The sequence below is a fragment of the Sus scrofa genome, chromosome 2 (genome assembly GCF_054392235.1).
Source record: "Sus scrofa isolate SSC_HxYL_T2T_F1_AM1 chromosome 2, Sscrofa_HxYL_maternal_Yorkshire_Landrace_v2.0, whole genome shotgun sequence".
NCBI lineage: Eukaryota > Metazoa > Chordata > Mammalia > Artiodactyla > Suidae > Sus > Sus scrofa.
In genome coordinates this window covers 6,959,694-7,216,756 of record NC_139384.1, presented here as the reverse complement: position 1 = coordinate 7,216,756, position 257,063 = coordinate 6,959,694, and the positions used below count along the sequence as shown (strand labels likewise).

Below are 257,063 nucleotides of genomic sequence, written 5' to 3'. Positions count from 1 at the left end.
GGCCAGTGGCTACAGCTCCGATTCGACCCCTAGCCTGGGAACCTCCATATGCCGCTGGAGCGGCCCAAAGAAATAGAAAAAAAAAAAAAAAGACAAAAAACAAAACAAACAAAAGAGGCCTGGAAATAAGAGCGACTTATGGAAGCACAAGGACTCCACCATCGTTCTTTTGTGATTCCAAAGCCCAGCACCTTCCCACCCACTTCCAACTGATCAAATTCTGACCGCGTTGTGAATTATTAAGCCATTCAGTCCCACACCTACTGGGTAGGACTGAGTGGGCGCGGTGTCCTGAGTGCCTGATAATGGGCCTTTCCACTTGGGAGATTACCTCTTGGCCACAACTCTTATCCCTGCAGTTTTCTTTCTCCTGTGTCCATCTTTGCTGTTCCTGCTGTTCCCTCTGCATAGACTGCCTCCCCTACTGTAAACCTGCCCCATTTCAAAGCCCTACTCCATGTGCTTGTTGGCTGAGTCTTTTCTGTCCTTTCATACTCAGGGCAACCAAACACCTGCTATCTGCTACTACACACAAAGGCCTGAGAAAGCGAGGCAGGAAATGAGAGGAAAGATGGTAGGTTGGGAGACAGAGGAAACTGGATCTCAGGAGGGTGCCTGTCCCATCTAAAAAGGGCATCTGCTATCCAGTCTCCCACCTTATGGAGGCCCATGGAGAGTGTGGCCTGGTAATGCTGGATCTGATTTTCTTGAGAAATCTCCCAATTAAAAAATGTGAGCTACTAGATGAAAAACTTGAATACACTGTGTGGGCTGAAACCAACACATTTGTGGGCAGGCACAGCTCTTGAGCCACTCATTTGTGGCTCTGACCTTGATTGGCATAGAGTAAAAGTTTGCAAGTTGATAGGACTTGAGTCCCAGGGCAGGGCAGCCTTCTGGCCACTGTTGGGTGCACATCCCTTGGGAACCAAGAGAAAGACCCTTGTTTTTGGGAGGAGGTGGGATCCATGCAGGGTAAAGGAAATCAGGCTTCTGGAGTGGCTGGAGAAAACTCTTCTGTACCTATGCTATTTACTTGTTATCTACCTACCTGAATATTATTTGTACCTGAGAATGTGGTAATGAAGGTCAACATGGGTCTTACATGGTCAACTGTTTGATGTGTGTGAAGATTTCCGATGGAGGAGGACACCTCGTGTAGAGGACAGAGGAAATAACCACTGTTTGGACCCAAAAAGCCCTCAACTTCAACCAGGTTGGAGGAAAAGAGGCAGAAACCCAGAGAATTCCCACCCCGGGGCTTTATTGCGGCTGCAAAGGACTGAACATCCCTCCACCTGTCATCTATACCTATGGAGTGTCAAGTGAAACAGAAGGAACACACAAACTCTTTGCGTGAGTGATATTGAACTAAAGTGCTTCCCAGCAGACACAAAAACACACACTGCCATTGAGGCATGGGAGCAACATTTGGTGGCTTCTCAACCCATGTGGCCCACTGGCTTTTCCTGCCTGCTGAAGAGAGCACCAAGCCTCATGTTGGGTACCAGCCCTTGTGATGAGGCCGGCGTTGCTTCCACTGGCCCTGGCTAAGAGGCCATAGGGGTACATAGCTAGAGGGAGGAATTCTCACCTGAGACAACAGGAGACCCTTGGGCCAGAGCCAACACATGAGCAGGAATGTTAAGTGCCAAAATTCTACTAAAGGAGTTACAGCAAGTGACTTTATTAGAGAAGGGGGGCTAAAGTGGGTGTTCAAGTTGAGAATGGATTCATCCCAAGGCAATAGAAATAAAAACAAAAATAAACCAATGGGACCTAAACAAACTTACAAGCTTTTGCACCCCAAAGGAAACCATTAAAAAACAATCGAAAAGACAACCTACAGAATGGGAGAAAATAGTTGCAAATGATGCAACCAACAAGGGCTTAAGTTCCAAAACATACAAACAACTCATACAACTCAACAGAAAAAACAAAACCAAACAACCCGATGGAAAAAATAGGCAGAAGACCTAAATAGACACTCTCCGAAGAAGATATATGGGTGGCCAACAGGCACATGAAAAAATGCTCAATATTGCTAATTATTAGAGAAATCCTAATCAAAACTACAACGAGGTACCACCTCCTAATGGTCAGAATGGCTGTCATTAATAAGTCTACGAATAGCAAATCCTGGAGAGTGTGCAGATAAAAGGGAACCCTCCTACCCTGTTGATGGGAATGTAAATTGCTACAACCAATATGGAAAACAGTATGGAGATTCTTCAGAAAACTAAATATAGAACTACCATATAATCCAGCAATCCCACTCCTGGGCATATATCCAGACAAAACTTTCATTCAAAAAGATACATGCACCCTATGTTCACTGCAGCACTATTCACAATAGCCAAGACATGGAAACAACTTAAATGTCCATTGACAGATGAATGGATTAAGAAGATGTGGTACATATACACAATGGAATACTATTCAGCTGTAGAAAGAACAAAATAATGCCATTTGCGGCAACATGGATGCAACTAGATATTCTCATATAAGTTAAATAAGTCAGAAAGAGAAAGATAAATATATGTAATATCACTTATATGTGGAATCTAAAATGTGGCACAGATGAACCTATCTACAGAATAAAAACAGGAAGTTCCCATTGTGGCTCAGTGGTTAACTAATCCAATTAGGAACCATGAGGTTTCAGGTTTGATCTCTGGCCTCGCTCAGTGGATTAAGGATCCAGCGTTGCTGTGAGCTGTGGTGTAGGTTGCAGATGTGGCTTGGATCCCGCGTTGCTGTGGCTGTGGTGTAGGCCAGGGGCTACAGCTCCGATTAGACCCCTAGCCTGGGAACCTCCATATGCTGCGGGTGCAACCCTAGAAAAGACAAAAAAAAAAAAAAGAATAAAAACAAACTCACAGACATAGAGAACAGACTTGTGATATCAAGGGGGAAGGGGATGGACTGGGATGGACTGGGAGTTTGGGGTTAGTAGATGCAAATGATTACTTTTAGAATGGATAAGCAATGAAACATAGCACAGGAAGCTATATCCAGTCACTTTTGAGAAAACACGATGGAAGATAATATGAGAAAATGAATGTGTATATATACACACACACACATATATATGTATGACTGGGTCACGACAGAAATTGACAGACCATTGTAAATCAGCTACAATAAAAAAATATTTTTAAAAAGAAAGTGGATTTAAGAATTTGGAGCCAGGAGTTCCCATCATGGTTCAGTGGTTAATGAACCCCCCGAGTATCCATGAGGGCTTGGGATCGATCCCCGGACTCGCTCAGTGGGTTGAGGATCCGGCATTGCTGTGGGTTATGGTGTGGGTTGCGATGTAGCTCAGATCCCGCATTGCTGTGGCTGTGGCATAGGCCAGCAGGTTCAGCTCTGATTGCACACCTAGCCTGGGAACCTCCATACGCTGCGGGTGCAGTCTTAGCATTTGGAGCCAGTGAGATAAAGGGAGAACACATATTTACTCAGTCAACAAATATTTCTTGAGTAATTGCTATATATGAGCACCATTCTAGGCCCTTGGGGATACCCTGATGAACAAGCCAAAGTCAACTGTCATTATAGAGATGATATCAGGGCAAACCAGACAGGAGGATTTTAGCTTGGTTTTGTGAGCCATCTAGGAGGGTCGTATGTGCTGATTAATTCGGCATAAGGAGTTGGAAGTGAAACAGATTCTGGCCGCCAGAGATGAGTCACTGCTGGGTGTGGGGAGGGGCAATCACTTCAGGGCCTGAGGACTGCCTTGTCCATGGGGTTCTTTTCTCTTTAAACTGGTTTTAAAAACTTTTAAAATTTACATGTAACACAATTCACCGTGTTTTGGTGTATAAGTCTATGATTGTTAACCCATGCATAGATTCAAAGATCAGGACAGAGAACAGTTTCATCACTCCAAAAATGTCCTTCAAGTTGCCCCTTTGTAGTCAAACCCTCCCTCCCAACCCCAACTGCTAGCAACCTGTTCTCTATCCCTAAAGTTCTGCCTTTTCCAGAATGTCATATAAATGGAGCCGGGCAATGCATAACCTTTTGGAATTGGGTTCTTTCTCTTAGTGAAATGCATTTAGATTTATCCATGCTGTGGCATGTGTGAATAGTTAAAGCCTTTTTATCCTGAGTAGTATTCTGTCGCATGGATATACCACCGTTTATTTATTTGCCTAGTAATAAACATTTGGGTTGTTTTCAATTTGGGGCCATTCGGGGAGTTTCCTGATGGCCCAGCAGTTAAAGACTTAGTATTGTCCCTGCTGTGGTTGGGGGTCACTGCTGTGACTAATTTGATTCCTGGCAGAGGAACTTCCACATGCTGTGGGTACTGCCAAAAAAGAAAAAAAAAAAAATTGGCAACTTTGAATAATTAGGCATTCATGTACTGGTTGTTGTGTGAACTTAAGTCTTCATGTTTCTTAAGGAAATACCTAGAAGCGGGATTGCTGGGTTATATGGTGAGTGTATGGTGAATTTTTGAGAAGCTACCAAACTGTTTTCCAGAGTGGCTGTACCGTTTTGCAGCCCCACCAGCAGCATATGAAAGTTTCGGGTGCTCTGCATTCTCATCAACACTTGGTATTTTCAGTTATTTTTTTTTTTTCTGCTGCTCTTGGTACATGTTAGTGGTATCTAGTTGTAGATCTAATTTGCACATCCATAATGACTAATGATGTTGAACATCTTTTCATGTGCCCTTAGGATTCCTGAGAATTAATAAACATTTACCCGCACTCAGAAACCAACTTTCAGTGCTCAAGAGATGCATATGGATTCACACTTGGCCTGATATACTGGAACATTTTAACAGCAGTGCTCAGCGGATGACAACTGCATTCAGTGCACTCATGCCAACTCTGTCAAGCCAGCAAGCAGGTGGCAAGAGGCTCCTGGCTACTAAGCACTGTCTTCTCTGTTCCAGGTTTTATGCAGAGAACATATTATAGCTTTGCCTTGTGCCTGGGTACTAAATTTATCCCCAAAGCAATAAGATGCCTTTAAAAGTTATATTTTGGTTTTAGAAGACTATTTCTGGTCTCTTCCTTTTCTTTCTTTCTTCTTCTTCCTCTTCTTCTTTTGCTTTTCAGGGCTGCACCTGCTGCATATGGAAGTTCCCAGGCTAGGGGTCGAATCAGAGCTGCAGCTGCCAGCCTATGCTGTAGCCACAGCAACTTGGAATCTGAGGCTCATCTGAGACCTACACTGCAGCTCATGGCAATGCCAGATCCCCAAGCCACGGAGTGAGGCCAGGAGTTGAACCCGCATCCTCATGGATACTAGTCCAATTCTTTTCCGCTGCGCCACAGCGAGAACTCCCTGGTGCCTTCTTTTTCTGGTTATTGATTCTAACTCATCCTTCAAGGCCCAGCTCAGAGTTCCTGTTGTGGCACGGTGGAAATGAATCCGACTAGGAACCATGAGGTTTCGGGTTCAAGGTCCCTCTCCTCGCTCAGTGGGTTAAGGATCTGGTGTTGCCATGAGCTGTAGTGTAGATACACAGACGTGGCTTGGATCCTGAGTTGCTGTAGCTGTGCTGTAGGCTGGCAGCTATAGCTCCATATGCTGTGTATGCGGCCCTAAAAAGCCAAAAAAAAAAAAAAAAAAAAGAAAAGAAAAGAAAAAAGAAAGGCCCAGCCTCAAAGGCCACCTCCTCTGGGAAGCCCTTTCTGATCTCCTAACCAAAAAAATCATATCCTTGCCCTGCCTTGCACTTACTAGTCAGTCTGCCTGGCCGGTAGGAGCTATCATTTACTCTACTTTGGGTGCCTTACGAGGCTTGACAATAGGTCCCGCATATAGACAGTGCTAATAAATGTTTGATGAATGCGAATGAAGTTTTTCTGGGCAGCCCAGCTCCAGAGCCGGTCGGATTATACCAGTGGTTCTCAAACTTGAGCCTTCACTGGAATCGCCTAGAGTGCTTGTGGATTACCGAACCTGCCCCCAGAAATTTCTGATTCATAGGTCTGCGGAGGAAAGAGGCCTGAGAATCTGCATGTCAAACATGCAAAGCAAATTCTCAGGTGATGCTGATGCTGCCATTGGGGACCACACTCAGAGAAGCTTTGATGTGGCTGTGGTTACAATTCAGGTGTTTCTCACAGCCAAGCCCTGGGCTAGAAACTGTCGAGGGACCGTGGGACTGTCATTGCTGTGGTTTATCACAACCATCTGAGAGACCACCTGGCTCTACAGGGCATTTCCTTGCTCTTGGCTCTTGTCCCATCTGCTTTGAGCTGGAGCTGGGGGCTAGTGTACACACTCTCCTGGTCCTTTTCTCCCGGGCACTCCCTAGGGCTCTTCCCTCTGAAAAGAGGGACCCTGGTGACACAAGTTCCTTAACTGGCTTCCCTCTCATGGAGTGGTTCCACCAGGCAGCCACAGAAGTCAGGACAAGTTCTGAGCATGGGCTGTGAAGAAACCTGGGGTGTAGGAAGGAACGGTGCTGGGAGCAGGGGAACCCATCCCGGAAGCTCTCCCTGAGTGGGTCAGAATGGGGTCTGGTCTCCTTTAAGAGCTGCTGCTCCCCAGGCCTCTGCAGGTCCCCGTCTCCCTCTCCCAGGGTGGGAAGGAGCCACTTAATCAACAGCTCCACTTCCTGCAGCATCTGGGGCTCCTCCCCAGGGTCCCTACCTCCTCCCTTTGGGTTTCCCAGGCCAATTACCCGCCAGGCGACGGTCCACAGCCCTCAGCTCTGGGAGGCTGGAGGCCAGAGATTGGGCTGGCGGGACCCAGTGAGAACTGACCTTGTTCAGAGCGGCAGCCCTGGGGGTGGGACTCCTAAGGGCAGAGACTGTTACTGGGTTCGCCTGTTGTCACTTTGCATGTTGGGTGTTTCAGTGGGGTCGCTGTGAACCCAATGACCACCAGGGTATGAGCCTGTAGAGCTCAGGGAGGCTTCTAGAGATATCTGAGCTCAGCTTAGACCTTGAAGGCCTCTGTGCATTTGGTAATGAGAGCCGACTCCTGCCAGTGGTGGTGGGTGCCGAAGGACAGAGGCAGAAAACCCCGGAAAGGGGAGAGAACGACCCTGCAGAGACCCCTTCAAAAGAGTATTTCTTGGAAAGGGTTTGTGTTTGGACCCAGCTGGGAGACTGAGCCCCCGGAGGTTCAAATAAGCCGAGAGCTTGAACTAGACACTGGTCCCAGGCCCAGCCCAGGAGGGGCAGGATGTAGGACGGAGGTCGTGCTCTGCATTTGTACCAATCCGAAGTGACTTTTGTCTTGATTAAAAATAATTTTATTATGAAAATCTTCAAATATACACAAAAGTTGTACACCCACCTTCTAGACTCTGTCCTACAGTTTAATTTTACTTGCTTCCTCAAATGTCATCCATCTAAACATCCTTTTGTTCACCCATGAATCCTAGGGCTGCACCCATGGCACATAGAGGTTCCCAGGCTAGGGGTCGAATTGGAGCTACACCTGCCGGCCTATACCACATCCACAGCAACGCCGGATCCGAGCTGTGTCTGTGACCTACACCACAGCTCACAGCAACTCCAGATCCTTAACCCACTGAGCAAGGCCAGGGATCGAACCCGCGTCCTCGTGGATATCAGTGGGGTTCATTAACCACTGAGCCCCCACGGGAACTCCCACCATTCCATTATTTTTGAGACATTTCGCAGAAGTGGCAGACATCATTTACTTTCCCTTGTACACTTTAGCACACATATGCCATTAAGTAGAAATCAATATTGAGATGCAGGTTTTTTCGAGATAAATTTTTTTGTAAAACAAAATGCCCGCATCGTAAGTGTACTTTTGCTGGGTTTTGATGAAGGCATATACCTGGGTATCCCCAAACCCTGTCAACATATGGAACATTTCCAGCATACCAGAAAGTTCTCTAATGCCCCCTTTCAGTCAGTCCCTGCTCCCACTCCCACCGTTACCCTGGAGGTTACCACTGTCCTAATTTTTTTTTTTCCATTTTCAGCTGCACCCAGGACATGTGGAAGTTCCAGGGCCAGGGGTCGGATCTGAAATACATCTGTGACCTACGCCACAGCTGTGGCAATGCCGGATCCCTAACCCACTGCACCGGGCAAGGGACGGAACCAGCACCACCACAGAAACAAGCTGGATCGTTAACCCACTGCGCTAGCGTGGGAACGCTCTCATTTTTTCCATTATAACTTGTTTGTTTTAGAACTTCACATAAATGAAAGCATATAGGGTATACTATTTGGGATAAAGCTTCTTCCATAAGCATAGTATTTTTGAGATTTATCCATATTGTGGCTTAAGTTTGTGCCTTTTAATTGCTGAATAATATTCTACTGTAGGAATATACTACAGTTTATCCACTTTCCAATTGATAGACACCTAGGCTTTATCTGGTTTTTAGATATTGTGACTAAATCTGCTATGAACACTCTTTACAAGTCTTTCTGGGGTCATATGTTTTCATTTCTCTTGGGTAAATACCTAAAAGAAGAATTACTGTGTCATCAGATAGACGCATGTTTTGCTGCATAGACTTTTTTCAATTTACACTCTCACCAAAAATGTGTTAGTTCCAGGAGTTCCCGTCATGGCTCAGTGTTAACGAACCCGACTAGCATCCATGAGGACGTGGGGTTCAACCCCTGGCCTCACTCAGTGGGTTAAGGATCTGGCGTTGCCATGAGCTATGGTGTAGGTGGCAGATGAGACTTGGATGTGGTGTTGCTGTGGTTGTGCTGTAGGCTGGCAGTTACAGCTCCAGTTCAACCCCTAACCTGGGAACTTCCAGATACTGTGGTGCAGCCCTAAAAAGACCAAAAAAAAAAAAAAAAAAAAAGTGTGAGTTCCAGTTGCTCCATATCCTCACTAATTTGATGTTGCTCTAACTTTGGGCCACAACCCACTGGTGTCTCTCCCCCTGGACACCTGGCTCTGCCTCTAAGCTGCCAAAGCTGAGTATCCAGATGAGTCCCTGATGCTTGTGAGCCAAACAAGCCCCCCTTCTCGTAACCACTTTCATCCATTCACCTCTCATTTTTATCCAGGGAGGCTATAAATGAAATGAACAGACACCAATGTGACCATGTGATGGGCCCTCCCCCAGACACTCCCCACACACCACCGCATTCAGCCTGCACCCAGCCTAGCAAGGTCAGCCCTGTCATAAGCTGTGTCTGTATAGATTAGTGAACAGGGCATTCCTGTGATGGCTTAGTGGTAATGAATCTGACTAGTAACTATGAGGTTTCAGGTTCTATCCCTGGCCTTGCTCAGTGGGTTAAGGATCTGGTGTTGCCGCGGGCTGTGGTATAAGTTGAAGATGCAGCTCAGATCCTGCGTTGCTATGACTGTGGCCGTGGCCAGCAGCTGTAGCTCCCCTAGCCTGGGAAACTTCACATACTGCAGGTGTGGGCCTAAAAAGAAAAAAAAAGGAGGGGGGATGATATATCCATGAAATTGGCATGTTACACAGCTATTATGATGGTTATTTTGTAGGGTAGTTAATGACATAGAAAATGACTATGATACTCCATTAAGAGAAAATTTCAGAATATAAAACATACACAAGGAGGAGTTCCCATTGTGGCGCAGCGGAAATGAATCCGACCAGGAACCATGAGGTTATAGGTTTGATCCCTGGCCTTACTCAGTGGGTTAAGGATCTGGAGTTGCCGTGAGCTGTAGTGTAGGTCACAGATGCAGCTCAGATATGGCATTTCTGTGGCTGTGGTGCAGGCCAGCAGCTGTAGCTCTGATTCGACCCCTAGCCTGGGGATGTCCATATGCTGCGGGTGTGGCCCTATAAAGACAAAAAAAGAAAAAAAAATACACAATATGATCCCTACTATGTGAAGAAAATAGTTGGTAGGGAATATGCTAAAATGTTAACTGTGGGATTTGCTATGCTCTTAAATTTTTTTATTTTGAAATAATTACAGATTTGTAAGAAATTGCAAAGGCAGTACAGAGTAGTCCTTGCATGACTTAATAAAATATCAAAACCAGAAAATCATCATTGCTATAAAGTGTGTGTATAGTTCTACACCTTTTTTTTTTTTTTTCCTTAGCAGCACCCATGGCATGTGGAAGTTCCCAGGCCAGGGATGGAACCTGAGCCACAGCTGTGACCTGAGAGCCTCTGGAGTGATACTGCTGGATCCTTAACCCACTGCACCACAAGGGAAGTCCAGTTCTATGTCTTTTTATCGCCTGTATAGATTCGTGTGACCACCACAGCGAAGATACAGAATTGTTCCATACCTCAAAGAGACAACTCTTTGTAGTCACACCCAACCCCTCTCCCTATCTCCCCTAACTGTTCTCCGTCTCTATAATTTTGTCATCCTGAGAATGTTACATCGTGGAATTTTACAATAGGTGGCCTTTTGAGATTGGCTTTTCCCACTCGGCATAATGCCCCTGAGATCCACCCAAATTGTTATGTGTTATCTGTAGTTCATTCTTTTTACTGCTAAGTAGTATTCAATGGGGTAGATCATATTGTCCCCTGCTTTTCAAACTTCCTACTGAGCATGAACTATTTTAAGACTTAAAAGGAAACATACTTGCAAGAGGGGCAAGGCAGAGAGAAGCAGTTCATGTATTCAAGGAGATTTTGTGTTGAATTAAATAATGGAATTTTAGGCTTGGAGTGCCCTGGCAGTCACCTGGGGAAGCTCTTTGTGTTGCAGGAGTCCTCTTGGCAGTATCCTGACAGGTTTTTGTGCAGCCTCTGTGTGGATACTCCCAGTGACAGGGAACTCATTACCAAATGAAGAGATCATTAAATTGATACAAAGCATGCCTTTCTTCCTGGAGCAGGCATGGCTGGGAGAAGATCTTCTGTCATGGGTTATTTTTACCCTGCCTGGAGTCTCTTCCCTCTCCCCACTAACTAGATAAACACAAACCCAGCACAGCAAGCAAAGCTTGCAAGAGTCCCAGCAAGCTGGGGATGTCCTGGATCTAGGATTGGGCTCTCTAGGGAGATTTCAGCATTCACTGGCTTAGAAAAACAAGGGGCTGCAGACCTTTTAAAATGGAATGAAATTCTGCATGAACACACACACAGATACCCATGGTCCCGAAGGAATGATCTCCTTTCTGCATGATAGGAATGCCCTTCAGAAGGCACTGAACCACTAATCTCAGAGGCAGTGTCTCAGATTCTCTCCTGCCTCGAATCCCCTGTATCAGACCAGAGGTCTGTTCCTTTTCCTCCCGCCATCCTACGAGGCAGGCTCTGATCTGTCCATGGTTCTGATTGTTAATAGTTTCCTTTGTGGGCAACGTGTGGGTTCTTTCATTCATTCCTTTAATAGCTTATGTTTATTGAACACTTACTATATGCCAGAGATTGTGATGTGCTGCTTACATCCACCCTCTTTCTGTTGAAGTAAACAAGACATAACAGGAAAGAGCATAGATTTTAAATATTCAGTTCAATGAGTTTTCATACAGTGAATACATTCATGTAATCACCACAAAGATCAAGAGACAGAACAAAGGAGTTCCCGTTGTGGCTCAGTGAAAACGAATCTGACTAGCATCCATGAGAAGGCAGGGTCCATCCCTGGACTCACTCAGATGGTTAAGGATCTAGTGTTACCATGAGCTGTGGTGTAGGTTGCAGACAGGGCTCGGATCCCACGTTGCTGTGGCTGTGGTGTAGGCCAACGGCTACAACTCCAATTGGACCCCTAGCCTGGGCACTTCCATATGTCTCAGGTGTGGCCCTAAAAAAAAAGAAAAGAAACAGAACGTTATCAGCAATCCAGAAGGCCTGCTGGGTCCCCTTCCAGGTGTTATCCTCCAACTGTAACGGCTACCTCGACTTTTAATAGCACAGATTAGTTTTTTTTCCTACCTTTTAACTTTATAATGGATCATGCAAACTATCTCCTCTTTTGTATCTGGTTTCTATGGCCTGACATGTTTGTGAAGTTTCTGCGCATTATCCCAGATAGTTGTAATTTGTTCATTCTTGTTACTGTGTAGCATTATCTGGTGTAAAATATTCCACAATTTACTTGTTATACTTTTTTTTTTTTTTTTTTTTTTTTTTGGCTGTGCTCACGGCATGAAGAAGCTCCGGGGCCAGGGATTGAGACTGCACCACCACAGTGACCCAAGCGACAGTGTGACAATGCCAGATCCTTAACCTGCTGAGGCACCAGGGAACTCCTTTTCATTATCCTCTTGATGGGGCATTTAGGTTGTTTCCAGTCTACAACCATTCTAAATACTGCTGATATAAAAATTCTTTTTTTTATACGCAAGAAATAGATTTATTAAGATGGGATGCTTGTGAGAGGTGCAAGTGGGCAGGCATGGAAGCTCTGCCTGATATAAAAATTCTTGTTCAGGAGTTCGCTTTGTGGCTCAGCAGTTAATGAATCTGACTAGGATCCATAAGGATGTGCGTTCGATCCCTGGCCTTGATCAGTGGGTTAAGGATCTGCCGCTGCCATGAGCTGCGATGTAGGTTGAAGATGCAGCTTGGATCCTGTGTTGCTGTGGCTGTGGTGTAGGCCAGCAGCTGTAGCTCTGATTCAACCCCTAGCCTGGGAACCTCCATATGTTGTGGATGCTGCCCTAAAAAGCAAAAAAAAAAAAATTCTTGGTCATTCTTGGTCTTTGGGTGAACATATATTTTTTCTTCTATTACATATCTATAATATGTAATATATTACATATATATGGATATGTAAACACACACATATACATAGGGTGGATTGTGGGTGGGTACATTTTTTGGGGGTTTTTGTGTGTATGTGTGTCTTTTTAGGGCCACACCCATGGCATATGAAGTTTCCCAGGCTAGGGGTCAAATCAGAGCTGCAGCTGCCAGCCTACACCACAGCCGCAGCAATGCCAGATCTGAGGCACGTCTGCAACCTATACTACAGCTCACAGCAACGCCAGATCCTTAACGCACTGAGCAAAACCAGGGATGGAACCTGAATCCTCATGGATGCTAATCAGATTCGTTTTCTCTGATCCATGATGGGAACTCCCTGGGTACATTTTTCAATTCTCGTTTTTCAGATAAGAAGGCCAAGGCTTGGAGGTTCCGTCGTGGCTCAGTGGTTAACAAATCTGACTAGGAACCATGAGGTTGCGGGTTCGATCCTTGGCCTTGCTCAGTGGGTTAAGGATCTGGCGTTGCCATGAGCTGTGGTGTAGGTCGCAGATATGGCTCGGATCCCGTGTTGCTGTGGCTCTGGCGTAGGCCAGCAGCTATGGCTCTGATTCGACCCCTAGCCTGGGAACCTCCATATGCTGTGGGAACGGCCATAGAAAATGCAAAAACACGGGGAAAAAAAAAAAAAAAAAGGAATGCCAAGGCTTGAAGACGTTGAGTCAGGAAGTGGTGGAGCTGGGACGTGAACCCAGTCTTGTCTGGGCCTGGAGCTCAAGCTCTCTAGCCGTCATGCTTTACTGCCTCAGGAGGCATGACTTGTTTAAAAGTCATGATATGCCCGACTGGTTGCTGCCACTGAAGGAGATAAAAAGACATGAGGCCACAGTCACATAAGAAGGAAAAACAGATGCTGGTGGAAGTACCTATGTGACGAGGAGCCTGGAGGGGTGGTTTTGTTTTTGTTTTTTGTTTTTTTCCTTTTTGGCCGCCCCGCAGCATGTGGAGTTCCTAGGCCCGAGATCAAATCCCAGCTGTAGTTTCAACCTACACCACAGCTTTAGCAATGCCAGATCCCTTAATACACTGTGCGGGGCTGGGGATTGAACCTGCATCCTGGCACAGCAGAGATGCTGCCGATTCTGTTGTGCCACAGCAGGAACTCCAGAGGGGGTCATGTTTATCTCAGAGGATTCCAGGAGACTTCCTAGAGGAAGAAGGTTTTGAAGAGGAAGGAAAGGGCAGACCGTGGGCACTGAGGAGCAATGAGTGAGTGCCAGGCTGAGAGAGCTCAGGGGCTCAAGAAGAGGAGGCCCTCATAGATGCACAGTAGCAAGGGCCTTCTTTTCACCCTGTCCACAGCGTCCACCCGCCCATCTTGACACTGCTGGCTTCCAAGTATATCTACCCTGTCCTGACCATTCTTCTACTTGCCAGACTCTTTCCTATCTGGGCAGATGACAAATAGGCATCTCAAATATGACCTGGTCAAAACAGGCCTCCTAATCTCCCCTTCCCAACACACCCACTCCAAACAGCATCTCTTCCAGTCTTTCTTGGTCTTTGGCACAACTGACCATCAACTGCTCAGGGTCTAATCCTTCCCTCATTCCTGCAGCATCATCCTTCCTTCGTTTCTTTCCCCACACCCCATCCACGAGCACATGCCATCAGCTCTGTCTACAAAGCATGCCTTGAATCTGACCTCATCTTACCACCTCCCTGCGACGCCACCCTCCCCTGGTCATGGCCGCCACCATCACTCACCTGAATGACTGCCACAGCCTCCTCGCTGCTCTCCCTGTTCCTTCTGAGGTTCCATAGGGGAAAAGCCTTCTTTTCGTCTTCCAGCTTCTGGTGGCTCCAGATGTTCCTTGGTTTGGGGCCAACTAACTACAGTCTCTCCCTCTGTCGTCACATGGCTTTCTTCCCTGTGTCTTCTCTTCCCGTTATTAATGACTTCTGCTTATTGGTCGTTGCATTTAAAGCCCACCTGGATAATCCAGAATGATTTCATCTTAAGATTCTCAACTTGGAGTTCCCATCGTGGCACAGCAGAAGCGAATCCAACTAGGAACCATGAGGTTGAGGGTTCAATCCCTCGCCTTGCTCAGTGGGTTAAGGATCCGGCATTGCTGTGAGCCATAGTGTAGGTTGCAGACGTGGCTCAGATCTGGCGTCGCTGTGGCTCTGGCATAGGCCAGCGACGACAGCTCTGATTAGACCCCTAGCCTGGGAACCTCCATATGTCGCAGGTGCGGCCCTAAAAAGACAAAAGGCAAAACAAAAAAGATTCTCAACTTAATGACACCTGCCAAACCTTTTTCCAAATAAGCATTCTGGGAGGCCATGTCTTTTAGGGAGCTACCATTTCCACCCACTATAGAGGTAAATAACAGAAAATAATTAACAGTTAAAAGAGTTTAAACTTTAGTCCTCCAGTGAGTGATTACTTTTACAAAGCATGGAAGCCTCTTGGCCTGTATGTTGCTATTTCAGCACTGACTCTTCCTGTATCACTTCAAAGGTCATTCTGAGGGGCGAGCGTCTACCCTGTGCTGCCTGCAAGGCTAACTCATGGGTCTTAAGCCTGGCGGCAGCCTCGAACCTCCTCTCCACTCACTGCTGGGGCATTGCCATGGCTGCAAAGGGGCCAAAATTGTTTCCTTCTAAAAACTGGTCTCCCCCAAGAAAGCCAGCGGCTAGTGCTAATGATAAAAGAATAAAAGAAGAAAGAAGGGATCCAAGGACGTGCTAGGTCTCACCCAGCGTGCTGTGTAGCCTGACGGATGGTTCCCAATGATCTTGTGTCCTGGTTTTCATGTCCTGTGTAATCTGCTCCCCTTGGGCGTGGACTGGATCTAGTGACTGCTTCTCCTAAAGAGAACACAGTAAAAGTGACAGGATGTCGTGTCTGAAATTAGGTTATAAAAAGACCATGAATTCTCTTTTTTTTTTCTTTTCCTTTTTTTAAATCACTCAATGAATTTTATTACATTTATAGTTGTACAACGATCATCACAACCATATTTTATTTTTTTATTTTTTTTTTTCTATTTCTTGGGCCGCTCCCACGGCATATGGAGGTTCCCAGGCTAGGGGTCGAATCAGAGCTGTAGCCACTGGCCTACAACAGAGCCACAGCAACGCAGGATCTGAGCCGTGTCTGCAACCTACACCACAGCTCACAACAACGCTGGATCCTTAACCCACTGAGCAAGGCCAGGGATTGAACCCGCAACCTCACAGTTCCTAGTCGGATTCGTTAACCACTAAGCCACGACGGGAACCCCCATCACAACCCAATTTTATAGCATTTCCATCCCAAACCCTCACTGCATCACCCTACCCGCCAACCCATCTCCTTTGGAAACCATAAGTTTTTCAAAGTCCATGAGTCAGTATCTCTTCTACACAGAAGTTCACTGTGTCCCTTTTTCAGATTCCACATGTAAGTGATAGCATTTGATGTTGGTGTCTCACTGTCAGACTGACTTCACTTAGCATGATAATTTCTAGATCCATCCATGTTGCTGCAAATCCATTATTTCTTTCCTTTTAATGGCTGAGTAATATTCCATTGTGTATATGTACCACATCTTCTTTATCCACTCCTCTGTCAATGGACATTTAGGTTGTTTCCATGTCTTGGCTATTGTATATAGTGCTACAATGCACATTGGAGTACATGTATCTTTTCGAGTCATGGTTTTCTCTGGATAGATGCCTAGGAGGGGGACTGCTGGATCAAATGGTAATTCTATTTTTAGTTTACTGAGGAATCTCCATACTGTTTTCCACAGGGGTTGCACCAATTTACATTCCCACCAAGAGTGTAATAGGGTTCCCTTTTCTCCACATCCTCTCCAGAATTTATTGTTATGTTTTTGTTTTGTTTTGTTTTGTTTTGTTTTGTTTTTTAGGACCTCACCCACAGCATATGGAAGTTCCCAGGCTAGGGGTTGAATGAGAGCTGTAGCCGCTGGCCTACACCACAGCCACAGCAATGCCAGATCTGAGCCGTGTCTGTGACCTGCAACACCAGATCCTTAACCCACTGAGGGATACCAGGGATCAAACCCATGTCCTCATGGATACTACTTGGGTTCGTGTCCTCTGAGTGACAACGGGAACTCCAAGACGGTGGCTTTGGTATCTCTCACCTTTTTTCACTCTCTAGCCTGCTTGTTCTGAGGTAGCTGCCATGTCGAGCAACCCTCTGGAGAGGCCCACATGGCAAGGAAATATCTTCAGCCACCAGCCTCTAAGAAACTGAGGTCCTCAGTCCAACAGACCTCAAGGAACTTAATCCTGCCAGCAACCTTGTAAGAAGCTTGGCAGTGGACTTTCGAGGCCTGCAGACATCCTTATGTGTAAGCTTGGAACTGGATCCCCCAGTCGAGCCTTCAGGTTACTGCAGCCCTGGCCAACTCTTTTTTTTTTTTTTTTTTTTAATATTTTCTTGAGCCTTCACTGGGATTTCACCTGTTTTTCCATGAATTTTCTGTTCTAGGATCTAATCTAGGATATCACATTGCATTCTTTGCCATGTCTTAGTCTCTTCTGGTCTGTAACAGTTTATCAGTCTTTCCTTATTTTTCTTTCTCTCTTTCTTTTTCTTTTTCTTTTCTTTTTTTTTTGTGGTCTTTGTCTTTTTAGGGCCACAGTGGCGGCATATGGAGTTTCCCAGGTTAGGGGTCAAATCGGAGCTGTAACTGCTGCCCTATGCCACAGCCACAGCAACTTGGGATCCAAGCCATATCTACCACCTAAACCACAGCTCATGGCAACACCGGATCCTTAACCCAATGAGCAAAGCCAGGGATCAAACCTGCGTCCTCCTGGACGCTAGTCAAATTCGTTTCCACTGAGCCATGACAGGTACTCCCTTTTTTTTCTTTCAGGTTTTTAATTTTTTTTTTTTCATTTTTTAAAGATTTATTGAAGTATAGTTGATTTTTTTTTTTTTTTGTCTTTATAGGGCTGAACCTACAGCATATGGAAGTTCCCAGGCTAGGGGTTCAATCGGATCTACAACTGCCAGCCTATGCCACAGCCACAGCAATGCCAGATCCGAGCCCTGACGGTGAGCTGCACCCACAGCTCACAGCAACCCTGGATCCTTAACCCACTGAGCAAGGCCAGGGATTGAACCCTAGTTGTCATGGATACTAGTCAGGTTTGTTACCTCTGAGCCACAGCAGGAACTCCAAAGTATAGTTGATTTACAACGTTGTGATAATTTTTGTTGTATATCAAAGTGACTCAGTTATATATACACACATCCATTCTTTTTCAGATTCTTTTCCCATATAGATCACAGAATATTGGGTAGAGTTCCCGGTGCTGTACAGCAGGGCCCTTGTTGGCCAGTCATTCCATAGACCATAGTGTGCATATCTGGCCAACACTGATTGCAGCCTGTAAGAGACCCTAAGCCAGGGGCACTCAGCTAAGCTGTGCCCAGACTCCTGCTCCATGGGAACTGTGAGATGATAAATGTTTGTTGGATTAAGCCCCTACGTTTTGGTGTAATTTGTGATGCAGCCATAGAGTCACCGTAGTGTAGCTTTCTCGGATATGCTCAACCGTGTGGAAGGCTTGTGCTACAGTGGTAGCTATGTTTACAGTTTGGGGATTCACAGATATGAGTTCACATCCTTCAAGAATCTGCAACACTCCCTCCCACTCCTTTGTTTCTGTTTATATTTTAAACAAATATCCAACTATAGTGACAGTTGTACGTTCTATTTTTTTCTGCTTGATCTGTTGTAAGCATTTTCTCACCTCATTAAATATTCTTCAAAGCATCCTTTGTTCTTGGCATCTCTTTAGTAGCCCGTCATACGAGCATGCCACCATTAATTAAGTCACTCCCACCTTTCATTTGTTGGGAGCTTAAGGTAGGATTTTCCTTTCTTGGGTCACATCTATGCGCGCGTGTTTTGGCTCCTCCATTTGGGGCCTACAGGGAGAGTTTGGGGAAGGTAGAAGGTGAGATCGCCCGTGGTTAAGAGCTCCTGAAGGTGCATCAAGCCTATACCCTTTCCTAGCTATGTGACCTTGACACCCCTGGGCCTCAGTTTTCCCTTCTAAGCAGTGGGATAATAACATACCTACTTTGCAGAGTTATTAGAAGCATCATTGAGTTAACTAAGGTTAAACACAGCAGGAGTTCTTTTGTGGTGCAGTGGCTTAAGGATCTGGCATTGTCACTGAAACGGCTTGGGTTTGATCTTTGACCAGGGAATTTCCCATGCTGTAGGTGTGGAAAAAAAACAAAAAACAAAAAACGAAAAACTACAGCTGGTCCCATTGTGGTGCAGCAGAAATGAATCTGATTAGGAACCATGAGGTTATGTGTTCAATCCCTGGCCTTGCTCAGTGGGTTAAGGATCCCGCGTTGCCGTGAGCTGTGATGTAGGTCGCAGAAGTGGCTCGGATTCCTCGTTGCTGTAGCTGTGGTGTAGGCCTGCAGCTGTAGCTCTGATTCAACCCCTAGCCTGGGAACATCCATATGCCTCGGGTGTGGCCCTTAAAAAAAAAAAAAAAAAACCTACACAGCAGAGTGCCTGGAAAATTTTAAACAGACACAAGCCAGGCCACAGTGGCCTCCCCTCCCCTCACCAGCCGTCATATACACTCTTTGTCCCAAACTCCAGCTGACCTCCAACCAATAGCAGCTTGGTTTCCCTCCCAGGAGTCTGCTCTCCCTGAATCTGCTGGTGACCCTGGCTCTGCAGCCATCCACAAACCTGTGGCCATGACACCACCCCTTGCTCCATGACCCTGAGCAAGTCTATCCTATCTTTGGGCCTCAGTTTTCTCATCTGCAATTTGGGAGACTGGGTTGAATTCGGAGACACACCTCTAAGATTCTAGAGTATTCCCTCTTCTTTCAAAGGCTCTTTGGGGAGTTCCCATTGTGGCTCAGTGATAACAAATATGACTAGTATCCATGAGGTTGCAGTTCAATCCCCGGCCTCACATGGTGGGTTAAAAATCCAGCATTGCTGCAAGTTGTGGTGTAGGTCGCAGATGCAACTCAGATCCTGCGTTGCTGTGGCTGTGACAGTCCAGCAGCTGCGGCTCCAATTTGACCCCTAGCCCTGAAAAGAGAAAACAAAAAAACAAAAACCAAAAAACAAAAAACAAAGGGTCTTTGTTTTCAGTAGTACAGAGTACAGCCAGAGCTTTAAACAGCTAGCCAAAGCCGAAAGAATTGGAAAACATTTTAATTTATTTACCATAACAGAGGTGCCGAGATTTGTTCTCAGCATCCTGGAGTGTCAAATACTAGCATAGTGTCTTCTTACATGTGTGTGAAAATCTGGGCGAGGAGATGGGGTTTCTCACCTCAGGCACCTTACAATGCTTGTCCTGAGTCTGAATGAGAACCTGCCACCCCCAGCCCCCAAGCAGGTGCTACAGCTGAGCTCCCATTTAGTCCCTGGCTTCTGGTCTTCCAGCTGCCATCAGGCCAAAGAGCGACGAGGAGCCCTGCTCCGAGGGGCCCAAGGGTAACGGGGGTCTGAGGCCTGCTCAGGGTTGGGAGTGGTACTGGAGAAGACACAGTCATCACTGCTGCCAGGTTCAAGTCTAGCACGCGCTTAAACATAACCTTGCACCTGATCTTTCCCTCATTCATTCCTCTTGGCTTTTGTACAGGACACGAATGCGCTCAGAGATCCACCCACCATGGCCCTGGGGAAAACGGGAGGCAGGGAACTATTTGGGAAGAGCCTGAAGAGATGACCCTGCAGAATTTCCCCAAGGTCACGGTCTGGCTGTAGGTATTCAATCTGTAGTAACCCAGGGGGGACTGTTCCAGGCTTGTCCCCAACTCAAGCCCACAGATTCAGAGTTCTTTGGCATTAAAAACACCACTAGAGGCAGAAAGAATACACTTCCCAGCTCCTGCTTGGCCCCTCCGCACCCAGACTTGGACTCTGGACCAGCCCTAGTGGGGAGAGGATTTCAGACACTGCAGGGCTCTGTGGCCCCGGGAGTCACAAAGCAGAGGGGAGAGGCCCTCCCCATGCTCAGCACTTAAACCTCACACACAAGCCCTCAGTTTCTAAGACTTCGACCCCTCGGCTGCCTGGGCTAGGATTCCGCCTGGAGAAGGAGGAACAGATCGTGTTTCAGGTCCCGAGAAAGGCTGTGTGACCTTGGACAAATCACCTGGCTTCTCTGAGCCTCTGTCTCTTTCCCTTGCCTGAAAAAGTCGAGTGATACTCTGTCGTCTGCAGGATGACCATGAGCTTGAAACAAGAAATAGCGGTGACAGGGCCTGGCAGAGTGGTGGGCACACAGTGACTGCTTCCTTGCCCTGGTGACATCTTGGTTCAGCTGCTCAGCCAAGAAAGGCAGCCACCCGTGGCAACAGTGCAGATGCCCATGGGCTGAGGCTGCTTCCTGAGTCCAAGAAAGGGGCCAGCCCAGCTCTGGGACCCAGATTAGAAGTGGACTTGAGCAGAGGAGAGCAGGGGGAAGGCCAGGAGGGAGTGGGAGCTGGGACACACGCCCAGCCCTTGCCAATCTGCTGCTGAGGAAGCAGGCCTTTGCTCGCTGCCCTGCAGGTAGGCCAGCCCCAGAGCAGCTGAGGGGCTCTGGGGTGAGGACCCTGGCTTCCCCCTGGTGGGGTGCTCCAGCCCGAGGGGCTGTGGAGGGGAAGGCCGGGCTGGGGGGCCGGGCAGGAGAGCATCGTTGAGCTTAGAGGAAGGTCTCAGAAGGCCGGAGCCAGTGGGCGAGGCACACTGGAATGGGCTAGGGGACAGTTGGGCAGAAGATGCTGTGATTGCAGCAGAACCAAGGGACAGTGAGGGCAGAGGGGACAGGAGGAGGCCCAGGGAACCATGAGGCTGTGGATCTGGAGAGAACTGCGGAGCCGCGGGAGAGGAGATTGGCCTCTGGAACAGGCCTGGCTGCTCCAGGCAGCCATGTCGTCCGTGGGGCACAGGGCCTGGGGGCCGCTCAGCCTGGCCCCAGCAGCCAGGGGGCACTGGAGCCAAGCAGGAGGCACAGTCCATCTGGCACAGGCGCTCATGCATGTGCAGGGTCCGACTCCACCATGCCAGCTCAGCCTGAAGGGCCTGGATCTCCTTCCGAAGGGCGTGGTTGTGTTTCTCCAGTGACTCATGCTGCTGAGGGGAGAAGCAGATGGGTGGGGAGGGTTATGTCAGCCAGAATCAGGAGCCCAGCTTGAGTCCTAGTTTCCAATCCCCCAGCGTCCTCGATTTGGGAGGAAAGATACCACTGCCATCTGAATGCCCTCTGGCTACTCTCTGGCCAGCCTTCCATAACCACCAGCAACTCAGCCTCCTACTAGGGCTCCGATCTGCCTGCTCTCCATTTCCACCTTCAGGTTCCTGAGCCAGCCAGCCTGGGCTCTGCACTCTCCTGGGAGCCCCACCGGCCTCCCAGCTGGTGCACCCCCCCAAACTACCCTCATCTCTTGGCTCAGAGGAGACATTTTATGACCCATGACTGCGTCGCTAATCAAACATTATTAAAACCCTTTAGGGACTTCCTACTATGGCTCAGTGGAAATAAACCCAACTAGTATCCATGAGGATGCAGGTTCGATCCCTGGCCCCACTAAGTGGGTTAAGGATCCAGCATTGCTATGAGCGGTGGTATAGGTTGCAGATGCAGCTCGAATCTGGTGTTGCTGTGGCTGTGGTGTAGGCTGGCAGCTGCAGCTCTGATCCGGCCCCTAGCCTGGGAACCTCCATATGCTGCACCTGCGGCACCCCCCCCCCCCCCCCGCCACCACCACCAAAAAACCAAACCAAACAAAAAACCTTTAAAGGCACCCATGACTCCCACCTCCAGTTTTAGCTCTCCGACTTCTCTGTCCCCCCCACTTCCGGTTCCTCAGATGGACTCTGCTTCCTCAACATATTTCCGGTCTCTTCCTCCTGGACGCTTCCCGCAGCCCTGTCCCACGGCTAATACTGACATGGCCTTCTGTGACAGCTTAGATGTCCTCTGTCCTGGGGACCTCCAGTCTGCATCGCGCCACGGCCAGACCTCCCCAGCGCCCAAAACTCGCCCACTGAGGCCCGGTGGGCGGAGTCCAGGGTCACGTGTTTTACAGGCTGGCAGCACAAGTGTGTTCGCTTCGGTGCCCTGAGTCAGCATTTCGGTTCTGTTCCGCCTAATGCTGGGTTCCGAGAACCCACTGGGACAGCAGTCAACATGCAGTTCTAAACAGCCATTCATGATGACAGCAATGGTAGAAAATGCAGAAAGACTTTCTTTCCACAGCTCATCAGGCCGAAGGACTTCCTTTGCTTCCCTCCCCCACCCCCACCCCCTTAAGGACACTTTTAAAAAGAAGAAGCTGCAGGAGTGTTTTACATAAAAGTGCTGCTTAGGTCCTGGACTAAGTTCTAATGGGCCTCAAAGCCACCAGCCCCGCTCCCAAGCTGGTTTCTGCTGTGGCACGTGGAATGGCATTTTAAAAACATGGCATCAGGTCCCTCTTGGCCTATATTTTCCAAGACTTCAATTCACCTCCAGAAATTGAATCACTCATTCGTTCACTCACTCATTCATTCACCACCTTTAGGCTGCTCGAATGTCACTTCCTGGGAGTTGCCATTGTGGTGCAGCAAAAACAAATCCAACTACTATCCACCACGTGGGTTCGATCCCTGGCCTTGCTCAGTGGGTTGAGGAGCCAGCGTTGCTGTGAGCTGTGGTGTAGGTCCCAGGCATGGCTTCAATCTGGCATTGCTGTGGCTGTGGTGTAGGCCAGCAGCTGTAGCTCCAATTCAACCCCTGGCCTGGGAACTTTCAGATGCCACAGGTGCCGCCCTAAAAAGACAAAAAAAAAAAAACCACGCCGCCTCATCGGGAGGGCTTTCCTAGTTAGGTTTCCATCACCCCACCCTTCCTCATTCCCTGCTTTAATTCTGCCCAGAGCACTCATCACCATCAGATATCCTAAAAACCCCATGGGCATTTATTTGTCTGTCCGGCTTCCCCGTGAGAATGTGAGCCCTGGGGAAGGTGAGCTGGGCTTCTGTCTGCTATGGTCACAACTGTATCTCCAATGCTTAAAATGTGCTTGCCACACAGGAGATACTCCATTGGCATTTCTAGAAGGAATGAATAAATAAATGTCTCTCAATAAGTATTTCTTTTTTTTTTTGCCTTTTTTAGGGCCACACCCGCGGCATATGGAGGTTCCCTGGTTAGGGGTCTAATCGGAGCTACAGCAGCTGGCCTACACCACAGCCACAGCAACGCGGGATCTGAGCCACGTTTGCGACCTACACCACAGCTCACGGCAATGCCGGATCCTTAACCCACGGAGCGAGGCCAGGGATCGAACTCGCAACCTCATGGTTCCTAGTCGGATTTGTTTCGGCTGCGCCACGACAGGAACTCCTCAATAAGGATTTCTAGAAGGAATGAATAAATGAATGTCTCTACCTTTGCCAGGCAGGTGCCAGCCTGGGCACTCTTGGACATTCCATAGCATGCTGCTCTCTCACACCCACGCCAGGGCTATTTAATGTGCCCTCAATGCATTTTCTTTTATCCATTTGGAAAACTCCTATTCATCCTTCAAAACCAGCTCAGACTTCATCTCTATATCACCTCGATCCTACTCCCTGCATGTTGCTCCCCCCCCCGTGTGTTCCCAGAGCACTTTATTCTGACTCCATCATTCGCTCTGCAGGGAATTATTGAGTCTCTTCTATTTGTGAGGCGCTGTTCCAGGTGACGGGGAAACAGTGGGGAACAGAATAGTTCCCCGCCCTCAGGGTGCTTACAGTCGGGTGAGAAAGACAAGCAATGATCAGCATTGAAATCTGTGGTAGAGGTCAGTGTTAACCGGAAAAATAAAGCAGAGTAACAAGAAGAGGTCTCTTTGGATCACATGTTTAGATTTTTTTTTCTTGTCTTTTTAGGGCCACACCATGGTGTTTGGAGGTTCCCAGGCGAGGGGTTGAATCAGAGCTGTAGCCGCCGGTCTACACCACAGCCACAGCAACGCCACAGCCACAGCCACAGCCACAGCAACGCAGGATCTGAGCCTCATCTGCAATTTATACCACAGCTCACCGTAGCGCTGGATAATTAACCCCCTGAGCGAGGCCGGGGATCGAACCTGCATCCTCATGGATGCTAGTCAGATTCATTTCTGCTGAGCCACGATGGGAACCCCTGGATCAGATGTTTAGAAAGGCCCTGCTGAGGAGGTGACACTTAAACCAAACCACAAGAAGTGAGGATCTAGCTGGGCTGCTGTCTGAAAGTAGAGGGAACAGCCAGGGGGAGCCCCTGAGGCTGGATGTGCGTGGCCAGTGGAGGAACAGAGAACAGGGTGTAGGATGCTAGGAGAGAAGTGGGGAAAGATGGGGCTGGGGCTGCAGAGAATGTGGCGCCTTTGGGTGGAGAGGCTCTGATTTTCATTTGTCACTATGAAATTAATGTGTATGCAGCACTCCCAAGGGCCCGGTCCTGAACCCAGCTCTCTCTCTCTCTCTCTCTCTCTTTTTCTTTTAATTTTCTTTTTATGGCCGCACTCACAGCATGTGGAGGTTCCGGGGCTAGGAGTCGAATTGGAGCTTGAGCTGCAGGCCTACACCACAGCCACAGCCACAGCCACCCCAAGCCAGATCTGAGACACATCTGTGACCTAGGCTGTAGCTTGCAGCAATGCCAGATACTTTAACCCACTGAGCAGGACCAGGGATTGAACCCCCATCCCCACAGACACGACGTCAGGATCTTAATCTGCTAAGCCACAACAAGAACTCCTGAACCCAGCTCTTTCTTCTTCTTCTTCTTTTTTTTTTTTTTGTCTTTTTGCCTTTTCTAAGGCCACTCCCACAGCATATGGAGGTTCCCAGGCTAGGGGTCCAATTGGAGCTGTAGCCACCAGCCTATGTCAGAGCCACAGCAACACCAGATCCGAGCCGCGTTTCAAGCTACACCACAGCTCACGACAATGCAGGATCCCCAACCCACTGAGCAAGGCCAGGAATCAAACCTGCAACCTCATGGTTCCTAGTCGGATTCCTTAACCACTGAGCCACGACAGGAAGTCCTGAACCCGGCTCTTAATTGTCCCCCTGGGATGGAACTGGTGGAGTCCTTTCTCTCTGTACAGAGGAAGAAGGAAGCTCCAAGGTCAGGTTACCATCCAAGGTCAAGTTACCATGTGAGATGAGAAGGCAAGTGCAGGTGGAGCCCCCCTCCCCACACCAGACTCACCAGTGGACAGGATTATTGCCCCCAATTTCGGATGAGGACAGGGAAGCTTAGCCAAGTGACTTGCAGCTAATGAGTGCTGCAGCTGGGACTCAGAAGCCAGCCCATCTTAACCCTGAGCCAGTTTCTCACAGTGTGGCCGTGGCCACCACATCAGAACCCCGACGGGCAGAGTGGTCATCACAGTGTAGCCCCCAGACCCCATCCCAGCCTCCTCAGGTGGGTGGGGAGGGATCAGGGGTCTGCATTTTAACAAGCTCCCCAGCTGGTCCCCACGGGGTTCTCCCTGTTTGCCCCTCCTTCCCTTCTCCTCCCCCTAGATGGGGGAGTGCCTCGAGGGCAGGCCCAGGCTGAGGATGCCCTGCTGTGCCCCTGGAGCCCAGTGTGTATCTGGAGCACGGCTTCCACTCAACACTCAGGAATTTCCAAATCACAGCTGCAGCCCCCCTGCCCCACCCCCGGCACACACAGCAGCGGAGGTGGAACTGCTCACAGGCCGGATGGAGAAGAGGTGGCCGGGCCAGGCACGTGACGTCAGGGATGGGAAGGGAAGCATCCCCACCTGGTGCAAGGCATCCGCTTTGTTCGTGTGCTTCTGCCGGCTTCTCTGGGCGGCCACCCGGTTCTTCTGTTTCTTCTTCAGCTGTCTCTGATGCTCCTCAGAGTCCTGTAAGGTGAGAGGCAGAGGGCTCAGGGGTCCCTACAGGGGCTGGCGGGCTGTAAAACCATACACCCTTCTTGAGTTAAGTCCCTGAGGGTCCCCTTTCTCCCAGAAGCCATCTCTGGCTCCCTCGGTGCCCACACACCCCATCGCACACACAGCACCCCTGGGTGGAGTCCCTGCCTCACCACATGTCCTACTCACAGCTCATGTTGGGGCAGCACAAGCAGGGAAGATGAGAGTCTGGGATTCAAACCCAGACAGAACTGACTTCACACCCACACTCTTTTTTCTTTTTTCTTTTTTTTTCTTTTTTAGGGCCGCACCCATGGCACATGGAGGGTCCCAGGCTAGGGGTCCAATTGGAGCTACAGCCACAGCCACTTGGAATCCAAGCCATGTCTGTGACCTACACCACAGCTCCTGGCAATGCTGGATCCTTAACCCACTGAGCAAGGCCAGGGATCAAACCCGGGTCCTCATGGATACAAGTCAGGTTCGTTAACCAATGAGCCACCACAGGAACTCACACCCACACTCTCTTTATCAGCCCTGTTGCCCTGGGCAGGCCTTCCCTGTGTCCAGCTGCCTCATCTGCACAAGGGAAGACCAGTACCTTCCTCAAGCGTCATAAGGCAGACAGCCCAAGGCCAGCCCAGGGACCAGGGTTAATACAAGGCGGCCGTTGTTCCAATAGCTATTATTTCCACAGTCAAGGTGTTGATTTCTCTAGCCTTGAGCTTCGTCTGTGAGAGCAGGTCTGCATTCTGATTGGGTTCCAAGTGCCCGTGGCCAGCTCAGGCCCACAACTGAAGTTCATTTATCCAACAAATATTTTTTGAGCATCTACTATGTGCCATGCACTGAGCTATGGGGACAGAGCAGCAAACCACAGAGAAAAAAAATTCCTGCCCCAAGTTGCTCGCATTCTAGTAGGACAAGTAGCCTTTAATGAATGAATGAATGGAGTCCCTTCTGACAGAACTGTGGCCTCAAAGGTTCACAGCCATGACCGTCCCCCTACACTGGGGTTCATGAAGCTTAGATGAAATATCTGACCCAAACACCCAGGGTTCTGGAAGGTCAGACAAGAGGAAACGCTGGGGACCCCACAGCCCAACCCCCCTCCCACAGATCACTCTGATTTCTGCAAGTTCTGAGTGCAGAAATCTCAGGCAAGACCCTGGCCTCCCTGGCTGAGGACTCTGCTTCCAGGTTCATGGCCACAGCAGATCCCTTCCAGGTGCTGGGGCCAAAAGACAGGAACCCCGGGGAAAGACCTGCAGTGAGAGAAGCAGGTGGGACTCTGGTACCTGGGTCCCGGGAGAGGGGCAAGGCCTCCACCAGAACCATGGCCAGAGAAGTCTCCCATTATGGCAATGAAAGAACAGGTAGGTTAGGAGAGAGCAGTAACCAGAGGCCGGGCTCTGGACTGGAGGCTGGATCTGCAATGGGAGAGCAGGTAAACCCTCATTCCAAGGATGCTCCGAGGAAACTGAGGCCGGCAGGATCGGGGGGCGGGGGTGAGCCCATGTGAACCAAGCTGGCACTGGGCGCCCTGGGACCTATTCCCCTTCTCCTCTCCTGAATCCCGTGCCCTGTACTCACCATCCCAGTCAGCAGCTCGTCGCCTCTGCAGAGGTGCATGTTTGGAGGGAAAACAGAGGCTCACACCCGGTTCAGGGTGGCCCTCGGCTGCTGTGACCTCCCCGTGCCCTCTGGGGGCCCAAGGAAGTGGCAGCTCTTTAAATCCCCAGTGGCCACCCCGCCCCCAGCGAGCCAAGTTTCAGTTTCTCCTAAAGCCACCGGCTGCTCAGAATCCCGGGCTTGGGTTGGCTCACGTGGCTGGAATTTCCTAACATGAACTGGCCTTCCGGTTGGGCCCCTTCTCTGGGAGGAGGACGGTGGAGGGTGGCCAGAGGAGGGGGCCTGAAGGCCAGGTGCGGGGAAGGTGTTCTGGAAGAGGGAGAGCAGGCTGCCAGGGACAGAGCCGAGAGGAGAAGCCAAGGGGGGACCGAGGGTCACATGGGATATGGGCGAACCCCTGGGCTCTACAATTGCAGGAACCCAGGTTCACAGCCCACCTCTGGCATTTTGGAGCTGTGCAGCTTTGGGAAAGTGACTTACCCTTTCTGAGCCATAATTTCCTCATCTGTAAAGGGAGATGATATAGATATTCATTTACAGGCAGGAACTTAAGCAAGATAATACAACCACCCTCAAACCCGGTGAGACCAGTGTGGAGGTGCGTCTGCAAAAATAAGCAATGGCCCTTGGAGTTCCCATTGTGGCCCAGTGGAAATGAATCCGACCAGGAACCATGAGATTGCGGGTTCGATCCCTGGCCTCTGCTCAGTGGATTAAGGATCTGGCATTGCCGTGAGCTGTGGTGTAGGTTTGCAGATGCAGCACGGATCCTGCGTTGCTGCGGCTGTGGCCCAGGCCAGCAGCTGTAGCTCTGATTGGACCCCTAGCCTGGGAACCTCCATATGCTGCAGATGCAGCCCCAAAAAGCGAAAAAAGAAAAAGCAATGGCCCTTAAACAGGAGAACAGATGGATAAACGACTGTGTTTTCATACCACAGACCCCACAGCAGTAGAGAGGGTGGTGTCTAGCGGCTAAGAGCACAGTTTCCAAGGGTATAGACTTTCGCCTTTCTATGCCTCTGTTTCCAAATCTGTAAAATATTTTGTTGTGAAGGTTAGGTAAGGCACAACAAAATTGTTAAGGCAGGTAAGGTACCGGAAACCATGCCTGGTGCAGAATAAGGGCTCAACAAATATTCACAACTATGATACGGTGAAAGAGTCAAAGCTGCACTTAGCCTCATGCCTAAAAGTTCGTAACATCCAATGGCATGAAAATGACAAGCTGCAACAGGATCTGAGCAACATAATTTCTGAAAGGCTGGATAATGTGGATACGGAATTATGTAATAAAAGTATAAAAATATGGAGTTCCCGTCGTGGCGCAGTGGTTAACGAATCCAACTAGGAACCATGAGGTTGTGGGTTCAGTCCCTGCCCTTGCTCAGTGGGTTGACGATCCGGCATTGCCGTGAGCTGTGGTGCAGGTTGCAGATGTGGCTCGGATCACGCGTTGCTGTGGCCCCGGTGTAGGCTGGTGGCTACGGCTCCGATTAGACCCCTAGCCTGGGAATCTCCATATGCCGTGGGAGCAGCCCAAGAAATAGCAAAAAGACAAAAAAAAAAAAAAAAAAGTATAAAAATATGCATGGGAATGAGAGACACAAAAGTCAGAGAGTGGTGGCACAGGGGCGGGGCTGGAGGTGGAGATGGACCGAAGGGGACACACAAGGACTTCAGTTGCGTCCGTGATGGTTTGTTGAACTTCAGCTGTGGGAACACAGCTGTCTGTGATAATAATATTATCTACACTTTGGGGTACTAAAATGCTTCACGTTAAGACTTCCATTAAAGACCTAACGAACCCTGAAGCCCCAGGCAAAACTGCATGGTTGTTCCCTAAGAGAGACCGTGTTTGGAAGGGCCAACAGTTTGGGGGTGGCAGAGCCATTAATCTCTGTCCTAGAAGAGCATAGCAACGGATGTACAGAGCAGAGTCCTGCGACCTGCTGACCAGAGCATCCAAGTATAGTGCCTGAGTCCTGAGTGTTCAAGGCCGACGGAGTGGAATCACAGGAATGGCAAATACTGGATTTGATCTTCTGATGGGTAAGGGTGTCCTGAAGTACTGTGTAGAGAAGGTCACAGCTGCCTCCGAGCTTATTAAAAAAGAACTCTGCAATTGATTAGCAATGTCTGCCACATCGTGATTGATTAGTGTTGTCTGTCATGAGCAGGGGAGGAGACTCACAGTCCCCTCTGCCCCCAACCCCATGAGCATGTAACTACTTTGGGCTTTAGAGTCAGGTTTGATTCTGACACCTGGCACTCTACTCATCACCTGGAGCCTCAGGATATGCTGTGGATAACCAAGAAATCAGGAACAGGATCAGGGGCATCTCTGGAGCACTGGGTCGCAGGTTCGATCCCCGACCCAGCACGGCGGGTTAAGACTGCAGAGTTGCTGCAGCTGTGGCATAGGTCGCAACTGTGGCTTGGATTTAATCCCTGGCCTGGGGATTCCATATGCCATGGGGCAGCCAAAAAAAGAGAAAAAAGAAATCATGCCTCTTTGCAAAGTTGTTTTAAAGATGGAAAAGGATGAGATGAGAAGAGAGCTCTTTGCATATTGTGAAGTACTGTCTGGCTAGAATCTATCCCCCATTCCTGAGATTTGTGGGTACGTAGGATTAATGCAACCTCATAATTTAAAACACCTGGGTGGGTGGGTGGGCATGGGCATGACAGCTGGGCCTGGCCCTCCTTGCTTGTGAGGGGCCTGGGAACAGAGGCTGAAGTGGGGCACCCCATGCAGTGAGGCTGCCCCGATTTCTCTGAATTATTTTTGTTTCCCAGAAACCAGGAAGGCTGGGGCATCTTGCCTGAGGCGGGCACCTGAGGGGCTCATTAAGGCATGAGCTCCTCAGGGAGGGATCCGGGGGAGCCACGCGCATGATGTAACCCAGAAAAAACATCGGGAGGAGGGGGAGGCCAGGGCACCAGTATCCCCAGCCCAGCCCAGCCCCAGACCTGGACCACTGGTCTTCTCCCAAGACCCCAGTTTCAGGAGGGAGGGGAGACAGTGCACGTGCCTTTGGCCCCTCTCAAAAGGCCACAGCCCTGGAGGAAGATCAAAGAAGGCAGCATTTATGGCCTGATCGCCCTGGGGAGTGGCAGGGAGGGAGGAAGACAGAGGGTAATGTTTAACCATGAATGGCTGTGCAAAGCCGGCAGGGCAGGCTTGGGGGGGGGTGGCCAGTCCAACCTCTCACTTAGAAGGTGAGGAACTGATGACGAGGTCTCCTGGAGGAAGGGGGTGGAGCTGAGGGAAGACACACCTCCCTCCGCTGAGCCTTCAGTCTTTCTCCAGCCCCAGCCTGGAAGGGCCTGGTCCATTAGTCCCAAGCCTGCAGCCCTGACGGGTGAAGGTGCCCAGGCCTCCCCAAACCAGAGCTGCAGCGTGAGCCCCTGGGCAGCAGGACCACTGGCTGTCTTACTCTCTGAAGCATCTTCAGGGCCTCACACTCCTAACTTCCATGTAAGAAGTGCTCCGTTAATGAATCCATGGGTGAAGTCCAGCAGGTAGACTGCCACCCAGGAACCCCGAGAGCTTCCTGGAAGATTAAAGAACTTCTGCTTTACTCATTCTCCCAGGACCTTCCCCAGGCTCCTGGGGGACTCTCATTTTACCAATGGGGAAACTGAGGCACGGGGAACGGACAGTCGCACAACTGGTTTGGGGAGAGGCCAGGATGCAAGGATATCCTGTCCCAGTTCCTTCCCATACCTCCTGGGGTTGGAGAGATGCCAGGGGTCTCCAGGAGCACAGGGAGGAGGGCCCCTCTTTCTAGGTCCCCCACATGTGCAGCCCTCATTGGAGGCCTGGCCGTCTCGGGGCACCTCGAAGGAGTGTCAGATGATGGATGCCAGAGAAAGAGGTCAGGTGCCTGCTGCTGGGGCTAAGACTGTCCATCAACTCCAACTGGGAAGGGTTCATTACCTAATGGGGTGTGGGACGCAGGCCCAGCTCACCGAGTGGCAGGGGAGGACAGGAGGGTGACAGCCTGCCTCAGTGAGGGCATACGTGGCAGGCGGGGGGCACTTCCCATGGGGGGAAATCAGAGAAGGCTTCCCAGAGAAGGAGCTCTTTGGGGAGGACCTGGAAGAATTTGGGGGGGGGGGCTTGATTCCAGGGCCTGGAACTTGAGCTTGAGCAAGTCCTGTAACTAAGCTCTTTATGCCTCACTGTAAAAGGGGAGTAAGTGAGTATTTAATGAATATATGTAAAGGCTTAGAACTGTGCCTGGCACACAGTAAGTCACATAAACATCTGTTACACTTTTAGCAAATGCACTTCATAAGTAACGGGTGAATTTTTTGTTCACATACAGCAAACTCGGATTTTTACTCTTCTTATTATCATCATCTGTATTTATTCTAGGAAAAAATGGCAGAGTGCAAGAAGAGGAATGAGCGTTTTTTTCTAATGAAATACATTTAATGGGAAGAGGATTGGAAGTTCCCGTCATGACTCAGCAGTTAACGAATCCGACTAGGAACCATGAGGATGTGGGTTCTATCTCTGGCCTTGCTCAGTGGGTTAAGGATCCAGCGTTGCCGTGAGCTGTGGTGTAGGTTGAAGGCACGGCTCAGATCTTGTGTTGCTGTGGCTCTGACATAGGCCGGTGGCTACACCTCCGATTCAACCCCTAACCTGGGAAACTTCCATATGCCTCGGGTGCAGCCCTAAAAGGACAAAAGACAAAAAAAAAAAAAAAAAAAGGCAACAACAAAAAAAGAGAGGATCGGATTTCCCACTGTGGAGCAGTGAGTTAAGGATCTGGCATTGGTGCACCTATGGCATATGTCGAAGCTGTGCTTGGAATCAAAACCTGGCTCAGGAACCTCCATATGCTGCGGGTGCAGCCGAAAAAAAGAAAGAAAGAAAAAAAGAAAAGAGGGTTAATGATTGTGTCCATGTGTAAGAAGCAGCACTTAATATTTGATGAAAACTGCACAAAATGCCTCATGCTTACAAAGGAGTCTCAATAAGGGGTGGGAAATTAGGGTTCTTTAGAGTCTTAGTTTTATAAATGATCTAAGTTTAGGTTACTAACAGGTCTAGAGCATACCAGCTTCAGGCACAGCTGGATCATGATGCCCAAACAGTGTCATCAGGAGTCAGTGTCTCCCTCTATCTGCTCTCCCCCTGCTGACTACACTCTCATGGTGGTAAGATGCCACCAGAAATACCAGCTTTGCTGCCCAAGAGGGGGCACATCCCTCCACTTCCTGCCACTTTCCCGATAATTCCAACAAAGACCTCAGTCCTGGCTCTGCTTGCTCTGCCTTGAGTCACGTGGCTATTCCTGACATCAGTCACTGTGGCCGGGAAATAGGTAAGACTGGGGTCCTTTAGGAACTATGGGTAAGGGAGGGAAAACTTCCAGGGGGCATTGGGATGCTGTTGGCAGGAGAAAGGGGCACAGATGCTGGGCTGATGCCACCACCTTGGCTCAGATTCAGAGCTTAGGAAGCTGCAACTCAGCTGTACAACCCTTGGCCAGGTCACAGGTGAGGTGGAACCGATGCCCTATGTGTCTCTGACCCCAAGCCTGGCACGCTCTTTGCTTCATGAGTGGGTGGGCAAGCAAAGGCTTACTAAGGAGACAAGTCCAGCTGAGCTGAACGCTGGGCAAGAACAGGGGCCATGACATCATGGGGACAACCCGGTCTAGGAAGCAAAAGACTGACTTTCACTTCAGCACAGCATCTGGACCTTGTGGGCTCTCATTAAAGCCAGAATCTGCAAATAGCTGGGACTCCCAGGAACTGGGTGACATCATGGGGGCTCCATGACACCATTACCGCCCAGTCCTTGGTGGAAACTGGTGGACATTCCCACCCCCTAGTCCGGCCAGGCCACCTGCAACCTCCAAAGTCTTGTGCTGTGGATTCTCCGCTACTCCTCCAACGTATGTATCTTTCTGGGAAGCTGACTCCAACTTCTAGAAGTGGGCAGGGACCATAAATAATAAAGAGCCGAGCTCTGAAGAGCCAGCGAGCCTCCCAGGGCTTTGTGGGATGTGACAGTAGTGACTGCAGCTCCTGGATTTTTCTAGGGCGTCTAAGTCCTAGAGAGCCTTGAGTGCAAATTCCTGCTCTGCCTCTTCTAGCCATGTGGCCTTGGACAGGGCCCTGGTTTCCTCTGGGCCTCAGTTTTCTCGTCTGTATAATGGACTGTCTTGATGACCAAAACCCTGGGTGGAAAGCAGTCACCAGTGAGCTCCTTCTTGCCCCAGTGTCCTGGCTGGGCCTCCCTGGTGATGTCACATTTGTCCACTTTGGATGGCAGAGAAGCTCAGGCTGGGCACCCTGCTGGGATCCGAGACACTAGAGAGAAACGACAGTTACGCTGGCCCTGGAGGGAGCCTTTGCACCCCGCCAACAGCTCTCCCTTCTGATCTTCTATGTCAGTTCCCATAAGGGCTCTGAGAGGCAGGAAGGCCTCCCTTGGAGGCTGGTTTGGGGAAGTGGTCAGCCCCGGTTGTGAGCAGGGCCTGGAGAGCTGGGTGGGGTTGGGGGTGAAGCCCAACCCCACAAGGCCAGTGACTCACAGACATAGAGAAGAGAGTGATTGCTTGGATTGACCCCGCCCAGGACTTGTGCCAAGGGTGCCAAGAGCCTCGGCGAGGCAGGTGGGCAATCGGTCGTGGTCAGAGGAGTCTAGAGATTGCCGTCCAGCATCCTTGTTTTACAGCTGAGGAAACTGAGGCTCGGCGAGAGGAGGGGACTTGGCCAAGGGCAAGGAGGCAGCAGAGCCGGGCAGACGGGGTTCCACTGCAGCCGAGGTGCACCCTTCCTATCTTACTCCTTCCGGATCCAGCTCCCATCCCAGCTCTGGAGTGGAACAAACGGGGACACATGGCACCCTCAGAACAATGGGAGCACTCGCACCTGTGGCAGAAACCTGCTGTGGGTCAGCAGAGGAAGGACTGCTGACCTACAGTGAAGCATCGGCAAAGATGCGGCCTTCCATGGGTCCTGGCCCAGGGTTCCTGAAGTGCGGAGGGACCACCCCCAACTCCCACCCCCACAAGAAGGCTACGAGGTCATCCCAGGAGATGGAGGTCCCTGCATCTCGTGTGCTACCAGGTGCAAGGCCTCAGGCAGCCTGTTGCCCTCTCTGGGGCTCAGTTTCCTCATACATAAAATGAAGGAATGTGACAACTGACCTCTGAGGGGCCCCTGCTGGGGCGGAAGGTTGAGACCAGCCTGAGGCCTCCTGCGGGGGAGTTGGGGGCGGGTAGGGGGTAGGGGTGATGGTGAGGGGGTGGGGGAAACCACCAAGCCTGGGAGGGGCTGGGAGGGGCAGTGCCATCTGAAAGAATATTCTAGTGAACAAGGGGCTGAGCACTGAATGGAGGGTGGACCAGTGGGCACTTCCCTGACTTCCACTCCAGCCTCGGCTCCCACTCCTGCAGGAGGGGTGCCTAGGAGATGCCCTCCTGGGTTTGGGCCCTGTCTGAGCATTGACCTCTGTGGCATCTCAGAGGAGGGGGTAGGGCCAGACCTGCCTAGGTCTGGGGGCCAAGAAGCCCGGTCAGGGACAAGGCTGATGAGGCTCTGCCTTCTGGCCAGCTGAGCAGCTAGTAAGCTGGTCATGAACCCTCTGCCCCGTTCCTTTTCCTTTTATTGACATAGTTACGGAGCATCTACCATGCGGCAGGCACTGTTCTTTTTTAATTAATTTATTTACTTTAATATTTAAAAAATATTTTTAGGGAGTTCCCATCGTGGCGCAGTGGTTAACGAATCCGACTAGGAACCATGAGGTTGCAGGTTCGGTCCCTGCCCTTGCTCAGTGGGTTAAGGATCCGGCATTGCCGTGAGCTGTGGTGTAGGTTGCAGACGCAGCTCGGATCCCGCGTTGCTGTGTCTCTGGCATAGGCCGGTGGCTACAGCTCCGATTCGACCCCTAGCCCGGGAACCTCCATATGCCGTGGGAGCGGCCCAAAGAAATAGCAAAAAAAATAAATAAATAAAAATTAAAAAAATAAAAAATATTTTTAGGAGTTCCCGTTGTAGCTCAGTGGAAATGAACCCGATTAGTATCCGTGAGGATGCGGGTTCAATCCCTGGCCTCGCTCAGTGGGTTAACGACCCGGCATTGCCGCAAGCTGCGGTGTAGATTGCAGATGTGGCTTGGATCTGGCGTTGCCGTGGCTGTGGCATAGGCCTCAGCTGCAGCTCCAATTTGACCCCTAGCCTGGGAATTTCCATACGCCGCAGGTGTGGCCCTAAAAAGCAAAATATATACATATTTTTAAAATATATTTATATATATATATTCTTTTTTTTTTTTTTTTTTTTTTTTTTTTTTCGCAGCTGCACCTGTGGCACATGGAAGTTCTCAGGCTAAGGGTCAAATGAGAGCTGCAGCTGAGGCCTAGGCCATAGCCACGGCAACACCGGATCCAAGCCACATCTGCAATCTACACCGCAGCTTGTGGCAATGCTGGGTCCTTAACCCACTGAGCGGGGCCAGGGATTGGCCGTGAGGGTGATCTGGCTGTGACATGTCACCCCACTGATCACCAGGATTGAGGCCAAGGATTGAACCTGCATCCTCACAGAGACAACATCCAAATCCCCATGGATACTAGCCGGGTTCTTAACCTGCTGAGTCACAAGGGGAACACTTTTATATTTTATATTGTTGTATTTACTGAGCATCTATGATGCAGCAGGCCCTATTCTAGGGGCTGCAAGATCTGCTTTAAAAAAAAAAACAAATCAAAATTCCCGTTGTGGCTCAGCAGTAACGAACCCAACTAGCATCCATGAGGACGTGGGTTCTATCCCTGGCTTCACTCAGTGGGTTAAGGATCCCATATTGCCATGAGCTCTGGTGTAGGTCACAGACGAGGCTCAGATCTGGCATTGCTATGGCTATAGCGTAGACTGGCAGCTGCAGCCATGATTCGACCCCTAGCCTAGGAACTTCCATATGCTGCAGGTGTGGCCCTAAAAAGACAAAAAAATCCAAATCCCTGCCCTTGTGGATGGAGGGGGTGGAGGAGAATAAATGTGATAAATTAAGGGAATTATATAGACTGGTAGAAGGCCTTAAGTGTCATGGAGGAATACAGAGCAAAATAAAGGACTGGGAGAATGAGCAATTTCAAACTTAAATAGGGCAGTCAGGCTGGGCTTCATTGTGACACCTGAACAAAACAAACTTTTTGAGACCCTGGACGTTTGAGCAGAAAATTGAAAAGAGGGAGGTGACAGGGAGGTATGGGTAAGGGCACTGGCCCCTAATGCACCGGCCAGTTGGAGGATTGGTAAGTGGGGCAGGGACAGGTGATGGGGGCACAGAGCCATGTGGGCCACTGGTGCAAGGCCTGGTTGGCTGTCGCAAGACATGTTTCCTTGAAAACTCCATCCTGTCCTTCTTTACTTTATCCCATCTTCTTGTCTTACTTTATCCCATATTCCTGCTTTGAAAAACAGTCACAGTACTGGTAAATGACTTAAGCTGAAGAACAAAGACCTAAAGGCATAAGTGACTTAACTGTTGTGTGCCTAGAGGTCAGAGTAAGAGCTTAACCCTTTACCACCTAAGTGGCTTTTTAAATAGTAAAAGAACTTATATAATAGTAAACAAACCCTGTATCCTCCACCCATAGCCACTCCTCACTTGATCTCATCTAAAGAGCACAATAAAAGCAGTGTGGATTCTTGAGGTGCTCTTGGTCCCTGAGACCTTGAGTCCCCCGGGTTCCCACCTCTACTAAAGATAAATGTCTCTGTGTCTTGTTTTATGTTAACTATTTTTCCTTAAGTTCCACAGCACCCGTTCTTCAGCCCCATCCTGCTGAGCTGGCCCTGGCAGTTGGCCACCGAAAACTTGGGGGTCTGGCCACCAAAAACCAGGGAGCATCCAGCAGACAGTGGGGGGTTTCGGGCAGAGGACAGACATGATCTGGGCACAGGTGAAAAAGGTCCCTCTGCCTTGGGGAGGAGGAACAGGGAACCGGTTGGGAGGCTGCTGCAGAAAGCTGGGTGAGCGGGGCCCCTGGCTCATCTGTCCAGTGGAGATAAGAGCCTACCTGCCTCTCAGGTTGCGGAGTGAAGACACAGCAACTACTCCCCTCCCCCAGCCCCATTCACCAGGCCAGGCCTGTGGCAACAAAGAGACAAGAGGCATCGGGGAGAGCCCGGCTCTGGAGGATGCCACGGGCACCGAGTTGTTGGAAGAGCTCATGTTTTCAAGTCCTTAATACTCTTAAGGTTCTGGAAAGGCCTGAGGATGATGTAGGCCCTAGGGAGGAGATGCCAGGGGTGTAACAGCTCATTTAGGCATCTGGAAGCCAGAGAGGATTCCCCCTCTGCCTCCCACAAGAGGCAGCTGGGCCGGGACCTGCAGTGATGATGTTCAAACACTGCCTTGCCATTTGAGGCCTTCGGCTGTGGCCTGCACACTGCACACATGCCCTGGGGACAGGGCTGCCCTTAGCCACTTAAGGCCCGTAGGGAGATAGGGGTGGGGGTACTGGAGCAGGCTTGGGTAGCACTGTGGTCTTACAGACAGCCGCCAGTTCAGTGATTATTAGGCTGTACCTTCAAACTTCCAGTTCTTTGTTTACTAATTAGAAGGACAAAAGCTACACTTGGGTATGCTGCCACCAAGTGCTGGTTGGTGCCTCTGTCATCTGCTGTGGTTCCCAAAATAAAACTTGCATCACAGATGAATCTCATCAGAGAGAAACAGGATCCCTCTTAAAACTGTCCTGAGTTTTCCATGCAGCTCAGTGGGTTAAGGATGTGGCTCTGATCACTGCTGTGGTGTGGGTTTGATTCCTGGCTCGGGAACTTCTGCATGCCATGGATGTGGCAAAAAAATTATCCAAACTGATTTTAAATAACTTCATAAGAACATTAAAAGAATCAAATAGCGGAGTTCCTGTCGTGGTGCAGTGGTTAACAAATCCGACTAGGAACCATGAGGTTTCAGGTTCGATCCCTGCCCTTGCTCAGTGGGTTAAGGATCACGGCGTTGCCGTGAGCTGATGCGGCTCAGATCCAGCGTTGCTGTGGCCCTGGCGTAGGCCAGTGGCTTCAGCTCCGATTAGACCCCTAGCCTGGGAACCTCCATATGCCACGGGAGCGGCCCAAGAAATGGCAAAAAGACCAAAAAAAAAAAAAAAGAATCAAATAGGAAATTCATCTAGAGTGAGCTTAAAAATATTTATATATACAAATATATAAACAAAATACTTAGATCTATTTCTTGCTAATGCTTAAGGAGCAATAATTACACTTTTTTTAATTACTCAATGAATTTCATTACATTTATAGTTGAACAATGATCATCACGACCCAATTTTATAGCAAACCCCTAGCCCATCCCTCCACCCTGCAACCTGTCTCCTGATCAAATTACACTTAAGCAGGGTTTGTTTGCTTTTTTTTTTTCCTTTTTAGGGCCGCACCCTCGGCATATGGAGGTGCCTAGGCTAGGGGTCCAATCAGAGCTACAGCTGCCGGCCTGCACTGCAACCACAGCAATGCCAGATCCAAGCTGAGTCTGCGACCTACACCACAGTTCACAGCAACACCGGATCCTGAACCCACTGAGCGAGGCCAGGGATGGAACCCGCAACCTCATGGTTCCTAGTCAGATATGTTTCCAATGTGCCATGACAGGAACTCCCTAAGCAGGGTTTTTTCCTCTGGCTTTTGTCGTTGGTGGTGTTCATTGTTCAAGAATGACCAATAGTTTCCTTTATGATTTTAAAGGTGACACAGGAAGTGGACCATTAGGATCAAAAAGGTTATACCTTAGATGTTCCCTTGTGGTACAGTGGGTTAAGGATCTGGTGTTGCCACAGCTATGGCACATGCTGTAACCGCAGCGAGGGTCTGATGCTTAGCCCAGGAACTTCCACATGCTGTGGGTATGGCCAACATAAAAACAAAAACAAAAACATTATACCTCTCAAGATGCCAAATTTTCCTCCTCAGACATTGAGTAAACACACCCTTTTAAAAGGCATCTAGAGGGAGTTCCCGTCGTGGTGGCACAGTGGTTAATGAATCCAACTAGGAACCATGAGGTTTCAGGTTCGATCCCTGGCCTTGCTCAGTGGGTTAAGGATCCGGCATTGCCATGAGCTGTGGTGTAGTTTGCAGATGCGGCTCGGATCCCGTGTTGCTGTGGCTCTGGCATAGGCTGGCAGCTACAACTCCGATTAGACCCCGAGCCTGGGAACCTCCATACGCCGCAGGAGCGGACCTAGAAAAGGCAAAAGGACAAAATAAATAAATAAATAAATAAAAGGCATCTAGAACTCTATCTTCAAGTTACCATCCACTTACTTAGACCCAAGAAACTCTTGCTTTAAAGCCAGCTTCACAACTGTCAGGATTTAAGTATTTAAATCTCATGATTCTTTCTCGTGAATATATGCATATATTCAGCTATATATAACCACAGCTCTAGAGATATTCTCTCCTAGTTTTCTTCCAAAGGTATTCTGCCAAAGATTTTATTTCCTCAAGAGCACGAATTCCTGGAGTTCCTGTTGTGGCTCAGCGGTAACAAATCCAACTAGTGGGTTAAGGATCCAACATTGCCATGAGCTGCGGTGTAAGTCACAGATGTGGCTTGGACCTGGCATGGCTGTGGCTGTGGCATAGGCCAGCAGCTGTAGCTCTGATTCGACCCCTAGCCTGGGAATGTCCATATGCCTCAGGTGCGACGCTAAAAAAAAAAAAGTGAATGCTTTGTAAAATTACACAGAAGTTAGCCATTATTTTCAGCTGGTGCATGACCTTTCCCAAGCATCAGACAGAGCCTACTCTGCTGCCTACTCACATTTGTCCTGTAGTGGCCTGGGAGAAGGGCTCAGAATAAGACAACAGGGCTCAACCTTCTGAGTTTACAATCTGCCTTGTCCCTGGCCTCCACTTCCTCACAATTTCTGGACTTGAGCACTAAGGTAAAGAACCAAGCTCTTGCACAAAGTCAACAACAAAAATATCCAACAACAAATATTTATTGAGCACCTAGAATAAGTCAGGCACTGTGCTAAGCACTACATGAGCCTCAGCTTTCTCATAGGCAAAATGAAAAACTGTGCTTCTCAATAGAGAAACAATGAGCACGAGCATCTTGGGTGGGACAATCCTTTGTGGATATCTGTCCCCTGCCCTCTAAATGACAGGTATGTTATCTTGTAACGGGGACAAATCCAATGATGCCCCCACACATTTCCAAATGGCACCTAAGGGGAAGTTCCACCCTGGATGGAGAATTCCCAGAGTACCCTCCACGACTTCAGAAGCCAAGGAAAGGGGGTAAGCCTTGTAAGTGGCAGGTTTAGGATGATGCCCCGGCCCAAGATAAGCAGGATCTGGACCACGTCTCCGGGAAACAGCGCCTTATATCGGCCCCAGGGTGATGTCAACATCCTTGGGGCTCTCAGGAGTCGGAACTCCAACTCCCTATGCAGCCAAAACACAACCCAGGAACTTGAGGTTTCCGTTCTCTACCATTATCTTTGGACTTTGGGTCCTGGAAGGAAAAGAATGGCGGTGCTCTCGTCACCCAGTCGCTCGGGATGCGAAGGGTTAACGCAGGTGGCCGCGCAGAAGCCCCCCAGTACCGCTAGAGGGACCATCCAACGCAGCGCCGCCGGGCGGCTTCGCGGTCACGTGGGGCGAGGGCGGGACCAAGCGAGAAGCCAGCCAATAGGCTGTGCCGTCGATGGGCTTGATAGCCAATAGGAGCAGGGAAAGGGGTCCCGGGACTAGGAAGAAACAGCGGCTGGGAGGGGGCTACTGGGACATGGGGCTTCTGACCATTCTGAAGAAGATGAAGCAGAAAGAGCGAGAGCTGCGACTGCTAATGCTGTATCCTCCCCGGCGCCGGAGCCGCGAGGGTAGTAGCGGGATGCGGGGGGGGGGGCTCCCACCGGGCGGGCGGTTTCAGGCGCCCCCTGCCGGGAGCGGGATGTGCGGCCGGCTGGCCCGTACCAACTGCCCATTCTGCGTCACGCACGTGGGCCCTACCATCGCTTTTGGCAGGGGGCCGGGAGGAGGCCGTACCACCGGCTCAGGGTGGGGGGGGGGGGACTTCTTCCCAAGGCCAAAGGTATGGGAGTAAAGGCGCAGCGGCCGGGCCTGATGTCCCAGTGTAGGGGGAGGTGAGGCCCGGAGGTGACTCGAACGCTACCACCCGTCGGTCTGGCCCGTGCGTTGGGCCGCCGTTCTCCCCGGTCCTGACCGCCTCCTCCCCCTGTCAAAGGGTGCCAGGCCCCGGCCGCGCCCTCAAGGTCGGAATCCCGGGGGCGTGTGGGCCCCGCCCTCAGCACTGGGCGCAGGTGGCAGGTGGATATGGACTCTGCGGGTAATTTTGCCGCTGGGTCCAGCGCTTGGTTGCCTCCCGGCCGGTGTCACCACATCGGACAGCTTGTAGGCCCGAGAGCCCTGCTGACCTTCTGAGTCCCACTGGCAGGCATCACTCCTCTTTGCCAGCCCCCTATCCCCGGAGAGGCTGTGGTCCAAGAGCTGGACAATAAGATCTGGACCCCCAAGCTCCCCTTAGCAGGGGAGAGAAGACATTTATGTGTGCAAATAACTTGAATCTTCACGTCACGTCTGTTTTGACGAACTCTGAGAAAGGCACAGGGAATTCACTCATCCAGTAGACGTTTTTTGAGCGCCTGCTGTGGACCAGGCACTGTTCTGGGGGCTGGGATAAAACAGCAAAACAAACAAACAAAAATACCCGTATCTTTAAGGATGCTCTGTGTAAGGCTGAGGGGAGAAAGGAGAAAGATGTTAGCTAACAAAATAGGTAAAATATATAATGTGTGGCAATTAAGGCAGTTTAAATAAGGTAGTCAAAGAGGGCCATACTGAGAAGGTACTAGTTGAGGAAAGGCAGGGCGGTGAGGGAGGCACCACGTAGATGTCTGGGGAAATTGTTTAAGGAAAGGGAACAGCACGTGGAACGGCCTCCAGGGAGGAACTCAGCCGGGGTGTTCAGAGGACTGTCTGGGAAGGCGGTGTGGCTGAAAAGAATGAGCCCTGGAAGGTCAGGTCCAATGGAAGAGGCACCTCACCTGGGGCCTTTTGGTTCTGGACTTTTCCTTTAAAAGAAGTGCAGAGAGGGAGTTCCTGTGGTGGCAGAGTGGTAAGGAACCCGACTAGTATCCATGAGGACTCAGGTTCCATCCCTGACCTCGCTCAGTGAGTTAAGGATCCAGCGTTGCATGAGCTGTGGTATAGGTCGCAGACGCGGCTCAGATGCTGTGTTGCTATGGCTGTGGTGTAGGCCGGCAGCTGTAGCTCCACTTTGACCCCTAGCCTGGCAATGTCCATGTGCCACAGATGCAGCCCTAAAAAAGACCAAAAAAAAAAAAAAAAAAAGTGCAGAGAGGAGGTGAGATGTAAGACTAGTTAGGCCCCTGCCGTAACACAGGTGAGCTAGGATGGTAGCTGGGAAGCGGTGAGGTGACGGAAGTTGGGGGGACATGCTGAGAGTCAGGCCAGCAGGAACTGCTGCTGGATTGGACATGAGTGTGAGAAGAGTCAAGTGTGACTCCTGGGTTTCCTGCACCATCAGCAGAATGAGATGTTGGAGGGGCTGGGGAACATATTCAGGGGAAGGTGAGAGCTGAGTTTTGGCCATGTGGGAAGCCTCTGGGACATCCTAGAGATGGCAGCGAGGCAGCTGGATGTAGGGACCCATATCCAGGGGAGCAGCTGGGTGGGATGTATGAGCTTGGGAGTCCTCAGCGTAAAGATGCTGTTTGAAGCCTGGTCCTGGATGAGATTGCCGAGTCAGGGAGTGTGGACAGAGAAGGGGGCCTAGGCCTGCGCAGAGCAGGAGGTCAGGGCGAGGAGGAGGGGAAGGAGGAGGAATGACCGGGGAGATGGGAGAACCAGGCGAGGGGAGGAAGGAACTGGCCACTCTGTCAGCGCTGCTGCTGGAGCAGGAGGAAGAGGGCTGAGGACCGCCCAGCTAGTAAAGAACGACAGGGCCTCTCAGAGGACTGACCTCAGTAAGAGCAGTTTCAGGGAAGCAGTGGGAACAGAAATCTCATGGGTTCAAGAAAGAGCATGATGGAGTTCCCGTCGTGGCGCAGTGGTTAACGAATCCGACTAGGAACCATGAGGTTGCAGGTTCGCTCCCTGCCCTTGCTCAGTGGGTTAAGGATCCGGCCTTGCCTGAGCTGTGGTGTAGGTTGCAGACGTGGCTCGGATCCCGTGTTGCTGTGGCTCTGGTGTAGGCCGATGGCTACAGCTCCGACTGGACCCCTAGCCTGGGAATCTCCATATGCCGCGGGAGCGGCCCAAGAAATAGCAAAAAGACAAAAAACAAAAAACAAAAGAAAGAGCATGAGGACTGAAATTGGAGTGGGGAGTATGGACAGCAGCTTTAGGAGATCTGCTATAAAGGGCACGACGTAGGAGTTCCCTGGTAGCCCAGCGGTTAAGAACTTGGCGTTGTCACTGCTGTAGCTTGGGTTCCATCCCTGGCTCAGGAACTTCTGCATGCTGCAGGTGCAGCCCTGCCCCCCGCCCCCCAAATGGGGAAGGAAATCAAGGAAAAAGTAAGAAAGGAGGGGTCAAGAGAGGCTGTTTTTCACTTCTTCTAAGTGGGAGAGACACCAGCTTGGCAGCTGAGGGGAATGAGCCTGCAGAGAAGGGACAATGGAAGCTGGTTGGGGTGGGGGGACAATCAGCTGCCAAGGATCAGGGACCCAGGCTGGGTCTCAGGAGAGGTTCTCTCACCGCCCCTCCCAGCTGCAGGGCCCCTTAAGTGGTAGAAGGAAAGAGGAGGGGGGTTTTCTCCAGCTGGTGAACTTACCCACTTGTTTGTACACCCAGCACCCAAGGGTTTGGAATATTCCAGAAACAGGAAGGGGAGGGTGGCTGCCTCCAGATCCATGCTCTTGCTATTCCCTCTGCCTAGAATGCCCCTCCCTGAGTCCTTCCAACAGCTGCTCCCTTGGAGTTTGGGCTTCAGCTCAAGATGGTGAGAGAGGCCTGCCCTGGTGTTGAGCTAAAGGAAGCTCCTTGGTGGCCTCTCCGAAAGCCTCTCACTGGGGCCGGCAATGCCTTGTGTCTCGCTTGCACTCTGCCCACTGTCTTGCCCTGGAGTGTAGACTGCACAGGGTGGGGACTGTGACTCTGCCCTCCCCCCGCCCCCGCGCCAGCACCAGAGGTGTTCTGGCACCGAGTAGGTTTGCAGTAAGCATCGTGGGATGAGTTCAGGAGCCTCTGGTCAGGAGATGATGAGAACATATTTCTTGATACTTTTCACATGTATCATGCGGCGCTGGCAGGTCCTCCGCTGATTTTGACATGTGGTGGGAAATGATTTGTCCCCCAAGAGGGCACTGCGATGATGTCACCACCCTGCAGAGCCCGGGGACTTCTCCTTAACCTGCTGCGCCCCAGCGGCCTGGACAATGCTGGCAAAACAACCATCCTCAAGAAGTTCAACGGGGAAGACATTGACACCATCTCCCCGACGCTGGGCTTTAACATCAAGACCCTGGAGCACCGAGGGTGAGCGGGGCCCCTGCAGGTGGGCAGAGCGGGCGGGCGGGCGGGCGGGCAAGGGGCCAGGCTGACCCTCCAGCCACCCGCTCCCTGTCCAGATTCAAGCTGAACATCTGGGATGTGGGCGGCCAGAAGTCCCTGCGGTCCTACTGGCGGAACTACTTCGAGAGCACCGACGGCCTCATCTGGGTGGTGGACAGCGCCGACCGCCAGCGCATGCAGGACTGTCAGCGGGAGCTCCAGAGCCTGCTGGTGGAGGAGGTGGGCAGGACGCCTGGCCGAGCCCGGGGAGCCAGGCTTCCCCCAGTGATTGGGGCCCAGTACTTTGGGCAGATTCCTTGTGGGGTCCGTAGACCCAGAGGGACACCCAGGGTGGGATCTATTCCTTCTCTGAGGCCTCACCATGTGTCCAGCACCCTTGGGGAGGCAGAGACAAGCTGTACACGTGGTCCACGGAGGCCCACTGGGCATGGGCGGGACACGCTGGGGACTGAGACACAGGTTCACATCCTGCAGTGTCACTGCTTCAACACCCTGAGCTGCAGTTTCTATGCCTTGAATTGGGCTTTAGGGAGGATGACTTGAGGCCAGTGTGTCAAGCTTGGGGAGGCAGTGGAGCCTGGCTCAGGAGTCGGACTCTGCTGTGTGACCTCGAGGTGGGCACGACTCTGAACCTCCACTGCCTCCTGTCTAAGATGGGCATTATAATGATGGTGATCCTAAAATCTATTGGCTGGGCCACATGTTCTTTTTTTTTTTTTTAATAATTTAGGGGCTTTCGGAGTTCCTGTTGTGGCACAGTGGTTAACAAATCTGACTAGGAACCATGAGGTTGCGGGTTCGGTCCCTGCCCTTGCTCAGTGGGTTAAGGATTCGGCGTTGCCATGAGCTGTGGTGTAGGTCGCAGACGAGGCTCAGATCCTGCGTTGCTGTGGCTCTGGCGTAGGCTGGCGGCTACAGCTCCGATTCGACCCCTAGCCTGGGAACCTCCATATGCCGCGGGAGTGGCCCAAGAAATGGCAAAAAGACAAAAAAAAAAAAAGAATAACTTAGGGGCTTTATTTCTTTCTTTTTCTTTTTAGGGCTGCACCTGAGGCATATGGAAGTTCTGCTAGCGGTTGCATCAGAGCGGCAGCTGCTGGCCTACACCACAGCCACAGCCACGCCAGATCTGAGCTGAGTCTTCAGCCTACACCACAGCTTGTGGCAACGCTGGATCCTTAATCCACTGAACAAGGCCAGGGATCAAACCCATATCCTCATGGATACAAGTTGGGTTCGTTAACCACTGAGCCACAATGGGAACTCCCCAAAATGCTCTTCTTTAAATAAGATTTTAGATGTACAGAAAAGTTGTAAAGATAGTGAAGAGACACCCCATATATCCTTCAGCCAGCTCCCCTTCATTTAGCATGGAATTTAACATCTTCCGGGACCGCCATGCCTTTGTCAAAACTAAGAAATTAGGCGTTCCCGTCGTGGTGCAGCGGAAACGAAAATCTGACTAGGAACCGTGAGGTTGCAGGTTTGATCCCTGGCCTCACTCAGTGGGTTAAGGCTCTGGCGTTGCCATGAGTTGTGGTGCAGGTCACAGACGCAGCTCGGATCTGGCATTGCTGTGGCTGTGGTGTAAGCAGGCGGCTATAGGTCCAATTAGATCCCCTAGCCTGGGAACCTCCGTATGCCACGGGTGCGGCTCTAAAAAGACAAAAAAAAAAAAGCAACAACAAACAAAATCTAAGAAATTAACATTGGTAAGTTACTATTAACTGAATTCTAGGTTTTATTAGGATTTCACCAGTTTTCCCACTAATGTCCTTTCTCTGTTTCAGGTTTGATCCAGTTTCCTACACTGCATTTAGTTAAAAACCAGGACACTTTTAAGAGTACATGAGAGAGCTGTCAGTAGTCATGCAGGGACCCCAGCCTAAACGGGTGTTGAGCAGGTCCAGTGAGATCCTGGCTGTCCAATGCTCAGGGACCCCGAGGCCCTTTTTCTTTTCTTTTTTTTTTTTTCTTCTGGCTACACCTGCAGCATATGGAAGTTCCCAGGCTAGGGGTCGAATCAGAGTTGCAGTTGCCAGCCTACGCCACGCAGGATCCAAGCCGCCTTCTCGACCGATGCCACAGCTTACAGCAACCCCAGATTCTTCACCCACTGCGGGAGGCCAGGGATCGAACGCGCATCCTCATGGATCCTAGTCGGGTTCTTAACCCACTGAGCCACAATGGCAACTCCTCGAGGCCTTTTTTAAGGCTGTATCCACCACCCACGTGGAGGGACTCCCAGTCCAAACACATATGGAAATAACTGGAATCACAGGCAGAGAGTGAGGCTTGTCAGGGTAATGGGACCGTTTGGAGAGCTGTGTGAACTTGGAAGAGGGAAGGTCATTTCCAACAGACCCCAGAGCCCCTGGGACAGTCGAATTCTTCGTGCACCTCAGGTCATCAGAGTGGAGCAGGCTAGACCTGGAGGGCTCTGGAGCATCTGTCCGTCACCCCCTCCCTGTTTACAGAAGAGGGTCTGAGGCTCGGAGGAGAGCAGTGCCCACTGGGTGGTGACTGGGCTGGAACCAAGGGCCTAGCCCAGACTGGGGCTCCCTCCACCCCGTAAATGGCTGGACACAAAGGCCATCTCCCCCACCCCCACCCCGCCTGTGTCTTTCCCACCGCTATGGGACCTTGCCCTGGGTGAACAGTGGAGGGGCCAGGCTGCCCTCTGAAGCCCCCCCCCCACACACCCCTCTATTTCTCTTTCCCCAGCGCCTGGCTGGTGCCACCCTCCTCATCTTTGCCAACAAGCAGGACCTGCCCGGAGCACTGTCCTCTAAGGCAATTCGTGAGGTGAGTGCAGGCCTTGGAGGAAGGAAGGGGCATGCATTTCCTTGTAATTTATTTAAGAAGCATTTGTTGGGATGCTCAGCAGGTTAAGGATCAAGCATTGTCACTGATGTGACTGGTTATGGGTATGGCGAGGGTGGGTTCGATCCCTGTCCTGGGAACTTCCACATGCCACAGGTACAGCCAATAAGTAAATAAGTAAATAAATGAATAAGTATGCATTAGCCGTGCCGTGTGGCAGGACCTACTCAGGGTACTGGGGAGTCAGTGATTAGTAAGAGAGTTGAGCCCACAGCCCAGGGGCAGGCAGACCTGAAAATAGATTATTCCACAAGGGAACAGTAGCTTCCACGTGCTAGGCTGTGCACGGATTAACTCATTTAGTTCGCACAGCAACCTCACAAGGTAGGAACTATTACATCATTCTACACACGGTGAGGCAGGCTTAGAAAGGTAACTGGCCCAGGGTCACAGGGTAAGCAGACAAGCCAGGATTTAAACACAGGCCTGTGTGACTCCAGATTGCATCTTAACTCTCTCTCTTTACTTTTTTTAAATGTCTTTGAGTCACTTTTATTTGTTTTTTATTTTTGTCTTTTTTTTTTTTTTTTTTTTTTTGCTTCTGCGGCATATGGAGGTTCCCAGGCTAGGGGTCTAATCAGAGCTGTAGCCGCCGGCCTATGCCAGAACCACAGCAACGCAGGATCCAAGCCGCCTCTGCGACCTACACCACAGCTCATGGCAACGCCAGATCCTTAACCCACTGAGCAAGGGCAGGGATCGAACCCGCAACCTCATGGCTCCTAGTCGGATTTGTTAACCACTGAGCCACGACGGGAACTCCTATTTGTTTTTTATTTTTATATTTTGTCTTTTTAGGGCCGCACCCATAGCATATGGAGTTTTCCCAGGCTAGGGGTCGAATCAGAGCTGTAGCCGCTGGTCTACACCACAGCCACAGCTACTCAGGATCTGAGCTGAGCCTTTGACCTACACCACAGCTCATAGTGACACCAGATCCTTAACCCACTGAGCGAGGCCAGAGATTGAACCTGCATCCTCATGGATGCTAGTCAGATTTCGTTGCCACTGAACCAGGATGGGAACTCTTTTTTTTTTTTTTTTTTTTTTTTTTTTGACAAAGCAAAAAGCTTTATTGGGAAGAGGCTCCCTGGGCAGAGAACAGTAGGGTAAGGGAATCGGATTTGCTGCCATGTGGCTCAAAGCCTCAGGTTTTATGGTAATGAGGTTAGTGTCTGGGTTGTCTCTGGCCAGTCATCTTGTTTGGCCCATAATTTGGTTTGAGCTGGGGTCCTTTTCTGGTGGCACATGCATCCCTCAGCCAAGATGGATTCCAGCGCCAAGGATCCTGAGAGGTTGGTCACCTCCTTCCTTCTCTCAGCCCCTCCCAAATTCTCCTGGTTAGTATTTGGCAGCACGTGTTCCTTCTTGGGACCTCCCATTGTCAGAGTGCATCTTAAGTCTGATTGTAGACTGGAAGGCTAGAACGAGAAAGAGTGGGGTTAGAAACTGGGTTCTGCCACTTACTAGCTGTGTGACTTTAGGAGGTTGCTTAACCTCTCTGAAGTTTCCTCCTCAGTAAAATGGCCAGTACAATCCCTGGCTCATGGGGCCTTGGGGGGGAATGGGTGAGAGGATACTGTAGGGCCCAGAGCACCACATCGGGAGCCCTTGTTGCCGTGCTGGTCTGGCTGTCGTGTACAGAGAGCTCAGGTGCTCTGGGCGGTGGAGCGGAAGCGGGGTGCGGGGGTGTGTGTGACACATCTTCACCAGGGGCCAGGGGAAGCCTCCCACAGCAGGCCCTGGAGGGAGGTGTGGATTTCCCCTGGGCCAGGAGGGGAAAGGGGCTGAGGGGGGTCGGGCCCTGTGGACACCGGGGCCCTCTGTCACCTTCCTCCCTTCTAGGCCCTGGAGCTGGACTCCATCCGCAGCCACCACTGGTGCATCCAGGGCTGCAGTGCCGTCACCGGGGAGAACCTGTTGCCTGGCATCGACTGGCTCCTGGATGACATCTCCAGCCGCATCTTCATGGCCGACTGAGCCACTCCAGATGCCCCCTCACCTCACGGTCCAGGCGCCCCCACCAGGCCCTCGCCAGGCACCATCCACGCGGGCATGGGAGTCAGCCAGCCCCACTAACACCCCTGCCCCACTCCATAACCTGCTGCTGCTACTGCTGCCCACTGCTGCTCCGGGGCCAGCCGGCTCCCGCCCTGGCTGTCACCCTGGCTCCTAACTTGGCCTGTGGCAGCAGCAACTGTACCAAGAAGAGAGGGCTGGGGCTGGGAGGGGGCTGCGTCTGCTGCTGTCAGGGCTGTGGGCCTCGTCTTTTGCTCAGCTGTGAGAATAAAGTGTTCCTCGCCCCCATTCCTGGCTGAGTCATTTGTTGATTCAACAACCCTAGAGACCGCCTGGAGCTCATTGGCCAGCAGAGGACAGAAAAGGTAATTGCAGTCCGAGGTGAACTCTCTGTATGAAAGGGACTGCAGAGAGTTAGAAAAGTGCAGGACAGGGCTGCTGGGAGACGGGGTGAGGGGGGAGCAGGGAGGGGGGGAGCGGGGGGGACGGACTCCGATGCAGGAAGGAGGAGCAGGCATCAAGTAGAGCAAGCTAACGAAGAGCAGAGCTGCGAAGGGGCCTTCCCTCAAGGCTCAAGGGCATTTCTGAAGCAGGAACCAGACTGGGAGAGCATGGGAACCAGGGGGACCCCAGGACCCCCATCCAGGTGGCAGAGCAGATGGAAGTTTTCACAGGGCCCCCTGCTGTGGTCCTGCCAGTGGTGCTTTCTCTGCAGGGTTCCCTCTGAAGATTTGTCACTTGCCATCACACTGAAGAACAGCCCCAAACAGGACAGATTCTCAGTGTCCCCATTCATAAAGAAACTGAGCCTCTGGGAGGAGACATGACTTACCCAAAACTACCCACCTAAGGCGTTCCCATTGTGGCTCAATGGTAATGAACCCGACGAGTATCCATGAGACACAGGTTCCATCCCTGGCCTCACTGGGTTAAGGATCCGTGCATTGCCATGAACTGTGGTGTATGTAGGTCACAGACGCAACTCAGATCTGGCGTGGCTGTGGCTGTGGTGTAGGCCAGGGGCTACAGCTCTGATCGGACCCCTAGCCTGGGAACTTCTGTATGCCATAGGTAGGCCCTAAAAAGACAAAAACAAAAAAACCCTATTCAGCTAGGAAGCAAGGGACCAGGATTTGGACCCAGCACTCTTAGCCACTAAACCCTGCTGGTTTTACTTTTGTTTCTCTTCTCGAAACTCAATGCCAGGTGCAAGGAGCCTAATGTGTCTATGAGGGAAGGGCAGTTTTCTCAAGGGAAAAGAGGAAGAATGACCAATTTACTCTTAAACTAGGACCCTTTCCTGAAGGGGAGGGGCCTGTGCAAAATTTGGGCTCTGTTAGGGTGGAAGAAGGGAGGTGTTGAGCGGACAAACTTAGAACATAAGCTTTCCAGTGCGGAACTATAGAACCACCTGCCCTGGAGTCCCTGTCGTGGCTCAGTGCTTAATGAACATGACTAGCATCCATGAGGATGCGGGTTTGATCCCTGGTCTCGCTCAGTGGGTTAAGGATCTGGCGTTGCTGTGAGCAGTGGTGTAGGTCGCAGAGGCGGCTTGGATGCAGTGTTGCTGTGGCTGTGGTGTAGGCAGGCAGATGTAGCTCTGATTGGACCCCTAGCCTGGGAACCTCCATATGTTGTGGGTGTGGCCCTAAAAAGCAAAAAAAAAAAAAAAAAAAAAAAAAGGAAAAAAAGAAAAGAAGAAAGAAAGAACTAACTTGTTTCCATGATCTTAAGAGTCTGACTTGGGAGTTTGCATTGTGTTTCTTTCTGGAGTTACAGCACCCACTCATCTGAGTTCCAGTAAAGAGAGTGGCCATGAGCGCTGTACCCATGCTCCCTCATTTAAGCTTCACAGCCTGGGGGTGGTAGCATCAGGCAGGGTCTTGCATGGTTTGCCAGATACAGATTACAACTGCTTTCCACAGAAAGAAACTTTCTCCGGGAGTTTCCGTCGTGGTGCGGCAGAAACATATCTGACTAGGAGCCATGAGGTTGTGGGTTCAATCCCTGGCCTCGCTCAGTGCGTTAAGGATCCAGCGTTGCCGTGAGCTGTGGTGTAGGTTGCAGACACAGCTCACATCTGGCATTGCTGTGGCTGTGGCTGTGATGTAGGCCTGCAGCTATAGCTCCAATTCAACCCCTAGCCTGGGAACCTCCATATGTTGTGGGTGTGGCCCTAAAAAGCAAAAAAAAAAAAAAAAAAAAGCAAAAAAAAAAAGAAAAGAAGAAAGAAAGAACCTTTCAAGGAAGGACACTGGGAACTCATAGCATCTTGATGGAAGTCAGATATCTAGGCTTGTAAAACAGAGTGCTCCAAAAGGCTGGACAGCCAAACCTACAGCCAACACTGTACTCAGGGAACAATTCAATCCCCTTGCCATGCATTCTGTCCCTCACTCAAGATTTAAGGCTTCAGGAGAGAGCCCAACACCCTGCCCTGGGACCTGGGATAAGGAAAGCAGCCTCCACCTTTGGATTCTGGGCTACCAGGCCCACGGGCTGCACACACCAGTGAACCACCTCCAAACAAAGATCTGGTGCTAAGATGCTAACGGCAGGAGGCAGGGGTGAATGCCGGACAGGCCACCAAAGGATAAAGAAACATCTGCTGCAGTAGATTCTATTATAAACCTCCCCATTCTAGAGATGAGAAACTGAGGCTAAAGTAGTAAGGGAAACTCATGGGCTAAGGGAAACTCATGCAGACAGTAAGAGCCCATGACACCATCGTGTCAACCCCCCCCTACTTCCTCCCCCTTCCAGAAAACATGAATTTCGTGAATCCTAGGGAGGGAGAGAGAAATAATTTGACACTGTCTGGCATATATTGAACACAGTAAAAGTCGGGTGGATGGATGAAATAAGTCATTTAGAGAGACTGCGATGAGGGTTTACAGCTCACATGGGGTAGGCTCATGTCTAGGCAAAACCTAGTTATCCAACCATCCTAATGCTTACTCTCAAATCTTCTCGTTCATGCTTTACCAACAACCGAGAACTTTTTAGACGCTCCCTTGGCCGAGCGCCCCGGCCGAGAACTGCACTGTCACTTGCGACCAGGTCCCTGGGCAAAAGGATGAAGGGCGCAAGCCCAGGAGAGGCGTTGGCTCGTGGAGACTGACCTGGAGGGGCGGGGGCGGCGCGGAGGAGGCGGAGGGCGGCGGGCAGCTCCGCTCCAGCTCGTTTGCCATGTCCCGCCAGGCGAAGGACGACTTCCTGCGGCACTACACAGTCTCCGACCCCCGGACCCACCCCAAGGGCTACACCGAGTACAAAGTCACCGCGCAGGTGAGATGGGGCCCAGCGGGGACTTTTACCCTTTTAACAAGAGGGGGCCGTGTTTTACCTTAAGGCGAGACGCTGCTGCAAGCTCCCATTTTAGACGCTGGAAATGAATTTCCCCTTTAAGAGACGGTGGCGGTAAGAGCCTTCGTTTACTTCTTTAGCCGTCTAGGAGTGGGGCCGTAGAAGGGCGCTGCCCTCTTAAAAGGGCGTGACAGCAGTGCCCAGCCGGTGAGGTGTGGGTGCCCACTCCCTACGCTCGGCGTCTGGCAATCAAACTTAATTTCTTTAAGTTAATATGAAAACTCTGGCTCAACCCAAATATTGGTTAGTTCTCCAATCTCTTGGAGTAAGTTCTGTCTATTGGTTTGTTTGATATTTACATAAAAGCCCTCTAAGGAGTTGAATTACTTTTAATTTTTCAAAAAATAATGCTTGTGTAGGACTAAAAGCTCATACAGTTCAAAAGAAATTAAGGAGTAAGTCTCCTCTTCACAGTCATAACGAGAAGTCAGTATATACAGAGTAAAGTTGACATACGAAGCAGTGCCAACGTTATAAATATATTATAGAGAGACATGGAAGAAATCATGAAAATAATTTAAAATAGCAACAGTATAACAATATCTGTAGAGCCATATACAAAAACTAATTGGGAAAGATTTTTCACTGTAAATTTTTTTAATATACTTTCACAATTTTGCAGTAGGCACTGATGCATTAGTAACTATTAAAGTGAAGCAAAAACGTAAAGACTTTCAAAGTGGGTTTTTTGTTGTTGTTGTTTTGTCTTTTTGCCTTTTCTAGGGCTGCTCCCGAGGCATATGGAAGTTCCCAGGCTAGGGGTGGAATTGGAGATGGAGCTGCCGACCTACCCCACAGCCACATCGAACCCGCAACCTCAGGGTTCCTAGTTGGATTCGTTAACCACTGAGCCAGGAAAGTGGTTTAAATGCAGAATCCTATCCTAAATGTTCCTCAAAGTGGTTTAAATGCAGAATCCTATCCTAGATGTTTAAAATGAGCTTTCCCCAAATCTTTTATGTCTTTCTCATGCCTAAAAAACGCAAATAAAAAGTCCAAGACAAATGTTATATGATACCACTTATATGTGGAATCTAAAAAATGATGCAAGTGAACTTATTTACAAAACAAAAATGGACTCAGAGTAAACAAATTTATGGTAACCAAAGGGGGAGGGTGGGTAATAAATTAGGAATTTGGGATTAGCAGATACAAACTATTATATATAAAATAGATAATCAACAAGGTCTTACTATATAGCACAAGGAACTATAATCTTGTAATAAACTATAATGGAAAAGAATCTGAAAAAGAAAATGTATGTACGTGTTTGCATTGTAAATCAACTACGTCAATAATAAGTAAATAAATAAGAATTGAAAAAAAGATAGTCCCTGGGAATTGCTGGGTCATTTGATGGGCATATGTGTAGCTTTCCCAATAATTGCCAGTTTTCCAAAATAGTTGTAACATTTTATATTCCCATTCTCACCAGCACCTGGTATCATCAACATTTTGGCGGGGGGAGGGGGATCTTTTTACAGCTGCATCTGCAGCATATGGAAGTTTCTGGTCAGGGGTTGAATCAGAGCTGCAGCTGCCAGCCTGTACCACAGCCACGGCAATGCCACAGCCACAGCAACACCAGATCTGCAATCTATGCCCATAGCTCATGGCAATGCTCGATCCTTAAACCCACTGATTGAGGCCAGGAACTGAACCCACATCCTCAGGGATACTAGTTGGGTTCTTAACCCACTGACCTACAGTGGGAACTCCAGCATCTTTAATTTTAACCATTTTTGGTGGGTGTGTAATATTTCACTGGAGTATTACTTTGGTGACAATTTTGAAGTTGAGTATATTTTCAAAATCTTTTTGGACATTCAAAATCTTCTTTGGTTGGAGGTGCCTGTTGAGGTATTTTATCCATTTTGTAAAGTTCAGTTGTTTGTCTTTTTAATATTGATTTGTAGGAGTTCTTTATATTCTGAGTAGGAGTCATTTGTCAGGGATATATTCCTTAGTGGGTTTTTTGTTTGGTAGGTTGGTTGGTTTTTGGCCATGCTCATGGCATGCAGAAGTTCCCTGGCCAGGGATCAAACCTGAGTCACAGCGGTGACAACATTAGATCCTTAACCCACTAGGCCACCAGGGAACTCCCTCAGAGTTTTATTGTTTTTCTGTTTTTTGCTTTTTAGGGCCTCACCCACGACATATGGAAGTTCCCAGGCTAGGGTTGAATCGGAGCTGCAGCTGGAGGCCTACACCACAGCCACAGCAACAGAAACATGGGATCCGAGCCTCGTCTTCGACCTACACCACAGCTTATGGCAACGCCAGATCCCCAACCCACTGAGCGAGGCCAGGGATCGAACCCGAATCCTCACGGATACTAGTCGGGCTGGTTACCTGCCGAGCCACAGTGGGAACTTCCCTCATTGGTTTTTAAATATAGTTTTTTTTTAACCAATATTATTTTAGGGAAGTCTGTTGTGAACAGCAAAGGCCAGGGTTTCAGGGTTAGGAGTCCCCCTGACAGGTCACATCCCTCATCTGAGCTTCCATTTAATCAGGTTTTGTTTTGGGGTATTTTTTTTTTTTTTTGGCCACACCCATGACATGTGCAAGTTTCCTGGTCAGGGATTGAGCCACAGCTGCGATCTAGGCCGCAGGTGCAGCAGCACCAGATCCTTAACTCCCTGCGCTGCCCCTTGCCTGGAGCCGCTGCAGTCGGGTTCTTAGCCCACTGTGCCGCAATGGAAACTCCTATTTCCTCATCTTTTAAAAGGACTTGTTAATCGCGTCTGCCTCCCTGGGATCTAAGATACTGAACAGGAGTTGTTGTGAAAACTGTGAAAGTTACTTTGAGCTGTAAGATGTTATTTTTTAACTGTTAGGAGCATATAATGAAAATGGAATCTTCCACCTCAGACACTAGTCTACTCAGGAGTCCCAACCCCAGTGACAGTTTCTTCTGTGTCCAGGAGTGTTCGCCCACCGAGGCTTCCTCCTTTAAGGAAGGGGTGGCTCCTGGGACAGAAACTCATTCTTTTTTTTTTTTTTTTGTCTTTTTGTCTTTTTGTTGTTGTTGTTGTTGTTGTTGTTGCTATTTCTTTGGGCCGCTGCCGCGGCATATGGAGGTTCCCAGGCTAGGGGTTGAATCGGAGCTGTAGCCACCGGCCTACGCCAGAGCCACAGCAACGCGGGATCCGAGCCGCGTCTGCAACCTACACCACAGCTCACGGCAACACCAGATCGTTAACCCACTGAGCAAGGGCAGGGACCGAACCTGCAACCTCATGGTTCCTAGTCGGATTCGTTAACCACTGCGCCACGATGGGAACTCCCAGAAACTCATTCTTTAGAGAACTTGGGGTTCTTTGGTTTCAGAAGGAGATGCAGGAACTTGGCCCTTGGAAGGAACTGAGATAAAAGTTGGGCTGAGGAGCTCCCTTCATGGCGCAGCGGCAACAAATCCGACTCATGCATGAGGCTTTGGGTTTGATCCCTGGCCTCGCTCAGTGGGTTGGGGATCTGGTGTTACCATGAGCTGTGGTGTAGGTCGCAGATGCGGCTCGGATCCTGAGTTGCTGTGGCTCTGATGTAGGCCGGCAGCTGTAGCTCCAATTTGACCCCTAGCCTGGGAACCTTCATGTGTCGCAGGTGCGGCCCTAAAAAAAGCAAAAAAAAAAAAAAAAAAAAAAAAGTAGGGCTGAGGCTCTAGACAGACCTTTAAGGACCTTCCCATTTTGAGAGAGGCTGGAACTTTACTAAAGAGCTTGCATTTGCACCTCGACAGAGAACGCAAAGAAGCTTGTAGGGGCTACGGATAACTGCGTGCATGCACAGTCGAGGCAGCCATGAACAGTAAGATACACAAAAGCCGCAAACCAAGTGCCAGGAGCAAAATCAGCGGGTTCCTGAGCATGATCCCTGGACACACAGCACCACAAGGGGGTGGACAGACTACCTAAGCCCCCCCTCCAGCCGCCCCTGCCAATCCACCCCCACCCTCATCCCATTTAAGGGACTGGCCAGCCCTCCTGGGAGAGCAACATGAGTAAGGGTGTCTGTTACTTGTTTTCACTCCCTGGTGGTGCAAATGGGTCCACATACAGCCTTGCCTGAATTCCTCGTCTGGCTTCATCAATTTCTATTGATTACAGAGTCCAGGGAGCCAGGTTGATAACCGTTTGACAGATGAAGAAACTGAGGTGCATGGAAGAAAAACCGCTCAAAGTTTAAAGCTCAGAGCCCTTCATGTGATTTTTAAAACTATGTGCATTTGATGGCGATCCCCTCATGGCACAGCAGAAATGAATCCGATTAGGAACCATGAGGTTGCAGGTTCAATCCCTGGCCTCGCTCAGTGGGTTAAGGATCCAGCGTTGCCATGAGCTGGGGTGTAGGCCGCAGACGTGGTTCAGATCTGGTGTTGCTGTGGCTGTGGCGGAGGCTGGCAGCTGTAGCTCCGATTGGACCCCTCGCCTGGGAACCTCCATATGCTGCAAGTGCGGCCCTGAAAAGACAAAAGACAAAAAAATTAAAATAAAATAAATAAATAAAACGATGTGCATTTGAGACGCTAATTAAAATAAAATTATATTCAAGTCAAAAAAAAAAAAAAAAAAAAAGCTCAGAGCCTTAAAGCCAGAACACCTTTTTTTTTGTCTTTTTGCCTTTTCGAGGGCTGCTTCCTGCGGCATACGGAGGTTCCCAGGCTAGGGGTCGAATCGGAGCTGTAGCCACCGGCCTACACCAGAGCCACAGCAACGCAGGATCCGAGCCGCATCTGCAACCTGCACCACAGCTCACGGCAATGCCGGATCCTTAACCCACTGAGCAAGGCCAGGGATCGATCCCGAAACCTCATGGTTCCTAGTCGGATTCGTTAACCACTGCGCCACCATGGGAACTCCAAAGCCAGAACACCTTGATACCTGCGGTCAAAGGGTCTGCCCCTCTGAAGGGGGCTGGGCGGTAGCCAGGGCATCCTGTGCTTTTACAGGTGATGGGGTGTCAGGTGTCTGTCTCTGGTCTCACCTGGTTCTTGCCTTTTTTCCTCAGTTCATCTCAAAGAGGGACCCGGAAGATGTCAAAGAGGTGAGGCTCCTGGGAGGAGGGGACCTTTTCCCAATTCCAGATCTGGAAACGGTAAAGGAACAGGGGGTCGCTCTGCCAGGCGAGCAGCCCACCTTCCTCCCTGACGCTGGGTGTGTCACCATAAGGCACACAGAGCCCAGGGCTGGGGTGGGAAAGGCCGAGTCCCACCCTTGCTCCGCCCGGTCAGAACACCTGTCCCTCTTAGGTGGTGGTCTGGAAGCGGTACAGCGACTTTCGGAAGCTGCATGGGGACCTGGCCTACACCCACCGCAACCTCTTCCGCCGCCTGGAGGAGTTCCCTGCCTTCCCCCGCGCCCAGGTGTTTGGTGAGCCTCGACCCAGGCATTCAAGCCAAAGACGGAGGGAGGAGGGAGCATTGGCCAAAGGAGACCCCTGCTGGTGCGGACTGGAGAGAGGGGGCCCGACACTCCTGGTTGTGCCATGTTTCAGACAGCTGGATGGGCCTGTAGAGGTGGCCTCATTTTACAGATGGAGAAACTGCTGTGAGCCTTGCCCCTATCATGTGCCAAACCCTTTGCCATTTCTGTCCTCACGGGCTCCATGTCCAAGGAGAGGATACGGGCTCAGAGACGAAGGGGCTCGACCTGTAAGTGGCAAAGTTTCCTCTAGACCTATGCTGTCCAGACACAGTGGCCACGAACCACACGTGGCTGAGAAGCATGAGAAAGGTGGTTCGTCTAAACCGAGATGTTCTGTAAGGGCCGAATTCACACTGAAAGAAGACGGCAGGAGTTCCCGTCATGGCTCGGTGGTAACGAACCTGACTCCTACTCACAAGGACATGGGTTCGATCCCTGGCCTCGATCAGTGGGTAAAAGATCCAGCGTTGCCATGAGCTGCGGTGTAGGTTGCAGACACGGCTTGGATCCCACGTGGCCGTGGCCGTAGCTGTGGCGTAGGCCGGCAGCTGCAGCTCCGATTTGACCCCTAGCCTGGGAACTTCCACTTGCTGAGAGTGAGCCCCACTCCCCCAAAAAAGAGAATGCAAACTATCGCTAATTTGCATATTGATTTCATGTTCAAATGAGAATACTTTGGACAGAGAGTTTCCATTGTGGTGCAATGGAAACAAATCCCAGTAGCATCCAAGAGGATGCTGGTTTGATCCCTGGCCTTGCTCAGTGGGTTAAGGATCCCAAGTTGCTGTGAGCTGTGGTGCAGGTTGCAGATGCGGCTTGGATCTCAAATTGCCGTGGATGTGGCGTTGGGTGGTGGCTACAGCTCCAATGTCACCCCTAGCCTGGGAAGCTCCAAATGCTGTGGGTGCATCCAAAAAAAAAAAAAAAAAAAAACTTTGAACATATTGGGTTAAAGAGAATATATAATTAAAATTAAACTAATTTTACTTTTTTAAAATGTAGCTACTAGAAAAAAATAAAAAATAAAGTGAAATGTAGCTACTAGGAAATTGTAAATTTTCAGATTCTATTTCTGGTGAACAGGGTTGATCTCTTCCTTGGGTCTCTAGACTCACAGGAGATGTTCTTTCGTAGCAAGGTGAAAGGTCATTGCTGGCAGGATATGCCAAGCAGTGGAGCAAACAGCAGTCTCCTCCCCCTGGCAGCATAATAACTAGCCCAGAGTTAACTGACTCTGTCTGCATGGGGAGTTCTCCTGTGGTGCATCAGGGTAAGGATCCAGTGTGTCACTGCAGCAGCCTGGATTTGATCCCTGGCCTGGAAACTTCCACATGCCAGGGGTACAGCTAAAAACAAAACTCCGAGTGATACCTGAAACAGAACAGTGAAACTGTGAAAATGGGCTACTTGCTGTGTGACCTTGGGCAAGTCACTTCCCCTCTCTGAATTTTACTTGCCGCCCTGCTACATCAGAACCATTTGAAATGATTTGTTTCTTGTTGGTTTCCTGCTTCCTCCTGTCTAGGATGTGATATATCCACCAGGGCAGAGACCTTGCCTCTCTCTTTCACCTTCTAAACCTAGCACATAGTAGATGCTCGATAAACATCTGGTAAATGGGCGAATAGGGAGCTTGGTCCCTCCTTGCAAGAACCCCACCCTGAGGCAGAGCCAAGGAAGATTGCTGGGAGAATGGGGAGGGGGCGTGGGCTGCTCAGATCCTCTCAGGCCCCGGGGGCCGGAAGCCCTGGTGAGTCACCCTGCTCTCCCTGCCCCGTGTCTGGTGGGTGCAGGCCGGTTTGAAGCCTCAGTGATCGAGGAGCGGCGAAAGGGGGCCGAGGACCTGCTTCGCTTCACTGTGCATATCCCCGCGCTCAACAACAGCCCCCAGCTCAAGGAGTTCTTCCGGGTACGTGTACCTGCTCTTCCCCGGCCCCGGGCACCTGGGAAGCTTCCCTGCCCATAAGCTGCACCCTGTGACTCCCCCTGGCTGGTCTTTCTCTCCCGCAGGGTGGAGAGGTGACACGGCCCTCTGAGACGTCCAGGGACCTGCACATCCTGCCACCCCCTCTGATCCCCACACCACCCCCTGATGAGCCGCGGGTGCAGCCTCACGAGTCCTGGCTGCCCCAGCCTCTCCCTGCAGAGAGGAGGGGCCTGGAGGAGTTGGAGGGGCCAGGTACATGGGGTGGGGGTGGGAAGCGGCCCAGAGGGCCCAGAGTGTGGGGACGGGGAAAGGGGGAGGGGAGAACTCCATTTTCCTTCTCTGGGCTCTAGTTTCTTTGTCTTTCTTTTTTAGGTCCGCACCCACGGCATATGGAGGCTCCCAGGCTAGGGGTTGAATCGGAGCAGTAGCTGCAGGCCTATGCCGCAGCCACAGCCACGCCAGATCCCAGCCGTTTCTAGGACCTACCCCACAGCTCGCGGCAAGGCTAGATCCTTCACCCACTGTGTAAGGCCAGGGATCGAACCTGCATCCTCATGGGTACTAGTTGGGTTCGTGGGTTCTAGTTTCTTAATCCGTAAAATGGGCAGAAACCCTAAGAATGGGCCTGTCCATGCGCCTGGTTGCTCCAAGGATTCAGTGAGAGGGTCATTACATTTTGAAAGCTGGCAAATAATAAAGGCAGGCATGAATGTCCCCAATGATCTATTCCTCAGTGGACCCCCCACCATCCAGCCCTGCCCAGGAGGCCCTGGATCTCCTCTTTAACTGTGGGAGCACCGAGGACACGTCTGGTTCCCCTGCCCGAGGCCCCCTCACTGAGGCTGAGCTTGCCCTCTTCGACCCCTTCTCCAAGGAAGGTAACACCTTGGGACAGTTGGGGTTGGGGGTGAGGGGGGCAGCTGGGCAGGAGGGCCTTAGGGGCAGGGGGTGCTGAGGCAGGCATGGCTGCCAGCTGGCCTGTGCGGTGCCTGTGGAAAGCCGAGAAAGGCACCCCCCTGTGGGCGAATGGCAGCCTTGATGAGAATTAGAAGCAGTCCCCCTTCCCGGGGCTGGGGTCGCCGTGCTGGATGCTCCGTACAACCAGCAGCCATGGAGGTGGTGAGCCACTTCCTCCCTCCGTGGGATCTTCTCCCTCAGAAAGCTCTGGAACCAGCAGGGGTCGCACTGCCCTGGGAGGGTTTGAGTTCCTTTGCTGGAAGCCAGCAGTGGGGCTTTCCTGGCTCGTTTCGGGGTCTGGCTGTAGATCCTCAAGGCGGAAGAGGCCTGCCGGTCAAGGGGAGGTGGGTGAGGTATGGACTCAGAGGACAGCAGAGGAGGCCCCTGGAGCAGCTGCTGGCATGTGGGGGCACCAGAGAGGGAAGGCCCCCCACGGAGACCCCGGTCCTAAGCTCCTTGTCACATCAGGGAGTTGACAATCGCAGGCTCTGAGGCACTGGATCTTTTCATTATAAAGTTCCCTGAGTTTATCCTGTTACTGGGGTAGGGAAGTGGCTGTTCGCATTTCAGGATCATCATGAAACCGGTTCATTTGGGATTCCTTGGCAGTCTTTTTTTTTTTTTTTTTTTGTCTTGTCTTTTTAGGTCTGCACCTGTGGCACATGGAGGTTCCCAGGCTCAGGGTCCAGTCGGAGCTGTAGCCACCAGCCTAGGCCACAGACACAGCAACACCAGATCCGAGCTGCGTCTGCGACCTACACCACAGCTCAGGGCAACACCAGATCCTTAACCCACTGAGCGAGGCCAGGGATCGAACCCGCAACCTCATGGTTCCTAGTCAGATTCGTTAACCACTGCACCATGACGGGAGCTCCCTCCCATCCAGTTTTGAGCCTCACTCCCCCACCAGCTCAAGCCTGACTGGTGGCCTGGCCCCTGGCCTTGGTGACAAGGGTGTGAAGAGTGTCCTGTATTCTTCTTCTGCTGCTCCCCACCCCCACAAAGGGAAGGAGGGGGTTGGAGGGAAAGGCGAGCAGGAATGGTGTTGCTGCGGCTGAGGAACCCCGCCACTGAGAGGCAGGCATCCAGATCCTCCGCCTTGCTCCAGCCAAGCCCCCTGGGGTGCCCAGGGCACAGATGCTTGGGCAGGAGCCTGTCCCGACTCCTCCAAGGCAGCTCCCACAAGACTGTCCCTCGGCCCAGGAAAAAACGTGCCGCACATTGTGGGCGCCTCCAGCAAGCCTTTCGCCATCAGAATTCTCCAGGCGAAGAGCTGCCACTCATCTCTCTCCATCACACATACCAAGTGCTAAGGTGTCCCAAGACCTCTTCCATCTTCTGCAATACAGGAGGCCGGTAGTTCCACCTGAGAAGTAAAATGTCACCTTCCCTTCCTGTAGGAGGCCCCTGGTCTCCACATGGGGTCACTTGGATGGGGTTGCAGAGAGGTCCACCCTTCCCTCTCCAGGCCAGTGGTGTGCAGTGGTGGTTCCTGTACCTCCACCTTCCCTTCAAAAGCCTTTTCGGGGAGTTCCCATAATGGCGCAGTGGAAGTGAATCCAACTAGGAACCATGAGGTTGCAGGTTCGATCCCTGGCCTCACTCAGTGGATTAAGGATCTGGCATTGCTGTGAGCTGTGGTGTAGGTCTCAGATGTGGCTCGGATCCTGCGTTGCTGTGGCTCTGGCGTAGGCCGGCGACTACATCTCCAATTGGACCCCTAGCCTGGGAACCCCCATATGTCGAGGGTACGGCCCAAAAAATAAAAAATAAAAAGCCTTTTCATCAGAGATTCACCGTATTTCTTTTTTTTTTTTTTTTTTTTTTGTCTTTTGTCTTTGTTGTTGTTGTTATTGTTGCTATTTCTTGGGCCGCTCCCGCGGCATATGGAGGTTCCCAGGCTAGGGGTTGAATCGGAGCTGTAGCCACCGGCCTACGCCAGAGCCACAGCAACGCGGGATCCGAGCCGAGTCTGCAACCTACACCACAGCTCATGGCAACGCCGGATCGTTAACCCACTGAGCAAGGGCAGGGATCGAACCCGCAACCTCATGGTTCCTAGTCGGATTCGTTAACCACTGCGCCACCACGGGAACTCCGATTCACCGTATTTCTAGCCTTCTTTCCTGTAAGCTGCAGGCAGGATCTTTGAGCCTCTCTTTGCCAGTTGTAGGAGATATAATGAGCCCTTCTCTCTGGAATGTGCGAATACCTGCCACCCACTGTCTTCACATTTGGAGCTTCAGCTGAAATTCCAAGACCTTAAAAAGGCCTTGAGATTCTCTGAATCCATTATTCGAAGATTCCAAGGCTTGGCACATGTCTACCCTTGGCCTGCCATAGTGACTCTAGCATCCTTCAGTTAAACTTTGTGGAGGAAATTCTTGGATTTGTAGGTCCATTATGGTCAGGAGGGAGGGAGAACCACCGACCCAGAGCTTGCAAACTAACATTAATGTGTACCTAAAGAAAGAGTTAGAGAGTTCCTGTCATGGCACAGTGGTTAACGAATCCGACTAGGAACCATGAGGTTGTGGGTTCAATCCCTGGCCTCGCTCAGTGGATTAAGGATCCGGTGTTCCGTTAACTGTGGTGTAGGTCACAGACACGGCTCAGATCTGGGTTGCTGTGGCTGTGGTGTAGGCCGGCGGCTACAGCTCCAATTAGACCCCTAGCCTGAGAACCTCCACATGCCACGGGAGCGGCCCTAGAAAAGGCAAAAAGACCAAAAAAAGAAAGAAAGAATTAGGTTCTGTTGTACACCTGAAACTTATGTAATATATAAGTCAACTATACCTCAAAATAAAAAATTAGGAAGGTAAGGCTGTTTTTACAAAAGTATATGAATTCCACCAGCCAAATAGATCATGCACAAGTTTGCTGTGGGCAAAGTGGCTTTTGGGTTGCTCAGGCACTAGGAAATCCAGGACAGGTTGGTACCCTGATGGGCAAGAGAGGTCTGAGGGTGGGCAGTTGGCCCTGGGAAAAGGAAGGCCAGTCAGGCCTGCGTCCTCCATCTCTCATTGCAGAAGGTGCAGGCCCCAGTCCTACCCACTTAGGCGAGCTGGCAGCGTTGGAAGCAGAATCCGAAAGGCTGGACCAGGAACCCTGGGAGCCAGGAGGGCAGGAGGAGGAAGAGGATGAGGAAGGAGGGCCCGCCCCTGCCTACCTGAACCAAGCCACCAAGCTCATCACCCAGGCCCTACGGGATGAGAGGGCAGGCGCCTACCCTGCAGCTCTGCAGGGCTACCGGGACGGCGTGCACATCCTGCTTCAGGGAGTTCCTGGTGAGCAGGACTGGATGGTGGAGGGTCAGGCCTGGGCTCCCCAGTGGTTCGGTGAAAGGAAAGGAAAGTGAAAAGCAGATCAAGGACCAAAATTGCTCCTTACTGACCAGCTCTATCACTTTGGGCCATTTCTTTATCTCTTGTGGCCTCTGTTTTCTTTTTTGTCAAATGGGGACAATATATCTGACTCCCAGGGAGCAGGAAAAGACACATGATGATGCCCTATGAACTGTAAGGGGCTAGACCAGGGGTTCTGAACCCAGGTACCTCTGCTGAGCCATTCTGTCTTCACAGGCGACCCGTCACCTGCCCGCCGGGAGGGTGTGAAGAAGAAGGCGGCTGAGTACCTGAAGCGGGCAGAGGAAATCCTGCACCTGCATCTGTCCCAGCTCCCCCCCTGAGAAGGGAGTGGACTCTTTCCTAAGACTCTAGCTCCAGCACTGCCAGCCACCCTCTTCTCTTCTGGTGCCTGGTCTGATCTTCTGGTCTTGTAACTCCAGAGGCCATTTCTGTGTGTAATGGGACCAAGAATGAGAAAAATAATGAATTCTCAGTTCCTTGACTACTCTTGCCACCTTGGAATCAGGGACTCACACTTCTGATCCTGCCTGTTTCTCTCTTGACATGTGAGCAGCAGCTCTGGTTCCAAAACGATCTGCTTATACATCTAGAACTGGGGTCTGTAAACTGTGGCCTGCAACCAAATGTGGCCCACTGCTAGAATGGTTTTTACCATTTTGTTAAATAGTTGAAAAAAATCAATAATATTGTGACAGGGAAAAATTATATGAAATTTAAATATCTAAAAATAAGATTTTGGGAATTTCTGCTGTGGCACAACGGGATCAGCAGCATCTCTGGAGTGCTGGGACAGGTTTGATCCCTGGCCTGGCACAGTGGCTTAAGGATCCAGTGCCTCTCAGATCTGATCCCTGGCCCAGAAATTCCGTATGCTAAAAAAGAAGAAGTAATAATGAGATTCTGGAAGTTCCCGCTGTGGCGCAGTGGGTTAATGATCTGGCTCCTCTCCATGGAGGCACCAGTTGGATCCCGAGCACAGTGTTAAAGATCTGGTGTTGCTGCAGCCTGTGATGCAAGGCGAAGCTCCTGCTCAGATTGGATCCCTGGCCCAGGAACTTCCGTATGCCGTGGGGTTGGCCGAAAAAGAAAAAAACAGAAATAAATTAAAAGATTTTGGAGATCCTTTGTGGTGCAGTGGCTTAAGGATCCAGCGATGTCACCGCCGTGGCTCAGGTTGCTGCTGTGGTGCAGGTTCTATCCCTGCCCTGGGAACTTCCACATGCCACAGGTGCGGCCAAAAATAAAAATAAATTTATTGGACCATAACCAGGCCTTCGTTTTGTATTGCCTATGGTTGCTTTCTCGCTACACCAGCAGAACTGAAGAGTAGCAGGGTTGACTAGTTGTGACCTGTAAATTCCAGGACATTTACTGTCTAGCTTGTTGCAGAAAGTTTGCTGACCCCTGATCTAGAAAATAGGGAGAAGGGTGTCCAGGGAAACAGAAGAGAATGGCAGGCTGCTTGAACCAGGTTGTCGGCCCAAAAGGATGATCAAGAGGACCCAGAGCCGGGGTTCCTATTTTGGGCTGGTGGTCCAAAGCCAAGCTGAGGGCGGGAGCCTGAGAAGGCGTGGCCTCACTCCTGCCCCGCCTCTCCTACAAAGCGATTGGTCGCGGAAGGGACTACAAACCGGTGCATCATGGGAGTGGCCCAGACTACAGCGGTGCATCATGGGTGGGCTTTAGCGGGACCTGAGCCTAAGGGACAGTCTTGAGCGCTCTGAACGGCAACGCAGAGCATCTCGGGAGGCCTGTTCGAGGATCAGTTGGAAGGCGACCGGAGTCGGTGAGAGGACGGCGTTGGCCTAACGGGCGGCTGGGACGCTTAGACCGGGCTGGGAGGTTCAGAGTTCCCTTGAACAACTACCGGCGTCGGCGTGCCCTCCCGCAGGATGGGGCGAGTGGCCGCCGCTGTCTCCTGGATGCTGAGCAAGCATTCTTTCCCCTCAGCCCACCCATGCCCGGCTACGAGCTGCCTTTGGGCACGTGCCTGGATATGTGTCCGGCCAACGAGCGCACCCGGCGCGAAAAGGAGTGCCGCCTGCACCGCTTCGAGGTGGCGCCGGGGTGCCCTGGGGACCGGCCTCGAGCCGACCCGCAGCGCGCCGTGAAGGAATACAGCCGGCCGGCCGCCGGGAAGGCGCGGCCCCCGCCGAGCCAGCTGCGTCCGCCGTCCGTCCTGCTGGCCACCGTGCGCTATCTGGCCGGAGAGGTGGCCGAGCGCACCGACGCATCCCGCGCCGAGGTGGCCAGCTTCGTGGCGGACCGGTTGCGGGCGGTGCGGCTGGACCTGGCCCTGCAGGGCGCGGGTGACGCCGAGGCAGCGCTGGTGCTGGAAGCGGCGCTGGCAGTGCTGCTGGCGGTGGTGGCGCGGCTCGAACCCAACGCATCCCACGGGCTGGCTGATCCGATGTTGCTTCAGGCCCAGGTGCAGGAGAGCTTCGGTTCTCTGCGGCGCTGCTACGCGCTGGGTGCCGGGCCACATCCTCGCCAGGCCACCTTCCAGGGTCTCTTTCTGCTATATAACCTGGGTGAGTTGGGTCCCCACGACCGAGCAGAGCTCAGGGACAAGCGTCCCTCTGTGGGGACAGTGAAAGCCGGGAAAGGAAGGAGAAGCTTAAAAACCTCACCACCAGCTCCCTCTCCTCTCCGTTCCTGTCTCCTAAATGTGTGTCTCAGGCAGTGTGCGAGATTCGCTGAGCCCTTACCTGGACCTTCTGGCCATTCCCATCTCTGGGTCTCAGTTTTTTCTTAACAGAAGTGGAGGGGATGGGGTCGGAATGGGAAAGTTGACCTAGACAGTGATTTTTTAATTTTTTTTTTTGTCTTTTAGGGCCTTACCCTCAGCATATGGAAGTTTCCAGGCTAGGGATCAAATCAGAGCTGCAGCTGCTGGCCTGTGCCACAGCATCACCAGATCTGAGTGGCGTCTGCAACTTACACCACAGTTCACTGCAAGGCAGGATCCTTTAACCCACTGAGTGAGGCCAGGGATCAAACCTGCATCTTCATGGATACCACTGAGCTACAACAGGAATTCCTAGATAGTGATTTTTAAGTTGTTTTTGTTTTTTTGTTTGTTTTATTTTGTTTTGTTTTGTTTTTTGGTCTTGCCTGTGGCATGTGGAAGTTCCCCGGCCAGACATTGAATCCGAGCCACAGCAGCAACCCAAGCTGCTGAAGTGATGGCAATGCCACTTAACCCAATGCGCCACAAAGGAACTCCTTAAGCTTTTTTAAAAAACTTCAGTTCAGGAGTTCCTATCCTGGCACAGTGGCTAACGAATCTGACTAGGAACCACAAGATTGCAGGTTCGATCCCTGGCCTTGCTCAGTGGGTTAAGGATCCGGCATTGCCGTGAGGTGTAGGTTGCAGACTCGGCTCGGATCCCGCGTTGCTGTGGCTCTGGCGTAGGCCAGTGGCTACGGTTCCGATTAGACCCCTAGCCTGGGAATCTCCATATGCCAAGGAAGTGGCCCTAGAAAAGGCAAAAAGACAAAAACAAACAAAAAAAACTTCAGTTCAGTCAGTGTTGCAGAGCAGTTGAGAACACATATGCCAACAAATATATCTGAGACAGAAGTTTCAAGACTAGATTTTTTTTTCCCTATGGATGGATGGTACATTTTAATAAATTCTGTTCTATTTAATTGTAAATCAGTGCTGTTGACTTCACAACCTCTTAATGGTCAGAAGCCTCAGGTTAGTGACCCAAGGTTCTAGTGTCATGATTCTCCTGGAAGGGCAGCAGGGGCAGAATTTGAAAAAGAAATTGTCTTACCAGGCAGACAGGGGAAGGAGTGGCGGGGCTGACTTCTAAATCTATGGGACACTAGGGGCAGTGGAGAAAGAGCTGGATTCAAAATCAGAAAACTTGGATTTGGTTGGGTCAGGTTCTGCTGCATATATACTCTGGGACAGTCTTGGGCAAGTCACTAAGTTTCCTGGGCCTGTTTCCCTCATCTGTAAACGCTTTCTCACTATTCGGAGGATCTCCTCAGACTATGTGAAGGGGTTTGGGGAGTTCCCTTTATGGCTCAGTGATTAACAAACCCAACTAGGATCCATGAGGATGTGGGCTCGATCCCTGGCCTCGCTTAGTGGGTTAAGGATCCAGCATTGCCTTAAGCTGTGGTGTACGTTGCAGATGAGGCTCAGATCCCATGTTGCTGGGGCTGTGGTGTAGGCCAGCAGCTGTAGCTCTGATTTGACCCCCAGCCTGGGAACTTCCTTATGCCACAGGTGCGGCCCTGCAAAGATAAAGAGCAGGGGGGTGTCGGGAATCTCGCCAGAGATTCCGCTATGGCCTAGGAAGGGGCTGAGGGAGAAAGGGGGAGGAAGGTTAGGCTTGGCCCCTGGGGAGGGCCGTGGCGGGAACGGAGGGAGAAGGGAGTGAGCTCTTGGCGGCCAGAGGAGGTGGGCGTGGCTGAGGGCCGCAGCACGTGGGAGAGGAGGTGGGGGAGACCTTAGGGGATGGGCCGCAAGGTGGGCCTGCTCCAGCAAGGCCTGAGCATCCTCATTCAGGCTCCCCACCCTCACAGGCTCCGTGGAGGCCCTTCACGAGGTTCTGCAGCTGCCGGCCGCCCTGCGTTCCTGCCCGGCGCTGCGCACCGCCCTGGCAGTGGACTCCGCCTTCCGCGAAGGCAACGCTGCACGCCTGTTTCGCCTGCTCCGCTCCCTGCCCTACCTGCAGAGCTGCGCTGTCCAGTGTCATGTGGGCCGTGCGCGCCGGGGAGCCCTGGCCCGCCTCGCTCGTGCTCTGAGCACCCCCAAGGGTCAGACGGTGCCCCTGGGCTTCATGGTCCACCTCCTGGCCCTAGATGGGCCCGAGGAGGCCCGGGACCTGTGCCAGGCTCACGGACTGCCCTTAGATGGACAGGAGAGAGTTGTGTTCCTGAGGGGTCGCTACAGGGAGGAGGGGCCGCCACCTGCCGGGACCTGCCAGATGTTGGTGGAGAGCAAACTTGGGGGGCGCACCCTGGAAGAGGTGGTCATGGCAGAGGAGGAAGATGAGGCTGTGAACAGACCTGAGTCCCCAGCGTGAGGAGGGGCTGTGCAGTCTCCCTGAGCCCCAGGACGGGGCTGAAGCACTCAGGTTTCTTGTTCACAGTTCTCGTGCAATAAACAGACCTTGTCTTGCTGGGACAACAGTTAGATTCCGTTTATTTGGGGGAGAGAAGGGAGGAGTGGAGACATGTTAGGGGGTTGGGGGGAGGGGAACCCAACCTGGGCAATGCCCTGTCCACCCTGCCCCTCAGTTTGCCTCTGATGCCTGAGGGGTAGCTCTGTGGTCTATGAGTTGACATCCCAGCGTGGCATTACGCATCCCATCCTCACCCATCCACCACCAAGGGCAGCTGGTGGGTTTGCCACTGCCACCCTCGCTGTCTCCTGTTCACCCTCTGCCAACCAAGAGCCAGAATGAGGGAAATTTGCATCTGGGGCTTGTCATTGCCCTCAAGTGTCCACAGCAGTGGGGCCCCGAGCTGTTGCCTCAGAAGTGTGAGAGGGCCCTGAGGCCCTGTCCTCTCCTGATAGCAAGGAAGACAGCAACAGACTCAGAACTGGAGTGAGCGAGGGTTAGAATAAAGGGGGGTGGGCGCTGAAGAATGAGGGTTACGGTCAGAGTTCAGCCACAGGCCTCAGGGTGGCTGCCGCACCCTCCAAGGCCGCCACCAGGATGCTGAGCTGCCTCTGCACCTCGGCCCAGGCTGCAGATCCAGAAGTGGTGTTCATGGCTCTAGAGCAGGCATTGGACAGGCCTGGGAACGTGGCTACAGAGCCGGTTCGGGGTGCCCAGAGCACGTGGCTGATGAGAGAAATGAGGGAGGATCAGGGTCATTCAGAGGCCAGGAAAGAGGAGGGCTTCAGCCTGGAGCACAGCTAGGCACAGAAGCACCCCTCCACTGCCTCTGAAAGCTGGGCCCTGACAGCAGTGCTGGCGGGAAGAGATGTAGGTTCTATTCCCAGGGTGACATTGACCCATCTGCCTCCCCTCCTGTGAGCCTGACTCTCCAGCGGTCTCCAGGGGCTGGATTGTGTGCTAAAGGCCAGCACAACTGACATTGCCCTCCTTCGGGTGGGTGCCCATTGCCCAGCCTCACCTCCCAAGAGCTTTGGGACAGGCTCACCTGTAGTAGCGTTCGTCCGGGAAGGCTCTCGAGTTCAGGAAGGTCCGTTCCAAGAGCATCAGCTGGTCATTGAGCATGCGCACCTGCAGGGGGCTGGAGGTGACAGGACCTTCTGGTCACCTTCTAGCCAGCAGCCCAACTGCCAGCCTGCATTCTGCCCTGGACGCCACCCTCCCAGACACCTGCTTGCAGCCCTTGCTCACTCGGGGGTGCCTTTCTGCAGTGCTGATATGTGCTGGCCCAACGCTGTGGCTGCCTCGTCAAACTTCTCCACTGCAGTCACCAGAGGTCCTGTGGGGAACAGCCAGCATCTTAGCCCTGAGGGTGCAGGGCTCCCCATGCCTCATTGTTGGGGGGCCCCGTACCCAGGCTGATGCTCTGCTGCTCCAACAGGGTCCCGAGGTTCTGCTGGGCAGCCTGCAGGAAGCTGTGGAGGGTCTCGCTGTAGTCACTGACGTTAAGAGGTAGGAAGAGGCTGTCACTGAGCCGGAGAAGCACACTGCCCGCTGTCCGGGCCACAGCCTGGTGGCTGCTGAAACCTTGCAGGGAGGGTGACAAGGCCAGGGCTCAGTCTTCAGCCCATCTTCCTCCAGCCTCAGGATGGCCCTTGCCCCCCCTCCTCACCAGGGTCCACAAACTTGTCCACGTAATCAAAGGTGTCAAAGGCAGTGTGGTAGGTGGGGTAGATCCGGGCTGACGTCTTGCTCTGAGGGAATAAGGCCAGAGTTGGCAGGCTTAGGATGGGAAGTGGAAGGAGCTGTACGATGCAGAGACATTATCTCAATTCAGTTGTCACCACATCTGTGAGGAAGGTTCTAGGATCCCCACTTTACAGACGAGGGAACATGCTCAGAGAGGTGAAGTAACTTTCCTGACATCACACAGATAACAAGTGGCAGAGCTGGATCAGATGCCAGTTTCCTGCTTCACATGAAGGAGAAGAACCTAGGGCTTTGCAGTCAGACAAGAGGATTGAAATCCCAGCTTCACCACCCAGGAGCAAGAGAGGAGAGAGGGCTTTTTGGAGTCTCAAAGAGGGAAACACAATCTGGGCACTTTGTATCTCAGTTCACCCTCAGACCATCCCTGTTTTATATGGTTATTTCATCTATTCTGAGATAAATATTTTTCTCATTTTAAGATCTCTGGAGTCAGAATGCTTCTTACAGTCAATGTCATCCTGGAACTAACTGACAGTGATTTTTTTCCCCTCCTGAATAGTGCGTATCAGCACAGGGCATCTTCCACTCAGCAGTATCTTAAATTTGATAAAATAACACAGAAGCGGGAAGACATGTCCGGGAGAGGTTAAGAAACTTGGCGGAGGCAGCACAGCTACTGAGTGATGGCGCCAGATTCAGTTTGCACTGGAGCTGCCCAGAGGAGAGGAGGGGGCAGGAAGGCACCAAGCTGGGGGCGGAGGGTGTGCCCGCTTACCCGGTCGTAGGTGTAGGCAAGGTCCATGGAGGAGATGCCCAGGAAGTGAATGAAGGGTGCATAGTCGCTGCCAGCGCCCAGAGTGCCCAAGCTGCGGGAAGGAAGATGGTCACGGTGCTGGGCCAGCTCACCAGTCCAGGGTCCCCATTCCGGTTCTGGGCTCACCTGGGGACCAGGCCGTACACCGGGCTGCTACGGTTGAAATATTGGATCCAGTTGTCGTAGATGCTGAGACTGCTGCGCCCTGGTGCCGGGATCTGAGTAGAGAAGAATCTAGTCTTCGGGCTGGCCCCTCCTCAGATCCAACTACCAGACCGGTGCTCCGCTCTGACCACCGAGTCTCCGGCCCACGCACAGTCCTACGGATCCTGCAAGGCCCTGCCCACAGCCTCCGTCCCACCCGCCGTCCCTCTAAGAAGTACCCGCTCCAGCCCCGCCTACCCCCGTAGTCCCGCCCCGACGGCCCTCCCCGCGGCCTGGCTCCCAGCCCCTCCCCCTTCCACCTGTTTTGCTGCGGAGAAGATGACACTTTGGACCGGGGGCGTCCCCTGCGCCCTCAGGGTGGCGTTGGCTGTGAAAGGATCAGAGAAAAAGACTCTATTTGGGCCCCACCCTTTCGTTTCCCTGCTCGCAGTCGGCCCGGCCGTCCCTCATACCAAACACCGAGATGTCCACGTTGATGTAGGCCACGGTGCGCTCCTGCAGCTTGCTGAAGAATTCCTGCAGGTGGGCGGGACGACGTCAGCCCCGCTCTGCCCCGCCCTGGGGACCGCCCCCCCGCACCCCCGGAGCGCCTGCCTGCGAGGCTCACTCACCTCGGTGAATTCTGTGGAGCCGATGAGCCCAAACTCCTCTGCCCCCCAGCTCGCAAACACGATTGACCTGCGGGGACGCCAGGTGCCTGGGGAGGGGGATAGAGGGCTGGAGGGCAAGATCCCGCGGATCCTGGGGTGGCTTAGGGGGAGGTTAGGGATGTGGAGGGGAGAGAGGGCTGGAAGGGGCGGGGCGGCGGGCGACTGGTTCTGGCACCTCCCCAGCCCAGCCTTCCCTGAGGCTCCATCCTCCTCTCACCCCGCGCCTCTCCTCTGCTGCGACAACCCCGACATTGCCTCCAACGCCCGTCTTCACCGGTCTTCATCGGTCAGGTGGTCCCCTCTGCCAGAATGCCCTGCCACCCTCTCCTCTCCATCTGTGTCGACTAAAGGTACCCCAGACCTCTCCTCTACGCGTCCCGCGCAAAACTCCCCCCAGTCGTCTTCACTTGGTGAAGATACCTATTCACATTCTCCTTCGAGCATGATGCCTTTTGGACCAATCCTTACAACAACGTCTTGAGGGACAGAGTATCATTGTCTCCACTGAGGAAACTGAGCCACGGAGAAGTTTAATGACTTGCCCAGGGTAACACAGCTGGTAGGCAAGAGAGCCAGCGTTCAAATCCAAGGCTTAGCTCCAGAGTCCTGGGGCTTAAGCAATGCCGCACGTTGCTTCTCATAGCCTCCTGCAGCCTGGTTTCCATCTCCAGCCTCTATGCCTTCACTGTTCCTGCCATAATCCTCAGCCACCTCCCGGAAGCCTCCAAGGTCCTTGCTCGGCCCCTCACCTCCTTCGGACTCCCCCTCACCCTCCATGGCACCACGTGCTCCTGGCTGTGCTCCCATTTCTGCCTGCAACTCAGTCCCCTTTGATCAATCCTCATCTTTTCGTTTTAACGAAAAACTTTTTTTTGGTCTTTTTAAGGGCTGCACCTTGCGGCATATGGAAGTTTCCCAGGCTAGGGGTCGAATCAGAGCTGCAGCTGCCAGTCTATACCACAGCCACAGCAATGCCAGATCCAAGCTGCATCTTGCAGCAACGTCGGATCCTTAACCCACTGAGCAAGGCCAGGGATCAAACCCACATCCTCATGGATGCTGGTCAGGTTTGTTGCCACTGAGCCACAATAAGAACTCCTAAATGAAAACTTTTGAAGTATAAAATGACTACATGTTCGCAATAACAAAGCGAAAATGCGTAACCCGAATCTAATAGCACAAACTCAAATTGAGAGACAGTCAAGAAAATATCAGGATCGTGAAAGAAAGAACAGCTGAGGAACTAATACAGATGATCCATGCAATGACCATGCACACACGTGATCCTGAACCGGCTCTTGACCAGAAAACTCTTTTGCTCTAAAAGTCATCAGAAAAGCTGGAAAAATTGTTAATATCCTGATTCTGATCATTGTACTGTGGTTATGAAAGAGAATGTCCTTTTTTTTGTTTTTGGCCATGCCATGGCATGTGGAAGTTCCCTGAGGCCAAGGATGGAACCTGTGCCACAGCAGCAACTAGAGCTACTGCAGTGACAATGCTGGATCCTTAACCCACTGCACCACAAGGAAACTCCAACAATGTCCTTATTTTTAGGAAATACACAGCTCTGCCACCTGATCCAGCTGCTCCTTCCCACATGCTTTGCCTTCCATCTGAATTCCACCCCCCCACCCGGAACCGCTGTCTTCACAGCAAGCCCTGTACGTTTTTCTTTATTGCGTGTTTCACTGTTGTCATTACAGCAGGAACTCTGGTGTTCACTGGGGGATGTCCAGTGCTTTGAACTGGCTTGGCACACAGTAGGCATAGGGGACATACTTGTTAACAATTGCCATCCCCTCCCCAGCTGAACTGAGACTTCCTTAGGGCCATCTGGGCACTGCCTTGCTTGGGGCCCCATCTGGCCTCGCTTCATTGGAGGGCACAGGAGGCCCTCAGAAGGTATTGCACGAGTTCCCTGTACAACACTGGGCTGTTCAAGCAAGGCTAGGGCTGATGCCCATGCATGTCTGCCCCCAGGGCCCTCAAGCTTGGCACAAGTGGCCCTGGAGAATGAGAGAGAGGAAGTGAGACAGGATGCCCACAAGCGCAGGGCACAGTGGGCTGGAGGTGACCTCCAGGGGATAAAGTTCCTTATCCAGGGGAGGGAGACTGCCTCACCCTTCTTCAGCAGAGTCCCCAAGACGCGCGAGATCTCCAGGAGGACAGACGTGCCACTGCTGGGGTCCACGGCCCCGTGTACCCAGCTGTCCCTGTGGTTCCCATAGATCACGTAGCGGTCTGGCGGGAGGGGCAGAGTCAGAAACCCGAGAGAGCGGGGCGGGGGCGCTCGGGGGTGGGCGGCGTGCTGGGGGCTCCGGAGCGGGGAGGAGGCGCTCACCCGGCTCCACGGCCCCGCGGATGATCCCCAGGACGTTGGACGAGTTCCGCAGCACCAGGCGGTTGTGGACACTCACGTTCACCTGGCTGGGGGAGCGAAGGGGGACGACAAGCGTCTTGGTATCTCCCGCTCCCCCCACCGACGCTGGTGTAGGAGAAACCGAAGCCCAGAGCAGGAAAGGGGCCTGGCAAGGCCGCTTGCCCGGAAGTCCCCGGAGACGCAGGGCGGCTAGAGCCCAGCTCTTCTGACTCCAGTTTTCTTCCGTGCTCGCTCACTCACTAAGTGGATACCTAGTGACGCCGGTACCAGGCTCTGGGCAATGACTGAGACAGACGTGGGACCCCCACCCCCCACCCCCATTCCCCCCATGGCTGTCTCCCTCGCGAGAGGGACCTCCCTTCTCCCGAGGGAGACAGACTCCAAGGAAGTGAGCAACCGCAGGCGGCGAAGGGGCTCGGAGGCCATTGACAAGCTGCCCGTTTGAGACGGTACCTGGTGGCAGGTAGGGAAGTTGGTGCAGGCAGGAGTGGCAGAGCGTGGGGAAGGGTGTTCCCGTCAGAGGGAACAGCAACGGCAGAGGCAGTCCTGATTTGGGAACAAGCTTGGTGTGTTGAAGAGAGAGGGAGGCTGGAGAAGTGGGGTCTGAGATGAGGGTGGGGTGACCCCGCAGAGCCTTGTGGGGCACACAGCTGTTGCGCAGGTTTCCCCAAAGACAAGGCAGATACTTTGGGATCAGGGACAGGGTGGGGGGAGAAGAAAGGGAAAGTCCAGGCCTTGAAGTGAGCAGAGAGGAAGCCCAGAGTGGAGGAAGTATAACAAGGGAGGAGGGGAGAGGTGGGGAGGGAGGGGGCCCATCTCACCTGTCTGCTGAGAAGTTGCCGTCAGGACGGAAGCCAGGTCCCAAATTGTACTCGCAGCCCAGGGCTCCCTGCCAGTCCTCTGGGGCTGAGTTTCCCTGGAGGTTACTAGGGAAGAGGGGGAGGCCCTTAGAGCAGATAAGGGTGTGTGGGGGGGGTGGAGTTTGGGGGCCACTGGAGGGTGGGCAGGAGACCCCAGGACACAAGCTCACCAGAGGAGGACTTTTGCATCCTCGAAGCCAATGGGCTGAGTGGGAATTGGGGGAAATCCAGAAGCATCGGCAGAGTCCAGGCGGAAGGAGGAGGGGTTGGCTGGAAGGTAAGGAGTCAGGGGGTCCCCAAAATACTCAAAGTAGGAGCCTCGCTCCACCCCCGAGGGAGGCAGACCCCAGGAGTGTGGGTAGGTCTCGTTGGGCAAGCTCTTCCCATCGTTGATGTCGCCGGGGTCCGTGTACACCAGCACCCCAGCCACCCCGTACTTGGCGGCATTCACAGCCTGCAGGAGGCAGAGGAGGCTGCGTTTAGGGGAGGGCGGGAAGGGAGCACATCCTGTTCCTCTTCCCCATCCATGCCCCCACCCCCCGCCCTTACTGTGGCAGCCAGGACAGATCTGCCTGCCCACCCAGCAAGATAATGCCCACACAAGTCATTTGTAACAGTGCTGCTTGAGAGCGCGAAGGGCTGCTGGGCACAGGCAAGCCAGTGCACCGTCAGTGGGGCCAGGAAATAAGCCAAGCACCTACGGCAGAGTCCTGTGCAACTGCATTTTAAAAAGGAGGATGTGGCCTTATACCCATGTGTTTTTGTTTTGTTTTGTTTTGTTTTTTGCTTTTTAGGGCCACACCTGTGGCATATGGTGGTTTCCAGGCTAGGCGTCCAATCGGACCTTTAGCTGCCGGCCACAGCCACAGCCACAGCAACAAAAGATCCGAGTCACATCTGCGACCTACACCACTGCAATGCCAGATCCTTAACCCACTGAGTGGGGCCAGGGATCAAACCTGCAACCTCATGGTTCCTAGTCAGATTCGTTTCTGCTGGGCCATGATGGGAACTCCCCTATACTCATGTTCTTATAAGCGCAGTTCACAGTAGCCAAAAGGTGGAAACAGTCCAGCTGTCCATCACTGGTGAAGGATAAGTAAAATGTAGTATACAACGTACAGGGGAATATTACTCAGCCTTAAAAAGGAATGAAATTCTGAAGTTCCCATTGTGGCACAGCAGAAATGAATCTGACTAGGAACCATGAGGTGGAGGGTTCGATCCCTGGCTTGCTCAGTGGGTTAAAGATCCGGAGTTGCCGTGAGCTCTGGGGTAGGTCACAGATGCGGCTCAGATCTGGTGTTGCTGTGGCTGTGGCATAGGCCGGTGGCTACAGCTCTGATTTGACCCCTAGTTTGGGAAGCGCCATATGCTGCAGAAAGATCCCCCCCCCAATAAAAGGAATGAAGTTCTGAAACATCTGAACCTCAAAAACATTATGCTAAGTGAATAAGTCAGACACTAAAGGACAAACATCACAAGATTTAATTCCTCATATGGGAGGGACCCAGAATAGGCAAATTCGTAGAGATAGGAAGTCAAATAGAGGAGGAGAGTGAATGAGTTAATGTTTAATGGGTCCAGTGCTTCATTTGTTTTTTTGTCTTTTTTTGTGATTTTTTTGGGCCGCTCCCGTGGCCTATGGAGGTTCCCAGGCCAGGGGTCCAATGGGAGCTGTAGCCACTGGCCTACACCAGAGCCACAGCAATGCAGGATCTGAGCCACGTCTGTGACCTACACCACAGCTCACAGCAATGCCGGATCCTTAACCCACTGAGCAAGGCCAGGGATCAAACCCGCAACCTCATGGTTCCTAGTTGGATTCGTTAACCACTGAGCCACAACGGGAACTCCCAGCGTTTCATTTGGAAGCATACAAGCATTCTGGAAATGGATAGTTGTGATGGTTGCACAATACTGTGAGCAGTCTTCATGCCGCAGCATTGTACATTAAAAACTAGTTAACACGGTAAGCTTTATGTTAAATATGTTTTAGAACAATAACAACAAAATAGGGGAGTTTTGGCTCATCGCTGTGGCATGGATTCGAGAAACTTCCTAGCCAAGAAACTTCCACATGGCTTGGAAGCAGCAGGAAAGAAAGGGGGGGGGGAAGCTACCTCTTTGGAGGATGGCATTATGGGAAAACTTTTCCATTCTATACCTTTTTGTTTTTCAAACTAGAATTGCCATAATCTGTATAATTCTACCATGCTTGTTCCCCTTTCTTCTCATTTCTTTCCTTGTTTGCCCCCACCTCTTATCACAAGCATGTTTTTAAATTGTGATAAAATAGAGGTAACATAAAATTTACTCTTAACCATCTTACAGCAGGCAATTCAGTGGCATCAAATACATTCTCATTATTGTGCTACCATCACCTCCACTGATCTCCAGAACTCTTTGTTTTGCAAAACTGAACCTCTGTACCCCCTAAACACTAACTCCCTAGTCCCCTCTCTCACGCTTACCTTTTTATATTTAAAGTAAATAAACATTTAAAATCATAGACATGTAATCCTCAGTCAAAACTGTATATTGAAAAGGAGCAAGTTGGGGGTGGGGGAGGGCCAACGGGGATATTCGGAAGAACTACTTCACAGGAGGACCTGCACTTCCAGAATATCGAACCTGAAACTTTTGCCCGATTCCTTTATTTCCTAAGGCTCAGAGAGGTTAGGAGAGGCACCCAAAGTCACACAGCACCTACATGCTCTTTGGGCCAATCAATGGGCTAGAGCCTGGCTAGGCAGAATCCCAAGGCAGGCCAAGGTGGGCCGGAGGAGTCGCCTTCCTGCCCCAACCCAGGCCTTGGTGCACCACTCAGCCTGGCTCCGTCCCCTGCCCCCCACTTCCCCTTATCCATGGCCGGCCCCTCCCCCCACACAGCCCCTGTCCCCAAGCGGCCCCTTGCACTGAGAGCTGCTGCTTACCTTGGCCCCCCGCCCTACACCCCCGTAGCGGGTGAGGGCGATGGTGTCTTGCAGGTTGATGCCCTCATTGTATAGGTACAGGAAGTCTTCTTCCGAGCCCTGGTTGGCGTAGACAAGGAGGCCCTATTCCCAAGAGATGACCTTTAGATCCAGGCCCAGGAAAGGCAGGTGGGGAAAGAAAAGTAAGGCTGAATGGCAGGATAAAGGATTTAGACTGCTCCCCTACCTCATTCAGAGCTTATAAGCTCCCCAAGACAAAGTCACACCTGGTTTCCTCCACTCTCTGTGTCCAGGGACTCTGTATCAGGCCTGGCCTTGAGCAGGACCCATTAGTGTTTGTTGAATGACTAAGTGATGGGCAAAAGGAGTCGCCAAGGAATGTGGACCCAAACAAATCCTGCGGGAGTGGAGCTGAGACCCAGGTGAAGCACCTTTCCTCAACTGCCCCTGAGTCAGAACAAGAGAAGCTGGGGGAGGCAGGGGGAGCTGAGCCATGGCAGTGGAGAGGGGGCGTCCCAGGCCCACCTGAGGGGTTCCAGGGGGAGCATAGGCAGCATAGGGTGGCAGCACATCAGGCGCCTCCTGGTCCTTAGTCAGGTTCTCTTCGCTTCGTCGGCAGGTGAAGAGGATGTCCCCAGAGGGACCCACTATGGAGAGAGGGCAGTGTCAGGACGGGGCCGGGAGGCTCCCAGCCCATGGGCATTCCCAGGCCAGAGCAGGACCTCACCAACATCCACGTGGTTAGGCTGCTCTTGACTGGGGAAGGACAGGAGCACTTCGTACTCAGAGGTGCCGGCTGAGTCCAGGCCCGAGTCCGGGTCCTGCCAGCGCTGCAGCAATAGCTGCACGAGCGCCTCATCCCGGGGGCTGGAGGCCACATGCGGCTCCTTGGAGAGTTCTCTGCAGGGGGGAGAGGGAGGGGCAGGCGCCGGGTCAGAGAGGGGCCTCAGGCACGCAGGAGGGGCAGGCAGGTAGGCCTCTCACCTAAGGTTCTCGCGGATTCTGTTGGCATCTAGCTGTCCCATGACGGTCTCAAGGATCTCCGGGTCCAGGTCCAGTTCCTGGGAAGCTGGCTGGTTGGCCCCCTTGGGGATGGCAAAGTGGCCCAGGATGATTCCCAGCCCTAGGAGGGCGGCGGCCCCCACCACCCCTCCAAGCACCTTCACCCACGGCATCCTGTGGTGTCTTGGCAAGCCGAGGAGGCGCCTTATAGATGGAGCATTGGATCCAGTTAACCATTACCTCGTGGGTGGCCCTGCCCTTTGGCCACTAGCTGGCAGGGAAAGTAAAGGCGCTTCCCGCAGGACTCACCCAGATGAGAGTGCCAAGGGGCATCACGCACGGACACTGAGGCTCAGAGAGGGGCAGTCTCACCCATGGTCTCCCAATAACACAGAGGCCTGGAGTTCCCGCTGTGGCTCAGCGGTAACAAACCTGACTAGTATCCATGAGGATGCGGGTTCCATCCCTGGCCCTGCACAGTGGGTTAAGGATCAGGCGTTGCCATGAGCTGTGGCTCAGGTCGTAGCCATGGCTTGGATCTGGCGTCGCTGTGACTGTGGTGTAGGCCGGCTGCTGTAGCTCTGATTCAACCCCTAGCCTGGAAACTTCCAGATGCTGCAGGTGCGGCCCTTAAAAAAAAAAAAAAGAGGCCAAGGGAGGGAAGACTAGAACTCAGAGCCCCTCCCTGTCTTGCTGCCTGTCATCCCTGCTTCTGTGTCCTCAGTGTCACTCCATCCCCAGCACACCCAGCCCTGGCTACTTGAGCAGGTTTTAAGTTCAAATCTCATTCTCTGTTAGACATAAGCTGTGTGACCTCGAGCAATTCACTTAGCTTCTCTGAGCCTGTTTCCTTTACTGTCAAATGCGATAACAGAACATGTTTCCCAAAACTGTGGTGCCGTTTTCATAAAATATGACCACATCCATAAAAATGTCCATCCAGGTGTTGGGTGCAGAGTGGGAACTCCGTACATTTCAGCTGCTCCTGCCTCATCTGACCCCCTACAATGCTAAGCCTAGAGCTAAGGCAAGAAGAGGGAGCCAGAAGCATTCTCTGTATCTGTCCTGCAGGGGCCCCAGCCTGTGGGAGGAAGTGGGACTCTTAGAAAGGGAGACTGTTCTAGAGGACAGGAGGAGAGAACCAGGGAAGGCCACACTTTTTCTTTGTTCCTTTCTTTTTTTTCTTTTTTCTTGCTTTTGCTTTTTAGGGCTGCACCCATGGCATATGGAAATTCCCAGGCTAGGGGTTGAATCAGAGCTGCAGCTTCCAGCCTACATCAAAGCCACGGCAATGCCAGATCCGAGCCTCCTCTGTGACCTACACCACAGCTCATGGCAACACTGGATCCTTTAACCCACAGAGAGTCCAGGGATGGAACCCACACCCTCATGGATCCTAGTCAGATTCGTTTCTGCTGCCCCACAACGGGAAGTCCCCACGCTTTCTTGACAAAGTGACCTCTTCCTCCATCCCCTGCGCCTAATAGGAGTCCATCCATTTGTTCATCCTCCTACGTACCCATTTATCCACCCGTCCTCCTTTCCACCCACTCCCCCTCTCATCCATCATCCATCCATCCATCCACCCTTCCATCCATCCTTCCATCCATCCATCCACCCATTATTCACTCCTTCACTTATACTTGCAAGCATCTTTCATCTATTCAGCTCTATGCCAGATCCAGGCCAGGCCCTGGGGAAGCCAAGGTGCCCAGGAACTCAAGTCCAGCAGGGGATCCGGACGGGCTTTTGGGTTCAGTCCTGTAGTGAGCATCCCTACGGAGGGAGGATCGGTGTGCTCCCTGTGGAAAGAATGACAAACTCTGCCTAGAAGGGAGCATTTAAAAATAATAAATAATAAATAAATAAATAAATAAGGAGCTCACGTTGTGGCTCAGCGGGTTACGAAACCCAACTAGTATCCCTGAGGATTCAGGTTCGCTCCCTGGCCTTGCTCAGTGGGTTAAGTATCTGGCGTTGCTGTGGCTGTGGTGTAGGCCAGTGGCTACAGCTCCAATTAGACCCCTTGCCTGGGAACCTCCGTATGCCGTGGATGCAGCCCTAAAAAGCAAAAAATAAAAATAAGTAGAAGGGAGTATTTGAGGGGCTCCTCTAAGGATGAGAAGGCAAGGGCCAGGCCACACCTGCTAATGGCCCAGCGTGCTCACGGGCTGAGAAGGAGCGAGAGGCACCACATACTCAGTATAAATGGTGGGGCTCTTTCAGACTTCACAGAGCCAGGCCCGCTGAGACCCACCATGGCCTATCCTGTCTTGGGTCTGCCCAGCCAGGCTGCACCCCACTGATTGGCCCAAAGAGGTTCAAAGAACTGGGGGAGCTGGGTATGGTAGACTGTGTGTGTGTGTCTGTGTGTGTGTGTGTGTCTGTGTGTGTGGTTTCACAGCACCTTCTCAGAGCAGCCCCTCTCCTACTGCTCACAGCCCCGCTCACCTGTACCCGTGCCTGTCTCCCCTGGTGCTGCTGGCAAGGCGTTAGCGTGGCAGGGGTGGGGTATGGTGTAATCAGAGGCTCCAGGGAGGCGCACCAGAAACCACGGTTCCCAGAGAGCTGATTATCAGCAGCCAGCATCAGATCTTATCAGAAGCCCATCAGTGTGGCAAGCACACGCATTCCTCGCGAGGGCATAGGAGGACAGTTGCCGCCAGGCTGCCAGCCATACACCAAGGTCAGCTGATAAGTCGAGGAACAGATATGGTGATGCCACCATGAGGCAGCAGATACGTGGCCCTGCCCCATCCCCTCCTGGAAGGATTTAGCCCTTTGAACATATGAAGCCACAGGCATGATATCTGGGCGAGAATGTGTGATATCTGAGTGGGCGACACCTGAGAACTCCAGCTCGGGCTGTAGGAGTCGGCTGCTGTCTACACTGCTGTAGGCACCAGATAGTAACGTGTTGAATCTTCTGTCCCCATCTTGGCAGGGAGGATGGCACGACTCCTCTCTGAACATCCTGGATGGTGGGTGTTGATGGAAACCACCTCAGGTATTTAACATGTTTGACTTCCTTTTTATCGTCCCATTGCCCTCCCTCGGTCACTCTCCTGTCCTTCCAGGACTGCCAGTCCACTGGTGCCAGCTCCTTTCCACCCTCCGTCACCTCCACGTGTGCTCACCTTTCTCCTTGCCCAGCCCGAGTCCCTCCCAAACCCTCTCCCTCACCTTGAGCCTCTCTGCTTTGGTCACGTGCACCCCAGACCTGTTTACATCTCACCCTCCGCCTATTCTGCACCCACACCCTTGACCCTGAATGTGCCTGCGGAGTCAGACGACCTTGCAGATCTCACTTTAAGCTTGTGATCCTAGCATCTGAGCAGCCCTCTGCCCCGCCACTCCTGGCTGGCGTTTTCCTACCCCCTCCTCTCTTCCCAACACCTCCTCTACCCTCACCCTCAGCTGATGACGTTGCTTCCTATTTCGCTGAGAAAGTCAGAGGGAACAGCACCGGGATGGGTGGGCCCCTGTCTAAGGCAGCCTCGCTGCTCCAGGATGGGCTCCAGGAAGTCCCCGTGCGCCGCTGTTTCTTTAGTGCGTCACTTCCATCCACCTAAAGCACCTGTTTGTGGTGTCTAACACCATCTTTTAAATAAAAGTCTCTTGGAGGAGTTCCTGTCGTGGCGCAGTGGTTAACGAATCTGACTAGGAACCATGAGATTGTGGGTTCGGTCCCTGCCCTTGCTCAGTGGGTTGAAAATCTGGCATTGCCGTGAGCTGTGGTGTAGGTCACAGACGTGGTTTGGATCCCGTGTTGCTGTGGCTGTGGTGAAGGCTGGTGGCTACAGCTCCGATTAGACCCCCTAGCCTGGGAACTTCCATATGCCATGGGTGCAGCCCTAGAAAAGACCCCCCCCCAAAAAAAAGTCTCTTGGAGGAGTTCCGGTAGTGGCTCAGCGGTAACGAACCCAACTAGTACCCATGATGACACGAGTTCGATTCCTGGCCTTGCTCAGTGGGTTAAGGATCTGGCATTGCTTTGAGCTGTGGTGAAGGTCACAGGCCCTGCTTGCATCCCGAGTTGATGTGTCTGCGGTGTAGCCGGTAGCTACAGCTCTGATTTGACCCCTAGCCTGGGAATTTACATATGCCGTGGGTGCAGCCCTAAAAAGCAAAATAATAATAATAATAATAAAAGAACAGGTAATGTCCAGCTTGGTGGGACCTCCCCTTGAAAAGGCCTTCCTGATTGGGCTGCAGAACTGCAGGGATATGGGGTCAACAGGAATGCTGGTAGGGACTGAGCCCCGAGCTGTGGCCAGGCTGCATCTGGGACATCTGTCAGCTCTTCTGTGGTTTACAGATAACTGGGGAGGGGGCCTTTGTAACTACCTCCATTCTCTGCAGCCAAGCATTTTTGGGGGGCCACACTCACAGCTTGTGGAAGTTCCTGGGCTAGGGGTCGAACCTATGTCACAACAGGGACCCCAGCCGCTGCAGTGACAATGCTGCATCCTTACACCCCTGCACCGCGGGAGAACTCTGCAGCTGAGCATTATCGCTGCAGCCACATGTGCTCGATTTCCCAAGCTGAGACGTTGGAGGTTTTCAGAGGAAGACTTTTTGTTGTTGTGAGCCACACGGCAAGTCCAGAAGCCTTTCTTTTTTTTTTTTTTTAATGAGTGATGGAATAGTTATACAGCAATAAAAAGAACACACTACTTTTACATACTCTTACCTGTAACAACAGGGATGAACCTCGAAGACATAAAGATGAGCAAACAAGGAAGTTCCCGTCGTGGCGCAGTGGAAACGAATCTGACTAGTATCCAAGTGGATGCAAGTTCAATCCCTGGCTTCGCTCAGTGGGTTGGGGATCCAGTGTTGCCGTGAGCTGTGGTGTAGGTCGCAGATGCAGCTCGGACCCGGCATTAAATAAATAAATAAATAAATAAGCAAATGAAGTCAGACACAAAGGATACCACACTGTAGAATTCCATTTATATGAAGGGTATTAATTACAGACTGTTGGCAGAGGTCATCAAGAGGACGTGACAGCTGGTGGACCTGCGAGCTAGACCCGGGCAGCTGGGGGCTCCTCACCCCCTCCCCTGTCCTCAGAGTGTCTCACACTAGGAGCTGATTTAAGGACGCAGCCTTGAGAGAGGAAAGTGGTGTTGAGACCATGGACTGAACCCAGTTAAACCTTCTATATACATTTTCAAGATTCTCAAGGGCGGATGCAGAGATCAACCAGTCTTGTGGCATCCAAGACAAGTCTCGTGTGTAAGTTTCTTTGCCTACTGAAACGGCCACCTACCAAATGGGACCGTGCTGATGACTCTCTTGTCTTTTGGGGGAGTTTTGTTTTGTTTTGATTTATTGCTCTTTTTTTATGGCCGTACCTGAGGTATATGGAAGTTCCCAGACCAAGGACTGAATCCAAGCTGCAGCTGCGACCTACACCATGGCCACAGCCACACTGAATTGTCTAACCCACTGTGCCGAGCTGGGGATGAACCCATACTTCCTCAGCAACCCAAGCCCCTGCATTCAGATCCTTAACCCACTGTGCCGCAGTGGGAACTCTGACTGCATCTTGTTGATAGAAGTCCTTAAGTGGTTCAACTGCTTTGATTTAACCCTTTAGCTGTTGGTCCACCTATCCCCTTCAATCAGATGAGTCCCTTCACAGAAAGGGAAGACATCTGTTTGTACGGCCGGGTCATTGGTCAGCTAGGCTGCTGGTCAAGAGCTGATCAGGAAGTGGGTGGGGGGATGCGCCGGGGACCCCTGCGCATCCAGGGAAGGAGAGTGGAGTCTTGGGAGGGGAGGGCTGCTCTGGCAGAGCTCAGCTCAGCCTGAAGCTGTGACCAAATCAAACCTTCACTAAGCAAGTCTGTCATCAGTTTGGGGCCTGGGCAGGATCCTGCAGGGCTGGTGTAAGTCATAGCGGGTCTGACAAGGGGCCACAAACCTGAATTCCCACCCTCTTGGCTAGTGTCCCTCTGTCACGGGCATAAGACAGAAAGCTGGTCACGGTTCTTTCCATGTTACACTAGAGGATTCCACCCAGTAAATCATACTACCCTTAGGGTTACGGGGCTTTGAAAGCATTGCTCTATAGGATATTGACTATCTGATTTAGCAATCTTTTTTTTTTTTTTTTTTTTTTGCTCTATAGAGGGTTCCCAGGCTGAGGGGGGGCGAATCAGAGCTACAACTGCCGGCCTGCGCCACAGCCACAGCAACACAGGAACTGAGCCGCATCTGCAACCTACACCACAGCTGATCCTTAACCTGCTGAGCAAGGCCAGGGATTGAACCCGCAACTTCATGGCTCCAGGTTCCTAGTCAGATTCTTTTCCGCTGCACCACGACAGGAACTCCTGATAATAGCAATCTTATTTGGAGACGTCTTCTATTTCCCTCCCTTAAATATATATGTATGTGTTATTTTCTTTTTCTTTTTTTCCTTTTGTGACCTCACGTGCTGCAACATATGCAAGTTCCTGGGCTAAGGGTCAAATCAGAGCTGCAGCTGCCAGCCTACATTACAGCCACGGCAAAGCTGGATCCAAGCTGCAGCTGTGACCTACACCACAGATTGTGGCAATGCTGGATCCTTAACCCACTGAGTGAGGCCAGGGATCAAACCTGCATCCTCAGAGACACTATGTTGGGTTCTTAACCCACTGAGCCACAATGGGAACTCTTGTGTGTTATTTTTCTTGTATCCACCTTTCTTTCTTTCTCCCTTTCTTTTCTTTCTTTCTCTTTCTTTCCTTCCTTCCTTCCTTTCTTTCTTTCTTTTTTGTCTTTTCTAGGGCTGCACCCACAGCATGTGGAGGTTCCCAGGCTAGGAGTATAATCGGAGCTGTAGCTGCTGGCTTACACTACAGCCAGAGCAACGCAGGATCTGAGCCACATCTGCGACCTACACCACAGCTCATGGCAACGCCGGATCCTTAACCCACTGAGTGAGGCCAGGGATCGAACCTGCAACCTCATGGTTCCTAGTTGGATTCGCCAAGCACTGAGCCACGACAGGAACTCCTCCACCTTTAAACTGGCTTTGTCATTGCTGGCTGTCAGCTCCCTCAATAGGAAGTTAAAAAAAACAAAATCTAAAGCAGGCTCCTTGTCTAGTTGTATGGGAATAATTTCTAAGTTTGTTTTAATATTCTATCTATACATTCTCTGCGTGTCTCTGTGTCTCTTTCTCGTTTTATCAGGAGTCAGGGGATGCCTAGAAAGGCTCCCCAGAGCTGGTCAGAGTCTGAGGGCAGCAAGGCTGATGGGCACAAGCCCTGAAGGCCTGATGGTGACCAGGGCACAGTGGCCACAGCTGGATATGCAGGCCTATGGATGGGTGGGGCGTTGGATCTGTGGCCCAGAACAGGGATCACCCCATTGGTGGAGGGGTGCAGGTCTCCAGGGAGGCCCTGGGAGACCCTGGCTGGAGGTGGGAGTAGGAATTCAAATTCTAGAAGCATCTCCAGGCCTGAAATTGTTTGGGTGTTGGGCCCTTGGGGAGGGGGGGTCTCACTACCCCCTCCCCCGTGGCTGACAAAGAGGAAGAGACTTGTCTTCCCGCCCCTCCCTAGTCTTCTGCCCTTTGGAGTTAGACCTGGTGCTTCCGTCCTCTCCAGCTCCCAGCCGTGGGTGCGGCCCCCTCCCAGTCCCACCCCAGCCCTTATCACCGGGACGCTGATTTTGAGACTGATACCAACCAGCCTGGACCCTCCTCGGGGCAGCCGGGGCCAGCCAACGGATGTGGGAGGGGGATGCGACAGGATGGCCTAGGGACCATGCTTGGTGCCTGCGCCTCCCGGTTCCCAGGGCCCACAGACAGGCGGGGAGCCGCGACCCAGCTGCGGAGAAGTTTACTGCGGGAGGGGGAGAGGAGCGGCCTGAACGGCTTCCCGGGGGGTGTCCCGGCTAGGGCAGACATCGGTCTCCGTGATCTTGGGGAGTGTCAGGCTGCAGGGTGACGAGTTCGGCCTTCTGGGAGCCGGGTGGCTGCCGGCAAGGGGAGCAGAGTGAGCCACGCGGGGCAAACACATCTCTCCCCACCCAGGACTGGGGGAGGACCCGGTACCTGGCACAGCGCCCCCTCCTGGCCGCCCTGGGCTCCCTCCTCCACGGCGCTCTCTCGCTCCAGGATGCACTTCGCTTTCTCCTTTAGGCTCATATACAAGGAGTTGGGCTGCAACAAGGGGTTGCCAGGGCCAGAGGTGGGCAGCCGACCCCAGGCAGGACTGCCTGCGACCTGCCAGCACAGGAGCTGGGCTGGGAGCCGGGGGAGGAGGCAAAACACAGGCAGGGGGCCTGGGCTGAGGGTCTCACCAGGTCTTGCAGCTTCTCCCCCAGAGCCAGGTTGTCTGCTTGGATAGAGCTCAGCGACTCCCGGAGCCTGGAGTTGAAATAGAGAGACAGCCCCGGCCCCCAACCCTCAGACTCTGGTCCTAGGCAGTGCTCCCACCCCCTCTCCCCCCAGCGCACAGCTCTTGCATGAGCTGCAGGACCTGGCACAGCCAGGAGCCCCCGGGTTTCACCCCAGTCTGTCCTGGAGAAGCCACAGGGAGGGAGGAGCTGTTCTCCCCACGTGCCTCGCAGCAGGGGACCCAGACAGAGACCAGTTGGGCTTTTCCTTTTAGCGAGAGAAGAGCAGGCTGCTTTATCACATAATCTAGGCTGGAAATCCTCTAAGACAGCAAAGGGCTACCCACCCACCCCTCTGGGCTGGAAGTAGCCCTGCTGGAGCCCCTGGACCAGCGGTGTATGAATCAAAGCTCTGACCCCTCGAGTCCATGGGAGCTGCACAGGTCCATGGGAGCTGCACGGAGCCCTGGGGGGTGACATCACACTCCTCTTTCCCCAAGACCTCTGTCTCCAGGTGGAGATCTGACCCTGACATGGCCACTGACAGGTGAGGGGCCACCAGATTGTGCTGATCTAAGCGCCAGAGCCTGATATCCAGAGAACAGGACACTCTCTTCCCATTAGAAAAGAGAAAGACAAACACCGCGTGACACCACTTATATGTGGAATCTAAAATATGGCACAAATGAACCTAGTCACAAAGCAGAAACAGACTCACAGATACAGAGAACAGATTTGTGGTTGCCAAGGGGGAAGGGGAGGGAGTGGGATGGACCGGGGGTTCGGGGTTAGTAGATGCGAACTATTACATTTAAGAGTGGATGAGCAATGAGGTCCTACAGGGAACTATATCAGGTCTCTTGGGATAGATGAGATGAGACATGACGAAAGATAGCATAAGAGATGTATATACGTAGGACTGGATCACTTTGCTGTACAGCAGAAATTGACCCAACATTGTAAATCAGCTACGCTTTGATTTTGAAAAATATAAAACAGGGAGTTCCCGTCGTGGTGCAGTGGTTAACGAATCTGACTAGGAACCATAAGGTTGTGGGTTCAATCCCTGGCCTTGTTCAAGTGGGTTAAGGATCCAGCGTTGCCGTGAGCTGTGGTGTAGGTTGCAGACACGGCTTTGGATCCCATGTTGCTGTGGCTGTGGCGTAGGCCAGCAGCTACAGCTCCGATTCGACCCCTAGCCTGGGAATCCCCATATGCCGTGGGACCAGCCCTAGAAAAGGCAAAAAGACAAAAAACAAAACAAAACCTGTAAAACAGGAGTTCCTGTTGTGGCTCAGCAGTAACAAACCCCTCTAGTAACCATGAGAATGCAAGTTCAATCCTTGGCCTCACTCAGCGGGTTAAGTATCTGGTATTGCTGTGGCTGTGGTGCAGGCCAGCAGCTGTAGCTCCAATTCCATCTCTAGCCTGGGAAATTCCATATGCCATGGGTGTGTCCCTAAAAAAACCAGTAAAACGAAACAAAGATGGGAGCCCCTTATAGAGATTTCTAGATGGCCCACTTACCAGACATCGATGGGAAAGAGCTATGGCCCCCAGTCCCGTGGGGCAGGTCCTGCTCACATACAAGGACACTGATGCTTGGGAGGGAGGGGACCTGCTGGCCGGTAAGGAAGTCATCCAGGGCAGAAGAGAGAGAAGGCAAGGGAAGGAGGGAAGGAAGAGGGCCAGGCGCAAAGCCATAGCTGTCCAGCCCCAGACCCTGACCTGTGTTGGGAAAAGCCTTGTCATAGTACCTGCCCCACCTGCCCCTGCCCGGCTCACCTCATGCAGATATTATGCAAATGGCTCATTTCCTTCGAGGTCTGCTGGGGGCCCCAATCTTCCTTATCCAGGAAGTGGCACTCCTGGATCTCCAAGTCCCTGGGGTGGGGGCACAGTGAGGTTTGGACCAAAGTCTAAGGCTGGGGAGGGTGGGAAGGGCAGAGTGGGGAACCCAGGCCGAGATCCAGGCATCTTCAACCTGCCTGAGCCACCCCCCTGCACACCCCAGGGCTGAGTCCTGGCCCAGGTCTGAGTGCTGATGGTGGGGGAGAGGGGCCCTCTGCCCCTCCTTTTCACACCCCCACACGCGTTCACACAGCCTTACTCCTCAGGGTCTGCGGTGGGCTCTGCCGTGCTCAGGAGTGTAAACAGGAATGTGACAGTGGCTTCCTGTTGCAGGCCCAGCTTCTGCTCTGAAGAATCTGAAGAAGGTATCTGGCAGAGAGGGGGCCATGGTGACTGAAATGGCCTGAGACTGGCAGCCCGAGAGCAGAGGTCCTCCCTCACCCAGCAGCAAGACGATGGGGCACGATGGCTGGGGCTTCAGTTCTCCATCCAGCCAGGAGAAGAATTCTCTAGCCCTCCTGCCACCCCTGCCCTCTGCCTTGGGAGGCTCTGTCACCTCTGTACCCAGCTCTCTGGAGACCCGAGGGTCTTCTGGCTTCTGCTCCCACGCAGGCTGCAGCACTGGCTTCTCCTCGGACTTGGAGTGGGCTCTTTGTCCGCCCCTGGAAGACTGAGGGAGACAGAAACTGGGTTGGTGAGGCACACCCACCATTCCGCTGGCCTCCCCTTTCCAGCCTTCTCTGGTTTGCTTGGGGCAGCCTCCGGCCTCGAGAACCTCTGCCACTTGCTCTGTCCAGAAAACCAGATCCCTCCAAGTTAGAGTTGCTAGATTTAAGAAACGAAATATAGGACCCCCAGTGCAATCTGAATTTCAGAATAAATAGTGAGTCATTCTTTAAGCATAAGTATGTCCCACATATTTAAACTTTTTAAAAAAGTTTTATTGAAGTACAGTTGATTTTACAGTGTTATGCTAAGTTCATACTTATACTTTTAAAAGTATTTGTTTTTCATCTGAAATTCAAATTTCACTGGGGGCCCTGTATTTTTTTCTTTGGCCACATTTGCAGCATGCAGAAGTTCCCAGGCCAGGGATCAAACCGGTGCCACAGACATAACCAGTGGCAATGCTGAATCCTTAACCTGCTGACCCACCAGGGAACTCCTGCTTGTGCTGTGTATTATCTGGCAACCCTACTGAAGTTACATGTTAATATTGTGTAAATTGAACCCCTGCAAATGCAAGGTGTCAGGGTGGGGGGTGGGGGGGTAGGATGGCGATACTTAAAAGAATCCTATAGAGGTTTATAAGAAAGTGGAGAATCCCTCCCATTTTTGATGTAGAAATCTGCCTTCAGTTGGACACCGAGAGGCAGACAGTGTGGCATTCACGACTCTGCTAAGGACACGCTTGTTCCTAACCCACTTCATAGTCCACCATTTTCTTGTTTTGTTTTTTGCCTTTTGGCTTTTTAGAGCGGCATATGGAGGTTCCCAGGCTAGGGGTCGAATCAGAGCTGTCGCTGCCAGCCTACACCACAGCTCATGACAATGCCGGATCCTTAACCCACTGAGCGAGGCCAGAGATTGAACCAGCAACCTCAAGGTTCCTAGTCGGATTCGTTTCCACTGCGCCGCAACGGGAACTCCAGTCCACGGTTCTTGAGTAAGCGTCTTCTCAGACTTGGCCAGGAGCTTCCCTGCCTTACACCATCCCAAGCTGTCCCCAGCACTGGGCTCTCCCTCACACTGTTCACTCCTCTCCCATTCCCGGCGCCTCCCCTGGGCGCCCCTTTAAATGGGTCCACAGTGGAGCTGGAGCGGGGCTGAGCCAGAAGATGCTTCTGTCTCTACGAGGCTGTATAAGATGTCCCACCAAGAAGGCTTGAAATAGCATCTTCTCCCCAAATCACAGAAAGTCTTAAGCCGCCAGATGGAATTGTCACCGTTTCCCACTTTCAGATGTTTCAGGGTCCTGCACATCTGCTGACCAAATGGGGGAGGACAATCCAATTAGAGAACGAACAGTGACCTTGGATGCTTCCTTCTTCATGCTGAGCTCTGCCCAAGCTTCCGACCCGCCTGTGGCTGGTGTCAGGAATTCTGTGTGATGAGCTCTCTGCATTACATCAGAACCTTTCCAGACAGCCTGAAATATCACCGTTTTTGTCCACATGATGTAAACAGAATCTCGTTGGCTGGCAGTGCCCATGGAGGGCCTGAACCCTGGGGACTCGCCGTGCTTCAGGATGGGACTGGTTCTCGGAAGCTCTGCCACTGGGTTTGATCTGTCCCGGAGGGATGCTGGCAACGTATAACAAGAGCTGCAAAACTAGCCAGAACCTTGCCCTGTTAACTTTGTTTTGGAAACTAGGCCTAGGAAACAACTCCAAAGGAAATAAAAATAAATCACACAGAGATTGACACCAAGAAGAAAAACTGGAGCCAGCTGAAAGGGCCCAGATATCAGAAAAGTGAACAGAGACTTGTGAGCATGATGGAATCCAACAACTCTGCAGTTAATGGTCTCCAGGAATCACTGGTGGACCAACCCCTGTCTGTGGACAGGCCTTGGGCGGGGTCCTAAGAACACAGAGATAGGTGATTGTGAGCTGGTCCTGCCCAGGAGAAGCCCCTGGGGAATGGGGCCGTAGCAGCTCAGGTTCAAAGGTGACCATAGGAGCTCCTGTCGTGGCACAGCGGAAACGAATCTGACTAGGAACCATGAGGTTGCAGATTCGACCCCTGGCCTCTGCTCAGTGGGTTAGGGATCCCGCATTGCCGTGAGCTGTGGTGTAGGTCATAAATGCGGCTCGGATCTGGTGTTGCTGTGGCTCTGCCGTAGGCCTGTGGCTACAGCTCTGATTGGATCCCTAGCCTGGGAACCTCCACATGCCGTGGAGAAAAGACAGAAAAGACAAAAAAAAAAGTTACAAAAGATCACAAGCCGAGGGTCACTAGTTCTTTGACTTCCTTCCCTCTTTGCCTGCACCAGCCTTCAGCCTGGCCGTCTAACAGCTGAATATATGCCCATTCTCTCCACTGGCCCATTGGATGCTTCCCCAGAGAATGCCTGGGCTTCCCTTAGTGTCCCTGCAGGGTCCCAGTGGCCAGGCACAGACAGTTGCTTAATTCAGATTTAGACAGATGACAGCTCAGAGCCAAAAATCCATAGACCCGGGTTCCAGTCCTGCTCTGCCTTTCAAAGTCACGGCAGCCCCTGGCACTCAGGCTCAGTTTCCTAGTAAAATGGGTATTCAACTCTGCAAATATTTACTCATCCCTGATTTTGTTCAGGGCCCTCCCTGAATGTGGGGAGGATACAAAAAGGAATTTCCTCCTTTGAGGAGTCGATAGTACTGGGTATAGTGATACTAGCAGTCACTATCACACGCAATACCATCAACCTTGAAAACAACCCCTAGAGTAACTCCCTACAGAAGGGAATTAGCCCCACTTTCCATAGAAAATCGAGGCTCAAAGAAGCTAAGAGCTCCCCAGTGGCTCAGTGGGTTAAGGATCTGGCTTTGTCTCAGCTGTGGCTCTGGTTACTGCTGTGGCATAGGTTCTATCCCTGGCCCAGGAACTTTGACATGTTGCAGGTGCAGTGGGGAAAAAAAGGGGAAGGGGAGTTTCTGTCATGGCTCAGTGGTTAACGACTCCAGCTAGGAACTATGAGGTTGTGGGTTTGAAACCTAGCCTTGCTCAGTGGGTCAAGGATCTGGTATTGCCATGAGCTATGGTGTAGGTCACAGACGCAGCTTGGATCTGGCGTTGCTGTGGCTGTGGCTTAGGCCGGTGGTTACAGCTCCGATTAGACCCCTAGCCTGGGAACATCCATATGCTGCGGGAGCGGCCCTAGAAAAAGTAAAAAAACCAAACCAAACAAACAAACAAAAAGAGGCGTAGTGACTTGCCTATGACCTCAGAAGAGGCTAAGCTCCGATCCGACCCAGGGCTACCTGAATTCCAACCTGATGGCTGTCAGGGAGTTTGACAGCTCGTCAGTCTCCTGGTGGAACCACTGGAAGGGAAGGCAGTCTGCTTGAGGCCCAGGTGTTGGGAGGACCACTGGCCTCACCTGAAGGGGTGGCAGGTCCCAGGGACTCAGGACTCAGAGGCGATTCTGCAGGTGAGGCAGAGAGCAGTCTGAGCAAAGGCTGGGAGGCATGGACTCTGTCACAGCTCAGGGCCTGCCATGGTTCTGTGGGCTTTAAGACTGGAAACGTGGCCACCAGTCTTACCCTACAGTCCTCATGAGCCCTGCCAGTCTGATCCAGCAGGGCTTGAGTTGCAAACAAGAGAAAACAACACTGGTTAATTTGAGCAGAAAAGGAGTTTATTGGAAGGATACTGGGGGAGTTGCAGAACTCACAGGACGAACAGTCAAAGGGTGGGACATGGGATGCTGGCTGTCAGGACCACACGAGGCCCCCGCTGCAGGAGCGAACGGTAAAGTTCTGCCATGTCCACACTGGATGACAGAGACCCAGGGTGGCTGGATACATGAGACCACTTGGCTGAATCCTCAACTGTCCTTCCCTCTTCCTGGTCCTCATGCAAAATCTGATGGGCTGGGCTCAGGTCAGTCGGCCACGTCCGGGTTGCTGGGATCAGAGGGAGCATGTGTCCTCGTCACGCCCACGGAGGGAAGTGGGGTCTTGCAGTCAGCCCACTCGTAGAGGTTGAGACTCTGGGCAGCCAAAACCTGATAATCTTCCATTATACCACCGCATGGACAATAGGAAACGAAGGCTTGTTTTTTAAAAAAATTTATTGTGTCAAAGTACATCACATATTTACATTCTAAATACACAGTTCAGTGGTATCCATCACCATCACCCGTATCCAGTAAACAAAACTCCCCAGCCCCCTCCCCAGCCCCGGCACCCACCACGCTACTGTGTCTTTGAGTTTGACTATTTTAGGTATCTCGTATAAATGGAGCATAGGGTAACTGTCCTTTTATGTCTAGCTCATCGTACTTACCGCACTGTTTTCAAGGTTTGCCCATGTTGAAGCTTGTGGCAGAATATCATTCCTTTTGAGGGCTTACTAATTAATCTTCTAGGAGTTCCCTTTGTGGGTCAGTGGTTAACAAACCCAACTAGGATCCATGAGGATTCGGGTTCCATTCCTGGCCTTGCTCAGTGGGTTAAAGATCTGGTGTTGCCGTGAGCTATGGTGTAGGCCAGCAGCTGTAGCTCCACTTTGACCCCTAACCTGGGAACTTCCCTATGCCTCCGAGTGTGGCCCTAAAAAGCAAAACAAAAAATAAAAAACAAAACCAAAAAATTGAAATTCTATTGTATTGATATACAGCATTTTACTTATCCACTCATCTAATGATGGCTACTTGTTATTTCCAGCTTTTGGCAACCGGGAATAACGCTAAGAACATGGGTGTACAAATACCGAGACCGTGCTTTCAACTCTTTTGGGTACTGTACCCAGAAATGGAGTTGTGCCAAAGGGGTTCAAGCAGGGAAGAAAGAGCATCATATTTTGTCTCTTGAAAACTCATTCTGGCCACAGTGTGGATGGTTTGGAAGTGACAGCAAAGGGAAGGAAACCCACTAGGAGGTCAGGGCAATTGTCCAGTGGCCATGGGGATGGAGGGATGCTGGGGCTCCCAGGATGGGGTGAGGGAAAGGGCAGAGCTGCAGACGACCCCCAGGTTCCTGGCTTGTGTGACTGGGTCAGCTGGTGTTGCTAATGGCAGAGGGAGCACAGGGAGAAGCAAGCTGGGGGATGAGCTGAAAGTTAGATGACTTCTGAGTTGAGACACTTTTAGAAGATAGTTCTAGATCTGGTTTGAAGTTCAGGTGAGAGGTGTGGTTTGAAGATAAAGGCTAGCCATGTCTTTCTCCTTTTTTTTTTTTTTTGTCTTAAAAAGGGCCACACCTTCAGCAAATGGCGGTTCCCAGGCTAGGGGTTGAATGGGAGCTGTAGCCACTGGCCTACACCACAGCCACACAGGATCTGAGCTGCATCTGTGACCTACACCACAGCTCATGGCAACACCGGATCCTTAACCCACTGAGGCCAGGGATGGAACTTGTGTCCTCATGGATGCTAGTCAGATTCGTTTCTGCTGAGCCATGAGGGGAACTCCAAGACTAGCCAAGTCTTGAGTAAGGAGACAGCCTGGAGAGCAAGCAGTTATTTCAGGGGAAGCCAAGAAAGAGGGGCCTGCAGTACTATGGCCCCAAGAAAGGTGCTCTCAGCCCAGGCTGTAGTGTTGGGTATGGGGTCCACTGGTTATTTCCACCTGAGCAGTGAATGGAGTGATGGCACCCAGAGTAAATGGAACAGAAGCAGAGAGCAACTTGGAACATTCTTTCAAGGAGCTTAACCTTGAAAGGTGTGAGGGCAAAAGCTGAAAACAGGCACTGGACAAGACTCTCAGTTAGGATTAGGGCGGTTGTTTGTAATAATGAACATAAGACTTGTAGGAGAAAGAGGCACAAAGTCTCAGAGACGAGGGAAGTGGAGCAAAAGCCAACGCAAAGCTTGGCCTTGAAAAGAGCCCGCTCTCCCTCTGGGTAAGGGCAGGGGGTGGAAGTGGAGAGGTTTAGGGAGAAATGAAGGATATAAAGGCCTTGATTTGTTCAAAGGATGGAGCCAAGGACAAGTGTCAAGGATGAGGGGAAGGAGAGTGGCTCTGCCACGGGTGTCAAGCTGCATGTATGGCCCTGGGCCTCCTGGGAGACCTCCTGGAAACGTGTTTTTGTTTTTGTTTTGTCTTTTTGCCTTTTCTAGGGCCACTCCCATGGCATATGGAGGTTCCCAGGCTAGGGGTCTAATTGGAGTTGTAGCCGCTGGCCTACACCACAGCCCCAGCAACACCAGATCCAAGCCGCGTCTGCGATCTACACCACGGCTCACAGCAACACCAGATCCTTAACCCACTGAACAAGGCCAGGGATGGAACCCACAACCTTATGGTTCCTAGTCAGATTCGTTAACCCCTGGGCCACGACGGGAACTCCTGGAAACATGCGCCTCTGACCAGCTCCCCAAGGGGCTCTATACCCACTGCTGTAGAGCACCCAGCTTGGGCCAGTGTGGGAGGAACTGGCTCCTTCACAGGAGTCTGACAAGAAGGAGCAGGGGAACAAGGGCTGGACTCAGGGCAGGTGGAGGGGCCAGGGCCAGGCACTGAGAAAAGCTCTTAGCAGCCTCATCACCCCAGACCCGACGGCTCTATTCCTGGGTCGGGAGGGCGTGGGGCTCCCCTCCAGGCAGCCCTGCCAGGAGCAGCAGGTAACCAACGGGATGGAAAATACAGACCTGGGGGTAGGGGTGGGGGCTCTACCACAGGGCAACTGGAGGCCAGGCTGGCAGCGCCCCCAGTGTACAGGGACAACCCTGGTGACACAGCCCGAAGAAAGCGTGGCTTCCTGGGCCCACACCACACCCTCAGCTCCAGCTCTGACCCAGCAAAAGAAACAGTCTATGAACAGGCAGCAACTCTTTAATTGATTGTTTAAAAAAATTTTTAAGACAGTTTTCCCTCAACTCCATTTAGTTTGTCAGGGGCAGAGAGAAGTCTGCAGATAGGACATCAACTCAACATCATTTGACTACTCCTGATTCTGCAGGACAGACACCTCCCAGGAACCGTCCCGCCGCCAGCCAGTGAAGACAAGGTTCCTCGGGTGTGGTCAAGGGCATCTGGGCCCATCCTGGCAAAAGGGCTTGCTTATGGCGTCTGACAAAGCACCAAGCGCTGGACAGGTGGCCGGGGACCGCTAGGCCCCGCCGAGTTTAATTAGCGCCCACTAGGCTCGAGCCATTTCAGGTACCCTAACACGCAAGTGCTCAGCTTCCCTGATGCCCTCTGCGGTCTGCGAGCCCCCTGCCCCTTAGCCTCTATGTCCATGAACCTGCACACGTCAAGGGCACCGTGGCCTGCACGATGGTGGAAGTTGTAGTTGGACAGCCTTTGAAAGTTCACCTTTTGTCAATATTGAGCAAAGAGAAACAGGGGCTGGGGAGGGGGGATCCCCAGACAATGAGATGACCCCCCTCCCGCCCGAGTTCAGCCCCTAGCACCTACCTCAGGCAGTGCCCTCATGTGAGAGGATGCTCAGGACGCTGAAACTTAAACTGCTCTCCACCCTGGCCCCTTTCCGGCCCATGAGAAAAGCTTCCTAGAACCTTATAAAAGACTAATGTCACCCAGACCATTCAATCCCTACGTTTTTCTTCCAGAGCTGAGCAGACTAACAAACAGGTGTGAGTGACAAGAGGGACCCCTTCCGGCCCTCTGCTGGCATCAGTCCGAATGCCCTGAGCCTCAGGTTCTGTGGCATCTGGAGGCACCTTCTTTGCCCCAAGCAGTCAGTGCCACACCAGCCTGGCGCTTAACCGAACATCCCAACAGCAGAACACACAAAACTATCGAACACAGCTTCTATGTAGTAAACGTGTACAGTCTGAGACCCAGCCAAGTCTTCCCTTCCTCCTTCAAAACTCAAGACTCCATAGGCTGCGTGTCCAGCTTCCTCCTTGGAGAGAACAGCCTCCAATCCACGGGGACAGTCCTCCTGGACCCTCTACAGAACCTAAGAGGATACCCGAGCCTCGTGGCTGGGAACCAAGCCCCAGTAGCGGCAACTCAGAAGACAAAGCCTGAGTCTGGCTGTGGCCCTCAGCATCCATTTCTGGTGGGGCTGCTGCAAAGCAGACACATTTCCCAACAAGAGCACAGATGCTCTCTTTCACTCTCAACTCCTGGCCCTTTAACCTCCTCTGGCTGGGCCTGTGAGTCCTACTCCCTAGTCCGTGGCCCAACTGGAAACCAGCTGGGATGCTCCAGGAGGTAGGAGGGCAGAGGGTCGTAGGTCACCGACTACAGACAGGACACCAGTGTGTGGCTGGGCCAGATGGGCCCCGTTTCCTGAAGCTAAGACGGCCCAAAGGACAGGCCTTGTGTGCAGCAATAGCACGTGCACGGGTAACAAAACCAAGGGAGGGGACCCCAAGGGGCTTCTCCACAGGGCGAGGGGATTATGTACAGGGGGAGGAGGGCAGCGTGGCCAGGTACACCCCCATCTCATCTCATTCAACCAGGAGATCAAACTGCTCAGCAGCTTCAAACTCAGCATTCATGGCCGCAGCCCATTCATCCAGCTCCGATTTCTGGGGGAAGAGAGATGGGGGGGCAGGTGAGTGGGGAGGGGAGCACATTGGCTAGAGCACCTCGTCCCAGACCCTGGAGGCCCTGCCTTTCCCCCATAACAGCCAGGGCTGAGCCTCGGCCCTGCAGTGCCTGGCACATCTCCCCGTGCCCCTGCCCCTCACTCACCAAGATCTCTGGCACCTTCCTCTTCTTCCGTTTCTCCTTCACGGCTGGTGGCGAAATCCCAGGGAGCGTCGTGTCTGGTGCCCAGGGCTTCACAGGGACCCTGGGGACCTCAGTTAACTTTGAACCCACCACAGGTGAGACTCCAGCCAAGTCTTCTGTGGCCAGCAGCCCCTCAAAGCCAAAGCAGGACCGGCGGCCCGGGGTGGAGGTGGAGGCGGAGCCAACAGTCTCCAGGCGGCTATAGGATCGCCTGACTTTCTTTGACATTTCCAAGTCTCTGGCGTCCAGGTCTCCTTCCCCTGAATTGGACTCAACGTTCAGGGAACACAGCACAGGAGTGGGGGTGGGAGTGACAGGGACACTGCGTGTCTGGAAGAGGTCCTCCCTAGTAGGCTCCTTGCTAGGAGGGTTGTTTTCTTTCTCCAAGAAAAACGCGATCTGTACCAGGACAGGAGAGAACACCTCCCTGTTAGTTGTTCTACTTCGAGAAAGGCCTGATTTAGGGCGGAAAGACCGACCCGGGGGCACTTTAGAATGGAAAAGTGGAGGGAATTCCCGTCGTGGCTCAGTGGTTAACGAATCCGACTAGGAACCATGAGGTTGCGGGTAAATCTGACTGGGAACCATGAGGTTGTGGGTTCGATCCCCGGCCTCGTTCAATGGGTTAAGGATCCAGCATTGCCATGAGCTGTGGTGTAGGTCGCAGACGTGGCTCGGATCCCGCGTTGCTGTGGCTCTGGCTGGCGGCTACAGCTCTGATTAGACCCCTAGCCTGGGAACCTCCATGTGCCGCGGGTGCAGCCCTAGAAAAGGCAAAAAAAAAAAAAAGAAAAGTGGAGATGGGTCAGGAAATACATCAGACCAGAGACAGATGTGGGATGGGGAAGAGACCAGCCGGTCACTGTTCCTGAGTCCACTTTCGTGCCCCAAGAGGACCGGCCACCACCCCCTGGAGCCGCCGGCTCTGGCTCTAAAACATGACTGCAATCTACCCACCTGTGACGGGTGCCCCGGTCCCTGTCCCCCCGGCTCAACACCCTCCTCGCCGCCCTGCCCGCTCTGATCCGTTTGTCACACAGCTGGTGATGATTTTCCTAAAATGTCCACCCAGCCAATAAGTTCTTAATGGTCACCTGCCAGGCACCGTTCTGGGCACTGGGAGCCAGAAGGGAGCAAAACAGAGAAAGCCTGGCTCCATGGAGCTTCCACTCTAGCGGGGGAAATAGGTAACCGGGAGAGTCATATCGTCCGTCAGAGGCATTAAGCACCTTGGGAAGAGAGAGAGGAGGGGAGGGTGCCCCGGGAGTGGGCTGGAACTCGGGTAGGTGCAGGGCAGCGGAGGCCTCACTCGGGTAGCACGTGAGGTATGACTTGAAGAGCCGAGGGAGTAATTTAACTGGGAGGGAGGCAGGGAGAACAGAAAAGTCCTGGGGTGAGAGTGTGCCAATCGGGGTCAAGGAACAAGGCCAGCGTGGCCCAAGGGAGAAGTGAAGAGAGGACCCGAAGATGCAGCTCAGGAGGTAATGGTGGCGTGGGAGGCGCTCTGCGGCCACAGTAAGGGGAGACCCATGGAGCCTCTTGCTCCGGGACCCAAGGAGCCACGGGAAGGGTGGGAACAGTGCCTAATCTGACATGAGCATTAAGAGGCTCACATATTGGCTCGTCATAATTCCGATCTCAGCTCAAATGCTGCTTCCTCAGGGAGGCCACCCTCCCCATGGACTGGAGACCAGCCGTCCCCACCCCTGCCAGTTACCCTCCGTCACAATGGCCTCTTTCCTGGAGGCCTCTCTGGCTTAGCACACTCCCTGCCAAAGTCGGCTGCAGTCGCACCAAACAAGCCACTGCTCCCCAAACCTCGTGCTTTTCCTTGTGGACTCAGATAGTCCATCACTATCTCATCTTCGCTGTTCACTGGTTGACTGTCACACCCAATTAGACTGTGAGCTTCACATATGAGCAGGGCTTTCCACCTGTTGGACCTTAACTTTGCCCGTGCCCATGTCTAGCGCCTTCAGCGGAGCCCTGCATGCAGCAGGTGTTCAATAAATGCTCACTGAATTAACTTATGCAAAACGTGGCACTGAGTTTCCTGACGGCCAAGGCAAGGAGAGAAAAAAGACAAATTCAGTGACACTTTTGGTCTAATAAAATTATATTTGGTTATCAAGCCAGTTCCTGAAACTACCATGACCCTGTAAATCAATTATCCTTCAATAAAATAAAAAGTAAACTGATTAAGAGAGGGGGGAGGGTTAGTTCCTGGTACAAGCTCTGGGGAATCTGCCCCATGAGTCTAAGTAAAAGGGATGTTGAACAAAATGAGGGGTCACTGACTACTTCCTCAATCCCTACAGCTAAGCAGTCATCCACGTCCTTGCAGTTTTTTGGGGGGCTCAATTTCATGAATCTATTATTCGACCAATAAGAAAGAGTGGCTATCATAGTGGAGGCAGAAGTCTGCCCTCGAGACAACAAACATGCAAATAATATACTCTCAGCTATGAACAAGGCCTATGGAGAACCACATGGAAAAGGCTTCCAGGAGGAGCTGTCCTTTGAGCTGAGTCCTGTGTGACCGGGGTGGCTGTGTGGTAAGCCGGGGGCAAAGCAGCACTCTGCCTTTCCCTTATTTCAGGCTCCCACTACCTCACTTCAGGATTCCATTCAAGTCCTCCCACCTGGCCTGAGGTCCCCAGAAGGCTTCCTCCAATCTGTTCTCCACCCAGACCCAAGAGGGATCTTTCTAAAACATCCAGGCTTGCCTCAGTTACTACCTTGCTGAAGACTCTCTAAAGCTGCCCACAGAGCCAAGAAGGAAGCCCAACCAAGCTCCTAAGTTAGGCTTTCATGCCTCATCAAGATCCGCTCTGGCTTAGCACACTCCCTGCCAAGGTCGGCTGCAGACGCACCAAACAAGCTACCGCTCCCCGAACCTCGTGCTTTTCCTTGTGGACTCAGGATGTCTGCAAGCACAGCTTCCTTTGCCTGGGATGCCCCCAACCTGTTTTCATCGACTCTGTTTAAACGCTTCTGTGAAACATACCCCAAGCTGCCTGGTCTGGGTTAGGCACCTTCATAGCTCCTAGTCCTTTCTCTTTTGCAGTCTTCAGCACACTGTTCCCACTTATTTTTTTCTTTCTCCCCACTTGACTGTAAGCCTTGTGAGCTACTCAAAGACAGTTACCATTTCTCATTTATGATACCTTCAGGCACAGATCTTGTTACTGAAACTCCTTAACTATGATTTCTGCTAAAACAGTTAAGGACATTATACTATACTAGGGACAACAGACTAGAAAAAGTAATTAAAACAGTTCAACTCTTGGAGTTCCCGTCGTGGCGCAGCGGAAACAAATCCAACTAGGAACCATGAGGTTGCAGGTTCGGTCCCTGGCCTCGCTCAGTGGGTTAAGGATCTGGCGTTGCCGTGAGCTGTGGTGTAGGTCGCAGATGCGGCTCAGATACCGCATTGCTGTGGCTCTGGTGTAGGCCAGTGTCTACAGCTCCAATTAGACCCCTAGCCTGGGAACCTCCATATGCCGCAGGTGCGGCCCTAAAAAGACAAAAAAAAAACAAACAAACACAGCTCAACTTTTAAAGGAAAATGGTAGAGAATACCAGCGCAACAATAGCTAGACACCGCAAGTATGCAGGAAGTGAGCCAAACTGGCAACACATGCAGGTATCCAAAGGTAAATTATTTCAAAATACAACAAAAACAGCTCCCCAGGCAGATGTGAGCAGCCATTACGTCCCAACTCGAGTGTCCTGGGTTGCCTTCAACTAAGAAAATGAAAACGAACTTACCCTGGGGCTTCTTCGAGGCGTGGGAACAGATGGAGTCTGTGGAGACAACATTAAGTGATCACACAGCCGGCCCCCTATTCTGGCTCCCCGTGCTCAAACCCTCTCTCAGCCCTCACCTCTACAGTATGGGCCACGATCTTCTTCAAGACGATGGGCTTTCGGACTGGAGCCGCCTGGGGTGCCTGGAGGAAGAGGGGTGAACATGAGCTCTGCATTCGTCCAGGGGCCTCCGGAGCAGGAGGACTGAGGAATCCCGGGCTCACCTTAGGCCGGATTTCTGGGAAGGTGCTTGGAAGATCAGAGCCTGATTTCCGCTGGGACCTCCTTAGAGACTGAGTAGGAGTTGGGGTCCTGGGCCCTGGAAAGAGAAAAATTTAGGAGGCGGGGGAGGACTCCAGACCTTAGAGTTTAGAGTCCTCAGGTTCTGGAGAGAGCGAGAGAGTCTCCCAAACAAGCCCTCTGGGGACACCTTCCTGGGCGGGGAACAAGCCTCCAAAGGCAGTGAGGGTGGCGGGAGGGCCTTCCTCACGGAACTGCGTCCCTCAAACGGCTCAGCCCCATCTCTCCCTCGCGCCCTCCGCTCACCGGAGCTCTGGGCGGCCCCTCCGGACCGCGTTCGCCTCTCGGACATGTCTAGCCTTGGGCTCGATCTTCGCCGCCGACGCCACGGCCGCACGCTCCCGCGCCAACCCGAAGCGCAAACGTTCGAATTGCCCGCCTCGCTCGGGAGGAAGCGGAAGTGACGTTGGGCGGGAGGACCGATAAGCCCTGGTTACACCGTTTGCACCCGCCTCCACGTCTAGCGTCTGCAGGGGCGGGGCCAGTGGCGCGCTGGCGTCATCAGCACGCGCCGCACCCGGAAGAGACGTGGCAGCGGAGGGATAATCGGAGCGTTCTGAGCTGGAGAAAGCTGAGCGAGAACTCGGCTGAGCGCAGTCTGACCTTCTGCGGCTCGGAGCGGAGCTCGCGCCTCTGGGGACCGGTGCAGCCCCGGATTGGTAACACAGAGTACGGTCTGTGGAGGAGGTGGGGGCGGGGCTTGAGGGGGTGGGGCTCAGGAGGGGCCCCTGGGGGCGGGGCCGGTGGTATCGGAGGGGTCTGGCCGCGGGTGGGATATGGGAGGAATGGGGGGGTCTCCGGAGGTGGGATTTATGCAGGGGGCGTGTCTCGGAGTGAAGAGGGACGGTGGGCAGGAATGTGGGGTTGGGGCGAATACAAGAGGTGTCGAAGGCGGTTAAGAGTGGAAACGAACTGAGTTGGTGAGTGCGTAGTGGCGGCCCCCAGAACCTGGTCCCCTGCCACCTCTGACCCCCTTCCTCAGGGTCGACTATGGGGCTTTGCAAGTGCCCCAAGAGGAAAGTGACCAACCTGTTCTGCTTCGAACACCGAGTCAACGTCTGCGAGCACTGTCTGGTAGCCAATCATGCCAAGGTGGGTGTTCAAGGGAGTGCCTGTGCAGGGCACAAGGTAGGCAGTTGGTATTGACTTCCTCCAAATCCATGAAGGTCTTGGCCCTAGAGTGGAAGCTCCACGAGGGCAAGAGCTTAATTGATTTTGTTCACTGTTACATCCCTAGTTCTTAAGACAGAGTCTGGCATACAGTATGTGTTCAATATGTGTCTTTCCATTGGTCAAATGAAAGGATGGGGCTCTTCTGTGATGAGAGAAAAAGAGGCATCTGGGCCTTGGGGAGATGGGCTGTGGAGCCTTGCTCCAGCTGTGATCTCTTTCTCCCACTCCAGTGCATCGTCCAGTCCTATCTGCAGTGGCTCCAAGATAGCGACTACAACCCCAATTGCCGCCTGTGCAACGTACCCCTGGCCACCCGGGAGACGACCCGCCTCATCTGTTATGGTGAGGCCTGGGCAACTTGGGGGGATCAGGACAGGCCCAGCATGACTAGTTAACAGGCCCTCCCTAAGCAACAGCACAGTGAGACACTCAGGCCTGGGAGGCTGGAGCCCCAGATTCTGGTCCAGCTAGGTTACTTGCTTTGAGCTCAGGCAAGTCACTTTTCCCTTTCTGGGCTTTAGTGTCTGTCCCTAGAAATTAAAGCTCCTAATTTCTTCCCTGCCAATGTCGAGGGTTGAGTGAGAGCCAGCCAAACTTGTGGGTGTAGTTGTGGCTGCGAGCAGTAGCTGGCCGTACCAGAAGCGAGCTGAAAGCATGGGGCTTTCAGACATTCGGGAGCCATTTCTGATTCTAAGATGAAACAGAGAGGAACTGAGTTTCCTGCAGTAACATCAGCTAAAAGAAATCAGCAGAGGCATGAGTCCTGACCTTGACCTGAATGGTGTAAGAGCCTCAGCTGCCCCCCCCCTTTTTTTTCTGTCTTTTTGCTATTTCTTGGGCCGCTCCCACAGCATTTGGAGGTTCCCAGGCTAGGGGTCCAATCGGAGCTGTAGCCACCGGCCTACGCCAGAGCCACAGCAATGCAGGATCCGAGCTGAGTCTGCAACCTACACCACAGCTCACGGCAACGCCAGATCATTAACCCACTGAGCAAGGCCAGGGACCAAACCCCCAACCTCATGGTTCCTAGTCGGATTCGTTAACCACTGCGCCACGACGGGAACTCCTCAGCTGCCCTTTTTGAAGGAAACTAGTGTAAAAGAGTGAATTCCATGTATGTGTTTTTCACTGTGAGTGTGTGTTTACATGTGCATAAGTTTAATGGGCATCGTGTCTTGGCCTAGGTGTTAGTGTGTTGGTACTGTGGGTGAGTGAATGGGTAACTGCATGCAAACACACAAGCACAGGTGTGTTGTAGGGTTGCGGGAGTATGCACAAGTGAGAGTGCTTAAGTGTTAGCAAACTTGAGTGTATAGATGTGTATACGTGAAAGTTAGTTTCCCCGTAAGTGTGGATACAGGGGCTGGCAGTTGTGCTTGTGTATATTTGTGCCCATGGTTGTGTACACACATACGTGTGCCTGTGTCTGTCTCTGGGAACCTTTTCCGAAACTGTTCATGATGAGCTGTTAGTCCAGGGAGCTTGTGATAAGTGCAGGTCCAGAGAGGACTCTCAGAAATGGTAGGTGGCGTCTTCTTCCCATCCACCCTCACCTCCTAGTGGGCTGGGGAGCTTGGATCTGCCATGACTTAGATAGTGGTGGCCACGGTGGCCAAGGTTGTAGGCAGTGCTGAGGAAGTGGACCTGGGATGGGGATGGGAAGAAGGGCTGGGCTTACACTTGCGTGTGTATATCTCATAGCGGGCTGGGGGCTCTGTTGGCCAAGGGGTCCTGAGTGTCTTCCTCTTCATGCCTCTCCTCCACCACTTGACGGGCCCTAAGATCTCTTCCACTGGGCCTGCCTCAATGAACGTGCCGCCCAGCTACCCCGAAACACAGCGCCTGCTGGCTACCAGTGCCCCAGCTGCAGTGGCCCCATCTTCCCTCCAGCCAACCTGGCTGGCCCGGTGGCCTCCGCATTGAGAGAGAAGCTGGCCACGGTCAACTGGGCCCGGGCAGGACTAGGCCTTCCTCTGGTGAGAGCCCATCTGCCCTGGGTCCCACCTGGGCCAGATGAGTGGGTGGGGACAGCACCGGGCGGGCTGGTGACATCATTGGTTCTTTCCTCCAGATTGACGAGGTGGCGAGCCCAGAGCCCGAGCCCCTCAACACTTCTGAGTTCTCTGACTGGTCCAGCTTTAATGGTAAGCGCTGGTCTCCACCTGCCGTTGGGGCCTTGCCTCCCTGCTGTGCTGACAGCTCTGTTCCTGCCCGCAGCCAGCAGTAGCCCCACACAAGAGGAGACAGCCAGTGCTTCTGCTGCCCCAGCCTTCTACAGCCCAGTCCCCCGGCCGCCCGCTTCCCCGAGCCGGCCTGAGCAGCACACAGTGATCCACATGGGCAGTTCTGAGCCGCTGACTCACGGTGAGCCAGGGGATGGGCCAGGCCAGAGAAGGATAGGACGGGACTGGGGTGGTCTGTATGGCGGGCGCTCTGGTCCAGACACCCACTCGCAGGGCCCCTTCCTCACTCCTGTCAGAGACGTTACCTTCCAACAATTCCGAGAGACTCCGGCTGAGAAGGGCGGGGTCTCCTGCCCTCCCCTCCCCACCCCGCTGTGGGCCAGTTTTCCTGAGCCTGTGGATGCCGGTGGCTCTGCCCCTGCAGCCTCGGCCCCGAGGAAGGTGTATGACACGCGGGATGATGCCCGGGTACCAGGCCTCCACGGGGATTACGACGATGACAAGTACCGTCGCCGGCCTGCCCTGGGCTGGCTGGCCCAGCTGCTCAGGTACACAGGGTCTGGTGCGGCAGGATGCCAGGGCAGGGGAGTGGGAGTGAGAGCCAGAGTCAGAGGCCCCTGAGCAGGACAGTTTCATGACAAAAGGGGCTTGTCCTGGGCAGTAATGGGACGTGGGGTTAGGGCTGTGCACAGAGGCCGCTCTCCCGCTCTTTCCTTGCCTGCTACACTTGAGGTTCAGACTCGGGCTCTTTGAGGCCCCTTCCTGCTCTGACACCACCCATTCCTATTCTGCCACCACCCAGTCTTTGTGACTTTTCTTACGCCTGACACGTTCCGGTCTCCAGAATACAGTTGCTGCCTCAGCTGGTTTGAGTGCACGGTCCCCCTCGTAGTGGGCAGGCGCACACGAGGCTCAGGGATAGTGGCGCTGGGGCCAGAAGAGGAGGGGCATGGCTGGGGCTCCTCTCCCAGCCACAGGGGCCGCCAGGGGGGATTGGAGGCCTGACTGACTTTCCCTCATCCCCCCGCCCCCCAGGAGCCGGGCTGGGTCTCGTAAGCGGCCGCTGACCCTGCTCCAGCGGGCGGGGCTGCTGCTGCTGCTGGGGCTGCTGGGCTTCCTGGCCCTCCTTGCCCTCATGTCTCGCCTGGGCCGGGCTGCGGCTGACAGCGATCCCAACCTGGACCCGCTCATGAACCCTCACATCCGTGTGGGGCCCTCCTGAGCCCTTGCTTATGGCTGGGCCAGCCCAGGACCTGGGGGCCTGAGGGGAGGGGTGGAGGGGGAGGTCTGGGGGCCCTTCTCTGCTCTCCCTCAAGCCTGAGACACTAAGATCCCAGGCCCGAAGCCAAGCCCACCAGCGTGGCTGCAGGCTAGGCCTGGGGTCCCCGACTTGACCTGCTTTGCCTGGGTCTCCAGCCTCCCCCCCCAGCCCCCCAAAGGAGCTGACAGGTGGAAATAAATGATAGACTTTATTAAAATGCCCGAAGCAGCCTTTTCCTTCCCCTTCTCAGCCCGGGCCCCAGGCCTCAGTGGTTCTCTTCTCGGTACTGGATGGCCAGAAACTCCAGGGACAGGCGGTTGAAGAACATGGCTCCGTTGAGCACTGGGCAGAGGAGAGCGTCCCCCTCAACCTTCCCTGTCCCCGCCTTGCTGCGTCTCAAGGTTTCAAAGCCCCCCGCTCCCCCTGAGTACCCCCGCTCCCCTACTCACTCAGGATGGTCAGGGAAAAGCATCGAAGAAATTTGTCTCCTGTCATCTCAGCATAGAGGGACCCCATGGCAGCCCAGCAGATGCCGATCACCTGGGAGAACTGTGGGCCCCATCCAGTGGGAGAGTGGCCCCCTGACACAACAGTGGGGTTTCCGTCAGCCCCTGGGCCTTCCCCCACCAGCCCTTGAGCCCCCGCCCTGGCCTACCATCAGGACCACTGTGTAGTGGAAGCTCATGCGGTCGTAGTGGTAGGTGACGCAGAAGTTGTGTACGTCACTGGCGAAGATGATCAGGTGTATGAAGAAGAGCATCATCGCGGCTACGGTGAGAATCCTGCCTTGTGGGAAGAAGAGCACGGCTAGGCGGTCCCGCCACCGCATCCTGGCAGTCGCACAGACTCCGGGCAGACGGCAGAGTTGGAGCGAGCGGACCCCTCCCAGGAAAAGCAGCCAACTCCTCTAGGTCTAGAGCACAGTCTCAGGATAGCAGTAGGATTCTAGAATCAGGAGGACATGATAGGGGACGAGATTCTAGAACATAGGCTGCTTCCAGCCGATGCAGGAGCGTTTCATGGGTGATCCAAGCAGCTGTGAACTGAAGGGCTGCTGGGCTAAAGGTACAGGGCTCCTAGAGTTCCCATTGTGGCTCATCGGGTTAAGAATCCGACTAGTATCCATGAAGATTGGGGTTCAATCTCTGGCCCCACTCAGCAGGTTAAAGGATCTGGCGTTGCCGTGAGCTGTGGTGTAGGTCGCAGGCATGGCTTGGCTCTGGTGTTGCTGTGGCCATGGCTTAGGTCTGGTGTTGCTGTGGTTTTGATACAGGCAGGTAGCTTTGGCTCTGATTGGACCCCTATCCTGGGAATTTCCATATGCTGTGGGCACAGCCCTAAAAAGCGAAAGAAAAAAAAAGGTGCAGGGCCCATCGTGTTGCGGAAGGGCCAGCATTCCTCGCCATCCCAACCAATGCTTTGTGCTCCTGGGTGAATCTTCTCACTGAGTCCCTGACAGTTGTATACAGGAGGTAGCGTGGGCACATCCTTCAGGTGAAAGATGGGCTCAGGATAGTGGAGGGGGAGTTGTGGGTCCGCAGCAAGTCTCGGGCAGAGGAGAGGCTCAGTGTAATCTCTCCTAATAAAATCTCTCCAGTATAACTGGAGGGCGTGGCCAGGTGAGGGCAGGCCTGGGCCGGATCGCACCGCTCCAAGTATTTGTTCCAGCCCCTCATGGGGAGGGAGGAAGGGAAGGAACAACAGATTCTCCACAGTTGTGCCAGGACCTTCCCCACACCCTCCCCAGGCGGGGCCGGGAGAGCCCCTGGCTTTTCCATCTCCTCCCCAGATGTTCTTCCAACACATGTTGCCGACCAGTTCTCCACGCTGTGCCACCTCCCTGCACTCAGCATTTTCACACCCATCACCCCTGCCAGTGCAAGAGTCCCAGGAGAAAGCTGGGGCTGGTGGCACAAGTCCGATTTTACTACACCCGAGTCTGAGGCCGAGAGGGCTTGTCAGCTCAAGTTTTCACAGCCAGTGAGTGAGGGGATCAGTACTAAGATCCAGTTCTACCCCAGCCTGTGGAATAGGTAGGGACAGAAGCCAAGAAGGAAACATTTCCTCCGTACATGTAGGAGGTGAACACTTCAACACCGTCAACAAGATAAGCCAGAAAAATGACCGGAAATGATGTGGAGGGACGTGGCAGGCTCCCAGGAGCTAAAGTAGAAAAGTGGATGTTGAACTTGGCCAGCCCCATTGCCTCCTGTTTGCCCCAGAAGCTGGGTCCCAGGTCAATCCAAGACCCCCTCTCCTTCCTTAAAGCAGTAGTGTTAGAGCCTGAGAACTTCCATATGCCACACCAGTGGCCCTAAATAAGATAAATAAATATTAAAAGACAAAAACAAAATCCCCCAAAATTGGTTGATGTCCTACAGGGCAATACAAACAAAGTTTTTTTTTTTTTTTTTTTTTTTTTTTTTGTCTTTTGTCTTTTTTGCTGTTGTTGTTGCTATTTCTTGGGCCGCTCCTGCGGCATATGGAGGTTCCCAGGCTAGGGGTCGAATCGGAGCTGTAGCCACCGGCCTACGCCAGAGCCACAGCAACGAGGGATCCGAGCCGCGTCTGCAACCTACACCACAGCTCACGGCAACGCCGGATCGTTAACCCACTGAGCAAGGGCAGGGACCGAACCCGCAACCTCATGGTTCCTAGTCGGATTCGTTAACCACTGCACCACGACGGGAACTCCCAAACAAAGTTTTGAGGTTATTTTTCAACTGGCTATAAATGTTTTGCATTGCTCTGGGGCAATATCTAGCAAAATCAAACAAGTGTACAATCTGATGGGTGATTAAATAATCCTCGGGTGGGCTTGTTAAATAATGCCCCAGTATGATATTGGACAATCATGCTACACTCTTTGTCTCTACTCCAAATTTTGCATAATAATTTTTAACAGTATTGTGTAGCCTTTTGTTTTGCTTTGATTTTGACCATGCCCAAAGCATGCAGAAGTTCCCAGGCCAGGGGTCAAACTTGCACCAAAGCAGCAACCAGAGCCACTGCGGTGACATTGGATACTTAACCTGCTGCACAAGGAAACTAATTCCCTGCAATTTTTTTTTTTTTTTTTTTTGGCTTTTTAGGGCCGCACTCTCTGCATATGGAGGGTCCCAGGCTAGGGGTCTAATTGGAGCTACAGCTGCCAGCCTACGCCACAACCACACCAGATCCAAGCTGTGTCTGTGACCTACACCACAGCTCACAGCAAGGCCAGATCCTTAACCCACTGAGCAAGGCCAGAGATCAAACCCGCAACCTCATGGTTCCTAGTCAGATTCATTTCTGCTGCTCCACAACAGGAACTCGCCTGCAACTTTTTTTAAGTTGTTGTTGTCTTTTTGCCTTTTCTAGGGCTGCACCCGTGGCATATGGAGGTTCCCAGCCTAGGGGTCCAATCGGAGCTGTCGCTGCCTGCCTACGCCAGAGCCACAGCAACACAGGATCCGAGCCGCATCTGCATCCTACACCACAGCTCACAGCAAGGCCAGATCCTTAACCCACTGAGCAAGGGCAGGGATCGAACCCGCAACCTCATGGTTCCTAGTCGGAATTTGTTAACCACTGAGCCACGATGGGAACTGCAGCTTTTTTTCAGTTTATAGATTTCTTGGTGTAGATCTAAATCTTTGTATTCTCTTCATTTTTCCTAAGATTATAGCTTCATAAGCTGAAATCTTCACGTGTATTTTTATATACCCTCTAAACATCCCATTCATTGAGTCAGCAAACTTTTTCTGTGAAAGAACAGATAATAAATGTTTTAGGTGTTGCCAACCATATGACTCTGTTGCAGCCACTCAACTGTGCTTTGTAGTGCAAAAGCAGACATAGGTAATATGTAAACAAATGAGCATGATGTGTTCCCATAAAGCTATTTATTTATAGGCACTGAAATATAAATTTCATATAACTTTTGCATATCATGAAATGTCATTCTTTTTCAACCATTTAAAAAGGGGAAAAAATTCTTAGCTTACAGGCAATATGAAAACAGGTGGAGGGCTGTGTTTGGCCTGCAGGATCCCTGCCAAAGAATAAATAAAGTTGTTTCTGTTCCACCCCTGGTTCCCCTCAGTCCATCATAAGTAATATTTCAAGGACCACACTGATGAAGCCTTTTTCTCCTTTTTCATCCATTCAAACTCGGCATGTCTCAATCTGTACTCTAAGTCGTTCCCTATCTTCAGCTCTTCACCTAGGTGAGCTGTAACTTTGTTCAAAGAAAACCTGAGAATTATCTTCACCATCTCCACCCAACCCCTCACTTAGCACATTCCATCAGTCACTTAAGGTTTGCCAAGTGTGTCTTCTAAGCACAGTATAATGGGAGTTCTCAAATTCAAGTGCACCAGAACTACTTCAGGACTTAAAAGAGAGAGAGAAGCTAGAGCTGAAGGGAGTCCGCTTCTCAAGGTGCTGCTACGGGTAATTCTGAAGCCATTCTGATGCACATCAGAGGACCAGGCCATGCAAAACGCTGCGCTAGAGGCACTGTGCCTGCATTTAATCCTCGTACCTCCCTTGCGAAATAAGTACCCCAATATTAGGAATCCGGGGGAAACTGAAACTGCTGCTCCCGTAACAAGGTAGTGGCAGAATGCCAGGCATAAGCTCTCTGGCTCCACGGCCCGCGCTCTGTCCACCGAGTCTAGGGACGTATTGCGTGGGCTCTTGCCTGCGAGGGTGCGGGGTTGGAAGCCACAAGCCGCCCTCCTTCTGGGAGGACAGTTCCACAAAATCCTTACGCCTGAGAAGCTGGGGGAACCAGGGCTCTCAGGAACCCCTAGCTTGGGGAGGAAGAATGCGGGGTGGGAACTCTAGTCTCGAAGGACTCAGGGCTGCGGGGGGACGTTTCACCTGAAGGACTGCCTCGTTGCAGCAACTCTATGGCTCCCGGAAGTGCCTCCTCCCGGTCCCCTGCCCAGCCTCACGCCCGTGGGCTGCAGTTGGAGCCATGGCGGCGGCAGCCGCTGGGCCTGGGCCGGGGTCTGGACCTGGGGGCTCCCCGGAGGGGCCCGAGGCGGACGCTCCGGAGCGTCGGCGGAAGGCGCACGGGATGCTGAAACTTTACTACGGCCTTTCAGAGGGTGAGGCGGCGGGGCGCCCCGTGGGGCCGGACCCCCTGGACCCGACAGACCTCAATGGGGCGCACTTCGACCCGGAAGTGTATCTGGACAAGGTGTGTGTATGGGGGAGGGAGGGGGACAGGCCCTCGATATACTGCACCCCCAGATGAGGGGAGCAGAGGTTCATAAAAGCAGGACGACCCTGGGCCGGGCAGTAGGGGCAGAGCTGGAGGATAAGAGGGCGTGGGGAAACTCGTACTGGCCTGAGATGGTGCGAAGTCTGAGGTCTCCTGGACCGATGTTCGAACAGACCCGAGATACGGGGCGTGGCCCTGGCGCCGACAGGCGTAGAACTGGTCCGTGACAGCATCTGAGGATTTCAAACGCTGACACATTCCTAATAGAGTCCAACCTGGTAATTCCCGAGCTATGCTACTTGTAGGCTCCTTACCTGAGAGCCCTGACAGGGTTGAGATCAGAGTTTTCTTGCACCGAAAGCCTACCAGTTAGGGGCAAGGCTGGAGGACATGGGTGCCCCCTGTCCTGAACACTAACCACCCGATTTCTTCCAGCTGCGTAGAGAATGCCCACTGGCCCAGCTGATGGACAGTGAGACCGATATGGTGCGGCAGATCCGGGCTCTAGACAGCGACATGCAGACCCTGGTGTATGAGAACTACAACAAGTTCATCTCAGCCACAGGTGATTCTCCTACTGGGACACACTCCACACAGTCCCATATTCCCCAGTTCCTCCTTTGTTGGGGAAGCCAGATTCCAGTCCTGCCCTGACATTAATCCACTCTCACGCCTCTCTCTCAGAGCCTTTGTGGTTTGATGACGAGTCATCAAATAGTATTAACTGTTCTCAGAGGGTTGTTTTGGGGACCAAAGAAAAGAAAGGACAAATGAAATTTTTAAAAGAAACGAATTTATCTGAAGCACTTAGAATTTCCAACAGTAAGGACGGCTCAGTAATGATTAGTTTCTCTCATTAGTGGTAGCTTTGTTCGCTGATTCAGGTCTGTCTTGAACATGAGCTTATCACTCTTTCTCTCTCACTTTTTTTTCCCCTTTTCTTCCTTTTTCTCTCTATTTCATTCCTTCCTTGCCCTTTCCCTCTTTCCCCTTGCTTTCTCTTTTTTCAATGAAGCGAAGAGACAGAAAGTGTATGACAGTAACACACAAAGATCATATAAAGGGGTTTTGCCCCTTCTTCCCCCTTTATTCTCTACTCAAGACAGTGCTAGACAATGTTCAGCTGTCATCCACACTAGCTTCTGTCCTGTGTTGAAGAAACGCACTCTTCAGTTCTCTGTAATAATTTTGGACCCGCATGTCCTTGGTCCTATGGATCTGCCTGCAGTTTATAGGAATGTTCCGGGAACCTCTGGCACTCGTTCTGACAATTCTTATTCTGCTACTGTCACAGCAGTGGGTGTAGTAACACATAATCGCTGTTCTTTGATCTGATTTGAAGCAGGTTCAATGAGCAGGTGCCCCTCTATATGTTAATACCAGCATCAAACAGCAAGAAATCATGATTTCTATGCTGAGAAATTTCTCCCAGGAATTCTGAATAAGTGAACGCACAAATAAAAGTAGTAATAAGTGCTATGAGCAAATGTAGAGCAAGAGGAAAAGATAATGTGTTGGGGGGGAGGTCTGTCTTTAGATAGGGTAAGTATGAGAAGGCCCCTCTGAGGTGGTGACGTTTGAGCAAGGCTTTGATGAGGAGGAGCCAGCCATGAGGAGGAGGATTTGGGGGAGGAAACAGCAGGAGCAAAAGTTCTCAAGAGAGCATGTCTGGTGTATGGAGAGTGCAGCAGGGAGTTGAGGGAGGAGGCGGGTGGTGGTGACTGGGGTGGAGGGGCCGCTTCTGGAGGGACTTGGAGGTGGGATGAGGATCCTGCTCTTTACTCTGAGTGAGATCATCACTGAGGGAGGATGAAACGCCTCGTGAACTTCCAAGCCTTTTTATGATCATCATCTTGGGAGCCTTCTGGTACCTTAGCTTCTGTCTTTTGCCTTAGCTCTGCTCTTTTTTTTCCAGGGAGGTCTTTTTTTTTTTTTTAGGGCTGCACCCATGGCATATGGAGGTTCCCAGGCTAGGGGTTGAATGGGAGCTGTAGCCGCTGACCTACACCATAGCCACAGCAACGCCGGATCCGAGGCGCATCTGAGGCCTACACCACAGCTCACGGCAACACCAGATCCTTAACCCACTGAGTGAGGCCAAGGATCAAACCTGTGTCCTCATGGATACTAATCAGATTCATTTCCGCTGAGTCACTTTGAGAACTCCCCTTTGCTCCGCTCTTACTCAGTTTTTAACTGCCTGGCACTGTCCGTGCTAGGTGCATTAATTCATTGTGAACCGACAACACAATCATCATTTATCCAAAAAAAAAAAAAAAAAAAAAAATGCAAGCAACTCCAACCAGTAACCCCAAAGAGTAGTATAGATGTTTCATCTTATGTGACTTTATTTTTTAGTAACCTTCCTCTCTGTGGATTCTGAGAGAGGTGAATGGTCTTGTCCCATAGCCTGTGTTGCTAACATAAAATGTTCATTTTGTGATTGATGGTCTATCTCTTCATGTAACTTTAAAAAAAACCGAACACCTTTTATTCGCCCCAGAGGCATTAGCTTTGAGAGTTCTTCTTGTGCATTTTTTTCCTTTGATTTTCTCTGCTATTTTTTTTATTGGAACTTTTGTATCTGTTCCTCTTTATTTTCCTTGTCATTGTCATTGATGTTTTTCTCCTCACTTTGTCCTTCCTGCTGTTTCCCCAAGTTGGGTTGCTGCCCCAATCCCGCTCAGAGAACATTCCCCCAGTCCAGGAGCTCACACAGGCCAAGTGTGGGTGTGCAAAAGCTCACAAGTGACTGCTCTTAGCTATTGCCAGATTCTTTGCCACACACAAAAATGACCTGTTTTTGCACAGCCATCAGCAAATAGGAAAGTAACTCCATATTCCCTGGCCGATACTAAGTTACCAAAATTTTCAATCTTTGGCAGTCGGAGAGGTAAAAAGTAGTATCTGTATAGTTTGTTTCTTTTCGGTCTTTTTTTGTCTCTTTAGGGCCACACCCATGGCATACATAGGTTCCCAAGCCAGGGATCCAATTGGAGCTGCAGCCACCGGCCTACACCACAGACACAGCAACGCCAGATCCAAGCCTTGTCTGTGACCTACACCAAAGCTCATGGCAATGCCAGATCCTTAACCCACTGAGCAAAGCCAGGGATCAAACTCATGTCCTCATGGATGCTAGTCAGGTTCACTAACTGTGTAGTTTTAATTGAATTTCTCTTGTGAGTGAGGTTGAACATTTTTTGTATGCTGAAGAGCTGTTTCAAGAGTTCCTTGGTGACCCGGTGGGTTAAGGATCCAGTGTGGTCACTGCCGTGGCTTGGGTTGCTGCTGTGGTGGAGGTTCCCTAGTCCAGGAACTTCCGCATGCCACGGGTGTGGCCAAAAAAGAACTGGTTGATAATCCTTGTCTGCGACATGCTTTTCTTTTTTCTTTCTTTCTTTTTTTTGTCTTTTTAGGGCCGCACTCGCGGCATATGGAGGTTCCCAGGCTAGGGGTCTAGTCGGAGCTATAGCTGTTGGCCCATTCCACAGCCACAGCAATGCCAGATCTGAGCCATGTCTGTGACCTATACCACAGCTCACAGCAACACTGGATCCTTAACCCACTGAGAAAGGCCAGGAATTGAACCTGCAGCCTCATGGTTCCTAGTCAGATTTGTTTCCACTGCGCCGTGACGGGAACTCTTGCGACATCCTTTTCGTGTCTGTTCATGTACTTTTCCTATTTTTCTATAGAGCTGTTCTTTTTCATAATTATTTATGAGTTCTTCACATACTAAGGAGAGTAGCCCTGTATGTTAGGACTTGCAGTTCTTAAGTTTGTTTTGATTTAGCTCATGGTGGTTTTTGTTGTTCAAACAAATTTATTAATCTCTTCTTTGATAGCTTCTGAGTTTGCGATGTTTTTTTTTTTTATTTTTTATTTTTTATTTTTTTTGTCTTTTGTAGGGCCACACCCACAGCATATGGAGGTTCCCAGGCTAGGGGTCTAATTGGAGCCGTAGCTGCCGGCCTACGCCAGAGCCACAGCAATGCAGGATCCAAGCCAACTCTGCAACCTACACCACATCTTAGTATGTGAAGAACTCACAACAACGCCAGATCCTTAGCCCCTGAGCAAGGCCAGGCATCAAACCCGCAACTTCATGGTTCCTAGTCGGATTCGTTAATCACTGAGCCACGACGGGAACTCTGCGATGTTTCTAGGCAAGACCTTTTCCATCCCTAGTGTTAATTTAAAATTCTCCCCAGGAGTTCCCGTCATGGTGCAGTGGTTGACGGATCCGACTGGGAACCATGAGGTTGCAGGTTTGATCCCTGCCCTTGCTCAGTGGGTTAAGGATCCGGCGTTGCCGTGAGCTGTGGTGTAGGTTGCAGATGTGGCTTGGATCCCGTGTTGCTGTGGCTCTGGCGTAGGCCGGCAGCTACAGCTCCAATTCAACCCCTAGCTTGGGAACCTCAAGGGAGCAGCCCAATAAAAAGCAAAAAGACCAAAAAAAAAGAAAAAAAGAAAAAAAAAGAAAAAAATTCTCCCCGATTTTCTTCAGGTACTTTTGTGATCTCGTTTTGTTTTATTTTTTTGGCTGCACGTGTGGCATGTAGATGTTCCCAGGCCAGGGCCTGAACCTGCACCACAGCGGCAGCCTGGGCCACAGCAGTGACAATGCTGGATCCTTATCCCGCTGAGCCATCAGGGAACTCCTGTGATTGCATTTTGAAATCACATTTAAACTTTGATCCATCTGCTTTGTATATGTTATAAAGTATGAGGTCTGCTTTCAACTGTATTTTTATTTCAAATGGCTTTCTAATTGTCCCAGCACTATTGAATAATTCATCTTTTCCCCAATGACTTGAAATGTTACTTGATTTTAATGGGAATGCTTCTAGCATTGCCTCAGTAAATAAACTGCTGGTGTCCAGAGGTTAGGGAAATACTCAGTTGTTCATATTTTATTCAGAGTTTTTTTTTAAAATGAGGAATAGATGTTGAATTGTTTTTCTTCTATTAATATGGTGAATTATTATCAAGGTCCTTTAATACTGAACCATCCTTGCATTTCTGAAATAAAAACCACTTGGACATATTTGTCAATTATTCTTTTAATACATCACTGGATTCTGTTTGCTTATTTATCTGTGTATCTCCATGTAGTTATTTAATTAATGTGTCTGTGCACCTCAGTTCATAAGATGTGAATGTATCATTTTCATTTTTGAGCTATTTTTGTCATGTTTTCATGTTACTGTTATGTTTCTTCCACAAAGTTAATGTGAAAGGTTTTCCAGTTTTCTCTGCTTGCATACTGCTTACACAGAGCTTTGGAATGAGCTGTCCTTCAGAGCCATGGCAGTGTGCCATGACAACCACTGGCCTGGCACCTTTATGAGGGGGAACAAAATTTTCCTTTGACAGCATTCTCAATTCTGTTTGTGTTTTCTTGTTCTTCTGGAATCTATTTAGGTAAATTCTATTTTTGTGGCAAATGATCTACTTGATCTAGGTTTTCAATTTACTTTCTTTTTCTTGCTTTCTTCCTTCCTTCCTTTTTTTTTTTTTTTTTTTCCCACCCCTCAGTATATGGAAGTTCCCAGGCCAGGGATGGAATCTGATCTGCAGCTGCAACTTACGCCACAGCTGCAGCAGCGGTGGCTCCTTAACTCACTGTGCCACAGTGGGAACTCTGTTTTTCAATTTCTTTCCATGGAATTGAGCTAAGTTGTATCCTGTTGAGTTTTTTATTTCTGTATACTTGTGATTATTTCTTCCCTTATTTCTTATTTTGTGTGTTTTCCCCCATTTAAAAATTAGGGTAGGGAGTTCTCTGATGGCCTAGCAGGTTGAGGCTCCTGTGTTGTCACCACTGTAGTTCTGGTTGCTGCTGTGCAGTGTAAGTTCAGTCCCTGGCCCAGGAATTCCCACATACTGCCTGTGTGGCAACAAAGAAAAAAAAAAATACAAAAAAACCCAAGAGAGAACCCAAAATAAACATTGCAATTCTCATTAAAAAAAAAAAAAAAGGGAGTTCCCGTCGTGGCACAGTGGTTAACGAATCCGACTAGGAACCATGAGGCTGCGGGTTCGATCCCTGCCCTTGCTCAGTGGGTTAACGATCCGGCGTTGCCGTGAGCTGTGGTGTAGGTTGCAGACGCGGCTCGGATCCCGCGTTGCTGTGGCTCTGGCGTAGGCCGGTGGCTACAGCTCCGATTAGACCCCTAGCCTGGGAACCTCCATATGCCGCGGGAGCGGCCCAAGAAGTAGCAACAACAACAACAACAATAACAACAACAACAACAAAAAAAAAAAGACAAAAAAAAAAAATTAGGGTAGCTTGCAGTGTTCCCATCATCACTCAGTGGAAACAAATTTGACTAGTATCTATGAGGACTTGGGTTTGATTCCTGGCCTTGCTCAGTGGGTTAAGGATCTGGCATTGCCATGAGCTGTGGTGTAGGTCGAAGACGTGGCTAGGATCTGGCATTGCTGTGGCTGTGGCATAGGCCAGAGGCTACAGTTCCCGATCGACCCCTAGCCTGGGAACCTCCATATGCTGCAGGTACAGCCCTAAAAAACAAAAAACAAAAACAAACAAACAAACAAAAGGACACACACATACACACTGGCACCACCCTACACCACAGCTCACAGCAATGCTGGATCCTTAACCCACTGAGTGAGGCCAGGGATTGAACCAGCAACCTCATGGTTCCTAGTCAGGTTCATTTCCACTACGCCTCGATGGGAACTCCCATTCTTTGCTTTCTTTTGATTTTTTTTGTAGTGCTTTTTTTGAGTTATTGATTTGAATGTTTAATTTATTACTACTATAAGGATTTAAGATTGATTTCCTCTGAACATTATTTTAGTAATATCCTATAGATTCTTACAGTGTTTTCATTGTTATCTTTACATATACTGAAATTTCAGGGTTTTTTTTTTTTCCTTTTCGCTTTCTAGGGCTGTACCTGCAACACATGGAAGTTCCCAAGCTAGGGTTTGAATCGGCTGTAGCTGCCAGCCTACACCACAGCCACAGCAACATGGGACCTGAGCCACATCTGCGACCTACACAGCTCAGGGTTTTTTTTTGTGTGTGTGTGTGTGTGTGTGTGTGTGTGTGTGTGTGTTTGGTTATCCCAGGCTCATGGAGTTCCCATGCCAGGGATCAGATCCAAACCGCAGTTTCGACCTATGCCACAGCTGCAGCAATGCCCAGGATCAAACCTGTGTCCCCACACTCGAGAGATGTTGCTGATCCTGTTGCACCACAGTAACTCGGAAATTTCAGTTTTGATTTCCCTTCTGATCCAGTAGTTGGTAAGAATGAGGGTTTTCTCTAAATAACGGGATCTCTTTATTTCCTAGGTTTGGGAATCTCCAGGTTCATTGCCTTGTGATCAGAGAATGCTTTTGGACCGTTTCAGTTTCTTTTCTTTTTTTTCTTTTTTTTTTTTTGGCTTTTTGGCTTTTTAGGGCCGCTCCCGTGGCATATGGATGTTCCCAGGCTAGGGGTCTAATCGGAGCTGTAGCTGCCGACCACAGCCACAGCCACAGCCACGCAGGATATGAGCCGCATCTGCGACATACACCACAGCTCACAGCAACGCCGGATCCTTAACCCGCTGAGCAAGGCCAGGGATCAAACCCGCCTGGCCTTGCTCATGGTTCCTAGTCGGATTCGTTAACCACTGAGCCACGACGGGAACTCCTCAGTTTCTTTTCTTCCATAAATTTATTGAGATTTCCTCTGTGACCTAATACATAGTAAGGTTTGGGTGATTTTAGGGAATCCCGAGAAGACTAAATCAAGTAGGTCTGCCATATTCATTATGTGATTTAGGTCTTCTGTAGCTTCATTTCGTTTTCGTCCATTTGCTGTGTCATGGGTCGGTAGGAGTGGATTAGTCTCCTACCGTAGGTGTGTTTCTGCTTCGTCCTCATGGCTCTCCTTATTGATGGTGAGTTCAGGGGAGGCGTGAGGGAAAGCAGTTGGGAAATGTTAGTAGTAGTTGGACAAGAGATGACGGTGGCTTGGCAAGAAAATGCTGGCGGTAGACCTTACACAGCCTGCCGGACTGAACGGAGGGGTAAAGGGGAGATGAGAGTCAAAGATGACTCCTCAGAAATGGCCACGAGCCAAAATGGGAAAAATCAGCAGAGGAGCAGGTTTGGGGAAAGTCAAGAGTGTTTGTTTTTTGCTTTTTAGGGCCGCACCCACAGCATACAGAGGTTCCCAGGCTAGGGGTCAAATGGGAGCTACAGCTGCCGGCCTACGCCGCAGTCACAGCAACACAGGATCCAAGCCACATCTGCGGCCTACACCACAGCTCACGGCAATGTCAGATCCTTAAACTCTGAGTGAGGCCAGGGATCAAACCCGCAACCCCATGGTTCCTAGTTGGATTTGTTTCTGCTGCACCACAATGGGAACTCATCAGCTATAATTTTTTAGAAAGTATTAACCAAAAAATAAAATAGAAGCGTTAGGGGGCCAGGCCCTGAGGCTCCTGAGTTGGAAGGAAGAACAGCCTCGTGAGGCAGGTTTCTGTCAGGACAAAAGGGAAAAGACCCTTCGGATTAGGTCACCATGTTCCAGAAGGCAGAGTGAAAGGGGTTGGGGGGGGGGTGGGATAGAGATAAGGGTGGACAAGTATTTATTGTCTGCCCCCTGTCAAGCAGGGTTCTGGGCATGGAGAATGCCACTGGGAAGGAGCAGACAGGTCCCTGCCGAGTGCTCTCTGCCCTCCTTTGGATCTGGGCTTCCTGGGCCGTCTCCCCCTGCCCTGGGGCTAGGGGCACACAGAGTGTGCAGTGACACTCACCCCCATTTGTAGTAACCAAGCCCCACCTCAGCCCTTTCGAAGCTCCGACTCATCAGAGTGACCGTGGAGGAGGAGCCCAGGCGCATTTAGGAAGGGGGCGAGTGCGAGAGAAGGCATTTGGACCTTGTCTCAAGCTGAGGGTTCCGCCTGCGACCCTGGTCACCTGCCTTTCCCTGTCCCGCGCCCGTGCCTCCTAGACACCATCCGCAAGATGAAGAACGATTTCCGGAAGATGGAGGACGAGATGGACCGGCTGGCCACCAACATGGCAGTGATCACGGACTTCAGCGCGCGCATCAGTGCCACGCTGCAGGACCGCCACGAGCGCATCACCAAGCTGGCAGGTGGGCCGCGCCCCAGAGCTGGTGCGAAATGGACCACCCTCTGGGCCTTGGGGCTTACACCACCTCCCCCTGCCCCCCAGGGGTCCACGCGCTGCTCCGGAAGCTGCAGTTCCTCTTCGAGCTGCCCTCACGCCTCACCAAGTGCGTCGAGCTGGGCGCCTACGGGCAGGCGGTGCGCTACCAGGGCCGCGCGCGGGCCGTGCTGCAGCAGTACCAGCACCTGCCCTCGTTCCGCGCCATCCAGGACGACTGCCAGGTCATCACGGCTCGCCTGGCCCAGCAGCTCCGGCAGCGCTTCAGGTGCGGGCTCTGGGCCCTCATGCCACCCCCGCCCCCCGAAATCTGTCTTCCCGCCCTTCACCTCCATCTCCCTCCCGCAGGGAGGGCGGCTCCGGCGCCCCGGAGCAGGCGGAGTGCGTGGAGCTGCTGCTGGCCCTGGGCGAGCCCGCGGAGGAGCTGTGCGAGGAGTTCCTGGCGCACGCCCGCGGGCGGCTGGAGGAGGAGCTGAGCGCCCTGGAGGCGGAGCTGGGGCCCTCCCCTCCGGCCCCCGACGTGTTAGAGTTCACTGACCGCGGCGGCAGCGGCTTCGTGGGTGGCCTCTGCCAGGTGGCTGCGGCCTACCAGGAGCTCTTTGCGGCCCAGGGCCCAGCGGGTGCCGAGAAGCTGGCAGCCTTTGCCCGGGAGTTGGGCAGCCGCTACTTTGCTCTGGTGGAGCGGCGGCTGGCGCAGGAGCAGGGTGGCAGCGATAACTCCCTGCTGGTGCGGGCGCTGGATCGCTTTCACCGGCGTTTGCGGGCACCCGGGGCCCTGCTGGCCGCTGCGGGGCTGGCGGAGGCCGCCACAGAGATCGTGGAGCGAGTGGCGCGCGAACGCCTGGGCCACCACCTGCAGAGCCTGCAGGCTGCCTTCCTGGGCTGCCTGACCGATGTGCGGCAGGCGCTGGCCGCGCCTCGAATTGCTGGGAAGGAAGGCCCCGGCCTGGCTGAGTTGCTGGCCAATGTGGCCACCTCCATCCTGAGCCACATAAAGGCTTCGCTGGCCTCCGTGCACCTCTTCACTGCCAAGGAGGTGTCCTTCTCCAACAAGCCCTACTTCCGGGTACGGCCTTTCCCTAGGCGTTCTTTTTTTGTTGTTTCCTTTTCTGGACATGCCCTTGTTCATCCTGCATGTGGGTTGGCAGCTCCCAGGGCACACACTCCTTGGCCCAGGAAGTCCAGATGTGGTTTCAGGCTGTCTTGAGGAAGTCTGGCACCGCCTGGAGGGGTGGGGAAGGCTCTGAGGGCATCTGCAAGCAGGGTCCCCAGTGCTGGCTTTGCCCCCCTTCACTCCCTCCGAGCAGGGAGCCTCTCCGGGGTACCTGAATTCAGGGTGGGTCTCCCCCTTGGAGAGAGGCCAGGGCTTTGAGGGTCCCAGGCGAAGGCCACTCACTAGCAGCCCCTGCCTGCAGGAGGGGACCTGCTGTGTATCTGGGCCCCTCCTCCTCACAGGGCGAGTTCTGCAGCCAGGGCGTCCGGGAGGGCCTCATCGTGGGCTTCATCCGCTCCATGTGCCAGACGGCTCAGAGCTTCTGTGACAGCCCCGGGGAGAAGGGGGGTGCCACGCCACCTGCCCTGCTCCTGCTGCTCTCCCGCCTCTGTCTGGACTACGAGACAGCCACCATCTCCTACATCCTCACCCTCACTGATGAACAGTTCCTGGTGCAGGTGAACTAGCTCATCGCAGGGAGGGGGGTGGTGCAAGGAACGCAGGCGACAGGACAGTGCCCTCATGGTCAGGGCTGCCGATTCCCAACTCAGCCTCCCCCCCTGCCCAGCTCCTGGTGGACAGTGGCCCCTGAGCTGCCCCCAGTACCCACTGCTGGTCTGTCCTCTGCATCCCTGGCTCAGGACCAGTCTCCAGTGACACCTGTGAGCACACTGTGTGCAGAGGCCAGGGAGACGGCGCGGCGGCTGCTGACTCACTACGTGAAGGTGCAGGGCCTGGTCATATCGCAGATGCTGCGCAAGAGTGTGGAGACGCGGGACTGGCTCAGTAGCCTGGAGCCTCGGAACGTGCGTGCTGTCATGAAGCGGGTGGTGGAGGACACGACAGCTATCGACGTGCAGGTGCTGCCCCGGGCTGGCCAGGGGAGCCCTAATGTGAGCTGGGGCTGCTGGGAGAACAGCCCTCTGAGGATGGAGACAGGAGCGGCCAGGCTGTGCCTGCATCTGTGGCCTCCTTCCTCCTCAGCACCCCCATTTCACCCAGGAGGAAGTTGAGGCCAGAGTCACCCAGGAAATCAGGGCAGGGTTGGCACTGAAGAGTGGGCCTCAGTTACTAACTCCTATGTCCCACCTTTGCCCTACTCCACTGACTGATTCTGTAAATAGTGACTGGGTACCAGCTAGGTGCAGGCCTTGGCTTTTTTTTTTTTTTTTGTAACAGATGTGATTCTTGTAACAAGTGAGAGTGTAACTTGGGATATCCTCTTGCCCAGGGCACCTGGTGGGCGGGATGTTGCCCATGCCCCGGCCTCCTTGCAGTTCCTCTTTCTGCCACCAGGTGGGGCTCCTGTATGAAGAGGGTGTTCGCAAGGCCCAGAGCAGTGACTCCAGCAAGAGGACCTTCTCGGTTTATAGCAGCTCTCGACAGCAGGGACGCTATGCACCCAGCTATACACCCAGGTCTGGCTGGTCAGGATAGTTCCGGGGGTGGACAAAGCAGGACTGGGGTGCAGGGTCGGCTCTGATTACTTTTCTCCCTCCATCCAGTGCCCCAATGGACACCAACCTCTTGAGCAACATCCAGAAGCTGTTCTCTGAACGTATTGACGTGTTCAGCCCTGTGGAGTTCAATAAGGTCCGAAGTCCCCAGTGGCCTTGCCTTCCCAGGGTCCCTTGGGAGGTTTGGCTGAAGCCCAGGGAGTCCTAGGACACTGTCCCCCCAGGATCTGTTTCTGAGAGATGTTTCTAGGAATGAGTGGTCAGTCATCCAGAGCCCCACCATCAGCATCTGATAGCCCTCTGCCTGACCTTGCTGTGCCTTCCGCCCGCATCTGGGTGACGGTCGAGCATACCTCCTTGGCCCTTGCCCTTGTCCCCACCGTCATCCTGGGTCCTCTTCGGGGAGGGCCGTGGTCTCTGCCCCAACCCGGCCCATGCAGGGACCTGGTGTTCTCCCTCTACGTAAGCCTTCCTGCTCCCCGTGTCAGTGCTGACCCCCGTCTCTGCCTGGACTTCTGCCCCCCCTCCACCCCCCAGCCAGGTCCGCTCCCCTCCACGTGATGGTGCCAATGTTTATTGTCCCTCCCTCTTGCCTGGGTCCTGCCCAGAAAGTGGATGCCCTTCCTCTGATCCAGTAGCCCTCCCCCAAACCTGCTGTTGTGCATCTGTGTCCCTGCCTGCAGGTGTCAGTGCTGACCGGCATCATCAAGATCAGCCTGAAGACGCTGCTAGAATGTGTGCGGCTGCGCACCTTTGGGCGCTTCGGGCTGCAGCAGGTGCAGGTGGACTGCCACTTCCTGCAGCTCTACCTGTGGCGCTTTGTGGCCGATGAGGAGCTTGTGCACCTGCTGCTGGATGAAGTGGTGGCCTCAGCTGCCTTGCGCTGCCCAGACCCAGTGCCCATGGAACCCAGTGTCGTTGAGGTCATCTGTGAGCGAGGCTAGGCCTGGTGGTGGCCATACGCCCACTTGCGAGGTCGCCCCACACGCATTCCCTGGCCTCCCGCCCCAGCGGCTCTTCCCCTCAGGCCTCAAGACCTGCCTAATAAAGACGTGTTGTCTCTGCCTCCTCCCTGTCTTTGGCGGGGGTGGGGGTGGAGCTGTGAGCCGGCTGTGGAGGCACTCGCGTCGTTCTCGCCCCCGAGAGCTGATTGGCTGGCCTGCTGGGCCCAGGATGGGCCGGGGGCGGGTCCACTTAAAGACGTCGGGACAAAAGCGGCCGCTGTCCGAGCTCAGGGCTCAGACAGGTGCAAGCCCAGCTGGGCTGGGTCTCTGCGCCACCGAGCCCATCTCCTGGGGGATGGGGTGGGCCGTGTTTCCTTGACAGACCTTCCGGCGGAGCGGAGACCATGGCCCCTCCTCAGGGCCCCCGGGCCCCGCTGGAATTCGGAGGACCCCTGGGTAATAAGGCAGAGCGGGGGGGACTTGGGGCCAGAGGCTTAGCGAGGAAGAAGAAGGTGAAGGGGCAGAATCAGAGGACAAAAGGTTTTGCGGGTTATTAAGGAAGCAAAGGGGTCGCGGGGGGTTGCGGGGGAGTGTCTGGAGAGGGGGCCGAGGAGGAACCAGTTCTGGGGGCTGCAGAGCAGGGCATCTGTGGAGCAGAGGACTGGACAGAGTAGGGGGAGCAGGAGCAGAGCCTTTGAGGGGACCTGGGGACAGAGACCAAGATGTAAGTCAAAGAAGGGGGCTAAGAACTGAGAACGTGACATGGAAGACAGCGGTGGGAATGCTGAGGGGCCCTGGATACGACTGCGCGCCTGTGGGGTCGGGGAGAGTTGGCGAGTGGGCGCCGGACGCGATCGCCCCCTTCCCTAGGTGCTGCGGCGCTGATGCTGCTGCTCCCCGCCACCATGTTCCACCTGCTACTGGCAGCCCGTTCGGGCCCGGCGCGTCTCCTGGGCCCACCCCCCTACCTGCCCGGACTCGAGATGCTGTGGAGCCCGTGGGCGCTGTTTCTGTGTCTCGCCTGGCTCGGCCTGCAGGCGGCGCTCTACCTCTTGCCGGCGCGCCAGGTGTGGACTCGGTTCGTGGAGGCGCGGGGGAGGCGGACAGGCGGGGGGACGGGCTCGGCAAGAAAGAAAGGCCCCTCAACCCTCATCAGAACCTTTTGTGCGTGCAGGTGGCCGAGGGGCAGGAACTGAAGAACAAGAGACGACTGCTCTACCCCATTAACGGTGCCTGGGGGCTGGGGCCTTGCGCCCAAGAGTTGCGGGGGTGGGGGGGTGGGGGGGTGGAGGTGGAGCCCCAGGCTTAGACGGAAGGCCCATGGAGGTGAGCCCGCGACTTTCCGCTCAGGACAGACATAGGGGAGTTCACTGGCCGTCTCCACACCCCTCGTTCCTTCACTCTTACTACAGCATTGGTTGCGACTCTGTGCATCAGAGAAGTGGTCGGGGTGACCCTCCAAAAGCCAAGGTTTCAGCCTAATGGCTTAGGGCAAGGTTTGCGACCTCCCTGGGCTTTAGGCTGTGTGTGTGTGTGTGCGTGCGTGCGTGCGTGCGTGTGTGTGTACTGGGCTGGGGCAGAGGTGGAGGGCTGCAATCCCCAGGACTCACTGTGTGCGGTTCAGGCTTCCAGGCCCTGGTGCTGACAGCCCTATTGGTGGGCCTGGGGGTGTTAGCCAGGCTGCCCCTGGGCGCGCTCCCAGAAATGCTCCTGCCCTTGGCATTTTCCGCCACCCTCATCGCCTTCGTCGGCAGCCTCCTTCTCTATCTGAAGGCTCTGGTAGCCCCTGCCTCCGCCCTGGCACCTGGCGGGAACTCAGGTGAGAGGAGGCCCAGTAGCGTGTAGATGGAAGCAGATGGGGGTGTTTGGCGGCAGCTTCACCCTCCATTATTCTCCAGGCAACCCCGTTTACGACTTTTTCCTGGGACGGGAGCTCAACCCACGCATCTGTTCCTTTGACTTCAAATATTTCTGCGAACTGCGGCCTGGCCTCATCGGCTGGGTATGCCGGGCATGGCTAAGTGGGCCTCCAGCCAGGAGGCGGGGCGGGGGCAGGGGTGAGCAGTGCCTGGGCAGGGCAGGGCTAATTTTGTGCAGACATAAAATCATTATTCATTCATTCATTTCACAAATATGTGTTGAGTCCACCATGTGCCCTAAACACTGCTCTAGGTACTGGGAGACAAAAGGAAAAGTAAGTTACCATAAAGGAAGACAAATCTCTCTGTCTTCATGAAGTCTACATTCTAGTGGGAAAGTCAGACACAAAATAAGTCACATATATACCCCATGTCACGGGATGCTAAGTGTTACGGAGATGGGGGAGGGAGTTAGGAGAGCAGGTGCAACTTTAAATCAAGCGGTCAAGTGCAAAAGCTATTTCAAGATGAGAGAATGATCCTGGTCCCATGGGTCAAAGTGATGCAGAACTTCAAATTGATCCCTGGGTTTAGCAACCTATCACTGGTGGCCCTGATGACAGGCCAGCTGTGCTTTTTGGGTATAACTACCCGTACTGAAGGGTCTCTTGGGCAAGGTCCCTGTCACCCTGGAAGTACCCCATCCAGGGGCAGGGGGAGTGCCGAGTGCCCATCACGGACCAGGATCCTGGCCTCCCGGTCCGTTTCTTCAGGTGTGAAATGGGATAAAGTAAGACCCTCCTCCCAAGACTCTGGTGAGGATTATAAGCAGTAGCCTTAATGACGGCGCCAAGCCCCGTGCTACCAGAGTGGGGCTGCTCAGTAAGGCTGGCTGCCAGCTAATCATTAGGGAGCACTTACCGTGTGCCAAACACACCATGCCTAGCATTTCGCACAAGTCAGTGAGTCCTCGGCCCCATGAGGTGGGTCCACGACTATCTCCATTTTCCACGTGGAGGTGGGGAAAGTAGACTCTAGCAGAGGGTAAGAGCAACTTATCCAGGTGGCAAAGCTGAGATTCAAAACCAGGGCTATTTTTTTTTTTTTTTTCTTTTTAGGGCCTCACCAACAGCATATGGAGGTTCCCAGGTGAGGGGTTGAATCAGAGCGACAGTGGCCCGCCTACACCAAAGCCACAGCAACGCCAGATACTTAACCCAGTGAGCGAAGCCAGGAGTTGAAACCGCATCCCCATGGATACTAGTTGGATTCGTTTCCGCTGCGCCACAACAGGAAGTCCAGCCACGGCTACTTTAACTCTCAAGCCTGAAGCGTCCACTTGCTCCATACGCTGCTCTCCCAAAGGGAACACGGCAGGACAAGGCTAGAGAAAACGGGCGGGGAGTGCATCAGGACGGGGACCATTGCAGGCTCTCTGTCCCTGGATTCAGAGAGAAGGGGCCAGGTGCTGCCACTCTGCGGAGACGGGCCGGGGCCAGACTGCCCTGCCTGACCGTCCGCCTCACCCCAGGTCCTCATCAACCTGGCCTTGCTGATGCAGGAGGCAGAACTTCGCGGGAGTCCCTCACTGGCCATGTGGCTGGTCAATGGCTTCCAGCTACTATACGTGGGAGATGCCCTTTGGCACGAGGTGAGGCTGGACTGGGTGGCGGGTGCGGGGGAAGGGAAGGGCGCCGGAGGCCCTCGTGGCTCTAAGTGTGTGTCTGGGTCCTGTCCCTGCAGGAGGCGGTCCTCACCACCATGGACATCATCCACGATGGGTTTGGCTTCATGCTGGCCTTCGGGGACCTCGCCTGGGTCCCTTTCACCTACAGCCTGCAGGCGCAGTTCCTGCTGTACCACCCACAGCCCCTGGGGTTACCCGGGGCATCGGTCATCTGCCTCATCAACGGTCAGTCAGGAAAGGGCAGCACCCTCCCTCCCCCTTTCACTCATTCACTATTTATTCAGCACCCACTAGGCAGGGGCGAAGCCTCGTGAACGTCTTTAAAGCCAAGCGCTGGGTCCCGAGGCTTCAGGCAGAGTCTGGGCTGTGGGTAGGTGGCCGGGAGCAGACAGAAGGTCCCTGACCGCCTGCTCACGCTTTCCCCCAGCTGTTGGATACTACATTTTCCGTGGAGCCAATTCTCAGAAAAACACCTTCCGAAAGAATCCTTCTGATCCCAGAGTGGCCGGTGAGCTGGGTTTCTAGGGTGCTGCGAGGTGGGGCAGCTGGACTTCCAGAGGGGTCCCCCATCCCACCACCTGTCTTTTTTCAGACCTTGAGACCATCCCTACAGCCACAGGGCGACAGCTGCTGGTGTCCGGATGGTGGGGTATGGTCCGCCATCCCAACTACCTTGGAGACCTCATCATGGCTCTGGCCTGGTCCCTGCCCTGCGGTGAGTGGCTTGGGTGGGCCCCCGGCAAGGGCCGCAGGCATGTGTGGGGCAGAGGCAGAGGGGTACCACAGGATGCCCGAGCAGGGTGTGGAATGGAGGGAGTAGTTGGGGCTGGGGATGGACTTGGCGTGGCAGACCTCAGTGACAGCCTAGCGCCATCAGCAACCCCCGCAGCCCTTGGACCTGTCACCACTGAGCCCTGATGCCCCTGTGAGCCATGAACTGTGGAAACCTTTGTGATCTGGGGGGCTGGCTGAGTGGTCAGAGACCCCTCTCCCCCCAGGGGTGTCCCACCTGTTGCCCTACTTCTACCTCCTCTACTTCACTGCGCTGCTGGTGCACCGGGAGGCCCGCGATGAGCAGCAGTGTCTACAGAAGTATGGCTTGGCCTGGCACGAATACTGCCGGCGGGTGCCCTACCGAATCATGCCCTATGTCTACTGAAGTAGCTCCATGCACCCCAGGCCGGGCATATGCAGGCAGGCCCATCTGCCAGCACACCCAGCACCAGGGGCCTGGACATGCCTGGGACTTTAGGGCTGGCACCCTACCCCACCCTGAGCTCCAACAGGCAGCGGTGAACAGCCTCAGACAGGGGGTTGGAGCAAGGGCAAGATGAAGCCCATGCTCAAAAACGGAGTGGATGGGCTGCTCTTCCCCCTTGGATAAACATCTGGAACCCTTGGTGGTGCTTCTCTTCCTTTCTGGGGCCAGGCTGTTTAAGAAATAGCTGGGTCAGCCCTGATCTGGGAGAAGCTGAGAGGTAGTCTGGGGGTGGCTGGGACAACAGCTGTCACTCAGAAATGGGCACCTGTGACAGGGCAGACCAGTCGCAGTTTTATTAATGACAGAGTGTCTCCAGTTCAGCCCGGGAGCTCCTCAATGAGAGTCCTGGGGGCAGGTGGCAAGGGGCCTCCCCAAAGCTGCTCCAGCTCCCCAGTGAGGGCTGCCACCTCCTCGGCTGCGACAGCGTGGGCTCGGTGCGCCCTGGCACAGTCTAGAGCCAACGGTGTGAGGGCCACTTCATTTTCGTTCGTCCAAGCCAGCAGGAACTGGCACTTCTTTCGGGCCCGGTAGAGGCGATCTCGCTCTTCGGTGGCCACGGCTTGTTTCCGGGCCCGGCCCAGGGTCTGAGCCAGGTCCCCCAGGGCTGCCAGCGTGTAGCCTTTCTGGTTGGCCGGGCCCTCACCCAGCAAGATGCGGGCGGCTTCTCGCATGGCACCCCGTGTGCCCAGGGGCCCGGGCGGATGCTCGCCTGCTTCCAGCACATGGGCTGCGGCCTGCAGGGCTTCCTCGGCAGAGGTGAAGACTTGCTGGGCGCCCAGGGCTCCAGAAACGCCGAGCAGCGTGGCACAGAAGTCGGAGAGCAGCGCCTCGTCGCCGCCGTGATACAGGGCCAGAGTGTGTGCGTAGGCGAACAGCACATTGGGCAGCTGGAAGCGCACGAGCGGCGACGCGCGGCCCCTGCTCAGGCTGGCCAGTGTGGGGATCCGGGTGGGCACGGCGGGCGCGCAGACCCCGGGGGCGTCTCCGGGAGTCGGCCCGGCGGCCGCGGGCTCATCCTTGACGGGTTCCGGCGGCGACCCCGCGGGGGCAGGCTCCAGCTCATCGGCGTCACGGCCCGGAGCATCACCCAGTTCCTCCAGAAGCCTCGGCCCGGCCCCACGACCCCACCACCACGGCCGCCACGGGGGCAGCAGCCGCCCGGCCTCGCCCCGGCTCAGCAGCCGCTCGAAAGCCGCCTTCTCGGCCGGGGCCAGCCGCTCCCAGAGTCCTGAGAGGCCGCCGGGCGCCGGGCCAGGCCTGAGGCCTGCGTCCTCGGGCTCATCCTCGGTCTCGCGTTGCTGACGCAGCCGGCGCAGGGCGCTGGCCAGGCGGCTGGGTGAGGCGCTGCGGCCGCGCAGCTCTCCCAGCACCTGGTCACGGTAGAAGTCTTCAGCGCAGGTGCCATGCGCCCGGTAGCAGCGCAGCGAGCAGTAGGGCACATTACAGCGAGGGCAGGTGTAGCGCGCCGGCTGGGCCTCCCCGGCCGGGCAGATACCACAGGGCCCGGCCGGCTCCATGGCAACTGGCGCCGCAGGCCACCCGGGAACGCACAGGATCGGAAACTTCCGGCGCTTCTCGGTTACTTCCGCCTCTCCGCGGGGCCGACGGAGCGCAGAGTCTGAGCCCTGAGGACTCTCGGCAGTTTCCGCCCGCACTCGGCAGTCAAGCCCCACCCCTCTCTCGAGCAGCGCTAGGGGAGGAGCGAGAGCTGCGAGCACCGTCCACGCCTCCCGCGGAGCCCCACCCTGCGCGCTGGGAAAGATATTGCGTCCCGCAGGGCGCTCTGGTGGTGCCAGCTCGCCCCCTAGTGGTTGCCTTTTTTGCACGATAAAGCGCTGTGGCGAAACCCAATCGATCTTTGCTGAGCACCTATTATATGCCAAGCCCATTGGAGATGAGACGTCTCTGCGCTGGACACAAAGCGGAGTGGAAGGAAGGCCGAAGTGGGGCACCTAGTCTAGACTGGGCGTGTGTGTTGGGGACATTTCCCCCTCCTTTTTTTTGTCCTTTTTTTTTTTTTTTTTTTAAGGGCTGCACCTGCCTGAGTTAGGGGTCTAATCAGAGCTGCAGCTGCTGGTCTGTGCCAGAGCAGCAGCAATGCCAGATCTGAACCGCGTCTGCCACCTACACCACAGCTCACGGCAATGCTGGATTGTTAACCCACTGAGCAAGGCCAGGGATCAAATCCACAACCTCATGGTTCCTAGTCGGATTCGCTTCTGCTGTGCCACAATGGGAACTCCATTTAAATTTTTTAAAAATTATTTCCCTGATGCAATTTTTTTTTCTACTGTACAGCATGGTGACCCAGTTACACATACATGTATACATTTTATTTTCTCACATTATCATGCACATTTCGCCTTTTAAGAAAGCAACATTAACAAATATCTGAGCTCCTGCTTAACTTTGCCCTCCACGCTAGGCACCGGTAACACACTGAGGAGCAAAAAGGCAGAGAGTTCCCACTGTGGTGCAGTAGGTTAAGAATTTGACTGCAGGGAGTTCCTGTTGTGGCTCAGTGGGTTAAGAGCTCAACTAGTACCTATGAGGATGCTGGTTAGATCGCTGGCCTCACTCAGTGGGTTAATGATGCGGCATTGCCGTGCGCTAAGCTGCAGCGTAAGTCCCATAGGCTTGGCTCTGGCGTCGCTCTGGCTGTGATGTAGGCCAGCAGCTGCAGCTCCGATTCAACCCCTAGCCCAGGTAGGAACCTCCAAATGTTCATATGCTGCAGGTGAGGCCCTAAAATGAAAAAGAGAAAGAAAGGAGGGGGAGAGAGAGAGAAAGGAAATCTGACTGCAGCAGCACTGGGGTGTGACCATATACAAAAGAGTACCTGTCCTAATAGAGCTTAGTTTGTGGTAGTGGTGTGGGGGAGTGACTGACCCACAAACTGTGCCTCGAGCCATGGCACCCCTGAAAGTAAGCTCTAGTTCTGTGGTCCTTCACTCACACCCAGTCCTGCCTTTGGGCTGCCTTCGAAATGCCTTGTCTTTATCTCAACATGGCCCATCTATTTGCCCACCAAGTTCTGGATGGATTTGATGAGTCTGCTCATTTTTTGCACCCCCTCCACCACTGGTGGCCGAAGCTACTTATTCCTCAACTGGATGGCATCAGCTTAACTGGCTTCCTAATTTTCTTACCTGCCAGCCCTCCAGAAAAGTCAGCCAAAGAAAATACTAGACAAGTCAGATCACACGAGACCCTTGTTAAAACCCTTACCTGCACTTGGTAACTTTATATTGCACTTGGGACTCCAACCCAAACTCTTCTCCATGTCTGACAAGACCCTGCAGACCTGCACACACCTTTGCACACAGTTCTCTTGGTTGAACTCTCACCATCTCACTTCCTGATGGGCTCCTGTTTCACGTCTCACATAGCCCATCCTCAGACCTCCCGAAAGATAGGGTATAGCTCTCTGCCCTCACACTCCCTTTCATTACAGCACCCTGCCTACTTTTCTTTGAAACTGTAACACTTTTAAGTATTTAGTTCCCTTGTTTTCCGCACAACATGCTAAACTCCTAGAAGGCATGGGGGCCAGTATCTTCCAGAACGATCACTACAAAAGACACAAATAGCCAACATGTTTGTGTTTTCTACGTGGCAGGCAGATTCGGATTTAAGCACTTGACACAATTTAATCTTCACAGCAACTCTCAAGAGATGATGGCAGAGATTAAATAGTTCATGCCAGTAAATAAATGCAACAAGTATCCAAACTCAAGACAGTTCAAGTCTAGAGCCTAAAGTCTTCACCGCATAACATGCCGTATTCCAAGAACCGGCAGACTCTGAATGGTATGCATGCATTGCTAGGAGGGAACCTAAATCGACCCCAGAGAACCCCACTTCTAGAAACACTGAAATAATCAAACTGATTAGGTTAGCAAAACCAGCCAGTCAGAACAAACAAAATCACTAGGACCAATTGGTTTACCAGCCTTCCGCCCCCCCCTCCAAGTTGCTGACTCTACTCCACTGCTAAGAAACCAAAACGAGACCTGTTTTTCACAACACCAGCCCTAGAACTAGAAGCCACATCTCTCTCTGAGGCCTGCACAAATGAAGATGAAACAATGAGATGATTGGACTAAGTGGCTTTATTAGTGAAAGCCGGGATTACAAAGGACTTAAGAGTTGGCATTGGGTCCCTTCTTCTTGCCAAAGGTGGGCACGACATTGACAAAGCGCCGGTTGTATTGCATACGTCTCTTGGCCCGGCCGGTCTTCTTCTTCTTTTTCTCTTGTTTGGCCACCTGGGAAAAGGGAGATTTGATCAGCCCAGGGTTGCCTCTTCCACCTTCCCTCAGGTTCACTGCCAGCCAGGAAGAGAGCAAACATGGCAAGAGCCAAAGGTTTTGGCTTAGCTGTGTCAGGGGAAAAAAAGTCCAAACACCACCACTAATACTCTCACTCACCTTGGGAGTCTGACCTCTGACTTTCCCAGCACGGGCCAGGGAACCATGAACTTTACCTGTGGTAAGAAAGGAGGACAGCAGTTAGAACAAGAAGGCCCCACCCAGCAGAATCCTTTCTCCCTCAACTCAAGCTTTAAAGGTAAGATGGGCCCAACAGGGAATTAAAACAAAGTCGTAGAGATCTGAACTCTGACCAAGAATATCCAGTCTAGTACATCCTGGGGTTTCACTTCAGGATTTTCCAGCTCCTGACTTACACCACAGCTCATGGCAACTTGGGATCCTTAATCCACCGAGCAAGACCAGGGGGTGGAACCCGCATCCTCATGGATACTAGTTGGGTTTGTAACCTGCTTAGCCACAAAGGGAACTCCAGCTCCTGACTTTAAACAAGACCTAGAGAGCACCTTGGTGATCTGCTCTAACCTCCTGATTTTCCTGAGGAAACTGAGACATAGACAAGGATCTATTTAGAAAGTGACTGAAATAGAACTACCGTCTAGAGAAGTTTCTCACAGACCTCTCAAGAGTTCCTCTTGAGGGAGGGAAACATGAAGAACCACCCTGGATTGAGGACCCTGAACTCCACACCCTACACCCATGAACTTACAAGCAGTTCAAGGTACAGTGCTCCCTAACTCACCTCCAAGCATACGGCCGGCTACTTCCAGAGTGCTCAGGGCCTCCACCCCACACTGGCCGAGGATGGCATCATCCTCCAGGGGCGTGCCTGCCAAGAGCAGGACTTGATCTTCTGGAGCGATGCCCTCCAACGAGGCTACATGAGCCTAAATGGAAAAACAAGACTCATTAACGTTCCCGCGGAAGGCAAAGGCGAACACAAAAGACCCCAGGAAACACTACGACGCCTCACCTTGATCTGGGCGACCGTCTCCTGGCCGGTCACCTCGAGAGTGTGTAGCTCCTGGGCGCGGACAAAGAGCTGCATGTTGGCGACTGAAAAAAAAAAAAGGGGTTGCCTGTAAGAGAATAAATACTCTGGGACAGAAGGGATCAGGTAATGGGGGATGGGCCGGGGGCGACTGCGCCGGGGAGCAGCTGGTCTCGGGGTCTCACGTGGGTAAGGCCGGACCTGCCAGGGGGGTCCGATGGGGATCGGCCAGGCCCCCAGACCAGCCCTCTTCCTCTTTTTTCCCCGTTCCTTCTAACCTCGCAGCCAAGCCCCAAATAAGACCTCCGGATCTATCCAAGGCCAAAATCTTACCTGAAGCGCGGACACCCCTGCCGCTACCGCGAAGATGGAGTCGAGAAAGAGGAAGGAGCGAGGGCGCGCACGTCCTCTCCGCCTGCTGCGTGCCACGTCACTACTGAGCGACCGCCAAGATCTCTGATTTTTGTACCGCCCAGAGCCGTCCTGGCTCCGCCTCCTTACGCTTTGCGCAGGCGTTCTCTCGGTCCTGGGCGGAGCGATCATAAAGGGGCTGGACCAGGCGGGTTGCGTGCGCAGAAAGCTAGTGTACCTGGGCTGTTCGAGATGGCGGCGACTGTGCTCTGCGGTGTACTTCGTGCCTGGAGAACTGGCGTCCCGCTGGGCTGCGGGCTACGGCGGCTGGTGAGAGCGCTGAGCCTGGTGCTGGAAGCAGAGGGCTGGTTGTGAGGCTGTTATCCCTTGCTCGTCCCTTCTTGGGGGTCGCTTTTCTGGAGCTCAGATACTAGACTGAGAGGGAAGGGGGCAGGGCCTGAAGTGGGCTCCGGATTGTGGGGCTTAAGATACTGAAATATGATTGGAGGACAGCCTGAGTTAGAACTAGGTGCTGGGCATCGATTCTTGCTGATTTTACGTACACACACACACACACACGTAGACAAAATATTTTTTTGGCCGCGAGACATGTGGAATTCAGGGTTCGAACCTGCCAGAGCAGCGACCTCAGCCCCCGCAGACAGCAGTGACAACGCCGGATCCTTAACCGCTGCCCCGCAAAAGAACTCCGCTGCCTTATTTTTTGAAGGGGACACCGTTGTAGACGTTGGAGGTTGGCCCCAGATCTTGGCGGCACCTCTGGGAACCTAAGACTCACAATGTATAGGACTGAACATCTTTCTTCTGATTCTTTTTGTGACCCTGGGACCTATCAGGAGTTCTGGGTATCTGCTGGGAGAAGTATGGGAGGATAGGAATGTGACCTCAGGTAGATTGTTTGCTAATGTCTTGATATTTCTTGGATATAAAAAGAAGATAATAAAATACCTAATGTATCAAATTATAAGAATTGAGTGAGGAATTTCTATCGTGGCTCAGCAGTTAATGAATCCGATTAGCATTCATTAGGATGCGGGTTTGATCCCTGGCCTCGCTCAGTGGGTTAAGGATCCGGGGTTGCCACGAGCTGTGGTGTAGGTTGGGTGTTGCTGTGGTTGTGGCATAGACAGGTAGTATAGCTCCAGTTCGACCCCTAGCCTGGGAATCTCCACATGTCAAGGTGCGGCCCTAAAAAAAAAGATCAAAAAAAAAAAAAAATTCTAAGAGAGGTGGGCCTGAGTTCCTGAACTTCTTTTTAAGTCCCCTCAGTATCCTGCACCCGGGACTGAAGTCTGGTGCTTTCCTGCCTCAGCCTTTTCTTTAAGCCCTTCTCTCTGCTTGTAATGTTTCCTTTTCCTGCTTGAGGAAAGGTCTGCCTGTTGGGGGCTGGGTGGTGGGTGGGCTGATGGGAGATGGTCGTTTGTTTGTTTTTGCCTCAGAGCCAGACCCAGGGGACCCCTGAGTACCCCAGCTTCGTGGAGTCTGTGGATGAATACCATTTCGTGGAGCGCCTCTTACCCCCTGCCAGCATCCCAAAGCCCCCAAAGCACGAACATTATCCCACTCCTAGTGGCTGGCAGCCCCCCAGAGGTGAGCAGGGTTCTGGGGATGGCGTGAAGGCTGCAGGAAAACATCCCCTCCGTAGGGGTCTCTGCCCTGGCTGAGGCTCTGGATTCCCGGTGGGTTCAGGACTGGCAACCCCGAGCTAGCATCTGTCTGTGTTCAGGGAAGGGCCCCGAATGGAGCACTGTTTTACTAGTACCGCCCCCACACACGATTGGGGTGGGGTCTTGCCCTGTGGGAAAAGCGAAGCATGGAGAGAAGACCCAAGAACTTGGACCCCTACCCCCATCCCTGGCCATAAGTGAGAACACAGCTTGGGAGTTGGGCAGTTCTGGATCCACAGATTCGCAGTTCTGGCCAGGGTTTTTTGTTTGTTTTCCATTTTAGAGCTGCACCCCAGGCATATGGAAGTTCCTGGGCTAGGGGTTGAGTCAGAGCTGCAGCTGACAGTTTATGCCACAGCCACAGCAGTGCCAGATCTGAGCCACATCTGTGATCTACACCACAGCTTGCAGCAGTGCTGGATTTTTTTTTTTTTTTTTTTTTTTTTTTTGTCTTTTTGCTATTTCTTGGGCCGCTCCCACGGCATATGGAGGTTCCCAGGCTAGGGGTCCAATCAGAGCTGTCGCTGCCTGCCTACACCAGAGCCACAGTAACGCGGGATCCGAGCCGCATCTGCAACCTACACCACAGCTCAGGGCAACGCCGGATCGTTAACCCACTGAGCAAGGGCAGGGACCGAACCCGCAACCTCATGGTTCCTAGTCGGATTTGTTAACCACTGCGCCACGACGGGAACTCCAGTGCTGGATCTTTAATGCACTGAGCGAGGCCAGAGATTGAACCCACTCCTTCATGGATGCTAGTTGGGTTCTTAACCCAACTAGTGAACAGCAGGAACTCCCTATTGCCAGTATTTTTGAGTAAGTCACTTAGCTTCTCCCAACTTCAGTTTCAGCAAAATAGAGATAATCTGCTCAGCACATAAAATGCATTGTGCAGAGCCCAGCCCGTGGTAGGTTTTCATTGCTTAGAAATACCCATCCCTGGAGTTCCCTGGTGGTTCATCAGGTTAAGGATCCTGCATTGTCACTGCTATGGTTCAGGTCCCTGCCATGGTGTGGGTTTGATCCTGGGCCCAGGAATTTCCACATGCTGTGGATGTGGCCAGACCTCTGTTCCAACCTCTTCTCCACAAAAAACCCCAATAAATACCCATCCTTTTGTGCTAGAGCTTGATTTTAGCCTCCCTGTTTCAGTGGAGGAGAGCAAGGATTGGCTCCAGAGGACCTAAAGAGGCATAGCCCTGACTTCATTTCTTCTTGAGTGCCTGGTGCCAGGCCCTATGCTGGGCCTTGAGGTACCAAGAACAGGCTGGTCCTGGTCCTAAACTTAGGGCAAGTGCAAGTCTCCTGATCTCAAGTCTGGAGGTGGCTTTGCTGTTGGGTTCACTGACCCTCTGCCTACTCTGCGGAGAACGGCCTTGGTGGAGGGGCCACGAGGTCTAGGAGCTTTTGCCTCATCACCGCCCCTCCCTGCCGCAGACCCTGCGCCCAGCCTGCCCTACTTCGTGCGGCGCTCGAGGATGCACAACATCCCCGTCTACAGGGACATCACACACGGCAACCGTCAGATGACTGTGATCCGCAAGGTGGAGGGAGACATTTGGGTGAGTGGGCGCGTGGCTCGGGGCGATTCTGACCCCTTGGGGGCTGAAGGGGTGAGAGCCTGCAAGAGGGTCGGGTCTCCTGACCAGGCCCGATGTGTTATTATTTCCCCCCAGGCCCTGCAGAAGGATGTGGAAGATTTTCTGAGCCCGCTGCTGGGGAAGACACCTGTCACCCAGGTCAATGAGGTGACAGGTACCCTTCGGGTCAAGGGCTACTTTGACCAGCAGCTCAAAGCCTGGCTTCTGGAGAAGGGCTTCTGAAGCCCGGCTGAGCAGCGTGCATCACAGTGTCCCCCTCTGACTGGAGTCTTGGGGTCTCAGGAGGAGGGAGGTGACCATGGGAGCAACTGGGACAGCAGGTAGAGACCAGGGTGGAGGGCTTTCGAGTGGGACTTGCTTGTATGAAGGAAGAAATGGGACCGTGTGCTGGGGAGGGCCTCTAGAGACCCACCAGCAATAGTCAAGCTGGCGGGGGTGTTAATTGCTCCCCCCGCCACACACACACACACACACACACGCTTTGGCCTGTTCCTGCTCTCCCTTCATGGGAGCTCCTTGGACTCAGCCATTCAACTTTCAGAGGTAACTGGCTACCCCTCTGGTGGAAGCAACAGCCCAACCCAGTTTGCAGGAGACGGCAGCACAGGCCAGACCCACCGGGCACGTTCCTTCTTGGGCTCTCACACCGTCACTGCCGCACAAATCCTGAGCCCGCTTGGTAGGGGCCACAGAACACAAGATGACTCAGACGTGGGTCCTGAAGGTCTTCAGTTCCACGTGCAGCACATCAGCCCCTGGGCTCACTCCTTCCACCCCGCAGAGGTAGGAGGGCCGCCAGCAGGACTCTTCCAGACTGGAGTTGGGCCTGACTGGGTTCCCAGCTCCAGCAAGCTAAGGGATGAGCTCTAGCTGGCCTGCCCACAAGGGGGTGCTTAAGAGCTCCCGGCGGCCCAGCAAAGGGCCATCCTTCCCAGGGTGCTGACCTAGTATCAGGGCTGGACAGCGGGTTTGCGGGCAGGAAGATGCTGTCCTTTGGCCTCTGCCATCTCATCCCACCCCAGCCTAGGAACTTCGTACTTGGGAGTCACAAGGACCAGAAGCCCGAATTCCCACCCAAGCTCAGTATCAAACTGGCTGTGGCAGGTTTCGAAGTCTGGCTTCCCCTGCGTGCTCTGACCTAAGGACCAGGCACTTCACCTTTCTGGGGCTTTCTTCGTGTGTAAAACGGATATATTTTCCTAATATGTTAATATTCGACAGTGTGCCCAAGGACAGTGCTGACTTTAAACCCTCATTCCTGGAGGTTCCAGGTTACTGATCTACCCCTGAGTAAAAGGAGCCCGCACATGGATCCCATGGCATCAGTTCCACCAGTCATTAATGCAAGTTTTTATTTGGCTGTATATACAATTTAAGCTATTAAAATTTGTACAATATTTACAAATTAAATAATCATCTGAAACTGTCTCCAGCAACTCTTGTAACACAAAACCAAGGGGGAAAAGACAGGGGCAGGCAAGGCCTTGGCTCCTGTGGTCCCTACCTGGCCCAGAGCCTTTTCTCAACTGGAAAGACCAGGAGCTTGGCACTCCTGCGACCTTTTCCTGGGGTCAAGCATTCAAATTCAAAGACAAAATTTAAGCCAAAAGACAGTAGCAAGGAAGTAATACCAGTTCTTCTAAACTCAAGAAAAATTCTTAACTAAGTTAAGAAGTGGCCTTCCGCTGGTTCTGGGGCTTGCAGTGGTTCAGAAGCGCGCACGCACACACACGAGCCCTCAGCCTGGAGTGAGGCTGCAGTGGCTGCTGGGTGAGACCAGGGACAGTCTCCCCTTAGACAAACTGCAGGGAGAAAAGGGCCTGGGGGGGAGGGGCAGAGCAGGGCCCCTCAGTGCTGCCCACCTGCTCCTCCACCCCAGACACTCCTTTCCCTGAGTTATGTGGTTGCCAGTAAGACATGGAAATGCCACAGGGCACAAGGGGCACAGCCACCACCACAAAAGGCTTCTGGGGAGTCTAGGGTAAGAAAAGGACATGGGTACCAGTCTCGGTGGGTGGGCCGTGGAGCAGGTTCCTGGCCCACCTCCAGCCCTTGAGTCCACACTTGGGAACGGGAGCTAATACTGTTGGGTGCTGCAGCGTGACTCCACACACAAGGGGGGCTCGGAGGGGCTGCCCCTTCTCCCAGAAAGGGGTCGGGTGGGGTCAGAGGGCTTCTCCAGGCAGCACCTTGCTGCCTTCAGGGCCTCAGCAGAACACGGCATGGCTGAAGAGCTGGAGAGGAAGGCTGGAATGACCCGGATCCCCATGGCTGCCCGGGACTGTACGGGCTGGAGAAAGCCCTCAGCCCCTTTCCACTTGGTCTAGGGTGCCACCTCCTCTGCCTCAGAACTGGGGGTCGCTACTCCCTGGTGCAGAAAGAGGGAGCTGGCACTTGGTGGCAGGATGTGTTCCAGCAGAGGGCTGCTCAAGAGTGGGGGCAGGGGCCAGGACTGGGGCAGTGTCAGTGGGCAACCGGGGACTCCAACTTCTGTAGGCGACGGCGGCGGAGCTCCGCTGCATCAGGCTCCCCATCCTCGGGCAGCTCCTCGGTGCCCGATGACTCAGGAGCTGGGGACAGACAAATCCAGAGGTGGCATCCAGAGAGGTCCCCTAGGCCCGCCACCCCACCCCTGCCTCAGGCTGACAGCAACTACCTGGAGGCTTTTCCGGTTCCAGGGCTGGTGGGGAGGCTTCTGGGGATGGGGTGGTGGCCTCAAAGCTGGGGATGCTGGCAGAGGAAGCAGCAGCGACAGCTGTAGGGGCGGTCTCCTCAGTCGGGTTGGCTGAGGTGGCAGGCCGGGGGGGCCTAGGAAGGGAAGGGACAAGAGGAGGGCCTTGGCATCCTGGCCTGTGGACAGGCTCTGCCCTTGGTGAGCCCTGCATGGTGCAGTCCAGCACCACTGGGCCTCTGCAGCCCAGAGACCAGCAGACAGTCAAATACACAGTGTATGAACTGCAGTAATTCCATACCACAGACTGACTATAAACCGTGTTCATCGCCACACTGCAGAATCCCTCCCCCTGCCCCCGGAGCTGCTGGGCACCTTATAGGCTACCAACTAAGACAGTCCACTGATCAAACCCAGAGCACACAAGTCTCAGCCTCCAGCTCCCCTCCAAGCCTGTGCTGTTGCTGCTGGGTGCCAGGCACTTCACACGTCGCTAGTAAATAGGAATTAGAACTTCTCTATTTAAATAAGGTGATGAAGGCACAGCAAGTGAGTGATGGGACCAGGACTTGAACTCAGGCTGGCTCCAAGTGACTTTATTTGCTATCTCAGATCAGGGGCAGTGATTCCCAAAGTGTCACCCTGTGTCAAGAGGGTACAGGTGATAAATAAAGTACTGATAATTTCAAGTAATTTGACTTTAGAAAAACATAAAGGAACAAGATTCAAGGTTGGCTCCTCCCTCTCTAGGTCCAGATAGGCCTTCTGCAATAGGATAGACAAGCACCAAGAACCTGACACCCTGCTGTGCCCGCAGGTAGGATACCTGAATCAACAGGTGTCACAGGGTGGCAGAAGAGAAAAAGGCCAAGAACCACTGCTGGGGGCCTTCTCTTGGCAGCCCCACACCCCCCTGCCCGCATGGGTCCCCTGTAGACGTACCCCAGGGAGGCGAGCACGGTGAGGTACTGGTTGATCTGCAGCATGGCAGCGTCCAGCAGCGTGTGGATGTTGCGCAGGCTCTGTAGCCGGGCCTCCAGGTGCTGCCGCTCATGGCCTTCCAGAGCCCGCAGTTCCTCCGGGGTCAGCCCGGCAAAGCCAGCAGGAGGCACAGGCATTGGGGGGAAGGCTGGAGGGAGACAGAGGCTCAGCCCGGGCTGCCTGGGCCTGACGCCCTCCCGCCTCCCCAGACAACCCTTACCAAAGGGTGGAGGCAGCGGCATGCCCATCCAGGGAGGAGGGAAGGGGAAGCCCGAGGCGGGGCCGGCTTCGGGGGCGGAGGCAGAGCCAGGCGCGGGGGCGGAGGCAGGAGAAGCAGCTGTGGTTGTGGCTGCTCCACTGGGCCGAGAAAGGGCTGCTCACGGGCGACAACAGGAAGTTTGTGAATGTCGAGGGGTCTCTCCTTCCCTTCCTCCCCCCTGGCTGCCGCAGAACCCCAAAGGCTCACCTGCACTGGTGGAAGGAGGGGCCGCAGCCTCCCCTGAGCTGGGGGGAGGTGGAACAGGAGGAAAGGGGCCCATGGGGGGCCAGAGCGGGAACATGCCTGGAGGAAAGGGAGGCAGGAGGCCCTGGGGGACTGCAGAGAGAGAAGGGGCGGTGGTGAGAAAAGGTCCAAACAAAGCTCCCAATCGCAAGCAAGGGACTGGTGGATGGGCTCTGGCCGCTGCTCCCACAGGCTCTGAGCTCAGCGCTGGTAACATGTGACCGCAGTCAGCCCCGTCTCTTCCTGTGATCCCCCTGCCCCCACCCTGACTGAGCTTCAAGAGGGCAGAGACTCGACTCCCCCCAGTATCTCCCCTACCCAACGCAAGGCAAGGACTCAAGAGTGTGTTGGATGGCCAAATAAGGGGGGCCACTCACAGTTGGGGGGCTGGGGTAAGAGTGGTGGAGGGTGGGGGGCAGGTGGTGGCCCCTGATCCGCAGGTTCAGGGGGTGGTGGTGACTGGTTCGGCAGTGATGCCCGAAGGACGTCCATGCGGCAGGTAGGGCAGGTCTGCTGCCGCTGGAACCAGGAGCGCAGGCAGCTGGGGGAAGACCAGGCAATGGTCAGCAGATCCCTGGGGGTGTGCCTTCCAGAGCCTCTGCCCGGTGTGCAGGCTCCTCAGGGCATCTCCCACCTGGTGTGGAAAATGTGGTTGCAGGGCAGTCTCTTGGCACCCGTCACCATCTCTTCTCTGCAAATGATGCAGACATTGTCCATGGCCTGGAGTTCCTCTGCGGTGGCATCTGGATACCTGGTTAGGGCAGGCCAGGGACACGTCGAGACCAGAGCTGCAGGCCGCGGCCTCTAGGGCACAGCTTGGGAGAGTGGCTAGGACTGGCCCACTTACAGTGTGTTCATGTTGCGGATGGCTCGGCGAGACATGATGGCGTCGGTCACAGCTTTCTTGAACTGCCTACGAGGACAGTTTCAGTAGAAGTGGCGGCGGGGGGGGGGGGGCTCAGTAGGAGGAGCAGGGGGTGGGGGGAGCAGGGCAGGGCAAGACTCACCTCATGGCCAGGTACATAGGCCGGATGGCAAAGAGGGGGAAAGTGTGCACCTTGATCATGATGGTCATGAAAGCCATGTACAGCAGAACCTTGATGAAGCCTGGGGGGCAGGGGCGCAGAGCAGCGGGTCACAGGGCGTGGCAGGCAGGGCCTGGGAGGCCAGGCCAGGTCAGGGGAGGCCCAGGCTCGCCTCACCTGTGAACAGCTCCGTGTAGAGCATGTACACAGCCTTGTTGTCCCAGGGGTTCTCGCTCTGCAGGTCCACGGAGTGCAGCACGTACTTGATGAAGATGGTCAGCACCATGGTCATCAGGATGGCGTACTGGGGCGGGCGGACAGGGGACGTGAGACTGCAGCCCCCGCTCCAGCCACACTCCGCTGTCCCCAGGCCTGCACGCGGCAGAGCACAGCGCCGCAAGCACAGGCCTGGACACAGCGTCCGCCTAGCTCCTCCACTGAGACGGTGCGCAATTCGCTAGAGCCCTCGGAACCTCAGTGTGCCTGTCTGTAAAGGACAGAATTAACTGCTCCTTTGTCACAGCAAGCCTTTGCTCGGTGAAAGAGACGCAGGGCCTCAGCACAGAGCCCAGCATACAGTAGGCACTCAATAAGCAAGAGCTGTGTTGTCACTGAACATACACTTCCCCTGCAGCGGACAGGCCGCCCCGGTTGTCTATCAGGCTAATCCCTTCTGTCCCTCAACAGCCAGCTCCTCTGGCATCAACTTCCCGGAAGCCTTCCCTGAGCACCAGCTCAGGGCTCCTCCTCCACATGGGGCTCTTTCCATGGCTTCCCCACTCTCCTCGGAGCAAGTGTGGAGCGGGCAGGGGCTGGGACTGACGGATAGCCGCTCCTTGGTGGCCCACGCGGGCTGGCCACAGAGCAGATGCTCATGAGGGTTTGTTGAGTTACTCAAGGCACACGCAGGGCCACCTTGGGCTTGTCCTCCCAACCTCCCAAGCCAGTTTTACCTCAAAGCCAAACACCAGCTGCACAGAGGCCCCACGGGTCAGGATGCTGTGATAGGCATGGCTGACGAAGAGGAAGTCCAGGATACCCAGGAGGAACATAAGGGCTGTAGGGACCCCCCAAATGGGAGGTTGGTGGGGTCAGCCCAGGGCCTGACAGCCACTTCCTGCTCTAAGGCAGCTCCCACCCTCAAGCCCACCATGGCCCCAGCCATCTAGTCAGGTGAGCACACTCTGCTGAACCCGGCCCCCTGGGAACTCCGGTTCTGCCCAAAGGTGGCCCAAGCTCCAGGTGAGGAGGCAAAGAGCTAAGGGGCCAGGCAGTTGAAAAGCCCCAGAGTGGAACAGGTCAGAGATGATGCAAATTAACTTCCTAAATTATCTTTCCTGTACAGCTGCGGCCGAGGGGCAGCCTGTGCTCTACGCTACAGGTCCACGGTCACTGACTTTTCCTGTTCCAGTCCTTCATGTTGCCTCTTCTCCCTCCAGCTCCCTCCTCTCCTCTCCCGTGGATCTCACTCACAGACAATGCGGCAGTGGAAGAGCCAGGAGATGTTGGGGCTGCGCTCCATCTGAAGCAGAGCAGAGAAAGGGGCCTGTCAGGGAGGCTGGAGCTCATCCTGCATCCCCAACCCAGCGCCCACTCACAAGCCTGCCCCCCAGCCGCTCCAGAAAATCTCCCCCGACCCGACTCACAAAGTCCACACGGTCCTCAGCCAGCCAGTGAAAACACTTGAGGAAGAGGAGGAGAGTGAAGAGGGCAACAAAGCGGGGGCTGAAGTCATCCCGAAAGACAGTGAAGGCCAGACACGTCTCAGTGACGGCATACCAGGAACGTTCCAGAAGGTGCTAGGGGTTGGCAACGAGTGATGTGGAGCTCAGACATTCTGCCTGCCCAGCTCCCTGCCCCTCACCTTGGGGCCAGGAACACCTTACCTCCATCTCTGCTGCCCTCAGCTGTCCAAAGAACACCTTGCCCATCACCTTGCCCAAGAGGAAGACAAGGACGAAGGCCTGGATGTACAGGACCTAGGAGTGAGGAGGAGAGGCTATGGTTTGAGCCGGCTTTCTGCTCCGCGCTGCTTGGGGCTCACCATTCAGGAACCTCTCCACACCCCCCATCACTAATTTATTCAAAGCTCCCCCTGCCTGTGGGCTCCCTCGATTTTTCTCCTACTTACCAGAGCTCGAGCCCCACCCCTGGCTCAAGATGACTCCTCCTTCCCTCCCAGAGAGTTCCTCCCTCCTTGAGCCCTGAACTCACGGCCATGCTGGGGCTGGACTTGGTCAAGTACACCACAGTGGGGTAGAACTGGTGCTTGAGGTAGTAGGCGTGAGCCACCACGGCCCCGGTCAGCGCCAGGCTGGCCGCCATCATCACGGCGGTGCGGAACATTGCCCTGGCCTGGGGACCTGCGTGGGAGAGGAAAGGTAAGGTCACAGCTGTGTGATGCCACCCCGTGCAAACCTAGCCCAGCGCCTGAGACGCAGTGTTAACACACAGGGGAAAGAAAAGCCTCATTCCCCCATCATCGCATCGAGAAGAGCCCATGCTCCCCCATTCCACAAGTGGCAAGACTGAGCCTCAAAGGGGTTAAGCGACCACACTGACGCAAGGCCTGGAGCCCGGGTCAGTCTTGTTTCAAAGCTAGGACTCTTTCCACGCTGCCTGCCAAACCGCCGCCTCTAGGGAAGAATGAGGAAAGGCAGCAGCGTCGGAGGAGGGAACTGCTCCCACTGACCCTAAAGTGACGGTGATGGGGTGGGATGCAAACGCAGAAATCTCCAGAAGCGGGAATGGGCGGCCTGGACCGGGAGAGGCCAAGGCGCTGGGGGGCGCCGCCGGGTAGGCGACAGCGTCGGTGACAGCTCTGCCAGGGTGGGCAGCTCCAACGCGCGCCCGGCGGGAGCGGGCGGGGTACGTCAGCCTGGAACCCTGGCGCCCCCCAACCCCCTGGGGAAGTGTCAACTCGGGGCACCGGAGAAACGGCCGACCGCCAGGATGCAGGGGCGGGACGGAGAGGGACCCGGGTCGACCCCGCGGCCGCGCACCTGTAAGCGCCAGGAGCTGCGAGTGTCGCAGGCGGGGCCCAGCCTCTGCGAGCGCGGCCGCGCGGGCAACTATCTCCAGCTGACAGGCCGAAAGCTGGCGGCGGGGCTGAGGGGGCGCGCCGACCCCGGGGACCTCAAGGGGAAAGGTCCAGGCCCCTACTCCAACCACAACCCGGGTCCGACCCCCGCCCACTCACCAGGAGCCCAGCGCCGCGAGCCCGCTCAGTCCCCGCGACTGCGGAGGCGGCTCCGGTTAACAACACTCCCCACCCCCTGCGAGCCGGAACTTCGGGGGTGAGACACCTCACTTCCGGCGGGGCGGGGCGGGGCGGGGCGTGGACCGTACCAAGTGCCCCGGTCCCTTGTGCGCCCTGCTCATTCTCCCTGGTGCCAAGAGCAGTAGTCCCTCCACCCTTCTGGCGTTCGTGCCCACTGTTCGAGTGAAAGATGCGAGAGGTGGTCTGAGCGGAATTAAGGCAACTTGGAGAGGATTAGAGTCTCCCTATTAGTCACAGATGGTATCGTCTTGGCCGCTGAGTGGACTCAACCTAGCGGCGGACTCCGGCTCTCAAAGCGGCTGGAAGGCGGCCCCCCCACTCCTCCGCGCGTTGTGCGGGCCGTACCATTTGGAGGGGGGAGTATGCAAGGGACAGACATACAGGCCTAAGAGAAATAAGGTGTCTTAGATACTCATTCCAGGGGGAGTCACAACAAATTGATAAATTAGATGCTTTCTAAGAGAAATGGGTTCAGGAAAAACGACTTGTATCCTCCTTGATCTCCCCCAGTTGTGTGGGAGTGAGTTGGGTCTCCGTGGCTGCTATAGATTGGTCGAAATGGAGTTACGCGGACCAATAAGAAGAAGAAAGGAAATCGTTTAACCTATGGGAAGAGAAAAGCAGGTGAGCGGTTGCTAGGGGCGGAAGGTAGCGTTGCCTGGGGTTAGGTCTTACTCCTGGGAACGGAGCGTAGCGAAGGCGCAGTCAGTGGGCAGGGGTTCAGGGTCTGCCAGACGGAGACAGTTGCTGCGCCACGAAAGGGAGAGGTTCCTGGGACCGAGGCGAAAACATCTTTAATTCTGGCTAATCTTGGGATGGGAATGTTCTTTGCAAAGGGATTGACTTCCATGCGGCGTGCTTTGCGATCCTTTCAATCCTGGCCGGTAGCCACAGCTTCCCCAGACTTGGGCTGTACTCATAGTCTGTGTCTTCTTCAGCCAACCCAGTCGGCTCGTTGACAGAATGGAGCTAATGCACCGCCCACTTTGTGCCTGGAGTTTTCCTCCGTCGTCTCATTTAATCATCAATCATAAGTTTATGAATTAGGTGGTGCTGTCCTCATTTTATACGTGAGACAACGGAGGTTCAGAGATTTAAGAAGTACCAGGATTGGCAACCGGTCTGTCTGATTCTAAATTCCCTAACTGGGAGTTGCCGCAGTGGCTCAGGGGAAACGAATCTGACTAGTATCCAGGAGGACGGAGGTTGGATCCCTGACCTCGATCAGTGGGTTAAAGATCATTTGGCGTTGCCCGTGAGCTGGGGTGTAGGTCACAGACGCCGCTGTGGCGCAGGCGCAGGCCGGCAGCTACAGCGCCAACTGGACCCCTAGCCTGGGAACCTCCATATGCTGAAGAAGCAGCCTTAAAAAAAAAAAAAAAAAAAAAAATCCAGAGCTGTTGGATTCTGCTGCTACTATCACCTGTTGACCTGAACTGGCCTGACCAGTTTAGCTTGTAACCTGCCACTGAGTTTGGCTACCCCATATAGCCATCTGTGACTTTCTAGTGACTACATCTAGGGGCCAACTTTCAGTTTTTGCCTGTCTCAACCTCTCTCTCCCTCTTAAAAGTCTTCTCCCTGAGCTTCTGTTCCCTCCAGCATGCTTCTGCTTTCCCTTCCTTTTATTGAAATGTTGTCCACACTGGCCCCTTCTGTCTTTATCTCTTCTCTTTGTGGTCCTCTCTGGTCTTGTGGTTTCACGCACACACACACACACACACACATCCTGGTTGCTGCTGACTCCCATGTCGGGTCTTTGGCTGGGATCTTGCCTACTTTTAAACAATTCAGTGTCCCTAGTCCTCCACACCAGTCCCAGCTCCAGAAACCTGGGCATCACATTCACCTCTCTCTCCATCTGTCACAAGTGTAATTCAGTCGGTTTATTAAGTTGTCTACAAATGTGTATCTTGTGCTGCCTGTTCTAGTAACTTTGGATGTCAGTGAACAAAACAAAGATCTTTGCTTTTGTGAGGTTTCCCCCCGTAGATGTGACGATAAACAGTTCCCATAAGTGCATTATTACCTAATAATGAAAGTTAGATGGTGCAGTAGGGGGAAAGTAGAGCAGAACAAAGGGGACCAAGAATGTGGTGGGGTCCTTGAAGCAGGTGTCAGTGAAACCGCCAGCATTAATGGGCTGAACCTAGCCAAAACCCAGATTGGGACTTAAACCCACAATTTTATTTTTATTTTTATTTTGTCTTTTTTTGGTCTTTTCTAGGGCTACACCCACAGCATATGGAAGTTCTCAGGCTAGGGGTCTAACTGGAGCTGTAGCCGCCGGCCTACACCAGAGCCACAGCAACACGGGATCTGAGCCACGTCTGCGACCTACACCACAGCTCATGGCTACACTGGATCCTTAACCCACTGAGCAAGACCCGCAACCTCATGGTTCCTAGTCAGATTCTTTTCTGCTGCGCCACGATGGGAACTCCCTAAACCTACAGTTTTAAATTAGTATCATTCACCCAGTGCCTTGACTTACTGAGGTTCAGGATCTTTATGCCTCTGCGTAGAAGGAATTCAGCGAGAGACAAAGTGATAGGCAAGAAATAGATTTATTGAGATAGGATGCTTGTGAGAGATGCAAGCTGGCAGGCAAGAAGGCTCTGCCCTGGGGATTAGGTGAGCTCCAGTTTTATCATCCAGGGGGAGTGGGAGTGGGAAAAGACCGCCTCTTGGCTCCTCCCTGTTATCCCATAAGGGAGTATTTGACCCTATAAGGTCAGGCTAGGCCTGTCCTGGTGCTTATTCAAATCAGCAGAAGGGCAGTCCTCAAACTCCTGCCCTAGGTCTCAACCTGAGTGCAGGCCTCACCCCATCCCCCACCCAATGACCTGAGCCATATCTCGAGCCTCCACTAGTCAAGCAAGCCTGCCCTGTTCTGATGGCTTTCTTGAGCAGTTACTAACTTACAGTGATCTCCCCAAATCCCCTAGGTTTCCCGCTCTATCTCTGATCCCTTATTGGGACTTAGGCAACTACCTGTGCCTATTCCATCCCCATCAGCAGCCGCAGTGAGAAAATGACCTTTGACCAAAGAAGTGAAGGAAGTAGTACCTGAGCCAAGTGGGATGTCTGGGTAAAGAGTTGCAGCTAGGGAAGTGTGGACTGGTCCTGGTTTGTTAGAGGAGGTGAGTGTGGCTGGACTAGAAATAGCAAAGAGAGTAGCGTGTGTGTGGAGGCGGCAGGGCCAGATGGTGTTGGCCATTATAGGACTTTAATTTTTACTCTGAATGATATGAGGAGCCATTGGATGGTATTGAGTAGAGATGTCACATGTTCTGTTTAGGTCTAAAAGGGTCCCTCCAGCTCCTGTGTTATAAGATGTAGTGGGATGGGGGGCAAGGGTTGGAGCAGGGAGATCAGCTAGGAGAGTCAAGCAGTAGGGTAGGCAAGATGCGAAGTCCTATTGTGTCTACCTCCTGAGTGTCTCTAGAATTCATTATTTCTCTTCCGTCTTCATCTCCTGGTCCTAGTTCAGACCATCAGTATCTCATGCCTAGGCAACTGCAACAGTCACTCAACCGGCCCCCTTTCCTATACTCTCCTCCCTATTTATTGTCCACATGTTGGCAAGAAAGCTACTCTGAAACTCAATTCATATTTTGTCTCCCTTTCCTAAATTCTGCCCTTCAGGCATATGTCCTGCCCCTGGGGGCCCAAAATGTACCATACATACCATGTCCCAAGTATGACCTTTTTTTTTTCTCTTCTGTCTTTTTGCCATTTCTTGGGCTGCTTCCACGGCATATGGAGGTTCCCAGGCTAGGGGTCTAATCGGAGCTGTAGCTGCCAGCCTACACCAGAGCCACAGCAACAGGGGATCCAAGCCGAGTCTGCAACCTACACCACAGCTCATGGCAATGCCGGATCGTTAACCCACTGAGCAAGGGCAGGGATCGAACCCGCAACCTCATGGTTCCTAGTCGGATTCGTTAACCACTGTGCCACGACGGGAACTCCCAGTATGACCTTTATTTTTGTATTGGTCTTTCATTCTCCATGGATCTCTCTCTCCTCAGTTATCATCACAGTAAACACTGCTCGACCCCCCAGTCGCCCCTTCCATGTGTTTCCACAGCACTTGGTGCTTCTCTGGTCATGGCTCTTGGCAATGGACTTAATTCTCACTTGCAGAGGTCCTGAACTTAAGGATGGAGGCCTGAGTCTTTTTTCCTCACACTGAATATAAGTAGATTTCCAGGCAAAGAATGTTACCAGGATTTAAAAAAAGGCATTTTATTATGATAAAAGGGTCAGTCAATCAAGAAGCTATATAAAAATCCTAAGCATTCATGCACCAAATAACAGAGTTTCAAATTACAAGAAGCAACAACTGGTTGAATTGCAAGGAGAAAGAGGCAAAGCCATAGCAATAGTCAAAGACTTTCAGAATCTTCCTTCATTAATTGATAGAACAATAAGTAGGCGGAAAATTAGCAAGACGATAGTAGACTTGAGCAACACAACTTGACCTTATTGATATTTATAGAACACTTCATCAAACATCAGCAGAGGACTTCCCGTCATGGTGCAGCGGAAATGAATCTGACTAGGAACCATGAGATTGCTGGTTCAATCCCTCGCCTCGCTCAGTGGGTTAAGGATCTGGCTTTGCTGTGAGCTGTGGTGTAGGTCACAGACGTGGCTCAGATCCTGCATTGCTGTGGCTGTGGCGTAGGCTGGTGGCTACAGCTCTGATTGGACCCCTAGCCTGGGAACCTCCTTATGCCATGGGAGGGGCCCTAGAAAAGGCAAAAATACAAAAAAAAAAAAAAAAAAAGAATTTCCAAGAAAACAGGAGTTCCCATTGTGGCGCAGCAGAAACTAATCTGACTAGAAACCATGAGGTTTTGGGTTTGATCCCTGGCCTTGCTCAGTGGGTCAAGGATCTGGTGTTGCCATGAGCTGTAGTGTAGGTCAGCAGATGTAGCTCCAATTGGACCCCTAGCCTCGGAACCTCCATATGCCATGGGTGTGGCCCTAAAAAGCAAAACAAAAAGCAAAACAACACAAAAGACATTCCAAGAAAACAAAAAATATATTAAAACTGACCCCAAATGAAATAGAAAATATGAATGGACCAATGAATATTTCTAAGATGACTGAGTTCTCTCCATCCCTCTTCCAGGGACAATTATTTATCCTTGTGGACAATAACTGGATTCCTACTTGACACCATACACAAAGATCAGTTCTAAGGAAAACTGATTCACTTAAATGTTGATAAGCAAAAAAAAAAAAAAAAAAAAAATTTCAGCTGTGCCCATGGCATGTGGAAGTTCCCAGGCCAGGGATCAAACCTGAGTCACAGCAGCTACCCAAGCTGCTGCAATGATGTCACTAGGTCCTTAATCTGCTGAGCCACAAGAGAACTCTGTTTGTTTTTGTTTTGTTTTTGTCTTTTTGCCTTTTCTGGGGCCACTCCTGCGGCATATGGAGGTTCCCAGGCTAGGGCTCCAATCGGAGCTGCAGCTGCCGGCCTACGCCAGAGCCACAGCAACGCAGGATCCGAGCCGCATCTGCAACCTACACCACAGCTCACGGCAACGCCGGATCCTTAACCCACTGAGCAAGGCCAGGGATCGAACCTGCAATCTCATGGTTCCTAGTCGGATTTGTTAACCACTGAGCCACGACGGGAACTCCAACTACAAGAGAACTCTAAAAAGCAAAAATTTTAAACTGTCAGAGGAAAATATAGGGAAATAAGAGGTAGGCAAGTATTTATTTCTTTAAAAAATTTTTTTGGCTGTGCCCATGGCATGCAAAATTTCCTGGGCCGGGGATCAAACCCAAACCACAGCAGTACCTGAGCCACAGTAGTGACAATGCCAGATCCTTAATCTGATGAGCCAGCCACCAGGCAATTCTATGTTTTCATTTTATCTTTACAACAAAGCCAATACCATTATTTTACAGATGAGAAGACTGAGCCTCAGCGAGGTTGAAGCATTTGGCCAAAGTCCCTTAGAATCTAAGTGTCGGACCCAGGGTTTGAATCTATCAGATTCTAATAGCACTCACTTTGACCACCATGGCTCTTAACCACAGGCCTTAAAAAGTCAAACTTGGGGAGTTCCCGTCATGGCTCAGTGGAAACGAATCTGATTAGCATCCTTGAGGACGTAGGTTCGATATCTGGCCTCACTCAGTAGGTTAAGGATATGGAATTGCCATGAACTGTAGTGAAATTTGCAGATGCAGCTCGAATCTGGAGTTGCAATGGCTGTGGTGTAGGCCAGCAGCTCCAGCTCCAATTGGACCCCTAGCTGGGAACCTCCATATGCTGTGGGTACAGCCCTAAAAAGACAAAAAAAAAAGAAAAAAAATCAAGCTTGGGAGTTCTTACTGTAGCCAACTGGGAATGCTGGGACAGGTTTGATCCCTGGCTGGGCACAGTGGGTTAAGGATCTGGTGTTGTTGCAGCTGCTACTTAGGTTGCAACTGTTGCTTGGATCTGATCTCTGGCCTGAGAATTCCATATATGGTGGGGTAGCCAAAAGAAAAAAGTCAAGTTTGGAATCCCCTCGAGGTTCAGTGGGTTAAGGATCTGACATTGTCACTTCTGTGGCTCTGGTTACAGCTGTGGCTCAAGTTCCATCCATGGCCCAGGAGCTTCTACCTGCCATGGGTGCAGCCAAAAAAAAAAGTCAAGCTCTATGTAACTGCATGGGAAGTTGTCCATGCTGTTATTATGGGAAGAAAAAAAAAAAAAAGATTGTAAAATGGTTGTAGAATAAGATTCCAATAAGAGCATGAGGTATGAAAACATTTGGGGGGAATATTCACCAACTGTATTACTGGTTTTGTGGATGGAAGGGGATGGAGATATGTTTAGGTGTCTGTTTCTGGGTTATGTTATAAATTTCTGTAAGGTTGGATTTTCCACCAAGAAATGGGAGTCCTTTCATAAACAGAAAAAGAAATAAAAATTCAAGGGAATTCCTGTTGTGGCTCAGCAGGTTAAGAACCCAACTAGTATCCATGAGGATGTGGGTTGGATCCCGGCCTTGCTCAGTGGGTTAAGGATCTGGTGTTTCCATAAGCTTCGAGGTAGGTTGCAGATGCATCTTGGATCCTGCATTGCTGTGGCTGTGGAGTAGGCCAGAAGTTGCAGCTCTGATTCGACTCCTAGCCTAAGAACTTCCATATGCCACAGGTGCAGCACTAAAGGAAAAAAAAAAAATTGTAAGGCTATCACACAGCCAGTGGTGCTGAGCTCTGACCTCATGCCAGGCATGTTTCTACTCCTCAAAACAGTCCGATGATCCAGGTACCACTCTCATAGCTGTGTTATAGATGGGAAAACTGAGGCACAGAAAAATTGAATGACTTACCCAAGGTTTGCACAGCTATTACGGAAAGACAAAGTCAGGATTTAAACCAGGCAGCGTGGCCCCGCAGCCCCACTCTCATTCTCTGTCCTTTGCAACATGCCCATTTTCTCAATCCCTGCGACAACTTGCTGTTTTATTTAATTTTTTGGTCCCACCCATGGCATGTGGAAGTTCCTGGGTCAGGACCAAAGCCATAGCAGTGACCTGAGCTACAGCAGCAGAATCCTTAGCCTGCTGAGCCAGGCAGCTCCAGCTCTGGCCATTTTGTTGATGAGAAAGCCAAGGCTCAGAGAGGCTAAGGAACTGAGCCTAAGACACCTGGAGCGCGGCTGAGCTGGGCCCCTGGCTGGTTCCCTGACACACCACAGTCCTTCTACTGAGCCTCCGGATCCCGCTGTCTGGTGCCAAATTCCCAGGGCCTGTGATGAGTTCCATCCCCAGTCTAAGCAGTATCGGGCGTCGGGGGCTGAGTCGTTCCCAAGAGTCTCTGGGCAAAGCCGGGGAACAGCCACCACTAGGCTAGACAGCCTGGGAATCCCTGGAGGGCAGAGCAGGGTCAGCAGCCCAAGTCTCTGCCCACTGCGGGGGACAGGCAGCCAGGTGTGAGGCCACGTCAGGACTCAACTCAGGCCACCGTGCACTTCAATGAAAGGAGCATAGAATACGGGGGACGGGTTCTGGGCCAGCACTTGTCACCCAAGTCTAGTACAGACCAAGAAGCGGGTAACTTGGGCAATCAGCTGGCACCTGGCCCATCAACACACTTTTATGGGACCTGTTAGGTGGTAGGCACAGGGTCAGGTGCTCAGTTGTGAGCAAAAAGACATCTGCCTTCATGAGCCTTCTTCCCCCCGGGGGCAAGAAATCTGGGGCACACGCCTTTCCCACCTCTCATGGATTCAGCCGTTTATTCATCCAGCAAGTATTCATCAGGCCCGGTTCTAAAGCCCAGAGAATGTACTCGTGAACAAAATCAATGAACCTCCCTGCCCGTGTGGAGCACCCAGTCCATAAAAGACAACAAATAAGCAAGAAAACACAGAGGGAAGTGATGATTTTGGGAAACGAAAAGGGGAGGGGAGGCGATGCCGATGAGGAGCCAGAGTGTTTGCATGAAGGAGAGACCATTCTATCAGAGCACGAGGTGTGTACAGATGTGGATTCAGGAAGATCCAGGAGCAGAAAGAGGGAAAGAGTACTGGGGGGGGGTGAGGACTGGGGGGAAGTTGTGATCAGTTATCTCAGGAAGAGGGAAGAGGAACTTTGTAGAGAGCTGCTGCAGCAGGATGGCCAGGAAGCACGAGTGTCCAAAGAATTTTGTGGTTTGTGGCCCTGAGATCAAAGTCAAACAACCCTCTGGTTATCTAATTTGCTTTCTCCTCTGGTGCAGGGAACCCAGTAGGTAGGGGGATGGGTTCAGCTGGGGGTTGGAGGCTCCCGGATGTGGTCATTTTAGAATATGTTCCTTCATTCCTTTTTTTTTTTATTTTTTATTTTTTTCTGCAGCCCTGGCATGTAGAAGTTCCCAGGCCAGGAATTGAACCCATACCCCACTTGCGGCTTTCACTACAGCTGCAGCAACACTGGATCTTTAACCAGTTGCACCTCAAGAAACTTCCAGAATGTGTCCATACATTCTTTATTTTTTTTTTACATTTTTATAATTAAAGTATAGTTGATTTACAATGTTGTGCCAATTTCTAAAAGGATCATGAATTTGCATGTCATATTTGTGCAGGGACCGTGAGAATCTCTGTATCGTTCCAATTTTAGTATGTGTGCTGCCGAAACAAGCACTGTCCATACATTTTTGATACTTCTCTTTTCAACAGGTGGAATCTAATTCCCCTCCCCGCGAGTGTAAGCCAGACTCAGTGATTTGCTTGTAATGAATAAAATAAAATTGATGGGGAGGTCCCGTCGTGGCTCAGTGGTTAACAAATCCGACTAGGAACCATGAGGTTTCGGGTTCCATCCCTGGCCTTGCTCAGCAGGTTAAGGCTCTGGCATTGCTGTGAGCTGTGGTGTAGGTTGCAGACGCGGCTCGGATCCCGCGTTGCTGTGGCTCTGGCGTAGGCCGGTGGCTACAGCTCAGATTCGACCCCTAGCCTGGGAACCTCCATATGCCGCAGGAGCGGCCCAAGAAATGGTAAAAAGACAAAAAAATTAAATTAGAAAAATGTAAGCCATCAAGTTTTGGGGTAATTTTTACACAACAACAGTTAACACACCAGGTGTCTTGGATACAGTCTGGGCTTCCACCTGGTTATTTGAGAACCCAGGCTCCTTCTACCCTGTGGTCCTGCGATCCCCTAGGGGCCCTTGGAGTTCCCTGGAAATCTGCATTTGGCTGGAAGTCGGGGATATAGAAAGTGAGGCAGGTTGAAAGAGAGGGAGGTTTTCAAAGGTCACACCTGGTAAAGAATAATAAAAAGTAATGACGGAGTTCCCGTCATGGCTCAGCGGAAACAAATCTGACATTCATGAGGATGCAGGTTCGATCCCTGGCCTCGCTCAGTGGGTTAAGGATCTGGTGTTGCCATGAACTGTGGTGTAGGTCGCAGATGGGGTTTGGATCCCGTGTTGCTGTGGCTGTGGTGTAGGCCAGCAACTACAGCTTCGACTGGATCCCCAGCCTGGGAACTTTCACATGCCTCAGATGCGGCCCTAAAAAGACAAAAAAATAAAAATAAAAATTAAAATTAAAGAAGGTTAAGAATATGATTAGTGGTTAACGAATCCGACTAGGAACCATGAGGTTGCGGGTTCAGTCCCTGCCCTTGCTCAGTGGGTTAACGATCCGGCGTTGCCGTGAGCTGTGGTGTAGGTTGCAGACGCGGCTCAGATCCCGCGTTGCTGTGGCTCTGGCGTAGGCCGGTGGCTACAGCTCCGATTCGACCCCTAGCCTGGGAACCTCCATATGCCGAGGGAGCGGCCCAAGAAATAGCAACAACAACAACAACAAAAGAAAAAAAGACAAAAAAAAAAAAAAAAAAAGAATATGATTAGTATCCATGACGCTGTGGATTCAGTCCCTGGCCTCACTCAGTAAGTTAAGGATCCGGTGTTGCCACAAGCTATGGGGTAGGTTGAGGATGCGGCTTGGATCTGGCGTTGCTGTGGCATAGGCCAGCCGCTGCAGCTCTGATTCGACCCCTAGCCTGGGAACCTCCATATGGCTGTAAGTGTGGCCGTTAAAAAAAAAAAAAAATGATGGACCCAAAAGATGATTAGAAGGCATGAGGGGAGCAGGGAATAGTGATCAGTGGGTAAACCCCTGGCCTGAATGTGTGAGTGTATTTTAGTCTTTTTTCTTTTTTTTTTTTTTTGCCATTTCTTGGGCCCCTCCCGCGGCACATGGAGGTTCCCAGGCTAGGGGTCCAATTGGAGCTGTAGCCGCCGGCCTACACCACAGCCACAGCAACGCTGGATCCGAGCCGCATCTGCAACCTACACCACAGCTCATGGCAATCCTTAATCCACTGAGCAAGGCCAGGGATCGAACCCGCAACCTCATGGTTCCTAGTCGGATTCGTTAACCACTGAGCCACGACGGGAACTCCAGTGAGTGTATTTTAGGAAACAGAGTCCCAGGGTGCCTGGTGATTGAGGAGAGAGGCTGAGAAGGGCTGAAATGACTCTGATGGGGTGGGGAGAGCCAGATCTTGCAGGGCCTGGTCAACAGCCTCTTGAGGATGTTAGGGTTTATGCTAGGGTCGTGGGGAGACTTTGCAGGGTCTAAGCAGGAGGTAGCTGAGCAGATGTGCATAGAGGGTGGACCTGGAGGAGGAAGGAGAGCTTCAACTGGAGCAGGAAGCGTGGTCGGGAAGCTGATGCAGCTGCTCAGGGAGAGAGAAAAAGAGAGTCCACTCTGGGCTGGGTGGGGTGGATGGAGACACTGAAGGGATGAAGGGCCAGGAGGCAGTATTTAATTAAGTGTGGGCGGGAGTGGGGTGTTGGGATGGAGGGAAGCCAACAGAAAGGGCCCCAGGGCCCCAGCCTTTATGTGGAAGATAGAATTATTCTCAAGGACGGGGGTTTACAGGCAGCATATTGAATTCGCTCTGTAAAATAATGAAATACTTGATATGAACCAAATAACTGATGTCAAATCTGCATAAAGCAATGGTGCGAAACAATAAATACCCACTTGAGCAACAGAATTTTCACATGCCACGGGCACAGACTGTAAACAAACAAAAACTACACTCAGAGAACTATCACTCTTCCCTCATCCCTTTTCTGCAATCCCATTTCTAGATTCTTTCTACCCCCTTCCCACTTATTCCATGTAGGCAACAAATGTCATTAGTTCTGGTTTATCTTTCCTGTATTTATTTTTGCACAAATGAACAGATGTACATATATTTTCTCGTAATTTCTCCCTTTGTGTATAAAGGATAGCACACTATATACTCTTTAAAATTACTTTCTGGCAGTTCATACAGATCGTCTTCATTCTTTTTTACAGCTGCATAATACTCCATTGTTTGGATATACCAAATGTATTCATCCAACTTCTATGTGTATTATAGTATGTAAAAGTTGTCTCGATTATTTACAATTACAAACAATTCTTCAATAAATAATCTTGTGCATATGCATTTTCATAATGTTGGAGATGTATTTTTAGGGTGAATCGTAGGAGTGGTGTTGCTTGACCAAAAGGTAAGTACATAAACAGCTTTGGTAGACATTGCCAAATTTCCCCATGGAAGGCTTGAACCAGTCTGTATTTCCATTGGCAACATATGAGAAAGTCTGTTTCCCCATAGTGTCACTGAGAGAATATGTTAACGTATTATTCAATTTTTGCCAACCTGATAGGTGAGAAATCATATTTCAGTGCAGTTTAGGTCAATACGGTGGTGAGGGTTTGATCCCTGGCCCGGGAACTTCCACACGCCACCAGTGCAGCCAAAAGAAAAAAAAAGTAAAGTTAATCCAAAAAAATTTTCATATATTTGAAGGAGATTTTAATGTCTTTTTTTCTGTGACTTTTCTGCTCATGTCTTTTTTCCAGTTTTTAAACTATGGATTTGGTCCTTTAGGAGTTCCCATTCTGGCTCAGCGGTAATGAACCTGATTAGGATCCATGAGGATGGGGTTTGATCCTTGGCCTGGCTCAGTGGGTTAAGGATCCAGTGTTGCAGTGAGCTGTGGTATAGGTTGAAGATGCGGCTTGGATCCTGCATTGCTGGGGCTGTAGTGTAGGCTGGCAGCAACATCTCTGATTCAACCCCTAGCCGGGGAATGTCCAATGCCATAAGGCCATAAAAAAGACAAAAAAAGAAAAAAAAAGGACTTATACTGAGAATTTTTTCTCCTTGTTTATTTATTTAGAGGCTGTAGGGAGCTTTTATTTTCTATTTTACATATAATATTTCTATAGCTGGACTGTTTCTTGGTGATCAAATATTATACTGGATTATTTCACTTACAAGTAAAATGCTCTTCTAAAGGCTTTAAAATAAAGGACATTTATTATTTTGTATAACAAGAAGTTCAGGCAGGTGGAGAACTCTTCTGATAATTAAGGTCCTTATATCATCAAAGGCCTAGCATTTTCTTATTTTTCTTCTCTGACATTCTCTAGTGTTTCTGCCTTTTTTTTGGGGGGGCGCTGTCCACAGCATATGGAAAACTTCCCAGGCCTGGGATCAAACCCAGCTGAATCCTTAGGTGCTAGGCCACCACGGAACTCCTAGTGTTTCTGCTTTTAGTAAGATACTGGCATTAGGGCTAAGATATATATAAGACTAATATATATGCATGTCACATATTATATATACCAGTGTATTCCATATTAATGATATAATAAATAATATTATATTGTACATTATGGATTATATTTTATACATATTTGTATATGTACATGTGTGTGTACATATATGCTGTATATAAAATACCTATCAATCCCTATTTTCTTTAATATTTTTATAAAGAGAGGGTGTTGAATTTTGTAGGTCTTTTTCAGCATCTATGAAGATAACCATACAGATTTTTTTCCTTAAGTCCATACAGATTTTTTTCCTTAAGTCTATTAATATGGTCTGTGATATAAATGGATTTCTTAACATTGAACTGGTCTTGGACTTCTGATATAAATTCTACTTGGTCATGGTGGATTGTTTCTTACTGTGGTGTTGGATTATGTTGGCTAATATTTTATTTTATTTCATTTTATTTTATTTTATGTTTTGTCTTTTTGTCTTTCCTAGGGCCGCTCCTGTGGCATATGGAGGTTTCCAGGATAGGGGTCTAATCGGAGCTGTAGCTGCTGGCCTACACCATAGCAACAGTAATTCGGGATCCCAGCTGCGTCTGCAACCTATACCACAGCTCATGGCAATGCTGGATCCTTAACCCACTGAGCAAAGCCAGGGATCGAACCTGCAACCTCATGGTTCCTAGTCAGATTCATTAACCACTGCACCGCAACAGGAACTCCAATAGAGCATTGGTCTTTAAAGATATGGGAAACTTCCCCTGTGAAAACATCCAGGCCCAGTGCTTTTTGGTGAGGGAGTTTTTTGGGGGGTTTTTTTGTGTGTGTGTCTTTTTAGGGCCCCACCCGAGGCACATGGAGGTTCTCAGGCTAGATAGCGGTTGAATTCGAGCTACAGCTGCTGGCTTGCACCACAGCCACAGCAACACCAGGTCTGAGCCTTGTCTGCAACCTGCACTAGAGCTCATGGCAATGCCAGATTCCCCGAGCCACTGAGCTAGGCCAGGAATTGAACCTGCTTCCTCATGGATACCAGTCGGATTCGTTTCCATTGTGCCACAATGGGAACTCCTTGCGAGGGAGTTTTTTATTAACGTTCTCTATTTCTTCTATGGATATTGGTTGGGCTAAGATTTTTAACTCTAATGGGATAAATTTTACTAATCTCTACTTCCTTAGAAATTATTATTTTATTCCAGGCTTTCAAGTTTACTTGCAAAGTAACCTCGTAACTTTTCTGTTCTTTAAAAAAAATTGTATTTTAGAAGTTCCTGTCATGGCTCAGCGGAAACAAATCTGACTAGCATCCATGAGGATGCAGTTCAATCCCTGGCCTCGCTCAGTGGGTTAAGGATCTGGTGTTGCTGTGGCCATGGTAAAGGCCGGCAGCTACAGCTCTGATTTGACCCCTAGCCTGGGAACCTCCATGTGCTGTGGGTGTGGCCCTAAAAAAAATTATTTTTAAAAATTATGGTAAAATTGGAGTTCCCATTGTGGCTCAGTGGTAAAAACCTGACCAGTATCCATAACGATACAGGTTTGATGCCTGGCCCTGCTCAGTAGGTTAAAGATCTGGCTTTGGGCTTTGCCGTGAGCTGCAGTGTAGGTGGAAGACGTGGCTCGGATCAGGTGCTGCCGTGGCCGTGGCCGTGGAGTAGGCCAGTGGCTGCAGCACCGATTTGACCCCTAGCCTGGGAACTTCCATATGTCACACGTAGGTGCAGCCCTAAAAAGAAAAAAAAAAAAAAGTATGGTAAAATATATACAAGCGTTACCATTTTTAACTTTTTTTTCCCCCCTTTTGGCCGGCTCAGGGCTAGGATCGGATCCAAGCCATATTTGTTATCTTGGCAGCAGCTGTGGCTATGAGGGAACCTTAACCCACTGTGCAGGGATTGAACCTACATCCCAGGGCTCCAGAGACACTGCTAATCTCATTGTGTCACAATGGGAACTCCTAGAATTTTAACCATTTTTAAAAGGTATAATTCAGTGCATTAGGTAGGTTCACCCTGTTCATCCTTCCCCATCCATCCATAAAATGTTTTTCCTCTTGCAAAATTGAAACTCTGGGCCTTCCCACTGTGGTGTAGTGGATTAGTGATACAGCTTCTCTCTGTGGATGCACTAGTTTGATCCCCGGCCCGGTATAGTGGGCTAAGGATCTGGCATCGCTGCAGCTGCAGCTCTGGCTTGGGTTCACTCCTTGGCCCAGGAACTTCCATATGACTCAAACAACAACAAAACAACAACAAAATAAAAATAAAAACCTGAAACTCTGTACCCATTAAACAATAACTCCCGGAGTTCCTGTCGTGGCTCAGTGGTTAACAAAACCGACTAGGAACCATGAGATTGCAGGTTTGATCCCTGGCCTTGCTCAGTGGGTTAAGGATCTGGCGTTGCCTTGAGCTGTGGTGGAGGTTGCAGATGTGGCTCGGATCCCGCATTGCTGTGGCTCTGGCGTAGGCCGGCAGCTGCAGCTCCGATTTGACCCCTAGCCTGGGAACCTCCATATGCCGCAGGAGCGGCCCTAGAAAAGGCAAAAATACAAAAAACACCAATAACTCCCAATTTACCCATTTTCTCAGCCCCCTGCAACTGCCATTCCACTTTCTGTCTTTGTAAATTTGACTACTTCATGTACCTTTTTTTTTTTTTTTTTTTTTTTTTTTTTTGCATTTTAGGGCTGCACTCATGCCATATGGAGGTTCCCAGTCTAGGGGTCCAATTGGAGCTACAGCTGCCGGCCTACACCACAACCACAGCAATGCCAGATCCAAGGCACATCTTCGACCTACACCACAGCTCATGGCAACGCTGGATCCTTAACCCACTGAGCGAGACCAGGGGTTGAACCTGCAACCTCATGGTTCCTAGTCGGATTGTTTCTGATGCACCACAGCAGGAGCTCCAACTACTTCATATACTTTTTAAAAAGTCTTTATTGAGAAATCATTCATATACCATATAATTGACTCCTGTAAAGGGCACAATTGAATGGTTTTGCGACAACAAAGTTGTGCGACCCTCACCACAATCCAATTTCAGGACGCTTCCATGGTGCCAAAAAGAAGTCTACTGGCAGCCACTCCCCATTGCCTGCTGCACCAGCCCCATGCCACCATGGGTCTTCTCTCAGTCTCTGCAGCTTTGTGTGTTCTAGACATTTCACATGAATAAAACCATACATACTGTCTTCTTTCATTTAGAATAATGTTGTCATTCATCCATGCTGTAACACGTACCAGTACGTTCTTTCTTTTTATGACTAATATCCCATTGCATGACTAATACACATTTTGTTTAAGCTGCTTATTAGTTAAAGGATATTCAGCTTGTTTCCACCTTTTGGCTCTTAAAAATCACGCCACTATAAACAATGCATACAAGTTTTTGTGCGAACACTTATCTTCAATTCTCTTGGATACCTAGGGGTGGAATTACGGGATTATAGGATAATTCTATAATTACCTTTTTTGAAGAACCCCAAAACTCTTTTCTGGAGCAGCTGCACCATTGCGCCTTCTCACCAGCCGCGTGCAAGGATTCCAATTTCTCCACATCCTTGCCAACACCTGTTATTATCTGTCTTTTTTATTACAGCACCCTAGTGGGTCTGAAGTAGTGCCTCTTGGCTTTTTTTTTTAAGGTGCATTTCCTTCATGACTAATGATTTTGAGCATCTTTTCATGTGCTTTTGGCTATTTGTGTGTTCTGTTTGGAGAAATGTCTATTTAGATCTTTCGCCCATTTAAAAAATAGGGCTATTGGAGTTCCCGTCGTGGCTCAGTGGTTAACAAATCTAACTAGGAACCATAAGGTTGAGGGTTTAGTCTCCGGCCTTGCTCAGTGGGTTAAGGATCTGGTGTTGCTGTGAGCTGTGGTGTAGGCTGGGGGGGCTGCAGCTCCGATTAGACCCCTAGCCTGGGAAGCTCCATATGCCGCAGGTGTGGCCCTAGAAAAGACAAAAAATAAATAAATAAATAATAAGATAAACAATAGGGCTATGGTTGCCAGAGTCTTTTAAATATTACATGTACAAGTTCCGAATCAGATACATGTTTTGCAAATATTTTCTCCCATTCTGTGTTTTTTGTTTTTTTTTTTTTAAACTGTGTAGTCTACTTTGCAGCACCAATCTTTTTTTTTTTTTTTTTTTTTGGCTTTTTAGGGCCACACCAGTGGCATGTGGAGGTTCCCAGGCTAGGGGTCCAATCAGAACTATAGCTACTTGCCTACGCCACAGCCACCGCAACATCAGATCCAAACCGCATCTGCGACCTAAACCACAGCTCATGGCAACGCTGTATCCTTGACCCACTGGGCATGGCCAGGGATTGAACCTGTGTTCTCATGGATGCTAGTTAGATTTGTTAACCACCGAGCCACTACAGGAACTCCCCACAAAGCTTTTGATTTTTTTTTTAAATGGCTTATTTTATTGTATTTTTATTTTGTCTTTTGTCTCTTTAGGGCCGGACCACAGCATAGGGAGGTTCCCAGGCTAGGGGTCTAATTGGAGCTACAGTGGCCGGCCTACACCACAGCTCACAGCAATGCCAGATCCTTAACCCACTGAGCGAGGCCAGGGATCGAACCTGCACTGTCATGGATGCAGATTCATTAACCACTGAGCCAACACGGGAACTCTGCACAAAGCCTTTAATTTTTATGTCGTCCAATTTTTTTTTTCTTTTTCAGCTGTGCCCACATCATATGGAAGTTCCCAGGCCAGGGACTGAATTCAAGTCACAGCTTTGACCTGCACTACAGCTGCAGCAATGCTGGATCCTTAACCCACTGTGCTAGGCTGGGAATTGAACTCACACAGCCTCAGAGACAACACCAGATCCTTAAACTGCTGCACTACAGAGGGAATTCCTATGTAGTCTAATTTATTCATTTTTTTCTTTTGCACTTTTGGTGTCATATTTAACAAACTATTGCCTAACACAAGGCAGTAAAGATTTACACCCATGTTTTCTTTTTTCTTTCTTTCTTCTTTTTTTTTTGTTTTTGTTTTTGTTTGTTTGTTTGTTAGGGCCAAACCTGTGGCACTTGGAAGTTCCCAGGCTAGGGGTCAAATTGGAGCTGCAGCTGCCAGCCTATGCCCCTGCCACAGCAATGCAGGATCCAAAACACATCTGCAGCTTTTGGCAATCTAGATGGATCCTTAACCCACTGAATGAGGCTGGGGATCAACCTGCATTTTCACAGAGAGTACATTGGATTCTTTTTTTTTTTGTCTTTTTGCTATTTCTTGGGCCGCTCCCGTGGCATATGGAGGTTCCCAGGCTAGGGGTCCAATCGGAGCTGTAGCCACTGGCCTACACCAGAGCCACAGTAACGCGGGATCCGAGCCGCGTCTGCAACCTACACCACAGCTCACAGCAATGCCGGATCCTTCACCCACTGAGCAAGGCCAGGGATCGAACCCGCAACCTCATGGTTCCTAGTCGGATTCGTTAACCACTGTGCCATGACAGGAACTCCTACATTGGATTCTTAACCCACTGAGCCGCAATGAGAACTCCTATGTGTTTCTTGCTTTGTTTTGTTTTGTTTTGTTTTTTGCTTTTCAGGGTTGTACCAGGCTAGGGGTCGAATTAGAGCTACAGCTGCCGGCCTATGCCACAACAACAGCAACGTAGGATCTAAGCCAAGTCTGTGACCTACACTACATCTCACGGCAACGCCAGAGCCTTAACCTACTGAGCAAGGCCAGGGATCGAACCCGCAACCTCATGGTTCCTAGTTGGATTCGTTTTCCACTGTGCCACAATGGGAACTCCCTATGTGTTTTTTTTGAAAAAGGAATTAGAGGAAATGTGTTTAACAAGTTTCCTTTTTTTTTTTTCCAGTTGCAATATAGTTGAGGCGTTCTCACTGTGGCTCAGCAGGTTAAGGACCCGGCGTTGTCTCTGTGAGGATATGGGTTTGTCCCTGGCCTTGCCCAGTGGGTTATGGATCCAGCATTACTACCAGCTGTAGTGTAGGTCGCAGGTGCAGCTCCAATTCGACCCTTGGCCTGAGAACTTCCGCATGCCACAGGTGTGGCCATCAAAAGCAAAAAGGAGTTCCCGTGGTGGCTCAGCAACAATGAACCTGCCTAGTATCCATGAGGATTCGGGTTCAATTCCTGGCCTTGATCAGTGGTTTAAGGATCTGGCCTTGCCATGAGCTGTGGTGTAGGTCGCAGACGTGGCTTGGATCCTGTGTTGCTGTGGCTGTGGTATAGGCCGGCAGCTACAGCTCTGATTCAACTCCTAGCCTGGGAACTTCCATATGCTGAGGGTGTGGCCCTAAAAAGACAAAAACAAACAAATAAATAAATAAAGTTTTAAAAGACAAAAAGAAAAAAGAACTACAGTGGATTTACAATGTGTCAGGTGCACAGCACTGGAATAGACACGTATTCTTTTTCAAAAAGTTTCTTTCTTATTCACATTCCATGGCCTAAGCAGGACTAGGGCCTGGGAGGGGTTGTGAGGGACCCCAGTAATGTGCTCTTTCTTCATCTGGCTTCTGGCTCCATTGCTGTGTTCTGAAAATTCATCAAGCCACTCATTTTTTTTTTTTTTGGTCTTTTTGTCTTTTTAGGGCTGCACCTGTGGCATATGGAGGTTCCCAGGCTAGGGGTCTAATAGGAGCTATAGCTGCCGGCCTACACCACAGCCACAGCAACGCTGGATCCTTAACCCACTGAGCGAGGCCAGGGATCGAACCCGAACCCTCATGGTTTCTTGTTGGATTCGTTTCCGCTGCACCATGACGGGAACTCCCCTTGGGGTTCTCTGGCTTGCAGCTGCATCCATCCAGTCTCTGGCTGCATCTTGGATTTCCTCACCTGGTGTTCTCTCTGTATGTTTTTTTGTTTGTTTTTGGTCTTTTTGCCTTTTCTAGGGCAGCTCCTGCGGCATATGGAGGTTCCCAGGCTAGGGGTCCAATCGGAGCTGCAGCTGCTGGCCTATGCCACAGCCACAGCAACTCGGGATCCGAGCTGCATCTGTGACCTACACCACAGCTCATGGCAATGCCACATCCTTAACCCACTGAGCAAGGCCAGGGATCGAACCCGAAACCTCATGGTTCCTAGTCGGATTCGTTAACCACCAAGCCAAAACGGGAACTCCCAGGTGTTCTCTCTGTGTGCACCTGTCTCAGTGTCTCCTTTCTTCTTCTAAGGACACCGGTCATGTTGAATTAGGACTCACCCTAACAGAGTACGGAGTATGACCTCATCTTAACCTGATTATACCTGCAAAGACCCAATTTCCAAATAGCGTCACAATCACAGGTGGGGGGGGCACAGGGAGTGAGTGACGTCAACATATCTTTCTGGGGGAAACAATTTTGCAGTCTCTTATAAAGTTTTACATATATTTACCACATGGCCTCTTCTAGGCATTTACCCTAGAGAAATAAATACATGTCTGTGTAAAAACCTGGAGGCATATGTTCGCAGCAGCTTTATTTGTAATAGCCCATACAGGAAACAACCCATTCCATATGATGGAATATTACCTGGTAATAAAAATACTTGGTCATGGAGTTCCTGTCGTGGCACAGTGGTTAACGAATCCGACTAGGAACCACGAGGTTTCAGGTTTGATGCCTGGCCTTGCTCAGTGGGTGAAGGATCCGGCATTGCCGTGAGCTGTGGTGTAGGTTGCAGACATGGCTTGGATCTGGCGTTGCTGTGGCTGTGGTGTAGGCCAGCAGCTACAGCTCCGATTAGACCCCTAGCCTGGGAACCTCCCATATGCCGCGGAAGTGGCCCTAGAAAAGGCAAAAAGACAAAACAAACAAACAAACTTGGTCATAAAAAGTAATAAACTACTGGGAGTTCCCGTTGTGGCACAGCGGAAACAAATCTGACTAGTAACCATGAGGTTTTGGGTTCGATCCCTGGTCTTGCTCAGCGGGTTAAGGATCTGGTGTTGCTGTGAGCTGTGGTGTAGTTCAAAGACGTGGCTCAGATTTGACCCCTAGCCTGGGAACGTCCATGTGCCGTGGGTGTGGCCTTAAAAAGAAGAAAAAAAATGAGTACTTGTAAAAAGTGGTGAAATCTGAGAAAGTTCTGTAGTTTTGTTGTACCAACGTCAACTCCCAGGTTCTAACTGTTCTCTGGTTGTGTAAGGTGTTACCAGTGGGGAAGCTAGGCGGAAGGGACCCAGACATTTTCCTTACTTTTTAAGCAACATCGGTGCATCTAAATACTTTGAAAATAAAAAGGTTTTTAAAATGTCCTCAGGAGTTCTGCTGTGGTGCCGTGGGTTAAGGATCCACTGTTGCAGCAGCCACATAGGTTACAACTGTGGCTCAGATCTGTTCCTGGCCTGGGAACTCCAGATGCCAGGAGGCGGCAAAAAAAAAAAAAAAAATCCATGTGGCATGTCAGATGCCCAAGGCTGGCACTGAAAAAAAGGAGCCGGAAGCCCACGCAGGGTTAAGGCAATTCACGCACTCACTGGCTTTTCTGTACCCCCCTGCCTGGTCTCTAGCCTTAGGTCTCGTGGGAAGAGATCGGAAACACCGCTGGTCTAGGGGTTCAGTCCCAGTTTCACTGTCAGGCTCTGGCCCGAAACAGGGCTGGACCAGACCGCCTGTGCACCAGCGTGGGGCCTGGGTCGGGCAGCTGGATGGAAACGGGGCTCTCCACTCCCTAGCGGTGCAGCCGGCAGGAAGCTGCTTCACCTCTCAGACATCAATCCAAACTCTGTGTTTGACTTGTCGTTTCCACTTGTAGAGGGAGGCTACTCATCACACCACTTCTCTGGGTGGTTGTGGGGAGCATGCAAGCGGATTTGATGGGCACCTCTTTAGGAACAGGTTTAGGGGCCTTGCTGCCAAGGCTGCTGGTCCCCAGCTTCCTCTCTGGGGAACAAGAGGGAAACCACACGCTCACAACAGGGTGGCCTGATGGAGACACATGGTCAGAGAAGGCCAGCCAGGGAGGGAACATGGCCACAGAGAGACCACGAAACTCCAAGAGACTTAGAGACAGAGAGAAAGGAAAGACTCAGATGAGAGAGGCCCAGAGACTGGGAGCATGAGGGACACGGAAGAGGAGGGGCAACCCTCGGGAGTGAATACCCACACTGGCAGCGGCCAGGGTCAAAGCCCGAGCTGGGAGCAAAGCAGAGATGGGTTCTGGATGTCCAGCCTGGGAAGAGCAACTGTGTGTAGAAGAAGCCTCCATCTGGAGCCTGGGAGCCTGGGCTCCACACCTGGTCTTGTGCTCACCACCCACTCTGCCCAGCCCACGCTACCTTCATCTTTCATTTAAATCCCAAGGGGCTGGGCCCTGAGGCTCAATTTCCCATCTGCAAAATGGGGAGTTCCTGTCGCGGCTCAGCAGAAATGAATCTGACTGGCATCCATGAGGATGCAGGTTTGATCCCTGGCCTTGCTCAGTGGGTTAAGGATCCAGCATTGCCATGAGCTGTGGTGTAGGTCACAGACACGGCTCGGATCTGGCGTTGCTATGTCTGTGGCATAAGCCAGTGGCTGCAGCTCCAATTTGACCCCTAAAAAAAAAAAGGTGTGGCCCTAAAAAAAAAAAAAGGGGGCCACATGCACCTTGTGTTGGTCATGTGGGCTGAGACCACATCTGCTGTCACAGGGCCCCAAGATATTTGTACACCCGTGTTCACAGAAGCGTGATTCACAACAGCCAAGACACGGAAACAACCTAACTATCCACTGATGGATGAATGGATAAGAAAAATACAAACATAGATATAATACATAAATACACAGAACATATTTTATGTAGATACATAACGTAAATAGATAGGCTGGAATATTATTCAGCCTTAAAAAGGACAGAAATTCTGACACATGCCACAGCATCGAGGAACCCTGAGGACATTATGCTAAGTGAAATAAGCCAGGCACAAAAAGACAAACACTCTGTGATCCACTTACATAAAGGAGCTAGAGTCGTCAAATTCATAGAGATAGAAAGGAGAATGGCAATTGCCAGGGACTGGGGGAGAAGCTATTGTTTAGTGAGTACTTAAAAATATTGCTGTGTGGGAGTTCCCATCCTGGCTCAGTGGTTAACAAACTCGAGACTAGCATCCCTGAGGACTCGGGTTCTATCCCTGGCCTTGCTCAGTGGGTTAAGGATCCGGCATTGTCATGAGCTGTGGTGTAGGCCGGTGGCTACATCTCTGTTGGACCCCAACCCCGGGAACCTCCATATGCCACGGGCGTGGCCCGAAAAAGACAAAAGAGAGAAAAACAAACAAACAAAAATATTGCTGAGGTCCCGAAACTTTTGCATTCCACGGGTGCAGCCAAAAACATAAAATAAATGTTAACTCTGTACATTTTATGTTATGCGTATTTTATCACCCTAAAAAAAGTGGGGGGGTCACCGTTCACATGTGGAAAAGTAGTGCAGTTGCTGACTGTCCTCTATAACTTTAAAGAGTAACTGAGCCAGTGAATATTAAAAGGCTTAAGCTAGGTAGGAGACAAAAAACAAAAACAAAAACAAAAAAGGAGTTCCCGTAGTGGCGCAGTAGAAACGAATCCGACTAGGAACCATGAGGTTGTGGGTTTGATCCCTGGCCTTGCTCAGTGGGTGAAGGACCCGGCTTTGCCGTGAACTGTGGTGTAGGTTGCAGACGCGGCTCGGATCCCGCGTTGCTGTGGCTCTGGTGTAGGCCAGCGGCTACAGCTCCGATTAGACTCCTAGCCTGGGAACCCCCATCTGCCGCGGGAAGCGGCCCAAGATATGGCAAAAGGACAAATAAATAAATAAATAAATAGATAAAATAAAATAAAAAGGCTTATGATAGGGCTGGGCCGGCGGGCTGGAGGGGGTGGAAGCTGGGGGAGGAGGGTGGGGGAGTGGGGAGGTGGGGGGTTGGGGTGGTCCTTGGGCATCCCAGCCAGGACCAGAAGCAGGAGATTTCCTTCCCCACCTGGAGCCACTGGCAGGGCTCCCCAAACACCTAAGGACCTTGGAGAGCAGATGCGGCCCCTACGAGTCCTTATGCAGACAGTTTTCACTCTGGCTCCCAGGTTTGGGGATTCCTGGATCTGAAACAGACACCACCAGTGACCCTTCCCCAGCAAGACACAATCACTGAGTTGTAACTTATTCATCAGCCACTGCCTACAGCCCTGGGTCGGTCCTCCTTCCCTGCCCACACCTTGGCTCTGAATTTGTAAAGAGAAGAGAGGGGCCCCTGCCTCCTTTCGGGCCTTGGGGTCCAGCTGGCCTGCCTTCACCCCTCTTGTAGGTGATGAAACTATGGAGAAGCTTTTACCTTGCGGAGCTGCAGCTGGGAAGCAAGCGGTGGAGACTAACTGGATTTACTCCTAGTAGAGGTGGGTGGTGATGGCGAGAAGCCCCACCCTTTCCCAAGAAGGCGCCTGATTGGTGGAGCGCTCCGGGGGCGGGGCAGCTCTAGGGCTATATAAATACACTCGCTGGGTTGGGACGCAACGCTGTAGGTAACTCCTGAGCTCAGGTAAGGCAAGCTGGGCTGCTTGTGGGAACTTAGATGGAGCGCGCCCCCCACCCCGGTTGACCAAGGGGTGGAGGAGGGGACCGTCCTCTGAGTTCCATAGTTGGCATCTCTCTCTTCGTAGCTCAAAATGTTTTCCGTGGCCCTACCTCAACTTGCCCTCAACCCCAGTATTTGCTTAATAACGTTCCTCTCTCAAGGCCTCAATTTTCCCTCTGCGAAGTCAAGAGGTTGGTAGTTCTTTGGCGGCTGAGGCTTTGGAGCCGGGGAGAGGGCGCCTCCTTGTGAGTTGGGAGGCAAAAGAAGCTGTTACTCCTTGGCTTTGGGGCTCAGACAGGCTCCGCCTTGAAGTGGTCCTAAGACCTCCATGCTTCAGCTTCTGTGTTTGCAAAATGAGTCTACCTGCCAGGATGAAATAAGATAATGTCATTAAAGCATTTAACACAGCTCCAAGCACTTAGGCCGGGCTTGTTGCTGCTGTTGTTACTCTCTGGGCTGGTCTGTGGTACCAGGAAGCGGCGGGGGGGGGGGGGGGGGGGGAGAAACAGACTGCTGCAGCCTCCAGGAATTCTGCTTTTCTGACCTCCCCCATCTCACTTCCCTTCTGCTCTGAGCCCCCAGTCCTCTGTGCCCGTCCCTCCACTTTCTGGAGGCCCTCTGTCAGGCCAGCCACACTGATGCTCTTGACTGGTGAGGGGCAATAGGGTAGGTGCTACGTCCTGGGGTGCTTTCTCTACAGGTCACTCTGCCTCCCCCCACCTCCCCACTCCCCGACTCATGAGATGAGTGACGCCCAAGATCCTGCCACAGTCCCTGTCCCTGCGGTTGGCACCCAGGTGAAGCTGAGGGGCCGGAGCAGTCAAGATGAGGGCAGAGAGTCTTTCCATTTCCACCAGCACCAGCAACTCCAGGCCTTCCTCAGCCTTCTGGGTGAGTCCACTTGGGGGCCAGCGGCGAAGGGGTGGTGGGGACCGAGGGTGAACAGTCTCTGTCCCTTCCCTTCTCAGCCGTGACCTGGTTTGGCAGGTGGAGGGATGGTGTCAGGTCGGAAAGTGGAGGCTTGGGCTTTGCCACTTCTGATGCCACTCTTGTCCTGTTGGGGGTGGATGGCAACCCCCAGCCACTTTCCTCTTCTCTACCCCCAGAGCACAGTTACCTCCAGGATTTCCTCTCCAAAGATCCCTGTTTCCAGATTTCAGATAAGGTGAGAGGCCACAGGGCGGGTAGAGGCCAGGCGTCCTTGGGGGAAGCTGGAATCAGTGGGGCTTGAGTGCTGCTAATTCATTGGATCCCCTGGTCTGGAGGGGGAGCGCCTCCCTTTTAAACCCTTGTCTTTACAGGCTCCTTCCCACCATTTAACCTGGATTTTCTCTCCCCCCCTCCCCAGAACTCCCTTGGGTGCAGACAGGCCTGGCACACCCCCACCCCCAGGGCCTAACTCTAACTCTTCCCATTTCCTTCTTTCTTTCTTTTTTTTTTGAATTTCTCTTCTATAGTTTTGCCAGTTTTCCAATTAAGCTTCAAACTGACCCCAACCTATGTGCCCAGCAGAAAATTATTACCCTTTTATGTTGTCTTTGTTTTTGTCTTTTCCAGGGCTGCACCCGAGGCATATGGAGGTTCCCAGGCTAGGGGTCTAATCGGAGCTACAGCTGCCGGCCTGCGCCAGAGGCCACAGCAATGCCAGATCCAAGCTGCGTCTGCGACCTACACCACAGCTTACGACAATGCTGGATCCTTAACCCATTGAGCAAGGCCAGGGATCGAACCCGCAACCTCATGGTTCCTAGTCGGATTGGTTAACCACTGAGCCACAAAGGGAACTCCTAACTCTCCCCATTTCTGCATCTGCAGTATCTCCTGGCCATGGTGCTGGTCTACTTCCGACGTGCCAACCTGAAGCTCAGCGAGTACACCCTCAGCAATCTGTTCCTGGCACTGTGAGTGGCCTGGGCACCAGGTGGGGTCATTCACCCAGAATTTGTAGGGTGGGGCAGAACAGATGCTTACGGCCTCTGTTCACACTGCGGCCAGGTACCTTGCAAATGACATGGAAGAAGACCTGGAGGACCCCAAATGTGTGATTTTTCCCTGGGCCCTGGGCCGAGATTGGCATCATCGAGTGTCATACTTCCTGCAGCAAAGGACCAAGCTGTGGGCACGCATGGGCTTCAGGGCCTTTGTGAGCCGCCAGAGCTGCGAGGAGGTGAGGCCCTGCCAGCATCCTGGGGTGGGGCAAAGAGGCTGGACCTCCCCCCTCCCATTTACCATCCATTCTTCTCATGCCAGGTCATGACCAAGGAGCCAACCCACTGGGCCTGGACACGGGAGCGGCGCCCCCACCACGGCAGGGCTCAAAGGAGCTACCCGAAGGCCCAGATCCCCCTCCCCCGGGGCCCAGGCCTCTCACCACCCCACTGTCCCCTCTGTGGCGTGCCTCCTCAATGCAGCCACTGCTGCCACCCCCCCCACCACTGCTGCCACCAGTCCCGCCCCTTGCCTGTCTCATCCAAATGCCCTTCCCCAAACCCTGGGCAGCGCCGCCCTCCCTTCCAAGCTAGCGTCTCAGTGGCTGAAGACCAATGGGGCGGGGGCTTCCTCATTGTCCTGCCCACCCAGCTGCGACTGGAGCCAGGCACCTACACCCTCCGCAGTGAGCTGGGGCTGGGAGCTGGGAGGCAGGTGTGGGGCCCAACAGAATGGGAAGGAGGGACATGGGGCCCGGGGTCCAGCAGGCCTGGGCACGTGACCCAGCTCTGCCACCTCCTAGCATGTGAGCTTGGCAAGCGTCCTCTGAGCCTCTGCCCTTCTCCCCCCCAGTCCTCTCAAAGCCGCTGCTGTGCCCTCGGCGCTGACACTCCAAGGGTGAAGAACAGCCTGCTGACCTGATGTTCTACTGGCCGTGGCCCCGCGCCCCAGCCTCCTCCAGTCTTCTTGGCCTCAGGCTGGCAGGACTGCCCATGCTCCGCGGCCCTCTCCTCCCAACCTGCCACCTGTACCCACTGTGACCTGGCTCCTCTAATAAACTCATGTCCACAGGACACCAGCTGTGCTTAGGCTCAGGCCCTGGTCTGGGTCCTCAGCCCAGGGTGGGCATAGGGAGTTATGGGGAGAGGGGGTCTACCAGGTTCAGCTACCCGTGGTTGAGACCCATGAACACAGGCCCTGTGAGAGCTCTTCCCCTCCCACTGGTGACCAGTCATTCTGAGCCTCCATCTCCCTCTTTAATACCCATGTGGATGCTGGATTCACACAGTGTAGATGGCACAAAATGAGATGAGGTATACGCAGAAGAGGGCCTGGAGCCGGCTGGACCAAAAAACCTCACAAGGAGAATGGCTCCACAGTCAGTCTAGAAAAGCCTGCAGGGCCAGGTCTATTTAGGAAGAACCTTAGTGCTTGCTCTGGGCTACAATCAAATATGATGGGATTATTATAATACCAAGTCCCCCACCCCAAGTAAGTAGTTCATTAACCAGGGAGCAGGAAGACCTCCAGAAGAGCTGGCATTTGCATTGGGCCTTGAACAAGGTCAAGAGTGCCCATGCTGGGGTGGCAGAGATGAGGCACAGGATTCTTGAAAGGCAGTCTGGAGTGGTGATTAAAACTTAGTCTCTGGTTGGAGTTCCCATCGTGGCTCAGCGGAAACAAATCTGACTAGCATCCATGAGGACACGGGTTCGTGCCCTGGCCTCGTTCAGTGAGTTAAGGATCTGGTGTTGCCGTGAGCTGTGGCTCGGATCCTGAGTTGATGTGGCTGTGGCATAAGCCAGTGGCTACAGTTCAGACTCGACCCCTAGTCTGGGAACCTCCATATGCCGCAGGTGTGGCCCTAAAAAGATGTGGAAAAAAAAAAAAAAGACTTAGTCTCTGGTGCCAGACAGCTGATATTCAAAGTTCAGGTTTCTGTGAGACTTTTAGCTGTCACTTAATCTCCTCTACAGGGATGGCTTTATCAGTCCAATGGGGATTACACTAAAAGGGAGGTCGGAGGTTTGAATGAGCTAATCCTTGGAGGGTGTAGAACTACTCGACTCAGGAATAGAGCTCAGATGTGGGTGTTACCAGTAGTAGAGGAAAGGCTGCCCAGAGAAAGGCTAGAGGGGCGGGTTTGTATGGGGAGCGGCCACAACTGAAGACGAGAGGTCGAAAGGGTCAGGTAGCCCCGGCGTCTGGACAGTGATTCCCCTGCCTGCTCCCCAGAACCACGGAAGTAAAGCCTAGAGATTGCACACCTTAGAGGCCAAGGCAAGGACTGTAAAGTGTTTTTAAGAGCTTTTCAAATAGGTAATCTATTCACGTGTATATTGTGAATTTTGTACGAGGAGTCCCCTCCTACTCCTGACTCCCGGCCACCCGGTTCCCCTCCCTAGAAGCAACGCAAGTACTAACTTATGTCCTTCCAGAAAGAGAATCTAAACCGACATAACTGAATGTGTAACAATAAAAAAGACATATACATATACTTATATATATTTGGTCTTTGTCCCTGGTTCCTGGCACGGAGTTCCCAAAACCCTTGGAATTTCCGGAGCTCTAGGAGTGTCTTCTGTTATTCATAATGAGCGCCTCGGGATCTCAGAGTTTATGCTAATGAGGCCACTCAGGTGGGGGCTGTCACCCAGAAAACTGATCCAGGAGGTAGGAACTTTAAGCTTCCCCACTTCCTCCAGGAGGGGTGGGGCAGGGATCTTTGGAGTTTTAGAGGGCGGTTTTGGGGAGCTCTGCGCCCCTCCCCCCAGGCCCTGCCCCAAGAATCTCTTCCATTTGATTGCTCCTGAGTTGTAGCCTTTACAATAAAATGGAAACAGTAAGTAAAGAGCTTTCCTGTGTTCTGAAGTCTAATACTGAATTGTCAAGCCTGAGAAGGGGGTGGAGGGCACCTCCAAATTTGTACTTGGGTCAGACAAGAGTGTGGGTCACCTGGGCATTTTTTTTTTTTTTTCTTTTCTGGCTGCCCCATGGCATATGGAATGCCCAGGCTAAGGGTGGAATTGGAGCTGTAGCCATTGGCCTACACCACAGCCACAGCAATGCCAGATCCCTAACCCACTGAGCAAGGCCAGGAATCAAACCCAAGTCCTCATGGATCCTAGTCGGGTTCGTTCACCGCTGAGCCACGACGGAACTCCTAAAATGCACATTTTTGTTTTGACACGTATACCCCTGTAAAACCATTATCATGATTAAGAAAATGAACAAATCCATCACCCCCCAAAGTCTCCTCAAGTCCCTTTGTCATCCCTCCCCTCCTTCCCACCTGCCAGCCCACCCCAGGCAATCACTGATTTGCTTTCTGACCCTAAATTGCTGTCCTCTTCCTAGATGTCCATAGAAATGGAATTAAAAGAATGTACTTCTGTCTGGCTTTTTACACTCAGAATAATTATTCTGCGCTCCATCTGCAATTTTCCTTCTTATTGCTGAGAAGTATTCTATCACGCATGTGCGCACGCACGCACACGCACATGAGCACACCCCATGATTTGCTTATCAATTCACAATTTGTTAATGAACATTTGATTGTTTCTAGTTTTGGTTGTTACAATGAAAACTGCTATGAATCCGTATACACAGGTCTTTGTGTGGATATATGCTTTTATTTCCCTTGAGTAAATGCCTAAAAGTGAAACAGCTGGGTCATATGATAGGTGTATATTTACTTTTCTATTTTTAAGATAGACTTTTTTTTCCCCCTGTCTTTTTAGGGCTGCACCTGCAGCATATGGAGGTTCCCAAGCTAGGGGTCGAATCGGAACTGCAGCTGGTGGCCTACGCCACAGCCACAGCCACAGCCACCTGGGTTCTGAGCCCTGTCTGCAACCTGCACCACAGCTCACAGCAACGCGGGATCCTTCATCCACTGAGCAAGGCCAGGGATCGAACCCGCAACCCCGTGGTTCCTAGTCTGATTCATTAACCACTGAGCCACAGTGGGAACTCCCAAGATAGACTGTTTTTTAGGGCAGTTTTAGGTTTACAAAAAAATTGCTCAGAGAGGGTAGAGACTTCTCGTATCCTGTCTGCCGGCAGACACTTTTTTCGCGACATCTTGCATTAGTATAGTATATTTGTTACCACTGATGAACCAATATTGATACATTATTATTAACTAAAGTCCATGGTTTGTATTAGGATTCACTCTCAGCCTTGTGCATTCTATGGGTTCTGACAAATACATAATTATCATATATCCACTATTATAGTGTCACACAGAATAACTTCACTGCCCTAAAAAGGCTCTTTGCTCACTTCCTCCGCCTTTCCTGAAAACTTGGCCATCACTGACCTTTTTACTGTTTTTAGTTTTTCCTTTTCCAGAACATCATAGAGCTGGAATCATACAATATATGGTATTCTCATACTGGCTTCTTTTTGCATTTAAGTTTCTGACATCATTCTGTAGCTTGACAGTTTATTTCTATTTATTGCTGAATATATGTTTAACTTTTTAAAATTTTTTTTATTTTTTTATTTTGTCTTGTCTTTCTAGAGCCACACCTGTGGCATATGGAGGTTCCCAGGCTAGGGGTCCAATCGGAGCTGTAGCCACTGGCCTATGCCACAGCCACAGCAAAGCCAGATCCGAGCCGCATCTGCGACCTACACCACAGCTCACGGCAACACTGGATCCATGACCCACTGGGAGAGGCCAGGGATTGAACCTGTGTCCTCATGGATACTAGTCGGGTTCGTTAACCACTGAGCCATGACAAGAACTCCTATGTTTAAGTTTTAAAGAAACCTACCAAGGAGTTCCCCTCAGGCTCAGCAGTAATGAACCCGAGTGGTATCCATAAGGACTCGGGTTTGATCCCTGGCCTCACTTAGTGGGTTAAGTATCCAGCGTTGCCATGAACTATGGTGTAGGCTGTAGACACGGCTTGGATCCCACGTTGCTGTGGCTGTGGTGTAGGCTGGCAGCTGCAGCTCTGATTCAACCTCTAGCCTGGGAACCTCCATATGTTGTGGGTGCGGTGCTAAAAAGAAAAGAAAAAAAAAGCACTAAAGAAAACTGCCAAACTATTTAACAGTTTGGTGGTATTCAGAATTCCCACCAGCAGCCTATGAGAGTTCTAGCTCCTCTACATCCTTGTCAACACTTGGCATGTTCAGTCTTTTTAATTTTAGCTATTCTGGTTTATAATGGTGGTCCTTGTACTTATTTTAACTTGCATTTCCCCGGTGAATAATGTACCGAGCATTTTTTTCATGTGCTCATTTGCCATCCATATATCTTCTTGGGAAATGTCTATTCAAAGCTTTCACCCATTTTTATGGGATTTTTTTAAGTTGTGAAACTTCTTTACATATTCTTTTTTTTTTTTTTTTCTTTTTACAGCCCCATCTGCAGCATATGGAAGTTACCAGGCGAGGGGTTGCTTTGGAGCTGCAGCTGCCAGCCTATGCCACAGGCACAGCAATGCTGGATCTGAGCTGCATCAGTGACATACACCGCAGTCTGTGGCAACAGTGGATCTTTAACCCACTGAGCAAGGCCAGGGATCAAATATGCATCCTCATGGATACTATAGTGGGTTCCTAATCCACTGAGCCACAGCAGGAACTCCTATATATTCTAAATATAGTTCTTCATCAGATATATTTTTTGCAATTACTTCCTCCTAGTCTATGGCTTTTCTTTTTATTTTCATAATAGTAATTTGTGTGTGTGTGTGTGTGTGTGTGTGTGTGTGTGTGTGTGTGTGTGTGTCTTTTTGCTATTTCTTGGGCCACTCCCGCGGCATATGGAGGTTCCCAGGCTAGGGGTCGAATCCGAGCTGTAGCCACCAGCCTACGCCAGAGCCACAGCAACTCGGGATCCGAGCCGCGTCTGCAACCTACACCACAGCTCATGGCAACGCCAGATCGTTAACCCACTGAGCAAGGGCAGGGACTGAACCTGCAACCTCATGGTTCCTAGTCGGATTCGTTAACCACTGCACCACGACGGGAACTCCCATAATAGTAACTTTTGAAAAACTAAGGGGTTTTGTTTTTGTTTTTGTTTTGGCCAAGCCTGAAGCATGCAGAAATTCAGGGCTAGGAATCAAACTTGAGCCACAGCAGCGACAATGCTGCATCCTTAGCCAGCTGGGCCACCAGAGAACTCGAAGAACTAAGTATTTTGATAAAGTTCAATTTGATTTTTTTCTCTTATTGTTTGGGCTTCTTGTGTCATATTTTAAGAAATCTTTGCCAAATCCAAGATGGATAAGATTTTTCTTATGCTTTTTTCTAGATATATTCTGGTTCTTGGGTTTATATTAGGGGAGCTCCCACTGTGGTACAGTGGGTAAGATCCGGTGTTGTCTCTGTGATGGCGCAGGGTTAAGGATCCTGCATTGCTGCAGCTGTGGCACAGGTCACAGCTATGGCTTGGATTCGGCCCCTGGCCAGGGAACTTCCATATGCCATGGGTGCAGCCAAAAAAAATAATAAAATAATAACAACAACAACAACAATAATAAGGTTTACAGTTTAAGTTAAACTTTAATATGATGTATCCTAAATAGTTATCAAATCCAGGTACTTTTCTCTTGCACCTACCCCCTCACTAGTGTGAGCCACCTCCTCAGACATCCTTCTCCTTCATTTGTACAAATCTGAGCAGGCTTCTACTCAAGTAGAACAAAATCCAAACTCCCATGTGCCCCCCCCCCCAAGCCCTGCCACAACTCTTGTCTCCCTCCTTCTCTCTGCTCAAGCAACACTAAAAATATTTCTATTCTTCCATAAGCCAAGGCAATCAGTTCCCCTAGGGCTCCAGTTATGGGCCTTCATACCAATTCTTTCCAGTTGATCATGGGTATAAGAGTTGCATCAATGTCTGCCTGCTTCAGAGGGAGCCAAGGCCATGGGTCTTTACCATCTTATGCCCAGGTGAGCATGGAGCCCTGCACATACAGGAGGTGGTCAATGCTCATTTGGTGAATGAGTCAACACACAGCCAGCAAGAGTGACAGTCTTATGAAACTAATTCTGAGGACCGGCACACAGGTTGAGCCAGAGTGCTTTGAGGGGGTGGGCAGCCTTTACTTCCTCTCTGGAGCACCTGTCCTCTCCCAGGCCCCTGCTCCCTGCGATCCAGTCACAAGGAACACTTGCAGTTCTCCTTATTGGCCTATGTTCCCTCTGCCCCTGGACCTTTGCAAATGCTGTTCTTTCAGCTAGGAACTTCCTTTCCAGCACCTCACTGCCTAGGTAACTCACTGCCTAGGTAACTCCTATGTTTCCTTCACGATTCACCTTCCTTAATCCCCAAAGCTGAACCAGGAGAGCAGCCTCCTCTGGCAGGAGCTGGTCTGTGTTAGTCATGGATCTCTGCTATGCAAAGACCTGTCAGAAGGGTTTAGTCAAGACCAGACACATAAATGCCAAGTGGTGAAGAGCAGAGAGCCCAGGGTTCCAGCCCTGACTTACCAGTTGAAGGAGCTCAGCAAGTCACACCTTCTTAGGCCTCAGTTTTCCTCATCTGTAAACTAGGAATAAGAATGGAGTCAGATGGGGAGTTCCCATCGTGGCTCAGTGGTTAACGAATCCGACTAGGAACAATGAGGCTGGCCTTGCTCAGTGGGTTAAGGATCCAGCGTTGCCGTGAGCTGTGGTGTAGATTGCAGACGCGGCTCCGATCCCACGTTGCTATGGCTCTGGCAGAGGCCAGTAGCTACAGCTCCGATTAGACCCCTAGCCTGGAAACCTCCATATGCCACGGGAGCGGCCCTAGAAAAGCCAAAAAGCCAAAAAGCCAAAAAAAAAAAAAAAAAAAAAATGGAGTCAGATCAGATCAGGGGCTCTTAACCATCTTGGGGTCACGGCCCTAAAATCCTACAAAAGCTATGCAATGTGTCCCCAACAAAATGCTTGTGTGTACATCATATTAAAACTGCGACCTGCTGGGCTGGGCCCCCCAGATCAGGCAAAAGCCCTGAGCAAGGGACCACCGCAGTCTACCTCCCTCTCACTTCTGGGCTCCCCAACTTGATGCATCTGGGGAGGGAGGGTCTCTTCGGGTCCTGGGTGGGCCTGCCTTCCCGCTCACAGCCTCTGCCGTCCCCTCCTGGGTAAGGCGACACTTGGGCGCTCCCAGGTAGGCGGGCGAGGAAGGGTCTGGGGAAGAAGACAGGGATGCCGGCCTCTTGCAGTTTCAGGGTTCAAGAAGCCTCAGAGCGCGCGAGAAAGATGGGCTCCCACACTTGCTCATTTCATCCCATTCGCTGAGCGAACCGGGAGACTTAAGGCCAAGAGGGACAGAGACTCACCCAAGGTCACTCGGCCAGCCGGAGCCTGGGGGACCGGTTCCCCACGCCCCGCCCGGTCGCCGGGAACCGCTAAGGCAAGGCGGCGGCGCCCCGAGCCTGCGCCCCAGGGCGCGGGGGCGGGGAGCGGGCCCTGCCCCGGAGCCGGGCTGCGGCGAAGGCCGGCCGGGGTGGGGCTGCCGTTTGCGGAGCGTCCGGCAGGGGTCCGCTCGCCGCCAGCCCGGCCCCTCCGCCCCGCAGCTGCCGCAGCCCGAGGTAATCTCGGCCCCGCGTCAGAGGCGGGCGGGGCGGCGGCCGCGCCACGGAGGAGGGGCGCCGGGAGGACGGACCCCGGGCTGCGGGGGCGGCGCCGCGGGCCGGGACGCCCGGGCGTGCCCTTCGGGGGCGCCGCGTGGGGTGGGGCCGCCCCGCCCTGCAACTCGAGCCGCGGCCCCCGGTTAAAAATACCCCCTGCCCCGTCCTCCCCCCGCCCCGCCGCCCCCGCGGTGCCCTGACGTCCGCGCCCCTGCGCGACTCAGCCCGACAGGCGCTGGCCCCTCCCCGGGGACAACGCTGCCTTTTACTAATTTGTCCTCTACGCGGAGTTGGCCCCGCGCCTGCAGAGGGAGAGGCGGGGAGCCCCTGAGTGAGAGAGATAGAGAAGGTGCCCCAGAGATAAGGGCGAGCAGAGAGGAAGCTGGGTTGGAGCCCGGAGAGGAGGAGGAGGAAGAGAAGGAGGAGGAAGGAGGGAGGGAGGGAGGGAGGGAGGAGGGCGAAGGGGCCGCGGCGGGAGGAGGGCGGGGAGGAGCGCTCTTCCTGGTTGGGCCCTGTCCTGAGCTGCCGCCCGGGAAGCCGGCTGCAGGGACCGCAGCGACACCCCCCCCAAACACTCCTCCCCCAGGTAAGGAGCTGGGTGGCCGCGCCGGCCCCGGCCACTGCGCCCAGGCTGAGGGGCTGCCTCCAACCCCGGGCCCTCTGAGCGCCTGGGACCGGGGCGGGGGCTCGGGAAGCCGCACGGCTCCAGCGCCCGCCCCAGCCTGCGTTCCTCACTGTCTCCAGGGGCTGGGCCGGGGGAGGGCCAGAGGGGGAAAGGACTAAGGGCCAGGCGCCCCATCCTGCAACCTGTCTCAGGAACCGGGGGGGCGGGGGACCCTGCCTGCCAGGAGTTCTCAGCCCTCCAGCCCCTCCAGTGCATAGGAGCTTGACTGGTTTGAGAAGGGGGTGGTTACAGGCTGGCAGACAAAGAGGCCTTCCCTGGGGTCTCCCACCTTCCTGGTTCCCTGTGTTATTTGTTATCTCGGGCTCCGCCCTTCCCCACCTGCCGGGCTGACCACAGGACTGCAGGCCCAGGGCAATGACCGTCGGGGAAAAGAGGTGGTGGCCCTGGGTGGGGATAGGGAGATGGTAGCCAGCATGCCTGGGGGGGTGGGAAGCCCTCTCTCCTGGGTTCTGGGAGCACAGGGAGGTGGCAGAGAGCCTGATGCTGCGGGGGAAACCGCAGTTTGGGGAGGAAGGATGGCAGGGGCTGCAGAACAGCATCGGCAGACAGGAGCCCCAGTTCTCGTCTGGGGAGGCGTGGGTTCTGAGCAGGCCCCTCTGTCCCACAGGATGGCCGAGGAGGTCATCACTCCGGTGTACTGCACTGGGGTGTCTGCACAAGTGCAGAAGCTGCGGGCCAAGGAGCTGGGCCTGGGCCGCCATGAAAATGCCATCAAGTACCTGGGCCAGGATTACGAGCAGCTCCGGGCTCACTGCCTGCAGAGTGGGAGCCTCTTCCGTGATGAGGCTTTCCCTCCAGTGCCGCAGAGCCTGGGCTTCAAGGAACTGGGCCCCAACTCCTCCAAAACCTATGGCGTCAAGTGGAAGCGTCCCACGGTGAGAGGGACCACCCTAAGTGGGACTTGGTTTACTCTTGTCCTGGGTGAGGAGTGGGAATAGGACTAGAGGTCCCTGGTAGGGAGTGGGGTTCCTCCGGTTTCTAGGAGGGGCCGGCCCAGAGACAGGACTCTGGGTCTCTTGCAGGAGCTGTTCTCAAACCCCCAGTTCATCGTGGATGGAGCCACCCGCACAGACATCTGCCAGGGAGCACTGGGTAGGCCCTAGGGGGTTCTGCGTGTTTTCTCCATAGTAGCTCCCCATACCCGCTCCTTCCTGCTCTGTCTCAGTCCCTCCCTCCTGCAAGCCCAGGCAGGCTCTGGCTATCGATGCTGGGGCTGGTTTGTCTAGATTCCTGGGTCTTTCCTGTAAGTTCAGGGGCACCCTGCCCAGGGAACCCCAGGTTCTCCCCAGCATGGCGCTCATGTGCATCCCTGGGTGGAGACTGGTGGGGCAGGCCTGACGTGGGTCTTTCCCATCCCAGGGGACTGCTGGCTCCTGGCTGCCATCGCCTCCCTTACCCTCAACGACACCCTCCTGCACCGAGTAGTTCCACACGGCCAAAGCTTCCAGAATGGCTATGCTGGCATCTTCCATTTCCAGGTGAGGAGCCCCACAGGCGCCTTGGGCAAAGGAGTGAGGGAGAGAGGGGTACAGGCGCTGGAGGAGGTGGGGACCAGGGACCCATCGCTGTCTGAAGTTAGGGTGGCTCCAGGCCACACCTTGCAGTGCTGGTCCTCCTTCTCGAAAGTATTTGACCTCTTGATTCCATCTCGGAGCTGCCATGTGTGAAACGATTGGGCGGGTATTTCATTTCAGCTGGCATTTTTCCTGGGTGGTTGTGCCTATCAGAGGGAAAAAGTGCCTGGAAGAGTAGAAAGATCTCTGTGTTATAGCCTGTGGGACAAATCCTTTTCCATCTCAAGGCCTCAGTTTCCCTATCTGAGAAATAGAAAATATTCTGCTGGGGAAAACCGACCTCAGTTTTCCAGAACCTTAGCCTCAGTCTCCCCCGCCCCCATCCTCCTGCACTTTGGCAGACTCCAGCCTCTAGGAGAGCCCTGCTGAGAAGAGACTCAGGAATAAGCCTATTTAAACCAGCTTTTCCTGACGTTGTTTATAACAGCCTATTTTTCACAGCACACTAATGAATTCTCAATAGGCCGGTTTGGGGAGAGCCGCACCCCCAGAGGGGCCCGGGTGTCCTCTCCTTACCCCCTAGTCAGGGAGCCCTACTTTATCCTACCGGCCTTGGCGCTGATGGCTTGGCTTGGGCGACCCGCGGTGCGGTGTGATCTGCTTTGGCCAAGTGCAGCATCTGCCAGCGCGGGTACGCATGGGCGTGGCCTTGCCACCCTTTCTCCACCCTCTCCTCTCATTCCTCCAATCCACTCCTCCCAGGCCTCTGATTGGCCCGTTCACTCCTCCCACTGCTGGTCCTGAGGGGACCCCCTCGCCTACCCCTGCCCCATTGTTCTGCACCCTTCTCCCCCACCCCCTCAACGCCTTAGCTCTTAGTCACTTTTGGCCACTGGCGCCTCCTCCCTTCCTGGGAAGCTTGCCCCTCAAGGCATCCTTGAAGCAAACACGTGATTTCAGGAATCCTGTCAACCTTGCGGGTGACTGATCTGGATGCCACTCTGTATACACGTGTCCCTGCCCCCACCTTATTTGCATGGGTACACCCCCCCACCCCCAACTCCTCGGCCTAGAATGGGTGGGGAAAGGTAGGGGTTCGGTTCCAGGAGAACCAAGGCACAGGGGCTTTCCAACCTCTCCGTACCTGAAGAGGCGCCTTAGTCTGTTTCAAAAATATCAGCACTGCTGCCCTAAAAGCTGTACTTTCATAATCTTTTTCCCATGAGGAAGCCATTGCTGTTCCCTTTTATGGATAAGGAGACTCAGGCTTCAAGAGGGTAACGTGCAGAGATCCTGTATCTAGGATACATGACTTAGAAGCAGGAATCCAGTAAGTGGCAGAGCTGAAGCTTTGGGGATCTCAAAGCAGGTCCTCCCTGTGTCCCCCTCTCCCCACAGCTGTGGCAGTTTGGGGAGTGGGTGGACGTGGTGGTGGATGACCTGCTGCCCACCAAAGACGGGAAGCTGGTGTTCGTGCACTCTGCCCAAGGCAATGAGTTCTGGAGCGCCCTGCTCGAGAAGGCTTATGCCAAGTGAGTAGGGGTCCAGGGACAGCCCCAGGCCACTCCGGAGTTTGGGGTCCCCCTTGGTTCAGAGTGCTGACCAGGGCTGCCCACAGGGTGAATGGCAGCTACGAGGCCCTGTCCGGGGGCAGCACCTCCGAGGGCTTTGAGGACTTCACGGGCGGGGTCACCGAGTGGTACGAGCTGCGGAAGGCACCCAGCGACCTCTACAGCATCATCCTCAAGGCGCTGGAGCGAGGCTCCCTGCTGGGCTGCTCCATTGACGTGAGTGCGCCCCGTCCTGGGACCCGCGTCTCCTCTTGGGGTGCTGCCCTCTCCCTTCTGAGCCCCACCTCACCCCCGCCCAGGCTTGGCTCCAGACTCCGTCCTTCAGCTGGCACCAGTCCCGGATCCTCTCCCAGTCCCATCCCCTCACCCCCATCCCCAGGACCTCAGACCTCAGTTGGTTTTCCCAACCTCAGCTCCTCGTTCTGGTCGTCGGAAGCCATGACATCAGACCTCAAGTCGTCACAGCCTCAGACCTCAGCTCTGCCCTCCCAGCTCCCCTGGCTGCTGCTGGGCTCTTCCCGGACTCACTCCCTTCACTCCCTCAGTCGCTCTTCTCAGCTCCTCCTCAGGCCTCCCTCACCCTTGATCTCAGGCTCCATCCCCACCCCCACGGCATCCTCCCTTCTGAGCGCCCCCCCTTCCCCAGTCCTACCTGATTCCTGCTTGTTCTCACACCTCTTCTCCACCTGACTGTGTCCCTCCACGCAAGAACCTCCTCCTTGAGCGGCACGGAGCTCTGCTCGGCTGTATGTGTGTGCATGCGTGTTCACACGGGATCTGGCCACCTCTGGCCAAGAGCAGTATCTGTAGGATGCCCAGGCCCCTCTCCAGTAGTAGCATTGGTTGTATGTGGGGGTGATAACTAAATGGGGTCGGGGTTCCTGCCTACCGCTCCCAACAGCTGTCGTGTGTGCAAGGGGAATCCTAGACCCTGCCTGCTCGGGGCTCATCTCCTGACTGGGGGTGGGGACACAGATGACAGAGCGTGTGTCCTGCAGATCTCCAGCGTTCTGGACATGGAGGCTGTCACCTTCAAGAAGCTAGTGAAGGGCCACGCCTACTCCGTGACTGGGGCCAAGCAGGTACCCCCCACAGGGCGGCCTTCCCTGAAGGTGGTTCCTGCCTCCTCCCTCTCTGACCTGTGATCAGGGCTGTGGGTGGGGCTGGCTCGTCCCTTGACCTCCCTGCAGCACCTTTCCTATCTCTTGGTGACTCTCTTCCAGATGTTAATCTTGTCCCGCCCTGACTTCCTGTAGTTTGTACGCACAGCTGCCTCTCTCAGCAGTTTATTCCCAGACAGGGCTTCTCAGCTGTGCTTCCCGTGCTGGGTGCTGGGTGCTGGGTGCTGAGCCGGCTCGGAGAGGGTGAGGTGGTGGGAAGAGGTGTGAAGTGCGTGCTGGAAGCAGGTGCTGATGGGGCCTCTGGGGAACAGGTGAACTACCAGGGCCAGATGGTGAACCTGATCCGGATGCGGAACCCCTGGGGCGAGGTGGAGTGGACGGGAGCCTGGAGTGATGGGTGAGGGACCACGGACACTGGCCCGGGAGGCTTGAGAGGCTGTTCCGTGCTGCTAGCATATCTGCTCAGGACTCTGCCAGCCCAGGGTGGGCTCAGGATGAGCACAGGGGCCCATCTGCGTGGGACTGGGTTTGGGCACTGCCCTGGCGAAGCTCAGGCTATGCGGACCTCCATGCCCAGCCTGTGAGCATCCTCGGGGCATCTGACCTGGCCCTCAGAAGACACCCCTGGGGCTGGGATCTCTGGACTTGGCCTTGCAAAGGCCTCCCGACTTGGGCTAAGGGAGGACGGGCCCCAGGGACAGAGGCCAGGCAGGTCAGTGGCCGCCAGCCTCTGGCAGTGCTCTTTTCCCTGCAGCTCCTCGGAGTGGAACGGCGTGGACCCCTACCAGCGGGATCAGCTCCGGGTCCGGATGGAGGATGGGGAGTTCTGGTGAGCAGCCGCCTCTGTCTGGCCCCTCTCGGGACCAGCGGCCCAGCTCCACTCCCCACAAACCCCGCCGCACGGTGTTCTCAGTGCCCTGGCGGGACACCATGGCTCACCTGTCACCTCGACCCCCCAGGATGTCCTTCCGAGACTTCTTGCGTGAGTTCACCCGCCTGGAGATCTGCAACCTGACGCCCGACGCGCTCAAGAGCCAGAGGGTCCGCAACTGGAACACCACCCTCTACGAGGGCACCTGGCGGCGGGGGAGCACCGCGGGGGGCTGCCGCAACTACCCAGGTGACCTGGTCTGGAGGGCGCTCGGGGGTGGCATGTATGTGATGGTGTCTGGGCGCTGCTGTTTCCCGAGAAGGCACGAGTTCCCTCTGAGCCTCACGTTCCTCGATCGTAGGGTAATTGCACTGCACTCAAGAATCTGCTTTGAGGCGGAAACGTTGAATGTCTGAACGTCCTTGTAAATTCTATTTTTTTTTTTTTTTTTTGCTTTGTCGGGCTGCACTCGTAGCATATGGAAGTTCACAGGCTAGGGGTTGAATCAGAGCTGCAGCTGCCGGCTTAGGCCACAGCCACAGCTGCATGGGATCCGAGCTGTGTCTCTGAGCTACATCATAGCTCACAGCAACACCGAATCCCCGACTGAGCGAGGCCAGGGATTGAACCCGCATCCTCATGGATACTAGTCGGATTCGCTTCCACTGTGTCACAGCGGGAACTCCCTGTTCTTGTAAATTCTAAAGAGTCTCCCAGGGCCTGAGCCCAAGGTGCTGACGAGGGGCGGTGACTCTGTTGACGTCCAGCCACCTTCCTGTCACTCCTCACTCCCACACCTTCCTCCCGGCCCACTGTCTTCCTCCCCGAGCCTTCTGTTGCCTTTCCCTGGGCTTCCAGATCCATGGGGAGCCTTCCTCTCCCACCGTGCTCTCTTCTTACCAGCTTAGAGTCTGCCTCCTTACCAGGCCAGAGTCACCATTTAGCCTCATCCCTTCAAACGCCCGCGTTTCCTGTCTCCTCTTAACCTGACACAAGCATAGTTAAACCCTCTCCACCGGCTCCAGCACCACTGACTGTGCCTGGAGAGACATCACACAACTGGGGCAGCGTTTTCCCTGTAATGTCACAGCCCCCAAACCTCCCAAGTGCACTTTGCATGGTCCCAGCAACTCTGCCACTAGGTAGTAATGTCCCACCCTCTCCTCAAGCCTCTATCTGCTGTCACTCTCTTCTCATTTCACAGGACACCCCCTCCTGTGCCCACCTCCACAGGACCTGTGCCCTTCTTTACTGCCTTCCCGCCTGCGACAGTGGCAGAATGGTCCCTGCTCGTGGGGACCCTCACCTCTGCTCCAGAGCCCATTCTCCCTCAGTCTGAAAGCCCTTTGCTCCTTCAGCTGTCACCTCTCACTCCATGTCATGATGGAGAATTGCTTGTCTTAAAGCAGAGCAAGCCTCAGTGTTCCCATCATGGCTCAGTGGAAACGAATCTGACTAGGAATCATGAGGTTGCGGGTTCGATCCCTGCCCTTGCTCAGGGGGTTAAGGATCCAGTGTTGCCGTGAGCTGTGGTGTAGGTCACAGACGCGGCTCAGATCTGGCGTGGCTGTGGCCGTGGCCAGCAGCTGTAGCTCCGATTTGACCCCTAGCCTGGGATCCTCCATATGCCACGGGTGTGGCCCTAAAAAGCAAAAACAACAAAAAAAACAACCAACCAACCGAAAAAACAAATCACCCCTCTCTAGACCCTGCTTCCCCATCCATTTCTTTGCTCCCCTTCAAAGCGAAATCTCTCAGGGTTGCCCCACCGCCTTTCCCTTGCTCGCTTCCACCTCAGGGTTTAACCCACTCCAGTCCGGCTTCCAGCCCCACCACGCCACTGCAGCTGCTGCTTTGCTGGCTTCAGCTTTGCCAAATTCACCTCTGCTCTGCTCCAGCAGTCCCCAGCCTGACGCACAGCCCTGTTTTAAAGTGTTCTCCTCCCGCCTAGGGATCTAATTGCAGCTTCTGCTCAGATGACCACTGTTCCTCGTACCATTTATTGAAAGTCTGTGTCTTTTCCCTGCAGTGCTGGCTCCAGGGACTAGTTCCCCCATCTGGGCAGGTCTGTCTCTGGACCTGCCGATCTTTCCCCTTCGCCTGTCCCTCTACCAGTTGTGCATCGATGTAGTCGCTGTAGGTGTATAAGTTCTGCCATTGGACAGAATATAGTTCTTCTTCCAGGGCCTCTTAGCTATTCTCATTCTTTGTTTCTCCATGCACATTTTACGATCAGTTTACCAAGTCCTGCAAAAAGCCTTTTTGAGATTTTAATTTGGAACTTCATCGAATCTTTAGACCACTTCGGGGAGAATGGACGTCTTCTCCGTTTTGAGTCTTCTTATCCGAGAATATGATAGATTTCTTTCTATATTTTGGCATGGGTTATGGTTGCAGCTGGGATTCGATCCCTGGCCAGGGAGTTTCCATATGCTGCAGGTGCAGCCAAAAAAGAAAAAACAATAAATTAAAAAATAAAATGACATCTCCGGAGTAGTTGCTGATACTGTAGCATGCAGTTGACCTTTTAAGTTTATTCTGTATCCAGCAAATTTGTTAAACTGTAGTTAATTTTACTCATTTATCTATAAATTCTTTTTTTTTTTTTTTTTGGCTTTTGTCTTTCTAGGGCCACACCCACAGCATATGGAGGTTCCCACACTAGGGGTCTAATTGGAGCTATAGCTGCCGGCCACAGCCACAGCCACGCCAGATCCGAGCCGCGTCTGTGACCTACACCACAGCTCAGGGCAACACCGGATCCTTAACCCACTGAGTGCAGCGAGGGATCGAACCCACACCATCGCGGTTCCTAGTTGGATTCGTTAACCACTGCACCACGACGGGAACTCCTATCTATAAATTCTTTTTGGTTTTCTCACTGACCATACAGCATCTGCAAATAATGATGAATTTGTTTCTTTTCCAATTCTTACAACTTTTGTTCTCGTTTTGTTTAATGTGCTGGCCAGGCCTGTGGAGTGCCGACAAGTACTGGCTATGTCCTGGTCCTACCCTGCTCTTGAAGAAGTTTTTACTACTAAATGTTAACTACGTCTCATCACTAAGAACTTTTCTGCTCTAGGTTTTTGTTTTTGTTTGTTGTATGCACCTTTTATCAGGTGAATGAAATTTAACAGTATTAAATGCCTTCAATTGTACTTATTACAATTAGCTTTTTTCTTTTTTTTTTTTTTTTTTGTCTTTTGTCTTTTTGTCTGTTGTTGTTGTTGATGTTGTTGTTGCTGTTGTTGCTATTTCTTGGGCCGCTCCCGCGGCATATGGAGGTTCCCAGGCTAGGGGTTGAATCGGAGCTGTAGCCACCGGCCTACGCCAGAGGCACAGCAACGCAGGATCCGAGCCGCGTCTGCAACCTACACCACAGCTCACGGCAACGCCGGATCGTTAACCCACTGAGCAAGGGCAGGGACCGAACCCGCAACCTCATGGTTCCTAGTCGGATTCGTTAACCACTGTGCCACGACGGGAACTCCAGCTTTTTTCATTTATCTGTTAAAACAGTAAGATACATCTATCGTTTTGCTATCTTCTGTTCTTGAGATGAAAACAGCAGTCATGGGACGTAACTTTGTTTTATACAGGAGTTTTATATGCATGTTCATGGGTGAGTTTGCCTGTAATTTTCCTTTCTCAGTCATGTCTGGTTTTGGTATCCGTGCTATATTTGGCTGGTAAACCGAATTTTGGGACATGTTCTCTCTTTTTCTGTTTTCTAAAAGAATTTGCAGAAGGTAGGAATGATTTTTCTTTTCTTTTTGACAGATGGCTGCATTTTTTTTTTTGTCTTTTCTTTTTTTAGGGCTGCACCTGCGGCACATGGAGGTTCCCAGGCTAGGGATCTAATCGGAGCTGTAGCTGCTGGCCTACACCACAGCCGAAGCAACACCAGATCTGAACCGAGTCTGCAACCTATACCACAGCCCTCGGCAACGCCGGATCCTTAACCCGCAACCTCATGGTTCCTAGTCAAATTCATTTCCACTGCGCCGTGACGGGAACTCCTGGGAGCTTCTATATGCCAAGGGATGATTTTTCTTGAATGTTTGGTGGAACTGGCCTATAAAGCTGTCAGGCCTGCTCTTTTATTTGTGTGAAGATTAACTTCTGATACTGAGCATCTTTAGTGGTGATAGGATTATTCAGATCTTCTGTTTCCTCTTGAGACCAGTTTGATAAGTTTTATTTTCTAAGAGTTTATTCTTTGCATCTCTTTTCACAATCATTAGCATGAACTTATCCTCAACAGACTGTATCTCATTTGTCATGATAATATTTCTTTTATTCACAGCGTCGCTTATTTGCACTGTCTCTTTTGTCTTTATTAATCCGTGAGGGGGTTTGTCAATATTAGTCTTTATTTTACATTTATACTTTTCTTTGGTTTTTTAAGTTTTATTGCAGTATAGTTGAGTTACAGTGCTGTGATTTCTGCTCTACAACAGAGTGCTTCTGTTATACCTGTACGCGTATCCATCCATTCTCAGATTCTTCTCCCATATAGATTACCACAGAGTATTGGGTAGGGTTTCCTGTGCTTACAGTAGGTCTCTGTTGGCCAGTCATTCTGTATGCCACTCTGTGCATATGCCAGTCCCAACCCCCCAGTCCATCCCTTCCCGGCACCTGTCCTCGTTGGTAAGCATAAGTTTGTTATCAAAATCTGTGAGTCTGTTTCTCTTCCACAAATAAGTTCTTGCTTTTAGATTATTAGTCTTTAAAAAGGAATGATTTTTTTTACTTTACTCATCTTTTGTATGGTATTTTTTTCTATATTGTTAATCTTTGCTTTCCTATTTATTATCTGTTTCCTCTGCTTTCTTTGAATTTATCTTTTTTTTTTTAATTTTAATGTTAATTCTTTTGTCTTTTGTCTATTTAGGGCCACACCTGTGGCGTATGGAGGTTCCCAGGCTAGGGGTCAAATCGGAGCTGCAGCTACCTGCCTACCCCACAGCCACAGCAACGCGGGATCCGAGCCGTGTCTGAGACCTACAGCTCACAGCAATGCCGGATTCCCAACCCACAGAGCAAGGCCAGGGATCAAACCTGCATCTTCATGGATCCTAGTGGATTCATTTCCACTGTGCCACAGGGGAACTCCCTGGCAGTTTGTATTTTTTGACCACTTTCATCTAATTTCCTCTCCCCATACTCTTCATCTCTGATAACCACACATCTGATCTTTTTCTATAAGGTTTTTTTTGCTTGTTGGTTTGTCTTTGAAGTATAATTGCCCGACAACACTGTGTCGGTTTCCTGGTACAGAATAGTGACTTGATATTTCTATACATTTCAAAATGGTCACCCTGATAAGTCTTGTTTTCATCTGTCAAAGATAGATGATATCAAAGATCCTACCAAATTGCTGACTGTATTCCCACATTGTACACTTCAGAGCTGTGATTCATTCACTTTGAAACTAAAAGTTTGTACCTCTTCATTTCTCTGACCTATTTCTCCCCTCCTCTCGTCCTCGTCCCTTCTGGCCACCACCTGCTAGTTCTCTGTATCTCTGACTCTGTTTCTGTTTAGTTACATTTGTTCATTTGTTCTGTTTTTTAGGTTTCATATAGATGAAGTCGTATAGTATTTGCCTTTCTCTGACTTACTTCACTTCGCATAATAATAGTCTCTAGGTCCATCCAAGTAGTCACAAATGGCAAGATTTCACCCGACTTTTATGGCTGAGTAATGTTTCCTTGTGTGTGTGTGTGTGTGTGTGTGTGTGTGTGTTCGTGTGTGTGTTATCTCACATCTTCTTTACCCGTTCATTTAATGATGGGCACTTGGATTGCTTCCGTGTCTTGGCTATCGTAAATAATGCTGTTGTGAACATAGGGCTGAAACTGTTTTTTCAAAGTACTGTTTTCATTTTCTTTGGAAAAATACGCAGGAGTGGAATTGCTGCATGTGATGGTAGTTCTGTTTTTAATTTTTTGAGGAATCTCCAGTTCACATGCCCACCAGCAGTGCACAAGCCTTGCCTTTTAGCTACATTCTTGCCAGCACGTCCATTGTCTTTCTGATAGAGCCGTTCTGACAGGTGTGAAGTGCTATCTCATTGTGTGTGTTTTTTTAAACAACTGAGTATCAATTCATTGAAAAGTGGGACTTAAGCATCTGCGATGGTGACTTCAGCCTCGACTCCTGGTTCAGTTCTGACGGACGGGATCTGCTCAACAGCCTCAGAAGGACTGGGCAGGTCCGTGCATCGCCTGTGGATCCTCGTCTGAAAACGACCCCAAGTCTTGGACCCTTCACCACATCCAGGCGTTCTCCTTGTCGTTATTCTCAGAGTCTTGGCAGGCATCTGAGCCCGTCCTTTTATTTTGAGATTCTTTTCCTTTGTGCCTCTGATCAGATCAGCACGCACCTGCTCCCAAGACTTCACGTTGCGGCTGGCGAGGGTGATTCTAATCCGGTGAATCGCAACCTCTGGCTACACGGGGAGTCTTTGCAGTGTCTTTAGAGGCCGTGGCTGTGGCTGGGCTTCCTGACCGACTTTGTTCCTGGGAGAGAGCGAACCATGGTGAGGCAGGAGCAGGGGCAGGAGCGGATGGCCCTGGGGGCTCTGCAATAGTATAGAGCGCTTTTTTTTTTTTTTAAGTGAAATCTCTTCCAATCTTTATTAGCATATTCAACAAGCCCAGGCCTTTGCAACCCTGGACAAGTCACTGAAACCATCTGAGGCCATGATTCTTCTCACCTATGAGGTTGTCATGGTTCTTTCTGTCTTTGATATTCTGCAGTCTCCTAGACTTTGGGTGCTGGTAAATGTTTTTATCTATCTCTGGTTAACATAACTTGGTCACAGAAACTCTACTCTCTTTATTTTTTTTTCTTTTTTCTTTAAATTCAGTGGATTTTATATTTTATAGTTGTGCAACCATCATCACAACTTAATTTTACAACATTTCCATCCCAAGCCCCAGCCCCTCCCAACCTGTCTCCCTGGGTAACCATAAGTTTTTCAAAGTCTGTGAGTCAGTTTCTGTTCTGCAAAGAAGTTCCTTGTGTCCTTTTTTAAGATTCCACGTATAAATGATAGTATGTGGTGTTTGTGTCTCCCTGTCTGACTAACTTCACTTAGCATGATAATTTCTAGGTCCATTCATGTTGCTGCAAATGCCATTATTTCAGTCCTTTTTTGTGGCTGAGTAATATTCCATCGTGTGTATGTACTGCATCTTCTTTATCCACTCCTCTGCTGATGGACATTTAAGTCGCTTCTGTGTCCTGGCTATTGCATATAGTGCTGCAGTGAACATTGCGGTGTGTGTATCTTTGCCTCTGGATAGATGCCCAGGAGTGGGATTGCTGGATCATATGATAATTCTATTTTTAGTGTTTTGAAGAGTCTCCATATTGTTTTCCATAGTGGTGGCACCAGTTTACATTCCCACCAACAGTGTAAAAGGGTTCCTTTTTCTCCACACCCTCTCCAGCATTTACTGTTGTAGATTTTTTGATGATGGCCATTCTGGCTGGTGTAAGGTGGTATTTCATACTAGTTTTTATTTGCATTTCTCTTGTAATTAGTGACATTGAACATCTTTTCATGTGTTTTTGGCCATCTGCATGTCTTCTTTGGAGAATTGTCTGTTTAGATCTTCTGCGTGCTTTTTTAATGGGGTTGGTTGGTTTTTTTTGTTTTTTTTTTTTGGTATTGAGCTGCAGGAGGTATTTATATATTTTGGAGACTAATCCCTTGTCAGTCGCTTCCCTTGCAAATATTTTCTCCCATTCTGTGGATTGTCTTTTCGTTTTGTTTAGGGTTTCCTTTCCTGTGCAAAAACTTTTAAGTTTAATTAGACCCCTTTTGTTTATTTTTGTTTTTATTGTTACTACTCTAAGAGGTGGATCTGAGAAGATATTGCCATGGTTTATGTCAGAGAGTGTTCGGCCTATGTTTTCCTCTAAGAGTTTTATAATATCCAGTCTTACATTTAGGTCTTTAATCCATTTCGATTTTATTTTTGTGTATGGTGTTAGGGAGTGTTCTAATTTCATTTTTTGACATGTAGCTGTGCAATTTTCCAGCACCACTTATTGAAGCAACTGTCTTTTCTCAACTTGTCGTAGATTAGTTGACTGTAGATGTGTGGGTTTAATTCTGGGCTTTCGTTTTTTTTTTTTTTTTGGTCTTTTGTCTTTTTTGTTGTTGTTGTTGTTGCTATTTCTTGGGCCGCTCCCGCGGCATATGGAGGTTCCCAGGCTAGGGGTCTAATCAGAGCTGTAGCTGCCAGCCTACGCCAGAGCCACAGCAACACGGGATCCGAGCCGCATCTGCAACCTACACCACAGCTCACGGCAACGCCGGATCGTTAACCCGCTGAGCAAGGGCAGGGACCGAACCTGCAACCTCATGGTTCCTAGTCGGATTCGTTAACCACTGCGCCACGACGGGAACTCCAATTCTGGGCTTTCTATGCTGTTCCACGGATCTATATTTCTGGTTTTGTGCCAGTACCATACTGTTCTAATGCCTGTAGCTTTCAAGTACAGTCTGAGGTCAGGAAGCCTGATTCCTCCAGCTTCATTTTTCTTTCTCAGGATGGCTTTGGCTATTCTGGGTCTTTTGTGCTTCCAAAGAAACTTAAAAATACTTTGTTCGAGTTCTGTGAAAAATGTTCTTGGTGATTTGATGGCATTGCACTGAGTCTGTAGATTGCCTTGGGTAGTATAGTCGTTTTGACTATTGATTCTTCCAAATCCAAGAGCATGGTATATATTTCTATCTGTTTGTGTCATCTTTGATTTCTTTCATCAGCATCTTAAGTTTTCAGTGTACAGTCTTTCATCTCTTTTTCTTTTCCTTTTTTTTTAGGGCCACACCCATGGCATATGGAGGTTCCCAGGCTAGGGGTCGAATTAGAGCTACAGATGCTGGCCTATACCACAGCCACAGCAATGCTGGATCTGAGCTGCATCTGTGACCTACACCACAGCTCACAGCAATGCCGGATCCTTAACCCACTGAGTGAGGCCAGGGATCCAACCCGCAATCTCATGGTTCCTAGTCAGATTGGTTTCCAGTGTGCCATGACGGGAGCACTCTCTTTTGTCTCTTTAGGTAGGTTTTTTCTGAGGTACTTTATTCTTTTTGATGTGATGATAAATGGAATTGTTTTCCTAACTTCTCTTTCTGATCTTTCATTATTAATATATAGAAATGCAGTCAATTTCTGTATATTAATTGTGTATCCTGCAACGTTGCCAAATTCATTGATGAGCTCTTAACAGTTTTCTGGTAGCGACTTTGGGATTTTTCTCAGTATAGTATCATGTCATCTGCAAACAGTGATGGTTTTACTTCTTCCTTTCTAATTTGGATTCCTTTTATTTCTTTTTCTTCTCTGACTGCTGTGGCTAGGACTTCCAAAACCCCATTGAATAGTAGTGGTAAGAGCAGGCATCCTTGTCTTATTCCTAATCTTAGCAGGAATTCTTTCAGATTTCCACCATTGAAAATTATGTTATTGGTGAGTTTTATATATGACCTTTATTATGTTAAGTTCCCTCTATGCCCACTTTCTGGAGGGTCTTTTAATCAGAAATGGGTGTTGGATTTTGTCAAAAGCTTTTTCTGCATCTATTGAGAGGATCGTGTGGTTTTTATTCTTCAGTTTGTTCATGTGTATCACACTGATTGAAATGTGGATGTTGAAGAATCGTTGCATCCCTGGGATAAATCCCACTTGATCATGGTGTACGATCCTTGTAAGGTATTGCTGGATTTGGTTTGTTAGTATTTTGTTGAGGATTTTTGCATCTATGTTCATCAGCGATATTGGCCTGCAATTTTCTTTTCTTTTTTTTTTTTTTTTTTTTGTCTTTTTGCCATTTCTTGGGCCACTCCCACGGCATATGGAGGTTCCCAGGCTAGGGGTCTAATCGGAGCTATAGCCACCGGCCTACGCCAGAGCCACAGCAACGCGGGATCCAAGCCGCATCTGCGACCTACACCACAGCTCACGGCAATGCAGGATCGTTAACCCACTGAGCAAGCGCAGGGATCGAACCGCAACCTCGTGGTTCCTAGTCGGATTCGTTAACCACTGCGCCACGATGGGAACGCCTACACAGTTTTGATATGTAATGTTTTTAAGAACTGTGACATAAGAGTTCCTGTCATGCCACAGCAGAAACAAATCCGACTAGTATCCATGAGAATGCGGGTTCGATCCTTGGCCTCACTCAGTAGGTCAGGATCTGGCATTGCTATGAGCTGTGGTGTAGGTCACAGACATGTCTCAGATCCCACGTTGCTGTGGCTGTGGTATAGGCTAGCAGCTGTAGCTCTAATTCGACCACTAGCCTGGGAAGCTCCATATGCCGCAGGTGGTCCCTAAAAAGCAAAAACAAACAAACAAACAAAAACTAATATAATTCACCCACTAAAAAACTCACACTTTTGGAGTTCCTAGGTGGTGTAGTGGGTTGAGACCCAGCACTGTCACTGCAGTGGCTTGCATTGCTGCTGTAACTTGGGTTTGATCCCTGGCTCTGGATCTTCCGCATGCTGTGGACATGTTCAAAAAAAGAATTCACGTTTTTATCGTGTTCAATTCATTGATTTTTTTTTTTTGTCTTTTTGCTATTTCTTTGGGCCGCTCCCGCGGCATATGGAGGTTCCCAGGCTAGGGGTCGAATTGGAGCTGTAGCCACCGGCCTACGCCAGAGCCACAGCAACGCGGGATCTGAGCCGCGTCTGCAACCTACACCACAGCTCACGGCAACGCCGCATCGTTAACCCACTGAGCAAGGGCAGGGACCGAACCCGGAACCTCATGGTTCCTAGTCGGATTCGTTAACCACTGCGCCACGACGGGAACTCCCAATTCATTGATTTTTAGTATGTCCTCAGTGTTGGGCGATCATCACTGTTACCTAACTCCTGAACATTTTCACTGCCCCCAAGAGAAACCCTTTATCCATTACTCCCTGCCCGCCTCGGTCCCCAGCCCCTGGCAACCACTAGTCTAATTTTGTCGCTGTAGATTTGCCTATTCTGGACATTTCATATAAATGGAATCATACAGTGTGCGGCCTTTCATGCTTGGCTTTTTATCCTTAGCATCTGTTTTCAGTCCATGATAATGCATTTACCACATTTTGCTTATTCATTCATCAGCTGATAGATTGCTTCCAGTTTGGGGCTGTCATGACTAAAGCTACTCTGAACATCTATGTCCATGTGTTTGCATAAGCATATGTTCTCTTGGATCTATGAGGAGGAGTGAAATTTTTAGGTTGTCTGGTAACTCTGTGTTTAACTTTTTGAGGAACTGCAAACTGTTTTCCCAAGTCCCAGCCCTGTTTTACTGTCCCCCTAGCCATGTTAGAGAGTTCCAGTTTCTTCGCATTCATGTTAACACCTGTTATTGTCCAGTTTTTTTTTTTTTTTTATTGCCATCCTATTGGGTTTGTAACTGGTATCTCACTGAAGTTTTGATTTGCACTTCCCTAATGACTAATGATGTTGAGTGTATTTTTAGGTATTGATTGGCCATTTGTATATATTCTTGGAGTGTCTATTCAAATAGTTTGCCCGTTTTTAGATACAGTTGTCTTTTGGTATGTTCTTTACATATTTCTTTATATATTTTGGATACGAGTCTTATGAGAAAGATGATTTGCATATGTTTTCTCCTATTTTGTGGGTTGTCTTTTTGTTTTCTTTTTTGTCTTTTTGCCTTTTCTAGGGCCGCTCCCACAGCATATGGAAGTTCCCAGGCTAGGGGTCGAATCGGAGCCGTAGCCACTGGCCTACATCACAGCCACAGCTACACGGGATCCGAGCCACGTCTGCGACCTACACCACAGCTCACAGCAACGCCGGATCCTTAGCCCGCTGAGCAAGGCCAGGGATCGAACCTGCAATCTCATGGTTCCCAGTCAGATTCGTTAACCACTGAGCCACGACGGGAACTCCGTCTTTTTGTTTTCTTGATAGTGTCCTTTGAAGCACAGAAGTTTTTAATTTCGATGGTGGCCAATTTTCTGTTTTCTCTTTTGTTGCTCATGCTTCTGGTGTCGTATCTAAGCATCCATTGCCCATCCTTGGAGTGCCTGTGGTGGGTCTCCAGGGTAAGGACCTGACATAGCATCCCTGAGGATGCAGGTTCCATCCCTGGCCTTGCTCAGTGGGCTAAGGATCTGGCGTTGCCAAAAGCTGCACCTAGGCCACAGATGAAGTTTGGATCCTGCGTTGCTGTGGCTCTGGTGTAGGCCAACAGCTGCAGCTCCGATTTGACCCCCTAGCCTGGGGACCTCTATATGCCGTGGGAGCGGCCCTAAAAAGGAAAAAAATTTTAAAAAGTTTTGCATATTCTGTCTAGCAATTGTTTGTTTTAGTCAAGAGGGTTGTTCCGCAGCTGAATCACTAAACTGCCAGATCTGCAAGTCCCTCTCAGGCCTCCTCTCAGACCCTGTGCTCCCTCCCCCACTCCTCAGCCATTGTCCACACAGCAGCCCCCTTCTAAAACCTCAATCCAGGAGTTCCTGTTGTGGCTCATGGGTTAATGAACCTGACTAGCATCCGTGAGGACACACGGGTTCAATCCATTACTGTGCCACAGCTCCAATTCCACCCCTCCACCCCAGCCTGGGAACTGCCATATGCCGAGGGTGCGGCCCTAAAAAAAAAAAAAAAAAGAAGGACAGAAAATAAATAAATAAATATAACCTTAATCCAGTCACATCCCTCCCCCGTGCAATCCTGAAAGGGGCTCCTTTTGCTCTTTGGTTCAACCCACACTTCGTGCCACTTCCCTGGTCGCCCGTGCTCACTGGAGCCCCATGTGTGGGTCTTCTCTCCTGCTCCTGCTTCCCAGGGATTTCCCCTTCAGGTCTCAGCTCAAATGTCATCTCCTCAAAAATGCTTTTCCTGCCCCACTCCAGCTTGCTTTCTTTGTAATTGGTTTTTTTTTTCCATCTTTTTAGGGCCACACCTGTGGCATATGGAGGTTCCCAAGCTAGGGGTCGAATTGGAGCTGCAGCTGAGGGCCTACGCCGGAGCCACATCCACACAGGATTGGAGCCACATCTGCGACCTACACCACAGCTCACGGCAATATTGGATCCTTAACCCACTGAGCGAGGCCAGGGATCGAACCTGCATCCTCATGGATGCTAGTCAGATATGTTTCCACTGCGCCACAACGAACACTCCTCGTTGTGATTGTTGATTCACCTGACTTGCTCAGATTCTGCCTCCCCTTGTGGCATGTGAGCTCATGAGGGCAGGGACCATGTGTGTCCCCACTCCTTATCTGTCACTTGGCACACAGTGGACTCTTAGTAATAGTTGTTGAATGAATGAATGAGTAGACACATGGGGGAGGGAAGATTTGGTCGGGGGCTGCCTGGCCACTCCTCTGATCCCTGCTTCCCCACCTTCTGCAGCCACCTTCTGGGTGAACCCCCAGTTCAAGATCCGGCTGGAGGAGACGGATGACCCAGAGGACGACTACGGGGGCCGTGAGTCGGGCTGCAGCTTCGTGCTCGCCCTCATGCAGAAACACCGCCGCCGGGAGCGCCGATTCGGACGCGACATGGAGACCATCGGCTTTGCCGTCTATGAGGTGAGCGGCTGGATGGATCCAGCCAACACTGCCGAGAAAGCCCGCCTCCTCGCCCACCACAAGCGAGCTCCGCCAGGGGGCGCCAGAGAACATGGCAGCACCTGCCCATCCTGAGCTCCTGAGGTGGGCAGCCCTGTCCCAGGGCTTGGGGAGGCACCTGCTGAGGCCCTCTGCCAAGATTGGGGCAGCCAGGGTCCTAAAATGCATCCGGTGAGGTGGCTGGAGGGGAAGGAAGATGCTTGGCTGGAAGAAGGGAAGATTCTGGGATTCCTCCCATCCTTAGAGGCCAAAAGGGTACCCTTGGTCAGTGGGCTCTGGCTCAGCTGACACCTGGGAGGCAGCTTCTGGCAGACAGACTTTGGCTGAGCTTTAGGAAGAGTGGGCAAGTGGTCTGCCCTGGAGGAGTGGTGAGCTCCCTGTCTTGGAAGTATGTAAGCAGAGGCTGGCCACGGAGGGCCCTCCTTCACGGGCTGTGTCCCAGACAGAAACTTCTTGACCTCCCTGGGGATAAAGGATGGCCACGGCCTTGGCCCAGGCCCTGAGGCCCTGGCAGCAGATGTCCCTGGGCTGGAGGACGTGGCAGGTGGCTGCCCGGGGGACTCTCTGAAGTCCAGCTCTGATTGAGAGCTGAGGTACGGGACATTCCAGGGACAAAGAGGACCCTTCGTGGGCCTCTCTTCTGGGGTCCTGGGACTTTTCTCTAGCATGAAAACAGGTCTGGGTCAACCCTGGCCCCACGACCAGGACCCCATCACCTGGTCCCCTTATCCCATGACTCTCATCCTGAGAACTCAGAGGCCCTGCCCAGCACACACCCTGCCCCCTGCCCTGGGCAAAGCAAACATCTAACTTTCCTCGTCTCTCCTGACAGGTCCCTCCGGAGGTAGGTGTGCCATCTGACTCACCTGGATTTACACACCTTTGAACGCACCTGGCCCGATGGTGCTCAGAGCGGGCAGGACTGCGGCAAGCCCACACATAGAGCACTGAGAAGTCACTTCGTTTTATGGCTCACAAAGTGCCCCCATGCCCCTGCCCACTCTTCAGTGGGCAGAGCAAAGATTGTCCTCCTGGGGGTCAGAGCAGGTAGTAGGTAAGGGAGCTGGATTTGAACCCTGGTGCTCAGAACCCTGCCCACCACGCACCCGCAAGGCTCTTCCTGTCTCAGTGTTTCTGCTGAGTAAGTGCTGGCTGAGGAGCGTGGCGGTGGATGGGCTGAATCTTCTGGACCCTTGAGCAAGTTGCTTAGGCGCTCAGCCTCAGTGTCTGTAAAATGGGCTGTCATGAGCACTAAATGAGGTGCCCCACGTCATGGGCCCTGCAGTACCTGGCACAGGGAGGCTCCAGCTCTGAATAATGTGTTATCTCATGGGTCCATTCACCTCCATTGTGTGCAGTAGGCAGGGCTGTTACCCCCATTTTACAGATGAGGAAACTGAAGCAGGGTGACTTGTCAGGGTCAGGCGGCTCGCGGAGGGGCTGAGCTGTGAGCCAGCTCTGCAGCCCCTTGGTCAGAACTTGGAACCTGGGGTCTGGGTCTGGGTCTGGGGGCAGCTCCTCAGGGTGGGCTGCTGAGCAGGCAGCCGCAGCCCCCATTCCCTCCTCCCCTCCGGCCAGCTGGTGGGCCAGCCGGTGCACCTGAAGCGGGACTTCTTCCTGGCCAACGCCTCTCGGGCCCGGTCCGAGCAGTTCATCAACCTGCGGGAGGTCAGTACCCGCTTCCGCCTGCCGCCCGGCGAGTACGTGGTGGTGCCTTCCACCTTCGAGCCCAACAAGGAGGGCGACTTTGTGCTGCGTTTCTTCTCAGAGAAGAAAGCCGGGACCCAGTGAGTAGAGGCCCCAACCCACCCACTCCCCCGCCTCCCCACGCCCCTCCTGCTCCCCAGCTGACCAGCCCCTCTGTCTCCCCACCCTCTGCAGAGAGCTGGACGACCAGGTCCAGGCCATTCTCCCCGACGAGGTACGTGCCCTGCCCCCAGCAGCCACCCTCCTCCTCTCCCTCACCCTGGGCAGGTGTGGGGACCCGGGTGTCCTGTCCCCTGATCTCTGGCTGGCAGGACACAGTCCCTCCTGGCAGGAGCCAGAGGAATAATACTAATCTCGCATTGGCCCAGCACTTAACAGTTTGCAAAGGACTTTGTGATAATAACGGCCCAGGGTCCCTGGGTTCTGGCTCTCTGCCAGGTCTGTGCGGAGCCCTGTACCTGGGTCACCTGGTTCCTTCATAACAACCCCGTCAGGGTGTCGTCCCCCATCTCCCCACCCAGTGGGAAACGCAGGTTCAGAGAGGTTAGGGAACTTGCCCAAGGTCACACAGCAGGAATCCAAAGCCTTGCCCTTTATCACTGGGCTGAACCTCACCCTCCACATGCAGGCCGCATGGAGAGGGAAGAGAGGGGCTGGGTTCCCACTTTACAGATGAGCAGAGTGAGGCTCAGGGAGGTGAAGGCCTCCCAGCCCTGCCTCCAGCTGCAGCCCGTGCCGGGCCGGGCTGGGGCGCCTCTGACCTGCTCTCCCGCCTCTCCGTCCAGCAAGTGCTCTCGGAAGAGGAGATTGATGAGAACTTCAAAGCGCTCTTCAGACAGCTGGCAGGGGAGGTAGGCGGGGCGTGGGGGCCAGGGGCCCGGGGCACGGCGGGGCAGCCCTGCCCCAGGGCGGGCGCCATCCTCCCTCTCCCCCCAGGACATGGAGATCAGCGTCAGGGAGCTGCGCACCATCCTCAACAGGATCATCAGCAAACGTGAGCGCCGCCAGGGCTGCGCCCCATCCCGGCCTGCCCGCCGGCCGCCCCCGCTTCCTCCGAGGCCCGGGATCTGGGCGCCTGCTCCTGCACTGAGCTGACCCCCGCCCCTTGGTCCTCGCGGGTGGGGCACCCTCCACTGCCTTTCAGAGCCCGGCTCACCCTCCTCCCTCCCAAACTCCTCAGGCCGTCTTTCTGCTTTTTAGGGCTGCGCCCGCGGCATATGAAGGTCCCCAGGCTAGGGGTGGAATCGGAGCCATAGCCGCCAGCCTACGCCAGAGCCACAGCAACGCGGGATCCGAGCCGCGTCTGTGACCTACACCACCACTGGTGGCGACACCAGATCCTTAACCCACTGAGCGAGGCCAGGGCTTGAACCTGCGTCCTCATGGATGCTAGTCTGATTCATTAACCGCTGCGCCACGACGGGAACTCCTCCTCATGCTGTCTTGCTAGACTCCGTTCTCTCTGCCTGAGTGCGGAGCCCTGCTGTGATTAGCTAAAACACTTTCAAATCTTTCTTTTTTTTTCTTTCTGGCCACCCCGCAGCATTTGGAGTTTCTGGGCCAGGGATCAGATCCAAGCCGCAGTTGCCACCTAAGCTGCACCTGCAGCAGTGCCGGATCCTTAACCCTCCATGCTCGGCCGGGTATCGAACCTACATCCCAGCACTCCCAAGACGCCACTGATGCCATTGCGCCACAGTGGGAACTCCTAGGCGTTTTTGTGATGATAAAAACAATCTGGATGTGCTGCTATGGCACAATGGGTTAATGACCCACTGTTGTCTCTGAGGAGGTGCAGGTTCAATCCCCAGTCCAGGGGAGTGGACTAAATCGAGCATTGCCACAGCTGTGGCATAGGTTGCGGTTGTGGCTCGGGTTCAGTCCCTGGGCTGGGAACTTGCATATGCCATGGGTGTGGCTGAAAAAGAGGAAGAAAAAAAAAAATCCTACATGCATCCTCTGTTAGATTTTACACACCAGGGGACAGGAATGGTGCCTCCCTGATGCCTGCCCTGCCCTGGCGCCCAGCACGGCAGGCCTGGGGAGCTGGCTGGGTTGAGGTGTCGGAACTGGTTTTGCTTGCAGACAAAGACCTGCGGACCAAGGGCTTCAGCCTGGAGTCCTGCCGCAGCATGGTCAACCTCATGGACGTATCCTCCCTTCGCTCTGCCTCCTGCGTGGGGCTCTGGGTTGCGTGGTTGGCTTGGGAAGCGTGCGGGGTGACGCATCAGGGGCAGCATAGAGAAGGGGACAACCATAAATGGACCTGTTCCTTCCCGGCATCTTCCCATTGCTTGGGTCGGGGAAATGGAGGCCCAGGCCTTTGTCAAGTGAGAGGTGGAGCAGGTGACCCCCAAGGCTGGTGCTCTGTTTGTGCCCGTCCCAGCCCCACGCTGATTCTGGCCTGGCCACTGGCCACAGCTGGCCGGACGCGGGCTCTGGCGGCATCTCCCCTCCCCTGTCTGGTCTTGCTCTCTGTGGCCAGCCTCTCGCGGGTACCTGCTTTCCCCACCATGCCTGGTTTAAGCTGCGGAGTTCCCTTAACGGCCCCGCAGCGTGATGGCAACGGGAAGCTGGGCCTGGTGGAATTCAACATCCTGTGGAACCGCATCCGGAATTACCTGGTAGGTGGTCCCACCTGGCGGCGCCCTCGCCTCCTCTGTGGCCTCGGTCTCAGCACACAGCCCGGCTCGGGCTCCCAGGCCGACTGGGTGGGATCAGGCCTTTGCCCTGGGCCCACCTCTCCGAGCCCCCCCCACATCCCAGTGGCTGACCCCCTGCGGGCCTCTGCCCTCCACCCTCCTGGAGCATCCGTCCACCTTGGGTGGATGGGAAGCGCTGGATGCTCACCGGCCCCCTACCCTCTGTCCCCCCCACCCCCTGCTGCCCCCAGTCCATCTTCCGGAAGTTCGACTTGGACAAGTCAGGCAGCATGAGCGCCTACGAGATGCGGATGGCCATCGAGTCTGCAGGTGAGGCCTGAGGCCATGGCGCCCCATGCAGGAGGCCCCAGGCCGTTGCCCTGACAACCGCCGAGGGCAGTGGCCCCATCACTGGCCTCTGTCCTTGGGGAGTGGCGGCAACGCGGTAACAGCCCTTTCTCATAGTTACTAAGCCAAGCGCTCCTCAGCGTTTCCTTTTGCCCTCACTGCCGCCTGATGAGAATAGAGTCTGGGATTAGCCCATCGAGCACAGAGAGAAGGACAGCTCAGAGAGGGGGAGTGACTGGCCTGAAGACACACAGCCAGGGAGGAGCGGAGCCTCCAGTTAGGGTGGTACAGGGCTCGCAGGCCAGGCAGCACGAGGCCAGGGCATTCAGGACAAAGGAAACTGGACTCGTGGGCCCTGATGGCCAGCTCCCGACTCCCTGCGGCAGTTGAAGGTCTTCCTCTGGTCCGGCGCTTGCTCGTCCAGCGCCTCCCAGCTCCCAGCCCTGCCCGGGAGGTCGTCATTCCCCTGAGCCTTGGAGCCCACCCGGCCGGGCCCCAGCCCCCTGCTCCGTCCCCTCTGGCCTGGTGCACCGCCCTGGCCCTCACCGGCTCTCCCGGGCCAGGCTTCAAGCTCAACAAGAAGCTGTTTGAGCTCATCATCACCCGCTACTCGGAGCCCGACCTGGCCGTGGACTTCGACAACTTCGTGTGCTGCCTGGTGCGGCTGGAGACCATGTTCCGTGAGTGTCCCCGTCAGCGTCCCCTCCAACCCCGTGCCTGTCTCGTCCCCCTGGAGCATGTGGGAACCACAGGCCTGCCCTGCGGCGTGCGCCAGAGGGGCCGGGGTCTCTGCGTGGGGGTCCAGGCGGGCTGAGTGTCTGAGACAGGGAGTTGGGGAGGGCCCTCTGGAGGAGGGCTCCCAGGCGGCAGGAAGAGCTGCCCCCACCCCCCACCCCCGGCTGTAAGGGTGCTGCGAGAGCTTGGGGTGCCGAGGGGAGGGGCTGGAGGAGGCAGGAGGTGCTATCCCGCTGCGTTCTCAGCCCCATCGTCGTTTTCCGAACACAGGATTTTTCAAGACTCTGGACACAGATCTGGATGGAGTTGTGACCTTTGACTTGTTTAAGGTGGGCTTGTCCTCTGGCTGGATGGGGAGGGTGGGTGCTCAGAGGCAAAGGAGTTTTCTTAACCTCCCTGGGCCAGAGCCTGCGGCCACCTGAGTCCTTCAAGGGATGTCTGGGTTCTGGGAAGGGGGGCAGGAGGGAGGGCTGGGCCCCCCGGGGAGAGGAGGTGAGAGAGTGCGCCCCCAACCCGCAGGAGACTGCCTCTCCTTCCTGCCCTCAGAGGGGCGAGGAGACGGCGGCTCCCGAGCCTTGGCTCTGAGAGGCAGGACGTGAGCTGCCCCGGGCTGACCCCTCTCTCCGCCCTCTCTGGCCCGCAGTGGTTGCAGCTGACCATGTTTGCATGAGGTGGGGCTCGGGCCCCTTGCTGTGCTCTTCTGCCCTCGTCTGCCAAGCCATGCCTTCCCGCCATGCCACACCAGGCCACACCAGCTGCAAGTGCCTTCCTGGGAGCAGGAGGCGGCCTCGTCCTCCTGTCCCCTCATCTCCCACCGCCGTGGTTCATTCGCTCTGGGCAGAGCTGTGTGGCCCTCCCTGCCTCCACTGGCCGCGGGCTCAGATGGACTGCCCCAGCCCCTCTGGCCGCCGCACCAGGAAGGCAGCTTTTGCTTGTTCCTGCCTAGGATGGGGCTTCTGGGGCTTCGGGAAGACTGACAGCCCCAGGCCTCTGACATCCTGATGTGTCCTCACCCCTCCTCCACCTCCAGGGGCCACCCATCCAGCCCCCGCCCGCGGCCTCACCTGCAGACTTTACACGATAACCACTAGCTCTGCACAGTCTGCGGTCTAGACGTGCAGAGCCCCTCCCTGGGGGCTGGGAACGCCTGTTCCTTCCTGTGCAAAAGCCGATGCCCCTCTCTGCCCCCCAGCCCTGTCCCCACCTGCCAACTAGGGGTGGCCTGGCCTGGGAGGTGGCCAGGCTTCCTGGCCCCCCCCTTCCTTTTTTATATTGGTGATTTTAAAGGGGACTCTGTGGGGACTGATTATCAGTTGTGAGGGTGCCAGAGGCACCCGGACGTGGCGGGGTTGTGGGGACATCTCATGTTTCCATGCAGAGAAGCCCCAAGTAATAAAGGAAAAGGCCCCACCTTTGTCTCTGGAGTGTGTTTCTGCCTAAACCTAGGACCCAGGAGGGCACAGCAAGCCTTGCCCTGCAGATGCTGCCCTGCCCCACCCTCCTCCCCTTCTTCACTGCCTGGAGGCTCAAACCCCAGCTGGAGTCCTGGGCATCTGGGAGTTGGGGGTGGGATGGGACCCCCCTGCAGGGACAGGGCCGCCCTGCTGAGGTCCCACACGCCCCAGTCCTCTAAGCCTCGGAGGTCTGACCCCCTTCCTTCCCCGTGAGGCGCTGGCTGAAACCCAAACCCCTACTTAACTCAAACCTGACCCCCAGGCAGCTCCCCAGGACACAGAGCCTCCTTTAAGTCTTCTGGGGTGGGGAGGGGAGTTGCCCCTGTGACCCAGGCACCTGCAGCTTATGTAAGCTGCTCCAGGCCCTTGGGGTCCCAGCTGTTCTTACCAGAGATAAGAGTAGGTTGAGGTGGGGGTAGAGGTGGGGGTGGGACAGTGCGGGGAGGGGTGAGCCACAACCTGGGGCAGCATCTGCAGGGCAAAGGCTGTTGGAGCCCAGGTGGGGGCCGCCCTTGACAGCTAGAAGCGCAGAGCCTCAGGCAGTCCTGAGCCTGCCTTCTGTCTCTGGGAGTCCCTGGGCCAGGTCCTGCTGGCCCTCAGCAGCCTCCTCAGTAAGGGGAGTGGCCCCTCGCTTCCGGAGGAGCCTGGGCTGGTTTGTGAGAGGGACTGGGGGATGGGGGTGGCAGAGAAGGGGGCAGGTGCACGGGGCCCCACCCGCCCAGTTCTCTGTACTGGGTTATCTGATGCGAGGGCGGGAACACTGTGGGTCTGGATGAGCAGACACCCCAACTCCCCACAGGCCCCCCGCCTGAGTGCAGGTGGCGGTGGTTGCCCTATTTGGGCCTTTATTTTTTTTTTTTTGGAATTTAGTGATTTTTATTTTTTCCATCATAGCTGGTTTACTGTGTTCTGTCCTTTTTCTACTGTCCAGCAAGTGACCCAGTCACACATACACGTATACATTCTTTTTTTCACACATTATGCTCCATCCTAAGTGACTAGATATAGTCCCCAGAGCTATATATTTGGGCCTTTTTTTTTGGTCTTCTGAGGGCCGCACCCACAGCATATGGAGGTTCCCAGGCTAGGGGTCAAATCGGAGCTGTAGCTGCCGGCCTCCACCACAGCCACAGCAACTCGGGATCTGAGCTGCATCTGCAACCTGCACCACAGCTCATGGCAACGCCGGATCCTTAACCCACTGAGCAAGGCCAGGGATCGAACCCGCAATCTCATGGTTCCTAGTTGGATTCATTTTCCGCTGCACCATGGCGGGAACTCCTGTTTGGTCCTTTAAGGACTTTTTCCCAAGTGTCTCCTGTGCGGGCCCCCAACTTCCTGGGAAGTGTGGGGAGAGGCAAGGAGCTATAATTGCTGGTCCCCCGCCACAGGTGACCAAGTATTTAAGACTCTGGCCTCGGTGGAGCCCAGTGACAGGCAAGCTGGAGGTGGCCTCTTGGAGCTCCTCACTGTGGCCTCCAGAGAAGCCGGGAGGATGAGATGGCGCTGGGGTCCCCGCCGAGAGGGCCATGGGCAGGGGGCTTCGGGGTGGCCCTCTGGGACCCCTGGGAGGTGAGAGTGAGAGAAGGCAGGAGAAAGCGCCTGGCAGGAGGGGACGCCCTGCAGGCATGGGGACGCCCGAGGCCACCTGCGAGGTGTAACCGGACCCCTCTGAGTTGCCGGACTCAGACACGGGGCGTCTGCGGTCCTAACCCCGGCCTGATCCTCCACCTCCCAGGGCCCCGTCCCAGCCCCTTTACATAAGGCTCTGCAGGCTGAGCCTCCGGTCAGGTCCGTGGCCATGGCCTTCACAGACCTGCTGGACGCCCTGGGTGGCGTGGGTCGCTTCCAGCTGGTCTACACTGCCCTGCTGCTGCTGCCCTGCTGCCTGCTGGCCTGCCACAACTTCCTGCAGAACTTCACGGCCGCCGTGCCCCGCCACCACTGCCAAAGTCCCGTCAACCACACGGTGGCCACCGACAATGGCTCAGGGGCCTGGCTGAGGGCCACGGTACCCCTGGACCGGCTTGGGGCCCCCGAGCCGTGCCGGCGCTTCACGGAGCCTCAGTGGGCACTTCTGAGCCCCAACGCCTCTGTCCACGGGGCGGCCACGGAGGGCTGCCACGACGGCTGGGTCTACGACCGCAGCGTTTTCCCATCCACCATTGTGACGGAGGTGAGAGGGGGCCGGGGTGTTGGGGTGGTCTGGGGTGGGGGTGGGTGCTGCCGCCAGAGGTCAAGACTGGAGCATCCCTCCCACCCCTGCAGTGGGATCTGGTGTGCGAGGCCCGCACCCTCCGCGACCTGGCTCAGTCCATCTACATGACCGGGGTGCTGGTGGGCGCTGCTGTGTTTGGCAGCCTTGCGGACAGGTGAGCCTTCGGGGGTGAGGGTCCCAGTCTCCTGAGCTTCTTAATTTTTCTTTATTAAAGTGTATCCATGTATTTTAAAACAGATAATACATATGATACGTTCACAGGGTTCAAAATTCCAGAAGGGAGTCCCCATTGTGGCACAGTGGGTTACGAACCCGACTTGTATCCACAAGGATGCGGGTTTGATCCCTAGCTTCATTCATTGGGTTAAGGATCTGGTGTTGCCGCAAGCTGTGGTGAAGGTCACAGCCACGGCTCCGATCTGGCGTTGCTTTGGCTGTGGCCTAGGCCAGCAAATGCAGCTCTGATTCGACCCCTAGCCTGGGAACCTCCATATGCAGCAGGTGCAGCGCTAAAAAAAAATAAATAAATAAATAAAAATTCTGGAAGGTACAAGAAAATGTGCAGAAAGCGTTCCCCGTCTCTCACTCCAGTAATTTCTGGAAGCAGCCTGGTTTCTATGTATCTTACAGAGAGACTTTATGATTTTATACAATCCAAGCAAATGTGTGTATATGCTCTGCCCCACCTTTGCTATACAAATGCTGGCATATTTGTATAAAATGACTGGTACACATGATTCTGTACCTGTCACCTGCCCACATCCAGGCTGCATCCCACTGTGGACGAGCCACAGCTCCCAGGCCCATGAGGATGGCGAGACGCGGGGGGAACGCATCTCACACCAGGCTTGAGGAGTCGGCTCCCTGGCCCCCTAGACCCTCCATCATCTTTTCCCTTTCTTCCCCTCTCTCTCCCCTCCCCGAAGCCCCTCCTCTCACTGTTCAGTTCTGGGGGTCCCTCTCGGACGGCAGACCCAGATCCTATCACAGCCCCGGTCACCCCATGTTATGACACATCCAGCCTTTCTGTGTAGGAGCCTGTATCTTATCCACAGTGTCTGGTTTGTCACCAGCCTCCAGCTCAGGCCTGACACTTGGAGGTGGTCAGTGGACATCCGTGTAACAGAAGGAAGGAAGGACTGGGTATATCGTGGGGTGTGGGGACAGGACGTGCTGCCCGCCTGGCCAAGCTGGCGCTCCGGCTCTGGACATCTAGTCTCACAAATGGCTCAGTGCTCCGGCCCTGCTTTCCTGGCCCCGGACCCCTCTGAGGTGTAACAGCCCCCGCCCCACCCTTGCTTCCCCAACATGACCAGTTCAATGAAGACTTGACCCTGGGGTCCTGCTCAATCCATCTGGGCCCCCCACCCCCACCGAGGGCTCCCCGCTGTGAGTTCTGGTTCGAGGCCTCCTTCCCACCAGAAACTGGCTCAGGGACCGTCCTTCTCATGAGACACTGCACCTGCCTCAGTGTCTTTGCAGAATCTCTGCTTTTCCCCAAGCCTAGGACTTTAGGGTCTTGGGAGGGCACCAGAAACACTCCTTGAGTGAAGGAATGCAGGATAAGGAGTTCCTGTTGTGGCTCAGGGGTAATGACCCGACTAGTATACATAAGGACACGGGTTCAATCCCTGGCCTCGCTCAGTGGGTTCAGGATCCATCATTGCCATGAGCTGTGGTGTAGGTGGTAGATGTGGCTTGGATCTGGCATTGCTGTAGTTGTGGTATAGGCCGGGAGCTGCAGCTCTGATTCGACTCCTAGCCTGGGAACTTCCATACACTGCAGGTGCAGCCCTAAAAAGAACAAAATTAAAAAGAACGCAGGAAGAAACACATCTCTTCATCCTCACACTTCCTCCACTCCATGCTTCTTGCTCCCTGGCTCTGCCAGTGCCTGGGTCTCAGCCAGTGCGCTTCTATTACAGAAGAGCAGCTTTCAAACGTGGGGAGGGGGTAGCTTCCTCCTACCCTCCCTCCACGACCCCCTGGGGGATGCTGCTGCCACCCCAGGACCCTAACCCTGTGCCCATGGCTGGGCTCAGGCTGGGCCGCAAGGCCCCCCTGGTCTGGTCCTACCTGCAGCTGGCAGTTTCGGGGGCGGCCACGGCGTACTTCGGCTCCTTCGGTGCCTACTGCGTCTTCCGGTTCCTGATGGGCATGACCTTCTCAGGCATCATCCTAAACTCCCTCTCTCTGGGTGAGTCCGGCCAAGGAGCGCCTTGGCGGGGAGGGGGCTCTCGGAAGGGGGGAGGGCAGCCTCATCGCGATAGGTCTTTCCTGTTTCACTGTGTTGGGATTCTCAGCCGATGACCTCAACTCAGAGCCTCCTACCAGGGTTCTCAGGTGACCAGGATCCTCGGCAGTGGCCCTGCCAGCAGTGACCCATGGACCCCGGGTTGTGATTTGCCCATCTGCAAGCTGAGAGGGCGGGGTTCGTCTCCTGCGTATAACTCAGCAATAACCACTTATAAGGACCTACTGTGTGCCAGGCTCAGTGCAGGACCCAGTATGGGAACACAGAGGCGAGGTGAGACTCAGTTGTCCTCAGGGCGGTAACCAGGCCTGAGAGGATGTGGCTCCAATAGGGGCGGGGTCTCCCGGGGATGCAAAGGTGGTGACTCCTTCGTGCCACGGTGGAGACCCGGGCTTCTGGGTGCCAGGGGGAATGTCCCCACCCCCACAGTGACAGGGTCAGTCGTCACCCCAGGCTGGTTCCAGGCAGCTCCCAGATGGCTCTGGCAGAGAGTACCACGGGCCGGGGAAGCCCACCCTGGACTCAGGAGCGCCACCTGTCTGTGTGCCCCTCTAATTGTGTGCTTTGCTGCTGAGGTCTCCTCTAGGCTTCAGGGCGGATCTGAGGGATCAGATTCTGCTGCCAAAGACAAGGTGGATCTTTCACCCCAGGGTGGGGGGAGCCTTGGGCTCAGAGAATTGGAATATGCACCAGGCCGCACTTGGACGCCTCCCTCCCCATGTCAGGACATCGAGGGGGCTCATGGCCCACCCACCTCATTCTTTGGGGTGGGCGTCTGGCCACAGCTTGTGGAATCTGAAGGCAGGAATGTCCATCCAAGATCCATCTCCTGCTGAAATCACCTCCATAACACACCCATCCACACACACACACACACACACACACACACACCCCATCCACACACACACACGCACCTATACATACACACACCCGTACACATACACACACCCTACACATACACACACACCTGTACACACACATACCCGCACACACACACAAGCCCATACACACACACACTACTAGGTGCAGGTAACAAAGCAGATCCCGCTCCGTGAAGTCTATTCTTTTGTGGGAAGACAGACAAACCACACAAACAAGTGAGCTGTGGAGGGTGTCGGAAGCGATAAGAGCTGCAGAGGAAAAGTAAAGGCCAGATAGGGAATGAGAGAGGCCCCGGGAAGGGGGAGCCGGGGAGAGTCTGCAGTGTTGTGGGCTCAGGGACAGGCCTGGCTGAGAAGAGGTCACTTTGAGCTGAAGCTGGAAGAGGGGGAGGGGGGAGGGGGTGTCTAATGGGCGCAAGTGCAAGGAGGTCCTTGTCGCTGGAGCAAAGCTGGGCTGGGTGACACTCAGGTCAAAACAACAGGGGGCAGACCCTTGGGCCTGGTGGGCATTAAAGATATTGGCTTTGGGAGTTCCCATCGTGGCTCAATAGGTTACGAACTGAACTAGTATCCACGAGGATTCGGGTTCGATCCCTGGCCCCGCTCAGTGGGTTAAGGATCTGGCTTTGCTGTGAGCTGCTCACTGGAAAGAAGCACGTTCTTCCGTTAAACTGGTTTGCTTCGTAAGCATGTGCCCCGCTTTATTTAACCAGTGCTCCGTGGACAGACGTTTAGATTATTTCCAAGTTTTGCCATCTGCAAAAAAATCATGTCGTTAAGAGCCATCATATTCCCTTTTCTACCAGCTGTTCACATCCTTTGCCCATTTTTCTTTTGGTTTATTGGTTATTTTGCTACCAAATTTTTTTTTTTTTTTTTGCTTTTTAGGGCCATACCCAAGGCATATGGGGGCTCCTAGGCTAGGGGTCTAATCGGAGCTACAGCTGCCGGCCTACACCACAGCCATAGCAACTCCAGATCTGAGCTGCATCAGCAAATCACACCGCAGCTCATGGCAACTCTGAATCCGTAACCCACTGGGCAAACCCAGGGATGGAACCCACAACCTCATGGTTCCTCATTGGATTCAATTCTGCTGAGCCACTATGGGAACTCCATTTTGCTACCAATTTTTAAGAATTCTTCCAGGGAGTTCCCGTTGTGGCGCAGTGGTTAATGAATCCGCCTAAGAACCATGAGGTTGTGGGTTCCATCCCTGGCACCACTCAGTGGGTTAAGGATCAGGCATTGCCGTGAGCTGTGATGCAGGTCGGAGACGCGGCTTGGATCCCGCGTTGCTGTGGCTGTGGCTGTGGCATAGGCCGGCAGCTATAGCTCCAATTAGATCCCTAGCCTGAGAACCTCCACATGCCGCCATTGCAGCCCTAGAAAAAGGCAGAAAATTAAAAAAATTTTTAATTAAAAAAAATTCTTCCAATATTAAGGAAATTCACCTTTATTATTTGAGTTGCAATTTTTTCTTTGTCTTTTTTTTTGCTGATGTTATGACTCTGCATATGGTAGGGTTTTTAATGCAAACACTTCTTATTTTTATGAGGTCAAGATTGCTGGTCTTTTCCTTGTATTGCTTCTGTGTTTGTGCCATTCTTGGAAAAGCTTTTCTTCACTCTATGATTGAAAAAAGAAAAATCTACAATGAGTGTTTTTTTTTTTTTCTTTCTCTGGCCATACCCACGGCATGCAGAATTTCCCCGGGCCAAGGATCAAACCTACACCACAGCAGTGACAACACTGGATCATTAACAGACCACCAGAGAACTCCTTACCAATTTCTTCTAATACTGTGGTTTTAATTTTTTAAATTTTTTTTATTTTTATTTTTTGGCTGCACCCTCGGCATATGGAAGTTCCCAGGCCAGGGATCAAACCCGCGCCTCAGCAGCAACCCGAGCCACTGCAGAGACAACAACTTATCCTCAACCCGCTGCGCCAAGGCAGGGACTCCTCATTTTTAAATTTATTTGTTTTTTTTTTTGTCTTTTTAGGGCCACCTCTGTGGCATATGGAAGTTCCCAGGCTGGGGGTCAAATTGGACCTGAAGCTGCCGATCTACGGCACAGCTACAGCAACGCCAGATAGGAGCCAAAATCTGTGATCTACACTGCCGCTTTCGGCAACACCAGATCCTTAGCCCACTGAGTGAGTCCAGGGATTGAACCTGCATCCTCATGGATACTAGTCGGGTTCTGAACCCGCTGAGCCACAACGGGAACTCCTACGGTGGTTTTTAGATTTAGTTTTTTGGTCCGCCAGGAGTTCACCTGAGTGTAAGGGCTGAGGTCAGGATGCCTTTGCACTGGGGTCTCTAGAATGATTTCCAGGGGCCACAGCATCATTATAAAGGGACAAGGTGAATTCATTAGCCGTGTGTGTGATGAGTCTCACCAAGCCTGTTGTGCTTTCTCCGCAGTCGTGGAGTGGATGCCCACGCGGGGCCGGACCGTGGCGGGGGTCTTGCTGGGGTACGCCTTCACCTTGGGTCAGCTCATCCTGGCCGGAGTGGCGTACCTGATCCGCCCCTGGCGGTGGCTGCAGTTTGCCGTCTCTGCTCCTTTCCTCATCTTTTTCCTCTACTCTTGGTATGTCCTGCGCAGAGCAGGGTCGGGGAGGGCACACCTGTGCTGCCTCCTAGGGGAGGCTCAGGGTGCACAGTGACTGGGGCTTGCTGGATGTGGTGGGGACACAAAGGGGGTTGTGCTCACGGGGGGTCCCGGGCTCACGAGGACAAAGCATGGCTGTGGGGAAGCTCCTTGCATTAGTGGGGCCTCCAGAACCTACCTAGGGCTCTGCCTCCATCAGCTCCTTTGCAGCTCACAAAACCCTGGAATCGGAGTTCCCCAGTGGATCAGTGGGTTAAAGATCCAGCATTGTGACTGCTTTGGTGTGGGTTTGACCCCTGGACTGGTAAAATCCACATGCGAGAGTACGGCCCCTCAACCCCCCCAAATCCAGAGCCTATCATAGGAGGGGAGCTGGGAGACTGCCCGGAAAGGGTCCATGACTTACTCAAGGCCACACACGGGAGTGAGAACCAGGTTCAAAACCAGATCTCTGGAGGAGTTCCCATTGTGGCTCAGTGAGTTAACAACTGGACTAGCGTCCATGAAGACGCGGGTTCGATCCCTGGCCTTGCTCAGTGGGTTAAGGATCTGGCTGTGAGCTGTGGTGTAGGTTGCTGATGCTGCTCAGATCCCACATTGCTGTGGCTGTGGTGTAGGCCAGCAGCTGTAGCTCCGATTCGACCCCTAGCCTGGGAACCTCCATAGGCTGCAGAGCCTAAAAAGACAACACAAAAAGCAAAAACAGATCTGTGGAAATCCGAAGTCCTATGTCGTCTCTAAGGACCCTCCAGAGATTCCCTAACTGATGTGTGGCGTGGAAGGGAAGCCGCGTATCCCCCAGTCTTTGTGATTCTACCACCAGCAGGAGGCTTCACCTTTCCTGGGGTCTGAATGATGAGCGCAGGTCTACTTGGGTTTCCGGGGGCGACATGAGCTCCGCCCAGCCCTGGGTCACTCCTCATCCTTCTCTTGGTCCCAGGTGGCTACCAGAGTCATCCCGGTGGCTCCTCCTTCACGGGAAGTCCCAGCTGGCTCTGCAGAACCTGCGGAAGGTGGCTGCAATGAATGGGAGACAGGAGGAAGGAGAAAGGCTGACCGAGGAGGTAGGCGGGTCCAGTGGGCGGAAGGGGAGGAGTGGTTTCCAGTCTTGTCTTAGGATTTGGTGGCTTCCTGGGACTCACCCACCATCCAGGCAAACAGGCTGAGAATAAACAGAGCAAGAAGAGTCCCAGTGCAGCAAAGAGGCTTATCCACTGAACATGTGATCTGGGGTAAATAATTTAACCACTTGGTTCATCAGTCTATCAGTCTGTGCAATGGGGAGATAACCCATTCACATTCAGCCCAAATTTAAATAAGGTAATAAAATAAAACTCAGGAGTTCCTGCTATGGTGCCGTGGAAATGAATTTGATGAGGAACCATGACGTTGCGGGCTCGACCCCTGGCCTTGCTCAGTGGGTTAAGGATCCTGCATTGCCCTGAGCTGTGGTGTCGGGCACAGATGAGGCTCAGACCTGGCGTGGCTGTGGCTGTGGCGTAGGCCGGTGGCTACAGCTCTGATTTGACCCCTAGCCGGGGAACCTCCATATACCTCGGGTGTGGCCCTAAGAAGCAAAAAGAAAAAAAAAAAAAAAAATTCAAAGACATTATCAAAGAATCAATAAAAAAAGGCTCCTTTATTATAAATACCACTTATAGTAAGGTAGTTGCCACCTGTTTTGCTAAGGGCTTTAAGAACACAATCTCATTTAGTGCCTCACTTTTACGCATAAGGAAACTGAGGTCTGGGTTATCAAGTTACCCGACACTGTGGATCCAGAAGGGGACAGACAGGGAAACAGTAACGCAGGTAGTTTGCCTAAGAACGCGCAGCAGGAAGTGGCAGAGCCAGTTGGAACCCGTGCTCTTAACCCCTTGTGCAGCCGGTCTTGCAATGCCAGGAGGGGAAGCACGGGTGCTTATTTCAGCCGAATCAGTGGGCAGCCCAGGAGCCTTGGGACGCACATTGGAGCCTCCGCTTCATCTCAAAGCCCTGGAGACGGCCTAGCGAGTGGCTTCAATCCTAGGATGGGGAGGAGCCTGGTCAAGCATCCGGCCAGGGACTTGGACCTTGGCCCTGCTCTCCACAATGAAGGAATACCCCGCAGGGAAGGGGATCCCAGACCCCGCCCTTCTGCTGATCAAACTTTCCTTGCCCAGGTGGTGAGCGCCTACATCCAGAGTGAGTTTGCCAGTGTTCGCACCTCCAGCTCGGTCTTGGACCTCTTCCGAACCCCGGCCATCCGTAAGGTCACATGCTGTCTCATGGTGGTGTGGTAGGTGATTGGTTCATGCCCATGACTTTGACTTGAGGCAAGGACACACCTTTGTCCCCACTGACAAACTCCTTTAAAAAAATAAATAAATAAATAAATAAATAGGAGGTCCCGTCGTGGCACAGTGGTTAGCGAATCCGACTAGGAACCGTGAGGTTGCAGGTTCGATCCCTGGCCTTTCTCAGTGGATTAAGCCTCCGTCGTTGCCATGAGCTGCGGTGTAGGTCACAGACGTGGCTCAGATCCCGCGTTGCTGAGGCCCTGGCATAGGCTGGTGGCTACAGCTCCGATTCGACCCCTAGCCTGGGAACCTCCGTGTGCAGCAGGAAGTGGCCCTAGAAAAAGACAAAAAAAAAAAAAAAAGAAGAAAAAGAAAATTATAGTCGATTTGCAATGTTGTGCCAGTCTCTGCTGTATAGCCGAGTAACCCAGACCTACAAATACATAAGTTCTTTCTCTATTATCTTCCATCATATTTTATCTCAACAGACTGGATATAGTCCCTTGTGCTAAACAGAAGGATCTCATTGCTGGTCCACTCTAAATGTAATAGTTTGCACCTACTAACCCCCAACTCCCAGTCCATCCTCCTCCCTCCGCCCTCCCCCGTGGCAACCAAAGGTCTGTTCTCTATGTCTGTGAGTGTTTCTGTTTTGTAGATAGATTCATTTGTGCCATATTTTATTTATTTTGTCTTTTGAGGGCCGCGCCCATGGCATATGGAGGTTCCCAAGCCAGGGGTCAAATCGGAGCCGCAGTTGCCAGCCTACGCCACAGCCAGAGCAACGTGGGATCTGAGCCACGGCTGTGACCTACACCATAGCTCACAGCTATGCCGGATCCTTAACCCACTGAGCAAGGCCAGGGATCCAACCCGAATCCTCATGGATACTTGTCAGGTTGGTTACCCATGAACCACAATGGGAAAGCCGTGAATTGCAGTTTTGTCCAGATATATGCCCGGGAGTGGGATTGCTGGATCGTATGGTAGTTCTCTATTCAGTTCTCTGAGGAACTGCCACGCTCTTTTTCACAGTGGTTGAACCAATGCGCATTCTCACCAACCCCACTGACAAACTCGTATACCTACTGCAGCGAGCTGAAGGGCCTTGTGAATTTTGTGTGTGTGTCTTTTTAGGGCTGCACCCACAGCATATGGCGGTTCCCAGGCTAGGGGTAGAATCAGAGCTATAGCTGCCGGGCTACACCACAGCCACAGCAACACCAGATCCAAGCTTCATCTGTGACCTACACCCAAGCTCATGGCAACACCGGACCCTTAACCTACTGACCAAGGCCAGGGACTAAACCTGCATCCTCATGGATTCATTTCTGCTGAGCCACAACAGGACTCTGGGCCTTGTGAATTTAGTCCCATTCCCCGCCCTTTCTCCAGTGCTTTCTGAGCATCCAGGGTCCTCTGGTCCCCTGCTGGGTGCTGAGGTATGGTCATGCATGAGACATCCATGCTGATTTGGGGACCCCACATCTGGGAAGTGGGTCTCATCTGGGTGGGGACACCTTTGGAATCACTGAGGCATCATTTCTAAAATGCACCTTGTCCCATCCTGCTATGCCCTGGGTGCTCTCCAAGGGATTCTGGAAAGCGTTTCACTTTGGAAAAACACTTGTATGTCCAGAAAAGGGCAGAGAGGGAAATTCCATGAGGTATGAAAGGGTCCCAGTAGTCTTTCTTCCAGCCAGCTGGGGCTGCCGAGGGCATCACTGGGAGACAGCATTTAGGTGGTTTTTAAGATGGTTATTAGAGTTTGCCAGATGAGCAGGAAGGAATTCCTAACTGCATAAAGGTGGGAAATGGATAAAAAGACAAAGGCAACCCTTACCTCTTAGCGTAGATTGGAAGCTGGCATATCCTAAAGTAAGAGGCTGATTTAAAAAAATAAAGAGGAGTTCCCGTCGTGGCGCAGTGGTTAACGAATCCGACTAGGAACCATGAGGTTGTGGGTTCTATCCCTGCCCTTGCTCAGTGGGTTAAGGATCGGCTTTGCCATGAGCTATGGTGTAGGTTGCAGACGTGGTTCAGATCCTGAGTTGCTGTGGCTGTGGTGTAGGCTGGCAGCCTCAGCTCCAATTTGACCCCTAGCCTGAGAACCTCCATATGCCACGGGTGCAGCCCTAAAAAGACAAAAGACAAAAAAAAAAAAAAAAAAAAAAGACGAGGAGTTCCCGCTGTGGCTTTGTGGGTAAAGGAGCTGATGTTGTCTCTCTGAGGATATGGGTTTGATCCCTGGCCTCGCTCAGAGGGTTAAGGATCCAGTGTTGCTGCAAGCTGCAGCATAGATTGCAGATGCAGCTCAGACCCTGTGTTGCTATGGCTGTGGCATAGGCCTTCAATCCTTAGCCTGGGAACTTCCACACGCTGCAGGTACAGCCATAAAAAGGAAAAAAAAGCAACCATTTTAATTTCAGCTGACCCGATGTGATGGACATTTACATAATAGGGTTGATATTTATGAAGTAAGAAATGCAAGCTATGAGTTCCCATCATGGCTCAGTGGAAAGGAATCTGACTAGCACCCATGAAGAGGCAGGTTCAATCCCTGGCCTTGCTCGGTGGGTTAAGGATCCGGTGTTGCCATGAGCTGTGGTGTAGGTTGCGGATGCGGCTCAGATCTGGTATTGCTGTGGCTGCGGCCTAGGCCAGCAGCTGCAGCTCCAATTAGACCTCTAGCCTGTGAAACGCCATATGCCGCTAGCGTAGCCCTAAAAAGACAAAAAAGGAAAGAAAGAAAGAGAGAGAAAGAAAGAGAGGAAGGGAGGAAGGAAGAACGAAATGCAGGCTATGAAGGACCTGCTCTCTGGAGCAGACCTGGCACTGTCTTCAGTGGTAACCAGCTGGGCTCAGGTAGACCAGATGTCCCAGGTGACCGAGAGCCAGTCAACCTTGTACTTCAGTTTCCTCCTTAGGCACCTGCTCCTAGGGTCCTTGTGAGGATTAAAAACTAAGACATGTAAGCCCACACCTGGCCCTGGGAAAGCTCCCAGGTAACGAGTCACCTCTGATTTGAGTTGGGGTTGTGTCCCCTGTGCCTTGGGGTGTAGGACTGTCCCCTGGACTGCCCCAACAATGTGGCCTGCAGGGTGGTTCTGCTCCTAGGCAGCCTGGGAGCTCCTCAGAACCCAAGTCCAGGGAAGGGACAGCTTTCATTGGCCAGCGAGCGAGCCCCTTTGGTCATTGTCCCCTTTCTCCTGGGAAGAAACAAATCATGCATTCAGATTTCCAGGGTTGAAAGTCCCCTCTTAGATCCTTCTGGAAAGAGTAAGCTAGGGCCCCTTTTTAGCAGCATAGTGATGGATCAGGGTGGTGGTCTTACCAGCAGCGGGGGAGAGTTAGCGGCGGAGCCCATCCCTGGGCGTTTCGGTTCCCACACTGGGACCTACCAACAGCATCCAGAAAATTATGCTCCCAGCCCCACAGGGGTCTCTGGGATAAGGTAGGGGCATATATTCCTGGAGGTCAAAAAGGGCTCCTGGGAGACAGAGGAAGTGGCAAACTTTCACAAACTACAAGCGACTCCAATTAAATGCCTTCCATAAACTTTTTTTTTTTACTGGCTTTTTTCTTAAACTACAAAACAATGTGTATTCATGATGAATTTTTTTCAAGCCATTCAGAAACATATAGGCAGTGTAGTGTATTAGTTAAGAGGCAGGAATTTCCTGGATTTTTTTTAGGGCAGTACCTTTAGCATATGGAAGTTCCCAGGCTAGCGGTCAAATCAGAGCTACAGCTGCCAGCCTACACCACAGCCACAGCTACGAGGGATCTGAGCTGCATCTACAACCTACCCCACAGCTTATGGCAACGTCAGATCCTTAACCCACGGAGCAAGGCCAGGGATTGAATCCGCAACCTCATGGTTCTTAGTCGGGTTTGTTAACCACTGCACCAATAGGGTAACTCCAGCTTTTTTATGAATATAAGTTTATTCCAAAATGATAGGAAAAAAAATAATAGGAATTTCCTGGTGGCTCAGCTGGTAAAGGATCCAGCATTATCACTGCTGTGGTTTGGGTTGCTGCTGTGGTGTGGGTTTGATCCCTGGCCCAGGAACTTCCTCCTGCCATGGGTACAGCCAGAATAATAATAACAATAACAACAATAATATCCAACAGCAACAGCAAAAAACTCTGTCTCGTGATAAGTGATAAGAGCACTAGGAGGCAAGTGGGAATTTTGTCTTTGTTTTCAGAGCCTCATCTTCCTGCTGATGGACAGTACACGTGGCCTGGACAGGACTTTTCTGTGTTTTATCTCCAATGATGCAGGACATAGTGGTCCCAGGAGCCATGAGGAGAAATGTATCATTTTGGATTAACGGGAACTATACCGGTTTAACATAACTAAGTACGGGTGGGGCTTTCTCTTCCTGAGCTTGGAAGGTCATTCTCACCTAGAGATGAAACTAGGGCAGAGTTCCCATCGTGGCTCGGTGGTAACAAACCCAGCTAGTGTCCATGAGAATTCGGGTTCAATTCCTGGCCTCGTTTAATGGGTTAAAGATCTGGCGTTGCCATGAGCTGTGCAGCTCAGATTTGGCGTTGCTGTGGCTGTGGTGTGGGTCAGTGGCTGCAGCTCCGATTCAACCCCAGCCTGGGAACATCCATATGCCGCTGGTGCAGCCCTAAAAAGACAAAAAGAAAAAAAAAAAAAAAAAAAGAAAAAGGGACCTTTTTGGCTTGAGAAAGAAAGAGATATAGGGAGTTCCCATTGTGGCACATTGGAAACGAATCCGACTAGTATCCATGAGGGTGCGGGTTTGATCCCTGGCCTCGCTCAGTGGGTTAAGGATCCGGCATTGTCGTGAGCTGTGGTGTAGGTTGCAGACGAGGCTCGGATCTGGCATTGCTGTGGCTGTGATGTAGGTCAGTGGCTGCAGCTCCAATTCAACCCCTCACCTGGGGACCTTCATATACTGCAGGCGTGACCCTAAAAAAATAAAATAAAATAAAATAAAATAAAATAAAATAAAATAAAATAAAATAAAATAAAATAAAATAAAATAAAATAAAATAAAATAAATACATTTGTGAAGATCCCAAGTGTGGGAACTCCAGGCCTTTACAGTCAGTTTGACCATAAACTCTCTTGGCAGAAGCAGCTATTTTCTTTCTTTCTTTTCTCTTTCTTTCTTTGTCCTTCCTTCTGTCCTTTCTCTCTTTCCTTCCCCCCTCCCTCCTTCCTTCCCCTCTTTATATCTTTTGGGGTGGAGGGGCTGCAGGCGCAGCATATGGAAGTTCCCAGGCTAGGGGTGGAATTGGAGCTGCAGCTGCAGCCACAGCCACAGAAATGCCAGATCCAAGCTGTGTCTGAGACCTACACCACAGCTCACTAAGCTGGATCCTTAATCCACTAGTGGGGCCAGGGATCGAACCCACATCCTCGTGGATACTAGTTGGGTTCATTTCCATTGAGCCACAATGGGAACTCCAGAAGCAGCTACTTTCGGGGCAGATTTCTCAGTGACCTTTGGGAGACACAGTGAGGGTTCTATGTTCTATGGGGGACTCTTTTTTTTTTTTTTTTTTTTTTTTTTTTAAGGCCACACCCGAGTCATATGGAAGTTCCCAGGCCAGAGTAGAATCAGAGCTGCAGCCGCTAGCCTACACTACAGCCACAGCAATGCTGGATCCGAGCCACATCTGTGACCTCTGCTGCAGCTGGCAGCAACACCGGAGCTTTAACCCACTGAGCAAGGCCAGGGATCAAACCCACCTCCTCATGGATACTAGTCAGATTCTTAACAGGCTAAGCTACAGCAGAAACTCCCTGGAGGAGCCTCTTGGAAGGTTCTCATTTACTTCCTCCAACTCTTGATATGATGCCCAGATCAGCCACTGAAGGCTGGAGGTGCAGCGGTTAGAGCGGTGCTGACCAGGAAAGAAACGCCCACTCGGAGCCCATGGACTCAGGGGAGCAGGTGGTTGGAAAGGGATGTGGGTGGAGGGTCCCAGGCTCCAGGGCCAACGTTAGAGCCTTTGGAGACCAGGAGGGGGTATCCTGCAAAGTCAGGGGGGTGTAACTCCCTGAGAGAGGAGTCTGGCGTCATCCATCCTTGGGCGCCCTCCCCTGGGTCCAGAACAGTGAGCCCCGGGATGAAGCTGGACCGTTCTGCTGCCTCTCCCAGGTTCTCCAACTCCCTGGCTTACTACGGGCTGGCCATGGACCTGCAGAAATTTGGGCTCAGCGTGTACCTGGTGCAGGTCCTGTTCGGGATGATAGACGTCCCGGCCATGCTGGTGGCCACCACCACCATGATTCACGTGGGCCGCCGGGCCACCGTGGCCTCCTTCCTCATCCTGGCCGGGCTTATGGTGATCGGGAACATGTTTGTCCCAGAAGGTGAGCCATCCGCTTCTGCCATGACGTCCCGGGAGCTTCCGGGGTGTGGGGGCTGGTGGCAACAAGCACAACAATGAAACAAAGCTCAGGGATGTGCTTCTGGATCTGGAAAGAAAATGACAATCCACTAGCAGAGTTTTTATTAAGCATTTAGGACCCAGTAACAGGGTCAAGATGGAGCATCTATAAAGGACATGAGTCTTGGAGTTCCCTTCGTGGCTCAGCAGTTAACGAATCCAACTAGGATGAGTGAGGACGCAAGTTCGATCCCTGGCCTTGTTCAGTGGGGTAAGGATCCGGCTTTTCTGTGAGCTATGGTGTAGGTCACAGACATGGCTCGGATCCTGCGTTGCTGTGGCTCTGGCGTAGGCAGGTGGCTACAGCTCCAATTCGACCCCTCGCCTAGGAATTTCCATATGCTGTGGGTGTGGCCCTAAAGAGCAAAAAAAAAAAAAAAAAAGATTTGGTCTTTGGCCTCAAAACATTAAGTGTCTTGCCAGGGAAATTAGACTGACCCAGGAGAGGCAGAGGGCTGGTTGGCGTGTGTCCACCTGGAGCCTGGCCAGGCAGCATCTTAAGCACGGAGGAGTTAGGGCCTGAACCTGACCGGCTGGCCCTGGAACAGTGGTTTGTAAAGCTGGCTGTAATCAGCACCGCCTGGAGACCTTTGACGATCCCCAGCAACCGTGGGCTCTGGGCCAGTGCAATCAGTCTCAAAGAGCGGAACCCAAACCTCAGTATTTAAAAATTGTCCAGGAGTTCCCGTTGTGGCTCCTTGGGTTAAGAACCTGACCATTTGAGAAGTTCCCATCGTGGCACAGTGGTTAACAAATCTGATTAGGAACCATGAGGTTGTGGGTTCGATCCTTGGCCTTGCTCAGTGGGTTAAGGATATGGCGTTGCCGTGAGCTGTGGTGTAGGTTGCAGACACAGCTTGGATCCCACGTTGCTGTGGCTCTGGCGTAGGCCAACAGCTACAGCTCGGATTAGACCCCTAGCCTGGGAACCTCCATATGCTGTGGGAGCAGCCCTAGAAAAGGCAAAAAGACAAAAAAAAAAAAAAAAAAAATGAACCTCACAGTTTGAGGTTTGATCCCTGGCCTCGCAGAGTGGGTCAAGGATCGGGCATTGTCACAGGCCATGGTATAGATGGCAGAGGCGACACAGATCCAGAGTTGCCATGGCTGCGGCACAGGCCAGTAGCTGCAGCTTCAGTTCTACCCATAGTCTGGGAACTTCAATGTGCCATGGGTGCAGCCCTAAGAAGAAAAAAAAATAATAATAAAATTAAAAAAAATTTTTTAATTGTCCAGTGATTACAGCCAGAAGCCAGGATGGTACACCAGAGCTCTGAGCATGTGCTAAGCCGAGGGCCCAGCTGTGACCCCAGTTCTGCCACCACAGCCTTGGGCAGGTTGTCTGATTTCTCTGTGCTTCAGTTCCTCCTCTGTAAAATAGATAGATTATTATATTGGTATTTGGATATATTTTCTTCCAATCTTTTTTCCTATTTGTAGGTTTTATACTTGACATAATTGAGATATATATATATATACGATATAAATAAGATTATGTGTATATTTGTACAGATATTCATATACATAAAGCATATCCTTTTTCACTACATGTGGTAACATAAATATACTTATCCCTGTTAGTATAAATATTTCATGATACTAATTTTTTATTACTACTGAATATCTCACCTGATTGGTGTTTTTCAACTCTAGCTGCACATTAGACTCTCCTGGGGACCCTTACAAAAATACCTAAATTTGAGTCTGACCCTAAGAGTCTCTTTTTGTTTTTTGGGCTTTTTTTTTTTTTGTCTTTTTAGGGCCGCACCCATGGCATATGGAGGTTCCCAGGCTAGGGGGTAAATTGGAGACATGAGCCACTGGCCTACACCACAGCCACAGCAAAGTGGGATCTGAGCCTCGTCTGCAAGCTGCACCACAGCTCACCACAAGCCGGATCCTTAACCCCCTGAGTGAGGCCAGGGATCGAACCTGCATCCTCATGGATGCTTGTCAGATTCACTTCTGCTGAGCCACAGCGGGAACTGCCAAGGCTTTGATATAATGGAGATGGGGCAGGACCCAGGTGTAGGTGTTTTATAAAATCCACCCCCACCCGACTCCAGGGTGCAGCCACAGCTGCCACCAAATCCAGAGGATGTGCCATAATTTCTCCGACCACTGCCCTGACGTTGGGCGTGGGTGGGCCTTGAATGTTTGCTGTTGATAGCCAGCAGCACAGTGAGAGCAGCAAACTTCCAATGCCACTGAGCACTTTACACTCACGGCTTATCGTCAACCTTACAACGAGCCCATGAAGCAGGTGCCGGCCTTTTTCCCCCTTTAGTGATGAGGCTAGGGAGGCTCAGCCAGCTTAAGTCACAGTGACCGGCGACACCCAGCTGGGTCAGACCTGAGATGTGAACCCAGGCCTGACTCCACACCTTGTCCCGGCTGCCGGCCGTCCTTGGGGACAAATGGAAATAAGAGAGAAAGGAGGCAGAGGTCAGAGAAGGGCAGTGTGGGGCTTCCGGGTCCCAGCCGGCGAAGTCCCATCCTCCTCCAGGCTCCGTATCCCCCTCCCCCAGCACTGCCCCCCTCCCTCTTCAGGCTTTGAGGCGCACCCTCTGCCTCTCTCCCCCACCCGACTCCTCTTGAGTCCTTCCCATCCCCTCCTGCCCCCCTCTGCCTCTCTGCTCCCCTTTCGGGCTCTGGGCTCCCCTCCAGCGCTGCCTCCCCTCTCCCCAGATATGCAGATGCTGAGAACGGCCCAGGCGGCACTGGGCAAAGGCTGCCTGGCCAGCTCCTTCATCTGCGTGTACCTGTTCACAGGAGAGCTGTACCCCACGGAGATCAGGTGGGTGCGTGGGGGAGGCCCTGGCTCCAGGTTGATGCCTGCTAGGCTTGCTGAAGCAGGACCCTCTCTCTGCCCTGCTCTGCCCCTGCCACCCAGGACCTGGCACTCCCAGGCTTTCTGGGGGTCCCGGCCACTGCTGCTGACCAGGCCACTTTCCTCCAACAGGCAGATGGGGATGGGCTTCGCCTCAGTCAATGCCCGACTCGGGGGCCTGGCGGCGCCCCTGGTAACCATGCTGGGGGAGTTCAGTGCTGTCCTGCCACCCATGGGCTTTGGGGCCACCTCGATCCTGGCCGGGCTGGCCGTCTGCTTTCTGGCTGAGACGCGCAACCTGCCCCTGCTGGAGACCATCGAGGCGATGGAGAGGAGGTAAGGGGCGTCTGGGCACCGTGGCCGTGGGTGGGAGTTGGGGGCAAACAGGCTGCAGGCTGAGTGTCCTCCAGCTGCTGCTAAAACACTGTGGGCCAGTGACAGCCCCTCCTGAGACCCAGCGTCCTGCCCGCCTCCATCTCCGAGGCTCGGCTTGCCGCAGCGAATGGAGAAACAAAAATAAGAATGAACTGTGTAACAGGAAAAGCAGAACTATGCATTGAATCGAAACCTGGCAGAGAAGTGGGGTGATGGTTTTGGGGGGGGCCGCAGTTTGAAGCAAAGACAGGCCCGTGTGGGTTGCCTGGTGGGCAGGGGTTTTGCCCCCAGCATCCTAGCAACAGAAAGGGAGATTTTGTTAATGGTTTTTTTTCAAAGAGGACTAGGAATACCAGTTCCTCGGAGAAAGTAAACCTTTTCTGTGGAACTAGGACTGGAAGACTTTTCCTTCATGGGTCTCCTCGGGGAGGTCCCTGTGCAAGGAGACAGCAGTGTCTTTGACAATGATTCTAAAACAAGCACCAGGGGGACCTGATAAGGCTTTTCAAAGCATTTTTCAGCAACGTGGGCTCAGTGAAGACCCTTCGTCTTGGTGGGGTGGGGGCGGGGATTGGGGGAGAGCTGGTCCAGCTTGACCCCACAGCTGAACCCATCTGTCCCCAGAGGCCTGTGTGGGTGGGCTGTGCTTGCGTCTCTTAAAAACAATCCCCATGGGAGTTCCCACTGTGGCACAAACGGGATGGGCAGCATCTTAGGAGCACTGGGACGAAACTTCCATCCCCGACCCAGCACCGTGGTTTAAGGATCCAGCGTTGCTACAGCTGCGGCTCAGATCTGATCCCTGGCCCGGGAATTCCATGTGCCGTGGGGTGGCCAAACAATTAAAACGAAGCAAAGAGTCCCATCAGCCTCTTGTGTCTAACGTGAGTGATGGACGGAGGCTGGACTCAGCTCAAGGATATGTTCCTTTGACGAGTCCGGTCCATGGTCCCTCCAAAATATATTTTGAATCTGCCCACTCTCTTCACCCTCATGGCACCATCTCCTCCCAGCCACCACCATCTCTTGGCCGGACAATTTCAGAAGCCTCAGACCGTCTCCTCTTTATTCACCACGGGTGGGAAAGGCTTGTCGTGGAGGGAGAATCAGGCCATTCCTCTCATCAGAGCCTTTCCTTGGCTTTCTTGTGCATTGAGGATAAAAAAAGAAATCTTACAGAACCCTCAGGGTCTGACCCTGCACGCCTGCCCATGATCAACCTGGCCACCACCGAGGCTGTTCCCTCTGTCTGGGATGCTTTTCCCTTTGTTCTTAACCTACACTCATCCCACAAGACAGATGTAGGTCCAGGTGCTCTGGGGGCTGGAAAAGTATGTGTCAATGACTCAATCCAGAGCCTGTTTGCAATTGCTCTGAGATGTTGCCCGAGGGCCCCAAATACATTTTTTAAAAAATTGGAGACGTGTCTTCCCCAAATACAACAGAGAGAACCACTGTAGTGGTTTGGCCTGGGCATTTTTAAAATCAGATTTTGCTTACCCTGGCTATAGAAAAATCCAAGTAATGCCAGATGAAATTCTAGTTTAGGGGTAACATCGTTTCCTTTGACCTTGTCGGGAACGATTATAAAACTACAGCATGTTGTAACTGGATATGAACCAATTGAATTTTGGAGACCGTTTACTGAAAGTAATTTTTGTTGTAGAAGTAGTTGACAGCAAGCCATTCTTACAACAATTTGCAGCTGTTTGGGTCTGTTCTAGCTGGTGCTGTAAGGAGTCCCTTCCTCTCAAGGGTGAGGAAGAGCTCACACAAGCTGAAAAACAGGAAGCTCGCTTAAGCTCATCAAAGTGGTTGCATATTTTGTATTGATTTTATTGTTTATTTTTTAAATTGTGTGTGTGTGTGATTTGGAACAATCTCAACCTTAACAGAAGTTCTGGTGCTGGACAAAACTTTTTTTGCTGCAAATATGGAGAAATATGTTGATATCTCTTTCAAATATATTCGTGTGAGAGTTCCCGTTGTGGCTCACTGGGTTAAGAACCTGACTAGTATCCATGAGGATGCAGGTTTGATCCCTGGCCTCGCTCGGTGGGTTAATGATCCGAGGCGTTGCCATGAGCTGCGTGGAGGTTCCAGATGAGGCTTGGATCCCAAGTTGCTGTGGCAACTGTAGCTTTGATTCGACCCCTAGCCTGGGAACCTCCATATGCAGTAGGTGCAGCCCTAAAAAGAGAAAAAATGCACATACATTCATACGTATTTTCTCCAAACAAGGGTATTCTCCTACCTAAGCACAACATAACCATCACAGTCAGAAAGTTAATGTTGCTCTACGACTACCATTTCATCCTCAGACCTCATTCAAGGCTCGGCAGTCTTCCCCAACAATGTCCTACAGAGCAAGAGGATCCAGTTTAGAATCTCACGTGGCATTTAATTGTCACATCACTTTCAGGCTGGAGGAGGGCCTCTGCTCTTTGACTTTCATGACTCCAACCGCTACACATGGATTTATGACTGGAAGAACTAATAAGACTTCACAATAAGCCTGAAATAAGCGCGTTCATTTACAGCTTTCAAAAGACAAAGGACACGATGCAGGCAAACATCCGAAAGGCCCAGGGCACCCAGGTGCTCCTCCCAGGGTCCCCGCAGTTCCCAGGATGCGACTCACCCCTGCGTCACAAAGCCAGCAGGATGGACATGAGGCATCTCGATCTCAGAGAAGCCAAGCACAGGTTACAGAGCAGGTAACAGACCAGGTTCTGTAACCTGGTAAACCAGAGGCAGACCATGAATCTATCCTTTTCGATAAACTGTGTAAACATTATTGGTAGGGGCTGCCTCCAAGGGGAGGTGCAGACTTGACCAGGGCAACCGCATGTTGTGAATTACCTGCTTGTGTATTTCACCCTCATCTTGGTTGATGGTGGGTGTCATTTCTCCGAGTCTCCTGGTTCATTTTAGCAGAGAATGATATTTAGGAGCCAAGATCTAGGAGCGAGGTGCTCATTGTTATGCGGGTTGTTCTGCTTTCAAAGCTGCTCAGGGGTCAGAGGTTCTTCCTGACCATTCTTGTCCACCTGAACATGAGATGGAAACAACTGAATGTGTGTTGGTTTGTTGGAAAAAAGGGTGACGTTGGGGAAGAGGAGGCAAGGGACGGCTTCTCTCCATGAGACAGTCAATTGGAGTTTCAGGTATTTGAACAATAAGAATTCAGAACTCCTCAGTCCATCTCATGTTTCTCAATTTCTAATCTCATTAAATAATTATGAGCGCCAGTCACAGGCCTGGGATGTTAAAGATTAAGAAAGAAAGAAAGAAAAAAAAAAAAATGCCCGTTTCCAAGATTCAAGTTACCCAACCCCAAGACGGCGGCAGGCCAAGAGGGATTAGCTGTAACACAATCGTAACACGGTTCCTGAAGTACAGATAAACTGGACTTCCTCCAGACTTACTTCACAGGCCAACAAAAGTCCATTTGTACATCATTTATTTCTATGTAAATTCCCAGGTCCTTCATTCATCACAAGACCAGATACTGTTTCTTCAAAAAGGTCTGAATTCCTGGTATGGTCCTGAGGTCAGCCACTGCAACCCAGCTGGCTTTATGCCATACTTGGTTGGAACAACACAGCAAAGGAGAAGTTGACTAACCCTGTTCAAGAAAATCCTTTTATGTAAGAACAGAACTTTCACAAAGGAGGAAATGCCAATAGGAAGTAAACAGAGGAAAAGTACCCACCTCGGTCATACTCAAAGAAATGCAGTTAAAACCAGGAGGTGTCCTGTTTTAAATATCCACTGAGGGGAGTTCCCTGGTGGCTCAGTGGGTTAAGGATCTGGCATTGTCAGTGCTGTGGCTCAGGTTGGATCCCTGGCCTGGGAACTTCTGCATGTTGTGGGTGTGGTCGAAAAAAATAATCCACTGAGGAGAATTTTTCAAACTAAATAACAGTCACTGCAGGAGCTAGCTATGTGGGTAGCAGGGAGGAAATTCCTGCAACCTTTCTGGAAGATTCTTTGGTATTTCAGATCATGACTTGGAAAACTTTTCACATTCTTCTAAGCAACAATGGCATTTCCAGGACTCTACCCTAAAAAAGTAAGCTGAGTGGAAATGAATCCAATTAGCATCCATGAGGACTCGGGTTCAATCCCTGGTCTTGCTCAGTGCGTCAAGGATCTGTGAGCTGTGGTGTAGGCTGGCAGCTACAGCTCCAGTTCGACCCCAGCCTGGGAACCTCCATACGCTCCAAGTGCGGCCCTAAAAAGACAAAAAAAAAAAAAAGCTGAAATCTGAACCAAGTTTATTTTTTTTTATTTTTTATTTTGTTGTTGTTGTTGTTGCTATTTCTTGGGCCGCTCCTGCGGCATATGGAGGTTCCCAGGCTAGGGGTTGAATTGGAGCTGTAGCCACCAGCCTACGCCAGAGCCACAGTAATTCGGGATCCGAGCCGCGTCTGCAACCTACACCACAGCTCACGGCAATGCCGGATCGTTAACCCACTGAGCAAGGGCAGGGACCGAACCCGCAACCTCATGGTTCCTAGTCGGATTCGTTAACCACTGCACCACAACGGGAACTCCCCTGAACCAAGTTTATTTACAGGGATATTCATCACCATGCTTAAGGTACCAGAAAAAAAAATGTAAAGTCTCCAAATAGGCAACAAAGTAAATAAATTAGGACACACTGTACATTGTGCTTTAGTTAAAAGTAATGTTGACGATGGAGTTCCCGTTGTGGCGCAGTGGTTAACAAATCCAACTAGGAACATGAGGTTGCGGGTTCGATCCCTGGCCTTGCTCAGTGGGTTAAGGATCCGGTGTTGCCCTGAGCTGTGGAGTAGGGCACAGACAAGGCTAGGATCTGGTGTTGCTGTGGCTCTGGCACAAACTAGCAGCTACAGCTTTGACTTGACCCCTAGCCTGGGAACCTCCATTTCTGGGAGCGGCCCAAGAAAAGGCAAAAAGACAAAAAAAAAAAAGAGAAAAAGTAATGTTGATGAAGAGCTTTTAGTGGGATGGGGAATGTTGACACTATGCTACTAAACAGTATTTATAATTACATTTGATATTTTCCTAATTATGTCAAGAAACAAAGACTCGAAAGAGAGGGATATGGATCCGGCACTGCCGCAGCTGCAGCGTAGGTGACAGCTGGGGCTCAGATTCGATTGATTCCTGGCCCAGGAACTTCCATATGCCAAGGGTACAGACAAAAAAAGAAAAAAAAAAATAGGCTTGAAAGAGAGAAAAATACGTATTGTATTGGTGATAGTGGTTGCTTCCAAGTATGAGTGACGTTTTATTTTTTTTTTCTGGCTGCTTTACATTTAAAATTTTTCTCCAGAGTTCCTGTTGTGGCTCAGTGGTAAGGAACCAGACTCATATCCATGAGGACACAGGTTGGATACCTGGCCTTGCTCACTGGCTTAAGGATCTGGGGTTCCTGTGAGCTGTGGTGTAGGTCTCAGACTCTGCTCAGATCTGGCGTGGCTGTGGTGTCGGCTGGCAGCTGCAGCTCCGATTGGACCCATAGCCTGGGAATGTCCATATGCCACAGGTGCAGCCCTAAAAAGACAAAAGACCAAAAAAAAAAAAAAAAAAAAAAATGGAGTGAACCCAAGGTCGGAAGTGTAGGCAGGTAGAATGAGAAAAATGTTTGTGATCATGTTAAGACGTGATCGCTCACAAAAAAATGGCTTAAACATTGAAACAGGTTAGAAACAGAGGAGGGAAGGTAAAAGTAGCGATAAACCTATTTTGAACATTGAAAAAGTTCTAAAAATGGAACCAGCTGAACCCGAACAGGAGAACTTGGCAAGCTGTGTTGAGTGCAAACAAGAAGATAGTGAAAACCAAGGTGATTAATTAGAAAAACAGGAGTTCCAGTCGCGGCTCAGTGGTTAACGAATCCGACTAGGAACCATGAGGTTGCAGGTTCGGTCCCTGCCCTTGCTCAGTGGGTTAACGATCCGGCGTTGCCGTGAGCTGTGGTGTAGGTTGCAGACGTGGCTCGGATCCCGCGTTGCTGTGGCTCTGGCGTAGGCCGGTGGCTACAGCTCCGATTCAACCCCTAGCCTGGGAACCTCCATATGCTGCAGGGGTGGCCCAAGAAATAGCAAAAAGACAAAAAAAAAATATATGTAGAAAAACAAACAATCCTTTTTTTCGCTAGAGGAGGACACAAAGGGAAGGAGGTGGGAACACAGTAATTCCCGAGACTAGAGGATTCAATGAGGAAGCAGCAGCATTGGATCAGGTCAAGGTCAGAAAGCCCTGGGGGCAGCCCTCGGGCCACTGGGAGGCTCGTGCCAGTGACACACACCCGCCCCCCCCCCCCCCCGGCCCTGCACACCTCCCAGGCTGGCTGACCTCTACCTGGGGTGGGGGAAGAAGGACACTGGCAGAGCCCCGTCCTTCACTGGTGCCCCTGGTCCACAGGAGAGCTGGCCCAGCAGCCGTGATTGAACTGAGCCTGGCCACCCCACAACCCCGCTCACCAGCTGGGTTGACCTGGGTGTGTGTCTGGCCTCAGGTCCTCATTGGGAGACACTGCAACTCTGCAGCCTCTCCAATCTGGCTCTTACCAGCCAGGCCAGCTTCTGCCGGCCATGGACTTGAGGAAGGGAACAGGAGAGAGCAGAAGGGACAGTGGGAGGACGGCCACAGAGGTCCCCGCGAGGACTAGAGGAAGGGCCGCTGCGCCTCCACCCTCCTTGGGGACTTTGGGACTGTGGAGACACAGCTCCTATACTGGGTACAAATACACTCTTTTTTTTGTCTTTTTTTGTCTTTTTGCCATTTCTTGGGCAGCTCTCTCGGCATTTGGAAGTTCCCAGGCTAGGGGTCGAATCGGAGCCGTAGCCACCAGCCTACGCCAGAGCCACAGCAACTCAGGATCTGAGCCGTGTCTGCAACCTACACCACAGCTCAGGGCAACGCCGGATTCTTAACCCACTGAGCAAGGCCAGGGATCAAACCTGCAACCTCATGGTTCCTAGTCGGATTCATTAACCACTGCGCCATGACGGGACCTCCCCAAACACACTCTTTTTTTTTTTTCTTTCTTTTTTTTTGTGTGTGTTTTTGCTATTTCTTTGGGCCGCTCCCACGGCATATGGAGGTTCCCAGGCTAGAGGTTGAATCCGAGCTGTAGCCACCGGCCTACGCCAGAGTCACAGCAACGCGGGATCCGAGCTGTGTCTGACCTACACCACAGCTCACGGCAATGCCGGATCCTTAACCCACTGAGCAAGGGCAGGGACCGAACCCGCAACCTCATGGTTCCTAGTCGGATTTGCTAACCACTGCGCCATGACGGGAACTCCCCCAAACACACTCTTGCTCACACACCTGCTCTCGCCGCCTCCTGCCCATTTTCATGCCATTTTCCCATTTGCCTTTTTCATTTCAACAGAGTCAAAGGGGGCCTTTCCGGGAAAGATGCAGAAGAGAAGGGTGAAGAAATTTCTCTTCAGCAGCTGGGGGTTTCTCCCCTCAGAGAAACCATCTAAGCTGCCAACAGCCTGGCACTTGCCCGCACCACCTCTCCCGGTGTCCAGCTTCTCCTGACGCTGACGGGGGCAGGACGGGCCGAGGACTGCCGTGGCTCTGCAAACCCGGGAGAGGGAGCCGCCCACACCAGGGCTGGGGCTGCTGGAGAGGACCAGCCAGCGGCAGCCAGCGGGCTTTACGGCGCCCAGGGACCGAAGGAAGCGCTGTCTTCTTTTCCCATCCCAGAATCTCCTCCTTCACACCTCTCTGTTCATTCCTGTCCACGTGAAAATGCTGTGTCTTTGCAGGGTTAGTGTGCCACTTCCACCCTGGTTGTCCCTGGAACAGCCCCCGCCTGCTTGGCTCCTGGAAGGTCCAGAACTCATTGTGCTCATTCGATTGATATTAACTCCTTCCTGCCTCATGTGATTAAAGCTCTTCCCGGTGTGTAACTTACATCCTCCACGGACACATGTCTCCAGGGCAGTGGGCCTCTCGGGTGGTACATGCTCAATAGGCAGTTGATGGGAAAATGATGAAGCCAGACTCAGAGCAATGGAGAGAGACCTCCGCCCATCCCTGGCAGCCCTAGGGATTCCACTTCACAGAAATGGGATGTGGTTCAGTTTCTCAGAAGCCGTGCGGGGGGACCAGTCTCTGGTGTAGCAGAGCATCCCTCTGAGCCCTGATCCATTTCCAGCCCAGATGTTGGACATGCGCCTGCATCCCTGACCCTGATCTTCATCAGAACTCAGATTAGATTCGGGAGGGGCAGCTTTGGGCCTGTTTCCTTATCTCATCCGTTCCTCCTAGAGTTGCCAGAAATTTAATTAGTTTGTCGCTCAGCCCCCTACAGCCCAAGGAAAGGCACAATCTAGGGAGGAAGTAGGACTATCACTCTTTGGGCAGGAACCACTGCATCTGCCACGTTGCCAAGGTCAGTCTTTCAGCAGGTTGGCCTTGGAACAGCGCTTGAATGAGCCTCTCCAAAACGCTGTCCCAAGGCCTTGGCATTGATGCATCAAATCCTCAATCCCTCCCAAGAATTCAGCCCTCGCATTCAGCTACACGCTACATGATCTGTTGTATTCAAGTTATTCTTAATCCACAGCCCCCAGCGGATCAGTGTACTTGAAAGGTGGAGGGGCTGTCGTGCCTGGTCATACTTTAAGATCCACCTTGGCAGAGTTCCCATCGTGGCACAGCGGAAATGAATCCGACTAGGAATGATGAGGTTGGGGGTTCAATCCCTGGCCTCGCTCAGTGGGTTAACGATCTGGCATGGCTATGGTGTAGGCAGGCAGCTGTAGCTCCAATTAGACCCCTAGCCTGGGAAACTCCATATGCCACAGGTGTGGCCCTAAAAAGAAAAAAAAAATGGGGGAGTTCCTGTCATGGCTCAGTGGTTAATGAATCCGACTAGGAACCATGAGGTTGCAGGTTCAATCCCTGGCCTCGCTCAGTAGGCTAAGGATCCAGTGTTGCCGTGAGCTGTGGTGTAGGTCGAAGACACAGCTCAGATCCCGCATTGCTGTGGCTGTGGTGTAAGCCGGCGCTACAGTTCGAGTTAGACCCCTAGCCTGGGAACCTCTATATGCTGTGGGTGTGGCCCCAGAAAAGACAGAAAAAAAAAAAAAGATTTACCATGGGGAGTTCCCCAGTGGCTCAACAGTTTGAGGATCCAGTGTTGTCATTGCTGTGGCTCAGGTGCTGCTATGGTGCCAGTTGGATCCCTGGCCCCAGAACCTCCACATGCCCTGGACGCAGCCAAAAAATAAAGAGATTTACCTTGGAAGTCACCTCTTCCAGGGAGCACTCCCTGACCTCCCCTGCCTGCCTCTGGGCTCCCAGGATGCCCTCTACCCCTCCTCCCCACTATGATGTAATGGTCAATTTACATGCTGATCTCACTCCAGTGGCTCCTTAAACAGAGGGGTAGGTCATTATCTTTCCTTGGTATGGTGGCCTGTGCATAGTAGGTGCTCTGTTAGTGGTCTGCGCATAGTAGGCACTCAGTTTATGTGCCTGGAATGAATGAAATAACCATGAAGATTAAAAAAAAAATGACCTGGAGTTCCCGTCGTGGCGCAGTGGTTAACGAATCTGACTAGGAACCATGAGGTTGCGGGTTCGGTCCCTGCCCTTGCTCAGTGGGTTAAGGATCCGGCGTTGCCGTGAGCTGTGGTGTAGGTTGCAGACGCGGCTCGGATCCCGCGTTGCTGTGGCTCTGGCGTAGGCTGGTGGCTACAGCTCCGATTCAACCCCTGGCCTGGGAACCTCCATATGCCGCGGGAGCGGCCCAAAAGAAATAGCAACAACAACAACAACAACAACAACAAAAAGACAAAAGACAAAAAAAAAAAAAAAAATGACCTGTCACTACTGAGCCCTGGGGGAGGAGGCAAAAAAGCTAAACCGAAGACCCAGGGAGAAGAACAAGATTTTGCATGTGTTTTAAAAACAGGTAGGAGTTCCCGTCCGTCGTGGCTCAGCGGAAAGAAATCTGACTAGCACCCACGAAGAGGCAGGTTCGATCCTTGGCCTCCATCGGTGGGTTAAGGATCTGGTGTTGCCGTGAGCTGTGCTGTAGGTCACAGACTTGGCTCAGATCTGATGTGGCTGTGTCTGTGGCGTAGGCCTGCAGCTGTAGCTCTGATTGCACCCCTTGCCTGGGAACCTCCATATGCTACAGGTGTGGCCCTAAAATAAACAAATAAAAAATAAAAGCAAGTAAATACTTTATCTTTTGCAAGTGTTTATATAAAATCAATTTCAAAAAGCTGGTTATAAGGTCTCGCACGAATAGTCAGATCAAAACGCCTCAGATGTCTTCACCGCTGCTCATTTTACCCATTCATTTCAGCTCACATGGAAATTCTGAAGGCTGAATTTGGGACCATGGAAGCAAAGGAAATATAAAACCTTTTTTTTTTTTTGGCTGCGCCCGTGGCATATAGGAATTTCTGGGCCAGGGGTGAAATCTGGGCCATAGCAGTAACCTGAGCCACAGAAGTGACAATGCTGGATTCTTAAACTGCTAGGCCACCAGAGAGCTCCCTAAAAGTTGATACTTTTAAAAAGTAGTACTTCAAAATTCCCTGGTGGCCCAGTGGGTTAAGGATCCAGCACTGTCACTGATGTGGTGTGGGTTCAATCCCTGGCCCAGGAACTTCTGCATGCCACAGGCACAGCCAATAAATAAGTGAGTAAATAAAGTACCATTTGCAGAAGTACTCCCAATGCTCATTTGAAAACCAGTGTGCCCTGCAAACAATCTGTAGACGGGTGACCAGACTAAGTGGGTGGCTCCAGTTCTCAAAAGAAAGAACCATTGGGGGTGAAATATCCAAAGTGGTAAATAAATACTTTGAACCAAGTGACGTATGTTTTAGATACACTGAGATTTGAGTGCTAAAGATGTGACTCCAGTGGTAGGAAGGAATAACCTCTTCTCACAGCCCAGAGGCTCTCCTGTGCGCGCATCTGGCCCTCGACCAAACTACATCGCTGATGCCAAGACAGGAATCCTAAAACGTCCCCACTGTAAGAGTGCCTATTTTCAGATTTTTTTTTAAAATTTTATGGCCACACCCATGGCACATGGAAGTTCTCAGGCCAGGGATTGAATCCAAGCTGAAGCTATGACCTACACCACAGCTGCCTCGCAACCCACAGCCACTGCCATCAGATTCTTACGTGATTTGGGGAAAGTAACTAATTGTCAGTTTCCTCCTCTGCAAATGGGTGCGGGGGGGGGGAGAGACCTATCAAAAAAAGTTATCTCAAGGATTAAATGACACAGAGTTCCCATCACTTCCGCTCGGGGGGGGCACGAATCTGACTAGCATGGATGAGGACACAGGTTCAATCCCTGGGCTCACTCAGTGGGTTAAGGATCCAGTGTTGCCATGAGCTGTGGTGTAGGTTGCAGATGTGGCTCGAATCCCAAGTTGCTGAGGCTGTAGCTTAGGCCAGCGGCTATAGCAGCAACTCGACCCCTAACCTGGGAACCTCCATATGCCACTGGTGCGGCCCTAAAAAAAAAAAAAAGATTAAATGACATTATACATGCAAATCACCCTACCTGGTACCTATAAAGAGTTCAGTTAATACCTCTCCTGGCTAAAAGTCACATGGCCAGTAAGTGGCAGAGTTGTGAGTTGAACCCAAGTCTGCATTTCTATAAAACAATTCTTTTCCCATTATTCCGAGTTCTCATGTGTCCCACGGCTATCACTTACTAAGTGTGTACACTCGAGCAAGACCTTTAACCTCTTGCAGCTTGTCTTACCTCACCTGTAAAATGGGAACAAGAACACTGTAGGCATAGAGTTCCTGTCGTGGCACAGTGGTTAACGAATCTAACTAGGAACCATGAGGTTGCGGGTTCAATCCCTGGCCTTGCTCAGTGGGTTAAGCATCCGGCGTTGTCGTGAGCTGTGGTGTATGTTGCAGACGCGGCTCAGATCCCGAGTTGCTGTGGCTGTGGCTGTGGTGTAGGCTGGCAGCTATAGCTCCGATTAGACCCCTAGCCTGGGAACCTCCATATGCCGCAGGAACGGCCCAAGAAATGGCAAAAAGACAAAAAAGAAAAAAAAGAAAAAAAAAAAGGACATGACATGATCAGAGACAGAGAAGTGAGAGAATGTGAGGCATCCTGGGAGATGCAAGACAGAATCTTGTGGCTGGATGACCACAAAGCAAAGGTACCACCCCCATCCCTGCAGGTGGGAAACCCATTCCTTGTACTTCAAAAGAGGCTAAGTTCCTGCTGTGGTGCAGCAGAAAACGAATTTGACTAGTATCCATGAGGGTTCTGGTTTGATCCTTGGCCTTGCTCAGTGGGTTAAGGATCTGGTGTTGCCCTGAGCTGTGGTGTAGGTCACAAGCAAGGCTCGGATCCCGTGTTGCTGTGGCTGTGGCCGTGGCCAGCAGCTGTAGCTCTGATTCGACCCCTAGCCTGCGAACTTCCATATGCCACACGTGAGGCCCTAAAAAAAAATTAAAAAAAAATTTTTTTAAGTGAATGATTAAAAACAGGAGTTGTCGCTGCTGTCGCTATGTCAGTGCTGGTTCGATCCCTAGCCCAGTGATGCAGGTTAAAAGGATCCAGCATTGCTTCACCTGAGGACTGGATCCTTGGCCTAGGAATTTCCATATGTGGCAAGTACAGCCATAAATTTTTTTTTTAATTAAAAAAAATTAAAAACGAAACAAAAAGCTGAAGGCCAAATTAGCTTTATTTTGTTTTGTTTTTTAATTGGTAGCTTTATGTGATTTTTTTTTTTTTGCCTCACCCGTGGCATTCAGAAATTTCCAGGTCAGAGATCAAACCTACACCACAGCACTGACAATGCTGAATCCTTAACCAGGCCACCAGGGAGCTCCTCAATGCGGTTTTGATTTTCATTTCCTTAATGACTCATTTGTTAAGCATCTGTTGCAAGCCTTTGGTTAATTCTGGTTAATTTTCAGAGTTCTGAGAAAGTTGATTTCAGTAACTTTGCAAGTGTGCACATTGTTTTCATGGGGCAGAAGATTTGGGAGGCCCTCACTCCAATGTAAGGACCACTGTCCTTGCTGACTCCTGGTGGGTGACATCCACGATGTGACCACTCTCATCATGTTACAGGATTGTTTCTACAACAGAGTCGAAAAGCACAATTGGAGGAAGTTCCCTTGTGGTTCATGGGGTTGAGGATCTGGCAGTGCCCCAGCTGTGGCTGAGGCCGAAATTTCAACTTGGGTTCGATTCCTGGCCCGTGAACTTCCACATGTAACAGGTACAGACAAAAATAAAATAAAATAATAAAAAATAAAAGCACAGTTGGAAAGAGTTAAATCTTTTTTTTTTTTTTTTTGCCTTTTCTAGGGCCGCTCCCGAGGCATGTGGAGGTTCCCAGGCTAGGGGTCGAATCGGAGCTGTAGCCGCCAGCCTACGCCACAGCCACAGCAAGGAGGGATCCGAGCCACATCTGAGACCTACACCACAGCTCATGGCAATGCCGGATCCTTAACCCACTGAGCAAGGCCAAGGATCAAACCCGCAACCTCATGGTTCCTAGTCGGATTCGTTAACCACTGATTCACGACGGGAACTCCAGAAAGAGGTAAATCATCTTTAAATCTCATAGATTTTACAATCTTACATAGGTTGATGAAAATTAATCAGTCGATGTCAGAAAGAATTGGAAGATTTTATTCAAGCCAAATTTGAGGATTATAACCCCGGAAGAGCATCTCAGAAAACTCAGAGAACTATTCAGCCAGTAGAAATCGAGGCACCATGATATAAGTTTTTTGAGACAGAGGGTTGTACATGAAATGACATATTATTGACAATTCACACAATCTAGAGCTAAGCGTCATCCTGATGGGTCACGTGACCCCTCACAAGATAAAAAAGGAGGAGTTCCTGTCGTGGCGCAGTGGAAACGAATACGAGGTTGCAGGTTCAATCCCCGGCCTCGCTCAGTGGGTTAAGGATCCGGTGTTGCTGTGAGCTGTGGTGTAGGTCGCAGACGTGGCTCAGATCTGGCGTTGCTATGGTTGTGGCGTAGGCTGGCAGCTACAGTTTGAATTAGACCCCTGGCCTGGGAACTTCCATGTGCTGCAAGTGTGGCCCTAAAAAGACAAAAGACCAAAAAAAAAAAAGATAAAAAAGGGATGTTATGTTTGTTTTTGTTTTTTGTTTTTTTGCCTTTTCTAGGGCTGCACCCACGGCATATGGAAGTTCCTAGGCTAAGGGTCTGATTGGAGCTGTACCCACTGGCCTTCACCAAGTCACAGCAATGCAGGATCCGAGCCACGTCTGCTTCGACCTACACCACAGCTCATGGCAACGCCGGATCCTTAACCCACTGAGCAAGGCCAGGTATCGAACACGCAACCTCATCGTTCCTAGTCAGATTCGTTAGCCACTGCGCCACGATAGGAACTCCAGGAATGTTATGTTGAAGGAGTTGTTTTATGGATATTAGGAGAATGTTGCTCTTTATGGTTGAGCAGGTGTGCCTGCCAACGGCTGAGCTCTGGGGGATGCAGAATACAGATATACAATGTGCAGTGGGGAGAAGGGAGACCAAAGGGCAGAAGAGCATTCTTATGTTTTTTATTTTTGTTTTGAGGCTGCACCTGCAGCACATGGAATTTCTCCGGGCCAGGGATCGAACTCACACTGAAGTTGCAACCTACTCCACAGCTGCAGTTAACACCAGATTCTTAACCCAATGCACCACAAAGGAATGTCCAAGAATTTTTTGGTTTAAATTTTTCTTGTCTTTCCATAAATATGAATTTTATGTCACACATCATAGTTAACGTTCCATATCCTGTCTCCTTGTCAATACAAGCTTCTGAAGGCAGCAACTGTGGAATGCTTTGCAGCCTTCCTTTTGGTTCCCACTGTGCTTTGCCTGTCTAAAACATTTCATAAAACCATTTTTTGACATGATTTGGGTCTTTATAAATATTTTAAAGTAGTCTGGGGTTACAGTGCTCTGAATCTAGGCTCCAGCTTGAGTCTGCACTGTCCAATTCGCATTGCTATTGGCCACCTGCGGCCACCTGAAATTAATTAAAATTAAATAAAATTTAAAATTTAGTTTCTTGGTGGAGTTCCCTTCATGGTTCAGTGGTTAATGGACCCAACTAGGAACCATGAGGTGGCGGGATCGATCCCTGGCCTCACTCAGTGAGTTAAGGATCTGGTGTTGCTGTGGCTGTGGCGTAGGCTGGCAGAGGCAGCTTGGATTCAACCCCTAGCCTGGGAACTTCCACATGCCACCAGTGTGGCCCTAAAATGAAAATAAAATAAAAATTAGTTTCTTGGTTTCACCAGCCACAGTCCAAGGGCTCAGTAGCCACATGTGGCTAAAGCTACTAGACCAGGCAGCAGAGATCCAGAAATTCACCATCATCCTGTTCTAGATACTTCCTTTCCCGCTGGCTCCACACACTCATCATCACAGTTGGGATGTCGAGTCCAGTTGTGGAAGGGGCACCGAGTGTAAAGAATCCTTCACTGGCAAGGAGGCGCCTCTCCTAAGGAGTCCTGATTACTATTCATGATAAGGAAATGTATAAAGAATATGAGTTTCTTGGTGATTTCCAGCTACTTCTAGACAAAAGTTTTCAGCACGGTTCTGTGCAAGAGAGGATGACTGTGCAAAATACAAAACAACAACAACAAAAACCTACCCTTAAATAATACTACCATTGTTATGTCTTTAGGGCAGACTTTCACCAGCTCCAGGCCCCAGCACCACATCTTGCTTTAGGAAGCACGCACCCAAGGGCATCCCAAGGTCAGTCCTCATGTAATCCTAGCCACAACCCAGCCCCATCTGGAGAAAGAACCCAGCCAGGTTTTCTGGTTCCTGGCCAGGGCTGCTTCGGGCACACCTCTCCCCCCTCCCAGGCCAGCCTCAGGTCTCAAAAGGACTTGGTGAGGGTTATAAGATAGACGCACCAAGCAGAAATGAAGTCACTGAGTAGCACAAGTCAGGAGAAGGGCAGCCAACCTATGTGGTCCTGGCCCAGAGCTCGCTTGAAGGAAAGGCAGACTCTGAACACACCAACTTCACGAGTGTGCAGCCTTGCAGCTGCTCGGGACCCCATGCCCAGAAGGGCACCACATTCTGGTAAATGCTCTACTGTCGCCATCTTGAAATTCTTAATCAGGAGTTCTTGGTGTGGCTCAGAGGGTTACAAACCCAACTAGTATCCATGAGGCTGCAGGTTCAATCCCTGGCCTCACTCAGTGGGTTTAGGATCCCATGTTGCCATGAGCTGCGGTGTAGGTCACAGACACAGCTCAGATCCCGAGTTGCTGTGGCTGTGGCTGGCAGCTGCAACTCCAACCCTAGCCTGGGAACTTCCGTATGTTGAGGGTGTGGCCCTAAAAAGCAGAAGGAAGGAAGGAAAAAGAAAAGAAATTCTTAATTATTTTTGACCTAGGAGCCCTGCATTTTCATTTTGCGCTGTGCCTTGCAAATTATGTAGCTGGTCCTGCCTCCATGAAGTCAGGCTTTTTCCATGAAAGGTGTTGATCTGTGAGCAAGAAACAGCACAGGCAAGGAGACGGGGGGCGGGGGGGTGAAGAGCGGGCAGCAGCCACAGAGAGCCAAGTGTAGGTCGGCAGAGCTGCAGAGCCACCGATGGGGCCCCTGGGGTGCAGGCCTCCAAGGGGTAAATGCTTGCTTGTTGCAGAAACAGGATTCTTCAGAGAAATTCTGATGACACATAACAAAGGTTTCTGTGTCGTAACTTTGTTTTACCATGATGTTGAGTTTATTCTCTTCCCAAACTTTTGCCTAATTTCATGTCAACAGGTAAAGGCTAAGAAGTGTTTGAAAGTAAATTCAACCAATAAACTTGTAATGATAATTTTTCATTCGATATGCCAAATAGCTTGGCTTGTTAACCAGCAAGCCATCATACATGCAATACATTTTTGATGGTTTAAAAAGCAACAACGTGACTTTAGAACATAAAGGGACACTTAAATATTACACCCAGAAGGAATTCCTTGGTGGCGAAGTGGGTTAAGGATTCAGCATTGTCACTGCTGTGGCTCAGGTCACTGCTGTGGCATACTGTGTTCAATTCCTGGCCTGGGAATTTCTGGACTCTGCAGGCACGGCAACAAAACTAAAATAAATAAATAAATAAATAGATAAAATTACACATAGAAGAAATAGCTAGATGTCCTCTTGTATCTGAAAAAGACTCAAAATGTTCTAGATTTTTCTTTTGGCCTGATGAGGAAAGAAGAAATAACTAAAACACTATGTAAATACACGACTTAAAATAAAACAAGATAAAGAAACACAAAAGAACAGAATGTCAGAGTGAGCCTGAGGATTTTGAAAAACAGGATATCAGAGGAAGCTCACTGTACCTAGTGACACAAATTGAGTATCTGTTCTTTTACTAAAGCAGGAGGATGTGTACTAACTGCAGCATTAACTCCATATAAATGGAGATAAAATGCACTGCAGCTTTGTGGCCACTTGCTAGCCACCTACACACATTCTGAGCATTAGTTCGGCTTTGTTTGGCAATAAAAATTAGCTTATTCTAAGAAACAAAACAGGACAGAAGACCTGCATAGACATTTCTCCAAAGAACCCATACAGATGGCCAGTAAGCACATGAAAAAATGGCCACTATCACTAATATTAGAGAAATGCAACTCAAAACTACAATGCGGTACCAACCTCACACTGGTCAGAACGGCCATCATGAATAAGTCTACAAATAACAAATGCTGGAGAGGGTATGGAGGAAAGGGAACCCTCCTTCACAGTTGGTGGGAATGTAAATTGGTACAACCACCATGGAGAACCATCACGGTTCCTCAGAAAACTGAACACAGAACTACCATACGATCCAGCAATCCCACACTTGGGCATATATGCAGATAAAAGTACAATTCACAGAGACACATGCACCCCAATGTTCACTGCAGCACTATTCACAATAGCCAAGACATGGAAACAAACTAACTGCCCATCAACAGATGGATGGATTAAGAGGTGGTACATGTATACAATGGAATATTACTCAGCCATAAAAGAACGGGAGTTCCTGTCATGGCTCAGTGGTTAACGAACCCAACCAGTAACCATGAGGTTGCAGGTTTGATCCCTGGCCTCTCTCAGTGGATTAAGGATCTGGCATTGCCATGAGCTGTGGTGTAGGTCACAGACATGGCTCCGATCTGATGTTGCTGTGGCTGTGGTGTAGGCCGGCAGCTACAACTCCGATTTGACCCCTAGCCTGTGAACCTCCATATGCTGTGAGTGTGGCCCTAAAAAGACAAAAAAAAAGAAAAGAAAAAGAAATAATGCCATTTGCACCCATATGGCTACAACTAGAGATTCTCATACTAAGGAAAGTAAGTCAGAAAGAAAAAGACGAAAGACCATATGATATAGCTTATATGTGGAATCTAAAATATGTTACAGATGAACCTAGCTACAAAACAGAAACAGACTCACAGACATAGAGAACAGACTTGGGGTTGCCAAGGGGGAGGGCGGAGGGAGGGGGATGGACGGTGAGTTGGGGGTTAGTAGATGCAAGCTATTGCATTTAGAATGGATAAGCAGAGAGGTCCTGCTGCACAGCACAGCAGGGCTGGAAACTATATCCACTTACTTGTGAGAGAACATGCTGGAAGGTACTGAGAAAAAGAATGTACGTATATGTGTGACTGGGTCACTTTGCTGTACAGCAGATATTGACAAAACATTGTAAATCGACTATAATGTAATTTTTAAAAAGTTTTTTAAATAAGTCCCTGTGGGAGTTCCCTTCATGGCTCAGTGGTTAATGAACTAGGATCCATGAGGACGCGGGTTCGATCCCTGGCCTTGCTCAGTGAGTTAAGCATCTAGTGATGTCATGAGCTGTGGTTGTAGGTCGCACACATGGCTCGGATCCTGAGTTGCCATGGCTATGGTGTAGGCCAGTGGCTACAGCTCCAATTGGACCTCTAGCCTGGAACCTTCCATATGCTGCAGATGCGGCCCTTAAAAAGGCGGGGGGGGGGGGCAAAAAAAAAAAACATATTCCTGCTGTGTCTTCTTGTTCTATACCCCAAAATTACCAAATAACTATTTTAAACTTTTATTCTTACAGATTTTATATCTCCAAAACCATGGCAAGAATTCATCCAGCCATGGAGGATATGAGTTCAAGGGAAGCTTCTATCCAGAGAAACCTCAGGAAACTTGAGTATGTTAGGTATCTGTTGCCATGTAACAAATTATTCTAAAATTTAGCAGCTTAAGACAACAAACATATTATCTCATCGCTTCTGTGAGTCAGGAGCGGGGAGCAGCTAGGCTGGAGCTTCTGCCTCAGGCGTCCCCATGAGGTCCCGCTCGGGCTGTTAGCTGGGCTGCCGTCATCCGAAGTCTGGACTGAGGCTGGAGGGTCTGCTTCCAAGATGCGCATTCATGACTGTTGGCAGGAGGCCTCAGTCTTTGCCGTGGGGACCCATCCCTGCAGCTGCTTGAGTGTCCTCCCAACATGGCAGCTGGCTTCCCTGGAGCAACTGAACTGAGAGAGGCTGGCTTCTATGTCCTCGTCCCAGACACCATGCATGGTCTCTTTCACCACTTTCCATCCACTTCAAACAAGCCACTAAGCCCAGGCCACGCACAAAGGGAGGGGAATAAGGTTTCACCTTTTTTCCTTCTTTTTCCTTTCTTTTTTTCAATGGCTGCACCTGTGGCATATGGAGGTTCCCAGGCTAGAGGCTGAATTGGAGCTGTAGCTGTGGGCCTACAGCACAGCCCCAGCAACACCAGATCCGAGCCACGTCTGCGACCTACACCACAGCTCACAGCAATGGCAGATCCTTAACCCACTGATCGAGGGCAGGGATCGAACCCGCGTCCTCATGGATACTAATCGAATTCATTACCACTGAGCCACAGCAGGAACTCCTTTCCATCTGGTTTTATACCCATATGACCAACTAGGAAACTTAAGTCGAGGTTGGGGCATCAGTCCAAGGTCACAAAGGGCTCAAAGCCAACTTGAGTGGACAGAGTGACAATCTGCACCCAGTCTGGGTTGGCCTCTCGTGGCTGCGGGACCCTAAGCAAGGCCCTCCAATGTCCAGCTTCTTTCCTTTGTTCAGTCAATAAATCACCTACTGAGAGCCTCTACCTGCCCTGGGTCAGGCACCAGGATACAAGAACAGACATGCGATCTGCCCCGGGAGCTTATGGTAAAATGAGCTGGAGATATTAATCCAAGAATGACAAATAAATGTGAAATTAAAGCTGTGATAAGGGCCAGGAAGGAGCGATTCTGGAGGTCAAGAAAGAGGCCTTGAGGAGGAGGAGCTGGAGCCTGGGGCGGGCCTGGCAGGAGAAGAGCTCTCCAGCAGATGGACTAGTGTGGCCTGAGAAAGGAGAACCGAGGCTGGGCCTCAGGGGACTAAAAGTAAGAGGAACCTGCTGATGGGGTTCTATGCTGGGGGTGGAGCTGACATGATCATATTTGAATTTCAAAAAACAATCTGGGGAGTAGAGGCTGGCCTCAGCCACGCCCCACAGGGTTGCCTTGTAATGGTGACAGGAAAGGCACATCCAGCACGGGGAGAGCTGCTGCCGTCGTGCCCCTGCCTTCAGCTCGCCCGGGTGTACTGTCTTGGCAACACCCCTCCCCCCAGCATCTCTGCACCATGGGTCCAGCCCAGTGCCGCAGACCCGACACAGACTCAATAAGCTGTAGTTAATTGGTTCAAGATTCATAGCTTTGTTTTTTAAAATCTTGCCTTCCCCCGTCCAGAACGTCTTAGTTTCCCATAGCAACAGGGTGGGGAATCAGGGAAGGAAGGACAGATTTTGAATAACAATCCTGCCTTAAGCAGGCCTCTGGGACTGTGCCACACTGCCGCCCCCTGGTGGCAATATGCCTGCAATGCAGAACAGTGTCTCCAGGCGCGATAGGTGTCCAGACTAAAGATAACACTAGTGAAGTGTATAAATAAAAATGGTTAAGATGGTTAAGTTCAGGTTTGCGTTTTTACCACAATAAAAATAAAATAATAGAGGAGCTCCCTGGTGGCCTAGCAGTTAAGGACTCAGCGTTGTCACTGCTGTGGCTCAGGATACTGCTTTGGCTGGGGATGGAAACCTGGCCAGGGAACTTCCCCATGCTGGGGGGCGCAGCCAAAAATAAAAGTACAAAATAAATAAAGTTAAGAGATCCCACTGTGGCTCAGTGGGTTAAGAACCAGACTGGTATCCATGAGGATTTCGGGTTCAGTCCCTGGCCCTGCTCAGTGGGTTAAGGATCTGGCCAAAAGCTGTAGGTCACAGATGCGGCTGGGATCCTGCATGACTGTGACTGCACTGTAGGTGGCAGCTGCAGCTCGAGTCTGACCCCTAGCCCAGGAATTTCCATATGGCTCAGGTGCACCCCTAAAAAGAAAAAGGGAAGGAGGGAGAAAAAAGTGCAAGATAAATGTTTTCTCACTTGACTTAGGACATAAATTTCCTAATCTTGAGATTATGTTGTAGGCTCCAACTTCACTTCTCATTATTACAAACTACGTTATTACATGACAGTTCAAAGTATTTCTGTTCTATCTTTATATGTCCTTCGCATCCTTTAAAGGCATCCTCTACAACATTGTAAATCAACTATACTTTAATGAAAAAACAAAATAAAGGCATCCTTGGGGTGTAATTATATACTATTATACATGTATTATTAATTATGCTATATTTATATATAGCGCTGCTCTCTGCCTCAAAATTCACCTGATTTTTGTCTTTTTAGGGCCACACCCATGGCATATGGAAGTTCCCAGGCTAGGGGTGGAATCGGAGCTGCAGCTGCCAGACTACAGCACAGGCACAGCCACAGCAATGCAGGATCCCAGCTGCGTCTGCAACCTACACCACAGCTCATGGCAACGCCAGCTCCTTAACCCACTGAGTGAGGCCAGGGATTAATCCCGAGTCCTCATGGCTACTAGTTGGGTTCATTACCGCTGAGCCACAATGGGAACTTCCATAAATTATTTTTTTAATTGAAATATAGTTGATTTACAACGTTGTGTTAATTTCAGGTGGACAACAAAGTGATTCAGTTATACATATATACATATATATATATATATATTTTTTTTTTTTTTTCAGATTCTTCTCCTGGCATTGTGTTCCATCTGATTTCCACTTTGTGTCAGCTCCTGCTAGGGTACAGAAGATGTGTGCCCTGTCTACCTGTGTGCGCCAACAGCAGTGTACGGATTGGCCCTGGCCTTGACCCTTTCCATCATTTTTAGCAAACATGGGCACCACGAGGTCCCCATTTGCAGTCAAAGTCCAGGATCCGTGACAGAGGCTGGTTTTTTCATCTCACCTCATTGTCCCCTGGGAGTCCCCCACAATAGTTTCTCTGCTGCAGCTCACAGCTGCAAGATAAGAGAACTGGTCCACAGTTTACTCTGTTTCTTACCAGCAGCACGACCTCCAGCAAATCCTCTAAACTCTCCAAGTTTATAGAACCCCTGTCAATAAAATGAGATTAAAGACATGTTTCTCACATGTTAAAAGTGTGCTAAAAATCAAAGCGTTCCTGCTGTGGCGCAGTGGATTAAGAATTTGCCTGCAGGAGTTCCTGTCCTGGCTCAGCGGTTAGGAAACCTGACCATCATCCATGAGGACGAAGGTTCGATCCCTGGCCTCGCTCAGTGGTTAAGGATCCAGTGTTGCCATGAGCTGTGGTGTAGGTCACAGATGCAGCTGGGATCCAGCATTGCTGTGGCTCTGGCATAGGCTGGCAGCTACAGCTCCAATTTGACACCTAGCCTGTGAATCTCCATATGCCGAGGGCGCAGCCCTAAAAAGACAAAAAAGACAAAAAAAAAAAAGAAAAAAGAATTTCACTATGGAAGTTCAGATTGCAGGGTTTGATCCCCAGCCTGGCTCAGTGGGTTAAAGGATCCAGCATTGCTGCATCCAGTGGCTTGGATTCAGTCCCTGGTCCGGGAACTTCCATATGCCAAGGATGCAGCCATAAAACATATAAATAAACAAATGTGCTAAAAAAAAAAAAAAAGTGCTGGAGTTCCCTTTGTGGCTCGGCAGGCTAAGAACATGAATAGTATACATGAGGATGCAGGTTTGATCCCTGGCCTCACTCAGTAGGTTAATGATCTGGCGTTGCCTCGAGCTGTGGTGTATGCAGCTTGGCTCTGGCATTGCTGTGGCTGTGGCACAGGCTGGCAGCTGAAGCTCTGATTCCACCCCTAACCTGGGAGCTTCCATCTGCCACAGGTTCAGCCATAAAAAGAAAAAAAAAATAGTGCTAAAAATCAAATGACAAAGTATAGTAAAAGCATTAGGAGCTGTAAAGCATGATACAAATATTCTATCCCTATGTTACAACTGGATTCTCTGCTTTTTTGGTTTTGGGGGTTGGGGATTGTTTGTTTGGGGCTGCAATTAAAACATGAACTTGAGGTGGAGACCTGAGCTGGGCTGGATCTGCCTCCACCGTGAAGCAGAGCCCTCTTTCCAGACATGTCACTTCTGTCTTTGAGTTTATTTGCATATGTGCAATAGAGGCAAGAATACCAGTAACTCAGAGATTGCATCTTCTTTACATGACATAGCGAAGGTCAAAGAGCTGTCCCAGGGCAGGTGCACAGTACCTGGTATCCAAGGGCTCTTAGAACACAGGCTAGGCTGGAAGCCTCCCCAGAGAGTGGCTCTTCCCTGACCTGCCATGGCCACTTGGACCAGGAGCTGTTCCTCCTTCCACCCATGGGCAGACTTTAGTTTAAATTGGGAGAACAGCATGGCACTGCTTGGGACAGTGCCTGTGTTTTATTCCTTTGAGATGCTGAGCCACTCGAAAAAATAATGATCAACCCTCCCCACCGTCCCTTCAGGATATTAAGGGTTTTTTTTTTTTTTTTTTTTTTTTTTTTTTTTTTTGTCTTTTTTTTGCTATTTCTTGGGCTGCTCCCGAGGCATATGGAGGTTCCCAGGCCAGGAGTCCAATCAGAGCTGTAGCCACCAGCCTACGCCAGAGCCACAGCAACTCTGGATCTGAGCCGCGTCTGCAACCTACACCACAGCTCACGGCAACGCCGGATCCTTAACCCACTGAGCAAGGACAGGGACCGAACCCGCAACCTCATGGTTCCTAGTCGGATTCGTTAACCACTGCGCCACGACGGGAACTCCAAGGATATTAAGGGTTTTTTCAAGGTTTGATGGGAATTATATTATTTTTCTTTAATGCGAGACACTATGTAATGAGCATGGGTATTGGACCACACTGCTTAAAATCACAGCTACATGACCACTTAAAAAAAAACCACAAAAAACACTTGACATTCCAACTGTGGTACAGTGGGTTAAGAATTTGACTGCAGGGGAGTTCCTGTTGTGGTGCAGCGGAAAGGAATCCAACTGGTATCCATGAGGATTTGGATTCGACCCCCAGCCTTGCTCAGTGGGTTGAGGATCCGGTGTTGCCGTGAGCTGTGGTGTAGGTTGCAGATGCGGCTCAGATCCCGAGTTGCTGTGGCCGTGGCTGTGGCCGGCAGCTGTAGCTCCTATTTGACCCCTAGCCTGGGAACCTCCATATGCCCTGGGAGTGGCCCTAAAAAAGGCAAAAAGACAGGAAAAAAAAATAAAAATAAAAAAAAGATGGGATATTCAATGTGACAAATATAATCAATCCTGCTATACCGTATACAGGAAAGTTGTTACGAGAGTAAATCCTAAGAGTTCTCACAATGGAAAAAATTTTTTGTCCTATTTCTTTAATGTTGTATCTATATGAGATGATACAAAATTTACTGTGGCAAGCACTTTATGAGGTAAGTTAAAGCATTATGCTGTATACCTTAAATTTATGCAATGTTGTATGTCAATTGTATACCTTAAATTTATGCTATGTTGTATGTCAATTATATCTCAATAAAACTGGAGGAAAATAAAAATACTTTGGCTAAAAAAAAAGACAGGTTGGGGAACATACGTATGCAATACATCTGATGGACAGTGGTTGTCCATGGCAGGGATCTGCAAACATTTTCTGCAAAGAGCCAGACAGTAAATATTTGAGGCTTAACAGCCACACAAGGTCTCTGTCACAACTATTCAAGTCTGTCTCTGTAGCACAAAGGCAACCACACACCGTTCATCAATAAATATGCATGGCTGTGTTCCAAGAAGACTTTATAGGTACTGAAGTTTGCATTTCTTGTAATTCCCACACATCATGGAAAATTAGTTTTGGGTTTTTTTTTTTTTTTTTTTTTTTTTTGTCTTTTTGCCTCTTTAGGGCAGAACCCATGGCATATGGAGGTTCCCAGGCTAGGGGTTGAATGGGAGCTATAGCCACTGGCCTATCTCACAGCTCATGGTAACATCAGATCCTTAACCCACTGAGCAAGGCCAGGGATTCAACCTGTGTCCTCATGAATGCTAGTCTGGGTCATTAACCGCTGAGCCATGATGGGAACTCCGGAAAATTAGTTTTTTTCCAACCATTTAAAAAAGTAAAAACTATTCTTTATTACTGGCCTTATGAAAACAGGTGGCTGGTCAACTTTGGCCTAAGGGCCATAGTTTGCAATCCCTGGTCTTTGATATACAAACAGCTCCTGCTTACTTGGTAAGAAAAGGCAAAGGACAAAGGCTGGAAACCTGCAAGTTGTAGAGGAAATCCAATGGCCACTAAGCATTTGTAACAGGATGTAGAATGAGCTTTTTCCCTGTCATCTGAGTACAACACATGATAAGCAATCCCACATTCTAGAGAGGGTCTTGACATGCTCTTGAAAGCTTTCCATAAGAGCTCAGAACCAGTCGCTGGACTCCCCCATCCCTTGCCCCCCGTATGCAGATAATTACAGACAGCTCAGAATTCAGAACAGGAAAGCGGGTGAGCAGCATTGTTCTTAGCCTACTTGACACCAGTGCAGATGACTTGCTAACTCTCCACTCTGAGACACATTTCGGTAATTATGAATGAAATTATACCCAATGTTG

At 51.9% G+C, this 257,063-nt stretch overlaps 17 protein-coding genes, 3 long non-coding RNA genes, 1 other non-coding gene and 1 pseudogene across 53 annotated transcripts; 11 read left to right on the top strand and 11 right to left on the bottom strand.

The window, feature by feature from the left end:
- Positions 1–19,808: 19,808 nt before the first annotated feature.
- On the bottom strand, positions 19,809–28,277 carry BATF2 (basic leucine zipper ATF-like transcription factor 2). 3 transcript variants are annotated; one of them, XM_013994125.3, is made up of 3 exons: positions 28,092–28,277; positions 26,316–26,489; positions 19,809–21,735 (listed from the first exon to the last, which is right to left on the bottom strand). In XM_013994125.3, the coding sequence occupies exons 1-3, from the start codon at positions 28,128–28,130 to the stop codon at positions 21,049–21,051; spliced, it is 900 nt and encodes a 299-aa protein (XP_013849579.2). In that variant the 5' UTR covers positions 28,131–28,277; the 3' UTR covers positions 19,809–21,048. The 3 variants fall into 3 exon arrangements, with proteins under 3 accessions (XP_013849579.2, XP_003122598.2, XP_005660776.2); XM_003122550.5 differs by having other exon boundaries at positions 26,385–26,489; XM_005660719.4 differs by having other exon boundaries at positions 19,809–21,732; positions 26,385–26,489.
- A 13,600-nt stretch (positions 28,278–41,877) lies between these two features.
- ARL2 (ADP ribosylation factor like GTPase 2) lies at positions 41,878–50,885 on the top strand. 5 transcript variants are annotated; one of them, XM_003122549.6, is made up of 5 exons: positions 41,878–41,990; positions 45,549–45,659; positions 45,752–45,914; positions 48,420–48,500; positions 50,424–50,885. In XM_003122549.6, the coding sequence occupies exons 1-5, from the start codon at positions 41,926–41,928 to the stop codon at positions 50,556–50,558; spliced, it is 555 nt and encodes a 184-aa protein (XP_003122597.5). In that variant the 5' UTR covers positions 41,878–41,925; the 3' UTR covers positions 50,559–50,885. The 5 variants fall into 5 exon arrangements, with proteins under 5 accessions (XP_003122597.5, XP_013849576.1, XP_084866901.1 ...); XM_013994122.3 differs by having other exon boundaries at positions 41,878–42,019; positions 45,482–45,659; XM_085010775.1 differs by having other exon boundaries at positions 41,878–42,019; positions 45,434–45,659.
- Positions 50,886–53,716: 2,831 nt separating this feature from the next.
- On the top strand, positions 53,717–66,907 carry SNX15 (sorting nexin 15). Of its 3 annotated transcripts, none has more exons than XR_014836856.1 (8): positions 53,717–53,885; positions 58,974–59,009; positions 59,215–59,335; positions 61,183–61,298; positions 61,400–61,568; positions 62,051–63,045; positions 64,834–65,560; positions 65,855–66,907. XR_014836856.1 is itself a non-coding variant. In XM_003122547.5 (8 exons), the coding sequence occupies exons 1-8, from the start codon at positions 53,787–53,789 to the stop codon at positions 65,959–65,961; spliced, it is 1,050 nt and encodes a 349-aa protein (XP_003122595.2). In that variant the 5' UTR covers positions 53,717–53,786; the 3' UTR covers positions 65,962–66,907. The 3 variants fall into 3 exon arrangements, 2 of the variants coding, with proteins under 2 accessions (XP_003122595.2, XP_084866894.1); XM_003122547.5 differs by having other exon boundaries at positions 62,051–62,194; positions 65,303–65,560; XM_085010768.1 differs by lacking the exons at positions 61,183–61,298; positions 61,400–61,568 and having other exon boundaries at positions 62,051–62,194; positions 65,303–65,560.
- Positions 66,908–67,319: 412 nt separating this feature from the next.
- On the top strand, positions 67,320–72,913 carry SAC3D1 (SAC3 domain containing 1). Its single transcript, XM_003122567.6, has 3 exons — positions 67,320–67,427; positions 67,592–68,172; positions 70,184–72,913. The coding sequence occupies exons 2-3, from the start codon at positions 67,599–67,601 to the stop codon at positions 70,684–70,686; spliced, it is 1,077 nt and encodes a 358-aa protein (XP_003122615.3). The 5' UTR covers positions 67,320–67,427; positions 67,592–67,598; the 3' UTR covers positions 70,687–72,913.
- NAALADL1 (N-acetylated alpha-linked acidic dipeptidase like 1) lies at positions 70,779–81,431 on the bottom strand. 2 transcript variants are annotated; one of them, XM_003122546.5, is made up of 18 exons: positions 81,228–81,431; positions 80,971–81,143; positions 80,769–80,890; positions 80,244–80,366; positions 77,478–77,761; positions 77,269–77,373; positions 76,409–76,494; positions 76,189–76,308; positions 74,026–74,111; positions 73,867–73,930; positions 73,714–73,781; positions 73,376–73,467; positions 73,211–73,301; positions 72,398–72,479; positions 72,139–72,312; positions 71,977–72,064; positions 71,774–71,866; positions 70,779–71,451 (listed from the first exon to the last, which is right to left on the bottom strand). In XM_003122546.5, the coding sequence occupies exons 1-18, from the start codon at positions 81,416–81,418 to the stop codon at positions 71,265–71,267; spliced, it is 2,229 nt and encodes a 742-aa protein (XP_003122594.2). In that variant the 5' UTR covers positions 81,419–81,431; the 3' UTR covers positions 70,779–71,264. The 2 variants fall into 2 exon arrangements, with proteins under 2 accessions (XP_003122594.2, XP_084866886.1); XM_085010760.1 differs by lacking the exon at positions 73,714–73,781 and having other exon boundaries at positions 73,823–73,930.
- Positions 81,432–89,070: 7,639 nt separating this feature from the next.
- LOC110255271 (uncharacterized) lies at positions 89,071–90,110 on the bottom strand. The gene is made up of 4 exons (XR_014836862.1): positions 90,003–90,110; positions 89,550–89,616; positions 89,302–89,409; positions 89,071–89,222 (listed from the first exon to the last, which is right to left on the bottom strand). It is a non-coding gene; the product is annotated as an uncharacterized LOC110255271 (long non-coding RNA).
- Positions 90,111–95,757: 5,647 nt separating this feature from the next.
- Positions 95,758–105,266, bottom strand: CDCA5 (cell division cycle associated 5). 5 transcript variants are annotated; one of them, XR_014836859.1, is made up of 7 exons: positions 105,145–105,266; positions 104,823–104,917; positions 104,676–104,741; positions 104,560–104,595; positions 100,750–101,187; positions 98,300–100,583; positions 96,193–96,599 (listed from the first exon to the last, which is right to left on the bottom strand). XR_014836859.1 is itself a non-coding variant. In XM_085010774.1 (6 exons), the coding sequence occupies exons 1-6, from the start codon at positions 105,188–105,190 to the stop codon at positions 96,072–96,074; spliced, it is 762 nt and encodes a 253-aa protein (XP_084866900.1). In that variant the 5' UTR covers positions 105,191–105,266; the 3' UTR covers positions 95,758–96,071. The 5 variants fall into 5 exon arrangements, 2 of the variants coding, with proteins under 2 accessions (XP_084866900.1, XP_003122614.2); XR_014836861.1 differs by having other exon boundaries at positions 98,426–100,583; XR_014836860.1 differs by having other exon boundaries at positions 96,193–96,573; positions 98,426–100,583.
- A 173-nt stretch (positions 105,267–105,439) lies between these two features.
- Positions 105,440–109,732, top strand: ZFPL1 (zinc finger protein like 1). Of its 7 annotated transcripts, none has more exons than XM_021082867.2 (8): positions 105,440–105,557; positions 105,881–105,990; positions 106,302–106,413; positions 107,854–108,047; positions 108,143–108,215; positions 108,289–108,435; positions 108,679–108,802; positions 109,290–109,732. In XM_021082867.2, the coding sequence occupies exons 2-8, from the start codon at positions 105,889–105,891 to the stop codon at positions 109,474–109,476; spliced, it is 939 nt and encodes a 312-aa protein (XP_020938526.2). In that variant the 5' UTR covers positions 105,440–105,557; positions 105,881–105,888; the 3' UTR covers positions 109,477–109,732. The 7 variants fall into 7 exon arrangements, with proteins under 7 accessions (XP_020938526.2, XP_003122593.2, XP_020938527.2 ...); XM_003122545.5 differs by having other exon boundaries at positions 105,440–105,567; XM_021082868.2 differs by having other exon boundaries at positions 105,440–105,567; positions 108,551–108,802.
- Positions 109,733–109,748: 16 nt separating this feature from the next.
- Positions 109,749–110,344, bottom strand: TMEM262 (transmembrane protein 262). Its single transcript, XM_013994121.3, has 3 exons — positions 110,171–110,344; positions 109,965–110,064; positions 109,749–109,857 (listed from the first exon to the last, which is right to left on the bottom strand). Exons 1-3 carry the CDS (start codon positions 110,342–110,344, stop codon positions 109,781–109,783), a joined length of 351 nt encoding a protein of 116 aa, XP_013849575.1. The 3' UTR covers positions 109,749–109,780.
- LOC146405053 (uncharacterized) lies at positions 109,766–113,582 on the top strand. Its single transcript, XR_014836863.1, has 2 exons — positions 109,766–110,633; positions 112,760–113,582. It is a non-coding gene; the product is annotated as an uncharacterized LOC146405053 (long non-coding RNA).
- Positions 113,583–114,396: 814 nt separating this feature from the next.
- On the top strand, positions 114,397–127,624 carry VPS51 (VPS51 subunit of GARP complex). Of its 2 annotated transcripts, none has more exons than XM_003122565.6 (10): positions 114,397–114,703; positions 115,163–115,292; positions 123,711–123,857; positions 123,938–124,157; positions 124,238–124,955; positions 125,345–125,560; positions 125,744–125,962; positions 126,399–126,520; positions 126,608–126,695; positions 127,243–127,624. In XM_003122565.6, exons 1-10 carry the CDS (start codon positions 114,479–114,481, stop codon positions 127,501–127,503), a joined length of 2,346 nt encoding a protein of 781 aa, XP_003122613.2. In that variant the 5' UTR covers positions 114,397–114,478; the 3' UTR covers positions 127,504–127,624. The 2 variants fall into 2 exon arrangements, with proteins under 2 accessions (XP_003122613.2, XP_005660771.1); XM_005660714.4 differs by lacking the exon at positions 114,397–114,703 and adding an exon at positions 114,739–115,005.
- A 170-nt stretch (positions 127,625–127,794) lies between these two features.
- On the top strand, positions 127,795–138,072 carry TM7SF2 (transmembrane 7 superfamily member 2). Of its 5 annotated transcripts, none has more exons than XM_085010763.1 (10): positions 127,795–127,959; positions 128,374–128,570; positions 128,678–128,732; positions 129,128–129,322; positions 129,402–129,505; positions 130,894–131,013; positions 131,106–131,274; positions 131,477–131,557; positions 131,642–131,764; positions 137,918–138,072. In XM_085010763.1, the coding sequence occupies exons 1-10, from the start codon at positions 127,908–127,910 to the stop codon at positions 138,070–138,072; spliced, it is 1,251 nt and encodes a 416-aa protein (XP_084866889.1). In that variant the 5' UTR covers positions 127,795–127,907. The 5 variants fall into 5 exon arrangements, with proteins under 5 accessions (XP_084866889.1, XP_003122590.2, XP_084866890.1 ...); XM_003122542.5 differs by lacking the exon at positions 137,918–138,072 and adding an exon at positions 132,048–132,448; XM_085010764.1 differs by lacking the exon at positions 137,918–138,072 and adding an exon at positions 132,048–132,448 and having other exon boundaries at positions 128,854–129,322.
- Positions 132,579–133,897, bottom strand: ZNHIT2 (zinc finger HIT-type containing 2). Its single transcript, XM_003122543.5, has one exon. The coding sequence runs from the start codon at positions 133,825–133,827 to the stop codon at positions 132,628–132,630; it is 1,200 nt and encodes a 399-aa protein (XP_003122591.3). The 5' UTR covers positions 133,828–133,897; the 3' UTR covers positions 132,579–132,627.
- Positions 136,403–138,402, bottom strand: FAU (FAU ubiquitin like and ribosomal protein S30 fusion). The gene is given in 5 exon segments (NM_213937.2): positions 136,403–136,578; positions 136,741–136,796; positions 137,384–137,528; positions 137,615–137,697; positions 137,966–138,402. Coding segments are annotated over 4 exon segments (402 nt in total). The 5' UTR covers positions 137,690–137,697; positions 137,966–138,402; the 3' UTR covers positions 136,403–136,452.
- MRPL49 (mitochondrial ribosomal protein L49) lies at positions 138,212–142,685 on the top strand. The gene is given in 4 exon segments (NM_001245013.1): positions 138,212–138,313; positions 139,444–139,594; positions 141,112–141,236; positions 141,351–142,685. Coding segments are annotated over 4 exon segments (501 nt in total). The 5' UTR covers positions 138,212–138,235; the 3' UTR covers positions 141,498–142,685.
- Positions 142,611–149,731, bottom strand: SYVN1 (synoviolin 1). Of its 3 annotated transcripts, none has more exons than XM_021082864.2 (16): positions 149,457–149,731; positions 148,669–148,817; positions 148,341–148,433; positions 148,101–148,253; positions 147,928–147,976; positions 147,408–147,511; positions 146,632–146,758; positions 146,437–146,536; positions 146,277–146,342; positions 146,064–146,180; positions 145,807–145,970; positions 145,394–145,522; positions 145,148–145,300; positions 144,889–145,075; positions 143,932–144,083; positions 142,611–143,845 (listed from the first exon to the last, which is right to left on the bottom strand). In XM_021082864.2, exons 2-16 carry the CDS (start codon positions 148,798–148,800, stop codon positions 143,739–143,741), a joined length of 1,833 nt encoding a protein of 610 aa, XP_020938523.2. In that variant the 5' UTR covers positions 148,801–148,817; positions 149,457–149,731; the 3' UTR covers positions 142,611–143,738. The 3 variants fall into 3 exon arrangements, with proteins under 3 accessions (XP_020938523.2, XP_084866887.1, XP_003122589.2); XM_085010761.1 differs by having other exon boundaries at positions 148,669–148,804; positions 149,629–149,731; XM_003122541.5 differs by having other exon boundaries at positions 149,654–149,731.
- A 288-nt stretch (positions 149,732–150,019) lies between these two features.
- Positions 150,020–178,774, top strand: SPDYC (speedy/RINGO cell cycle regulator family member C). 3 transcript variants are annotated; one of them, XM_021082865.2, is made up of 8 exons: positions 150,020–150,358; positions 174,076–174,163; positions 175,043–175,233; positions 175,449–175,507; positions 176,158–176,243; positions 176,338–176,509; positions 176,593–176,956; positions 177,124–178,774. In XM_021082865.2, the coding sequence occupies exons 3-8, from the start codon at positions 175,086–175,088 to the stop codon at positions 177,156–177,158; spliced, it is 864 nt and encodes a 287-aa protein (XP_020938524.1). In that variant the 5' UTR covers positions 150,020–150,358; positions 174,076–174,163; positions 175,043–175,085; the 3' UTR covers positions 177,159–178,774. The 3 variants fall into 3 exon arrangements, with proteins under 3 accessions (XP_020938524.1, XP_013849569.1, XP_084866893.1); XM_013994115.3 differs by having other exon boundaries at positions 176,593–178,774; XM_085010767.1 differs by lacking the exon at positions 175,449–175,507 and having other exon boundaries at positions 176,593–178,774.
- LOC146405052 (U6 spliceosomal RNA) lies at positions 158,780–158,883 on the bottom strand. Its single transcript, XR_014839294.1, has one exon. It is a non-coding gene; the product is annotated as a U6 spliceosomal RNA (small nuclear RNA).
- Positions 172,563–184,663, bottom strand: LOC102165622 (uncharacterized). Its single transcript, NR_201394.1, is given in 3 exon segments — positions 172,563–174,705; positions 183,727–183,785; positions 184,566–184,663. It is a non-coding gene; the product is annotated as an uncharacterized LOC102165622 (long non-coding RNA).
- A 28-nt stretch (positions 184,664–184,691) lies between these two features.
- On the top strand, positions 184,692–211,107 carry CAPN1 (calpain 1). Of its 5 annotated transcripts, none has more exons than XR_014836470.1 (22): positions 184,692–184,817; positions 186,149–186,416; positions 186,564–186,633; positions 186,901–187,019; positions 188,454–188,587; positions 188,674–188,842; positions 189,625–189,708; positions 190,059–190,144; positions 190,502–190,576; positions 190,707–190,867; positions 204,047–204,225; positions 205,097–205,318; positions 205,843–206,051; positions 206,146–206,185; positions 206,757–206,822; positions 206,908–206,965; positions 208,057–208,121; positions 208,527–208,595; positions 208,865–208,943; positions 209,525–209,641; positions 209,967–210,025; positions 210,340–211,106. XR_014836470.1 is itself a non-coding variant. In XM_005660702.4 (22 exons), the coding sequence occupies exons 2-22, from the start codon at positions 186,150–186,152 to the stop codon at positions 210,364–210,366; spliced, it is 2,145 nt and encodes a 714-aa protein (XP_005660759.1). In that variant the 5' UTR covers positions 184,692–184,817; position 186,149; the 3' UTR covers positions 210,367–211,106.
- Positions 196,752–203,509, bottom strand: LOC102165049 (small ribosomal subunit protein uS10 pseudogene; annotated as a pseudogene).
- Positions 211,108–212,936: 1,829 nt separating the features above from the next.
- LOC100514149 (solute carrier family 22 member 20) lies at positions 212,937–240,863 on the top strand. Its single transcript, XM_003122540.4, has 10 exons — positions 212,937–213,326; positions 213,419–213,522; positions 215,411–215,565; positions 218,935–219,103; positions 220,065–220,188; positions 221,287–221,402; positions 227,552–227,766; positions 230,532–230,640; positions 230,806–231,009; positions 238,445–240,863. The coding sequence occupies exons 1-10, from the start codon at positions 212,952–212,954 to the stop codon at positions 238,539–238,541; spliced, it is 1,668 nt and encodes a 555-aa protein (XP_003122588.2). The 5' UTR covers positions 212,937–212,951; the 3' UTR covers positions 238,542–240,863.
- Positions 240,864–257,063: the final 16,200 nt, after the last annotated feature.

Bases quoted from the DNA above. Each gene is read 5' to 3' on its own strand.
- NAALADL1 (XM_003122546.5), bottom strand. From the start codon at position 81,418: ATGCCGTGGGTGAAGGTGCTTGGAGGGGTGGTGGGGGCCGCCGCCCTC. The intron at 74,112-76,188 runs GTGAGGCAGTCT...CCCCCTCCCCAG, and splicing joins GGGGACTCTGCTGAAGAAGG to GCACCTGGCGTCCCCGCAGG. The intron at 73,931-74,025 runs GTGAGTGAGCCT...GCCCACCTGCAG, and splicing joins GCTCCACAGAATTCACCGAG to GAATTCTTCAGCAAGCTGCA.
- ZFPL1 (XM_021082867.2), top strand. From the start codon at position 105,889: ATGGGGCTTTGCAAGTGCCCCAAGAGGAAAGTGACCAACCTGTTCTGC. The intron at 108,216-108,288 runs GTAAGCGCTGGT...TCCTGCCCGCAG, and splicing joins TGACTGGTCCAGCTTTAATG to CCAGCAGTAGCCCCACACAA. The intron at 108,803-109,289 runs GTACACAGGGTC...CCCGCCCCCCAG, and splicing joins TGGCTGGCCCAGCTGCTCAG to GAGCCGGGCTGGGTCTCGTA.
- SNX15 (XM_003122547.5), top strand. From the start codon at position 53,787: ATGTCCCGCCAGGCGAAGGACGACTTCCTGCGGCACTACACAGTCTCC. The intron at 59,010-59,214 runs GTGAGGCTCCTG...TGTCCCTCTTAG, and splicing joins ACCCGGAAGATGTCAAAGAG to GTGGTGGTCTGGAAGCGGTA. The intron at 61,569-62,050 runs GTACATGGGGTG...TCTATTCCTCAG, and splicing joins GGAGGAGTTGGAGGGGCCAG to TGGACCCCCCACCATCCAGC.
- LOC100514149 (XM_003122540.4), top strand. From the start codon at position 212,952: ATGGCCTTCACAGACCTGCTGGACGCCCTGGGTGGCGTGGGTCGCTTC. The intron at 213,523-215,410 runs GTGAGCCTTCGG...GGCTGGGCTCAG, and splicing joins TTTGGCAGCCTTGCGGACAG to GCTGGGCCGCAAGGCCCCCC. The intron at 231,010-238,444 runs GTAAGGGGCGTC...TCATTTCAACAG, and splicing joins ATCGAGGCGATGGAGAGGAG to AGTCAAAGGGGGCCTTTCCG.
- TMEM262 (XM_013994121.3), bottom strand. From the start codon at position 110,344: ATGCGGTGGCGGGACCGCCTAGCCGTGCTCTTCTTCCCACAAGGCAGG. The intron at 110,065-110,170 runs GTAGGCCAGGGC...TGGGGCCCACAG, and splicing joins ACTACACAGTGGTCCTGATG to TTCTCCCAGGTGATCGGCAT. The intron at 109,858-109,964 runs GTGAGTAGGGGA...TCCTCTGCCCAG, and splicing joins CTTTTCCCTGACCATCCTGA to TGCTCAACGGAGCCATGTTC.
- CAPN1 (XM_005660702.4), top strand. From the start codon at position 186,150: ATGGCCGAGGAGGTCATCACTCCGGTGTACTGCACTGGGGTGTCTGCA. The intron at 189,709-190,058 runs GTACCCCCCACA...TCTGGGGAACAG, and splicing joins CCGTGACTGGGGCCAAGCAG to GTGAACTACCAGGGCCAGAT. The intron at 206,823-206,907 runs GTAGGCGGGGCG...CTCTCCCCCCAG, and splicing joins TCAGACAGCTGGCAGGGGAG to GACATGGAGATCAGCGTCAG.
- SYVN1 (XM_021082864.2), bottom strand. From the start codon at position 148,800: ATGTTCCGCACCGCCGTGATGATGGCGGCCAGCCTGGCGCTGACCGGG. The intron at 148,434-148,668 runs GTGAGTTCAGGG...CCTCACTCCTAG, and splicing joins AGTCCAGCCCCAGCATGGCC to GTCCTGTACATCCAGGCCTT. The intron at 146,759-147,407 runs GTAAAACTGGCT...CGCCCGCCCCAG, and splicing joins AGCTGGTGTTTGGCTTTGAG to TACGCCATCCTGATGACCAT.
- SAC3D1 (XM_003122567.6), top strand. From the start codon at position 67,599: ATGCCCGGCTACGAGCTGCCTTTGGGCACGTGCCTGGATATGTGTCCG. The intron at 68,173-70,183 runs GTGAGTTGGGTC...CCACCCTCACAG, and splicing joins CTTTCTGCTATATAACCTGG to GCTCCGTGGAGGCCCTTCAC.
- BATF2 (XM_013994125.3), bottom strand. From the start codon at position 28,130: ATGCACCTCTGCAGAGGCGACGAGCTGCTGACTGGGATG. The intron at 26,490-28,091 runs GTGAGTACAGGG...CTCACCTTACAG, and splicing joins ACGAGCTGCTGACTGGGATG to GACTCTGAGGAGCATCAGAG. The intron at 21,736-26,315 runs GTGAGCAGTTCC...TTCTCCCCTCAG, and splicing joins ACCTCTTCTCCATCCGGCCT to CAGCATGAGTCACTGGAGAA.
- TM7SF2 (XM_003122542.5), top strand. From the start codon at position 127,908: ATGGCCCCTCCTCAGGGCCCCCGGGCCCCGCTGGAATTCGGAGGACCC. The intron at 131,014-131,105 runs GTGAGGCTGGAC...CTGTCCCTGCAG, and splicing joins GAGATGCCCTTTGGCACGAG to GAGGCGGTCCTCACCACCAT. The intron at 131,558-131,641 runs GTGAGCTGGGTT...GTCTTTTTTCAG, and splicing joins TTCTGATCCCAGAGTGGCCG to ACCTTGAGACCATCCCTACA.
- SPDYC (XM_013994115.3), top strand. From the start codon at position 175,086: ATGAGTGACGCCCAAGATCCTGCCACAGTCCCTGTCCCTGCGGTTGGC. The intron at 175,508-176,157 runs GTGAGAGGCCAC...CTGCATCTGCAG, and splicing joins GTTTCCAGATTTCAGATAAG to TATCTCCTGGCCATGGTGCT. The intron at 176,244-176,337 runs GTGAGTGGCCTG...CACTGCGGCCAG, and splicing joins AGCAATCTGTTCCTGGCACT to GTACCTTGCAAATGACATGG.
- CDCA5 (XM_085010774.1), bottom strand. From the start codon at position 105,190: ATGTCCGAGAGGCGAACGCGGTCCGGAGGGGCCGCCCAGAGCTCCG. The intron at 104,742-104,822 runs GTGAGCCCGGGA...CTCTTCCTCCAG, and splicing joins TCCCAGAAATCCGGCCTAAG to GCACCCCAGGCGGCTCCAGT. The intron at 101,188-104,559 runs GTAAGTTCGTTT...GTCCTGGTACAG, and splicing joins CGCCTCGAAGAAGCCCCAGG to ATCGCGTTTTTCTTGGAGAA.
- VPS51 (XM_003122565.6), top strand. From the start codon at position 114,479: ATGGCGGCGGCAGCCGCTGGGCCTGGGCCGGGGTCTGGACCTGGGGGC. The intron at 115,293-123,710 runs GTGATTCTCCTA...CGTGCCTCCTAG, and splicing joins CAAGTTCATCTCAGCCACAG to ACACCATCCGCAAGATGAAG. The intron at 126,696-127,242 runs GTCCGAAGTCCC...CCCTGCCTGCAG, and splicing joins GCCCTGTGGAGTTCAATAAG to GTGTCAGTGCTGACCGGCAT.
- ZNHIT2 (XM_003122543.5), bottom strand. From the start codon at position 133,827: ATGGAGCCGGCCGGGCCCTGTGGTATCTGCCCGGCCGGGGAGGCCCAG.
- ARL2 (XM_013994122.3), top strand. From the start codon at position 41,926: ATGGGGCTTCTGACCATTCTGAAGAAGATGAAGCAGAAAGAGCGAGAG. The intron at 45,915-48,419 runs GTGGGCAGGACG...CTCTTTCCCCAG, and splicing joins AGAGCCTGCTGGTGGAGGAG to CGCCTGGCTGGTGCCACCCT. The intron at 48,501-50,423 runs GTGAGTGCAGGC...CCTCCCTTCTAG, and splicing joins CCTCTAAGGCAATTCGTGAG to GCCCTGGAGCTGGACTCCAT.